The sequence below is a fragment of the Astatotilapia calliptera genome, chromosome 17 (genome assembly GCF_900246225.1).
Source record: "Astatotilapia calliptera chromosome 17, fAstCal1.2, whole genome shotgun sequence".
Taxonomy (NCBI): Eukaryota; Metazoa; Chordata; class Actinopteri; order Cichliformes; family Cichlidae; genus Astatotilapia; species Astatotilapia calliptera.
Genome location: NC_039318.1, coordinates 26528923 through 26817280, shown reverse-complemented (window position 1 = coordinate 26817280; position 288358 = coordinate 26528923). Strand labels below are relative to the sequence as shown.

The 288358-nt window shown below is 40.7% G+C and overlaps 4 protein-coding genes across 6 annotated transcripts; 2 read left to right on the top strand and 2 right to left on the bottom strand.

The window, feature by feature from the left end:
• Positions 1–19225: 19225 nt before the first annotated feature.
• Positions 19226–42627, top strand: hgfa (hepatocyte growth factor a). Of its 2 annotated transcripts, none has more exons than XM_026147716.1 (18): positions 19226–19473; positions 23114–23273; positions 23433–23545; positions 24131–24245; positions 29242–29384; positions 29550–29670; positions 29822–29940; positions 33021–33192; positions 33312–33445; positions 34372–34465; positions 35569–35708; positions 37504–37536; positions 37779–37887; positions 37989–38063; positions 38725–38862; positions 39017–39123; positions 39238–39371; positions 39722–42627. In XM_026147716.1, exons 1-18 carry the CDS (start codon positions 19410–19412, stop codon positions 39887–39889), a joined length of 2139 nt encoding a protein of 712 aa, XP_026003501.1. In that variant the 5' UTR covers positions 19226–19409; the 3' UTR covers positions 39890–42627. The 2 variants fall into 2 exon arrangements, with proteins under 2 accessions (XP_026003501.1, XP_026003500.1); XM_026147715.1 differs by having other exon boundaries at positions 33294–33445.
• A 1672-nt stretch (positions 42628–44299) lies between these two features.
• Positions 44300–47694, bottom strand: pax4 (paired box 4). Of its 2 annotated transcripts, none has more exons than XM_026147783.1 (10): positions 47517–47694; positions 47239–47369; positions 46869–47084; positions 46689–46779; positions 46399–46539; positions 46221–46303; positions 46072–46135; positions 45802–45878; positions 45522–45615; positions 44300–44870 (listed from the first exon to the last, which is right to left on the bottom strand). In XM_026147783.1, exons 1-10 carry the CDS (start codon positions 47548–47550, stop codon positions 44578–44580), a joined length of 1224 nt encoding a protein of 407 aa, XP_026003568.1. In that variant the 5' UTR covers positions 47551–47694; the 3' UTR covers positions 44300–44577. The 2 variants fall into 2 exon arrangements, with proteins under 2 accessions (XP_026003568.1, XP_026003569.1); XM_026147784.1 differs by having other exon boundaries at positions 45802–45875.
• A 5470-nt stretch (positions 47695–53164) lies between these two features.
• snd1 (staphylococcal nuclease and tudor domain containing 1) lies at positions 53165–229323 on the top strand. Its single transcript, XM_026146181.1, has 24 exons — positions 53165–53436; positions 55434–55583; positions 56119–56236; positions 56418–56499; positions 61719–61879; positions 65325–65416; positions 66073–66231; positions 66337–66443; positions 66622–66712; positions 72032–72136; positions 82687–82788; positions 93254–93354; positions 95572–95682; positions 97216–97288; positions 101241–101382; positions 113666–113775; positions 164370–164558; positions 189215–189356; positions 202732–202855; positions 204897–204966; positions 207799–207912; positions 212210–212413; positions 225860–225904; positions 228588–229323. Exons 1-24 carry the CDS (start codon positions 53362–53364, stop codon positions 228651–228653), a joined length of 2733 nt encoding a protein of 910 aa, XP_026001966.1. The 5' UTR covers positions 53165–53361; the 3' UTR covers positions 228654–229323.
• Positions 132871–136954, bottom strand: lrrc4.1 (leucine rich repeat containing 4.1). Its single transcript, XM_026146180.1, has one exon. The coding sequence runs from the start codon at positions 135944–135946 to the stop codon at positions 133088–133090; it is 2859 nt and encodes a 952-aa protein (XP_026001965.1). The 5' UTR covers positions 135947–136954; the 3' UTR covers positions 132871–133087.
• Positions 229324–288358: the final 59035 nt, after the last annotated feature.

Below are 288358 nucleotides of genomic sequence, written 5' to 3'. Positions count from 1 at the left end.
CTATTTTATCACCCAGCCCTTTCTGTTGAGATGTAATAAGTTTGCTTACCTCAACCTCCATCGCTCGGCACTCTTTCTCTGCTGCTTTTAATGCTCCAGGTGAAGCCAAACGAATAGCTTTCTTAAGCTGTTCAAGCTGATCCTTCAGAGGTTTGCATCCCCTTTTCCCACTAGGTGTCGCACCCGAGCTGTCAGCCATTCTCTGAAACACAGACTTACCTCTTCCAATGGCGTTGGTCGACTCCACCTTCTTGGTCTAGGTCACCCAGACACGCTTAACTTTCGGTTTCAGTCTTCGTCTCGCTGTTCTCGCAACCACTGGCTCGTCTTCCCCTGCTCGGTGATACACAAAGTTTAACCCAGCACTTTAGACGCTGTCCTCGCGTTCTCAAGCGTTGACACTCAATCAAAATTATTCGCCCTCAAAGTGTTAATATATGACACCAGCAACCCTTATGCGCAACGCGCTCACCTCCGTATACTTACCTCTCCAATAGTTCCTCGGATTAGTGTTTTTTCATTTATTTTAAACCCATTAACGGCGCTGCGCGTCCCTTATATACTTTACAGCAACACACCCTCAAGGGTCCCTCAACTTGTCCCGTACTAATAAATCTAAAACCAAGAAATCACCTTTATGACATTATGTCAAAGCTTTCCCCATGTTGCACAGCCTGCCACAGGTTTAACAAAAAATCGCTGCCCGAGAAGGCTCCCACATATCAAACGCACACGCACACATACAATTTCAACCACGCACTCTCAAGCACATTTGTCTCCTTTAAATCTACTAATCGCTTGGCGACATCTCCACAGATAATTACATTATTTCCCAAGCAAGCATATCAGAATCAAAACCGTCTAGTACCGACTCTACCATAACCTGAGCAAAGTGGGCGGCCTCTGTGGGCTCCCAATTTGGATCATTTTCATGCTCAGTCATCTCCTTTAAGCCTTGAAATAGAAATAGACAACGTTGTATATAGGCATTTAGCTCATGCAGCTCAATCTCGGACCACACTGTCATCTCATAAGGTGAAACACCTTCCTCAGTCACTATGTGACATTTACAGGTCACCTCTAGTCGACCCTCTTCCTCTGCAATTTGTATATTACAGGTTGCAAAATAAATCACAGGCATGTTTGCTTATTCTATTTAAACAACGATTTTACAGTATTAAATGGGACTGTTTAGTGCATGGGACACAACACAATCATTTACTGTTAAAGCGACAAATGTCAAACAGGTTCTAACAGGTCCACTTTATTGCGTGCTCATTGAGTTACTCCTATCAAAGCTATTTAACAAGTTCAATTTACACATACTCATTAATCTGTCACGCTTATTAGTGGCTCATGGTTGCTTAAAGCCTATGTCTGACTTGACCACAGAGTTAGAGCATCATTCAATCCTCTCAGGATGACCACTCCACTTACTCTGCATCCAGTCAGCTCATGTATTAACAACCCTTGCAGACTGTAACCCTTTTATTTTTTTTGTTTATGCCTTCAAATCCACCTTAAATCTTCTTTACCTAAACGTTGGTTTTAAACACAAACAATTCTTATATTCTATTTTGAAACGCTGTCACCATTCATATATTTACAATGTTGTTATTTACTAAGCCAGCATTTTAACTGCAGACATTTATCCACATTTGCAAACAATAGTTATAGAGCTGAATGACACACAAAACCGAAAGCATAGTCCTCTCATGCGCTCTGCATCAGCTGCCTCATTTGCATGCACACACACTCTTCATCTAAGAATAGCAGCAGGCAGTCAGTGCATTGCTGACTCGACCCACAGAGATCTTTTTTATACAGAGACGTCTTATATTTACAACTGCACAGATTTTAAACCTTTTAACACCTATCGAATTTCGACAAATTTAACATAACCGTTTTTTGCGATCAATTAACCAGTATCAAGACTTTAACTGTTTCTGGCCTCATTTCTAAAATCCCTAACTCAATTTAAAAGCGTCAACCAACCCAAACTTTTTGAAGATTTAGGTTAAAGTTACACGCCCGAAGCCCACTTCTGCTGGCCAAAAAAGCGCAGATACCGTTGCAAACGGTAAGGAGACTCTAACTCCTAGTTATTCTGGAGTGCCCCAAGCTCCACAGTGACCAACTGACTATCCCTCTTCGAGGACAATGCATAAGCGTCCTTTGCATTGGCAAGCGTTACCTCTGAGCACTGCGCTTCCTAGCAGACTCGAACTGCCGTTCTAGAATAATTTATAATACTTTGAAACCACAATCAACACTCGAAACAAGTGTATAACTGAAGCAGGTGCAACCTAGTGGTCAAATGGAGACTCCAACTCACAAAATGACCGCTCAGGTCCACTCTTATGACCAAATTTGGACTCTAACCAACACAATAACCAATTCCCTACCAAACTACTTGAGACTCTAACTCAATTTCTTTGGGACTTCAACCCAATATTTAAACTTTTTCCTGGCAGACTCAAACTGCTTTAGCAGACTTTACTGCTTTCAACTCATGAAATTTTCATCAAAATCAAAACAGACATGCACCAGTAATTTCAGTGAGTAGACTTTTAATTTTCACAGCCCAATTTGACACACTTTGGAAATAATTCAACAGGTAGTGTCTTACCTTTTTTAAATATGATGCGCCGGCGTGCGTCCACTCACTTTTGACCACTGGCCAAGTCTGCCCGTCTGACCACCTCGGACCACCGCTCACACCTCCACTTTTTCCCTTACTCAACCACCGGACGAAGCCCCCAGATGTTAAGATTCAAGAATTGAGAAAGGGTACAAGAGGTGATCGAAAAATAACCACACTGGTCCGGCCGGGTGAAGTCAAACGAAGATTTTAATTCACATGTGGGAAGATCACTGAACACAGCAATTGATCTTCGACTTACTAAAGCACAAACAATTATTTTATAACATCAGGGTTTATTTACCGACGCCCCTTCATACGTCACAGATACATTTTATACATAGATCAGATCAACATCATCATGACTTTTCACCTAGAAAATCATCTATTTTCATGGCTTGGTACTTTCCGTTCTTATCTTAAAATGAATTGTTCCTCTTTCTTGCCGAGACACCAAGAAACGGTTCCTCTTTTACCAAGACAATTTTGCAGTTACAGCCAAACATAACTAACCTCTTCCTCTAAATAAATCTAATTTAAAGTGTGTGTGTGTGTGTGTGTGTTGACCTCACATGCTCTTTGTGTCACCTCTTCACCTACTGTCTGTGTCTCATCCTCAAATGCTCTTTCTCAATTCACCTGTTGCACTTCTGACCTTTTACCAGACCAGAAGCTCACTGAGACTATGTGTATGTCTTCTACTAAATAAATGTTTTAATCAAGAACCTCTACTAAAACCTTAATACAAGAATATGAACATATAAAAGATAATAAAATAAACTGATATAAGTGTTTTGTAAGCATGTATTGCAATTCCTTCTATGTTCTAGTTTTCCCTCAGCATGTATCACCTGAACAGTCACGTCAGTGAGGCTTACGACCTTTAAAGAACCTGAACATCAACTCAAATAAGCACAGATATGCAATATGTATAAAATGGTTATAACTGCACCTGAAATACAAAGTTAACATCATCATAAACATCTTAAGGCCATCTTAAAGCTATCTGTTATATTGTTAAAGCAATGCTCATACTGCAGATTATATTATACTGGTAAAATACTTTTTGTTTATCCCCACAACGGGCTCTCTTTTTTCTCAGTGTCCTTCTTTCTCTAATTAATTTGTCAAAATTCTGTCGATTACGACTATGCAGAAATTGATAGACTGCTGCAACAACACCTACTAGCTCTGTGGCCGTCATTTTTACTTCCATAAACAGAGAGCGTTGTGTGTGATGTCGTCTTTTGCACATGCGGGTTGCTTTGAAGGCCATGAACCGTTCACTCTAGAGCGGGTTTGGTGTCACATTTTATTTGTAGTGTGAACAACCAGACAAAAAAAAAATCGGATTCGATCAAAAAAATCGGAATTAAGCATTAAGACCTGCAGTGTGAACGTAGCCTAAGATGTGGACTTAAAATGGTGGACTGACGAGGAGCGTGAACATTGTAGAAACATACAGAGGGGGAAAGGAACTGGAGATATGAACATAACTAAGAGAGGAACACAGGGTGAAAACACAAGGGGAACTAAATCAAAAAGCAACTAACATGGCAAACTAGACAGAAGAGAAAGAGCTTTAAATAACTACATGACTTGAGCATAAACAATGAATGTCAAAATACAAGAAACTCAAAACACTGGGTCACACAACACAGGACCGTGACAGTTTCCAGTTCATGGCAGGCTTGATTCTTGGTGGTTCCTGGGTTGTTCCTAAACATCCTAACTAATTTTATCTCATATAAAGGTGATAGTGTGAGCCTTCTACTAGACCACAGCAAAAGTGCTGACACAGCCAAACAACTTGTACTTATTTACAGTTGTTTGAAATGATCTTTGAATCTGCAATTAGTTGTTTAGAAATGGCTCCAAAAGGCCTCCCCAACTCATGCAAATCTACAATTCTCCTTCTTGGCTTATCACTGAGTTCTTTGGACTTTCCCATTGTTCTGAGTATCGATCAATCCAACGAGTCTAGTCAAATAAATCTTTTTTTTAATCCTGTCAAAGAGAAAATACCAGACGTACTTAATCATGATCACTAACAAGTAGTTAATATGGTTAAAATACATTGTAGAAAGTGAATGCATGCATATTTCTGAACCTCTGAAGTCATTAAAGATACAGGGAGTGCAGAATTATTAGGCAAATGAGTATTTTGTCCACATCATCCTCTTCATGCATGTTGTCTTACTCCAAGCTGTATAGGCTCGAAAGCCTACTACCAATTAAGCATATTAGGTGATGTGCATCTCTGTAATGAGAAGGGGTGTGGTCTAATGACATCAACACCCTATATCAGGTGTGCATAATTATTAGGCAACGTCCTTTCCTTTGGCAAAATGGGTCAAAAGAAGGACTTGACAGGCTCAGAAAAGTCAAAAATAGTGAGATATCTTGCAGAGGGATGCAGCAGTCTCAACATTGCAAAGCTTCTGAAGCGTGATCATCGAACAATCAAGCGTTTCATTCAAAATAGTCAACAGGGTCGCAAGAAGCGTGTGGAAAAACCAAGGTGCAAAATAACTGCCCATGAACTGAGAAAAGTCAAGCGTGCAGCTGCCAAGATGCCACTTGCCACCAGTTTGGCCATATTTCAGAGCTGCAACATCACTGGAGTGCCCAAAAGCACAAGGTGTGCAATACTCAGAGACATGGCCAAGGTAAGAAAGGCTGAAAGACGACCACCACTGAACAAGACACACAAGCTGAAACATCAAGACTGGGCCAAGAAATATCTCAAGACTGATTTTTCTAAGGTTTTATGGACTGATGAAATGAGAGTGAGTCTTGATGGGCCAGATGGATGGGCCCGTGGCTGGATTGGTAAAGGGCAGAGAGCTCCAGTCCGACTCAGACGCCAGCAAGGTGGAGGTGGAGTACTGGTTTGGGCTGGTATCATCAAAGATGAGCTTGTGGGGCCCTTTTCGGGTTGAGGATGGAGTCAAGCTCAACTCCCAGTCCTACTGCCAGTTTCTGGAAGACACTTCTTCAAGCAGTGGTACAGGAAGAAGTCTGCATCTTTCAAGAAAAACATGACTTTCATGCAGGACAATGCTCCATCACACGCGTCCAAGTACTCCACAGCGTGGCTGGCAAGAAAGGGTATAAAAGAAGAAAAACTAATGACATGGCCACCTTGTTCACCTGATCTGAACCCCATTGAGAACCTGTGGTCCATCATCAAATGTGAGATTTACAAGGAGGGAAAACAGTACACCTCTCTGAACAGTGTCTGGGAGGCTGTGGTTGCTGCTGCACGCAATGTTGATGGTGAACAGATCAAAACACTGACAGAATCCATGGATGGCAGGCTTTTGAGTGTCCTTGCAAAGAAAGGTGGCTATATTGGTCGCTGATTTGTTTTTGTTTTGTTTTTGAATGTCAGAAATGTATATTTGTGAATGTGGAGATGTTATATTGGTGTCACTGGTAAAAATAAATAATTGAAATGGGTATATATTTGTTTTTTGTTAAGTTGCCTAATAATTATGCACAGTAATAGTCACCTGCACACACAGATATCCCCCTAAAATAGCTAAAACTAAAAACAAACTAAAAACTACTTCCAAAAACATTCAGCTTTGATATTAATGAGTTTTTTGGGTTCATTGAGAACATGGTTGTTGTTCAATAATAAAATTATTCCTCAAAAATACAACTTGCCTAATAATTCTGCACTCCCTGTATATGCCGAACAATCAAGACACCCTAGAAGAATAATGCTTCAAAGAAATAATTGACAGCCCTAAATTACCTTGATATGAATCCCTATGATAACTGTGTGTAATCATCTGATCACAAATGTATCTACCTTAACAGGAATAAAGGTAAGTGTGCAACCAGTTTTAGTGTGAACCAGCTCACCAGAAGATTGTTTATTTAAAGATAAGAGCAATTTCCTGGCAAACTGGTGATGCAGCATAAGTCAGTTGTGCGTTCTGAGAAAATTGTGAAAGTAAATCAGATTGTTTATGATTGTGTGACTATCTGGATTTGTCTTGCTATAACTGTTGTTCAACTGGTTGTCTAACTGCCTTAGTGACTGACAGTCCAAACGGACAAATTCCTCCTCAGAGTCACAAACAATGAGTCACTCTACTAAGCTAGCACTTCTGATGACTTATAGGTTTTCTCCTTACTAAGGCACATATCAGATACATCAGCTGCATCTCAGTTACATAACCCAGACATATAGTCAGACCAGACATTTTTGTTGTTAGACCGTGAGTTATTTCCTCCAGTGTGCGAGCCCCAGGTGTCTGATCACAATAGCGAGTCAGCATATCAACTGTGTGTCATAACACAGCGTAATTAACCGCCAGAGTCTGGCACACACAGAAAGTCGACTCTCTTAAAGATCTTCTGACACACCAAGCCCTCCAACTACTGTGGCTAAATTAACCTACAGCTGGATCTCACAGCTGGAACTATATGCAGATGCTCCCATTTCTCCAGGCATACACACAAGCACACACAGACACATTAATACACAAAAGCTGTGCAAAAGATAAACAACCTTCTCCGTCTTTACACATACTTGAAAGCAAAAACAAAACACACGACTTTCCAAAGCGCAGGTGACTCCTCTTACTCATTTGCAAACCGCCGTGGAGCACTCACGCAAACATCCATGCCACCCACATTCATAGTTCGAAGAAAAAATTAGAAGCATTCAAGACGAGAAAGTGAAAAGCTCGCATGTGGGAACTTGCAGGAAGTCCATTAGATGCTGAGTAAGTGAAAAAATGGCGTTAATAAATAATTAGTGCAATGAAAGTGCGTGAGCAGCTCAGGGCAGTGTAAGTGTTATTGGGGTTTTTTTGTTTTTAGAAATAGATATAAGCTAATATTGTTGATATGGAGTGAGGATAGATGAACTACTATTCTTTCCTTGAATTTCTTGTTGCATCGCATCTGTCTGTGCAAAGCATGAAGCGGTCCAGCGTACTGTTGCAACCAGCTCAGCCTGTTCTCATTCCCAGGGTGTCATACATGTCTTTTGGCATATCAGAATTCCACACAAGTTGTCCTTTGACATCTGTGTCATGACTCACCAGGTGTATGGCAGTTGTGAAGTGGGTCTTTCAAATGCGTAAAATCGCAAAGGTCCACTTGTCTTGATATTTAAACAGACTCGTCCAGGGTTTATGTTGCGAGGAGGCATATTTAAAGTAAACAGCAATTTTTTCCTAAACCAAAAGGAGAAAACAGAGCAAACAAAGTGGGAAAAGGAAGCTCCCAAATGTCTCCTGGATGACAAACTTTTCCCAGTCATCCCGGTCAACTATTTTACACACACTTTCACCTCTTCAAAAGAGGATTACTACCTCTCTGCTACCGTGTTCCCCCCTTTTACCTGTTTTAAAACTTCATGTAATGCATGGCTGTTGTTGTCATCCCACCTCTTTAAGAACTACAACATTGTCGTTTGCTGTTTTTATCAGCTTTAACACGATATAAATGAACTTTCTTTCTCATGCTTGTAGATTATACTTCCAAACCTTAACTTTGTTTGATTGGAAAGAGTCAGGTGTCAGGTCCCGATGAACTTTACAGATAACTACTTTGGGCTGCTCCCTTGTTCTCAAAGGTAGCTTCACATGTTGATTTTGGCAGATCAAATGCTTTTCCTGATGCAACTTCAAGGAATTTGTGTCACCTCCCAGAAAGCTTGTCTTATGCAAATGTTTAAACTGCTTCTGATTAACTTTACAGATACTGAATAATTATTCAGGTGTCTTAGCAGCCTTAAACTAAAACTCTGACATGATATGCAGCAGACCAACCAAGCCGCCTCATGTTTTGATGTTTTATGTTATCCTGATTATTTTACATTAGTTTTCGCATTCTGATATATTTTAGAATTTATTTATGTATTTAATGTAATTACTCTTAGTCTTGGGTGTTGTTTATGTTTCTGCAGCACTATTGTGCTGAAGAAATTAGTAGTTTAACATCTAGCTCACTAGTGTTGACAAAATGAGTCCCGTTTCTTAGGGTTTGCTGCGGTGAAATGCATGTATTCTTCTTACAGGCCCACTCCCTGGGGGGCCTTGAAAAGCAAGGGAACCCTATGTACTTTTGGCTGCTCCCTTTGTTCCTAAAGAGATTGCCACAGTGGCTTGCATGTTTGATTTGGTACAGATATTAGGGTGGATGCCCTTCTTGGAACAACCCTTCCTTTTAGCAAGGACTGGGAGTGGCACTAGGAGTACACTATTGTGACTCCCCTGAGGCTTGAATTGTGACTCCACCCGGCCTTGAACCGGGTTCTTTTTCATCTAAGGCGAATGAATGACATTGAACCACTGAAAAGACAATTGACATTTTTGGCATTTAAAGTGGAGACATGCTTCTCATGTAGGTGTCAAATAGGGACAAAATATATAGCATACAACAACAAGTTGACAATATCAAGGATTTGTACAGTTAAAACAAAGGTGATAGAATCTAACAGTCAAAGACTACGGTGAGTAAGTAACTGCCTTCTGTTAATCGGGATTATTACCAGGACAAATACGATGTTAAAGACAAAAGATTCTATCTTCTGAGTCCATCTCAGTATTATTCATCACTGTCCATGTGGCTAAAACTGTATTGTCACATTAAATAAGTACCAAAAACTGTTTTATTTTACTCAGCGGATTTGGTATGGACCAGATCCACTGAGTAAAATCCCTTGGACCTTATCCCCTTTTCTATTCTTTTGTTTTTAGCTAACCTTCCCAGCTCTTTGACGTAGCGTAGCTCTACCTGTTCTTCATCTGGCTCTTATGTTCTCTTGTGTATCGGAACAACAGCTAATCTGTTCTCTTACTTTTCCATATTTTTGTTTAGCTTAGGCATTTATAAGCATAGAAGTATCAAACACACAACTGTTACTCTGTTTCCATCTTCCAAAAGTTAGTGCAACAAGATTAGGAGCATTTTTTTAAACTTTGGACATAGTGAGGACATGCTGTTCCTCCCTGCATCTCATGTTAATTACAAGCTAGCTGCGATTCCAGCTGCAGACACGACAGTGACATTAATTCTCGCGTCTAACGTTTGGAACCATACCAAATGAGCGCATTTCTCAAAGCTTTTGAACTATTTTGATTTTATAAATGAACATAAATATGAATTTGTAAGGCCACGTCAACACTGAGGATGTATGTAAGCAGATCTAACAGTGGGTGTGTGCACACATGTCTGTCCCCTCTTGGTAAGTGTGTATCACAGGCATGCGTCTGGGGATCTGTGTTGAAGGGAGGTCAAACCTCGGTCCGGGTAATTTGCCACAGATGAAACTTGATTCCAGTCCAGGGGACGAGTGCAAGTAAACGTTTCAAAGCTGCAGGAAATCTATTAGCACCTGGTGGGACTCTCCGCACACCCTACTCCATCCCCGCTCCCCCTCCCTACCTCCTTCTATCCCTTACTCTGCCGCCTCACCTCTCCACTCTCCACCCTAGTTAATAAAGCCACACAAGACCACCACACTCCTGCTGTGCCACTAAAGCCAGGGGATTAGTGAGTGTGTGCTTGTGCACATGTGTCTGTCTGTGGCGTGTGGCAAAGCATGCATTTAATGCCTGTAATATGTGGACCTCAAAAAGAGCATGTAATGTATCTGGACCTGTCTTTTTTACACACGTGGAGCCAGTTAGCAGGGAATGAGGTGCCAGACAAGCATGCAGCAGCTGCCACATGAGAAACAATAGCTCATGATGCAGGCACAGTAGGTTGCTGTCACTGCTGAATGCTGACTCTAGGTCAGATAAGATGTCCTGCTAAACCTGGTGGGACGATGTTCGTAGTGTCCGGGGAAAGAGAATTATGGTCAGCTTCACCACAAATATACAGCTAGATGCTCAAAGGAGGAGAAAAATATGTCACACTGTTTTTTCATAACAACTGGATTTCACATTAAACATTTAGATGAGAAAATATGGAAATATTTATGATACTCATGCCAAATCTTCTTCTGCACTCAAGCAATTCCAACAGAACTTGTTAGATATTCTTACAAACCCATCGGTTAGACCTAATCCTAATGATCAGAGCCATGCAACGCATTTCCATCTATTTCACGATCCACTCCAGAGACAAATACCCGTTCACACTTTTTATTTATTTCTCTGGACTGTGGGAGGAAGTCAGAGTACCCAGGCACCATTTAACTTAACATGCATGTTGGGCAGAACATGCACACTCCACACAGGAAGGCACTCCGGACCCTTTATTACCTGAAAATCAATTTCTTTTTGGGGGGAAACACTCAACATACATCACATAGTGTAAATAATGAGTGCACGGTTCATTAAATACATTTTCACTAGTAAATTTTCAACTGTTTTCAGTATGAACTGCATTGTCACGTGTTAAAATGGAACGCTTGAAAACTAGGGAAGACTGAGTCATCCATTGGGAAATGTTTGTGCTCGTGTCTGAGTCAGACTTTGCACCTGCAACATGCCAATAAGCAAGCACACCTCGCTTAAATACATAAACAAGGCATTTGTGAGTTAACTTTAATTAATAAAGGTGTTATCTTTTCAGTTATACCGAATGCCAGTCACTCAAAACTGTTTCACTTATTGTAATCACTAAGGTATGTGTCTGTCACTTTGTACTCACATGGCTCATAACGTTTTCTAAGATGAAGCCTCAGATGAGAGTCAAATGAAAAAGATTTTTCTGCCTAATGCTGGGCAGACACTGTGCGATTTTTTCAGTCGCGCGATTCAGCTCCTACTCAAACTGTACGGTTGACTCGCAGGGGTTAGATGTTCATAGGTCATGATGCAGGGTCTCACACTATACAGCCCGATGCTCTGATGTGACCTAAGTGCTCACACTGTGCGTCCATAAAATGAAGGTTATAACAGAAATTCTGTCGCTCGCTCTCCCTCTCTGTCTTTCAATCACACAGACACGCACACCACCACCATCAACTTTGCTAAATTGCTAATGAAAAACATTGATCAGGCAGCTGTGATTGAGCAGCAGTGTAGATCCAACTATTTTCACGGTTGTTGTGGTCGTGATAATTTTGTGAGGCCACATCGAAAAGGCTCGGATGAGCTTTCCAAAGTTCTACAAGATGTGCCTCCATCGCTTGTGTCCAGATCACACGCTGCACTGCCGTGCTGCTCCGTCTTTTTCGCTGACATTTGTGTTTGCGCGTGCGCAGTGTGACAAACTGCGGTGACACCCTCACGACGGTCGCAACGGTCGTGACACCCTCACGACCAAGCGATTGATGATCGGGAGCTGGTCGTGGGATGTTAATCGCATCTCGTTACCCCACGTATACTATACGATGCACGACGCACGATGAAGGCCAAAATCGGGTCGATCGCCAAAACGGTCGCACGACTCAAAAATCGGCTCAAAATGGGCCAAAAATCGCACAGTGTAAGCCCAGCATTAAGATATTTTGGCATAGAGATCCCATAATTATAATTGTGCATTTTATCCTGGGGCAAGTAATCTGGGTGGTGTTTCCAACTGCTGATACAACTTGTGACAGTTTGGGTGTGCTTTCAAAATGTTTTTGTTAAATGCAATTGCTGATATTTTCCGCGTAAATTTTCTCTCTCTGTTGCTAAATGCTGACTCCAGGTCAGATAATGTGTCCTGCTGAAGCTGCTGGGATGATGTTGGTAGTCCACAGGCAAAACTAGGTACACAAACACAGCCCTAACCCTGATTAGACCTCATCCGAATGAGAATACCTTTATGTTAAAACATAACATTTCAAAGGAACACAGGATCCTCTTGCTGTGAGGCACTTTTGATTTTTTGCTCAAGGGCACCTGTTACTGCCTCTTCTTCTTTGGGAAATCTCTACATACTGTAGGTAGTATGATATATACAATAAGCATGTAGTTCATTAGATAAATATTCACTGGTAAATTTGTAACTATTTTCAGTTTGAATTTCACTGTCTTGTGCTAGAATGGAAAGAATGAACTCGAGGGAACACTGAGTCAGTGGGAAATACTTGTGCTGATGTCTGAGTGACAGTTTGAAATAATGCCTGCAGCATGCAAACAAGCAAGGTATTCATCATTTACGTTGCGAGCGCTTAAAGCTATTTATCTTTCTGTGATCAGGAAGATATATGTCTTCCACTTATGCAATTTTTTTTTATACTTGTAAGAATACTTGACTTTTTTTGGGATGGATCCCAAAAGTTGCAAAATACAATGGTTTTTCTACCTCAGGGTATATTCGGCAAGGTGTCAATGCATAAGTATGAACTTGCACCATTTCATCCTGGGGCAGGTGATCTAAGGAGCTTTCCCAATTGTCTCACTCGTGATATAACGTCGGCCTGAGTTTTAAGATCAAAGCGTGCTATGTTGTTAGATCCAATCAGTAATTTTTTTTCTCATACATGTCGTTCTCCATGGTGGCTTAACTGGTTTTATGTTTTGTTTTGATTTGTTTTTTCTTGGTTATTTTGAACCACCTAGATAACGAAAAACCTGACAGTAGATACTGAGCCGTCAGAGCTTATTAATCGACCCATTTTTATAAAAGCAGACAAACTGAAAAAAATTTGTTTGAAAAGAATTGGAAAATTCTGCATTAGAACACTGGCTAACTCAAACGTAGTCTTTAAGCATAATTAACTCTACAGCTTCTTTTTTCCTGCAGTGAAAAAATCAGATAATTTAAGTCAACTGAGTCTGTGGAGAGTTTGGGCGGTCGTGAGCACGCTCGCCTGCTCACCAGCTAGCTCGTGTTCAGGGTCCGACCTAATTGGGTTTATGTGCGGGAATGTTTTCCAAAGCCACACTTGTGAAATACCTCCACATCTGCTGCCCATTAGCGGTGGACATAACACACAACAGAGAGAGGAAAGCCCCCAACCCATTGATTCATTGGACCGCAGCCCGACTTTTATTGCAGCAGAGAAAAAAAGGCTCGCTGCAACACAACGAACGCTGCATTACCCATCTCTATTTCTTCCTCCCCAGTTCTCTATTTCATCTGGTTTTTTGTTCATTTATTTATTCATTTTTATTTTGGACATTTAATCTTTCTATCTATTTGCTATTCCCATGAACAACATCTTGCTCTCTTTATCTTGAAATTAGAGTTCCTGCACCAGTCTTTTCTCCTCAGGTGCAGCCAATCCTCTTTGAGAATCTACCCATTTTGCGAGTCTCAACCATCAACTTTTCACACCTATATTGTCTTCCTATTTTCATCAAACAGCTCTTATTTCCCACACCCACTTCCCAACTCTGTGAGCTTCAGTGTCTAGTTTTTCGATAGCTATTTATCTATGTCGACATTACTTCCATCTCTTTCTTCTTGTCACTCCCCAGGGCAAGGACGTCCTTCTGTTTAATCCCATGGTGAGCATGAGGAGAAACTAGCAAGGGGGTCTGACAGCCCCCTGACCCCTCATCTGTCATCTGCAAGGGGAAAAGCACCCTCCTAATTGGGGAAAAGCGTTGAGGGGTTGTGGGGCTGGTATGGAGGTTGTTATTCTAGTGTTGGCGGGGTCAGAGGTGAAAAGGGGGTGATCACACCGGTGATTAGCCTCCTTCATGTGCAGGAATGGAGGGAAGCATGGACAGGGGGAGTGTTTGTTGAGCAGCTGGGGTGTAAAGTAATTAGAGAGAAATGGGTAAAGCCCTGCAATAAGCATGGCCAGTGCAGCAAATGATACCGCCCTGGTTCAGGGCACGGGGTTGTAAATAACAGAGGTGATGGCTGATGAGGCTCAACGCTGATAAGTTGAGTCCAGGTACAGATAAAAGCAAGAATAATCCAAGCCAAACTATGAACACCAAATATTTGCATGCATATGTACACATATGATCAAAGTGTGCATCACTGAGCACTTTATTCCCACTAAAAACTTTAACACTGTGAGATTTCATGTAGCAGTTCACTGAAAAAGGGTTATTAATATTGCTATTGTAGCCCTTTGAACTACTTCCTCCCAAATGCTCAGAATATCAGTAATCAGAGACCTGGAGCTTCCAGCTGGATAAGCAAATTAGCTGTGTTTAAAAAGCATTTATCTTAGACAGCAGTGTGCTGGCATTATGCTGCAAGCAGTCGAATGAGTCTCCTTTTAACGAATGCAGTGTGAGCAGACAATTTGAAAAAGCACCTTTCCTCCCTGAATCCACTTGATGAGCAACGCTACCAATCTCTGAAGGTCTCTCTGCTCTGCACTTCCCCTGTCCACACCTCTTTACTTGACTCAGCAGGCCATTAAATGGATGTGTGTTTATGTAGGCATAAATGGAGAGAGCAAGAGTAAAAAACAAAAAAGACAGCCGTATATACTCACACGTGATATGTAAATAATATGTAACATGTAAGAAAACTACGTCTTTGATACCTAAGTGGTATAATTTTCACTATATGCATCTATGTGTATGGCGATGTTTAACTCTGCAAAAATTAGAATTAACAAATGAAAAATTTATTTACAGACAAAAATGAATCAATTTCTGTCACATTATATAAAGGTATCTGTGCCTAAATAAATTTTAATTTCAATTACGCTCAGTTTAATGAAAGATGAGTTTATTTATTAAGTAATTTTCTAACTTTCCCCCCTTTTTTGATTTGACACGTTCAATCCTCCATATAGGAAAATAAAAATAAAATTTTACCATTTCAACCTCAGCGTTTGATCGGGAAAATAAGCCCATTTGGTGTTTGGGGGTTTTTTTTTTAAACAAAAGTAGAGATTGAGATCTAATAGGAAGAAGAAAATTGTTTCAATCAATAATCACATTTGTTTCTTTTCTGCCTGGAAGCGTATTTTCTTAATGTGGCAGAACCAAAGGACTCGAGAAAGATCAGGGTTGCAATTATTATCGTTATCTCCCCTGGATGACATTGGCCTGCTGGAATTTAAGGGCGATCTCACATCAGCTTGAAGTCATCTGAGAATTATCTTGCTATCAGATAAAAAAAAGTAGCTTGTGAACACGCTGTCATGAACTGGGCCATGTAGTTTCTGGCAGTTGTGAAGTTTATGTCAGTTACACTGATTGCGTCTTAAACTTGTATTTAAATAAAACGATCATATACATCATACATAACATCTCCTGCTCTCATTAACAGTGCTGCAGAATGACTGACATCTTGGATTCCTCAGCACCAGGCCTGGAGTGAAAAAAATAAATTGTGGAAGGCAATACTCCCATTGCTTTGGTCTGTTATGAAAGCGCACTCCAACTTCCAACATCTCCTCCCTCGATGCATAATCAGCTGTCAAACCTAACTTATTCACGCAAGGCTTGTGAAGCACATGGGACAGGGCGCGCTGTAATTCAAAAGGTACCAATCTACAGAAATTTCCTCCAAGACAGATTTCGAGTGTCTGGATTTCTTCTTTGCTCTACCACTGATTGACAGGTTGTGTGCATGCTGAACAGCGCACCTACACGCCTGCTGCCAGGGCCTACAGAGTTCCAGTTTGAAGCCCCCTGAGCGCACGCATACACACACCTCTACACCTGCTGGTACACTTTTGTACCACATACGCATACGAAAGGCAAGCAAAGGGACCAAAGAGAAATAAAATGACCTGCACGCGTCTTAATGAGGGAGGGCTGGGCGTCTGGCATTTACCTCAAACCATTTCTTCCCCCTCCTGCTCTCTCTGGAGGGCTTTAAGTCTGCCGCCTGTTAACGGCTGAAGTGTGGATTTCCTGTCAAATAAGGGTTAGAGCCCAACAAAAGTTCTGTACTCTAGTACCTAAATAGGATCACTTCCAGCTGCCCCACCTAAACACACACATTTCATGTCTTATAACGTCCCTATAGGGATTTATACTGTTCCTGTGGTGCTCAGTGTTGTCTTTATAGTGACCTTATTGTACCTTTATGGCACTTTTAAACTCCAGTGATCAGTGCAACAATAATAAAGATAGAGAACATTAGAAAGTTCTATGCTGCATTTTGCTCCAGCCAATCGTATCCCTTTATAAAGCAAATAATATAGTTGTTAGGACTGTGTAAGGTCACTTTACAATGTGCTATTACCATACGCCATGACTCTTGGAACTGTTTTCACCTCATATATATTTTTATCCTGTCTGATTCGCTCAGTCCCTGACAGATATTTTTCATTTTTGTCATTTGACTTCCCTGAGAACAATTGACCCTGTATGCCTTTGAAAGAAGATGCTCTCCCGTGATGGCGAGTCCGTGCAAATTTGGTGGCATGTTTGTCACTGTGAGGAGCACATTCATCATAGAGACAGTTATGATACGGACATGCACTGACACGCTGAATGACTGAAGAAACTCAGTGTTTTTGTATCAATTGGCTGGAGTTCAGAGATAAAGTATTTGCTGCAGTTTCAGTGTCTTGCTTCAGGGAATTTAAGTGAACTATTTCTTCCTTGTTTTATGTATTCTTTTATGTCTGTGCACTGTGTCTGGTACATTAGGTATTTTGCAACTGGCTAATCCACAGAGGATGCAATCAATACCTTGTGCCAAGATCTCTTTGATGCAACATGTAAAGAATCCCATCTGCCTTTTTGGCTGAGCCACACTGAGGCAAGTGAGGAGGGACAGAAAAGGGGATCTTTCAAGAAAAAGCTCTTGCCTCATGATCACCAGACCAATAAAGGTCCTTTAATTATTTTTGCATGGCCTCAAGACAACACACTATGGCCACTTCAGCCTCAGTGCTCCACTGATGTAAAAGGGTGAACAGCTTCTACCAAGTAGCACTGGAGCCCCCCAGGGGTGTGTTCTGAGCCCCCTGCTGTACTCTCTGTACACATATGACTGTGTGGCCACTACCAGCTCCACCACCATCATCAAGTTTGCTGACGACACCGTCGTGGTGGGCCTGATCTCTGATAACAACGAGACGGCCTACCTGAAGGAGATTAGGAATCTGGAGAACTGGTGCCAGAGGAACAACCTCCTTCTAAACGTCAGTAAGACAAAGGAGCTGATAGTGGACTTCAGCACTAAGCAGGAGAGGAACTACCAGACCCCTGTCATCAACGAGTGCCCAGTGGAGAGAGTGGACAGCTTCAAATACCTCGGAGTTCACATCACGCAGGACCTGTCATGGTCCTGTCACATCAACACCGTGGTGAAAAAGGCCCGACAGCGTCTCTACCACCTCAGACGCTTGAGAGACTTCCAACTGCCCTCCAAGGTGCTCAGGAACTTTTACTCGTGCACCATAGAGAGCATCCTGGCGGGAAACATCTTAACCTGGTTCGGGAACAGCACCATGCAGGACAGACGAGCTCTACAGAGGGTTGTGCGGTCAGCTGAGCGCACCATCCACTCCGAGCTCCCTGACCTCCACTCAATCTACAGCAGGCGGTGCTGGACCAAGGCCAGGAAGATCGTGAAGGACCTCAGCCATCCCAACAACAGACTGTTCTCTCTGCTGAGGTCAGGAAAGCGATTCCGCTCCCTGAAGACCAACACAGAGAGACTGAGAAGGAGCTTCTTCCCGCAGGCGATACGGTCTCTCAATCACACCACCACACAGTACTGACCCACACATACAGTTCTTACACACACACTGGACTTTCTGGACTTTGGTTTTGCACAACACTGGTCACTATATTCTTCATTTCCGGTTAATACTTGTACAGCTGCTGTTATTGTGTATATATTTATTTATATTTAGATTTCTTCATACATTCTTATATAGTTCTATATTGTGTATTTTGTTGTACAGTTATTTTATTTTCAACTTTAATTTATATATTTATCTTTATCTTATTCTTCCCAGTTAAATTTACCCTTCATTCTAATTTGTGTTGTACAGTTATTTCATTTTTAACCTTAATTTATATTTTATTCCTTCCTAGTTAAATTTACCCTTTTTAATTTTTCATGTTTATTTCCTTTCTTATTCATAGCCTTTTCCTTTTTTGTTTTCTTTAGGTCACGAGCAGTTGTCCAAGCATTTCACTACATATCGTACTGTGTATGACTGTGTACGTGACAAATAAAATTTGAATTTGAATTTGAATTTGTATCATTTTATCTTTTACCTTAATCACAACAATTTAGCCATAGATCATGAATAAAGGTCCTCACCTTGGCCATGCAGAGTAGTGTTAGATCATAATTAGTTGCAGTCACGGATTTCTCAGCAGCAGATGGTCCAAATGCAAAAGTTAGTGAGTTGTCTGTTTTTGGAAATGATGCATAAAGTATTTTTAAATGTAGCTACTAAAAAATTGTTAATAAATGAGTTTAATGTAGTCGAGTAATAAGTAGTTTATATGAACTTATAAATAAATATAAATAGACTGCATCCTGCATGTCGATGGCAGATTAACAGCAGATCTATAAAGCAATATTAAGTTATTTCTTTACAATTTATAAACTTCTTTTTAAAGTTAAAGGTTAAATTCTACACAGCAACCACCAAATGAGTTGCCAAAAACGGATTATATGTAACATTAATTCGTTTTTCTTTTCCTTATTTATTGGTTGACAGTAGAATGAATGTAATCCATTGCTTCCGTTTAAAATTGGAAATTTAAAAAAGAACGGCATCTGGTTTTAATTTGAAATGATTAACCGGAAGTCGTGCTATTTGCCCTGCTGCGCTTGACAGCAGATAGTACAAACTTGAGAAAAAGGGGGTTGACCCGAGGACGTGTGGGTTTTTGGGAAGGTGACATCTGTGTGAGGAAGATAAGTCTTCTGCTCACCATCAGCCACTCAGAACTTCAAACAAGCTCCGAGTGCGTCGCTCTCTTAATCCGGATTCTAACTTGCACCCAAATCTTTAACCATGAGGACATACGTTTGGATTTATCAGGCTTTGCTCTGTGTTCTGCTCACTATTGTGGATACAGGTAGGACTTGAACGGTTCCAGTGGATGATAAATATCTGCACGAACTGGCTGAAATCTGATTGTTTTCCGTCTCTGCTTTTCATGCTTTCAAGTGAGAAATGAATAGAGAAATTGAGAATTAATTAGTGAGAGTGAAGAAACTTGCAGGGGAAAAATTAAAAGTTGGAAATGGGAAAGGTGGAGAAATTCTATGTTATTTTTTTTAAAAGGGGGATTCTGACAGTCGTGATTTTTGCTTGAAGTTTGTAGCTGCACTTCGTTTTGTACAAATAATCAGTTTTTAATTGCACACCATGACACTTCGTGCTATTGAATGACCTTGAACACAGACCTCCTTCAGAAAAGTTCCTGAGAAAATAATAATGACTTACGTTGTTGTTTTTTGGTTTGTTTATTTGTTGTTGTTGTTGGTTTTTAGAAGGAATCAACTTTTTATAAGCAAATAGTTCAAGAGTTCACATTGGTGTGATTAAAGTTTCTGTAATTAAGACGGGATCTACAAGTTTCTGCCTCCACATTGAGGACGTGCACGGTTCTAAATTCCAGCTTCAAACCCGTTCCAGCGCACTTTTTTGGAATGACTCTGCTTCTTTGTCATGAAAATCTTTCATTGGTCGTGGTCCTTTTAGTAATAGACACTCCTGTGTCTGTTGGGCTTATGCCAGGTATAGAGAGGATGCCAGACAGCCTGGGGTTCACACACGGCAACCGGTCTTGTAAACGAGCACCGTGCGGGCTGCTCCTATGTTCACCAAGCGCTGATTATCTGGGGGCTGTCCAGAGTCACATCCGCCCCGCTGACATCTGACCACTGAATCCGTAGTTACCACCTCCAGGGGTGCCGACCCTGACATCTGACCGGCCCGGAGGTGAGGGGAAAGTAATGCGCGGCCCGGACTTTGGCTGGCCCTTTCGTGCGTTTCTAGAGAGAGAGATGGAAAAGGTGTGTGTGCGTATATGTGTGAGGGAGGGGAGGTGTGTGTGTGTGTGTGTGGAGGGTTTAACATCTGGCTGCTGAGCCCACTACCACATTTTGCGCTCTCTGAAGCAGATGTAATGTCTGCGTAATTCCCAGACAGAGGCGCACCTTTAACCTGTTACTTTCCTGTTGTTCATGTAATACAGATTTTCGTCTGCACTGTCCTAACATTTATATTCTTTATAATGATTATTATTATTACAAAGTGAGGTATTGTTACATAGGAAAGCGTGACTAAAACGCTTATCCAGCTGAGAGTTAAATTCTTTGCTCAAGGGCACCTAAGTGGAAGTTTCTGAGGTCAGAGTGTCGGCATTTCACCTTAGCTATCTGCATTTTTCAAGCTCAGCTAGATACTCCGAGCTGTTCCTCTAACCTGCAGCTGCCTCTTCTTATTAAATCTGATGTCTTTCACTCACTGAGCACCTTTTATTATAATCTTCAACCTCAGCAAATGTTTAGGATTTGGAGATAGCAGAAAGCTGAGTGCAAGGAGAGGAAGAGACTAAGTGAAATCTAATTGAGCAGCTTGGCCAGACATCAGGGCTGAAACAACACTGTGATGCGTGCCAGATGTGGTCCAGTGGAGCCCAAAAACATTAATAACACGTCCTCCCCGAAAACCATTTTCAACCACGAGGAGCCTCTAAACGCTCCACAGTTTACAATATCCTAAGTACACACACAGCGCCATGTGTCGGATCTTGGCACAGGAGCGTGTAGCTGTAATTCAGTAGCATAAGATCTTCCGGTGTGATTTATGTTGCACTTGCTCTTAATTGTAAACTCGAAACTATTGTGAGCAGACACACAACCCATCTAAAGATGTTCAGAAGCGTCTTTTACAGAAAGGTTTCATACCGCTGAAAGACGGGATCTTAACTTTTTCCAGTCCGTAAAAATGAATGATTTGCATCACTAGGGGGATTTAGGCTTTAAAATATGGTTTTGTCCTGCTTTTGAACCCAGTTGGAGCTCATATGCATCATGCCACATTGTTCCGATAGTAGAATTTCCTTTTGATGTACTTCTTTCTAGGAAAAAGCTCTCAACAAATGCCTATAAATAAAGCAAGAATGAATTGTGTATTTGAAGCGTTTCCATTTTTCCACATGAGCATCCAGCCAATTGCCAATAGCTGAGAGACTATGCATAAAATTTGATACATAAAATTTTACTATATTGTAGAAATTATGAGTGATGTTAAAGTTTTCCTATGAAACAAGATCTGCCCCACCCCCCGTTGGTTTTGTTTTTTTGGCTGCCCAATCTGCTCATTTAAAGCACCTCAGACTGATGCAGGGCTTTGCTTCCGGCCACTTTTCGTACTGATTTTTTATCCTGAAACATAACCTGACTTACCTGTTACTTCAGCTGAGGCTGCACATTGTATCTAAAGAATTGCAGAACAGCTGAGCTTGGAACAGCTCCGGACTTGCACAAAACACTTCAGTGTGTGGATGCTGACGTGCCAGCAAACACAAGGCTTGAAGCAAACTATATTTGAAGGATGTTTTCATCATCAGCTGGCCACCCAGTTTACTGGATGATGGGGAAATAATTTCATCTTTTCTCCCTGTTTGATGCCAACTCGCTGAAACCAGCCGTCACGCTGCCTGATAACCTCAATGGTGACACCATGAGAAAACTTTAGTTCTTGGTAGTAGCTCCTTAATAACAGCACTAATATTAGAGCAGTGCATGACTAAGGTTTTATACTTTGTTAATGAAGATGCAGTATAGAAACCAAGATCCCTGGCCCACATCAAAAACAGTGGTTACAAATTGGCATACACAATTTGTGATCCATCCGATTACCAGAACGGCCCAAATGCTATTAATACCCCTGAGTGGAGTGAGGCTTTAAATGCTAATGGCTTCAAAGAACAATGCCACCTCAATGTCTTATAAGCAGCTTTCACAGAGCTGAACATTGTGCATTCTCATACGAAGATATCTGTGACCAGTCTTCAGGTGCAGAACAAAATATGTGGTGCTAGAAGCTTTGTGTTTTCTGCTTGTAGTCCAAGCAGTACTGAGCATCACCTTTAAGTGGACCTTGGTTACAGGCAGGTAAATATTCAATGTAGACAACAAAAGAGGGATTACATTTGCCAGCCCTAAAATAGTATTATCCCCAGGGGTCATCGGACTGATGACTCCTGATGATGGGCTAATGGGTTCCCAGACTGACCACTGATTAAATCAGTCCTTGCCAGCCAGCACTTATACAGTGTTCACAAGGACGCCAATGTTTAAGGCTTACGTGCAGTCATATTAGAAGACCCTGAAAAAAATCTCTGGGGCAAAAGTAGTTGCCAGCTATATATTATCAAAGTCCAACAATAAAACAAAATTGGTTTACAAGTTAGATATGCAACTTTTATGGCGATATTAATGATATTTAACCTCTTAAAATCCAAAAGATGAGCAGTGATTTCATCTAGGGTTAAGGATAAGGTTTCAGCCAGATGCTAAACTATGAAATGTTGTCATTGTAAATTAAAAGCCTTGGCTTTTAATCGAGGATGCTTAAAAAGATGTTAAAAACCAGAGAGCAACTCCCATATGAGGTGATCCTTGGCGTAAACAGGCTTATTATCTGATCTAATGGATGTTTTAACATGTGCAGATCTCATGTTGTGTCCTTGTGTTTTGCAGGTTGCTGCAGAAAGTCTCGTCAGTTATTACAGAGGTATGAAAAGACTGAAAGCCACATGCTGGTTTGCACAGACTGTCCTCAGCTCCCATTGATACGAACCAGCAACTCAGAGGAACGCTGTGCCCGGAAATGCAAAGTGAAGAAAAACTTCAACTGCAGGTGAATTATATTTTGTTCCTGTGTTTATCTGATTTCCCGCACATGGTTTTTTTTTTATAACCAGGTTTCCTCAATCCTCTTGTTGTCCTTCTGGTATTTACACATTTTTCTTGTTTTATCAGTTGTTTATCTCTCAACTACTTCCTGGGTGTTTTTCAGAGCCTTTAACTTTCAGCGGCACAGCAAGAAATGCCACTTGCTTCCTTTTGACCGTTTCACCAACAATGTGCAGAAGCAGGCCAGCATCAACTTTACTTTATACGAAAAAAAAGGTAAATGGCAAAGCCCCAAAAAGAATTCGATGTAATTCGCTTTTGTTTTTTTGTTTTTTTCTCATGAGAACATTCAGGTGCGGGGAGGTATTTACACAGGCAAAATGTGTAATTGCTGATTGCTCCTCAGTTTTTTAAGTCTTTGGTTTCTCTGTTGATGCAATAAAAGGAACCGAGCCACCTCTCCCCCCCACTGTTTAATCACCCCAGCGGGGAAAGTCGCATGCAAAAGCACGTCAAAGACCTAAGTGGAATATAAACAACAAAAAATCATTGCTTACAGTCAGAGCGCAAAGCTCTCTCAAGAGTCAGCTATGGAATCTAGCACTTTAGACTGCGCTACAGAATTTACAAAAGCTCCCTCCGGTGACATTTAATGAACTTTAGGGAGTCGTCTGTTTAGGGAATAACACACAAGCTGGGATCTACTAAATGCTGGCTGTGAAAAAACAAAAATACAAAATGTACCATATATGGGAAAATAAATTCCAGGAGGTCAAGGCTGTAAAGGCAAATTAACTTTTAATTGCAGGAATTATATCTGAATTAACACATATACTTTTTTATGCCTTTGCTGTTATTTAGATTACATAAGGGAGTGTATCACTGGCACCATGGACAACTACAGAGGAAGGAGGTCATGGACAAAGTCAAATATCACTTGCCAAGCTTGGTCAGATAATAACATCAATGAGCACACGTAAGTCATCTCTCTTTTTTTAAATTTATGCCTTTATTGGTGAGCAATCACAGATACAGAGAAGGAAATGCAACTGAAAGGGAGCAGCGCAGCCCCATCTGGAACCTACCATTTCGGCTGATGTGATTTACGCTATAATTGGGATGCTCCGAGTCCCGTCTTTTACACAGGGAAGTCAATAGCAAGTGCATTTTTCCATTCAGATCGTGTTCGAGGAAGAAGAGTTACTTGTGATGCCTTACTCAGCTGTACACCAGAGGGTTTTTTTTTAAGGAAGAGAACATGTTAATCATTCACTTCCCCTTACCAGATTCTTGTAGATTTGAAACAACAGGCTTCAAAGCTTGCGTCTCTAATCTCCATGCTTCCACCACCTTCCTGGATGCTCCTTCTCTGTGTCTGACACTGAACAGGCCTCGGAAGCTGATTTATTGATGTTCAGTTCATCCCCTTGCACCTCTGGGGTTAAGGGAAGGCGGAGGCTCAGAGACAGTTGAACGTTTATCCAGAGTTAAGTCAGATTTCTTTCAACACATGTAGCCACCTCCTCCCCGGTGGGGCTGTTTATTTTTTTTGGAGCACTCCAGACCATCAGGTGTATCCCCGAAGATGTTTTCTCCCAGGCACAGCAAGGCAAAATCAGTGAATTTGCAAAGATGGTTCTGTGCCAGGGCCTCATTAGTGGTGCTCGTTAGTTATAAGATATTTTAACTGCAGCTAAGGCGGCGGGGTGGGGGTAATAATAACCGTTTGAAGAAGTGCAGTGTGAAAAAAAGTAGAATGGAGGTAAAAATGAAAGAAAGAAGGTGCAAAGACTTATAGACTGAAGTCATGTTCTGTCTGATGTCCAGCTGAGCTCACAAAGCCACAATATTACTGAGAGAAAATACAAGGTCAGTAATACAATCAAGAGAATGAAATGTTGATCCATTTTTACCCCCCTTCTTCCACATTCCCCTTAAGTCCTATTTTCATTTCAAGAAGCAGTTATTCACATTCTGAATCCTTTGTCATTGTTTATTTGGCACATGGTCCCAGTCTCCTTCTCAGTTAGAAGGGGACTTCTACCGTTTTGACTTTCGGAGGGTCACAGGGAGCTTACTTAAGGAAGATTTAGTGGGTTACCTAACATGGGACTATCCCGCTGTGTGAGAATTACCACCATAATGAACCACGCACCATTTGAGTTTCAGGTAACTATTATTTTCACGCTTGACTGATCAGTGTGGGGCAGGGGTGATTTCTCAGGAGGTTCCCTTCCCGGAAAGGGACTTCCACCTGTTATCTATATTTAGTGTTTGAACCAAGGCTCCGAAAGAAATGTGCACTGATGTCCAGCCAAGCGTGGAGAATGGAATATTTTTCTTCGTATTAATAATAATAGATAATATTGTAATCATTTATCTGTACCCCTAGGGACTTTCTTTTGTTTTTCTACTAATTTTTCCAATGGGATGTCAGTGAATGCTCTCAGCTACAGGCACACGCATAGTTACAGCTTTGATTTATGATTTTCTTGAATGGAAAATATTTAGCATCTTAGTAGTTTAACCTTTGAAAGTTTAACCTTTCAAAACATAGGGAAAAAGAGATTAGCAACACGCTGCACAGAGATTAATTATTCTAAAAAACAGGGAACTATTTTTCTGTTTTCGAAAACATTTATTTAACCTCCTAGGACCTGGCATCCATAAATGTGGACATCACATTTTGGGTTGTCTAGACCAAAATACTAAATTTTGCTCTACAAGGGCCTCATATCCACTTACGAGGACATTATACTGCCACTGTTCTACTGAAATTTTAAACAAATATCCTCATATGTGGATCTCATTTTTCTCAGAAACAAAAATCGGGTAAAAAAAAAATTTTGGTAATTCTTTGTTTTTACATTCATCGGGTCCCAATATGTCCAAATATCAAAGAGAAATTAAAAATGCATGCCATGGAAGAGTTCAGGTCTTAGGAGGTTATCAGTGCGGTAGCTAAAATTGTTAGCTAATCATTTGGCAGCTAAAATTGTTAGCTAATCATATGGAAACTGATAAAACCAGTGAGAGTAAAAAATAGTCTTTGGCTGAAATAGATAAAAGTATGCATTAGTAGTTGGCTAACAGTAGACCTATCCACGAAGTAAAAATTAATAGGCCTCAGTTAGAATGCTAAATGATACATTTCATGATAGTGCTATTATTAAAGAAAGACTGAACAAGTATGGCTAGCAGCTAAAATTATTAGCTAATAATATGGAAACCGATTAAACCAGTGAGAGTACAAAATAGTCTTTGGTTGAAATGGATAAAAGTATGCATTAGTAGTTGGCTAACAGTAGACCTATCCACAAAGTAAAAATTAATAGGCGTCAGTTAGAATGTTAAATTATACATTTCATGATAGTGCTATTACAGAAAGACTGAACAAGTATGGCTAGCAGCTAAAATTGTTAGCTAATCATATGGAAACCGCAGTGGTTTTGCAAAGGGGTATCTGAACAAACAACAAGACTTCTTAAAAGGCATCTGAGACCAAAGAGGAGACTTTGTCCAAAATGCAAGCTAGCAAGAAACTAGCAACAAAACCTCATACTGATTGTCAAGCAAAATGGTGGTGATGATGGGGGCTCTTGAAGCCACAGCACCTAGGCACCTTGCAGGCTGCGACTCAACTATGAACTTCTCAGTATATCAATTAATTCAAGAGTCAAATATGAGACCATCTGTATGACAGCCAATGCTTGTCTGAAACAACAACAACAATCTGAAGCATAGCAGCAAATCTACAACAGAAAAGCTGAAAAAGAAAAAAAAATCAAGGTGTTACCATGGCCCAGTCAAAGTCCAGATCTCAACCTGAGTGAAATGCTGTGGCGAGTCCTTAAGAGAGCTGTACATAAACTGCAAAACTCAATGAAGTGAAGCAACACTGTAAAGAAGGGTGAGCCAAAATTCCTCCACAACAATATGAGAGACTGATAAAGTTATACAGAGTTGTTGTTGCTAAAGGTGGTTCTGCAAGCTACTTAATGGTGGAGTGTAGTTAGTTTTTCACAAGACTGCATAGATTCTTGTGACTACAGTGAGTTTGCTTACCATACAAATTGGAAACAGAAAAATACAGCTGTGCATGGTTGATTTAATTATTAATTAATGAGCAATGCTGTAGGCGTAGATGTGCTGGTTCACAGATGTTGTCACATTTGGATAGCGTCAGGCCAAGCCAGACTAAGCTGTAGCCATATTTAAAAGATGAGACTGAGTTCTCATACCCTCTCTGAAGTAGCAAATTTCTTTAATTTTATATCATTTCCTTTCGGCACAGAGTTTCCCATTGCACCTTGCTTCCAGAAGTAATTATTTATGCACAAAGATAAATTGTGTCTTGGTCTGCTTGCTTTAATCTCCGACTGCTTTATTCTTCGGATGCTCTAGTACTAAATCACAGCATTGTTCCACCAGGTGTGGGTATTGATAGACATTTTGCAGCAGTTACTTCAGGTCTAGATTTCATCTTGAGTGTTATCCCAAATCCAGCCAATATGTTTAGTCGTCCCCGAGAATGAAGCATGTGCACATAGTGTCTGCCTGTGCTCCGCTGGGAACAGATTTTGGCAAGGAGATGAATAGCTGGTCAACATCTGTTAGCACAACATCATTATGACTAACTTGCTCCCATGCTGGGTCCTTTTTACAGAGCTTCAGCAGATGCAGACTTTTCTTTCTTTTTGCAAAGTGAGTAACCTTGTAATTCCATTTATAAATTAAGGATATTGTATTATGATCGAGATACGGTCTATTGAGCTTTTGATTTACACTCAGCAGATGTGAGTTTTGGCCCGTGGAAACTGCTGCTTTGGAGGGGAACAAGTGTTTTTGTTTTAGTTTGGGCTACATGCATAAGTGAGAACTTGGTGTATGGCCTGTTATATTTTGACACATGTAGGTAAAACTATGCATTTTAATGGTCCTCCCTTTCGTTCTCCTTTGCACTCAGCTTCTCTTGACCAAGTCAGATGCCTGTGATTTCTCCCACCTCTGGGCTGACTGATGTTGTACATTATTAGAGAAATCTTGCATAAGCCTCTGGGCACAAAGGGGAAAGCAGAGCAGACTCCCTTAAGAGTCATTGCCTGAGGTAGTTTTTAGACAAGCTGCTAAAGGGAGGGTGGCCTCTACCTCTTTTACTTTTTTTAATTGTTCCTGCAAGTTGTTTCTTACGTCATTAGTTAAACAATGAACTTATTCCCTTTTGCTCACTCCATTAAGATTTTTGTGTGTACTGGAATCAGTCTCTTCACTTGTTTCTTTTCACCTTTTCTTCTGCCTTGCTTCAATGTCTCCCTGGGTGGGAGGGGGGATAGTGGTCGGCATGTATCAGGGAGTTGCTGACATACCGGCTTTTGGTCGCCTTGCCACGAAAGAAGACAAATTTCCCACACTGTCGATTTAGTATGGGAATCCCCAGACTGTACAGACTTGCTTGGACGGTCCGGGTTCTGTTTCTTAAAGTCTTGTTCACTACATGGAGCCATTGGGGATTAGGTTTAAACATGTTCACAGGGCAGCCAGCAAAAGACCTGCATGGGATGCTCCAAGTGGTGCATAACGGTGTTCTGTGCTATTGGAGATTGCTGTGCTGTGACAGTTTCGCTGCTTCATACTTGAAGGAGGGGAGATGTGGTTGGAGTCACTAAGGTGATTGTGCAGGAGGTGCAAATCTGGCTAAAGCAGGCATATTGATGCCTTATTTGCATAAGATTGCTGCGAGAGGATGTAAAATGTAACCCGGTCTTGCTATCGTATTTCACAGAGCGGAGGCATACGCCGTAATGTAAATGCCTTTTGAATTTATTTGGGTTGTTACTGAGAGCACTAGCGTGCAGGTGTGGTACTGTAAACAAAACCAGAGCAGTCAAGTGTGCAAGTACTCCCAGAAATGTATTTATACAGCTTACAGTATCAGGTAACACTTTCAGTTATGTGTGTCTACACCCCTGTAGGTTTTATCCAGATAGGTACCCAACGCAAGACCTGAGGCACAACTTCTGTCGGAATCCTAACAACGATCCCGGTGGTCCGTGGTGCTACACCACAGATCCCAATGTACGAGCTGAGGAGTGTGGCATACCACAGTGTTCAGAAGGTGAGACCCATGAAGTATTAGCACTAGAAAATAAGATTTAAACAAATAAAACCAAAGGAGATTTATCCGTTGCGTGGTTCATTTTTTTCTAAAAGACACGATTCTTTTTCGATTTCCTTCATAGGCAAAAGAACATTTTGATAACTGTTGCTTCTTTGTTGACAGATGTCTGCATGACATGTAACGGGGAGGATTACCGGGGCAAAATGGACCATACAGAGAGTGGCAAAGAGTGCCAGAGATGGGACTCGGCAAGGCCTCACAAACACCCCTTCCAGCCCAAGAAGTAAGCTGCAGATCACATAGTAATCTTTCTCACAGATAACAACAGCACACATCCATGACACAGGCTTAAAAAAGAGAGGTAAATCTCATGATTTGTTATGGCTTACTTAAATCCACCTTCTTTTTTTAACATTCTCTGTCCCTCTTTTCAGGTATCGGGACAAAGATTTAAAGGACAACTACTGTAGGAACCCGAATAACCGCCTCCGTCCTTGGTGTTACACCATGGATCCCAAAACTCCATGGGAGTACTGTAACATCACTGTGTGTGGTAAGAGACTGTGCACTGTATATACTCCAAATCTGAGGCTAGGGCTTTGAGGACAAAGTCTTCAAACAAACTGAGAGCAACAAATTATTGTTTTACTCGGATTTATGACTTTATATTGGTTCAAAATGCATTACCCTTGCAGCATTTATGTGTCACACATGTAAGAATGTAATACAGGATTCAGAAGTGAACATATGATTGAGCAAGCTTTGGTTTTTGGATTTGGTTTTTACCACAAGCAAGTTGTTTAAATGTTCAACAGGGAATCGATACATACAAGTTTTGGTGTCTTTGGAGCAGTTGTGGTCAACTGAGCTAAAAAAAAAAAATGGTCCCCTTCTCCCCAGCAAAGTCTCAGGAGACTTTTGTTTATCCGGATGGTGTTTTCATGTGGGCGTTTGCTCCAAGTCATTCTACCTCAGCAAGGGACATTAAATAGGCTGTTTGCAAGAGGGCAGTTATAACTTCACAAAGCTTGAAGTGTTTTACTGAAGCCATTTAGGGCTATAAAGTGGAGGACTACAATAGAGGCTGTTATGCCAAAATACCGCACATTGCAATCGGAAAGTCTAAAAGTTGTTTCAGTGGTGTAAACATTGATTGCAAAATGATGCAATTTTATAGAGAAATTAGAGAAAAGACCTGAAATAATGCACAAAGAGCAAAACAGTTGCATATGCTTCCTTACAGGGCATGTTGGGTAAAGGGATGATTTGTTGAACAGGAGAATGATGGATGTGAATTATATTGCGTGGCCATAAAAGTAACACTTTTTTGGTGGGCTCTTATTTTGATGCCTTAACTTTCACATTATGGCTGTTGCCATCTGCCGTGATTTCCCACAATCCAAGATTAGACAAGAGATCGTAGTTTTACGCTAGCAAAGCACATTCGTATGAGTGCATCTAACAGACAGTAGTATCTTTGTTCTTGGTGGTAAATACAATATACTTAGAACAGACTTCTTGTATAGTCTTTTAGTACAAGTAAGCACACTCCGAAACATATTTGTTGTCAGATATCTGCATAAAGATTATGTTAAAAAAAAAAGGTCCTCCCAAACTCTAGCAGACAGATAGAAGTGTACTTGGCACCTGTTTGTGGCTTACATCAGCCAAGCCCCTTGTAATGCATAACCTTGAGCCTTTATACAATTTAAACAGATGAGCAGCAAAGTGGAATCGTTGCCTCACAGCAAGAAGGTCCTTCCACCGTCAGGCCGGGGTCTTTCTGTGTGGAGTTTGCATGTTTTTCTCATGTTTGCATGGTCTTCTCTCCGGGTACTCTGGCTTCCTGCCTCAGTCCAACGACATGCAGTTAGTGGGGTTAGGTTAATTAGTAACTCTAAATAGCCCATAGGTGTGAATGTGAGTGCAAATTGTTGTCTGTCTATGTTAGCCCTGCAGCACTGGCGACCTGTCCAGGGTGTACACTGCCTCTCGCCCTAAGACAAGTGGGACAGGCTCCCCCCCATCCCCTCGGCGAGCCAAAGAGAATGGATGGATGAATGGAGTTATATTTTTAAAAAAAGGCCCATATATTTGTCACAAAGGGGAAAATTATATATATAAAGTTTGTTTTTGTTTTTTTACACCAGGCAGTAAACATGACGTTAAGCATGTTAACATGTGTGCCTTTGACTGATTCATTTTTGGACCCAGGAATTGCAGTTTTTGGCATCTTTGCGTTGCCTCCAGAAGTTGGATCTAAAATGTTAAACAGTGAGCTTAAGAGGTGCTAGTAGAGATATTTGCTTTGACAGTTCCTACTGATTCCAGGTTTTGCACTAAGGAAACCCTTCTGGGGTCATTCACTGATCAAAAATGACTGTCCTGGAAGATGGAGAAGGTGGAAATCTGAGTGATACTAGGTATGAATGTGCATTTTATAACAGACAGGTATAGCTAACTGGGTTGTGCAGATGAACCATTTTCCCAAAGTCTTCTCCAGGGGCCTGGGTTATAGTCCACGCTGGACCCTTTATTGCACGTTGTTCCACCCACTCTCTCTCCCTATAAATATATGTATATATAATTCAGTAATTAAAGTATGTCTCTGTTATACACTGTTGTATTCTGGATGTTAGTTAAACTTTTTTTTTTTAGTTTTGTCCCATACGGGGACAAGTATATATAACATGTTGCCTTTATATATAATTGAAAAGACAGAGGGAAAATGAAATCAATGGAAATTAGAAAAGATGTTGCGAAATTGGAGAATTTGCATTGAAATATTCCCATATGCACACCCACAACCTCACAGAGCATCTCTCTTTGTCTCTGTCAGACACATACACGCATTGACTTTACTGTACAGGTTATGATTTACAGCGAGCATCTGCATTTGTCCAGATGTGTGTATCCCTCAATGCCTGCCCTTAGAAAGATAAAAACCACTGACCTGTGCTACACTGTGCACACAGATACTGGCATGCATTACATCAAGCCAAAGAATCCTTTTGCACACGCCTTCTCGTTTCAACCTCGAAACATTCCCTCGCCTCCTCCATCTTCCCCCATCCCATTTGTCAAAGGCTAAAGAAACAAAGACAGAAATCTGGAAATTGCTCACTGTGTAGTGCTACCCCTGCACTGCTATGCGGAACACCAGAATTCCATCTAAAGATGTTTGGAATAGTCTGATAATATAGTGGATAATATCGACCAAATCAGACTGGGTTTGTTGCCATTTTCTTTAGTTGGCCTGCAATAGAGAAATTCACAGGAATCATAATGTCAGTGTTTAATTTTGAAGCAAAGGTATAAATAAGATCAGGCTTCGAGCTCTGCGACTTGTTCTGTCAGCAAGTTAACCAACTTCTCATTGTTGTGGATGTTCATACGTGAAAGAATGTCAGGCACCACTGGTATGAACACACAGTAAGTTTCTATTACTATACAAGCAGGGGGAAGGGCTACTGTTTTTGATCATCTGCCTCTAGGTTAAACATGACACATTCTTGTAGGGATTAATATTCTCCTCCTTCTCTTCCTCCCTCATTCCTGACTACAGTTTGCTTTTTCAGTGACTTTCTCTTTTTCTGCATGCTTCCACCTTACAATGACATTTATCTGTTTCAGGTTCAGACCCTACCGAGGACTCCGATGTTGAAGTAACAACTTCCTGTGTCCAGGGAAAGGGCACAGACTACCAAGGCACAATGAATGTCACCCCGGAAGGTGTGACATGCCAGCGCTGGGATTCCCAGTTCCCACATAGCCACTCATTTCTTCCGCAGAACTACAAATGCAAGTGAGTAACAGCTGCTTCATAGCTGCTGACAACATGGATTCACTTCTCTCAGGAATGTCAAGAAGAGTACTTGATCATTGGCATCATCATTTAAATTGTAGTTTGTGTGTGTGTTATAGAGACCTCAGAGAGAATTACTGTCGCAATCCTGATGGTGCAGATTACCCATGGTGCTTCACTACAAACCCTAATCAGAGGATAGCCAATTGCACCCACATCCCCAGATGTGGTGCAGAGGCTACACAAAAAGCAGGTAAATTCTATGAAAATTAATTTCTGAGAATTGCTCAGTGTTTTGGGGAATGCAGTTGTTTGCTTTGTATAAAAAAGGGAGTAACAGCAAGCACAGCCAATCGTGTTTATTTAGTGTTTTAAAAAATGTATTGTAAAAACAACTTAGATTCTTGTCATCACTTTTGAGTAAAGGTTATGGCTCAAAGCCCGGTTCATTTGACATAAAGCCAAAATCGGCTTTGTTAAATCTTTTTTTGTTATATCAGTTTAAAGAAATACATTCTAAAGTGTTCAATGTTGTTGCTTTTAGACAGGGCCAGATTGCTTTCTTCAGTCTTTAATTTTGAGAATATATATTTGCAAAAGTGTCGATCTTTTCTTCTAAAATTACTAGAATATTTTAAAAGTAAATAACAAAGTACATTCAATCAATTACTAGGAAATTTCCATGTTGAATTCCAAACTACAGATGTTTTAAAAGAGATGTCATGCTTTTGTAAAGTAGAAGAATACTGCTCTCATAAGACTGAGCCACTTGGCAAAGGGCTGCCCAACGAATTCCATTTCATGCAAGAATAACAACACCAGACTTTGGCAATAGCTGCTCGTTGTCATTTCCCATGTTTCTCTGCTTTGCATTTTGTAGAACACACACGTCTCAAAGCAGCCAGTCAGTTTGCAACTAAAGACCCTTCTCTGATTCTATTTAAGACCAGAAATAATGAGATTTGGGAGACACCGTTTACACAGAGACCCATAATATTAAATGGTCCAAACCACAAAGACAAGCATAGACCCAAATTCTTTCTCTGTCTCTGCAAGTACATGAATTTGTGTTTGTGAGTATTCCACCAACATGAAGAGGTGTTTAACCAGCTGTTGGGCTCACTAAGCTTCAGCGCTTTAACAAAGTCATCTGAATAATTTTATCCTGTTCTATCTCAGAGTGTTATGAAGAGAATGGAGAGACTTATCGGGGCACTTTATCCATAACTCGATCGGGGATTCCCTGTGCAGACTGGTCACATCACATAAACAGGTAATGAAATAATTTGTTCTGCAAAGACTTTTGTTGCATTTCTGTTGTTGGCTCCCAGTGCAACTCCAGCCGTACCGAGCAACCCTGCAACTGTTTCCTAGAGAGATTGACATTCTTTTCAGCTCACTTGATGAGTGTTTGTTGATAACTTAGCTCCCATTGCCTTGTGAAAATCCCTTTCAAATGAATGAGGCTAAGCACTGAAAACAAACAGCAAGAGGAAATCAGGGGTTCCACAGGGGTCAATACCAGGTCCAATTATTATTCATCTAGCTGACGAGAGGAAACCCGAGGGTGCTCTCAAAGTGACCCATACTGGGGGAAAGACTGCCCGCTCCAAGGCCGTTACTTCACGCTGAAGTCAGCCTGTTGGAATTACTTAATTTACAGGAATTTTAAAAGCCAAAATGGCACAGACAGATGGACATGTTCCAGAGCCGACCCTTGACCCCAGGAAGTGCTTTCTTAGGAAAGTAGATCAAAGCCAATCAGCTCCCTCCCGTAGAATGCAGCCAGCGAGTCTACTCTGTTCAAGGCTCAGGGTCATACTAGGAAACATGCTCAGAGCTACAACATTGTTTAACATTCTCCTGGGAAGTAGAATTGTTTTCACCCCCTTACAAATTATCAGTTGATTAGAATCCTTTTTGTGTGCGCGTGTCTGAACTCTTACCAAGTAACTGTTTTTTTACGGGTATTGTGGATGGCTTAGATGACACACAATTAGATATAAATTCCTACAAATCAGAAGCAAAACTGCATCATTCCATAGAGGATGTGGTTCCTGCTGGTCTGAACCCTGCTGAACGCTTAGACTGCATACTTTTGAACTCCCATGAGCACTCTTCGCAAAACTCTGCGTTTCCTTCTACAGGCTAAGCAGCAAATGTTGAGGATTCATTGCATTATAGGAGAGCCAGAGTCAGAATTTTCTAGGCATTCCATGGTTACTTTCGTGTGTATGTAATATATGTGCCTGACAGCATTTGTGCAACTCCGTGTACACATGTGCCCACCTTTATGAGATATGACCCAGTATTAGTTTTTGTCTTTCTGCAAAATAACACATGGGATATGATAATCTGTATTTGTGTGTTTTACAGTGGGGATTCTCACTCTACGGTGTCCCATGTAGGGCTGGAGAAGAACTACTGCAGGAACCCAGATCGCGACAGACACGGCGCTTGGTGTTACACCAGTCCAAATAACCGCCTGGCCTGGGATTACTGTAAACTAAAACACTGTGAGTTCCTTAAATAAACATTTACCCTATGTAAGTTTCAGTAAGTAGATAATATCTGTGTTTACCCAAGTAGAATGAGAATGAAAGATATCTGTGTATGTGTGTATGTAAATGTGTAGTCAGTGCCAATATATAAGCTTTGAGAGCCAAAGACCAACAGGACCACAACTCATCCATACTAATACTAAATACTCACACATACTAAACAAGTGTGATATAACTGTTGACTTTCCAGAACAGATGGATGTTTATTATATCATCCGGTGGTTTGGAGGCCACAGCTTTGAAGCCACAAATATTTAATTTTGCCATATTGGGCTTTTTGATGTTGGATGTGATGATATTTGGATGAGAAGGCAGACCTGCAGAGCTGCCAGCTAACACTAGCTTGGTTTGTAATTGGTTCTGTAATTCACTATATTAAATGAGATGCTATTATTTGGCTAATGACAACAAGCTTAAAGTAAAAACTATGTACCCGAGTGACTTTAACTGCAGCCAAACCCAAACATAGCAAAACAGCATCATTTCTGGCAGCCAACTCCTTCCTAATGCTTACATTTAAGTCATAAATTTGATGTTTATAACTTGGGTAATATATAAAAAGAAACACCGCCATACAGTCAGTGTAAATGTTAGCTATTAGCCATCAAATCATTTTCATTCTTTGCTGTAAATGTGTTTATTTTAGCTTCAAAGTTGGGCATTTAACATGGGAGTGTATGCATGCACAATGTAATAGATGGATCACTTTTGAAACCTCAAGATGAGTGATCACCATCTTGGTTATGAAAAAAGATGTGATTATAAAGGGTGGGTCTGACTTAAACCACAAGCTTATTGGCTAAAAAGTTTTAGCTAATGACTTTCTGTACTGGGTTCATTTTTCATACCCAGAAGCTACATCCATGTTTTGTACCCTCTTTGGCCTTTGCGGATTGATTGGCTTTCTGAACCTGTCTTAAGTGGCCATTAGAGCAACTGCAGTTTTTGGCACTTGGGCATTACCTTCTTTTAAAAGCTTTAAAGGCTGCTTAGGAATATATGTCCCTATTTAATTTTGTGCTAAGCTAACCAGCAAGGCTGTGTTAGGTAGCCTGTAACACCCAGGAGAGAAGCATTGCTCGCAAATCAATAACATGGCTGTCTTTAAAGGCAGAGAAGCTTGTTATGAAACTGAGGGGTACTAAATGTGCTTCCTTTTTATCAAACAAAGAAGAAGTTTTCAGAGCCTTTGGGACTGTTTAAATGGGACATCTGAAAGAACATGTAATGACATTTAGAACAGAAGAAGTGCTGATATGTGGGTGTAGTACATTGAAATAACACAAGTGATTTAGCTTCGTAGCGTTTACTGACTTCAACCAAAATATCATAATTGTTTTCTTGCACAGCTTTCTGGGCGGCTTACGTAATCTGTTCGCTGTGGTTTAGTCCAATTGGCAGAGAATGCACGATGCTCAAACAGCAAACAGATGCGAAAGTCTGTTGCCATTTCATTTGAGAAAACACACACTTGGGCCACTGGACCCTGCATGTTCTTTGGCTGGTTTCAGTGAAGCTGCATTGAATATTTTCCATAATGTAAAACACGTCTTCCGTGAAGTTTTAAGGTCTCGAGCAAATCTATTTGTTGCGGTTGCTGACTAATATAGCCTCCAGCAATTATTTAGATCCAGAGATAAGCCTTTATAAAGTATAAAAGGCTGTCATATTTACTCAGGTTTCATGTTTTGTATGTTCCCTGCTGCTGTGGGGTGTATGTTCATATTGTACTTTGCTTTACTTACATCAGGTGATTCAGCTACAAAGGCTCCTCAGACAAATAGTGAGTATGTCTTTTTCTTTCTTTTTACCAAAAATGGTCCTCTTTCTCATGTGCTTATCTCTGATCTCCTTCCTTTCCTCTGTAACTCTCTCTCTCTCTCTGTAGATCAAGTCAGTCTGTTGATATTTACCTAACTGAACAAATAGTTTCCTTTTGAAGTTTTGATAAATATTTTCCAATGGAAATGTTAAAAAAAACTACATCTGTCTAACACACAGTATCAATTATATCTCCTTGCTTAGTTCAAACGAGGCCCAAGATATCATGCTTTGTGCACATAAACACCAGAATAGTTGGAGGACATCAAGTGCGAGGTACAGATGGCAGCTGGGTTGTAAGCATCCAAAGACAGTAAGTGTTTTCCAGTCTTTGTTCTTTAGAAGCCTAGACCTTCATCCATGTTTATGCTGTGTACTGTGATTGATCCATTTTTCCTTCTTACCTTTTCCTAGGAAGGTCCATTTGTGTGGTGGCTCACTAATCAGAGAGAACTGGGTTTTGACAGACCAGCAGTGCTTCACCTCCTGGTAATTTCTCTCCCTTTTCAGACTTTACTTTACTTTCTTTCTTTAAAAATGCTTCCATTGCTGCTTCTATCTATAATTGCTTAAAGGCTGCACAGCGTACTGCCAGACAGACTTGACCTGAGATAGGGACCGCATGTTTTGGACTGCTGTTTAACCTGCAGTTGCTTATGTCAGAACTAATCATATTGTCCTTTTGCAATGTCTCTGTCATGTGTAGTACTGGCTTTGATTTAAAAAAAAAAAAAGATCCCTTTTTTCTGTAGTAATCTGCAATGCTGCAAGTAATACATATGGTGTAGATCAGCAGCTTTTAGCAGATATTTTGATTTAGCGGGGAGCCTCGAGGTGCTTGAGGCCTTGCCTTTTTTTTGGCTTTTTTCTCTATGAAAAAAATACACATTTGCCATTCAGGAAATGTTATTTTAAGAAAGTAAGTGTATTTTTGAAAAATATCAAGAGCTAGTGGAATGTGTTAACTAAAAAAAAAAGTAGTATTTGTAAAGACAGTTTTGTGAGATTTGTTTAAAAGAGAGGCTGCTCTAGATCTGGGCAGGATTTCCTATTGAATCCGGTCAGTTGAATCATCGTTTGGCTGTAATCCACTGTACGACTCAAAAAAAACTGTATGACTCTGTCTTACACTGACTCTTGTAATCATCAGCGTTCCAGATCTCCGGGATTACAGTGTGCAGGTCGGTCTGCATCACCTCGATGAGTCTAAAAACCGACCGCGACTACGAGTCTCTCGCCTGATCTGTGGCCCAGACGGCTCCAACCTAGTAATGTTGAAGCTAGCAGAGTAAGTGCTCAGTTAGTGGCTAGTGTCAGCTGATTTATGCTTCTAGTTAAAGAAAAAGACAGTGATAGAAAATACTGTGAGTGCTTTAAATTTAAAAAGAAAGGTCGTGCAACATGCTTTGGCTTTTATTTGTGATGATTTCTGTTGGTTCTAGTCCTGCCCCTGTGTCTGAAGGTGCATCCACCATTCATCTTCCCGTGAAAGACTGTCGCATCCCTGAAGGCACCAACTGCACCATGTATGGATGGGGGGAAACCAAAAGTACTGCCTTCTTTCAACCACATGCTGTTTTCCATGTTATTTTTTAATGACAAAAAAACCCACTGTTCCTTTTACAAATTGCTTATTGTGTTTTTTGTATCCTTCTCTGTGCAGATACTGGACACGATGAAGCCCTTAACTCTGTAATCATGCCGATGGTGGACAACGACATGTGCTCGCACATCAAAGAAGACGCCGGGGAAAGCAGAATATGTGCTGGCGGGAAAAGGGGAGAAGGCGTGTGTGATGTAAGGATCTCAAATCGCCAAATGCATCCTGAAGCAAAACAACATGGATGTGAACTGAATGCTCGGTGCTTAAAGGATCATTTCACCACAATTGTGTAACAAACACCATTTATTGGAACTACTTTCTACTGAAGAAATAGTTCCCTTTGTTGAGCAGCAGGTGTTTTAAAGAGCCAAATAACACCTAAGCCTTTTGAAGCCAGTAAGGCTTAAATGGAAAAATATGTTTGTTTTGTGGGTGAACTGATATTTTAAGCATTATATTATTATCATTATTATTATTATTACTATAGACTTGCTTTGGTGTAATTATTGCTAATCCACAGTCTGTCTTTATTTTGTTCTTGCAGAGGGACTACGGTGGCCCACTGGTTTGCCAGGAACATGAGCGCAAAGTCATAATTGGTGTGAGCATCCAAAGGACAAAATGTGCCTCATCACAGCCAGCACTTTTTGTTAATGTTGCTTTCTACTCAGAGTGGATATACAAAGTCTTCAGACTTTACCCGAATGTGTAAAGAAACTAATGGAGTGGTGTGAAAAGCAACCCACAGGGGACTACCATAGCTTGCAAGAGCTGACAGAGGAACTTGGGCCACAAATCTCCAACATGGATTATTGGGTGGCATACAGAAAACGACTGTATGATAGTGACAAGTTTGGATTTTATGGTGGAATCTGTCGCCATCTGTAGATGACATAAACTAGAAATTGGAGACTGGATGCATCTAATTGGTTCTCACCCATTCTTCGATTTTGCAAATGAGGAGATCTCGGCATTTTCGAAATCAAAGTCTTGTGCACATAAACGGAGTGCAAATTGTTTTTTTTGACATGTTCAGAATTTCTGAAGCCATGCAAACAATGACAGTGAGGAGGACACTTGTGATTCAGTATTATCTCCTGGAATATACTTGAACCCAACTCTTTGGTGGTTATCACTTTAGGTAGCCTTCATTGACTGGGACCTTTTCTTTTTTTTAGATGAAGAAGAAGAATTTTTTTAAGTGTCGAGCTGGTCTTTTTACCTTAAACACAAGCGATGTGGATTGACATAAATGTGGCCTTCATGACATAAAAAGGTACTTATCTGGTATTAAGGTGATTATCACAGCAACTAAAGGTGTCCATGTCCCAGAAAAGAAAATATATGCGTGAAAATGTCATTACAATCTGCCTATTATGTTCCCTTTGTGAAAATAGCCTTTCAGCCTGGCAGTGCTAATTGTGTGCAGTAGCTGAACTACCTTTTCCCCAGTTAGCTGTAACTATTAGTTTTCCCCATGAGAGGGTCTAAGTAAGACGGAGCAAACTGCTCCAAATCTTATGCTAATATTTGTAGCATGAGAGAAAGAAGAGCCATGCCAAATATAACATGGCTATTTGGTCTCCAGTTTGGAGGGAACTGTGGCCCCTGGCGGGCTGTGTGTGGTCAGTAGGATATTTTATAGGTTTTGGGGTTTTTTTGTTTCATGGAAAGCGACTCTGTATGTGGATACCTGCAGATTTGTTTTGTTTCTGCTGTGCTGTATAAATTTATAGGTCTTATAGATCTGGAATATTTTTGGGTCACTCGGTAATGTCAGATTGGCTTATTTGTGCTTAAGTATGTTTAATATTTAAAGAGACTGGTTGCTTCTAAGTAATGTATATTTATTTTTCTAAATGAAAAAAACTGTTCCAAAACGAATTTGTAATTCCACATGATATTTTGATGATAATTTCTTGTTTCGAAGAATTACAGACTTTTAAATAACTGTGGCGTAAACCTGACATTTAAATAACACAGACCAGAGCAGAATATTAGGTACAATATGCCTCATATGGCCAAACTTTAAAATCAAGGATCTTTGTTTCATGGTATTATTTTGCCCACAGGTAAATTTTGAATCTAGGAGGATGGGGGATATTTTCTTAAGGCAGTGATAGTTGAAATGGGGTGAAGGAGACAGACTACAATTTAAGTTCACATTCACTCCTACAGCCAATTTAGCATCTCCAGTTAACCTAATATGGAGGAAGAGGAAGCTGGAGCACACGGCGAAAACCTACTCAGGTACAGGCTGGCTGGTTGATTTGAACCTGGGATGTTCTTGCTGTAGCACAACTACTGCAACCACTCTTCTATACTTTATTTTAGCTCGTAAAAGGACCTGACAAGAGACAAGAGTTGCCGATTAATCCAGTTTTCGCTCATATTAATAAAGCTTCTTTGGGCTGATCCCTTATAAGGGGTCACTACAGCGGATGGATATGCATATCTGATTTGACACATTTTCCTGCACCCTCTGAGGGATTTGTGTGTCCTCTCAAGCTCAAACCAGTGATCTTTTGTCTGTTAGGTGAATATGTTAGTCACATTTTTTTCTTTAACATTGATATTAGTTATTAATGGTGTTCCACGCAAAGGGATAAACAAGATGAACAAAATCATCAGGGGAGGGGAAAATCCCTACATGAAAAATCAGAGCATAATTGACTTTTGACACTTTCAACTTAGCATTACACAGATTAGAAAAAATAAATATGTGGTTTGCTTACAAGACTCTCATTCCCACAACTTTAGAATAACCAGAACCTAACCTAATGATGCCCCAAGTGGCCTTGTGTTTCTCAGCTATCAGCAGCAAAGTAGCTGTGGGGATGTTTGTGCATGTCGCAACAGCATTTAAAACCTAAAATTCTAACTCTCAGTTCTAAGATAACTGCTGTAAATATCATGTTGGAAATGTTACAGTAGAGTCACAAAAAATGATATATTTGGCTGTAAGTCAATGGGTTTTATGTTCTAACCAGTGAGTAAGTCATTTGGCCAGGATTCACAGGAATTCTTGTAAAGAAACAAACGGTATTCAGTATCATTGTATGAATGCAAGCCTTTAATAGTCTCACACAGGTTTCCAATCAAAGTGAAGGTCTGTAAAGTGGCTAATTTATGGAAAGGTAACTTCCTGAAAGGCTGATTAAACAGCTAAAACCAATACTCATGTGGCAGATCATGAACCACAACGAATGCTCTTAAGGTGCCGTTGCTGTTATTTAATTTTCCCTAATATAAAAAGCCTCATACAAATTGTAATTTTTGTAAATATCATACTTGAGTATTTTTATTCCTTGATCATTCTGTTCAAATGTTTGTATACTGTAAAATATAACAGCTGCTATTTTGTGTTAGTGATTTGTTTCATATTGGTGATCTTTCCCAAAATTTGTAACCCTTTGTAATTTTCCTATTTTAATAAACACCTTAACATTACACTAAGCTGTATCCGTCTTAGCGCTTGACATATTCCTTTGCGGAATATGTTGCGAGGAACATGCCAGAAACACCATCTCTGAGTCTGTTTACTCCATCTTTTGGCAGTTTGGTCCTTATATCAGTCAGAGAAGCAAATTCTAGTGTATAATAAATACTCTTAAGTGGCTAAAGCAACGGGGGTCATACATACAACAAGGGAAGGAGATAAATAATAACATGTCAGGAACATTTGGATAACAAATTTGGACATCCCAGACTAGAGTGAGGTTCAGTTGAACTTGGATGTGCTTTTCAGCAATTCCTAAAGTTTTAGTTGCTCAATATGAGATAAGATACAGAGAATCCTCCAGATGTAAGATTAATATTTCTGTCAAATTAGTATATGAAGGCTTTTAAAGTAGTGCACTAAGTATTCAGGTTTATTGCTTAAGAAAAAGAAAGAAGTACAACAGATAAAACTACCACATGAAAGCCTTGTAACAAGAATTGGGCATGCCCGCTGCTGTAGACTTTACATACTATTCACTTTGTAATACTGTAGGAGGTCAGAATGGATTTAGTTTTATTTTTCATTAAATATCAGTAGATAAGTAATCTATGAGATCCTGAATTCATGGATACATTTCTCCATCCAGAAAAGGTTAAAACAGCTGAAGAGTTTAGAAGAGGAAATGCTAGCAACCAAAAATATTGGGAAGCACAAGGGCACAATGGGTGCAATCCATATAAAAATGTATCTTGTAAGAAAACCATAGGATATTTTACTATATAAGCACAAACTGTAAAGAAATCACTGGAGCTGAAAAAAAAAAACTCTTATAAAAGGTCAAATACTGATCTCTGAAATGTGTCATAAATTAGCATAAAAACACTTGAAAACTGCATGTAAATTAAATACATGTGTTCAGTACCTGCTGTTAAAAATTCATATGCAGTCATCCTAAAACTTGCCTCAATTTATGCAAGATTGGTGGATGTTTCAGAAACAGTCACAACACAAACGTGGAGATATCATTTGACTATCTGGCTTCGTGATGTTATATTCCAGTGGGGGTCATTTCGCCAGTAGGCCACTTCCATGCTGCTGACCAAGCTTTTTGTATTCTGAACCCAATCTTTCCCCTGCTGACCAATTATCAGGAAACTCAGAGACTTACTGTCTCCTCACTGTAGTAAAGGGATATAAAGGAACTCAATGCCTCTGCCCTGTTGCAGCCGTAAAAAGTGATACCGAGCGGAGCAGATATCAGGTCGCATTTAAACTTTAGGGTTTTTTTTAGGGATTCTCCCACCGGCTTTTCCTGGACTGAAATCTTGGAAGTGTTCCTTACGCTCCTACACTGACACAAATGTCAAGCCTAACAATATAAAGGAGATCACGTCCATATCATCGTGTGGTAACCTTAAATGATCCATGGAGCAATCGTTTATGTAGGAGTCAAGAAGTCTTTAAAACTGATATATAACTGAGGAGCACAGCAAAGTATTCATTAAAGATTATACTCAGAGATTAAAATGTATCTCTTAATAATCTCTGTCAGTACTAAACTCTACCTTCTTTAACTTGAACCTAACTTTATTGTCCTTGTTGCCCAGCAACAAGAACAATAAAGCTTTCTTCCAAGAAAAAGTTTATTATCATCCTCATCTTATCTATTTTCTCATCCCTTCTGGTGCTATAAAGTCACATTAAGTTTGCTTCATTGCAAATGGGTTTAGTGAATTAATTTAATTATCTTCCCAATCAAAAATTACATTGCATGCTAACAGCACAGACCTAAGGAAAAGTGATGAGTCGAGCTGCAGTGCAATTAAGAGGCAAAGGGTGGAAAGGACAACATTGTTGGGTCCATACTTTGTCTCCCTCTACTGGTTGAAAAGTGTCCCTTCAGTCGAGCCATTAAGCAGCAGTCAAAAGCTCTTCCCGCTGATCCACTGGTCTCATTATCAGTCCATGTAGAGATGCTGATTCACATCCGGGACCAACAGAAACTGCTCATTTGTTTGAAACTGACTCCAGGTAAACGGCATTCCCTGCTGGTTCCACTGTTGAATCACAGGGCAGTCTGCCCCCCCTGTCTTTGTTGCCAAAGGGCAGGTTCTCCTCATGTCTGTGTGGTGGGGAACCAGTGGAAAACTGTATCCATCTCTGTGGAGATCCAGAGGAGTTTTGTCTATGTTTTGCATGTCACTCGGCAGATGGGGAAATGAGGATGTCGGACATTCAGAATTCCTCACGGCTGTACGTCAAGGGGGAAAAGATTATTTTCTTTAATTTCTGAAAAGTTATTGCATAGAAATTAAGATAGTACAGTATGTACTTAGGAACAATTGAGAGTAGTGATTTTAAGTGATATTGTGATCCAACAGGCAGGCTTTACCCTACACCTACCCTATTGTTCATATTTAAATGAATAAACACATAAATAGTGAATAGAGTTTACCATCCCTACAAATCCCAAATGACTTGTGAAATCGACATAAATTTATTACATGTTTAACGTATGGCTTCATAGATAGGCAACTTTATATGATGACCAACAGACAGGTAGGAGGGAAAATATTAGAATAATACCTTTTTTGTGCAACCTTAAATTAGTTCATAATCAGGATCATTGGATTCTTAATAGATTTTTAGCAGTTTAGTAAATTCAAACCCAAGCCCATCACAGGGAATGAAACTTTTTATAACATGTACTCTCATCACTGACCTTTATATCATATTCAGCTAAACTACAATCAAGCTAATCTCCAGCTTCTTTAACATCATTCTTAAATACTCTCTATCAATATGAATAAAAATTAAATTGAATGAAAATCCTCATAATCAAACAGAGAGAAAGATTATTAAAGACAGTGATTTGGTCAAAGACAGTTTTCCTGGATCTCACCTGTTTCTGTTGGGAAGAAGCAGCAATTTTGCAGCTTCCTTGCAACAGTGCTGTACGAGGAGCTGTCCGCATTGATTTTTGCCATTCCAGTAGCCTTGGAAACCGCATAAACAAAGTTTAAATACCACAATGTCACCAGACGTTTGTTAAAAACACAGAAATCTCATTTGGAAATTGCCTAGCATTGCCTAGAAATTGCCTAGAAAACTATGCTCGGAAAAACATTCACAGCGGCATGTTTTAAGGGCTCTAAAGTAGATATTACTGGTTTGCACAGTACCTGTTGAGATGTGAAGCTGTATGTCATTGTTGGATTCACAGGAACAAAGTCACTTTGCTTTTCAAAGTCTTCAGCTGCTACAAAGAAACACATTTTAACATCTATGAGGCAAGAATCGATGTGTTCAGGAGGACTTTCCATTACCAGTGTGTTCAGCTCCATTTATTATTGTCCAGTGGTCAAATTATACACATTCTTAACACATCCTTGCCACCCACACTCAGCTCCCAAGTATGTGTGCATCACACACAGACACACACTCACACTTACTCTGCGTACTACCTCTCTGCTTGGCTTCTCTTCTCCATTTAGCACGTCTGTTAGAAAACCAGACCTTTGAGGGACAGAAGCCACACCTCAGGAACAGACAGCTTAAATGTATATGAATTTCGTGATGCTAAAATTGATGAAAAGTCTACCTTGATGGTGTCCTCGGGAAGTTTAATTTCAGCAGATAGCTTCTCTCTTGTGTACATGTCAGCATACTGGCTGCGAGAGAATTCTGATTCAACACAGAGAAATAGATCTTTAACTATTACTGAGTCTAAAAATTATGCATTGTGTTAGTTTGAAATAGCTGTAGAGGTTTTAAGTCACCTTGCTCAAGTGCTCTGCTCTGCTCTGGCGTAAAGGTGGTGCGGATTCTGTGCTGCACACCTTTGGATTTCTGTTTTTTACTGCACTCTGTCTCAAACTTCTCAAACTTCTTTGCTTCTTCTTGAGCCAGAGAATACAAATCTGCACATATGGAAACACACAGACTACATGCAGTTAATATTTATACATTTATGTGTTAAATTGTCATGTTCAGTGATAAAAATTCTGATCAAACTCGATAGTCTTCCTAAACCGTTATAAATGACTTCTCCAAGGACCAAGTTACTTACCCTGCTCAACCCTGACATCAGCGTTGAGGTCCATCCACGATGGTCCGCGGTCCAAGTGGATCTTTCTTAAAATCCTATTTATGGACGACACCTTGCAGAACACAGTGTGCACAAAACACCATCAAGTGCTAGAATCGTTTCAGTGTAGTTAAAGTACATTTGAATTTGAATCTTACTTACGCTGGGGACGTTGGAGGCCTTGCATATCCGCGCCGCTGCGAGACGTTTTCGGATTTCCCAAGCAAAAATAGTCGGATTTTCCCTTTTGCACTGGATGATCGTGGAGATGACACCGGGGGTGAGAAGTCGGGGGCGGCTCCCACCGATGGTCTTGGGTTCCAGGAGTCCTGTGCGCCGGTAGCGGCTCAGGATCTTACTGACGCACCCGTTGGACACCTAAAGATGCAAGTGAGCTCCACTGTGTTAAACAAGAATAATCCGTTGATGCTGCATTTAACATAACATCGCAAAAGCTTATTTTTTCGAAATCCAAAGTTGTTGTTGTTTTTGTTGTTGTTGTTTTTGTTTATCACTATTCAGGTTACCGTACCCTGAGTATCCTGGAGATCTGGCTTGGACGGACTCCCTCCAAGGCCAGCTGAATCATTTTTCGTCTCTTGGGTTGTGGGAGCGGTCTTCCGTTGAGAAACATTCCTCCTAACTGGTTGACATTTCCACCACCTTATCACAACACATACTAAATTGGTTATTTTTTCTAATTAACCGAATACAACGAGTCCACTAAAATGTCTTACTGTCGTTCATATCTAATCCATATTCACTGATTTGTAACGAATATAAATAAGTGGTTAAAAAATGAAAATGAACCTTTATTTTCCAGATCAGTGTTCGTTCCGCACATCTCTCCTTGCTCCCAGCCTTGATGATGAAACTGAAGTCAAAACTATAAGAACTTTTTTCCAGAGAGGGGGGAGACCTTGGACTGCAATGTGAAGAATGCGATAAATTAGAATTAACGAAATTGTCGCGGTAACTCCACTCCAGTCTGGTGAACGAATTACAGTGAGAGGAATCCCACCCTTCAGCAGCAATTTATAGACCTGCACACCTCAACATGACGTGGTGATCCGATTCCTGAAATGTAAATAGTCTACTGCTTTGAAAGAGAATGTGCGTGTTAAAGGCTGGACATGTGCTTCAAGTTGGTGCGTTTAAGCGGCCAGAATCTTCGGACATAGAACAATATCCTAGCTTTAAAACCACCTGTATTCTGATCCTTTTCGGCGATTCACAAAGCACGTTTCAAGTAGCCTATTTTAAAAGCAAATGCAGACGGGGGAAGACCAAGTGAGTGATAGGAATGTATTTTGTAGAAGAATTTCCCACAAAGCGTTCCGGCAAGCCAAAATTAGAGCTCGGTTTTTGTTGTTATAATAACATCTAGACATGTCATAGTGTGAAACATCCAATCAGATATAACCTACCCCCACATCATGTCAGCATCTTTGCACCATCTACTAGTGGGATATTACACACTGCACACTTGGGCAAAGCTGATGCCACCTGAGCGCACTTTACTAAATTTCTTGGCAATGTCTGATCATCTAAAGCGTCACAAACAAATAGATTAAATCTGTTTTTAACGTCTAGTAGCCCGTGCACTGCTCCAGCAGCTGACACACAAAAGAGTAATATCCGAGCTTGGGAACTCAAAGAGCTTCCTTTTGCGCAGTAGCTGGTTGCAGTCTTAATTAGACAATGCAGTTTTCAGCGCAGCACACTTCAGTCCTTCTCTTTTCTGCTTTGGCTCTTCTTAATGTAACGAAAATACATACCTAACCGTCTTGTTTCAAAGAAACTACATGGTCAACATCAGTGTGTTTCTCATACTTTAGTGGGTCACGTGACTTGAACATCCTCTCCTAGGTTAAGTGGCTCAGATTAAAATGATCTCTGGTCTCCTTTCATAAAACAAACATTTGGAAATCTGCTCCTATGACGACTGCCATATGGTAAAGTGCTTTTGATAAATCATAAATCCATCACAAAGTCTCTTTATTACATTTTCTTTCAAAACGTGAACAAATAGACTCCTATATGGGCGCAAGGAAAGGGCCAATTGGGGGACCTCTTTTTATGCAGAAGAGGGAGGCTAAAACAACCCTCACAGATGTTCCTTGGGCAGCCAGCAGATAAAAATACGTTGTAAACGTTTCAAAGGGAAATATTTGACGAGCAAATATTAGCCTATGTGAAAACCCACACGAGGCTCGTCTTTTGGTCTGTTTAATGACTAATTGAATCATTAGTTGGGTCCACACAGATCGAAGTGCCACCGAAATAAAGGCTTAGATTTTAAAATGCCATATGGCCCAAATTATACATTAACCACGAGTTAGAGGATAATAATACTGTGTGTACAATCAGCCAGGTTGGATAGAGGACAGCCATTTTTGGACACCATCATCTCCTTGCCAACCGACACAAAGAACGACCAGGGCGACGGTTTCTATTTATTACCAGCGAGTCAGCGTGGTCATTGATTTATAGTACTTTACTGCACATACAGTGTGTGCCAAACGAGAATAATTAAAGAACTTATGCTGTGTTGTTAAGACAGCAACACGTTTTCGTTGTGCGTAAATTTTAGTATGTGCTCGCCAGGGGAAGGGGTGAGTTTCAGCGCTTAAATAGTGCCACGGACAATATATACGTTGTAGTTATATGCCATAGATCTTTGTCTTGTGTATAAAAACTTGCGTATTGGTGCTTTACTGCTTTACTGTGTCCTAAAGCGTTTAGAACTGTGAAAAACTCAGCCGCGTAAAAAGGTTACCACAACCTCTCCAAAGCGCACCGAGTAGCTGTGTGCGCAACGAACTCGTTTTCATGGTCAGTTTCCTCCATCCTGTTACGAGATGGCAACGCGATTCAAGGAATGTTGACCTTTTTGAATTTTAAGATCGTAAATGTTCCCGCATTCTGTGAATGGAGGTGATTGTTTTAGTTTTTAATCATTGTTAGATATCCTACATGCGGTTGCATGGCCGCAGATAGCAGGATAAAAGACGGAAACAGTCTGTCTTAACATGGCATTAAGTGTAAATGTGACTTAAATGCTTATTTTTATTTGATTTGATTTTTTACTTGACGGAACTAAAAAAAACTAATGCTGATTATATTTTTAACAGCTTAAATTTGGAAAATACACGCGTTATTCACACATTTTATGCAAGGTAAGTCATTCTTGCAATGCTTCATGTTCCACATGACCAGGTTTCCCAACATTTAGTCGCAACCTAACCCCCCCACTTTTTAATCATTAGGATTTGATTTATTTATTTATTTTTACATTTTCATAGATCCCCAAACCAAACTTTATGCAAACGAAAATAAATCACTATTTATCCTTTTTTAAACACGTTTTAATATAAATATACATTTTGCGCTTTGTTTCTTCTGTGTTCTGCAGCACGGACACAGAAAATGATAAATATATTTTTATCTGGATTTCCCCCTTAAACCTTGTGCAGCTTTGCCATATCAAAGCATGCTCAATAACATTTGATTTTTTTTTTAAATTGTAATATACCTAAACGATTAAAAATAACAACAAAAATACAAGCATTTTTAGATCGTCAATTCTATGATTTGATTTAGTTCAAAGGGTTTGATTTCACAATGGTTTAAAGCATCAAAAGTTTTATTAGCAGCTCCAATTTAACGGTCACCAGCTGCCCAAGAACACAGTGTTCTGGCGCTGGCCTGCCTTTGTTTTGTTCTGTTTTGTCAATAAACCAGTTGAACCTTTATATGTTCTATGCTTGGATGAGCTCGTGTGTGTGTGTTGGACAATATTTAGCTGTCAACAAGCTAGTAAAAACTTCCCTTGCAATCACTGATTGACTGACCTGAACATACAGACTACCAGGTTTAAGACTTGGTGATACTATTTATAGGACGTAAAATGAACGTGAAATGTGTATATATGTACACACAACATACAAGAAGATGAATACAAATTGAAATCAGATATACATGAATCAAACACAGCATTAAAACTACTGATAGGGGAAGTAAGCACTGACCTATTTTGAGGCAATGTTAGGTTAGGAAATATTAGTTTCTCCCATTCATGTGGATTTTACATTAATATCACCACACACTACTTACACTACTTACCTAAACAATGCTGACTTTGGACCACTGTCTATCTATCTATCTATCTATCTATGGAGAAGGATGACTGTCCTGCCAACTTGAATACTAACTAGAGTTTTAAAAAGCCCATAACGGAGATTAACCTTTACATGAAATATATAAATATATGTAAATGCATGAATTATAATTATAGTGAAAAGTGAGAATAATGGGGTAATTGTCCAAGTTTCTAGCAATACCTTGAAAACTGTTAAAAACTTATCTTCAAGACATTTTTTTTACTCTGCTGCACATCCTGCAGACTGCTGACAGTATTTTAAATAATGGAGTCAGCATCGCTGTTGGGGAGATTATCATTTCTAAATTACCCCGTATGTTTTTTCAAATAATACTCCTTTATTTATTTAAAAAGGACGTCATGTCAGTATAACTCAGTCTACATATACACCAATGCATCAGCATAGCCCAGTATTCATGTTACTTAGAGGGAAAATCCAGCTGTGGTCACCCACACTCATCATGAGCATGAATGTCATGGTAATTCTGGGCTTTAAATGGTTTCTTTGAACTGCTTTTTTCCAGCATGAAATGTTTGCTCAGCTTACATCTTTAACATTAGAAAGCAAGAATGTGGTGTACAAGTTTGACTATTTGACTATATTTTAGATTTTCACTAATCCACAGTATACATATAGTTCTTTACAGTAAAATTATACATGCGGGCTTAAATATGTACATACCTCAAACAAGCTAATGGCAACATTCTGGCTGGATATTTGACTACCCTTCTTGTCTAAATTGGTCAAGTTCATTCAAATTGGTTGGTTTCCTGACATGGACTTAACTTTTAAGCACAGATTTTCAGTTGTGCTGAAGCTGGAGCTTTGAGACATCCATTCCAGAAATGTAATGCTAGACTGCATTACTTATTTCAAAACCAGTTTTGATGTGTTGTTGGAACACCCAAATGTGTTCAAGTTTCACCCATCTAGATTTTGAATTGAGGTAAAGTTAAAGAATCTGGGGGTAGTCCTCCTTCTTCATTACTCCATCCACTTTGTGCAATGTACCAGTAAAACTTTTCTCTAAAAGGCATTTGGCTTGTCCACATGTGCAGCTGCAACATTCAGTCAAGCTTGGCGGTGTTGATTTTAGACCAGAGTCTCCTTTCTTGGTCGATACAGCCCATGGAAAACTTGCTTCAGTGTGGACAGTGACCCTAGTGTTCCAGCAGTTTCCAGTTCATGGCAGCCTTGAGCTCTGATTGTTTGTGGGATGTTCCCGAACATCCTAACAAATGCCCTTCCATCTAAGGGTGAGAGTCCAGGTCTTCCTCCAGACTTTGACAAAGTGGTGAAACAACCAACTAACTTATACTTATGTACAGCTGTTTGAACTGATGATCTTCAAATCTACAGTTGTTTAGAATTAGCTCCAAGAAACCTTTCCAATGTCTAAACGAAACACCCAATTCTTATTTTAGTCATAAAACATGTTTGCTGTACAATCATTCCCCTCTGAAAAAAAGAACAGTTCAAACAGTTAAAGCCCAAAACTATCATGATAGTGATGAAAATGAAGAGTGTTTACAAATGGAAAAGCACTCTCTAGATCTGCATAATCAGTCATTAAAGTATGCAATTTCATAACTGCCTATATCACACTGCTCATATACAGAACACAGGTGACAAACCGAAGTGAAAAAAACAAAACCTTTATGCTTGGCATTCTGTTGGAGACATTTTAGCAGCATAGTTTGATTCCACTTCTTCCCTCCCTACTGCAAATCAGTACAAGGAATTTCTGAGAGATTGTGTTTATTCATTGATGTAATTGAAGGATGTGATATATTCAGATATTCTGATGGTTTCTTCCAGTATGATTAAACTGGAGAATCAATACAGGCAGTTTGGCCTTTTATTTGAAATATCACTTACACAGACCACTATCACACCAAGACTAAGCATGTCCTTCACGACATCCACAAACCTTCTCTTTGGTTTTCCTCTGTTCCTCCTGCCTGTCAGCTTCATATTCAATATCTCCAGTATATCCACTATCCTTCCTCTGCAAATGCCCAAACCTTCTCAGTCTTGCCACTCTAAAGCTAAAATTTGTGAATATATCTGCGTTATTTCACTGTTATTATTGTTTATAATACATATTCTTTGTTTCCATCGACCAACCTTTAATGTATTTTATTTGTCGCTTTGGAGGTGTGTGACGAAATTTACGTTTTTCCGACACGGCTTGAAGGCAGCGTTATAACTGGGGTAACACTGTGCTGACGTGTCGTACCTCTTGCACCGGAAGTCTTTATTTCAAGTCGCTTACGCGGTCAAAAAGCATCTCCATTAACTTCCATTGACGCTGGTCTCCAGACCCGGAAGTATTTTCACGTGCGTGGTAAAGTGTGTTTCCGGTATAACGTGTGTGTTGATCGGTGTTCAGCCTTTTTCTCTTGGCTTTCATTAGAACAGTCACTCACCTCAGAGTCCCAGCTCACTTGCCTGGTTACCCGTTAACGGCGTTGAATCTCAAACCGGTGGACATGGCATCTGTTTCGGGACCAGCTCAGACAGCCTCTGCTTCGGCTCCTCCTCTGCAAAGAGGAATCGTGAAGATGGTAAAGAGCCTAACGTGGATATGTGTACACACTGCGTGAGTGTAGGGAGGCAGCTAGTTAGCTCAGGGACCCAAGGGCTAATAAAGGCTCATAAAACTCATATAGCCTTAAGTGATCTTATTTGACGTTACAAATAATACGATCTGTTGAATGCATCTGTTGACAATGTGGTGCTGACAAGTTTAAATAACTATCTTAGGCGATTCGCCACTAAATCTGTTAGCCTGCTAGTAAGCAGAAGGAAACATTAGCATGGTCGCTATCTTGATAGTTAGCTGGAAACTATTTGGTTAGAAATTCAAAGTTTATTGGAATTGAGTTGTTTTAAAACCCACTGACTGGTTTGAGTCACATTTTCTTGTAGACGAATTACCTAGGAACTACTGCATTTTAGTAACGTGGGAGCTGTAACGACACCAGATGTTTAGTTTCTCAGCTAACGGCTATGCTAGCCAATAGCTAACTTATATTTACTTTAAAGCAACTGGTTATTTATATGAACAAAGTTCGTTGTGTCTGTAAACACTGTCCACTTTGTGTTGAGCAGTAGCGCAGACTAAACCAGTTTAATCAATGCTTCCCAGACTAGCGTATAAACTAAGTTGAGAAACTCCTGTCCTCTAGTTGCCGTTTCGCGTTTTGTCACGGTTTCCTGCGGGTTCCGCTGAAACATCTTCTAGCTTCAAAGTGTCTGTTAATAACGGCGGGGCTCCAGACATTGTAAGATAGTAGCTGGCTGATGTGTCCCGTCAGCTGAAGCCACAGACGAGGGATTTTCTCGGTGTGCTGGTTAAAACCAGCCAGAGAAAACTGACACGTAGCTGCAGTTTTCTTGCCCCCTATAATCTGCCATTCATCTCGGTTGTGTGTAACCTATGTTTGTCCATATGTTGCTTAGGGTTGAGTCATGGGAAACTTTATTCAGTGTCAGTTTTTTTTTCTCGTGTATTTTCAGTTTCAGCCTGGGCACTTCTGCTATCTTACTTTGTTTAAAACAATTTTCATATATATAATTGGTACATACAGATCCGTTTAAGCACCTCTCATGATGACAGTTTCATGGTGTGTTTCAATTAAGTCATTTAACATTTGAATGAGCTGACAAAATTAATAAGTTAGTGTTGTTGTTTGTTTGTTTTTTCAACTGCCCTTTGTGGCCCATACAGACCTCTGTACTTGAAACAAACAGACAAAAAACGACTGTCCAATTTCTGCACTCTATTAAAGAATGATGCTTCCCAGTCTTTTAATTTATTTAAATAGGACCAAATCACAACAACAGCCTTTGAAAACACTGAAAGAAGTTGATGCATTATGGTGCATGACAAGAAGTCTGAACAACTGTTTTTTTGTTATGAAGGAGTTTGTATTTGAGAAAGGTGATCAGTGAGTCAGGCAGAAAATTCAGGGTGTAGAGGGGAATGGATTCGTTCCCCCCCCCCCCCCCCACAACTGTCTGTTACTCGTTACAGCTACACCTCTGTTTTGCCTTTACTTGTAGGGAGTGGAGTCGGTTAGTGGGAGCACCTTTGATTTGATTTATCTAGAGCAGATCTTAGATCAACAACACCCAGTGATGCTTCCTGCAGACACCCTGGGGAGTTAGCAGATAAAGGTTGTTTGCTCAGATTTGTGTAAATGCCATGGTTGTCAAACCCGACAGGAGGTTATCTTTATTTAAAAAATATATCGTCTGTGCCATCACATGGGCTGATCTCGCCTTGCATTTGAATGACAGTCACCATAGTAACGTAGTACGAAGCTCCTTTCCAGTCAATTGTACAGGCACATTAGCATCCACACTGTTGATTTCCTCTTTTGCTGACTAATTGTATTTAATGTCACACCAATTTAAATAATTCCACAGCTTTTATTCACATCTGTGTGTGTGTGAAATTATTATGGTTTAAGAGCAGAATCTGTGGTGTTTTTAACCAATATTCGTACTTTTGCTTCTGTCGTACCGAACTGACCATTTATATTGTCTTCTTTGCCAGGTCTTGTCAGGCTGTGCCATCATAGTTCGGGGTCAGCCTCGAGGTGGCCCACCCCCAGAGCGTCAGATCAATCTCAGCAATATCCGAGCTGGGGCCTTGGCCCGCCGAGCCGCACAGGGCCAGCCCGACAGCAAGGACACCCCTGATGAGGTGAGTGGTTCTGTTGGTTTGTGTTTATATTTATGTTTGACACATATCAGTGTCAGTATGTTACCAATAATGGTGTGTCGTGGAAAAATCAGAGTCAGTGTGTTAAAGAGTAAGTGCAGGTCATATGCTTAATGAAATTTAAAGGACCTGCATTTGTTGATTTGGCTGGTTTCTCACATAAAGGAAATGTGCACACTTGCTGAGACATTGACCAAATGAATCAAGTCATTTGCATGTGCATCAGGGACATAGCATTAGTACACAATTTTAATTGTTTCAGTGACATATTTAAGAAGGGGCCAGCATTAGTGTGGCTATTTTCATGTCAATACAACACACCTTTATGCTGGTCTTGTGGCTGTGAACCTTGGAGGCTAAAGGAAGTTTAAGCTGTAGGTGGTTCCCCAACATGTTTTATCCAAAAGAAAGGATTGGATTTGTACCTGAGCCAGTATGTCTTTACTATTTGTTTACATCTACTGATACTGACATCTACTGATGAGTCAAATGTCACCTTTTCTTGTCTGCAATGTAGCCATGGGCCTTCCAAGCCAGAGAGTTCCTGCGGAAGAAGCTAATCGGCAAAGAAGTGTGCTTCACAGTGGAATACAAGAATATGCACAGGGAATACGGCATGGTCTACCTGGGGAAAGGTGTAGTGCCATTTCTTAAACTACAATTATGCTTCTTTTTAAAATTGTAACTTTAGTTTGTATTTCTATTATAAAGCCATGTCATTATGTGGAAAACATAGGTTGCTTGCAATTTTCTGATGGTACATTGCGGTAGACTAGAGATGGTAATACATTTTCTTTGTCTTTCTTTTTATTTTAGACACAACAGGTGAAAACATTGCTGAGTCCTTAGTGTCCGAAGGCCTTGCCACAGTCCGCAGGGAAGGATTCAGAGGGAACAAGTAAGATTTTTGGTTCTATTCTTTCTGTTATGTATTAGTGTTTGTTTTAAGAGTTTCATTTTTTATGATTTTTGGAATCTTAAACATAGTTGTTTTTTTTAACCAGTTGGGAGACTTTTTTTTTTTTTTTTTTGCATGTAGCTTCTGTGTATGTTTTAATTATGTTGAGAAAAAAAAGGCACCATAGCATTGCAGCTGTGTAAAAGTAATTGTCATAAAAGTATGTAAGTATGTAGTTGAGATCACAGGCATGGCTGACACATGATTAGACAGTACTCGTGAATACTTCTCGTGGGACACGATGTCAACACGTTTAGGTGTTGCTGCCCATCCGATCCCATTGCATTGTGGCTGATGCAGAATTTATAATAAGAGTTTAAAAAGTACACTTACTGGATAATATATGTATTTTTTTTTAAATCAGAATATTTGAAAAACAAATCGCCCATAATGAGTAATAAACTTTTCTGTTATTGTTTAAAAAGTGCAGTATGTAAGTGAGTGAGGGAAGACACACCTGCAGAAATAAGATTCAAGAAAACTATCCACTCACAATGAGTTCTTCGACTGCTTTCAAGAATGTTTTGTTTATACAACATATGTTTGGGATGTGATATGGTTAAAATGTCAGGGTGATGGTAGCAGGAGTTACTCGAGTCTGTCAAGGTCAGTGCAGACGGCCTATTCAGAAAGACCAGATAGAAATGTACCTGATACATCCTTCTTCTGTGCTCAAATTGTTTTGAGGCTTGTTTTGTCTTGTCTTGTCTGGTTATTGATTATAATTGTTGTATCAATGAGTGCTCTACATCTCTAAACCCTATGTTACGTCTATGAAAGCTTTAGCTTGGTAGTGAAAGCAAAAGTAAATAATTACTCAGAATCTTCTCCAGCCAGATGACAGCACAGCAGGTCTAGACCTGATCCAAGTTGGTAATTTCACAATTCTAATGAATGGTTTTGTTTTTTTCAAAGACATGGTCTAATTTGATCTGGATGGATATAAGATATCCTTTATAAGATAAAGATGTCATCTATGTGCAGAGACTAAAACTAGGAACTAGAAACTAAAATGAGGATGTTTTAAAAATAATGTGGCCATTTGTTTTATTAAGTGAGAGAAACATTACTGGCATCATCAGTCTGCTAACATGACAGCATTGTCATTCAGACTGGGTCACTTTTAGTCCTTTCAGCTTCATTGCTTACATGCAAATGATCCGTGGCAACATGCATTATATAACACTGGCTCCAGTAAAGAGTAGACAGACTTTCAAACATTAGGTCTTTATGGCTTTGTCATCAAGACAAAACGAAAGTGTGTATGTTTATACAACAGCGCTTTAAGACAGGGAAATCAGAAGCATACAAGAGATGAATGTTTTTATCTAAATGACGAGGTAGAACGTTAGGGTGTACATGCTTTTGCCACTTAGGGTGTTCTCCAAGGTGGTTGGCATCTCAAAGATACACGAGAGACATGTTCAGTCCCAGTCTTGTGCATTTTATCTGCTGCTGTGACTGCAGGCGGTTTAGATGTTTGCTGTGCTGAAAGTGACTGAGCACCCTGGTAACTTTGCCATAACAGTAGCATAGACTATCCTATGATGTCAGATGTAGTAACATTTTTGCATACATGAAGCTTTCAGGTGGCATCTGCATAGAGTGCGTGCTATGTACAATTTTAGTTGGTTGTATTTTATGTGTTAGGGTGCCATAATCAAATATGTTGGCACAACAAACCATAAGTGGGTCATTATATATGTAACTGATATTGTAGATTTGTTCCACTTAAAGATTGCTGGCTCAGTCAGTGCTATTAAAGTAATTTTGATGTCAGAGAGTTTAATTTGCATCTAAACACTTCGCACTTGGAACAGGGAGGAAATCACTTTTGGCAACATGAGGTAATCTTCTTGCTAAGGCTTATCGCAGTACAAAACTGGAAAATCCGTAGGGAGATATACATAAGTCCTCAACTAGTTAGACTGTAGAGAATTGAGATGGAGCCAAAGTATCCCAGATGGTGGCAGCATTACCCTGCTGCTATATCAGTGTCCCTCTGAAACTCTTTTCTGCCACATTGCCCTTAGGCAGTAATTCCCTAAATACACTTGCACATGCAGAGCTATAGGACAGAGTGCTGTATATCCCCCCCAGTGGCAGTATTTGCACATTACACACATTACAAGCAATTTGACTCACGCTGCTACATTTATATCTTCCAATATGAACAGAGATGATGTGACTATTTTGCAACTAATGACCTATTTCAAGCATTCTGCGCAATGGCCTAGAACAAGCACTAATGTAAATTATGCTTAAAGTGTAAGCTGGCATCATTTGGCCAAAGGGGGAACCCATTATTCAGGAAGGACTCGAGGCCTCAGTTTTTTGCGAGTGCACTAACCAACAGTATCATTGCTCTTCATGACTGGCTACATTGATCATACAAACTATGGTGTGATAATTATGGAGCTGATGATAATGATGATGGCTTTGGACAGTGCAGTTAAACATGTGCTCAGAAACTGAAGCTGCAGCTTAGCCTGTTCACAAATTTGGTGCACAGCAGTACACCATGTTAGGATGGTACTGTATTTAATGACACTTTTTGTAATGCTACCAGCGCCATTTATAAGAAAACTATTACTATTCTGTTTTTTTTCCTTTCTTTTTCTCCTTTAGAAGTTAGAATTGAAATATGTGTTTAGCTTTCATATCGAAGCTAACAGATTCATCATTTGAATGATTTTTGCTTTGACTTGATCAGTCGTAGAAAATGCTGTCTGTAGTGCTGAACCATAAGGGGACTGTATTGAGTTCAGTCATCAGTCTCGTCTTTTTAGTGTTGCATCTTAGCCTCTGTCACTATGTCTGCCTGCTTTTTCTTTGTAAATTGGTAATCTGTTTACAAAGAAAAGCTAGACCCTGAAAATTGGTTAGATTCCAGTGTGTTGCACTTTCCTTGTGAAATATTAAAGCCACAGGATGAAGGGGGAGCTCGACTTATTGGTTTATAAAGCCCACCCATCAGAGCCCCCCCCCCCCTCCCGTTGCTTCTTTTTAACTGGAGCCCCAGAGGAGTACTGGTTGAGGGGTGTAACTGTCTGAGGGATAAGCTGTTTTTCTTCTAGGTCTCACTATTCACAGGGAGTGGAACCCTTCCAGTCAAGTACACCAGGGAACACGACTTACTATAACCTCTTCGAACTGTATGAAGACTAGAGGGAACCGTTTACTAAAGTTCCGCATTTTTGTATCTGTTTATGGTATTTTGGGTTGCACAAGGGAGACATGAGGTGATGAAAGATTTAGCCTACAGCATGTTCAAATATAAGGGAATTGGAAAGCTTCTCCTTGGCCCTTGTTTCTCCAGCAGTCTTGCTCAGTATTTCGCTCTCTCACCCGTCAATATCTGTTTTGATTTGAAGTAGTGTTGGTTGGAAGAGTTGCTGACCTAAAAAGAAAGCGGTCTATTTGGAGACATGGATAAGTTTGCTATCGTCTTCCTCCACACATGAAGTTATTTCTATATCTTAACCAATCTCTGCTTATGAGTTGCTCTCCTTTTATTTTGTGGCTTTATTATTTTTCTTCAGTCTGCATTCCTTGATTGCATTCTTAGTTTCTCTTTCTGTATCTTTGTAGGTTTCTGTTCCCGTCTGGTTCTTAAATACTAAGTAGCTTAAACAAAATGGACTTCTTACAGAAAAGTTTCACCATTGTTGCTCAGTAAGCAAGAAACTGTTTCAATTCAATCTGAAGTTTGTAGCTAAATCAGTGTAGAGGGGAAAGTGAACTTGACTGCATTTTGGGCGCGTGGCCAAAAGCCCAATTAAGTGCACACAGCTGGAGATGGGGGGGGGGGATATTGTGTGTCCGTATGTGTGTGGCATTTTAAATGCGAGCCACTTTGTTGGCTCTGCAAAGTGAAGCAAGATGCGAAAAATTTCAATTTCTCTGTTTATTTTTAAAAACCTCTTGTCACAGACCGCAACTCCCAGTCGGTCGGCCTTTGCTTCTTGGAAAAACAAAAACCCGCCGGCCAATTGAAGTTCTGAATAATTAAAGTTGTGCGAGGCCTCTCAAATGGCATTAGGCTGCACAATTTAGGAAGCCAGCATGGAATTAATTATGGCGTTTGTAGCCAGCTGCGTGGCTGCTTTTGAAGGAGCTGTTAAACACTGTTATTGTCGCTTCACAAAATGCTCAGATACATTTTTAAGCAGTTGTAATCTGGTCATCAGCTGGTTGCCAATAATACAAGAGTGCAGTTTTTTTTGGAACCGGCACTTAATTTAACAAAGCTAAAAACCATTGCAAGCACGTACGGTCCTTTTCTTTTTTTTAATTATCACTTTTGCATAGCTTGTGACAGTTTTGTTGTGTGGGAATAAAAAACCTCCAGTTGGGGCTGTAGTTCTGTGAATTTGCGATGAAGCCAACATGACAGAAGTCAGTTGTTGTAATTGTAGTTATTGTTATGGTAATTTTTTGGCCTACTGGTATAGAGCTTTGAATCGACAGCCGGCATAAGAGAAGCATGTTGAACTTAACAAGGGTAGCGACTCTACAATCAAAACCTTTTCCTGCTTGTTAAATACAATGTGTGTGTGTGTCTCTCTAACCAGTGTGAAATTAATTGCAGCTTGTTAACACGCTGAGCCAGTGGTGGTTGTCAGAACGGTTTTATGGTGCTCAAAGACCCGCTAATCTTTGTAGGTGCTGTTTGTAACATGTAACAATATTTAACTCAAGCTGTTACAGCTTTAATGCACCTGTGTTCTTTAACAGAAATCATTTAAATTTCAAGGTTGGTGAGAAGCCACATATAAAGTAGTGCCGCAGTGGCAAGGTTTCATGCTGCATTGCGTTTTCACCGAAGGGAATCTTTTATAGTTGCCATGGAGTTTTTCGTTTTGGTCTCGCGGTTTGTTAAAATTAGAGAAACTCAACTGCCCCTGCAGTGATGAGCCCACACACTGCGGCTGCATTCAAGTTCTCATAGAATAGAGGGCTTGTCAATTGGCAAAATATCTCTCCCATAGTTTTCCACATATTTAAAATTGCATCACAAAGCTCATATAGAGAAAAGTTAGCGATGTTATTTCTTGCATATACATTTAGCACCATACAGATTTTACAGCTTTAAGAGCGGTCAAAATTTTGAAAAGTGTTTTTTGTGGGTGTTCATTTTTTGGTTTTGGTTTTTTCAGTCCAGAGCAGGCCAGACTGTGTGACTTGGAGGACCAGTCAAAGGCCTCTAAGAAGGGTTTGTGGAGCGAGGGTGGTGGCGCGCAGACTATCCGCAACATCAAGTACACCATAGAGAATCCCCGCAACTTTGTCGACTCCTTGCACCAGAAACCTATCAATGGTAAGGAATATTAGATGGACTTTTACCTCACTCTTGAAAAATGAATGTTTGGCCTATGAAGAAAAACAATACATGAAAATGTAAAAAGAGATTACATACATAACCTCTGTTTGTTTATTTGGATCATGGGCCTCATGAGCACTACATGTTGAATTGTACTAAATAACTTTAGAGCAGGAAAGTTTGGGCAGTGCTGTTTTTTCCCTTTAATATTGTGATCTGTAAGATTCTTCAGAAAAACTGATCTTATTTAAAGTTAAGACTCTTAGATCATATCTTTATAAGGCAGCAGAAATCAGTTGATGTGGGCTTGGATGTTTTGTCCTGAATATCCACTTCATGGCATGTAAGGGCACACACTGTCTCGCTCTTCACCAGCTCATTCCTTTGGCCCTCATCTCGACCTATTCGAGGTGTAATGTGCCACTCTATTTCGAGAAGAGTGCCGGTAACAGTGGTTAAGCTCATTTCACCACCCTTCTGCGGAATAGAAAAATGAACAAGGGGCACTTTTTCTTTCTTTCATTTCTTATTCTTGCCATTTATGAGAATCTCAGGGCTATTTTAAAATTGGAGGCAGCAATCCAGTTGAAGTATTCTACACACAAAAAATAGCTGTTTAAAAATGGGTATGCCAGTTTCTCTCATCTGCTCATGCTACTCCCTGTTCCCATTGACATGCATGTAACACCTGTACATTCACATGTTCTATAGAGAGAAACCTTTAAGACACTGAGTGAGCCGATCGCAGAAGATTATTTAGGTGTGAAATTCCTTTTTTTAACAGTTACCTAAAAACCTGTCTAGATTAAATGCCCCTGCATTGAAGTCTGTTGTAATGCATATAAATTGGTTGTTTTTTTCCCCCCCACACAAAGAATTATGAAAGAAGTATGTACTGGGAAATTATGAAGCATACATTCAAGCTGACCACAGTCAAAGTGCTTTATTCATGTAGTGTCAGTTCAACAACAAAAGTGATCTCAAGGGAGTTTAAATTAGAGGTGGGAATCACCATACATCCCACGATACGATATTATCACAATACTTAATGCACGATACGATATTATTGCAATTTTTTAAAAATATTTTGCGATATTCAGATTCTGTACATAAAGGTAAACTTTATCAATATTCATTTTATCTAATAACAAAGTCTCACACTCAGTCTTTCTCTCATTTCACTCAGTTTTATTGTTGACAAACTGAACGGTTTGTATTACAGTCTAGTCCAACTTAACTGAATGCAACCATCTGGTACAATTAAATGGTAAATGACCTGTATTTATATAGCGCTTTTCTAGTCCCTAAGGACCCCAAAGCGCTTTACATATCCAGTCATCCACCCATTCACGCACACATTCACACACTGGTGATAGCAAGCTACATTGTAGCCACAGCCACCCTGGGGCGCACTGACAGAGGCGAGGCTGCCGGACACTGGCGCCACCGGGCCATCTGACCACCACCAGTAGGCAACGGGTGAAGTGTCTTGCCCAAGGACACAACGACCGAGACTGTCCAAGCCGGGGCTCGAACCGGCAACCTTCCGATTACAAGGCGAACTCCCAACTCTTGAGCCACGAACCACGAACGATTATAGCTATTCTGAACTATGCAATTTGTGAAAACTATGCAGCCCCTTCAGCAACTGAAGAATTTGAAAGTAAATTAAAACAAAATCTAATTTTACATTTTACATAATGTAAAATTACATAATTTTACATTAAATAAAAAAGTTTTAAACTAAAATATCGATTTCTGCTGTACCTGTATCGATACATTATTAGCAAACAAAGTATCACGATACTACACAGTATCGATTTTTTTCCCCCCACCCCTAGTTTAAATTATAAGGTAAAAACACCAATCATCAGACAGTCCCCCATGAAGTGACATGTGGTGACAGTGGAGAAGAAGAACTCTTAACAAGGAAGAGCAGACAGACAGAACAGGCTCTCATTTTTTGCAAATACTCGAAATAAAGAGGATTAAAAAACAGACTGCGAGAGACAGTGGATTAAAGCTGGTTAATTATAACTTTAGTATTATTATTATCATTGTTATTATTTCAAGCAGTTTTGTATTCTTGATTATTTACATGACTCTTCATTAGCTTATCATACATTTATTAAACAAAAGTGTGTTTTATAAGATAATTTGTTGGCATTTTTGCCTTTGTTGGATAGTGAAACAGTGAAGATAGACAGGAAGATGAGGAAAGAGGGGTGCAAGACATGCTGCAAAGGGCCACGGGCGGGACTCAAACCTGGGCTGCTGCTCTCTGAGCTAAATGGGCGCCTAACAAAAGTGTCTTTTAAAGGGTTTAGTTCATTCATACACAACTTAGAGAAAAGGTAAATAATACAGAACACATAATTTAAAAAAAAAAGCGAATTAATTGCTCTATTGCCACACTATGGCGTGAAGGAGAGGTGAATGAGACGTCCCTCTGCAGCCTGAACTTACAGCGCTTTCTAAATTCAAGATTGTTCAGAGTCACCTGACCTAGCCCCTAACTTCAAGGTTTATAAAAGAAAAAAGTTTTAAGGTTAGTGCGTCTGTCTCCTGAGCTCACATGAGAAGCTGTTTCCAAAGGTTAGGTTTGTGATGAGAAAAGCTCTTAAATTCAGTTCTCAATTTAACATTAGAAGAGATGGTAATATGGGAGAAATGTGATCTCCTTTTTCCGGTTAGTACTTTTTGTACAGCATGTTGAGTCAACTAAAGATTTTTAGGACAACCAGATGACTGGGAATTACAGCAGTGAAAATAAGTAATGATAGAGTAGTTTTTCAGCGTCCCTCCGAAACAGGATGTTCCTAATTTTGACAGCATTGCACAGATGAAAGAAGGTATTTCTAGTGATTTGTTAAATGTGTGTTCCACAAAGTTGTCATATCATGTTAATTATATTTTTTGCAAAATCATTCGAAGCAGCAGTTTATGAACACGATGTTACTTTTAAGGGTGTGAAAAGTATTCCAGTTCATTTTAACCAACATGAGCTCAAACTGATCACAGCCTTTTGATGTCAAAAAGAAGGAAGTGTTCTTCCTTTAAATCTAGAGTAGTGGGTTTTGGATGAAATGTGACTTTGATGTGGAGTTCAGTCTGTGACTTTCTCCTCTCAGAGGACAACTCTTTTCAGTCACACTGTTCATTAAATCATTGGGTTGTGTGTGCCTGGTTCCTGTTTTGAGTTCAATAACAATCACTCATTGAGCTTTCTAAAAGCAATTGGATTGCACCCTGGATCACTAATAATTCACTCCTAGATTTCTATCTTTTAAACTCTACATTTTCCTAAGCCAGCAGTTGCGTGATTTAGTTTTGTGTAGTTCACAACAGTTACATTTAACTTTAAGAACTTGAGGTATTTAAGCACATCATAATTTGACACACAATCTTTGATTTTACATTATGTTGTCTCTTCTCCCTTTAGCCATCATCGAGCACGTGCGGGATGGAAGCGTTGTTCGTGCCTTGCTGCTCCCAGACTACTATCTGGTCACTGTTATGCTGTCTGGTATTAAGGTAACCACCACTTATTTGCTGCACATACAATTACATGTTACATAGTGTGGTTTTATTTGCTTTAAACAATTAAGTCTCTGCAGTTTCTGCAAGGAGATTGAAGTAACAACATGTAGTTAAATAAAAGCCACCCAGCTATTATTTTTTGGTGGTTTTTGACGGTTCCTTCCAAAACCCCCACCCTTTTTTATTTCTTTTTTTTTTTTTTTTTTTTTTACATAAGTAATGTCTCTTTCTGTCACTTCCTTTAGTCTGTTTATTCTAGCAGTGGTGTTCTTGCACATTTGCCCATTAGTCTCTTTCATCAAGTCCAGCTTTGCCAATAGATCACTTAAGATAAATAATGTTTTTCATCCCCCACTTGAAGACATTTCATTCATTTCAAGGTGTTCTTCGCCTCATTGTTCAAAGACTTGTCTGCTTGTGTCGCCCATGGCGCTTATATTTGTCTGGTATTTTGCCACGCTTCAGACATGATTAGAGATAACATGCACATCAAGGTGACAACAGTTAAGAAGACGGCAGGCACAGTGAAAAGAGTTTCTTGCAAAGTGTATTTAATCAGTTATACATTTTAATGCACAAATACTTGGAAAACATACACTGATTAGTGCATGGGTAATCTATATTTCTTTTTCCGTTTCTCTTCCTCTCAGTGTCCCACATTCAAGAGGGAAGGAGATGGTACAGAAACGCCAGAGCCATTCGCAGCAGAGGCCAGATTCTTCACTGAATCCCGTCTTCTTCAGCGAGACGTTCAAATCATCCTGGAGAGCTGCCCCAACCAGATCATACTGGGCACCATCCTTCACCCGGTAAAACACCGGAATCAGTACCTAGTGGTGACATTGTTAATTCTTGGCTTTTCGTTTTATTCCTTTTGGGTTTTTTTTGACCGTGCTCATTTGATTTTGTCTCAGAATGGTAACATCACAGAACTCCTGCTGAAAGAAGGGTTTGCACGCTGTGTGGACTGGTCCATGGCTGTTTACACCCAGGGAGCTGAAAAACTCAGAGCTGCTGAACGGTACGCAACAGAAAATACATTTTGACACAAGCCAAATTCGATTTAATCACCTGTTTTTAGTGTTTTCCAGCCAACTGGATATTTCTAGTCACTTGATTAAATCATATCTCCTGATATCTGACTAATGATGAGTATTTTATGTTTTTATTTTAAATTTTATTTGTTGTTGTCTTTCCAGATCTGCTAAAGAGCGCAAGGTTCGGATCTGGAAAGACTATGTTGCGCCGACAGCCAACTTGGATCAGAAGGACAGGCAATTTGTAGCTAAGGTGAGGACTTAAAGTGGTAATTTGTAGTCTTATTAAGAAGGGGCTTGTTATGAGGATCATTTTGCTTCATCGAGGGGGAGCGAGAGCATGTGTAGAGTGTAAATCTTTGTGCATGACATGAAGGCATTGTTAAGTATGTGTAAGACTTAAATTTGGTTGTAAAAGGAAGCGAGAAAGGCAGCTTCACTTGGATTCACAAGTTGATGCCTTCTGCTGCATTTCCAATTTTCTCTCGGTATCGCAGCAAAAGCACGAGCACTCTGATGCTTGTAATGAATTATCTCTTCCTGACACTTCTTGCTTTCACGTTTACACACCCCAATGAATATATAGGGAGAAAAGATCCCCTCAGTAAAGGTACAAGGAATGCTTAACAGCAACCTTGAAGCAATCCCCAGGCAAATTAGTGCCAAATTGCTGGCGTGTGCTGTAGCAGCGGCACAGAACGACCCCAAAAGCCAACAACTAGAGATATTAGCTTTGGAGGTTATTGGCCCGGCCCTCGGGAGAAAAGAAACATCCATAATATCAAGTACAGTGGATGTGCAGTCCATCCTAAATGTCAGCACATACCGGTTCAAACCAAATAAGATTGACTCCTTGATACATTTGGTAATATAGCTTAACCTTGTTGTCACAATGAGATAACACATTACAGGGCACTTTAATGCAGTAAAGCAACTCTAGCCTTAAAGCGTCAGCTTTAAATGTGGCCCCTTCTGAGCATTTTGGCTAGTTGCCCCCATACCTTCCCCTTAGTAAATATATATATTTTTCTCTCTGGAAACGCTTAATAAAAAGAAAAAAGTTGAGCCTTTTGGAAGTTTCTTTTGTCTGCATTTGCTCCCTCCAGACCCCAAACTTTTAAGACCCTTAAAAATTCATACCCGGCCTAAGGGTTACATAAAAGGTGTTGCTTTGGCAATCTGCTTACAGAATGAATTTGATAAACTGCACAAGCATATAGAAGGCACCAAAAGAAAACTATGAGCATGTATATTTTTTTTCCTGAGTCAGAGGGAAGAGGATTGAGAGAGGATAAAACATTTATATTATCGGTGCGAGCTGCGTTTAGATCTCTGTGAACCCCCTCAGTAAAAGAGGGCTGAATGTGGGCAGTGTGCAAGTGAGGGAACATTTGGTGGTGAGCTCAGGGGAGTGTATGAAAAGCAGGCACAGAGAATATAAAAAAGTGAGAGGTAGAGGGTTAAAGAAGACACTGAAAGGGTAGGTTTGTGTGGATGTGTATAGGATGAAAAGGAAATGAGTAGTCAGTCTTTTTTTTCTTTTTATTTATTTATTTATTTTGGCCTCCTGCAGTGCACTGCTCATGCCCCCAGTTAAACTTTGATGCACTTTTGAATTTTTTCTCAGGATGTTTCTTTGTCCTTTACTTACCTTGCAGCTTAAGCTTGCTCAGTGTCAGCTGCTGCTATGTTAGCCAGTTTATTTGGGCATTAGTTTAGATATCGTACTTTGTGGATGTGGTGACTCGTCTGGGTGATCTCCTTTAAAGTGCAACTTCTTTCTATAACTTAAATGCTGTCTGTTATAGCTTGCAAAGTAATTCCAGTGAGTGATAAGCCTCTGAGATGGCAGGAGGACCACGCAGGTCTAAAAATGTTCCCTTAAAAATTGATTTGATGGAAAGTGTCTTGTTGACCCTGCAGCTAGTTGAACTGTTTTAACGCTAAGTACATACCGGGCAGGCTAAAGTTACGCAGGCCCGTCACTCCCCTTCTGCACTCGTCCCTGTTACTTTTGTCGGCACCTAATGCTGCAGTGCAGCCACTCTCACAAGGACACTTTTATCCATCAATCCCATCATCATACACTCCTCCCCTCTCCTCATCCACTCTGCTTTTCACTTCTTATTACCTGAGTGATGGATAGAGTGGAGAGACGCAGCGGGTCCAATCCCCACAAGTCAATCCTGCTGACGCATCTTCCTTTTTGACTGTCTCGACTCTTTCTCCCCCTCCTCTGCTGGGACTAAAGAATAGGAATGTAGGCCATGTCCCAATAGTACCCCCTTTCTCCCCCAGGTAACCACTGACTTGCAAGGTGATAGACAAAGGGTGACGTACTGTAAAGCCCTTTGCCAAGCTCATCAGCGGCTTGTCAGGAAGACTGCTGGTGATGAGCTCATCCAAATCCATAAGAATCATATGTATAAGGTATCTGGATTTACTGCTCTCCAGCTGGGAGTTTTAGTAGTTGCATAAAGATTTTCTGATCGGTGTTGGGAGTAAAAAGGCTTATGCGTGTGCTGTTAAATGTAATGAGGCATAGGTGCAAAATACAATTAGTAAGTATGGCTTAATACTGTGTGTAAGACAGAAAGGTGACATGTGCACTGCCTTTAAACCAAGTCAGACAAACTGGGCTTAATATCTGACAGCTTCTTAAAATAACAAAACAAAATGACACATTTGGAGAGAAAGGCTTGCAGGTTAAACTCTAAAGTTGAGCAGCAGTAAAGTAAGAAAACAAAAAAACATCCCTGCTAGAGCAGGGGTGGGCAATCTCAGTCCACGAGGGCCGGTGTCTCTACAGGTTTTAGATGTGTCCTCGAACCAACACAGCTGATTTAAATGGCTACATTAGCTCCTCAACATGTCCTGAAGTTCTCCAGAGGCCTGGTAACGAACTAATCATGTGATTCAGGTGTGTTGACCCAAGGTGAGATCTAAAACCTGCAGGGACACCGGCCCTCGTGGACTGAGATTGCACACCCCTGGGCTAGAGTCCCTCTAAAGCAGGGGTTGGGAACTCCAGGCCTCAAGAGCCGGTGTCCTGCAGGTTTTAGATCTCACCCTGGGTCAACACACCTGAATCACATGATTAGTTCATTACCAGGCCTCTGGAGAACTTCAAGACATGTTGAGGAGGTCGTTTAGCCACTTAAATCAGCTGTTTTGGATGAAGGACACATCTAAGGACACCGGCCCTCGAGGCCTGGAGTTCCCTACCCCTGCTGTTTAGTGTTTTTGTTTAACAGCATTGTGCAAATTAAGTGCTTGTCATATCTATGTGATATGCTTGTTATCCCTATATGCAGCTTTGATGGCATTTAAACCTTTATGTTAAACCATGGCATTTGGATCAAATCCACTGGTGTCCACATGGAACACAGTGCATTGGTGATGTGAGGCAAGTAATGACCAAGTCCTGGCTAAGCCCACATGTGGCCATGTGGTTAAAACCAACTGAATAAACGTGAGAGTCAACCAGCACTTTCCCCGATAGTAGCCAAGATTCTCCTTGCGCTATGACTGATCTTGACCACTGCAGATGTCATGTCATTACTAGGCAGAGGGTGGCAGTAGATCCCCACCGTTCGAGTAGCAGAATAGACCAGTGAGTCATGCTGCCAGCCTGTTTGTCTCTTCTGCCTGCTCGCTCAACCCTCGTGGCAGCTAACTTTCCAAAGAGTTTTTGCTCTATTTTTCGATCTATTCTCCATCTTTTCCTCTGTCTCTGTTCCTGTGATATTTGCTGTGAGATTACACTCTATCTCCCTGGCTCGCTCCAGCTTTCTGTTCGTCTATCTTGGTGTGTGTTGATCTGTCCTCCTTCGCCTCGCTCCTCTCACCTCCTCCAGCTGATAATTAGCCAGTAAATGCTGAGCCATTTTTATTCTGCTCCCGCCACGTTCTCTCTCTTGCACTTTATTTACTTGGGCAGGCCACAAAATGACCTTGTTACAGTGTGAATGCATGTAGGCTGGTATGTGTGCGCGCGTCTATGTGCACGCACGCGTCCCCTCGCACTTACTCATTACACCTCTCCCCTTCTCCGTCTCTCTCCCTCCTGCTCCCTAAGTCTCTGTATCTCTCCCACTCAGCTCAGTGATTAGTGTATGATGTATTTTGGCTGCTTTTGCAGGCAGCCTATTTAGCATGTGGGCTGGTCTAATTTCTGTTCTCTGGTGGCAAAATGCAACGGCAGTCTGATTTGTTTTCATGGAATAATGAATCTCCCAATGAGCCTAATATACCTGGATTTGTGTCTGCAGTATCGACATAAAGTTTCAACTTTTTCTCAGTTTTTGGTTGGTTTGTTTTTCTACCACAGCTGCAGCCACACAAACACCCACGCAGTCCAAATTGTGGTTGATACATCGCTCAGACCTGCATCTCTCATTTTGAGGACTTTTGTGCCCGGCCTACATATGAACTCCACTTTGAGTGATGATGAGGCCATTTAATGCATGTGTGGGTGGCTACATGTGTAGGGCGATTGATTTCTCAGTCTGTTGCAAGTGGCCTACTTAAAGGCTCTGGGTTTGGATGCCTTCTCCGTCTAAATCACATTATACCCTCAATCTGTCTTCCAACTAAAGTGAGCACATTGGACGCCACATATATAGACTGTGCTGTGTTAGAAATATTTGCTTCACCCTTCATTTTTAATGACTTGACATGAGTACACATTTCTCTGAGATTCATAATTTATCATCTATGTCAGTAGATTTCAGATTTCCCTCTGAAGTTCTGAGTGCTTTTGTGATGTTCTGTCATTGGGAAGAAATGCTGTAGTTCTAAGCTATCACTTTTGAACATCCACACATACTTCTGAACTGTACTTCCCTAAACTCCCATTGGAACAGAGAGAAATAACATTTAAATGCCAGACATAAATTAGTCTGTGTATTTAGTTACACTTCTAAAGGTCTGCAGAACAAAATGCTGCCAGCCAGTAGTCGAGTAGACAACTGCGTAATGCTCTGCCAGTCTATCTTAAACACGATGTTTGTGGTTTAGAGCTTTTTTTCCACACGCACTCTTGTCTCCCTCCTCTACCCTCCCTCCTTGCCTGCTGTCAATCCCCCAGATTGCAGAACGTCCTCGCCCTGTCCTCCAAACCTAGCTGGCCTACTGGGATGCCTTAGCTTGCTAACTTACTCATTCACTCAAGGATCGCTCTTTCTTACCTCCCTCTTGTTGCCTCCTGCTCATGACAGCACACAGTGTGCTCTGTCACTCTCTCTCTGCCTTTGAACAGATCTCTTCCTCTCCATTTATCCTTTACCTGCTCCTTCACTTCCCATCTTTCTGTCAGTCTATCTGCTTACTCACTCAACAAAATGCAATGCCATTCTTTTTCTTACTCCAGCACCCCCACTGCCCTGCACATAGGTTTGTAATTACCCCAAGGTTTTAAGTTTTTGGACCCTTAAATTGATTTCTAATTGAGTTTCATGTTCTTATTTTTGTGCTGTATGCTCACCTAATCACATTCCCGAAGTTTTTTTTTTTTTGGGTGGTTGTTTTTATTTTAATCGTTCCCGCTCCTCTGTTCTTCTATTCCTTGTAGGTGATGCAGGTGGTCAACGCTGACGCCATGGTGGTCAAGCTCAACTCTGGCGAATACAAGACCATCCACCTGTCCAGCATTCGGCCCCCAAGGAATGAGGGAGAGGTACAAAAAAAAAAAAATCTATCTGCTTTTAAAGTTTGCACAGCTTTGCTTGCAATGAGGAGCTACTTGAAATTGAAGGAGTGAGTGAATGTAGTTGAATGAGTGAGAGCTTTGTGGTCAGCCAGCATCTGGTGTCAAGGTATTTTCCACCTAAGCTTAGTTACTTAAAAGCTGCACAACTATAAATATCTGTCCGCCTCTTTGTGTTCTCGTGGCCTCTCTTCTTTTCTTGCACGTCAGTCTAAATTCTTTCCAAAAGACTGTGGATTTAAGTCTGACCACTTGGTGGCGCCCCTGCAGTTGGGGCATAAGCAGATACAGTGAAACAGTAGTACACACCCAGTGGTTGCAGCACTGCAGAGAGTGAGGCAGATCGATTTTTTTTCTTTTTTCTTTTTCCCCTTCCACACTCGCTTTCCTCAGAATCACTTCAAGACTGAAAACACACAAGTACATGCTTACACACGTATATTTGGGGACACCTGGGAAAAATACTAATTGATACAATATATGGTGTCCTTAAAAGACGAAACAAAACAAAGACTGCAATGACCTGGAGTCTGTTGTGCTCGATGTCTCTCATTCCTTACCTCCTGAGCACTCATCAGGGAAATTAGTGTTGGAGATGAAATCTTTTGCATTACTGTGCAACAAAAACATGCATTGCTTATATTTCCAGGTGACTGACGTGCATTTATTTTTGAGAAAGAACCAATCAAAGCATTTTATTTGACTGCGCTTACTTATCACAGGTTTGACCATCGTGCTTTCAGTCAGCACACCGTTTCGTGTCATATCCTTTTATATAAGCTTGTATTACATTTTCCTCCTCTAAAGGTACGAGGCAAAGGGGGTGTGGTGCTTTTGTCTAGGCAGCGGTTGTAAAAGTCAGCTTACAGACCATCTGCAATAACCCTTTTGTTTTTCTTCTGTTTTGGTTGTTTTGGTTTTTATTGACTCCCTCTTTGTGCATTCTGTCTGTTTTATGGCGTGCGCTTTCCTGTCTTTTCCCTTTTTATTGTCTTCTAAGTTTGGTTTTTATTCTCTGTCCTCGTCCTATTCTCGCAACTCGCTCTCTCTCCCCACCCCTGGCATTGTTGGTGCCTCCCATCATTAAGACACTAGTACTTTGTGTCTTCCCTCCCTCCCGTCTTCCTTCTGCTCTCTTCTCCCTCTTCTCCACAGTCACTTTCTGCTGTCCTTTCCCTCCGGGTGTGCTCAGTGTGGTCAGATTGTTGACCTGTGCCGTTGCCCTTCGTGTGTATTTATTCTCCTTAGTTATCTGTGGTTGTAACAAGCTTGTGGGCAAAAGCTTCTCCATTTTGTCTCTCTCCTCTTCTCTCGTTTCCTGCATTACACAGCATTTGCTCCTAACTTTTCTCAGTGTCTCTCTTTACTCTTGTCTGTCGCTCTTTTTTTCCTCTTTTTTTTGCCTGCACCAGATGCTTCAACAGTATGTGTTTTGTGCTTCATTACACTGTCGTATGTTACAGGGAGCCTGGGAGAGTGAGCCCAGATGTGAACGTTTGTGTGCATTGTATTGGTGTTACATCGGCACAGTGCTGTATTGCTTTTATCGCACTTCATGCATGTTTAATTGTGTGGTCGTGTGTCAGATTATTGTGCAAATACCCATATTCATCAAAATTTGTTTGGTTTGGGTCTTGCCTCACTGAGCTACTAGAGTGAAATTTGTAGCAGGCTGGATAAAATTTGACTGAGTATAATGTACTAGCTCAGAGTACTTGTTATTACCCATTAGATTATTGTCTCCTGTTGTTTATAGAAGGATTATATAATAACACAATAATTACACTTAAACTTAGTCTTCCTAATCTAAACAATAAAGTAAGAACTACCTAAAAATTCCTTTCCATGTTAAAAACATGGAGATTTTTTTTTTAATTGAATTGTATATGTCAGAGTTGTTTTGTCACACACGAAGCCGTCTATGTGGAAAAGTCGGACCATATTCTCAGTTTTGATGTTGTTGCATGTAAACTGCTGCTATGTTTTAGTTTTAAATGAGGGTAGTTTGCGGTGCTGCTGCTGGTGTCATTTGTTAGGTTGTTATTTCTGTCTGTGAGCTAAAGAGCTGCCTGCATGTCTCTAATGCTGTTGACTTAGCTTTGAATGTTGTCGCTATGGCAGCAATACAGAGTTTTGATAGGTTTGCAGAGACTTTGATGAGCCCTTTGACTTTAAGGTAGAATATAGCAAGTAAGGGAAAAAAATGCCTGTGCATGCAATAGGGAATTTTATGTCCTGTCTCATTTGCAAACTGGCCCCTGTGTCTGACCACTAAATTAGGCAAGTAAGCTGTTATCTTAAGTGAGCAGGAGAACTTAATTTCATGCCCTGTCCACACACCTTTACAGACGCAGATGTAGCAGTTCCCCTTCACTTATTAGAAGCCATTCTGGACATTGTAATTTTACATTCATTACTGTTGCTTGAATGATTTAGAAAGCCCCAAAAATATTGTTTGACACCTCAGAATACCGGTGCTCATCTGTATTCTCAAGCTCATAGCTAAAAGTTGCCAGGAGGATGGATCCACACTGAAAAAGCCTAATTTTGTCAACTTCTTACCTGTGGAGGTGATTCTTAGCTTTAGATTTGTAAAGGGAGACATCAGGGCAGGTATGTCTCAATCAGGTCCACGCACACTGACATCATGTTGGCTAACATCACCAGTGAACTGTCTTCTTGCTTACAGTGCAGCAGGCAGTCATAAAGACATTGCCACAGTTTGAGGTGCAGCTTCAAAACACACACACAAACAGACATGCTTGGTTAAGCTGCATTAGCCTATGTCAGGAAACATCTTGGAAATTGGCGTCAGAGTGTCTGCAAACTGATTATAATAAGAAGTGATATATATGGCTGTGTTAGCACTGCAGTCTGCAAGCTTCAAGGAAACAAACTCAGCAGTTACACTCATACATTGTAACTTAAATGTCACATTATTCATTACTATATAATGTTGACATGATATTGTATCTAAACCGACGAGTAGGATATTTGCTTATAGGTTCTTTAGATTTATTACAGTCGTTCTCAAATCGTGACCATGGCCTATATTTACCTGGCAGAACAATTCATTGTGAGTGAACATGCTTTAAATTTAGCTTGCTTTTCATTACTTTGATGTTGTTTTTCTTCTTAAGTACTTACGATGTCATCCCATATTACCAAACTAAAAATTTTTTGAAGAGATTTTCTATTAGATTCAAGCGTGCTTGGCCCAGCCCGAGTTTTCACATTTTTCTTCCTTAGGAACTCTTGTGTGATTTTGGCAGTGTGCTTTGGATCGTTATTATGCTGGAATATTTCTCTTCAGCCAAGCTTCTGGAGACCGAGAGTCATCTCATCACCCAGTTTTTCACTATATCCACAGGCATTCATCCCACCATTTTTAAATGTAATTTCCCTAGCACCTTTTGCACTTCTGCAGCCTCTTGTCATCACGATCCCATCTCCAAGCTCTCCATGTTCAGATCAGACTATGATAAAAGTCATGCTACCAATTGTTATCGGCTTCTTTTCATGTTCTTATTTTACTGTTGATGTCATCCAAAGAGATTTGCACCTTTGAGTGCAAAGAATCTTTTGGAGCTAGATTGTGCAGGCATTTTTCTGCTGGTCATTTTAGATAAGTGAGAATATTCAAAGGTTAGTATATAACCATGTCTATGCAGATGGCATGATGGGAAATTGTGTTTAAATGATCAGTTTTCTTCTCTCTTTTTTCAGTGCTCACAGATACACTTTAGTTGCATTCACTTACTACTTTGCGAGCTGTATTTTCACTGTAGTCATTCTGAAATGTTTGTTTTTGATTTCTCATAACAGGAAATCTGCAACAACTTAGAAATAATACACTTATTAAGAGGTGATACGGTTTGAATCATTTGGCATTTAAGTGATGTTGCACAGGGATGTGCTTGTTTTTGTCGTTCATACACCGTATGAGTGTTGTGTTCTGTAGAGGTCTGTCGGGATTGTGTCGTGCCAGTTGTCATTATTATCTTTGTCTGTCTGGATGTGTATGTGCCCTGTTGAACTTGGTATTCTGCAACAATGCCATTTATGTTTGTGTGTCAGGTTGTGTGTACTTTATTGGAGTATGGAGACCAGATGCGATGTACCAGTGCACTGATGAACTGTGACAGTTCCTGCCAAGTCCCTCTCCTCCTCCCATCTTCTGTGGGTCGCTTTAGTGTCCTAATGCCACATCTCCCCCTGTCCTCTCTGATGACTATGCTAATTGTGCTCAGACTGACAGATTAGTTGACCAATGGCGTCTGTTTGCAGAAAAAAATAGGATACAGAGTTCCTCACTTGTTTTTTTTTTTTTTCTTCTTTTCTTTCTTTGTTTGATTTTGGTTCCTTTCCTCCCCAGTGTTATTTTGAGCTTGGGAGTTGGAGTCAGCTTTTTCTTCTCTCTATTTTCCTCTCTCCTTTCTCTTTCCTTTTTTTGGCTTTCTTTCTCCATTTCCTTTCATGTGCAGTAGGACAAACCCAGTGTAAACACGAGTGGGGAGATACGTCTATACCACAGAGTGACTCACTGTTACGCCCACTCACTCACACTCATTGTGTTTGGATGTGTTTGTGTGTTTCTGCTTCGATGATACGTGCATCAAGTCTCAAATGTTTGCGTATGCGTGTCTCTTTGTTCATTTTAATGTATCTGTGTGCTTATGCAGTTTAAGTAGGGTTAAGGACGGTGTTGACGGAGCACAGAGAGCAGTTAACTCACTGTTCTTATACTGTATACAGCAGCATGATGAATATGGCTCTTACATACAGCTCTCCCTACTTGTCCAACCTCAGCCAGATTGTTCAAACCTGTGGTGAAACCGCCATATTTACCAAAGTGCTAATCACTGTGGCTTGTTTCTCTAAAAATTCAGTACATGCAAAACATGTGGGCAGAATATGACCTTTGAAGTACTTGGAAGTCACAGTTATAGTCAGAGTTATTTGACGTACTATTTTTGAACAATACTTAGAAGGCAGAGTGGTTTACCACTGATTGACATGACAATGACAGTCAGAATGTCGAGGTCTTTAAAAAAAAATGTTACAGTTGTTAAACTAATTACCAATTGTAGCATAATGATTGTTCAATAAAAAAAAGACACAATTTCAAAGGAAGCTTGAGAATTCAATTAATTATTCAAAGTGTATGTGGAGATGAGGCCTATATGGGAGTGTTTGTTGATTTTCATTGGTTTTCCAGAACCGCACATAATTTTTGAAAATTAGATACAGATTCTTTAAAAAAAAGTCATGCTCGTACAGATTTTGTAAAGAATTACAGAGATACAGCTGTATAATTACCAAATCTTTCAGCATAAAGGCTCATTTGCTGTTGGCTGTGTTTTTGTGTTCGACACTTTATCTTCTCCCACTCGGCTCATTGTTTTGGTTTCCTCCCTCTCTCCCTCCTCCTGACTTCTGTCCTCATCCTCAAAATCTTGTGTCAAGCAGTGTGTGCGCTCGGAGCGTGCCTAAAAGCCTAGCAAGAAATGCTTTGACCTCAAGATTGGTAGCATGATGACAAGGGAGGAGGGTCACCCCACCCGTGATTCACTTATGCGCCACTGGCTGGGTGAGGCACACCGGGAACTGCTAGTACCCTTCTTCTCTTTTATTATTTATTTAATTATTTATTTATTTTGCTTTTCCTACTTTTTAGATGTCTGTACTTTAAAAGTAGAGGCTTAGATTCCTTTTGTTTCTGTGTGAGCACAAGAGGGGGCGATATTTAAAAAGCTGCATTAGAAGATTATCTGAAAGATGTAGGTTAAAGTACTGATTTGCACCTCTTGAACAGGATTTGTTTAGATAAGAGTCATTTATAAGCTTTGTGGGGCTTTCTCTTTGAGATAGGTGCAGTGTTATCTGGCGCTGAACTTTTAGAAGTTGAATGACTTTGGCTTTATTGGCTTAAAAAAAAAAGTGGAAAAAAGACATGGAGAGCTCCAGCTACTCAGTCTGTCCATCACTCTGTCCGTCTGCAGGGCAAGTTCGACCGTCTGCTTCAGAAGCTTTTTTTTTTTTTTTTTTTTTTTTTTTAAACAAAAGCACATTAAGTTGCAGTGTAGCTCTCTTATTCAGGCAGCAAGTGTGATGATTTAAGTTGTTAAGTTGCAGTTGGTGTTTGACATTCTTATTAATAGCAGAACAATCTGAACATGGGCTGAAACCTGTCCCAGCTGTCCCAGTATATTTACCCGTGTGGTAGCAGCTAATCATGAGTCGAGAGGCTGTTTGTTTTGGTGGCGCTGCGGGTAATTTCACTGTGAAATACAGGTTTGTTTGTTGTGTCTGTTGTGAAATCAATTCAAGTCGGTTTAGCAATGACTTATTCATATCCTGCATGAATTTTGGATTGTACACTATAACGAGCAATAATTTTTCTTTCTCTCTCTCTCTCTCTCTCTTTTTTTTTTGTAGTGCTATCTCTCCACCCCAGCCTACCTCAGCAATTTATTGTTTATGCATGCATATTTTAGTAATGTTAATGGGCATACAATATTAAATGCTGACTGTTTGTCTAAGCCTCCCTGTGCAGTGCTTAATAAAAAAAACAGTGCCCATCTTGTCTGGGACACACATGCAAACCCCCAAAAACTAAGCCCCAGAGATCACGTACAAAAGATTTTTAAAACAGCGATCTGAAAACAAACTAAATAATCCCTCCCACATAAGAGAACCCGTAAACAAAATTGAAGTGCTGTCAAGAGCCTGCCAAACCAACAGGCGGCGATATAATCTAAACCCTAAAGCCATGTTGGCCAATCAGAAGCCTGTCAACATGTCAACGCTGCAGAGTTTCTGATTATCTTAACCCCGGAAGGAGTTATCCAAAAGGTCTGTTTTCAGTGACCTAAAATTGTTTTGGCGTGTGGAAGAAAGGCCAAAATGCAGGGGAGGGGAAAAAGAGAAACAATGGTGTTATAAAAACACACAAAACCCAGAAAAAAAACCAAGTGTTCATGAAGAAAGGGCCCCAAGCCCAATACTGTACACTTCCCCCAACACCAAAGCCAAGCATCACAAAGTGTGACATGCTCCTGAGTCATGATTTCACCCCAGAAGCTGCAGATGCTCCCAGCACGAGCATCCACACATTTGCAGCCCAGTACTCTGCAGCCCTGTGACACTGTACAAGTCAGCCAGAGCCATGCCTCTGCAATCGTCAGACACGATTCCTGAGCTGTAGCGGGTAATTTAGAATGAAGGGAATTTACCCCAAATAGAACAAAACTCCCCCCGAGGACACTGAGAGCAAACTGTTCTTAGTGGGTTATGGCTGAGACAAAGCAGTGACACTCTCCTCTCTCTGCAACCTTCCTGCAGCTGCATAATAGCGGTTTATGGTAGAGTCTGACCAGTAGTGGACTTCTGAGGCCAATACAGTATTTATGGGGAATAAAAACAGTACTGTGTAGATGCCACCACTGTCTACATATTGCACTTTCAATATATGGGATATTGAAAATACATTTTGTGAACTTTTATTAAAGCAACTTTACCCACTAAGGCAGTGCTTCATTCCACACCACTTTATTTTCAGTTGACAGCTGAATGTGCTGTGGGCAGCACTGAGAATGTTATAAACATTGGTGTAGTAGCTGCTCGATTGGAAAATCTATGAGATCACGCATTTTCCAAATTAATCTGGGAATGACAGCTGGGATGGGCTCTGGCCCAGTTGGATAAGTGGGAGAAAGATGGATGGATATACTTTTTTTTTTTTTTTTTTTTTAATAGTTAAGCATCGTCTTCTGTGAATAACTGCATAAATGATTAAATAAATGTTTCTGTATTTGAGTTGTATTTATGAAGACACCTGTATCTCTGTAGCCTGCTATTGTTATCATTTGAATATCAAATGATAATATTAGATTGTTTGGGTGTGGGTGATGTCGGTTTCTCCACTCCAAAGTTGAAGACTTGTACTCATCAAGGCAAATAGCTTTATGTTATGCTTGTTTGGCAGGGAGAGACATTTATTTTGAAAATCTTTGAATTGCGCTAAAATTGTCCACAAAGTTGTTAGGCCTTGTTGTGCAGCATAGCACAAGTTAGACTGCAGTAACGTTGGGCCGCACTGATAATACTGGGCAGTTGTTGCAGTCATTAGGCATTAGCGCTTCCTTGTCTCACTAAAGCGCTGGCTGTTTTTGTTTAAGAAATAGCTTTCCCCTTCAATTTCTCGCTTAGCATGGTGGTGACAAGAATACTATCAGCCAAGGTGAGTTTTAAGGCAAGGTTAAAGTTGTCCAGTGGATAATGCCGGACATGGGCATTGGTTTGGAGAATGATTGCCTGTGTGTTCTTCACTACCGCCTGTTTGTGGTTTTTTTTTTTAGTTGTAACATTTCCTCTGATTGTCTCATCTTCTTGTTTTCCGACTCTTTCACCTTTCCACATTCCACTCAGTCTAGCTCTGTTCCCCGTAGACGTTCTAAAAGATGCAGGAGAAGTACCTTTTGTCCTCTTGGTCTACTTCTTCAGTCCTTGTGCCTAATTGGCATAGAGTGCTGACATTTACACTCTTGGCCCTCAGTGACATGGCTACCTTTACACCGTGAAACAGCTTATTAGTTAGAAATGAGTCTTCCTCCTTTCTCACTCTTCTCAAGCCCATTCTTTGCTCTTCTCCATTGAAGTTATCTTGTTGTTTTGTATCCGTCTCTATCAGAATCCCAGTGTAAACACCATTATCTTGGAACTGTCTTAATGTTGAGTTAATGTGGCGTGATATGACATTAAGGAAAATATGCTCCAAATGATTTATTTCACCCCAGCAACGTCAGTCATTCTCATCCCCAGAAGTTGGATGACTGTGTCTGCAGCTCAGGCACTAAATGCAGGAGGCTTGGCTGGCAATGGTCCTAAGAGGCCCCATTATCCCAGTGCAACTGACTTGGTAGGGATGAAATTCCCAGGCGATTTGCCCCGACTGACACAAAATGAAAGACATTGGCTCCTGTCTGAGTGGTAAAGGGATTTCCACTTGGAATACTTGAGATTAGCCCTGAAGTTTGATCCTGCACAGACTCCACTAGTGAAAGTAGAAGGGAAGGAAGCAACAAATATTGAAATTCCATTATGGTTAAAGAAAGGCTATTTGAAGGTAGATTAGGTTATTCCCATTATGTGCCAGGGCAGTTGAGCGTATTTCTTTTGAGGACGTTTTGATTTTTTTCTTCCTTTTCACCAGTAAAGTTTGCCCCACCCTCTAACAAGACTAGTTTTAAACACCGTAATGCCTTAGTGCCATAGGCATGCACGCATTCTCATACATCCTTTGCTCCCCATGTGTCTCATTCCACATCCATCTGCCCAGCTGTGTGCCACACCTGGCAGCTCGGAACAACTGGAGAGTCATTAAAAATGAATGAACCCCATTGAAGACAGACGGAAATGAGGAATTAATCCAAGCCTGTGTGCTCATTTGAAGGAGACTCAGTTCTGTTTGTATGACAGATAATGATGGCGCTCATAGAAGAGCGTGGGAGGGGCAGGGGTGGCGAGCACACTGGTATTGTCATTCATAGCCTCCTTTCTCCTGTTAGTGTCTGTCGTACTTTCCCACTGCATCATTGTCATTTTGTGCATTCAGTTTTTTCCCTCTTCTTTTTCTCATACCCTCACAAAAACTACACCTGTCACTCTGCGTTTGTGCGTCCGTTTCTATTACACACGTGCATTTATTCACTCTGGGAGCAACACAAAACCTCAGCCTCCTTTGAAAATGCAAATGGGTTCTATTTGTGGCCGGCTGCTGTCACAGAGTGGGCGATCGTGTTGAGGGAAGTTTTTGTCTGCAGCTGTGTGTGTAAGTGTGTTTGCAAGAATTGGGCTCCATTGGTCAAAATATCTTTGTGTGAATGCGCAAATGATTAAAAGACCACCTTATTAGAATACTTTTTTTTATCTGAGTAAAAAGCATGTGGTCATTGTTTTGATAGGGTTTGAAGAATCAGTATTTCTAAAGTGTAATAAACAAAAAACAAATATTCTGAACATTCATTTACCTTTAAAAAGGTGCGAATAATGTTTTATTTTTAACAAGTAACAGGTGTTTTTACCTGTGGTGCCCAAACTTTTGCAAGTTCGTGTAAATGAAAATGTTCCAGCTCACCTCTGAACATGTTTCTCTTTGCCTTGGTACTTTCGTGTCTTTTTACTTTGATAACGCTACATTTGATTATTTCTTTGTGTAATGTGTCAGCACTGAAAGTAGCAGATGCTTTTGTCAAGAGGAAGATGTGCAACACTCTTAATTTTTCCATTAGTTCCGGGGACTGTAATGGAAAGTGAAAAAGAGACAAATAAGTTGAAAAAATGTTTTCCCTCTGTCTGTATGCTTGAGATCAGAGTTGGTGCATGTTCTTTTATGAGAGGTTGTAGAAAGTGCAATATGAATAACTTTCTCCTTCCCCATCCTTCTTTCTCTTTTCATTTTCTCCTGTCCTCCCCTCATCTTGATCCTGACCTCCTTCATCACTTATCAATCTCTTCAGGAGAAGAACAAGGACAAAGACAAACGCTTCCGCCCGCTCTATGACATCCCCTACATGTTTGAGGCCCGGGAGTTCCTGAGGAAGAAGCTCATTGGTAAAAAGGTAAGAACCACTGAGAGTCACACAAACACACCTGCATTCACCAGTTTTGCCTTGTGTATGTGTGTGTGTGTGAGATATTGTGTGAATCAAAATGAATACCTCTTATCAGCTTTAAGAAATTAAACAATAGTTGTAATGTAGCTGCTCCAACACCCTTTCCCTCCCAGTGGTATCCAAATACATTTCAAGTTAGATAGCTATTTCTCTCAATCTCTTAGTGTGAATACCAAATACTCCTGGTAGATGCCCTAGGGCTTGGTGTTGCTCCATTTAAACAAGCAATGTTGATTTCCCCCTCTTGTGTCTATTGATCCACCGGGTCTGTACACCCTGGGGGAGGGAGCTGGGGCTGCTATGATTTACACACATCTGACCCAGCAGAAACCAGCAGTGAACTGAAGAGCACTCCAGAGAACGCACCATCGCTTGAGCATTTTATCTAGTTTATTAAAGTGAAATTGAGCTGATAAATGAAAGATGGTTTTGTGAATCTTACCAAAACGACATTTTTATCCGTCTCATACGTACAGGTTAGTTTTTGGAGAAGGGTCCCCTAAGTAAAACCGATTAATTAGATCTATGAAGCGTAATATACCTGCTCAAGACTCCACGCAACACCCAAAACCTTCCAGTGAATGAAGAGGTTTATTTAAAGTACCTATCAAGAAAGAAAGAAAGCATATTAAATGGAGATATTGCCAGCCTCAGAACTGACAAACAAATGAATGCTTGAGGTTCAAATGGCACACGGGCGCTTTTAATAATGATGAAAGGGAAGATGTTGGATTTAATTATCAGTCTATCGATAAATAGCGACTGAGCAGGGAGCTAATAAACGTCTGTAAGACTTAATTAATTCTAACCGGGACACATTCAGACTAATTCACAGCAATTCAGAGTACCAGCGACATCAACTGCGATCCTAAGGCATCTGATTTTTCTTTTTTTTCTTTTTTTTTTTTGTCGGCTCGTCTCAGTTAGAGTCAACACGGCTCTGCTGCGCCCCAGCACAAGCTGCTATTTTGGGGTGTTACCCTACTTTTCAGGTGATCTGCCAGCAACATCGAAGCACGTTCAGACGGGTAGAGTCAGGCGATATTGGTGATGCAGTTATGCAGTTAGAGGTCATCAAGAAAAAAAAAAGACTTTTATTGTTCCCTGGGCAGCTTTAAATGTTGTTGATTAATGTCATTAACTTAATATGGCTTAAGAATCTGTGTAGCGCATCTTTTAACTTTTTCAAAATAAAGAACTAATTCATCTGCCCTTTTTTTCACTCTGTCACATTTAATTTTCACAAACTTAATGAAAAGCAAACATTTGTGAACATGTACAGGGCTTGCCGGGACATCCTCTTAGGTGTGGTTAAGGACTTTTGTGCTGGTCTCCTCTCAACTCCTTTGTATAAAGCTTATACTTTACTCTTTTAGACACACAAGTCCATCTCAATTAATGAATTAAACACCATAAAGATGGCAGTTATTGTCTTGGACACTCTCAGGAACCAGATTATGACTTTTTTAAAAATGCAAATAATTAAATGACATTATTCATACATCAAATTCCACAAACAATTGCATTGAACTTATCAATTTTGGAAGCTTGAGCATATTTCTGAATGAGCTTTACTACAGCTGCGCCTCAGAGGACTTGTATAAAGAGGTGTATAGTAGACTCCAAGCGGAGCTGTATTTACATCAACTTTACACGCGAAGTTTGCATGCCAGCAATTTGCTTGTGGAACTCTAACTTTCTTCTCTGGCGATGATTAGTTTTTTTTTTTTTTTGTTTTTTTTTATTGGACGCATGAGCCACATTCTTCATTTTCACCATGATGAAATGCAAATAAAATGATTCCAAGAATAGCACAAAAAAGTTCTTATGTGTAGACAGAGAAGATTGAAATTGTGTTGCAACATAAATAACATTTCAGAGATTTTCAGTGCTTCAGTCTGTTTGACCATTGCAACGTCATGGTTACCATATCAGGAGACGGAATAGTGATTTGATTATTAAACTCAAGAAGCAAAGACCAGAAGGGTGAGGGATTAGATAAAGCGTGGAAACAAGGATGACCAAAGAATCATTCATCTTCCTAATTGCCGATTTCTTTAGACATTAATGTCACTAACAAATGCAGTTCTTTTCAGGACTTGCATTTTACATTTAACCAAAAATCTGTGACCTGGATGTCCTTCACAGTCCATCCTAATTCCTTCATGATTCAGATTCACAGCCTTCTCGCATCTGCCTTTTTTACTTATGTAATTAAAACACTAGGTTAGTTTTATGTCTTTATGCTAAATGATTGGTCTGTAAGATTGGAATTGTTCTCCATTTTTGCCTTTTAGTGTATAACTCTGCATCTTTCATATGTACGCTACACCTACATTGTTTTCATTGTGCTACAGTGGCAATTATTCCAGTGGCAGTAATGCATGGAGAGAAGGCGGCAGACCCAGAGCTTTTGTCCATTGCCTGAGCCAAATAATGGTTTATGTTTTCCCATAAAGATAAGTTTAAAACTTGTCAGATGCACAGGGGCCATATAATAATAGGGCCATGATGGAAAAGATTGCAGAAATTTACATGGAAATGCAGTTGCGAGCACAGATTGATGGAAACTGTCATTATGCGCAATCACCCTGACAAAATGACTTCCCCAGATAGAAGTTAACTCATAAATTCAATACTGTTTTGCAATTGACTTCCAAAATTTTGGAGCTTAGACCTCAACAAATCCATCCTTTGTGTGCTTTGTGAAGTCTCAGCATGTATTTCCAGTGGTACGAGAATGTACCAAACAATTGTAGCGATTTAATGGGGCCAAACTACAACAGCCTTACAATAAATGGAGCCAACATGTCACCCACACCTTCATACTTGTTCAACTGAGTTAAAAAATAAAATAAAAAATGGCAGTGCAGGCTGATAAACACAAAAACACGCACCCACTCAAAGCCAAAAGCCAATAGAGTTACTTTTGGCATTCCGTGTGAGAGTGAGATTCATATCTCTGTCCCAGCCTCTCATCACAGTCATTTTAATCATACTCATTAATGTTGTTTTTTTTTTTTTTTTTTTTTTTTAATGACAGAAAATTCAGCCGTAAGCCGGCTTCTGCGACTGAAGTGCGAATAATGATCGCGCTGTTTATTTGTGGTGTTTGTGTTTGGAAAGATGAGCGTGCGGGTAGGGGGAATAAAAAGATGTGACAGTGTTGTGATAAATATGCACGTGTCACCTAATGTCATGTTGACTATAAAGGCTTGTCTGTAGGGCGTGTCTACCAAACAGTGGCTCATGTGTTTATGGTGCATGGACATGCATATAGATGATGTCACAATACATATACACTTAATTTAGAGCTTATGACGTATATGTAAACATGCATCAGAACCCTCACTCGTGCGCTGTAGCCTTTAACTGTTTAGTCATGCAAGTACAAATGGCATGCAACTCAGAACATGTGACATTACTCATATCAGTCTGCACTGTCTTTATACTAAGTTTGATTTCACGGTGTTTCTTGCTTAGACCCACGGGTGTTTCAAAAGTCAACTCAGCTAAAGCCTTACTGTTTCTCTCTAAGCCTCTGGCAAATCGCTATTTTGTAGTATTTATTGCAGAGGAAAGTACGCATGATTGTGTGTGCGTCAAAAGGAGTTAGTGTCTTAAGTGTGTTGACTATGCATGTTTTCACAGGATTGAATCACTGGCTCTGTTTGCCCAGTGTATTCAAATGAATCCTGGCTGATCCAATCACATGTACACAGCTCTAAATGCAGGTGGAAGCACCGCTTCATGACACGTTGAAAGATTTGATCACTCAAGGTATAGCTGGAAGTGGTGGCCATTAAGGATCTGTTTGTCTGCATGCAAAATCAACCTTGACCACTTAATCAGTGCTATAATATGTGCAGGGCGCAAAGAACTCCCACAGAACATTTAGTACCCGAGGCAAATTACCATCTCTCTTGCTACAGTATCATCCAATAGCTTTCGCTACATGGCATTTCTCTTAAGATCTGCCCTCGTGCTTCCCTTCTCTGTTAAGTTGAAGATCATTTCAAAGAGTTAACTTCATAGAAAGTGCAGTTAAGTGACATATTCTTAGTTAGCGTATTGTCTGTTTTGTCTTAATGTTGGTTTATGTTGGTTTATAATGGAGCACTGTAACAAAAAAATAATTTCCCCCAGGGATCAATAAAGTATTCTGATTCTGATCTGATTGCTGTCAAAACAGTTTGACTCAAACTGTATTTTTTTTCTTTTTTAAAAGAACTTTGTACAGTTCTGCTGCTTTAGGCTATGGTTCATTTAATCAAAGACTGACTCTAGAGTGGTGGCTTAATTAGTAAAAATTTAAACAAGAGAACAAAAATGATGACTGACTAGCTTAAAACTGAGAAACACTATAAATTAAGCATAATCTATGTGATGAGAGTAAACACTATCCATATAAATATTGCATGTCTCTGTAAAAGCTACTTGTAATTGTTAACTATCTTCTTCAACACTCAAAATGTACATTTTGCTTGAAATCTGTGGCAGTTTGCAAACATATAGTGCCAGATTAGCTTGTACATTGTGACTAATGCTAGCAGTACTAACACCAGTAGCCTTGTTTCTTAGCAGGTGCAGAATGTGGTTACGCATTGCTGCAGCTGAGTGGTTGAATGTCTGCTGACATAGCCTACATAAAAGCTTTTACTTCTATATTAGAGTACTGAAGAGATTCAGAGACCAGGGTAGACAACTGCCATCGTGCCTTAATAAAATATATAATAAATTGGATAAATATGCTAAAATGGATGTATGGAGTATGAATAATTACTTTAACCGACTTATATTTCCGTTGCCTAGACAACTAATCATGCACGTCCCTACTCTGAAGACATCCCTTTATGACTTTGACTGCATGTTTTTCATACTGCTGAATGAATTTAGAACTGTATATATAGCATATGCCACCATATTCCTCACCATTTGATTAGTATTGACGTTAGATTCCCCCAAGTGTGTACTTATAGGCTCTTTGAAGTGAGTTAGGTTTAAGTGGAGAGCTCTAGCCCATTTGCCAGCACTACAGCTTCCTCTCTCCTCACTAGTGAATCAATAACAGAGCAACTCTGGAATGTTGCCTTCCTCCTGTTTCTTTATTGTTCCAAAGACACAAGGTTAAACCGTTTGTCACATTGTATCATTTTTAGAAATAGTTACTCAGCCGTACCTGACTTTTGAAGGAACAAGAGTTGTTCTTTACCTGCTGTGTTGAACCCCCCAAAAATGATGATGGGGGAATATTTTTGAGCACAAATCCAACCCACGAGGCTTTAATGTTAATCAATGTTACCCTGGCCTACTTGTGGTGTCAAGTTGGATGCAGGTATGCAAGTGTGCAGATGCATGCTGCGATCCAGCAAGGAGAGGAGTTTAGTCGACCCACTTATTGTCATCCTGTCTCAGAACAATGAGCTCCAAGGAGACAGATTTGGAGCAGACTCCAAGACCACAGTTTCCCTTGAAATTTTTCTCGAGAAAGCCCCACTTTTATCCTGTCTTCCTTTTGCTTTCTGACACAAATGCAGACAAAGATTTGACCTCAATATTGTTGGGGGGTAAATTGGAAGTTCTTGCTTCATGTCTTCCCTGAAAGAAGCAGAGGATGTGATTCCCTCTAACTGCAGATCTGTCAGATAACAGTAGGTGTATTTCAGCATCATCTCGAACAGGTGTTGACCAACGCTAATGGTCCCTTCCAGTCACAAGGTTGAACTATCATATCGACCTCTGCTTCTCCTTTAAGCCCAAGAGCGCAATACATTACGGGAATTGGAAAACAAGCAGATTTCCCTGTGACTAAACCTGCTAGAACGTGACTAAGCATTAACCAGCAGTCTCAGTGTGCTCAGCTCAATACCCTAATGCCAGCGCTCTGGTTTAGGAGAATAAAGCTATATTAAATGCTTTTTTTCCCCCTTCTTTCTGTTAAACCCCTATTCCTCATCTCTATAAGGAGAGCGTGGGGCTTTTGATCTTTTATAAAGCATATCTAATATCCATATTCAAAAGACTGCTTTTTTCCCTTTTTTTTTTTTGCCCAAGCAGAGGCTATAACTCTCTGAGGCAAAAATGAATTGGTTCAATACCTTTTGAGCAGCTCCTGCAACTAGACATTTTTGAGTTTCATATTGACACATGCTAATTTCCTTTAATTTTAATCATGTTTACATTAAGACTTTGAAACTAAAACTTGATGATTTTTGTTTTTTAAATGTGACAAATAGTAGAAGGTGTTGGAATTTTTCAGTAACTCCTTCTATCTCATATCCAAGAACTTCTTCTGAGCTATCCCTTTATGGTAGGCTATAAATACACTAAGGCATTTTCTTTTTCTCCTTTCTTGATGTCACTCTACGTCTTTCTGACTGACTGTCTTGGTCTTTCTCATTTATATCGCCACCCCCATTGAAATGGCAGTGCTTGCATGGTGACATAATCCCAAAAAGCTTGATGTGGCTAACTTTATAAGTAGTGCTTCTTGTGCGCCTGGGTCTCAGCCTCAGCAGAAAAAAAGTAGAATGGAAATGTTGCATTAAGCCACTTATCAGGGTTGAGCACATTCGGATAATCCTGCGTGCTCAAAGTGGCTCCTGTTATGCAGCTGCTTGTGTAGTACTGTTAGCGACAGAGTTTCCCCCTCTTATTGGTGTGCACATCAGTGTGTGAATGAATTGAGAATGTTGTGTGTGTGTGTGTGCGCAATGTGGTATTTGATGCAGTGTGTGTGAGTGAATGTGAAAGTTGGTTTGGGAAAAGCTTGAGGTATGTGTGTTCAAGCAGACGCAAAGCAGGTAGTCAAAGCGTCATCAGGTCCCATGGCTGAAAACCCAGATGGGGCTCCCTCTTCCTCTTCCTTTACTCCCCCCTCGTCCTCTCTGTATTGTGCTGTCCCAGTATTTTCTTTCTTTCTTTTTTTTCAGCACAGCTCACTTCATTAAATGATAGCCAGCTGTGATTATAGCCTGCTAAAACACAGCAGCAACCTAAGCAACTCTCTTGCACACAAACGGTTGTTCACTCACCCACACAGTCTCCCTTCTCTTACAGTACCTTCATACCTCATTTTTTTCCGTATTGCACTAATTTTCTTAATTATCCCTCTTTCTTTCTCCTCCATTTTTTCTCTTCGAAGCTTAAAAATGTCCAGTCTTTTATATACGATAGTCTCTTGTGTGTTGCCAACATCCAGGTGCAGGTGAGGCTGTTCTAACACCTGTGTGTATTCCTGCATGTCGAACAACCCCACACCCACCGCTTTCTTTTTTTATCACCTTGGTATGCATGCTGCAACAACTGAACTGTGAAATTTCCACTAAAAGCTTTAGCACTGTTAAATGCAGTCTTTGATTACAAATGAATCTTTACAAGTTTTTAAGTGTGTATTTGTTGCCATGTCCATTTTAAATAGTTGCAAAAAGAACAAATTGTGAGGAGCTGGGTAGATAGACCGTGCAAGCAACGACATGTTTTTTTCTTTTCTTTTCTTTTTTTTAGCTAGAGCAAAAATTAATCACCTACATGCTATTGGGATAAGCTGCCTGTCACTGTGCTCCTGTCTGGAAACCCCATCATGCAGAACCCATACTGGGCTTCTCACAACATGGTACCTTTCCCATATCACAGCTTAGCATAAGTTATCTGTAATAGCCTTTCACTTAAGACCATCGCAAATGGAGCTCATTCTAGGAAGCTCGACAACCCCACAGTCACGAGCCTGTCATTATGTTGCGTTATTGGCAAAGGTTGTTTGCACTGAATGCTAATTCGACTTAGTCTTCATGCATCCGTGCCGGTAACAGTCATGGCATAAGGCATTATTTTTTATTATTTGCACAAAGATCCATTTGGGCAGATGAAATCATTAGATTCAGGTATTTAAGGTTAAGTTCACTGAGCTGGTCAAAACTTACCAATTCATATGCTTATGATAGATAATAGGATGAAATGATAAATCCTATGTCCTTAAAATCAATAAAATGTCTTAAATTCACTTGGATATGAGTCTTGAATATTTTAGTCATGACCCCACAAGATTTTACAGCACACAGTGCTGCTATTTTAGCCATCTCTATACATTTAGCTTACACAATGACTGCATTAATAACTGCTTGCTTGCTTGCTACTTCAACTTAATCGGTCACAGTGGGTTTTTTTTTTTTTTTTAAAATGTTTATGAAAATGTATAAAGGGAAAAATACAGTAAACGGTAACAGCAAGATGATAAGATAAAGGACATTGCTAACTTAACAGTTGTAGCTTACCCGTTTAAAAAAATATTAGAATTACAGAAATTCTCAGCAGGCCTGGTTTAGGCCCAGTGGGCCACCAGGCTTACAGCACACTGGTGTAAAGCTCAGTCTAAGATGCAAGTTTAAAGATAAATAGCTCGAGAATAAGAATTTCTCTTGGTGGTTAAAGTCGATGCCTGGAAATCCTTAGAAAACAAACTGCTTTGTATGCCAAAGTTTTTCCAAACTTCTTCACTGTCGACATCTCTCCATTGAAAATTTGGCATTATATTAAAATTAAAGTGGTATTAAAAAGACCTTTCTTATACCCTTAGACACAGAATGAAGCTGTGACATTTGATCATTGTGAATTCCGAATGTTCTTTAAGCCCACTGTGTTGGCCATTATTCAACATCGTAACTCAGAAGCAGAAAGGAAGATTTGATTTTTCGTACTGAACTAGTGACCCGTCTTTAGACTTAGGGGATTGCGGTGTAGTTTTTCTGTGCCGCAAGGTTGAAGATGCAAAATTTTTGCAGCAACATCCATTTTTCCCCTCTCTCTTGTGGCTACAGCCTTACGTTGTTTCAGAATGACCTCATTGGCTAGGCATGTGAACACAGAACTCACATTTGATAAGCCAATTTTTTTTTTTTTTACTGCAGAATACAAATTTGCAAAAAACAAAAAAACAACAACTATTACTCGAAGTCTTTTTGAAATCCTCTTCACGCTAAACCCTTTGCCAGTATACACGCAGAAACGCCAGTATATAGTAAAAAGAAAAACAAGTATTTTGTTCCTTTGGCAGAGTTGACTGAATATTCCCATGTTGCTTGTCGCCTCTGCAGAACAAACGCATTTTGTCTCTCACTTCTCCTACTGTCCTTATCACTCCCCCACTTTCTAATCCATCCACTGCCTCTCCCCCTCTGTTTCACTCTCCTCTGGGGGGTTCTTATAGATGGCTCTGCCTTATCAGAAGATCTGGTAGATGGCCCGTGGAGAATAGGCCTGGAACTCCTCTAATCTAACATTGCTGGTCAGAGTTATAATCTGTCATCACCTTGCTTAATGGGGAACCACTGGAATTTCAGATACAGAGCTTATAGCATCCAGCATTACATTTTGCTTGGATGTTGAAATCTCCCCCAGTCTCCTCTTTCTGTGTTGGATTTCTCCTTTTTACTATTTCCTGTTTCTTCTGATTCCTGCACTCGGGGTCTTGTGTCACATTGCTTTGGCTTTTATTCTTCTTCTCCCACGCCTAACCATGGATATGGGCATGGTCATTAAGAACAATTTCACACAAAACCAGTACAAAATTTTTATTTTCTATTTTTTTTAATTTTATTATTTTTTTATTTTCTCCTTTCTGAAATTACAGTTGCAGTTACTGTTGAACAGCACGGCACTCTTCTTTTCCCCTGTTCACGTCGCTACATACTCGTTCTGTCCCATCTAACGACAGGCCAATGTTGTTCTTTCATGTCCCTGTAATAGGCCTGCCTCCATTGTCTGTTGGACTCATGTCTATGCTTTGGCGCTGTGATGCAAAGTCAAATTCCCACATTCTTTTTTCCTTTTTTTAATATTCCTCCGTCTTATCACACTTGTCTGACAAGGTTGAGACGTAGCTCTTAAACTACCGATGGTGTATACTGGTATGGCTGCATCCCTGCTGTTACTGCTGTCTGCCTGTGTCTAGCCCGCAAAGCAGGCTTTCCCTGTCTCCTGCCTGCACATGCACGCAGCTGAGTGACAAAATTGTATCTTCGGGGTGGGTGGATTGGAGTCTATCCCCAGGGAGCTGTGTTGAGAACACACAGTGTGGGGTCATTTGGGTTCTATCACTGTTGTGTGTGTGTGTGTGTGTGTGTGTGTGTGTGTGTGTGTGTGTGTGTGTGTGTGTGTGTGTGTGTGTGTGTTGTCCCAAACACCCACTGTGTGTTAATACTCCTCCTCTGGGGAGATCTGCAGTACTTGCTGATGTGATTCACACTGACTAGGGGTGACCTTGAGAACTGGGACAAATGAAAAGACCCTGATACACATACATAAGCCAGAACACACTTCTCACACTAATTATTACCATAACCGTTGTTGCCATCACTTTGTCTCTCTACTCTTGGTATATTGTTTGACCTCTGCCTTATGTTCCCCCTTTCAGGTCAACGTGACAGTGGACTACATCAGAGCAGCTACTGGTCCAGGAGAAGGCACGCCTGCCTTCCCAGAGCGTACCTGTGCTACAGTCACAATTGGCGGCATGTAAGTCATGCACCACACTGAGTCGCCTGCTTTATATTCTTTTCTACCGTTTTAATCCCCTTTTCCATTAATACCTACTCTGGTCGGCTTGCCACGGTTTTCAGGGTTTTCCATTAGGTGATAGTACCTGGTACCAGGTACCTTCTCCCCTGGGGTTCCAAGCGATCTGAGGCGATCACCAGAGTATGCCACCGATTGGCTAGTCAGTGTCATCACTCGATGAATCATGGCTTCACATGGAAATGGATACACAGAAACAACACTGTGGTCTCAGAGTCTCAGGAAAAGCCACAGTATGAGAGGTATATTGATGTCTCGACGTCCACCTTTTGGATGTGGCGTTCGCGTTGTGTACTAATTATGTCATAGGACACGCTCGGCTGTGTTACTATAACAAACCCACACACATTAGGTGGTACTCAATTGCAATGGAAAACGAGTTGAGGCGAGCCGTGCCGCATCGAGTCACGCCGAATCAATCCGAGTTGGTACTGATGGAGAATGGCTCGAGATAATCCAGCAATATGAAACAAGAAAGGCTAAGTAAAACATGGAAGTATAGAAAAACTGCAAATCAAAATACTTTAGGTTTGTTCGGTTGTCTTTAGTGTGCAGTAGGAGACCACTGAGCCAACCTTATTGGGAGATCACACAGCACGTAATTTATCAGTGTAAATTATTTCACTAACACATTTCTATTTTGTTAGTACAGCTGCTTCCCTATTAAACCCTTTAAAAGTCAGGTTAATCTGTTGTAAAATGACACAAAATATTCATTTTTAAATCCATATTACTCGTAATCTCACCATCAATCATAAAGTAACCTGAAAGTGTTTCTTTGTCTTTTAAGTTCATATTAAAAAAAAGAAGAAAAAGGTCACCTCAGTGCAAGCAATTATTTTCTATCTACAAACTCTGCTTTGAAGGAATTCGGGTCATCCGTCTGAAACATGTATTTTACACAGTACCAAAGATATGAGGACACATACCTACTACTACAACTGTTCAGAGGTTCAAATTTAATCAGAGAGGCGCTTTAATGCCGCAGTGCTTGAAATGAAACGTCAGAAGCCTGTTCTCACTCAAAAAAAAAAAAATAATAAAAAAAAAAGTTAAAAGCCACACTTATCTTCTGGTTCCCTCTGTTTATATCACTCAACACATCAAGCACATGCGCACATGGAGACGTAGATGCCTTCTTTTCATCAAACCAGCCGTCCTGTGTTTGGTAGTGCATGTCCGTACAGAGGTCAGGTCAAACCAGAACCAGCAACTCTGCTTCAGATGGAACAGTTGGTGAGGCTCCCCATGAGGCCTGAGGTCAGGGCCTGATTTGGTCAGCAGGGCAGAGGATTTTGACCTTGTATGAGCTATTCTTGTGGTAATGGACTCGAGACTCTGTAGCTTGTTTACGAAGAATTGCGTTTTGCTGGAAACTTAGCGGGTGGCTATTTGTTCGAAATCACTCCACGAGACACTCATGCACAGTACACTTAAGATCTAACAGTCTTGGAGAACTTTTAGAGTCTTGTGCGAGTTAAGATTGTCTAAAGTGCTTCCATCGTTTCACGTCATCCAATATCAATTCGATTATAAGACCATCTGTTGAGGGACCTTTTGTTCCCTTTGTCCATGAAAATGTTTTTCTGTGGCTTTGTTTCTTGTGTCACTATTGCTTGCAGAAAGTAAAATGGGGATCAAATGCCTAAAACCTTTTCATACATAGTTTAAAGACGATTGCTTTCAGGTTATCGCCCATTTAGCTGCATTATTTCCAACAGAAGAATTTTAAAATATAGAAAAGGAACCGTTTAACTGGCATCAACAAGGGCTGAATGATTGCGTCAGTCTCCATGCCTGCACCATGTTGACAAATACTCTGAAGAGTTTCTTTCTGTCCCTTCATTTCTTTCTCCCATGGTTTAGCTAGAACACTGATGTCCAAGGGCTAGCAACTAAGTGCTACATTAAGCAGCACAATGTCCCCGTCTTTCTGCCTTCAATCCTCTCTTCCCTACATCAGTATCACACGGTAGAAGGGGTTAGTCAAGTGTGCATTGTCAACATTTAAGTGACCTTTGTTTGTAAGCAAACCCCCCCCCCCCCCCCCCCCCGTTGAGCTAGCTCCCTTTAGAGCTCCTTTGTGAAGCCGAGGGGTTTTGCTTGTTTTTTTGTTTTTAATTAAACTAATCTTTCTTTCTCTGTTCTGTTCCCCAGCAACATAGCAGAGGCTCTCGTAAGTAAAGGCCTTGCCACAGTCATCAGATACAGACAAGATGATGACCAGCGCTCCTCCCACTATGACGAACTGCTTGCCGCAGAGGCACGGTGAGGAACACACGCTCCTTCACACAAAGCACTCTCCGTCTACCTTTTACTTGAACTTAACGCTGCTGTGCACGTGGCATGAAGGGGGGCTGGGGGGTCTTTGAAATGATTAATTCTCAGAAATACACATTTTTTGCTTCAAACGAAACATGCTTGTGACGCACATGTGTGCACTCTCTCTTTTGACCTTGAGAGATTTTGCTTTTGTGAAATGTAGGAGACTAAAAAAAATGACCTTGAGGCTTTTTTCCTCCTTCAGTTTTCTTTTGAATTTGCTGTTAAATGCTGCACTGCAAAGGTGAAATAATTCAATTTCTCAGTGTATTTTAGCGTCACCACCGTCATAAGTTCCAGCGTGTCACAGCTATTGCTGCTTTTTCCTGCAGAAACATGTCATTACCCTCACATATTGAATCATGCATGCATTTTTGCCCTTTCCTTTTTTATTTTACATGCCAAGGGACATAAACACACGTCTTCCCATGTGCTAGACATTAAATCAGAGGCTCTTTACACAGTGCCTAAGAATAATTATATGGAGATGCTGAGGAGAGATTTAGTACAGGCTTTATTACTCTGCCACAGATTAGGATCTGCTTGCTATAGGTAGAGCAAATGCAGCCACAGCCTCTTGGTTTAACTCTTTCTCCTCTTTCTTTCGTGTGTCACTGCCCAGTTGCCCTGTTTTTCTCCTTTCTCACCTGATTCCCGCTTTCCTTCTTCCTTTGCGCATTTTGTCCTTATTTCTGCACCTTAGCTAGTTTTGTCCTTCTTTGGTCTAGCTCTCCTCTTTTCCCATTTCCTTTTCTCTCTACCCCTTCTCTTTTTCTTCTTCTCTCCCTTTCTCTCTGTCCCTGGTGGGGTTCTATTAGAGTTGATGGGAGGTTTCTTTCTGTGGCCTTGACTTTATTTTTAGTTTCCACTGCACAAGGCTAGTGGCCCAGAGCCTTCAAAGGAACCTCCTCCTGGCTGTTAAATGCACATGTATACATGCTCATATGAATGTACACAGTCAATCCTTAAAGGCAGTGCTTTTGCATCCCAGTGACCCAGTTGTGGCATGTTCGCCCCCACTTCGCAGTTGCAGCCTCAGGCCATCTTCATTTTATTTGTCCCTGGAGCTGTGGTAACCATCACTAAAAACTGCTAGCTGACTCTCTATAAAAGCATCTCTCAATTTCTCCTCATTTTCGCTGGTATAACTGTAATTTTTCTTCCATTATTATTCTTCTGCCATCATTTTGACTTTTCATCTCAAACATATAGATTATCTGGCTGAGAGGAGGAAAAAAATCCTCCCACTAGTGCTTTCAGTTGTGCTGTAATGGCAGTTCAGGGAAAGAAAACAGAATGAATTTATATTCTACTTCTACAAATCCACAGTAGCTCTCCATGTATCTACAGTGATGACAAAGAAAGAGCTTTTGTTTCTCCAGGTCTAATAAACCTCCAGTCTTATGCTTTTTCCATCTAATAAAGCCATTGAGCTATGCTTGAGAGACATGTGTTTATAGCTTAACCCTTTTACTGCAGGGCCATCAAAAATGGGAAAGGGCTGCACAGCAAGAAGGAGGTTCCCATCCACAGAGTGGCTGACATCTCTGGGGTGAGTATGTTTTTGTGTATAAATGGATACAGATTGGCAGATTCTGTGTAAAGCGGAATAAAAATGTATGTACGCTGATTAACATGTAGTCATGCAGACTCATTTGCATACAACCTGAAGATACATCAGGCCAGTGATTCTCAGAAGACGCTCTCTAATCCTTGACTCACCCCTATAAGTGTCCTCTAAAAATATGCAGCATCATTAATAGAATCATCAGCGAGACTTGGTCCTAGCTTGTTTACGTGTGCCCAGGGGCTTGATAGAGGCATCGTTTGGCTAATGAAGCCTGATTGAGAGTGCTTACCAAATGAGCATCAGTGTGAGGAAAAGTATTTCAGTAACAAGTGATGGGTGATTGGTGCACTTTCCCCCCCTGTTTTTCTTTTCTTTTTAAAAATCATGCATTTTTCCTCGCAGTTTTTCAAATTTTTATCATCACGTCTTTCTGTCTTCTGTTCACCCTGTCGTCGCTGTCGCGCTCACTTTAATATAAAAATAGATTTTTTGTATTTTATTCATTAAAGATATGTAGTTTTATTTATGTGGAGTTTATGGCAATCATCCTTTCATTTATGATTGTGTTTGTCCGATTGCTTTTAAGTACAGGATTCAGACTGTGCAAAAATGGCTGTAATTGAAAGGGTTAATTCTTCTTTTTGTTAAACCCTTTTAATTAAAGCTGAAAGCAATCACATTTTGATTGCCTCATTTGAAACCCATTGTGTGTATAGAAGCAAAATTCTTAACACTGTGCTTGTCGACTCCCCGTCTCTTATAGATTTTGACAAGACACTTAACAAGTGGAAACTGAACTTCAGAAACATTAACACCTCATTGTCTCTCTCACTATTGTAGTACTCTTGTTTGCTCCGGAGAGACATTTTGTTAAATTAATTAGTCTGTATTTCTTTTCTTTTTTTTCTTACTCATAGATTCTGTATTTTTATTCTTGGACTCTAGAGTAGCTTTGCATGATTCACAGTTCAAAATCATGCCTATTTATCTTATAATGGGCTGTGATGCAGTTACCCAGTTTATTCTGTATCTGCAGACAACTGTGTTTATATAGATTTGGCCAGACACACTCATTGGACACTTCAAGTTCACTTGCTAATGCCCGGTTGTATCCTTCTTTATCTTCAGAACTACCTTCACTCTTTGGCGCAGATTCAACAAGATGTTAGAAGCGTTCCTCTGAAATTTTGGTTCATTTTCACATGATGGAATATCACAGTTGGTGCAGATTTGTTCGCCACATCCTGGAGGTTCTCTCTTGGTGGCTGTGGAGGTCATTATCATGTTCAAGAAACCAGTTTGAGATGATTTGAGCCTTGTCGCTTGATCCATTATCTTGCTGGGAGCAGCCACCAGGAGATGGGAACACTGTAGTCATAAAAGATAATAAAGGGACCAAAGTGTGCCCAAAATTCTATTCATAGAATAGCAGCCTGAACCACTGATACAGGGTAGGAGGGATCTATGCTTTCATGTTGTTTACACCAAATTCTCCCCTCCTGTTGCCTGAATCGCACAATAGGCAATCAAGACTTACCGAGCCAAGTAACTTTTCACCCCCCCAATCTTCTGTTTAGTGAGCCAGTGCAAATTGTAGCTTCAGTTACCTGTTCATAGCTGTCAGGAGCTGCCAGTGTGGTCGTCTGCTGCTGTAGCCCAACTGCTTGTATTGTCTCTTCAGATATTCTCTTCTGCATACCTTAAATTAACGTTGGCTATTTAAATTACTGCTTTCACATGGAGGCTTTTTAAACCCCAAAGGTAGCTGTGCAGTAAAATCCCAGTAGATCAGAAGTTCTTGAATTACGCACACCAGCCCGTCTCGTGACTTACATCAACTTTCATCCCCATTCAGTCACCTTCTCCTTGTTTACATAGCTAAATGAATTAAGTTGCCGCCATGTGATTGGCTGATTTAGATATTTGTGGCAACGAGCAGTAGTTAAAAAGCTATACCTAACCAAGTGGCCAGTGAGGGTATAAGCTCTGCTCTAATGATGCATTTGAACGAATCATTAAAGCTCTTTAACGCCAACTGGACTTCAGAGTCTGGCTAATAAGTCATTAATATGTGGCTGTGTATAAGTGCTCTCAGATGTTTTGCTCTTCTACGTTGTCATCATTGTAGGCTCCCTGTCTCATTGTGTCAGCAGCACAAATAAATTACCGGCAGTCCCTGTAAAAATAATTATGACAGGGAATTGTTGTGCTGACTGAGCAGCTCTTATATTTCATCTGGGAGGTTTAATGCAATTCCTGCTTATAAACCTCCACCCAACTTAACTGGCTAAACTGACCACATTTAATATGTGGCAATGACTTGGAAGTGGTTGCACGGGGAGGTGCTCAATAATTAACTATAACAGTAGTAAGAAAATTATTATAGGCCACACAGAGAATTGCACATCACACTCGTTAAATTCTGTCCCATTAAGCCCACAAAGGTCGGAGCCGTCCTTGCATTTTTAGCGCGATTGTGCTCCATCATGTGTTTATGTGTGACATGCACATGAGTGCTGTGCAGAGCCCCTCTATAGCATTTCTGTCACTTTCAAATAAGAGATGCATGATTTGCAGCACCAGCTAGGATTGATGCCAGTGGGCGTGAGCGCACGCGCGTGCATGCACATGCACAGTTGTTTGGCTAGGCTAATGTAATGAGCATTCTAATAAAAGGACCAAAATAGCAACATTGCAACTCCACACCTCAGCATCCATCCACTTTCTTCACGCTGTTTTTTTTTTTTTTTTTTTTTTTTAATTTGGTATACGCCTACATGCAACTGCGGACATACACGGGCACCCTCACACACACAAGCACTCACACACTTCTTACACGCTTCTATACGTCAGCATCCTTTGGTGGTACAGGTTTACTGAAAGGGATTATGTACATTGAGTGGGATGCAGTCACAAATAGAGCAAGGATGGGTTTATAAATGTATTGTGTAGGAGATGTACAGAGGTAGTGGGAGGAGAGTAGATACAGCACTTGACTCACCTCATGCCTTTAAAGGTTGCATAATGAGGTCCTCTCCTTTCCCATGTCTCTTCATTTCTTTCTTTCTTTTTCGGAACCAAGTTAGACTGCACAGCCCACACACTGCAGGTGCTGTAAATGTGTGTACGAGCAAGCGTGCAGTTCTGACGTCTCCCACCGAGGGGGTTATTTTGGATTGCAGTGGGTGCAGTTCAGGTGGTACATCTTATGACTGAAGCACATACCCTTTACTCGAATACTCAAAAACCCCGGTGACGCGCGTTGCATGGTTTTTCTCGTCCGTCTTTTCTGTTGCTGCTTTATGTCTAGTGTAGCATTCTCTAAAAAAGGAACGGGATTATTGATATTTGTGGTTTTGAACCGCTCTGACCCTCGCATAAACTCGCAATAACAGTGGGAGAACACATGTTTTCGCTCTGACTTTACTCGTTTTAGCTCCGTCCTTTCCTCTGAGGCTTCGTGCCTACTCCCATGTCCACACTGCCACACACTGGGCAGTGACTCACTGGTCTGTTGTGCCTACATGCTCATGCCTGGAGTAGACGCATATTAAATATTTTTTTTTTATCGTTTACAAATCTTCCGCCGCCACTACATCACTGAACCGGCTTCAATACACATGATTTGGCTCTGCTTGTAATTTTGGCCCAAGCACACCACTAAGCTAGTGACTCACCCTTGAGAACAGAGACTGAAACGGGAAAAGAGAGTATTTTTTATTTATTTATTTTTTTAATTGGGTGGATCTGATCGACGTGTAAAAATATCTGAATTAAGCACACACATTATGTTGTCTGTTAACCTATTTACGCTGTGTCTTGTCTACATAGCTATTTCAAATTTGAAATGTTTTGGTTTTTTTATTCCTTCTCAAAAAGTCCAGCTGTGACTTAAATTGACGATGCCATTTCGCTTTCTTTCTTTGCTGGTCAGGAGACACAGAAAGCCAAGCAGTTCCTGCCCTTCCTGCAGAGGGCTGGCCGGTCAGAGGCTGTGGTAGAATACGTCTTCAGCGGCTCGCGCTTAAAGCTGTACATGCCAAAAGAAACCTGCCTCATCACATTCCTCCTTGCCGGTGGGTATCTTTTACCTTTCTGCCGTGAAGGTCATTTAATTTTGTGTCATCTAATTGAGTCACATCTGGGTCTTGGTGGGTATTAGTTTCTTCTATGATAAAATTCCTCACCATGTCTTTCAGTAACAGAGAAGAATTATTTTCATTTAGATTGCAGCCAGTGCAGATAGTCAGCGTCACATTAGGACACCGGATGATGCAGGGGGCAAAGGTTTAGGCTCTTCCCACTCCTCTCAGCAGCCAACCTTGAGAGGGCACAGAGGTAGCTGGGTGTGTTCCAGCCCCAGCCCACCATCTTTCAGAACACCAGTGTTGGCGTGAAACATGTGCCCCCTTTAGCCTCGCCTCCCCCCTTCTGGTGTTCTGCCAAGTTTGAAATGGACTCCCTCTCTGCTCTCCACTTGGTAGTAATCTTCATTAGAAACTGGCTACTGTTTCAAGATGAAGTGAGGTTTAAACTCCAGGTTTTTAGTGCTACACTTTATAATTTCTTCCGTGCTTCAAGTACAAAACACGCCTTTTTGTCGTCCTCTTTTACCTTAAGTATGTGGCAAGGTATGTTGTGAAAACTGCAGTATATGTTCACAGTTAGAAAAGAAGAAGAAGTGGTAAACGAAGAATAAACTAACCTGAAAAGCAGCAACACAGAGAAGAATCGAAAATAAATAAACTGCTGCTGCAGTTGCTTCATTGACTGATTAATCCCAATATATGAAACTAAACTATATACAGAAGAGTGACCAAGGGGAGAAAAACAGAGAATTTTGCTGGTTCTTTCTGCTAACATGTAAGGATGTGGCGGATTTCTTTGCAAATATCACAAATCTTTTGGCGTCTCAGATAATAAAAGTAAAAATACATGTGAAAAATATCCCACAGCTATCCCACAAATATCGCTATTGTTTGACATTTTATAGAGAATAAAATTCAGAGATTAATCTCACGTGTCCTACCTTTTGTAGACCTTTATATTATTTTCAGTGAGAACAGCAGATGCAGATGGGATGAAATAGGGACTGCTTGATAGCAGGTCCAGTCATTTATTTCAGTTCCCCGACGGTGTTGACAGTTGGTGCTAGTAATAAAAACACAGAGACTATATCTCTAGCAGCCACCAATGATTTGTGCATCCTTCCAGATCATGGGTGGTAGCAAGAAGGCTTACCCTTTACACAGATAATGCTCTTTTTGCAATCAAACTGTGTTTCAGTCCATCTTCATTTCAGGCAGACATTTACTCGCTAAACAGTTCCTCTTCATTTCCAGTAGAACAAACACAATATATTTCTGTCAAGACAGCCAGATTCAGTTTAATTATGCGTGGCTGACTTGTTGATGCATTCATTAATTTTGTAATTTTGTGTCTGATTGTCTTGCGATCCACTGATGGCTTTTTAAATTGCATTGTTCTGTCCACTGCCTGCACCAGGATACATGTAAATGACCCCATCAAAAGAAGCCATCTGTACACAGGACCGTGTGTTTGTTGTTTTGGTCTTGCTTTTCTCGCTAGCTAAATGCCCATAATGTAAACTCAGACTGATGTTTACATGGTATACTTTTGAAATGATTTTATTCAATCAAAGATTATTAGAAAATCTTAGGAACTGCATTAGTGCTGATGGGCACTGAGCTGACTTGATTAAAGCTGTTCCCAGAAGATGACCCATGATGTCTTTAATACACACATTTGGTTGGATTAACCCTGATTGATAAAAATGATTCATTTCCCTGCCTAGTTAATGTATTTAGCTTCTCTTTCATTTAGTCCTCTGCATGAATTCAAGAGCTTACATGTGTACTTATTCTTGTTGTCTCATTTCTATTCTGTTTCTTCTATTTCATATTATTTTTCTCCTCATCTTTAATGGTGAGCACCAGTTCCTTTCATCTATGTTGTGCATGGTTTTCTTTATGCGATAACAAATTTTAAACAGTTAGCCATACATGAAATGAAGCCCCACAGCACAAAGGACACCTTATTATCGCAGTACCTTTTAATCTCCAAGTGCGTCATATCTCTTTCCTCTTTCTCTTTCCTGTCAAAGTTATCTTGCAATGTTTTATTCGCACATCTGCACCAAGGGCTGTGGAAAATGACACGCACAATAAATTGGCTGCCCTCAAGCCTGTCGTGTTTATCTGTGTATGAAACTGCAGGGGCCCTTTGGACCTTTTTTCTTCAGGCTATTGCATATTTGTGACGGAAAATAAAATTTTCAGAGGAAATCTTTATTCATTTTTCCAATATGTTCAGCTAGTTTGAAAGGACTTACCGTTAATGTATGTCACGTAAGAGTCGTTCATAAAAAGAGATAATTGTATACATGACAAAAGCCTTTCTGGCACTAATTTGTGCAGATTTAATATTTATATTTTAAAGCTGTGCGATTGGAAGTTGTAACTTGATATCGAAATTTAAGCTCCTATTTATGCTGCATGGTACATATGTGATGTGTCGGAACAGTTACTCTAAGCCTTTATAGTCTATTATGTCTCATTACCATAACCATAAAGTTTTACAGCTGTGTCATTTTATGCTTTCGTAGGGTTAAGTATCATCATTACTCATCACCCCATTAATTATGGATAAAAGGTTAAAGTATGTTTTCTATATGCAGAGTCCCCTTGTTTAGTAATTTGCTCCGAGTGCTATGTAAATATTCACTACATGCAAATAAAAAGGAAATCATTCAAAGGATGCTGCTTTTAAAACCTGCCCTGCATTAGTCATCTGTTTCATTAGCTGCATTTTCTTCATACTGTATTCATCAAGGCCAAATTTTTATTCTTTAACAGTGTTGTGGGAGGGCATTTAAGAACAAAGTGTTTACAGTAGCACTGCAAATGAAATCATCCCAAGGCAGTAAGTGATGTAACGCCGCAATTCAATATTACAATACCAAAACACAATTTAAGATCTCCCGGCCTGCTTAGCCAGCAGCATGTTTATTCTTTTGTTTTAGCCATACTTATTTGTCCCGGTTTAACACGGAACCCTGCTGACTACTGCAAGGAAATTGGTTCTCCAGCGAGGTGCCTCAAAAGGCCCGGTGTCTCCTTCCTTTTCCAGAGTTTTCCTTGATGTAGAAAGACAGTTGAGGAAAGAAAGTACAGCAGCAAGTGAAGCCCATGCTTCAAACAAGACCGGAGGTGTGCTTCAGGGGTAGTTCCCCTTTAGTCTCCTGAAGCACTTTGCCTTACTTTTCTTCTTCTTTCACTCTGGCTGGCTGGGCACTGTCACTCCAATATGTAAGTTTGATAAAGGGTAAAGGAGTCATCCAGTTTCTAAGAGATGGGGGTACTGTATAGGAAAGGGATTTAAGGGTGTGGTGAGGGGGTCTCGATGGATGATGAAAGGAAGAGCAGAAGTAAGATGTGGAGGCTGGAAGGACATGGAGGTTAACAAAAAGGGGATACGGTAAAAAGGAGACATAAAAAAGCAATTCATGTAAGGTGAATGGGAGTAAAAGATGGTTTAAACAAAGGTGGACAAAGTGGTGAAAAGGATGTAAAAGTTCATTGTCTTCAGTGGATTTCAGAGTTTGAGTTCAGAGCAGGTGAAGTGCACTTCCAGAGTTACTTGTTGTAAAGTTATGAGCAGCAGACTGTCAAAAAGATGAACCAGCGATCAGACGGGCACAAAGATTTCCAGTGTCAGCAAGGAACATTAGCCATCACACAGTGTTTGGTTTAGTGCAGACAAAGACTGCCCTAAACACCCGTGTGTTGGTGGTACACTTTAGGCATTGTCTGAGGGCAGATTTATAAAAATAAATAAAAACAGAAAAATAAATGAGGTAGAAAATTTCAAGACACACTATCTTAAAATGTGAAAAAAAAAGAAGAAACATAATCCCAACATAGTCAGGAGAGTATGTACAATAAAATGCTGTTGTGCCCTTCAGTAGAACCCAACCGATATATTGGCTAATATTAGCTACTTGCCAGTATGTTGGTATCAGCATTTCTAGCGACACATAAATTAAAAAGGAAAAAACCAAAGAAGATATGGAAGAAACACTCTTTAACCTGGTTATCAGCATGAAACAGTGATTTTCCTGATGTTGCATCACATGCTTGAAATATCACAAAAGCAACAGCATTGTCACATCATCTTAGTAAGATTCATGAAAAGCTATAACATTTTAATGAAACCAATTTGTGTATCTGATAAGGAAAGAAAAGATCAGCTAATATGTCTATATATTTTTAAATCACCAAATATTGGTATCAATTTTAACAATGCAGCAGTGATCAGGCTTTACTATGGATCAGGTAGATGGCTGCCCTTCCCTGAGCCTGGTTCTGCAGGAGGTTTCTTCTTATTAAAAGGGAGTTTTTTCCTTCCAACTGTTGCTAAATGCTTGCTCAGAGGGGGTTGTTTGATTGGAGGGCTGTTCTCTGTACTAAGGTAGGGTCTCCACCTTACAATATAAAGCATCTTGAGGCGACTGCTATTGTAAATCAGCGCTTTATAAATAGAACTGTATTGATCTGAAGGCCCCGAAAACACAGATAAAGACACTTGCTGCTATGGAAGCATGGTGGTGCAAACATGCTATGAAGAAGACCCTCTGCCTGTAAATGGAGGGACAACATTGTTTATTGTACACAAACAAATATAAAATATAATTATACATACTAAATTTCCTAAATCCTAACTGATCCATGCAAAATGCAATGTGTGCTCTAGAGGAACGGCTCTAACACTGCCTAAGCTTTGTCTGAGGTAATGAGGCCTTACATTTGAAAGCCGTGGTGAGATGATGGTGAGGCGGAAAGACTGATTCAGAGGATGAAAGAGAGTCAAACAATCCAAAGATTTTCCCTAATAGCACGCTCTCGTGATCTTACCATCAGCTGCCTGCACTCTGTGGCTTGGCCACCTGTGTGTTTACCCTCAGGTAAACTTTGGCTTGGCTTTTTTGCATTAATGGAAGTGAAGGATGAGGTGGACATATTCAAATAGGAGAATTTTACCTTATAGTTGCACACGGGGACGGACAGCAAGGATTAATGAGATGATAAAAGGGGTTATTGAGGAAAGGATTTTAGAGCTGAATTCACACACACGCTTAGGCATGAACCTCCTAGTTGTTTGTTTGCCTGTTGCAAGGCTAATTATAACCTGCCAAGAGCCTGTCAAAAATTAAGAATTAGTGACTTCATAAAATAAAACGATAGACAGTAATAGCATTCATACTGAGCTGCCTTTATCTTTTAAGCATCCATTTATACCTGCAGACATGCCAAAAACAGTACATCTGGCAGGGTATGTGTAAAAAGTCGAAGGCTAATCAGCATGCCGGTTACCAGCTTAGGGATTTGTGGCGTGTTATTTGTTTGCATAAACTGCATGATGACACTAGTGCATGACAGCCACGAGAGGCACATGTCTTTAGGAAGATACTTGTCATTTTTCATCATTACCAATGGAAGAGAAGTTGATCCACCACTGTGATCTCTAGTCACCTGAAAGCTCACCGAATTCCACAGTAAAGTTTTTGGGAGGAATTTTAACTAGGTTACTAGATGCTGGCAGTGTACATAATATTTGTCACTTATATATCCAGATTGGTTCTTTTAGGTGAGCTGTAATGATTTGGAAATAATAATTATTCTTTTAAGTGTTCATATTAAACAAATACGCAGCTAAAGTTTGACATTTTTGAAATTACGTTAATCTTGTTGTTGTTGTTGTTGTACGCTGTACGACAGGATCACTATTACCTTCATGTCTTCCTGTGAAGAATGAGATTGGTTCAAGGTCGTTAGCTTGGTTTATAACAAAGATTTAAAGCAGGGTAAATGCTTAGCTTTATATAAAAGATAGATGTAGCCACTGTGACCCTCACATTTGTTTTTATCCTGTTTTTGAGTCTTTAAGTGTGACATTTTGACAGTGTTCAGCTTGTTTGTTTGTTTTTTTTAAGCATGACGATGAGCAAGGTTTGGATGTGAAGCAAAGGAAACTGATCACTCATAAGTTACTTTAATCCTTTACAAAGCTGCCAAATCCATTTTGCTGTAGTTAGGATAATAGTTTTTTTTTTAAGTAAGTTATTCTATAGTGAATATGAATTTAAACTAGAGACTGAGACTATAAACTCAGTAGGGTGGGTTTTTACTGAGGTAATGCATCAGGAGAGAAGTAGTCATTTTCTCTGTACTGTGCAAAAGTCTTGAGCCTCACGTCATTTCTTTGTATTTTGCTAGGAAAATGGAAAAGAGATAGAAATAAAGTATAGAAGTATAAGTTCTAACAAACTGGAAAGTCAATATTTGGTAAGACCACCTTGACATCTTAAAGTCTCTTAGGCAGGCTTTCTTGTAATTTAAGTAGTCTTTAGGACGGATTTACAAGGCTTTTTGAAGGATATGCAACTCTTCTTTGGATGTTTGCTGCCTTTTGATTCCACACTGCTTTAACATTGTTAAGGTCCAGGGTGGGGAGGTCAATCCATGACTATTACATTGTCCAGGTTTGCTTTCACTGCATCGGCAGCAAGTTAAAAATTTGAAAATTAAATCATTGCCAATTAGGCCCTTTCCAGACATTTGACTGAACTTTTATGCATTCCTAATTCTATTCTAAGCCCCAAACCGCGACAGAGCCTCCACCATGTTTACCAGATGGCATTTGACCCTCACTTTTGTACTTCTCTCCTGATGTTGTCCATACTTACTGATAGCTATTTGGACCAAAAATGTTTACATTTGGATTAATCACTCCACAAGATCGATTGCCACCGATTTTCAGTTCCGTCCTTGTGTAATTTGGCACTCCTCAGCCTTTTTTCCTCCCTGCTTTCTTTCGTTGAGATTGGCTTCTTGACAGACACCCTTCAGAACATTTCTGATGATGCTTCAACAAACAGCAGATAAACAGACAGGTCCTGTGTCAGGTTTTTTCCCTGTTTCTTAAAGCCATGACTTTCAGATGCTGCTCATCTGCTGTAAAGCCTGGAGAACTGTTGCTCAAAACCACTTTACAAAATACACAAAAGTCTGTTTACAGTTTATTTTGCTTTTAATGATTCGATCTAAACCATAAACAATCTGCCTTTAATTCAAGCTCTATCTTTAATCTGGCTATTTTAAACTAGTGCAGCGGCCCCTTGGAAAGAATACAGGTTCAAAGCACTTGAGCAGTGGATTCATTTTTCAGATCTACAGTCTGTGGTTGTATTTTGTTTAGTATGCACAGCCCACACAGCAACACAAACATATGTTGAAGTTTTAATATCTTGGCTTTAATGTAAGCGACTCGTGATTTTTATTTTTATTTTTTCTTCTTCTTCTTCTCTGAAATGACAGTGGGCACAGAGAGTACTGTTAATGCTTAAACGAATGAGATTGTCATCTTTCTTGGTTGTACGACAAACAGTTGTCAAGAGAAAGCTGAAGTGGTTTAGCTTGCGTGTGTACGTTTCTGCCACAAGGTTAGAAGATTGACTTTGGTTCCATACATCTTATGTGCGAGCCCTTTTTATCGATTTATAGCAGAACGTATAGAAACAGTTGCGCCTCGTGTGGAGAATGATTGTGGCAGAGAATGATGGAGAATTTGTGAGGACCTGTCTGGATGGAGGGATAGTGTTTTGGTGCGAGGCAAAGGAGCTTAAAGCGTGTGTGTGTGTGTGTGTGTGTGTGTGTGTGTGTATATATGACTAAGCAGGAAAGGTGTTTTTAGCTAAGGGGGCAGGCAGTATTTCATCAGTCATGTTGCTCACCCCAAATCACAGATTAAAAACATCTTCACCACAGGGCCACCCCACCCGTCTCTGAGCCTGAGCTCTGCAGAAGGGAAGGAGGAGGAAGCGAGGCGGGGGGTGGGGTGGGCAGGGATTGGGGGTGATACAAAACCACAGCATTACTAAATGAAACTGCTGATGGCTTGTCATCTTTTACGAGTCGAGTTGCAGCATTTGGAAACGACAAATTAATTCTTTAATCTGCTCATTCGATTGTGCGTTAATTTGTTCCAAAATGAACCAGTCATTCATTACTAACAGTCCTTCCAGATCTGTCTCTAAAGTCTGGCTGAGACATTTAAAAATGCAAAATCCAATGCCCGTGTCTTACACATCAAATCTAATGATTGATGGTGGATTGACAAGTAGGCAGGCACTGCAGGCAATAATGAGGAGCAGCTGTACAGCAGAATCTGTGTGTGTGTGTGTGTGTGTGTGTGTGTGTGTGTGTGTGTGTGTGTGTTGTTGTTTTTTTTTTGCTTTCGTATATAGTGTGATGTCAGGACGATCAGTGTATGTCTTGTTTGTCTCGGAGATAAGATGGATATCCTGCAGTTTGACCTAGATGTTTATCGGGGTGTCAGGCGTGAGTTATGTATCGTGGCGCAGGTTAAAATTGGCTATGCTAAGTGACTCCCTGGTTCGGTCTAAATGCTGCAGGGAGGAGACTACAGTATGTGTGAGTAAGTCGCAGGATATTGAGTGCAGTTAGGTCATTTGAGGGGACAATGCAGTGTGTATTTGTTTGCAGATACGTCTGACTCGATTAGGGGGACTTCTCATTCAGGATGCATGATTAGTGTTTAAGAAATTCTAGCTACTTGTTAGAGGTTTGCTTTTCTTTGAGTATTAATGTTTTTTAAGCTCTTTAGTTGGTTTGAAATCGTCTTCCCTGCATGCCTGGAAATTCCTTGTACTTTGTGTACTTATACAATTAAACCAGACTTCTTTGTCTGTTACATTAATGTGTCGTCTTTTCTGTGGATTATGCTAGGGGGGTGGGGGTAAAACCCTACATTTCCAGCCCTTATCATAGCTTCGGCCAATTCGAGCAGAAACTCAAATATCTCTCCCTCTCCAATTATTTCATATACCAATTTTTGCTAACGGCTTGCAGTATTTGCAAGCTGTTAACAACCTTTCCTCTTGTCTTTTTCTCCCCCCCCCCCCCCCCTCTGCATCCCTTACCTCTCCTCCTGTCTTTGTTCAGGCAGTGTTGTAGCTACAGTGTCCCTTGTGGAAGTCCTGTCCTGGTCCACTTCTATAAATACTTTCAAATGATCTTGGCCATCAGTGTCTCCTCCTCCTACTCCTTCTCTCTGTTTTACTGGAGGCTTTATTTTCTTTATGTTCTTGTTAATGTTTGAAAATAGACAAATACTTTGGAGAATATGCACAACAACTATGATACTACTGAACTATTGTATGCTATAATTTAAAAAAAACCCAGATGTTTCTTAATTTTAAATATATTTATTGTTAGTCTTTGGCATTTCATAGCTTTAAACTGTCTGACAGTCAAGTATATTGTAATTTAAACATCATGACCTTGAATTACTCAGGAACATGATATTTGAGCTGCAGTGAAACGATGCAAACTTCACTGTAAAAGAGAAATTCTCACGTGTCTGTTTGGCTTTAAAGCTAGCTGTTGGACACTTTAAGTCTTGCAGAAGGTTGACTCAACAGTTCTTCGTAACCCTTGGGTGCTGACTGTCCTGTGGCCTCATTTTTGCCTTTCCTGGGCCATTTTCCCTTCCCTGCCAGTGTGAATGCGCTGATGTCTTCTGTTCTTGTTCTCATAAATGGGACATGGTCACACAGGGAACAGAAAGTACTAAACAAAAAGATGAGATTAAAAAAAAGTCAGTTGGTCCTTCAGTCCAGTCTTTTTCTACTTCAGTAATGAACAGTAATGTTAATCTTTTGGCAGTTAGAAAGTTTATAATGACTTCTTAGAAAGGACAAATAAATAAAATAACCTTATAAACTGCAGTAGCCAGTGTTTACACACTTTATAGGTTCATAGTGTCTTAGATTAATGACCCTGTAAACTAGGGATGGGCATTTCAAGTAACATCATTATTCTTTGAAGACTTAACACCCCTCTAATATAATTGGCCATAGTTGCGATAGACTTGCAGCATGCTATCTTAAGCTGGTGGAGTTCACGCTGGATGTAATTTTGTTCATTTTAAAAGCTGTTAAATGGCTCTCGCTGTGGCCCACACGTTTTATTGGTCTGGGGTCTGATAGTTAGCAGAGAAACACATTCTTCTTTTTTTATTGTTAAACAGTAGTCCAAAAACAGCTTCTCTATGTGTTACCGCCACCTTTAAGTGGTAGAGGTAGGAAAAATATAAACTCACTGACCACTTTATTAGATAGAACTTTCTACCAGGTTGGATAATGTGAGCTTTGTGACGTGCTATGTTCAGGGTGTGTTGTGGTCTTAAAGGGATGGACATTATCAGCAACAATACTCATGCAGACCTTTACACCACCACCCTCAGTGGGAACTGATACAACACTAGATGGATTCATACGTTCATGTTGTTTATGCTTAATTCTGACCATCTGAATACTGCAGCAGAAATTAAGACTTACCAGACAAGCCAACATTTTTCCAATCTTGGTGAGACTGTTCTTATTCAGGAGTGGTCTTCTGCTGCTGCTGCAACAAGCTGGTCTTCTGCCTACCTTGGCTGTAACAAGTAGTTATTGCACTTACTTTTGTTTTCGTATAAGCTCAAAGCTATCCGTTGAAATACTCATACAAGCTAATCTGGCACCAACAACCATGTCACGTTCAAAGTCACTTAAATCCCCTTTCTTGACCGTGTCTGCATCAAGAAATACGTTAACTGCATATTTATATTAACTAGCTTTTAAGCAGGTATACCTAATAAAGTAGCTGCTGATTGCATATTTAAAAACAAATAGTCTCTGAAATAATGCATTTTTGTATATATGAATTTGAAAACATTTATAAAAAAATGGATATAATAAATCTTTAAATTTGAAGGCTTTATTCACCGTATGCAATTCCTCCCTTAATCTAACACACATGAGCTTTTCTGTTCCATACACACTTTCCCCCCCTTCAGTTTTGCACACAATCTCAGCAGCATATACCTCTGCGAATCTCAAATGCCTCTTATAGAAATACATCATCATTCAGAAGTTCTCCAAGGGAACACAAGGAGACCATAAATAATACTTACGAGGACGAGGAGTGAGATTCAAATCCCAGGATAGTATTAGAGGGAGATGGCCAACGCTGAGCACTAAGTCACCAGGATTCCCTAGCACATCTGATTTTACTCTTCTGTCATGTATTTGTGAGTCCATCCTGAGGCAGTATATCTGTCACTCGAGTGAAGCTCATTAAATTAAACCTTGAGTCAAAGAGGGAAGAAAAGACCGTAGGAGAGAGCTGTTGCTTTATTAGCACAGCGCTCGAGGGTTGAACTCCCAACCGAATCTATCATTAGGCTACTCTGCATAAAACAATAGAGCACCAACCTGCTTGTTTTAGTGGTTAAGTGACACTAATTGCTTATTAATTGAAGTATTTGGAGAAAACTGGATGCAAACGAATACGAAAATAAATAAATAAAGCTGTTGTGTTTTTATATTCACCGTTTCCATTTGAATCTTCATCTGAAAGAGATTCCATGAGCGTTCACATCATCATGTATGAAAGGGAATAAAAGGAGGAGGAGGCGTCTCAGTCAATGAAACATATCTTCTCCAGTACAGGTTATACATGTATAATTCAGTATGTGAACCGAGCCTTTTTTTTAAATATTTATTTATTTATTTTTTATAAGACTAAGATCCTCACATACTCATGAACTGAAGGCCGTTTCTGGGGCACCTTTAAATACATAAATTCTCTGTTGCATGCATACATATCTTTTTAGTTTCATACTGGTTGATGTAGATATTCTACAGTACAAGCACCTTTATACCTGCTCTTTCCCTTCTCCTCTGCTCTCAGGCTTATTCGTTCCCTTCTCTCTTCTATTTAAAAAAACAACAACAAAGAAGCCTTTGGAAATATAGTAAAGTTCATGTCATAGGATCCAAAGACAAAAATTTATTAGTGTAAATGTTTTTCTACAGAAGTGCTTCATGCACTCAGGTATGACCTCTGACAACCAATTATCCATTTAGCGCAGATCATAGTGCCGCTGGTTAATCTCTGTTTTTCCTCTGACGTGCATTTGTACAATTGAGCAGCCAAACAATTTTTGACCTTTTTAAGAGGGACGAGGAACGTGCTTAATGTGGTCTAAGCTGTCAGGAGCGGCTGGAAAATGTGGATGTAATTTGATGGGTTTTTCCTTCTTTTTTCCTCCAAATGATAATTTGACTCAGTCATGCCTTTTTACAAAATTTTTATTTTATTGTTCTGGCTCTGCGAACCAAATAATGTTAAACCAATTTTTGGCATCTTGCTGTTCTTTTGAGTAGCAGCTGTGCTCACCTTTAACTCCTGCAACTGTTTTGTCTTTGGCCAGGTATTGAATGTCCACGCAGTTCCCGGAATACGCCCGGAGGCGTGCAGGTGGCTGAACCCTTTAGTGACGAGGCCATGCTGTTCACCAAAGAGCTGGTGCTGCAAAGGGAGGTAAGCAATGAAGTGGAACATTTTGGCCCCAGTTCTTATTGTTTCAAAGCCCAGCTCCATGTTGGGCACTTTTGATATTCTGCTGTTCTGGCGCTTAACTTCCTCTGTTTCGCTCTCTTATTCACAGTCTGAGTTTCAGTATCCACTTTGCAGCATTTTAGTTTCACACTCACACTTTAGTTTTACTTTACTTTGAACATAAGATCATTTTGGTTCAGAGATGTGAGAAGAATGTGTGTTGTGCTTTAAACAGCAGATGGGAGAGCAGCTCTTTTAGCTGAATTCTGCTATCGAAAAATCCAAGTTTTTCCTTCCTTCTGTCAAACCTAATATGAAGGCAGTTTGTCCATAGATAGGGCCACTAGCTTTAATAAGCTGATTAAATTGTTTACTCCCAAATGAGCTTTATTACAGGTGCATTAAAGTGTTGGCAAATCTCAACAAGAATTTTGAAAGAAGTGGACACAATCCCAATCCACTACCCTCAAAAGCACCTACACACACACCATCCTCCAGTGCTTATTCCAGTTTACGGAAAACTCACCTGATAGTGGATCAGTGCTCCTGGGCTTTAGAAAACTCCATCCACTGTGTGCCTCTTCATTCACATGCTAATAGGTTTTTATAGGAGGCAGTGAACGGACCAAAGCCATGATGGAACTAGCTATAATCCTGCCACCACTTATCCAGGACACACACACACACACACACACACACACACACACACACACACACACACACACACACACACACACACACACACACACACACAGTCTCTCCTCTCTCTCTTTTTTTTTAAACTACTCCTCTCTATTCTTATCTCAGTCTTAAAGGGGTTTTTTTTTTTTGCGTAGGGTGGCTAACGCCACTGTCCTCTGATGTTTAATTGTAATGAAAATGGAGCCAGTAGCCACCGTCACAGGTGGACCCGTGTGTGTGTTTGTATGTGTTTGAGAAACCTAGATTTTTCAGAATGCCTGGACTGTTGAAAAAGTGATGCAAACAACTGGGGAATTTGGTAACAGAAGCGCAGAAGTCGAGGAGCAAGTATATGATCTGAATTTTTATTGTTTTTACAGATGCATGTATGATTAAATCTACAAGAGGCACACGGTCTTCGGAGATTACGTTTTCTTTACAGATTAAATTAAAGTCCCCCTGGAATGAAAATAGAGTTTTTAACCTCGTTCACATATCCATTTTTTTTAAACTCCCCACATCTGAACATTTTTACCATCAAGCTGCAGTGCAGGTGTGCTGTTTTGGTGCTTTCCTGCACTCTCTGTCCAACCGTGTGTGTGTGTGTGTGTGTGTGCGCGCATCTGGTTCATTGACACCGTGGACATTTGTATGCCCAAATGATGCCAAAGTCAGCTGCCTATCAAAGCTGTTTTAAGACATGAAATGCTTATTTTGGTTGGGGAAGAAAAATTGACTTTGAGGATTTGCCATCATGTACATAACCTCATCCATCCATACATACAAGCTCGTGCACACACTCTGACACACATTTTCTCCCTTGCCAGTCATTGGTGGTGTCAGCAAGTTTTTCACAGGTAGGTGGGAGTTAGCAGGAAAGACCGAGCCATATAATGAGTCTCGAGCCCAGTGTGGGGGCCGGCTGTTTGGCTGGCTGCACCAACCTCCTGTTTGGGCTAACATGAACACAAACCCAGTCAAACTCTTGAGAGGGACACATTCAATTAGCTAACAATAGAGTTAAGCATTCACACATACGAAAGCTGTCACTTATTAGAAAGAAAGTTAGTAGATGATGAATCACTGAGTAGAAAAGTATTTTAATGACGCAGTCTCATGATGTCTCTTGAATACCTTGAGGGGGAAAAAATCGTTACATTTCGGTGAACAAATTGGCTCAAGTGCACATCTAGCTGTTAGAGAACACATGTGAGAGAAAGCTGGAATGAAGAGGTGACAGGAAATGGAGTCGCTTTATTGAGGCAAGTGAGTAGCTACAGAATTAAACCGATGATAGACAGAACGAAGAACTGGTCCTTGCCCTTGAATCCATCTTTTTCTCCATCTTTCCCATCCCTGCAGATCGCAGCGAGTCTAAATGAAACTGGTTATTAAGGTGTGTCTCACTCCAACGTGAATGTGGATCATTTGATTTCATTAGCATGAGATTCTGCTGTTGGTTCATCTCTGAATAGCATCTGATTGCAGCGGCTTTTGAGGCTCCTCCTAAGGTGGCCTCACGTGAATACCATTTGATTTTGGGTCTCGGTGGCGCAGTCATTTGCATTCATAAAATATTTTTCCTGCTTACGCTGCTCGACAGCCAATTTTAGTTTTCTAGGGCTTTGTTGAGCTAACGATATGTTGACTCAGTGGCCACTACGTTCTCTCACTCCGACACCTCCGTTTTTTGCTCTAATTAGCTATTTCTTTCTCTTTGTGGCCTTGAAATTGAGTTTGGTTGCTGGAATGAGCACGCAGTGCTCTCTGTCTCTTTTTTTCTGTTGTACCACTCTTCTGGTCCCCTTTCAAGAAATAAAATAAATCCTTTCTTGTCTTCAGCGTCCAGTTTGAAATCTTTGCCTGACATTTGCTCCCAGCTTTTTCTCTGCTTAACGCCCATTTCCCTCTACCCCCTCCTTTCCTCAATTTATCTTTAAACTGCTACACGGCTATGTTTTAATTTCTCTTGATACAGACATGCATAATTAATGTGGCACCCAGTGAGGGGAGAGGCCTTGGCTTCCATCTTAGTCTATTTACCCCCTCACCACTACAACTACCGCTGCCACCATCGTCACAGATTTGCCTCTGTGTCTCTCAGTTGTTTTCTTTAAAAAAAAGAAAAAGATTTCTTGCGCTTTCTGATTCCCCTTGTTTAAAAAATAAAAATAAAAAGAAGACTTTTGTGTTTATCAGCTCTGTCTTCCTTTATCCCTCTCCCTTCCTCATACTCTGTGTAGTGTTAATCTCTGACAGACACTGCTCCCGTTCCCAGCGTGGGACCAAAACAGCAGCATAGAATTCTGAGCAGGGGCAAAAAAAAAAAATGCATCGGTAAACAGCACTCCCCAGACATTTCCTTTTTCTTTTCTGATGTCTTCCATTTAATTTGTCTCACCTCCCACCTTCCATTGACAAAAAAAAGGGAAAAAAGTCAATTCACGAGTCGCTGATTTTTCTTTGTTGTTTTTGCGTGGCATCTTCAAAAGCTCAACCTAACCAGGAGGCAGGGGAACGGAAGAATTTTACTGCATTGACGTTGGTTTTCTGGGATGACTCAGCTAGTCTTGGGATATATTTAGAGTTGTAGTGTTAATAAACAAGATATTAGTTAGTGAAATAATATTTGAACCATCTCGGTGGCTCATTAAAATGCTGCAGGCCCAGTGATCATTCCAGTGAGATGGCTGCCGTGTGATCATCTGCTTGATACATTAGATGATGCATTGTATTTTAAGGCTACTAGCTCTTAGGCTCTGAGGATTGAACCATTTGTTTCTGTTAAAACGCATCTACTTGTGTTCTTTTTTTCTTCTTCTTTTTATTTTATCTTTCAGTGTGTTTGGAGTAATCAACACAGAAAGGATCCCTGATTGGAACTGTTGGTGTTGCATAACTGCCTCACCAGGTGGGAGAGGAGGCAAGAATAAGACGGGAGGGGGGTGCGGGGATGGCGTGTTTGAGCAGGGATAAGAGCAGGCTAAGTGGACAGTAATATGTGATGCTCTCTTCTGCCTACGTATACTGTCACTTCTATTGACCTCATTCAGTCTGGGTGTTCTCATCTAGTGTATACCGCTGACTGCCTACTCAATAACACTTACCTCTGTTTTGCATACATTTTAATAGCCTTTTCTCACATATATCAAGTTGAGAAAAACATGCACATTGACATAAAAAAGGTCCCTATCGTAGTGTGTAACCTCTCTGCCAAAAAAAAAAATAAAATCATACTCTAGATTAACCTGAGGTGAATAAGGAAACACACACCCAATATCAGTGGTCACAACCATGTGTATTGCCAGAGCCAAAGCCTGGAGAAAAGCGAGGGTTGTGCCAGGCAGGGCGTCCCACATAACGTCTGTGCCATCCTCCCTGGCGACTTCTTGGGAAACCAAAGTACCTACCATAGTTTCAGTAACCATCCACAATAGATACAGCATTCAAATACTACAGTTTTATTCACTCGGATGAATTGCCTTCTGTTTGACTAAACCTGAAATAACACACAGTAAAAGCTACACATCATTATTCCAAGTGATTGCACATCTTCTTTCTTCTGAGCTTGAATTACTAGATACTTTGCAGTTTAAGAGAAGCCTTATTTTCATCTTGTACTTGAGCTGTATTTGACAATAAAAAATAGCTGAAAACATAGGAAGATATCAGTAATTTTAGCAAAAGAAATTTGAAAAATGAACCAGCTCTTTAACATCCAAAGTGCTCACACACACACAGACACACACACACAGAGCACTTACTTCAGTTTCTGTGTAGGGGTTCATTCCCTTGGTTTCACGTGGTGTCGCATGCGGTCCTAAACGTGGCCCCCTCGTGCCTAAAAGAGGTCCCCCAAACCCCCCACCCGCATTTTCCACCTTGTGACACGAGCACTGTGTGCATCAGGCTGCCATGGGTGGGGGTTGGCAAAGGCTGCCTTCAGACCTGCAGGAGGTTGTGTTGTGGAGCGTTGATGAGTCACTGTGCCAGCGTGGCAGCACAGATGCCTTGCTAATGCCTGCCTGTGCAGATCTCTCTGCTTTAATAACTGTTCTTGGTGAGCATTTTGATTAAATGCTAATAAACCCAATGCCTTTGTAATATCAAGAGGATTTTTGCCTTCTGCTAGCGTATAAAGGCACACTGTGGCAATTGGTTTATTGAAGTGTTTCTTAGTGTGCCTTTTCTATTTGTCCCTGTACATCTGTGATCATTGCAACTGTGACCACTTAATTTAGCATTCCTCACACATACAACCCCTTCGTGGATCTGACCCCTTTTTTATATGTCCTATTTTGCCACACAGCGCCGCAGGACACCATCGAATTTCTTCACGTCTTCCATGCTCTCACATTGATTTCCGATCAAGCTTGAATTATTTTGGCGAGAGGTCGATTACACAAGTGCTGGATCTCACAGCCTTTGACCATGTCTGCTCCTCTCTTGTGCTCTCTCACACACAACTGCCCCCCCACAACTGTTCTGTTGTTTATATTGGCCTTGCCTTTGCTATCTATTTTTGACTCGAGTTTCTTTGTCATACTTCGGCATACTCGTGCTGCGTGTGAGCGTGAGAGGTGGAGAAGAAGTATACACGATGAATAATTCATGGTGTGGTTTCCTGGTCAGCGAGACAGACGGTGGGGACGGTGAACTGGCCCTCAGGTCCTTTTTCCCCATCACATGCTGTAGTTAAACAAACCATGATTGCAGAAGGCAGCCCCATATCCAGATTACTGCTGCTTCATAACCACAGACAGGATCTGTCCCCATCCATTCATAACTCTGGCACTAGCCTAGCAGCATGACCAGTTTGGACTATATCCATACAAGAAATATTTAATGCTTCTCCTATCATATGGTAGCTTGTTGCCAAAAGCGGTTGCACACGAGTGTGTTTTATTAGCAAAGAGTAGCGAACGACCCATATGGCGTTTTTAATGGTTTTCATTTAAGAGATGACAGTAAAATAAATCTGAAAGGAAGCACAAAGTGTTAATGTTGTATTTAAATTTGACATAGATATTTAAAACCAATCCGATCTCAGTGCGATTATTTTGTTTCGGTTCTGATAGCAGATAAGTTTCTTACTTGAAAAAACAAACAAACCACTAGCTCTAGCTGCATGACCTCTGCAAACCATGCAAGTTTGCAATTCCAAAAAAAAAAAAAAGAGGAAAAGTTCAAGCTTGAATCCCACATTATGAGCATAATGCTATTATTCTTGGTTTTAGTTAACTTCTGACCATAAATTTTGTTGCCCACAAAAGCTTGTCTGCATTATATTGGACTAATTGGTGTCACAGGCGGAGTCGAGCTTTTACTTTTGCAGCAGTTTGGAATTTAAGTACCGCTCTGCCTCTTTGTTCCCTGAAAATAGTGAATTACGGTGCATTCGCGCCATCGCAGACGGGGAGATAAATGGGCTTGAATGGAGATGGAGAGAGAGGTAGAAACCTTCTCTCTGCTTTATGGTCACAACTCGTTTACAAGGGCGACCTTGTGTTTAGTGTGTGTGTGCGAGTCAGTGTGATGAAATTGCAACTTCATCGTCCACCCTGATAAGTATAACGTGCAAACTGTGCTAAGACTGCAACACGGTGCACACAGGGACCCACTGAATCCTCTTAGCCTATCCGCTACATGAAGGGCACTGCAGTGCTCTTCCACGTCAGTGAGGGCAATGGTATAATGCACTCTCTTATTGTCTTTCTCTACACTCCACTTCTTTTTATTCCCACACTACATTTTGCTGCTTCTGGATTTTTAAACATAGAGTTGGGCAAAATGAAGGTATAGGACATGGAGTATCAGTGTGAGTGCTCACATTCATAGACACATTCCTTGAATTATTACTGAACCTAAGGACAGAAGACTGGATGTGTTTCATAAGGAATAGAAGCAGCAGGAAAAGGAAGGGGGGGGGGAGGCTTCGGTTGTCTTTGTCGTGTCTTTATTTGCCCTTTCTCTACTTGTACTGGTCCATCTCACTTAAAAGGAAAATAGCCAAACTACATATTGGATTTTGGTCTGGCTGTGAATACCCGAGGCAACCAGCCAGATAGCCAGCGGCTGTGTCAATAAACACGTCACTACTCGTCTTATTGTTTGGCTTCATTTATTCCGCCTTCCAGCTTGTTTGAATTTGTTATTATATCCCACCTGTCTATGCAGCGCTGTCAGGGATATTCAGAGATGGCAAATAAAGAAAATGATAATAAGAGCAGACTGACTGATTGAAATTCAAAAATAGGGCTTGCTGTTTAAAACTCAGAACAGAGCTGATGAAATATATGAATACCTTTTGATCTTTCTTGGATGCTGGTAATCAAAGCAATAGACAAAAGTGCGAAACTTAAACATGATCCTGAGATGATATTTGTAAGGTGAAGTGATAGGCGTGGCATCTCTGGGTCATTTTAAGAAGGTTAATAGGGTTTTGTTTTAATGCTGCTAGTTTCATTCGCTCACTTTGAACACACACAAACGCCCAAATCCTCATGCTGCATTGCCTTCTGAGCTGCTGGGTTGCTAGGCGCTTACCTAAACGCGAACATTGGTTGACACTGTAGCAAAAATGACACGCAGTTGGCATCGGAGGCAAAATTAATAGTGTCACATTTCTTATCAGCAAATATATTATGCTCACAGTTGGGAGAATTCTGAAGCCATTTCCTTCTGAAGCACTCCTGAAATAAATGTCTTATTGACATTTGCACCTGGAATAATACTATAATTTGTTTGGGTCGTCTTGCAGTTTTCTGTGCTGCAGTTTGCTCTTGATAGTGTACAGTTCTAAAAATGGTTTATACTCCGTGTCCTTCACCGTGTGTCAGATGAATCACAGATGAGCCTGCCTGAGGAAATGGCTTCGGGTGCCTATGGTTTATTGATGGTCAGATTGATCCTATTCTGTTGATTCATAACATATTAACAGGTTGAGAGACGGATGCGTATTTATCTTTGTTTCTCCGCCATACATACATCAAATATATAGACTAGTAGTGCATGTATCAACTCTTGCAGCGTTTTGCAATCCATGCCATGTGTAGGGGTTTTGACAAGGAATCATTTGCGTAGAAAATGCCCATAAATCACCAAGATCAATGCAGTTTTTGTGTGCGTGCGACTCTGGTCTCTGTGCTAATGGTTCCCTTGACAACACAGCAGTTGCTACACATCGACATCATCCTGGCTTTAGGTTTAACCACAAGGACGTACAGGCGCAGAAATCAGCAGCCATTATAAAAAGAGACATTCAGTCCTTGTGAGACTTCGAAACTGGAAGAGCTGAGCACTTACTGACATTCACACACACATACAATCCGCTTGTAACCTTCCACACGCCATTAGTATTTTTGTGTCAGCGGTTCATGCCAGTTGTATGTTGCTTGCTTCCTTTAAAAAGTTTCTAAACACCTGTCTCCTGCTTCATTGAGGTCATACGTATCTCGACCAACCGTTTCCTCTTTTCTTTTCCCTCTGGCCTTTTCCTCTGCCTTCACAAAGCTACCATTTATCTGTGCGTGTGTCTGTGTACCCTGGCATGAGAAGGAAGGTAGCTCCAAATGATCTGAATAAGTAAACGGCAAATAAAGGCCATAAAGAGGAGAGACTTGAAGAAGTAATCCTTCACCAGCTTACCCCAGCATAATGTCGGCACACCTGCACCTTTATCCCCATCTCAGCATCGCCTTGCATCTACCTCTCCTCTCATTCCATTTCTTTATATCCCTTACCAACAACAGAGAGGCTATCTCAGTGGCTGTGTCAGCGATCAGCATCTCTTCCCTCCCCCTCCCTTTCCCTCTTTTTCTATGTTTCCCAGAGGACAGTCGGGGGCATAAAGGGAAGAACAAGCCTTGCAAAATCTATTCAAAATCCGAACGGAGATTGGGCTCTCAGCTTTAAATTCAGCCAGATAAAGCTAATGGTAGAAGTGGGCGACAGGCAGGAGGCTGTGTGTATAAGCATACTTCGATTGAGGCCAACTATAGAAATGTAGTTTCTTTAAACCCCTTTTCTGGCTGAATCTCTCTCTCTCTCTGAATGTGCAGGGGTGTATGCAGAGTAAGTTCCCAGAAAGGCTGCAGTTTCTTAAAATGCTCCCTTTTCCAGCAGAATTTCCCTTAAAGAGAGAGCATTTGCTGATGCTTGTACTGCTTCCAAAGCCTATGGTAATTTATCTTTTTGTGACATTCATTAAGTCATTTTATTAATCTTAGTGGTGGCCGGATGTATACCAGATGTACAGTTAGACAGAGGTTGGGAGTCAGAAATTGAATTAGGAAGACATGGAGTGCTTATATTCCTCTTATTCCCTGATGAAGTCCCGCCTCTCCCAGGTTATCTTCTGTTCTACTGATTTTCAGTTCTCAGTGTGTTTTCCCAAAAGGTTTCTTTCATTGCACATTATCAACAGCTGGGTTCCCTGTTCATACTCCAGAAAAACAAACAAACGAAAAAAAAAAACTAGATTGAAATAGGTTTAGCATTCTCCTACTATGTAATGTTTTGTTAGCCTTTGGTAGTTCTGCATCTGAGACTAATGAAGGCTGTAGTTGTTAGGGAGCTGTGGTCTTGTTAGCGCAGTGGCCTCTGGTGTTTCTACACTGCTGACATTTAGCACCACTATTACAGTGGCCCCTCAAATAATGCCTGTTTGGAACGGGCAGATTGCATGCTTGCTTTGACATGACTACGGCTGTGATAACATGGACTATAGGGGTAGTTTATAGTTACAAACATAGCATACAGTTTGATCTCAATTAGACAAAATGTCAAATGCAGTGAGCGTTTAGCGTTTGCTAACAATCTGATGTGCGATCCTTTAGTGGTGTTGTCGTGCCCAAATTTCAATGCCGAGTTCCCCACAGGTTTTGAATTTACCTGCGGCGGTGGTGGTTGTGGTGATGGTGGTGGGCGGCAGCACAGAGTATGACTGATGTCCACACAGAGTCATGCAGTTTACCGAGGGTGTAAGTAACCCCGCATGGAGGCGGTCATTAGTAGAGAAAAGCTAACAGTAAACAGCTTTTACCCAAAGTGTGACGATGGCACTACACATGCTAAGTAGCTCAGAGGAACAATTGAGAAAAGCAGGCACATCTACAGAGACTCCTTCATTTATTAGCCTGACACACCCACAGACAAACGCTTATTTCCACATACATGTTATACTGCCACTCCATATTGTTAATTTGTCACCTCATCACAACTTGTTAGCCACTTTTGGCTGAGAATTGACATCCAGGAACACATAGAACACACACAATCACACACACAGTTATTATCTCCTGGAACAATACTAATAGATGCATGTACTGCTGTGAGCAAACAGTTTGTGCCTCTGCTGCCAACAGAGTAGGATGGTGAATAGTTGCCAAATCTCCTCTACCCTGAGCCTCCTCTATTTCTCCTCTCCCCAACAAAAACCCTAACCTTTCTGTGCCTCCCATTTCTGTTTTAATCTTTACTTTAATCATTTTCCTCTTCTCACTCTGTATATTCTTCCCATGGGCTGAACCACATCCTCTTTTTTTTTTCTTCTCAAATCCCCTTTGCACATTACCACTCTGTGATTTTTCAGTTTTTTTCCCTTTCCTGGGCTCACCAGGCTCTGATGTTTACACTCTTCGAGCACAAACTTGGTTTGAAGTTGTTTTTGTTGCGATAACAACAAAACTATAATTGATGGACAAACACAAGCCTGTCTGCACATATACGCCTTTGATGTGTCCGGTCATGTTTAATTAGCTGGAGTTAGTGGCGAGGGGGAAAGAGAAATATAACTCCCTCGCTAATTATTGGCTCCCCCGTCGGGCAGGAACTCTCATATCAGCCGGGCTGTCGAGGTCACGTACAGCTTCGGGCCACATTGCCCTCGATTCACCTGCTCTCGAAAACATCTTTGATCTGAAGTGCTTTAGAAGTCCCTGAAAAAAGAATCACTGTTCAAGGTATCTGCAGTGCTGACAATCTGGTTGTTCAGTGATGACGCGACGAATCCTACTTCCGGGTCTAAATAGTCTGCGTTTAATATGGCTTTTGTGTTGTTAACATGTTTAATGTTATGTATTTTCTTCTATTTGATCTCAAAAAGCTCCTAAAACAGTCAGTGATCACTGTTGACCTCCCTCGGCTTTTATTACCGCTAATCATTTATTTAAGCTCAGTTTTTAAAACCTTAGGATGTAACTACAGCCCAGCCCATGCAGCAGTATATGAATGACTAACCTCGTATTGTGGATGGATTATCTCAGTTGTTCTCCTGGCTGAAGTTTGGTCCTTTTACAGCATCCTGCCATGCGATTACATTTGTTCCTGACCACCGAGAAAACTCACGTTAACTTTTATCGAGTGGGAAAAAAGTTAGCTTGTTTATATTATGCTAACATACCTGTGTCGCTAGCAGTCACGTAGCACATCATTAGATACCAGCTAGCCAAACTTCAGTAACCCTACAAACGTCACTGCTGTTTAGTTTTCTGTCTTAATTTATGTTGGAAGTGATAACAGAGCTGTACGTTTTAATTTGTTTCCAAAACCCCGCAGTCAGGACATGCTATATTGTATTTAGATAGAAGCTAGCGAGCTAACTCCCTGCTAACTTCTAACTCCGTTAAATGTCATAAATTCCGTTTTCATGGATGCCTGGATGTTAAGCTCAATTGTTACACCTGGTAGAGCAGAACACTGATCATTTTATTAAAGATGTTATTTCTTAAACATCAAAATGTTAAAAATTACATTGATTTTTTTTCACCTTCCGCTGACGTTCACTTAGGCTGGTCCCACTGCAGAAGATCTTACAAACTTAAGTTTTTGTGTGTCTTCTGACTTCAATAAACTGCCACTGGGTCTTTTTGCCTGTTTTCTGAGATGACATATGCTTTGATCAGTTTTTATGTGGAGGTGGCATAGTTAGACTGCCACAGGTTCACTCCTACAATCACTCCTACACAAGCACTTTCACATAGACAAACATGCTGTCACGCATCTGTGTTTCAGTTGTTACAGGGAGCCAAATTCAGCCCTAAGATAAGAGAGCAAAAACACACTGGACATCACAGCTTTGCAGAACACGTCACTGCTCTTTTCCCTCTTTAGACCGAACGCTAAACAGATTTATTTGAAATCCGAATTAAAGGGGAGAGAGAGATGTTTGCAAAAATATGGCATTGTTTCCCTGCCACATCAGATCTGCCATTAGATATTTTTTTTCTTCAAAGTAAGGGCTGCATTTTAAGTAGGCATGCTTGGAGATGATGTTTATTTGGGCTGCATTAAATCTTTTGGATGGCATTAGTGCCTGAATCCACTTCCCCATGAAAACAGCTTGCGAGCTTATTCCCCCCCCTTTCTTTTTTTGAGTATACAGGAGCTGCATTTACATTTTATTCCACTTAGATTAAGTTCTTAGCAAAGTCTGACAATTTTTCAAATACCCCCTACTAAATGTTAAAAACTCAAGTGAGGGGGGAGGGGTGGGTTGGACGCCACTTTGTACAGTGCAGTGGGGCTTAAGCTATAGACTGCAAACAGAGACTGGCTATTGATTAGTTTGATCTTTAAAGATCACTGCTGACCCAACCGCACACACACACTTAAACACATGCTGTATTTTGCTGCAGCGACTGAATAATTTCGGCTCCACGTGAAAGCTGTGTTTCAGCCCCGTTGTTGCACGACGCAGCTTGTCAGTGCTTTCCTCTTGACGTTGCTTTCCTTTGCCATTCTGTGCTCAGCGGTGCACATTTTCTCAGCAAGTCTTTCACATTAGCACACTGCTTGTCATCTTGAAGTCCAGATCAGAGTAAATGCATGAGCCTACAGTTACTACACAGTGAACTCTGAGCTCTTCTTTAAAGTACACAATAGGGGCACAATAGGGGCTTCTTATTTATTGCAATCACATTGTAAATTCTCCTTTCAGCTTCATTGCTCTGTGTTCTTATCCCTCCCCTCTGTCTGCCTCTTTTTCACACTCCTTTTCTTCTTCTTCCCCTACGTTCCTTCTTACATACGACGCTGCTGTCCTCTGACATGCCAAATTGGAGTGTCATAGATAATTTGGATTTTTTGCCCTCACCGTTGAGCTCAGTTCATTCTCTCTCCCTTGTCCGTTGTTGTTGTTTTGTTTTCTTCCCCCCTCCTCAGTTTCTTCTTTTTCTTGTTCAGTACAGGGCACCATTTTCTAACCCCGCTCCCACCCCTCCACGATCACCAAAATGTCTATGCTCAGATACACACATTGTCACCCTTGAAAAGATGAAGTCCCAGAATACTCTCCATAAACTCCATGCACTGCTAGTTGCATTGAGTATCAGTCTTCTGGTTTGCAAGAAAAGCTTCCTTTGTCCTCATTTCTTCCCATGCAGCATAAAAGCAGAGATTTTCTCAGTAACACTTTGTGTATGGGCTTCTTCTGGTCTTTCATGGACTCTTTTGCGTGGAAACGTACAAAGATGGAGGGCAAAAACACAAATGCAGTTCTGAAAAGTCACATTGGTGTTCTAGTTGTGTGGTCCACACATGACAGCATGAATCTAAATGAATGCCTAAATGGCTAAGAAAATTAGAAGAAGTGAAGGACGTCTCACTGCAGTCACTTCACAACACATCTATGCTACAGTATACATGTGGTGTTCTCTTTGGCTTGATAATAAAAGTGTCAAAGTAGTACAAACGTCATTTTCAGAAGATCAAGAATATTGATTATAAAGGAGGTCAGCGGTCAGAACATTTGCTTGGCAGCTTGTGCATATTTCAGCGCTAAACGGGGAGCCGGAGCTCGTTAATACATTTCAGGGTAAACATATCAAAGCAGTCCAGTAAAGATGACATAAAGGCATCTGAACCGCGTGGCTTTGGCTGCTCTTGTGCGTTTCTGTATAAACGTGTTTGTGTGGGTGAGTGAATGAGGTTTGATCCTGAGTGCAGTCTCCTTGGTGATACTGTGCCTGTGATGATGATTTCTCTCCAGGGCGTAAATCTCAACAAGCAGTGAAATTAATGGTCAGTGGCTTCATTCTTTTTTTTTTTCTACCCCCCTCTCTTTGGTGTCTATGTGTGCACGCGTGTGTGTATTTATGTCTTTATTTGTGTTTAGTGTGCGCACAAACACCTCAGCATACCCCACCTCACATATGTCTCAGTCCCCTGTTTGTTGCTCTCAGTGGACATGATTTAGTACACACACAAAAACACACACACACACACCTAAGACTCAACTGTTGGATGGGATCATAAAAGTAAGGCTTCATCGTCTCTTGCTGTTAAGAAAACAGGGATGTTTTTCACCCACCAAAAGGGCAATAAACTCTGTCTCACAGGGAGTAACACACTTGAGCGGTTAGCTCGTGGGGGGAGGAGGAAAAAAAAAAAAAAAGCAGCCCACCTGTCATTCACTCTCGGTTACGGCAGCAAAATCTGTGGGAATTCGACCACGGTGTATGTCAGTCTATTGGCATACACCTATTCAACATTACAGCCTCAACTGCACTAGGCACATTGCCAGCAGGATACTGCGATGAAATTTCTTCTTCTGCCTCTGTTGACCTCAGTAACAACAAATCATATCACCAGCTGGTCACTGAATATGGCTATTTGCATCCATTTTCACACAGCTGAAGCAGATGCACCGGCACGCATCCACTTGCCTTTCCTCTAATCCACATGCACAACTGTCACCATTACCTTCCTTAAACGTTCCTTGATTTTTCAAAATGAATATCTGCAAAGCTCGTAAAATGTATTCTCAGTGTAGCATGCATTCTTCGTGTAGTAATGTTATTAGTAAGGATAATGCAGTAAAGCCAAATGATTAACACAGAGTAAGTTAATAATCCAACTCCCTTAAACCATCAAAATTTTGTCATAATAAGCACGTCCCTGCTTTATTCTTCTGTCTTTGTGCTGTGGTTTGCCGTTTCCACCTTTGACTCTGCTCTCTGTTACAGTCTCTCTATTTGACATTAGGACCCAACAACTCTTTGGCCCTGACTCATGTTGACTCACAAGGCAGCACGCTCACAGGCCTGCTTAGAATATCCTCTCCTCTGCTCCACTAGCACAGTGGCTAGTGTTCACACAGAAATCCTAGAGTATGCACCGTGCAGCACACATCCTTCGCTTCAACCGGGGATTCAAGGCAGTTTGCATACTCGGTTATTAACAGGAGTATATTTTTTAGTACTAACTAATCCATAAAAGAAAAATGCATGGTTAAATGTTGCGCTTATGGATATGCAAATTATGGAGTTATCACAAAAAACAACACTTGAACGTTAAGAAGCAACACCTTTGGATTTTTTGTTGTTGTTGTTTTTTGGGAGACATTTTGCAGATATGTTTTTGAGGAGTTGGCTTTTGCATGGCTGATGCTGTTGATTACAATGGCTGTAGGTGTAGGTTAAAATTAAAGAAATACTTTTACTCGTCCCAGCTTCTATACTGCACGGTAATTAACATGAGGAAAAAAACCTAATTAAAAGATTGCATCAAAATAATTGGGTTTTTGAAATGTCCTGCAATCCCCTTTTAGTTTAAAATGAACTCCTTTAGTCTTTTTTTTTTAATTGAATAGAGGAGCGAGTATGTTTACTTTCCAGCAGGTTTAAGTACTTTGACCTTTGACACTGAAAGCATACACACCTCGTCCCTGCTATTCCATTTCATTCCTTTCTGCTTTTATATTCCTGAGTATCTCTTACTCAAGCACAGTGGTCCATTTCTTGTATCAGCACTTCTCATCTGCTGCACTCTGCTACGTAACCCACCCCCCCTCCTCACACACACATACTCTCCTTGTGGTGCAGATCAGGCCATTCACCAATCATGCGAGAGCCATGACGGCCAAGTTATATATCCCCTATTCCATCTGTAGCTGGCACTCTTGCATCACATTTGCTCTGTTTCCTCTTCCCCAAGTGCCTTTGCTTTTGCTTTCTTTCACTCTTCCTGAATTCCTTTCCCCTCTTTTGGTAGCTCCATTTCCATCTTTTCCTCATTTTCAGGTTAGTTTTTTTTTCAATTGCTTTTCCTCCATTTTTTTTCCTTTCTCCCACCATGCTTATCTTTCTTTGTGTCTTTTAATTAACCTCTTCTCATCACTTCCATGTTGTCTTCTGTATTTCTTTTAGTCTCCCACCACATCGAGTTCTGCCACATTTTTCTGCGTACTTATTTTCTGTGATTGCTTTCTGCTCTTTGCTTATTATACTTGTCTGTTTATCAATTTTTACCAAATTTCCACCTTCCCAATAACTTATTTTAAGTAATCTGTCACGAAATCTCACTTAAAATGTCTTTGATATATCTTAGTTTCTATATCATTACCTCTTCTTTGTCCTCTAAGTCATCTCCCTCCCTGCCCTACAGGCTCGGTGAGCTGTGGTTAAATAGGTTCATCTTACCCTGCTTCCTCTTTCAAATGGCTTCATGATTGCTAATGAAGCTCATAAACAGGAAAAGGAAAAACATGATGTGGAGGAGGAAGGGATGTGGAGAAGTGTTTTCCATGGAGACGGGCTCTTCACCGACTGGCAAGCTGATTGGCTGATTGATGACCCTGTAGCCATTTTGACCGATTAGCATGATGGAGCCTTTTATAGCACAGTGCAGCCTAATATGTGATCACATTGCACAGCATACTTTCTCTTTCTACTTCTGGGTTGAACAGTGTGATGAAGCATAAGCCCCATCCTGCTATACCTCACTGGGGCAAAGGAGGTGTAATATAGCACTGCCAAGCATATGATAGACTGTCATAACAGAGCTAAATGCGTAATATGGTGCTTACATCTGTCCAGTTAGTTACAATCCATCTAATCCCACAACATTATCTATTTAAAAAGAGCGTGCTGATCCTGCTTTCTTACACTTGTTTGAACATTCCTCTCACACGTGTCCCATTAGAGACAATCGGGAGCTCATTGTCTGGATTTGCATAGTTATCAAAACAATTACAAGTAAACAAAAGATGTGGGAGACAACGGCATGCAAACTGAGATATGAGAATTAGCTAGAAATGGTCAGTACAAGATGAAGTGGTCACATTAACTCTTCAATTTAAATAATTCAACTTGCTATCTTTTCTTTCTGTTGCATTTCTATACGTATCCCAGCACACTACAAAATGAATATATGGCAGAAAAAGCAGGGTAGGATAGCAAGAACTGTTGCTGATTTGATCTCATTTTTGTCCAGGTGGCCTGTCTGGACAGCCCTGGATGCACTGCAGTAGGTTAGTTTTTCTCAAGTTAGTCATATCGGAACATAAAATCTATTCTTTTGCATTGTGTATCAGGAGATTCTTTCCTTTTGGGCTGCCTCTAAATATTTCCAGCTCTCATCGTTTTTGTCTTGTTTTATTTTTTTTCTCCAGATGTCTCTTTTCATTGGGATGGTTATATCATACCCCTGTAATGTACAATGTTAGACCTCTAAATTATACATGCTCCTATTCTACAACAATTTGATGTTTCCAAGCACAAGACATCTGCTAAAACATTTGTAAAAAGGTGTGCTTTGCTGTGTCCTTCAGCAGTCTTTTTTGACCTCCATTTCTTACACCAGCACACTTCATCTCCATCTTGTCCGTTTCAAATTTTTAGGAACTGGACTTTTTACCCCTTCAAATAAACATCAGTCTGCTCTTCTGTTAGCCTCTATTGCATATTGAGCTGATATGCTCTCAGCTTTTGTCACACTCCTTTTTTTTGTTTAATATTTAACCTCTGTCGCTATACTTCCTGTGACACAAAGTTTGAAATGTCACATTGTCGAAGAGAGAAGTTCAGATATTTTAGGTGCTCACCTCACAAGTGCTACTTTTAACCAGCTTTTTATTTGCCACGCTTACTTATTATGTAAACAGGTGTTGTGAACTTCACTACCAGCCATAAGCTTCGCTCCCAGTACACATCTGTGACTGTGGATCTTTTCACGTCTTCGTTCTAATAATGTTTTGATTAGCTAAGGAGTATCTATGCTGGTTGTGATGATTATGATCAACACAACTCCCACGGAGATCTTTTGTAGTATTCTCTTGGTCATCTCTCACCCACATGTTGCCCACTCCAAGCATGGTATGTTGCTGTTTACTGAAATGTTCTCCCAGTGTACTGCACACCACCTTCTCTTTTACATTTTAACAAACAGAGCTCGAGACACAGTATTGTCATTAAATAAGAGGAAAAAGAAACATTCACAGAAAATGTTGGCGGGTCTTTAATGCCCCTCGGCCGAATTCCAGAAAGACAAAATACGTGGTTTACCTGTCTCACAATACTACAGGCGGTGTTTCCTATCCACGGTGTATCATTTTTTGTTCGAACTGTGTGGCTTTATTATGATTGAGAGGGGTGATATTGTTGAAGATGAAAAATGCACAGTTAACAGTGAGACCCAAATGCATTTGTCACCATAAAAAGACCCCATACTGATTGATGAAGCCCCAACAGCTGGAAATGTAATGAAAAGAGATATGAAGATCTATATTTTTTGGCAAAGTGCACCTTTTTCACTCATTACGTTTGTGATTAATAAGACTACCTTGCAATAGAGAAAATGAGGTGGGTAACACAGATTGGATTCTTGAAGCATTATATCATGAGCATTTCAATTAAAGTATTTGTAATGGCACTGCTGTATGTCTCTTTGACTAGACCATCAGTTCTTTTTAACCTGTTAACATGTTTGTTGAACTTAAACTTTCATCAAATGCGTGCTTTGATCAGCCACAGGCTGATAAAAGCATCATGACAGTCACTCATGTAAAAGTAAGCGAAAAATTAAAAAAAGCAGATTGTTGCTGTAAATAATATAATGGGACGTTTGGAGGGATATTTTAAAAAAACCCATCCACTTGTGCACCATGATTCATTCTGCCTGACTCATTCAGCACACTTAGAGTTAAAGTATAGCTGCAGCATCTTACTGCAGTGTCTAAAGCATTTGGCTGATTGTTACAGTATACGCCAGGAAAAGAAGAGAAAGGGGGGGGGAAAAACATCTCTTTCTAATACTTTTTTTTTTTCTTCCAAAAATCCTTTTTATTGCATTTATAACATTTGGCACAGTACAAATTCTTGGTGCTTTTACAAGATAAACCTGTAAAGATCAACACTGACCTTTTTTTTTTTTTCCCCGGATTTTGTTAAAGAAAGTCTTCTCTGTATAAATATTCTTTTTTCTTATCACTGCATTCTCTGTAGCATGGTGTAAAAATCACACAGAATGCCCTCTGTTAAAACAAGACTACCCTCATTTTTCAAAGTCAAGACAGCATCTTAAACAACTCATTATTTTAAATAGAAGTTACAAGTTAGAAAATAGTTTCAATTTCTTTTTAATATACGTTTCTCTATCACCAACCCATGGTAATTTTAGTTCGTCCATATATATATATTTATTTATAAGCATGTACAACAAGAAATCATCAGTCTTTTAAGTTTTGCACTCTGTACAAAAGTATGTCCTGTCCTTTTTTCGTTGTGCATTCTATTGCATGATTTTAAATGAGGAAAGGACAAGGGGCGTGTGAAAGAGGGGTGAGTAGGAGCTAGGAAACTGGGAAAAGGGGTGAGATCCTTTTGGAGGGGCCTTTTTAAATCTGAGTCTCCTGTACCTTCTCCTTGTTGTGAGTTTTTACGACATAGGGCTCAGCCATTGCTGTGATGGCACTGGGCAAGGTTCGCGGCAAAGAGTTCCCAACATTGTTGTCTGTCCATTTAGCCCCATGGCCAGTCGGTTTATAGGTATTATATTTGGGCTTTAGAGTGCTGTAGTCCACCATATGAGAGCTGTAGTCCAGTTTATGTGGACTGTAATCCAGTTTAGGTCTCTGAGTTTGTGGACTGAAGTCAGACTTGAAGGCGCTGTAATCCACTTTGTGGGGGCTGAAGTCAGTCTTGAAGGCGCTGTAATCTGTTGCAGTTTTATGTGGGGTGTAGTGGTCCTTAGCTTTGTAGGTACTGTCTGTTTTAGATCTCTGGGCACTGTACTCTGTTTTGGATTTAGGCTGAGTGCTGTAGTCGGGTTTAAATGGGCTGTAATCAGGTTTAGGTCTTGGGTGTGTACCAAAATCAGGTTTGAATGGACTATATTCAGTTTTAGGTCTATGTTGTGTGTTGTAGTCTGATTTTAATGGGCTGTAGTCATGTTTAGGTTTCGGCTGAGTGCTATAGTCCCGTTTGAATGGACTGAAGTCACTCTTCTGCCTGGGATGAGTGCTGTAATCTAGTTTGAATGGGCTGTAGTCTGATTTAGTTTTTGGATGAGTACCAAAGTCTGGCTTGAAAGGGCTGTATTCTGCTTTAGGTTTGTGGGTGCTATATTCTGGTCTAAATGGGCTGCAGTCAGGCTTTGGTCTGTGAAGGCTAAAATCCGGCGTAGATTTGTGTGTGTTGTAATCTGTGATGGTTTTGTGGCTGCTAAAGTCCATATTTGGCTTATATGTGGTATACTCAGCCTTTGGCTTGTGAAGTGTGAAATCAGGCTGGGGTTTGTATTCAGCCTTGGGTTTGTGAAAGCTGTAGTCAGTCTTGTGGCTGATAAAGTCCAACTTGTGTATGCTGTTATGGTCTCGGATTTCAGGCAATGTGAGAGCTGACTCTTGGGCTGCAGATGCTGGTGGTGGAAGGTCCTCCTCATCCACCTGAATAATCTCAACAGTGCGGGCAGCTGCCACAGTGCTCCTCTGCTGGTGGCGCTTTCTCAATTTGTAGAAGGCAATGAGCATGACAGCAGCCAATAGTGTCACTGCCACAAAGCAGCCTATTATAATCTTAGTAGTCTTCATCACTTCATCAAGGCTAGGCCCAGACTTGCCTGGTTTGTTAGTCGATTGAATTCCTGGCAACACAGATGGTTTAGCTGCCCCTGGTGGACTGTCGGTGTTTTGTAACAGTACAGTTGGGGTGGAGATGAAGACTGGTTGAAAGACAGAAGGAGAGGCAGTTGTAGTTGTTGTCCCTAGGCCTACTCCTCCCCCAGCAACACCAGCGCCTGCAGCAGCTGCAGTGGTTGTTGTAGTTTTAGGTTTGGGCATCTCAGTGGTTGGCCCCAAGACCTCCACGGTCACTGTGGTAAAGTAACTTAAGTTGGATGTATTAAGCTCAGCTGCACTCACATTGAGGTAGGCTGAGGCATTAGAGTTCCCAGCTGCATTGGAGACCATGCAGGTATAGGTGCCTGTGTCTACTGCAAGGACATTTGAGAAATTAAGGGTACCATCATTGAGGACTGATATTCTCGGGTGACTAGAGGCATGTGTCAGTATAGTGCCGTTGGGTAGGAGCCAGCGCACTGAAGACATTGGAGCTGTGCGGCATCGAAGCTCAGCCACTCGCCCTGCTGAGATGTTCAAGTCCCTTGGTGCATCAGCAATGAATGGTGCAGAACACTGGACTGCAGCACCCTCACCTCGGTCCACGTCCACCAGCTGTCGACCTCTCATGCTCGCAGGGGAGTGACAACGTCCACAGCAAGTTGAATTAGTAGGGATGTACTCCCTTAGCCAGCGTGCTAACCATACAGCCTCACAACCACAGTTCCAAGGGTTATGGTGGAGGTGGAGCTCCACCAGGTACCTGAGCGGGGAGAACAAATCATGTGGCACAGCGCTCAGATTGTTATGGGCAAGATTAAGCTCCACCAGTGAAGATAGGTCATCGAAAGCATTGCGCTCTATTACTGTGATTTGAGAGTTCATCACCCATAGCTTTTTCAATGAGCGCAGACCTTTGAAAGAGCCTGGTTTTATCATTGGAAAGAGATTTTCAGAAATCTCTAGCTCCTCGAGGCCTTTGAGGGGACTTAGGTTTGGCATATCACCCCTTATGTTGCACATTCCCAGGTTGAGGTACTTGAGATTTTGTAGGCCCTCAAAAGCTCCTTCTGAGATGTACTCCAGTTTCCTTAACTCTCCCAGGTCCAGTCGCATGAGTGAGGGTACCCGGTTGAAGGCATAGGAAGGAATACTTTCAATGGGGTTGTTCCTCAACCATAGTTCTCTTAGTTTGGATAGGTATTCAAAGGCCCCACTGGGCACCACCGTCAACCGGTTGTCAAACAGCTCCAGTGTGTTGAGGCTGGTGAGTCCATTAAACGCGCCCACCTCAATCTGCCGAATGGCATTTCGCCCAAGCTGGAGCACCTCAAGGTGGTGCAGATGGCGGAAGGAGTCAGCCTGCACCGCCTCAATGGCGTTTTCCATTAGATTGAGGTGTCGCGTGTTGGCAGGAATCCCAGGGGGGACACGGGTGAGGCCACGACGGGTGCAAACCACTTTCCCCTGCTGATTACTACAAGAACACTGCGGTGGACAGCCCTGGGGTCCTTGAGACACCGCCGCCCCCGCCAAGGCCAGGGAGGCGCTGCTCCACGCTTGCACCATCAGGAAGACTACACAGAGCAGGGCGGCTTTCCTGGCACGATGCACAGCTACCCGCCCCAGGAGACTCATGATGTGGCACGTTCATAATTCAGCATCATCTGGGGGGGAGGATGGGGATGTTTGGGGCTGGTGTTTTGGGGGTGTGGGTGCAAGGAAATTAGCTGTTTGGCTAGCAGTACTGTTTATGGGGCCAAAGTAATAAGGTTAAGGGAACTGATGTGGGCAAGGGGAGAGCAAGGGTTTAGGTGGTTGCTAAGGGGCAAGAGGACTTGACCTGTCCTCAGTTAAGGGGTGATTTTATTTCCATGAACTGTGCTCAGGGGCAGAAAGAAATGGGGTGGTGGAGAGGACTGGCTTTTCTGAAATATGTGTATGAGAAGAACATGATGGCAAATTAAGCAACCAAAAACCGTATTACAAGACAGAGGGGAGGGGAGGGTGTTACAAATTGATGCAGAGAGGGTTTGAAACACTAGACACCTACCTCAAGTTATTATTACAGGTCCTTGAACTGAGATATATAGCTTCCCTCCTTTTTGCAATCAGAAAGAGCTGATGTATTCGCATCAGATGTATTTATATCCAAGAGCAGCAAAGAAAACCTTTTATGTTTGCCCTGTCAAAACGGGCATCAGTGCCAAAGAGCTTAAACAAGATGAGCCCTTTTGTAAATCCATACATCCAAAGAGAAAGGTTCGAAGGCCCTTTTGTGAATGTTTTTCTTCCTTTACGTGCCGATTACCAAGAAAAAAAAAAAAGGAGGGGGGAAACGACTGTAGCTAGGAATCCAGTCAGGCTCCCAAAGCAGCAGTGCTCCCTTGCTCGCTCTTCGCTGTCGGCTCCTCTTCTCTTGCTTGTCCTTGGAATCCGACAGTTGATCCCCCCGTTAAACACCTTAGCCAGGTCTCCATAGTCCAGGCAACCACAGAGATGCACACGCACTATTGTTTTTTGTTTTGTGCAACAAAACCCAAGGCAGGAAACAACAAAAGGAGGGAGGGAGGTAGAAGAAATTACAATTACAGAAGGATAAAAAAAACAAAAAAAATCCAGTCCTTTCCAGTGTTCTATGTTTTATGTTTGTAGTGGAAAGGAGGGGTTAAAAAAACAGGAAAAAAAACAGTCCTCCTTATCTGTATTCCTCTTTTCACTTTTTAGTAGTCAATCAGTTGGTCGGTTGGTCAGTCTGACAGCCCTTCTCCCTCTCTTGCACTCTTTTCTTTGCTCCCCTTTTCAACGCAGTGTCATGTCCACTTGATTCTTCTTTATTTTATTTTTTCTCTCCTTTCCTCCTGGGGAGCTCTTGGCAGCAGTTGAAAAGGCTAGGCGACACACACAGCCTTCATTATCTTCTTTCTCCTCTTAACTAGCCACATGCTCCAGCCTCGGCAGCCGCGGTGGCGACAGCAGCAATTGCGAACGCACACACACCATCCCCACGAAGCATACAGCAGCAGTAGCGAGCACACACACAGCAGCAGCTGCAGCCTGCCTCCCGTGCACTTCCCAATAATCCGTCAGTTTCTTCAGAGGGGGAGTGGGGTGGGGGATGGAAGGGGGTGCTGGGAGGAGTGGGGGTATTGTAGCTGGGTTGATCGAGGTGGGTTAGAGGGAGGAGGGATGGCGCGCAGTTTCTCCTTCCTCTCTCTGGGTTGTTTCTTTTTTCTTCTTGTTTCCAGTTCTTTTCTTTCTTTTTTTTTCTCCCCCTCCTTTTCTTGTGGTGATCAGCACCCCCTCGCAAATGCAGCGTCCAACTGGGAGAGGAGCAAGGCAGAGAAGGCAAGCGCTGGGCAAGCGCGGCTTACAGGCGTGACGTTAACAGCAGCGTCGATGTGGAAAGGATCCGTTGTAGCAGCGAAAGAGAGAGCGTGCACCGTCTCTCTATCTCCCACTCTCTCTCTCTTTCTCTCACACACACCCTCTCTTGCTCTCCCTCACACCCTCTTTCTCTCCCTGCCTCCCTCACACTCTCTGCAGTGTCCTGAGGTATTTGGGTGAGCTCAAAGCACTCAGACCTTTTTAGAGATCTACCTCTTCAAAAACCAGTTTGCTCCTGCTGTCCTTCGCTCTCCTTTTTTTTTTTTTTTTTTTTTTTAATGCTCATAGTCTCTTGTTCTGTGGCTTTCTGTGGCTTTTGTGGCTTAGGGGAATGGACAGGCTGTCCAAGCACAAGTCAGAGATGGACAGTGGCATCCCCACAGCAACCATATTTTAACCCCCTCGTACCCAGCAGTACTCCAAACATTCCAACGACTCTGGCAAAGCTTTCCAGTTTTGCTTTGGTGGTAAGGAAAGGCTGATGGGTCACCGCTTCTCTCACTTTCTAGTTTCCTCTCTTTTATCATGCTCTCTCTCTCTCTATCTTTTCTCAGCCCCCTCACTCTTTATCTTTGTTTTCCTTTCACTTGAGCTCTCTTTGCTCTCACTCTTTTTGCCTCGTCCTTTCGTGAAAAATAGAGGAACATGAATGGACTGCTGACGCATCCTGCTTGGAGCGGTGCTTGGGTTTGATGCAGTGTGTTATGTGCATTAACTCCCTCCACCCACTCCACCCTCACCCTCCTCACTATCTTTCCCACTTTGCTCACTCCTGATCTGTCATTGTGTCACTCTTCTGGCTGGCTATTTTTTTTTTTACATGAAGCCTCTTAGAAGTTCAAGTTTACACAACTTTTTTGGTCACCAAATTCCATCTTTAGTTTTGTTTCACAGGTTGGAATGAAGTATAATCCCCATTTCTTGCTTCAGCTCCAGGAAATTAAAAGTTTACTTTGTTAAATCCATAATCAGATACTTTTACTCAACTCGGGACTGCAGTAGGACTTCAGAAGTGACTCTAAAATCAAAGAATTTCTTTAAAAGAATACTGGAAAATAAATACTGGAAAGTGAAGTACATTGTATATAATGGAGACTCTCCATCCTCTTCCACGTCATACGCCTCTGAAGGTAGTTAGAGCACTTTAAACAGGCAGGCCTTAACCCTCAATTTGAGCACAAACTGTCGCCCCGGAAAGCACACAGCCATAAAGGTCATGTTAAAAGAGGCACAATAGAGAAAACAAGACAAGCTTTACCTTCCTGATGGAAGTGGGAGAGGTAGAACAAATGAAGCAGACTGTCCTGTAACCCTCTACCTCAAATGATTTGCACCAGCCTCATGCCCATTAAACAAGGTAGCAGTGTGGGTAATTTATGCTTGGTAAAGCTAGCTGTGACACTGCTGCTAGGTGTGTGCATTCGTGTCCAAGGTAGAGAGTAAGCGTGTGAAAAAAGAGAGACAAAAAGAGGGAGGAGAGAAGGCACACGAGCTAGAAAAGGTCACACTGCCTGTAGCGCAGTACGTTATTCCCACTGGCACAGGAGTATAGAGCCAACTCCTATATTATACACACACAGACTTTCTCCTTGACTTCACTGCAGTTGAATATGAACAGGCTTCAATGAAGCACATGTAACAGCGAGGTGGCAGCCACAGGAGTATAGGGGAGATTTTCCAGTATTATGAAAGAAAAGCTATTTCGTCTCCTTTCCTCTGGGATTGCATAGCATCGCAGGCTTGCAGAGCATGATATCGCAGGTGTACTGCAGCTTCTTTAGTGCATTCTCCAAGCAACTGATAATGTGAGATAATGCACTTGCATTTAAACAAGCATGCTGGAGCAGTAAGCTGGACATGGAAGTTCGCAGATGTGATTTTTAGGTACAGAAGTTAAATTTACTACTGTGTGCATAACGGCACTCCTTTGTTTGTGTCGGGTGCTGCCTCTGCACTGTTCTTAAGTGTGGTGTACCACTGTTTCATGAGCAAGTGACCCAGAATGGGTTCAGGTTGCGTTTAACCCACCCAGGACAGTACTTCTTGGACTAATGTCTAACCAAAATCATCCACTGACCCGTAGAGTGACCACCACTGCAAGGGCAGCTCTCGCCTCTTGGCCCTTATCTTGTCCATTTCTCTCTTAGCTGTCTTTTAAAAAAAAGTTCCTGCTCAATTTTTGTCTTTCCGTGGATATGCCGCTTTCTCAGTACTGATGGAGCCTGGGTCATGCCCTGCCAAATGCTGTAATGCTCCACTGACCAAAAGCGGGCAGCCTTTTGCGTTATAGTTTGATTCTGCCCCAGAATGGCCAAAACAGCCTGATAGCCGGCCAAGCTCTGCAATCACTGCAAGGTTTTCCCCAAGTCCCCCCCCCCCTGAAAAAACAATCTATATGTGTATTTTTCTCAAGCTGAATCGAGTTTAGTAGTATACTTGAATCTAAATCAGTTGTTTGGTGGTACAAGCCAATGTTGAAATTGCAAAACTCTCTTTTTGCGGTTCAGATTATGCCAGGATATCCATGGTGGATAGTAGCTAACATCCAGGTCATATAGTGGTCTCATATGTTCACAGTTTAACATGCACTGACTTGACAAGATGGGTGTTGTCAGGCCTCACCTTCTGGACTTGCCGAACGATTACATTTTGATGAGCTGTCAGATACGTGGGACCTTCACGCTGTCATGCCAGGCCCAATCGCCTAGTGTGCGACCCCTGCCCTAACTGCTTCACACAAAGCTCTATGGAGCCAAGCGCTGCACCAGGCCAGGAGGGCACTGGTTGTAGTTTAGGGTGCTGCACGACCTACTTTGGTGCAGTTTGTCCGCCAGCATATTCAAGGGGTATATGTAATCAGTACAGAACCCATCCCCTGGGGTTAGTGCTAGCAAATCTGGGCTACGGCCAGTCACATGTAGGTCGGCAGCCTGTCTGTTAGCGTGCGTGCGTGCGTGTGTGTGTGTGTGTGTCAACCCTGTTTGGATGAATGACCTGCAGTATGGTGTAGCAACAATCACAATGGGATTAAAGGTTGATTGATAGATCTAATGACAATAGCATTGCCTGTGTCATTGCTGGGATCAACAATTCACAGCCCTTTGTAATCCACATATGTTTTTCTGTCAGCACGTGTAAGTCAGAAAACATTTCTCAAGGAGACAAGGGGCACACTGTTTTTACAATTTGCTTTGTGCTTGAGAGCTATTATAAATTTTATTCATTTATTTCTCTGTGTTTATGAATGGGCATGTCCTCTGAGTATTGAGTAATGTCCCAGTGATCTATATCATAGTAGTGACCACCCTAACATAGTATTAGTTTTAAGTCAGTTTATTCTAGGCCATCATCTTGTACCTTAGTATGTGCTCATAAGGACACCCTAAACTCTGTGATGCTGACCTTGAGATAAAAGCCCTATTATTGGGCAGTTTGTTTTCCATTTTCATTTTAATTTCTAGGAATTAATTCTGCTAGAGATTACGTGCAATACACTTGCACTCTCTCTCTCTCACACACACACACACACGCACACACACATGCAGTGCTATCAGTGTCCCAGTGAAGGCTTAAACTGCTTGGTGGGGATTTTTTTTTTCTTTTCAGTTTATTGGTTTTCTCATCACAAAGAGACACACACAAATCATATGCCAGCGTATCAAGAGATTATAATAGGCAGTAGGGTTTATTAGTGGCTTCCTCTTCCATCTGTTCAGGTCGTTGTTTCATCGCAGTACCTGATCTGTCTTGCTAATTTGCTTTCACTGACCTTGTGTGGCCTCCAGTCAATACAGCATAGGAATATTGATCACCTTGTGCTGTATCCCACATATTAACACTGTTGCATTTTCATGGAATATGGTTTGGTGGCATATTTCTTTGAAACGGTTTAAGCAGGCAGGGAACTTAATCAAGCAAAGAAAAGTGGTTGAACATTTTTTTCTTAGTAAATATTTTGCTTTTACTTTAAGACATTAGACTTTTACTGTTTTTGACTTTTCTGGCTACTTTTAATCACTCTTTTCTTTCTACCTGTCCTGCTTCTCATTTTCTTTGTTACTTTTAACACTGCTTTTCAAATTCAAATTCAAATTCAAATTTTATTTGTCACGTACACAGTCATACACAGTATGATATGTAGTGAAATGCTTGGACAACTACTCGTGACCTAAAGAGAACAAAAAAGGAAAAGGCTATGAATAAGATAGGAAATAAATATGAAAAATTAAAAAGGGTAAATTTAACTAGGAAGGAATAAAATATAAATTAAGGTTAAAAATGAAATAACTGTACAACACAAATTAGAATGAAGGGTAAATTTAACTGGGAAGAATAAGATAAAGATAAATATATAAATTAAAGTTGAAAATAAAATAACTGTACAACAAAATACACAATACACATTGTGTTCTTTTTATGTTTCCTGGAAGTCTTATTTCTCCCTGTTTTGCTTTTGCTCTCACTCTCCTACTCTAAATGAATACAGTTTACAGTGTTTTTCACGACTGGTATTTGCAGGCTTGTCTCACATTAATTGTGTTTGCTCATTCATTTTATGCTCTATATGTGTCTGTGACATTGTGGGTGCTCTCTCAAGCGAGGGCAATATCAGGTCATAGCAACTGAAGGCACAGAGTAAAAGATGGGCTTTTTTATGATCCAGTGTTTTTCAGCATTTGAGCTTTGCTAGCAGCCATTGTCTCCAGACTAATGGGCTTCATTATGGTTAGCTGTGTTCGTACTGGCTGCCAGAGCAGGGATTAGCCCTAGTGCTGTGATAGCTGGAAGCAGAAGAGAAGATATTGTTAGGTTAGCACTGGTAACCCAATCAGCGTGAGCCAAGATAGCTATAGGATAGATAGCAGGAGATGCTTCATGCACATTTGGATAAGACTGTTGAACCTATTTAATTTTGATTTTTCATTTCATTTTACCGGTTAAAGCCATATTCACTCAGAATAGAATTTTTAATTAAGTGCTAATTATAAATACTGATATTCCATATTAAACTTGTCTTAGTATAATGTGCCAAGCATGAGCTAAAATGCCCTTGGTTCCCCATGTTTTCCTCACCATATGCTAATGCCCTCCATGACCCGCCTTGGCCACGTCATTAGTCAGCTGGCCCCATTAGGATTCATAGAGCATCCCTGTATGCGCGTTCATCACAGTGTTGCCTTGCCAACTGCCAGGTGAAAGAAATTGATTTCTCTGAGCAATGTGAAGGTAAAAAACATACTAATTCACCACAGAGAGATGAGCTTAATATCCTATAATATTTTACTTCTAAAGACCCTGAGATCCACCTCCCTCTCCTCCATTACTTAGGTCAAAACAGAAACAGTGTTGTAAGATGTTATTGTGAAACATTACATTCTCCTATTTTGGATTTTGAATTAGTTGTTGTTCATTAAATTGTTTTGGTTTTAAAATCAAATTAGAGCTATACCAGGAATTATGCACTGTATTTATAGCATATAACATACTGAAAATAGTTTGCCTTTAAATGCACATATCTCTCTATATGATCGAAATAAATCCATTACTAACATGTAATGTGGTCATGAACGACTATGCCATCATCTGAGTCATACTTTATTAAAATTTCATCTCCAATTACAAAGTAGCTGCATTTGTTTTCTGCGGTGCCCCTCTTCTTAAAATCATAGTAGCTGCTGCTGTCTTTGATGTTGATCTACGACAGGGGTAATCACAAGGATCTGTGTAGCGCTCTAAGGGAGAATTACAGGCAGTTTATGTTCACCATTGTCATCATAGTGCACAGCATCATGCCCCAAAATAAACTCGCCACTGCCGCCTTGTCGTTTTTCTGCCAATTTTTGGAATCTTACGTGTGCAGTGTAGCTGGCGGGGTCAGGGTGGAGGCACACGTGTGCAAACAGGTCAGTCTCTGTAGGCGTCTTCATGATACATCAATGCCAGAAGCACAGGTAGCCCTTCATGGTGCAGAGGGAATTTTGATGCAAGACTCGGGTAAGATCAGTTGTGCAGAAAACTTGGGAAAAACTTCCACGGTCACTCTTTTCGACTTCCTGCTTCAGTGGTGAAGCAGTGGTTTTTCTGAGCAGGAGGAACAGCACGTATTGTTTGCAAGGCGGCTGCAGTGTGCTTCAAGCGGATGATGTGGACACGGTGCCATGATGACCATAACAATTGCTTTTATTCCTACTAAAGTCTGTTACAGTACAGACCGAGTGATGGCAAAAAAACAAACAAGTTTTCATTTATCCAGCAGATAAAAGGTGTCCATGTTGAGGCCAGTATTCCTTTTTCCCCCAATGGTTTTCTAGTTCTGTGTTTGTGTTTACAAACCTTTTCATTTTGCCCCACACCAGATATCTTGGTGCAGACTACACATGATATTAAAGGCTGCTTTTCAGTGGCTTTCCAGCGATGGAAAGCAGATGATAGGTAGGTAGGGAGTAAACACAGTCTGTTTCTAATATGCATCCAATTTGGATTTCATTACCGATAGTTGCCATTCTACTTTATCTGTGTTCAAATGAACCCTGATCTGCCATGTGAACATAATGAGAATCACACACTTTATATATTTAAGTATACTTTAAGGAGCTCTGAGGTCATTGTTGTGAGGGAGTCATTTTACTTGTAGAAAAGAAAAGTGGTATGTTAGAATGAGTGTGTGTACAGGAGATGATTTTTGTGTGTTGTCTTGAATGTTGACAACTCGCCACCAAGCCAAGTATTTTTCCCGTGGAGCATTCTGTCTCTCTGCCCTCTTTTTTTTTTTTTTTTTTTTTTGCATTTTTTCCCTCTTGGTACGGAGGATTTGAGAAGCCTAGCTAAGTGTGTCTAATCTATGAGTGCATCCAGCACAGCATCAAATGCTTGGTGTACCTGCGGCATCCAACAATGCAATACTTAAGCAGCTGTTTGCCCAAGCAGGTTGGAGACAATGCTGGATGGGAAGGGCTGAAAATTGAGAAAGGGACACCTGAGTGGACGTTAACATTATTGCTAAATGAGCGTGGAAGCATTAGAGAGAAAAAGTAATGAGAGGAAAAGCAAATATTTGGGATGAAAGAAAGAACGCTGGGGGAAAAAATGGAAAGGAATACTGTTTCAAGGAAAAACCACATCCAGCTCATACACACTGTACAAATGGACTTGGTCCCATCTAAACTCCCGTTCCCGTGGCATTGCTTAAATTTGTTTTCTTTAGCAATGCAATCAGGGACTTCCCCCAAAGGTAAGCTGGGGTGGTGGTAGTGGTGGTGGTGGTGAGGGGTCTTGGCTATGAAAATAGGGAGGGAGGAAGCATCAGGCAGCACTTTCTAAACTGAAGTCAATAACACAACAGTCAGTTCTGTCAGAACCAGGTCCTCCCACACAGTCCACTTACAGCCAGTAAGAAGAGCTGAGGTTAGGATGCCAATTTGAGTGCTTGAAATTACCACAACCCATGGCAACATGTGTTTATATAGGTAAAAGCAAGTGAGGAAATGTTGGTGTGCACATCAGAAATTTGATGTCCAAGAAAACAAAATCTCAATCTCCCACTCAGGTTTGACATTTTTTCAACAGTACTTGAATCTTAAGTAGCGTTGTGGTCTTGAGTAAGAAGAAAATCTGCAGAACTTGGAAACATTGGGATAAATTAACAAGCTCAACCAAATGCTCAAGCCTTCTACACGCAAGTGATTTCACTCTACATCTGGCCCTCGTACGAAATCTTGCTAATGCAGCCATATTTGAGACACATGCACACACAGCTTTATTTTGCCTTTAATCCCTTTTCACATGTTAGCACTTCTACATAGCTTTAGGGGATTAAAACGGGTAAGGCTAGCTTTCCCTGAGCATGTGTAGGAAAGCGAAATGGGTGACTGGTAAATGGTAGACATCTGGCTGACATGACGTGCCAGTGTGTCGATGCAAGTGTGCTAAGCTTACATGCTTATGAATCTGATGACGGCTACGTAATGTTACTGACATATTTGCACAGCATGGAACGAGCACGATTTGTTTGGGAGCTAGCACTTTTTGTTCACTTTTGCTGAGCAGAACGCTAAAAAAGAGTCGGTTAACAGCAGTTTTAATACCCTGTGTTCCCAGTAGTGTGCTGAAGTGCATATGTGCGTTTTGGAGGCCAATTTTCAGTTTCTGGTATGTCAGAATTTTAAGTGCATGCATATAAATACTGCTTGTTTGAGGGTTATTTTATTTTATTTCATCCTTGTGTGACAGAATGTGTTGTTAGCTAAAGGTTATCCGTGTGGTGGATTCTGTCTCAAACACAATCACATACAGTGATGCAATGAGATGTTTAAATTTCGCATGATAGCGGGGGAATAGGCTTACTGAAGAGTGAGGCTTTTCTTTAACCATGGGGATTTTGACTTTTTAAGCATGCTGAGAATTGCCTTTGGATGTTACCATTGCACATGTAAAGCTGTCATGCTTACTATGTCATACTAGCGTGCATACCATTATCTCGTGCTTTTGTCTCTTGTAGTTCTTGGGGGGTTTGGTTTGTTTTTGCTCTTTTTAAACATCCAGATATATTATAGATCCACGTTGTACACGGGCCACTGCCTACTAGTCCCCCTACCAGGTTGCATTCTGTCTGCTCTGTCAGGCCTTTGAATGATAGCATCAGTCTAGGTCACTCACACCCTGGTTGTGTTTATTGGTGAGTGGCCCTGTTATTCTCTCTCTCTCTCCTCCCCCCCCCCCCCCCCCCCCCTCCCCACCACCCACACACACACACACACACACACACACACACACACACACACACACACTTACACTAACATAGAGACCTGGTTTGACACATGGATGAACAGTGGTAATTTCCCAAGGTGGACATTGATTTAACTTTCATTTTCTCGTCTCTCTTTGTTTGGCATCTCGCTGAAAGTTATCATTTTGAATTGAAAAATTTACCTCATTCCAAGCAGGCCTTTTTCTATTATTTTAATTTACTGTATAATATGAAAGATCTGAATTTCATATAGTGATAAGGGCAAAAAAAATTGTAGTGATTAGAAATGCTACAGGGGTTCTCAGTAAGTTTCTGCTTTTGAGATGCGTAATGTCATTATCACAGTCCATAAAGGAACACGTGCACATGCCACTGACCTCTCTTACATCTAACTGGCTATAAAATGTTAACTCAGATGTATGTATGTAAGTTTTAAATGAGGGGCCTGCAGATGTTTTTTTGTTTTTTTTTTTCCACACATGGCTTTGCTGACACTCGAACTGCTCTAGTTTCCTGACACTTTTCTGCCATCCATTAGTTTGTTGCTCAGCTTTACTCAGGAATAAATTACTGAGTAAATAAAATGAATAAAGCCACTAAGATGCCGAAGTTCTAATTTTCTTAGGAGAAAATATTTGATCTCACCACTTTTGTTCCCCCCATCAATTAAAAATAACATAAACCAAATGCCTATGTACATGGGGTCTTCTTAAAATGTAGCTCAACCAGTAAGTCTGGGAAGCATGAGTGTTGACCTGGCCACAAAATTGCCTAAATAGCTTGTGATCAGTGTTGGGGAGTAACCGAATACATGGACTGGCGTTACGTATTTAAAATACGAAATATGAGTAACTGTATTCTGTTACAGTTACTGTTTAAAAAGGTGGTATTCAGAATACAGTTACTTTGTTGAAATAAATGGATTACACGGCAGTCTTTTCCTGTTTCATATGTTAGGCTATGCCCTCTCTATTTTTGGTAACACGCCGGTGGAAACCCAAACAAAACACGCATTAAGAGGCTCTAATGCCTGGGTCTCAATCTCACAGCCCATGTCAAGAGCAAGCATGTAAATATAATAATAACCACTGCAGCCAAAAAGAGTGCCTGATGAGTCCAGTTGTAAGTAAGCTATTAAGACTCGATTGTATACTATGTTCGTGTTTTCCTCCGAAACAATAAGTTCCATTGGAGCAGCCTTTCAACGCCTCTCTCTCTCTCGCTAGCAAAGTTGACCCAGACAACAAAGTAAAGCTAGTTTTTGGCTACGAGCCTGACCCGAGTTATCAGCCAGAGGTCCCTTTACTACAGTTCGGAGCTGCGGACCTGTTTTATATATGCGCGAGTAAAGTGCAGCCTTACCTAATGTCCACCCCACTGTTACTCATATTATAGTAAGATTTAAAAATCTAGTTGGTATTGGTATGGCAAGTAACCTTCAGTAATAGTAATAAATTACACAGCAAGAGTACATTCATGTAGTTGTAAAAAGCATGATAATATATTAAGTAATCCGAAGTATTCAGAATACGTTACTCTCATTGAGTAATGTAACGGAATATGTTACAAAATACATTTTGAGGTATGTATTCTGTAATCTGGAGTGAAATACATTTTAAAAGTAACCATCCCAACACTGCTTGTGACTCTGACACTGTGGAATGGTAGTTTGGTGTCTGCTTTTGCCTGTGGCCGCATTGTTGAAATTGAATTTGAAGAGTGTGTGCACTACTGTCTGTTTTGAATCAAGTGTTATCCATCCTGTTTGGAAGCATAATTGTAATATCACACACCTGGTGGTGTTAAAAGCACTTCTGCTGGAAATGGTACCTTGTAAGCCAAGTGTTTCAAAGTGCATAATTGTGTGCTGTTCGTATTGTTTTCTGCAGAGTTTAATAGATTTTTACTATAAATAATGGATTTTTTTTTTTTTTAAACATACAGTTGCAGTCAGAAGTTTACATACACTTATCATGGACATGGATGTGATGGTAATTTTCAGCTTTTAATCACTTCTTTGAACTGTTGTTCTTCCAGGGTGAAATGACAGTACAGCATACATTTTTATGGAATTACAAGTTGAAATTTGTTTTCGATTTCCTCTAATCTACACAGGGCGAAAGTATACATACAGGCTCAGACGTTTACATACACCCACACTAATATTTGGTTAAGTGTCCGTTAACGCTTAGTGCACCTCAACTGGATGCTTTTAGTTGCCAAGCTTGTTCAGGGTGGAGATTTTTGCCTCTTTTTATGGTAGAATTGGTTAGTTTGTAGCACCGGTCTGGCTTCTAAGTGTTTTCCAGTAGGGTTCAGGTCTGGGTTGTTTGCCACTGTAGTGCGTTACTGTGGTTGTTTTAAAATCAAAAAGTTTCCCTATTCTTGCCTAATATAAAATTTCCGCTTCAGAAATGAGAAGGACAGCTTTTAATAATAATAATAATAATAATAATAATTTTTTACACTATTATTTTTCTGATACCTAACAGCTGTATATTAAACTGAACTATGTGCAGTCCATAAACTCATGCTATATATTACTAATAAGGCAAGGCAAGGCAAGTTTATTTGTATAGCACAATTCAACAACAAGGTGATTCAAAGTGCTTTACAGAGACATTAGAAACAAGAACAAATAAAAATCATGATTTAAAATTGATTAATAATTAATAATAGTAATATTACTGATACTCTGGTATATACTTTAAGTCAAACCAGCTAGGGCCTGGCCATATTATACCGTTCACGGTAATACCGATATAATGTAAGGCAATGATAAAAAAAAAAAAAAAAAGAAATATCACGAAAGAATATGGAATAGGGGAGACCGGGGATAGTTGTAACATTTTTGACATTTCTGTCTGTAAATTGAAGCTCTTTTAAGGTAGTGGATTCAAAGTGTAATGCAAAGTATTTACATGTCTCTGCTATTAAATGGTGCAGCTATTTTCTCTGCAACACAATTACCCATTGCATGGTATGGTCTCAAACACAAAGAGTGAAATGTTACAATTAACCCCATAGTCTGGGTTAGTTGTAACATATCCTGGGGTGAAATGTAACACAATGAAATAAGGGTACTAACAAAACATTAACATGTAATCTTTGTTTATTCAACACATGAATGCACTTACATCCATTTATGTAGCTCTGTGTGTGTGTGTGTGTGTGTGTGTGTGACAGAATGCAGAAATCTAGCTTTTGAACATATTCCATATATACATATTAGTCTTCCTTGAGTTTGGCCTCTTTGGCTCAGTGGGCATTATAACCTACAACTCTTGCACCAATTTTGAACATAACAATGAAGCTGAAAAAATGTAGTTGTTCACCAGCATCGCAATTCCATTACTTTTTATCATGGCTTACCTTGGTGTGGTTTGCAGAGTGCTTCAGAAAGATGAGGAAATCTGTTTCTTGCACCCATCCTGATTTATTTCCATTACCAGTACTTCCTACTGGTCCATCTCTGACACAGAGGTCTGCATAATGTATGTGTGGGAACACAAACAGTGGAGGAATTGTCTTGCCAATGGCATTAACCGCATATACAAATGCGACCAGTGAACCTCTCTCTGCTGATGTCGTTGCCCCAACTTGTTTAATAGAAGTTAAAGTAATAGTGTGGTACGTTTTAACATCTGCGTTATTGTTACAACTGACCCAGACTCCTATAGCCATGAACTAGCTAACACTACAGCCAATGGCTAAAACATTAGCACTAAAGACCTACACAGAATATATCCCCATAGACATACAAATAACATAATTTAAGTTTGATGAGTTTAGCTGCAAAGCAGATAATGCTATTACAAATTGAAATAAAGTAGAAAAACTTACTTTTTGGCATACAAATTACTTTTTTTTTCATGTTAAATTGTCTGTGTTTGACAAAATGTGCTGATTTTTCACATGTGATAGCAGAACTGAGTTGGGCATGCACAGGATGAGTCACATCATTTGAAACTTAGCCCTGATTGGAGAAATTGGAAGTGTTACAACTGACCCATGTTACAACTATCCCCGGTCTCCCCTATAGCAGTTTAAAAAAAAAAAAAAATGAGGAAAGTGATGATTGGACAAAAGTCACAGCAATAAAATGATGTCAGCCTGAAACTTACCTTAAATATTAAGAATCGCCCGGAGAAGCTAAATTGTCTTTCTGTGGATATAGTTGCTATAGTTGCATAGTTCCCTATGCAGTGTGTTCGGGAGTGCAGGCGGTAAGCAGTTGTAACGGGTTCAAACTCAAATTGGCGATTTTAAAAAAAAAAAAAAAAAAGCAAAAAGCACTGTTGTCCAAGAATTTGTGCTTTTCCAAGTATGGCCCAAATATTTACTATATGTGCTAACTCAATATGAGCAAAGTTACTAGCATGAGACAACCTAACCTTCCATTTAGCTGATCTGTCTTTGAGTACTGTGTACCTAAAGGTGGAACTGCTAATGAAGTCCAGGTGCAAGGGTGGCTCTTATCTCATTTATTTGACACACGCTGATTAGATAAACTCCTGTGTGCAGGGTACTAGTCAGACTGGTCAAACCGCACAGCTGAAGATGGAAAATTGAGAACAAATTATATTTGCCAATGAATCATCGTTTGCAGGCCAGCAACAGACTAACTGCATGGCTCATAAGTAAGCATGACTTGATTCAATCTGTCCTACCCCCTCCATCTTGCGCTCACACACAATCACACACCAACACCCACCTCAATTCCCTATCTAATTTGTTTGATCGTCACTTGCCATTTATGTGATTGAATATGCGACGAGCTTGAATTGGATTGGCAAAACTGACGGATGATTATGCAATGATTTGTCTCAAGAGGTGCTCTCTTTTATGCGGCTGAATGGCGTCATATCATTTCCGATTTTATATATGTGATCTCTGGCTACCTGTTTCCACGAAAGATTCATTTTAACTGGCTTTAATGTGATCTCTAATAGTTGCCACACTGCAGTCTTGTGTATAATTTTCCACTTAAACCTGACTGTGCTTTTATGGCAGCCCTTTAGAAATGACATGTGAATCTAGAATAAACGTGTTCAGAGCAGGAGCGTCTTCCTTCTGCCCAACTCCTGGTGGCCTCCAACCTGTAATGTCGACTCTTTAATGCAACACTAGTCTATAGCAAACAGGAGTACCTCTTCAGCAGCTCATCGCTACCACTCTTCTCGCACTCAAACTTCAACCTCTGCCTAACAACTCTCCAACCAGCCCCGCAACTAGGCACTGCCTCTCCATTTGACAAGCACACAGAAATTGACAAAAAGCCATGTTGAAAAATCCTCTGTCGGCGCTTTTCCTCCCCTTTTTCTCACTCTCGTTCTTATACTCTGTCAGCACAAGCATGGTCTGGGAGGACAGAAATGGCTTTTTGAGTGACACAGGCTGGCTATGCCATTTGCCTTGTCAACTAGTGAAAGAGGATAGAAAAAGAGGTAGAGACAAATGATGATGGCCTGGCCGTGATTGCCCCGTGCCCCATCTCTCTGTCACTTGCCATCTCTTCCCCCCTGAGGTCATTGAGCCATAATAACGTCGCCACTATGCCGGTAGGTGTAGAAGTGTTTGTCTCAGTGCCTTGGAAGTTTTTTTTTGTTGTTGTTGTTGGGTTTTTTCCCCCTCCCTTCTTCACTCGCAATATAACTTTGTATTAAAGATTTTTTGTCGGTACGCTGAACACTTTTTCAGTTATTACTTGGAAATTATATCTCTCTTGAAGTGAGAGGAAATTCAAGTAGGTACTTTGGGCCAGTCATAAATAATGAACCAAACCGCCTCACAATTTCTTTCTGTTGATCACCATGTCTAAGTGTTGCCTGGTCTCGTGGGGATGTTGCTATTGCTGTCAGTCTGCACTCTTTTTCTGTCTTCCATCTAGCCTCCGTTCATCTGTTCTTTAAGGCTGTCGTCGTCTACAACTGGCAGTGCTTTAAGATGTCCAGTAACACCACTGTTTTCCTGACAGATCACTATCATTGCACTCTGTTGCAGTTGGGTCACTGCAGCCACAGAATCATAAATATTTAAAATTCCATTATGAAATCTTAAATTGATTCATAAAGCTGCTGCAAGTGGAGTGAAGAAACAGCTGCTCGTGTGATGGATATTACTGCAGAGTATCACTGTAGAGATGTTTCATAAGTCATTGTCTTTTACTTTTACATGTATGTCATCGCCCATAGTGATAAGCCGCATTGGGTGGAAATAGTAAATGGGATTGAGTGTTGTTAATGAGTCATCTACCCCATAGAGTACATCACGCTTATAAATCGAGCCAGTGCTGAGGCTTTTTCTTTTATGGTGGGGGGTAGGGGGGTTCTTCCCCCATGAGAATGTATCCACTGGGGAGAAAAAAACATAGTTTTGTAATGTAGTGGAGGAAAGAGTGTTTTTTTTTTTTTTTTTTTTTCATTGTAAAGCGAGCAGCTTTACAATTGTGTGTTTGAAAGCTGAAAAAAAAAGAAAAACCTCCATGTGATTAAATTACAGTTGCATTAAATCATTTTCATGATTAGAGCCGTTACCTGCAGTTTATATTATACAATGAGCTACACTGGTCAGCTGAACAATATGAGCTACCACTTTAGCGTTTACCTTTTATTCTCCTTGTTATTGTTATAGGTTTTTTTGAACCTCCTATATTTCTTTGTTGCTATACTGTTCATTGCTCATTGATTGCAGAATAGTGGCTTTACTTCATTGGTTATGCAGTCAAAGGTGTACGTGTGAATGGATCTGGAAAAACCACGCTGTCATTTTCTGAGGTAATGTGGCTTAATGTGGTCTCCAATCATTTCGACCACCCCTGAATGTGCTCAATGCGGCTTGACTGCTCCCGCCAAGCTTTTCACTGCTTTAGGCAGCGACTTGAAGATTTGAACTGCTGTGGGTTTCCTGTACCCTTGGGTCTTGACAAGCTGAGCATCTCAACACACAGCACAGTGTAGCTCTGGGAACTAAGTGAAAAATGCTTAAAAACAAAAGGACAATATCCAGTGTTGGCAGAGAGGCTCTTTTTTTTGTAAAACCCCTTTGTATCTATTCACAGCTATGGTAGCTACATCATGGTGTTATATTGACAGAAAAGAAAATTGTTGTAAACTAATGATTTTCACAGATGTGTGTGTGTGTGTGTGTGTGTGTGCTTTTAACAACCATTCAATAACTTAGAGCTCAGTTCAATTTGTTTCCCCACCTGTACCCTCACGACACCCAGTTAAGGGGAATTATATGATATTAGCAATTTTACAAATGTAGCTCAATATTCATCGACCCGAATGCCATGTCCCCCCTTCCTTAAAAATGAGATGGATTGTAGTTATTGCTGTTATTGATTTTAATAACCAGGCTGTTAGGGCCAGTGTGGAGCTTTGCTCTTTCTCAGCTATGTCTTGTGCTATGCAAGGACTGTGCTGTTCTTTCATCTGGATAACAAATAATCTATAAACTAATTTAGCTACAGGTTTAGCATGATTAGTTTTCCTGACCCTTGCAGTGTTACCTTTTTATCTTCAAGCCCTCTTTGAAGCTGTCGCTTTTATCATATATACTTTGTTAACCCTTTTTTCCCGTTACACACAATTCAAAAAAGCAACCCTTCCATTCAAAAATGTAATGAATTTCATAGCAAAATGGGGTTTTTTTTGTTATAAGTAATGCAATATTCATTTGTAACCGTTTCAGATTGTGGATTTTGAAAGATTTGTTTGTTACTCAAGGGATCAACCATCCTGACAACATTACTGAGCTATCAGACCAGATTTGGCAACATACACTGATGCTGCACCTTCTTGGGTCATCATTACTCTGGCAAAGGTTTTATGCTGCACAGTATTGCTGACCCTTTGATTGTATTGGGGCCACGGGTTCTGTGATTTGTAACTGTTGCACATGTATTGGCTTTGAGGTGAAATCAAAGAAAAACCATCACAAAGATCAACGAGCATAATGAAGGCCTGCAGGTTCCAACCAGGCTGCATTTCAATTTCATGCAGTTTACTACAACCTTTTCATGAATCTGATTAATGTTACAAAAGGCACTATTCGGTCTTAGATTCACTAAATTCAATGGTAAGATCTACTACTTGTTGAAGGGCTCTTTATGGCAAAGTAGCTGCCACCATGATAGAGTGATTCAAGTCATTCTTTGGTTTCTCATGTGAAGTCGCTGGCAAAAAGATGGATTTGTTTTTGATAATACTTCAGTTAAAATGCTATGTGTAGTCAGCAATACACAGTATGATAGTCTACAGTAGATTGTTTTGGAGGACAGCAGCAGATTCTGCCCTGATCGATTCCTTGTTGACCTTTGATTTCTTTCTCTCAGTCTTTACTCTGACACGTTTTCTATGAACTCTTAGTTTTTCAAAGCCGTTCTCTAAAAAGAAAAGCTGTTCTTCTTATAATTAACTTTGTCAGTGCAGCCAGTCACTTAGACTGTGAACAGAACTCTGGCTTTAATCCTTTTCTCCCCACTTTTTTTTCCCCTTTCGAGATGCACGACAGACAGAACCATCTGCATTTAAACTGGGGTATAGTAGACAAAACAAAGACAATAATGCGGTCTGTATGCATTGTTTGTGAAATTCATGCAAAGGCAGAATTGCTCTGACCCTTTGGGGCATTGACATTGGACCTCTGGGAGCATCCTGTATTGTTGGGTGCCAAGACATTAACAGTTTGCTCTGGTGACGTCCACTGTGGGTTAGGCTTGTTCTAGCATATCTTACGTATGCTCAGTTGGATTGGGATCTGGGGATTGTAGAGGGTAGATGTTTCTGAGCAGTTCTTGGTGTATGATGGGGCACGTTGTCCATCTGGGGGAGGCTGACACTGCCTGTGTTTGGAGAAGTGTGGAACATGTTAAAGTTAGATCCACATTAAAGTTGGATCAAGGTTTACATTGATTACATTTTCAATGTTTAACATGTTATCTGTCAGTGGTTTTTATATTGTGGCTAATCAAATCATTTCCTACCACTTATTCGTATCTAGGTGGTAGGGGGCAGGAGTCTAAGTTGAGATGCCTCCAGCTCTTCAGGGGAAAGTGAGGCAAGCTGAGAGATATAATCTCTTCAACATACCCTGGGTCTGCTCCTTCTTCTCTTCTCAGTTGGCTGTATCTACTATATTTCCACGAGGCTTTATAGTTACAATCCAGAACCACCTTATTAAATGACTACTTATGAAATAGGTTAAAACTGTGTTCTTGTTTTTCTCCATTTTCAACAAATACCACATGATGTGAAGAGAGTTGATCTGTGCTTGAAAGGCAAGTGATGCCAGGGCCTAATAACAGACTCATTAAAAAATAACATGTAAGACTTCTATGTTATCGTTTCTCCCATCTTTTTTACCTGAATAGTATTAGTATCACGTGGCTTACTATTCCCATGTTTCTGTTTCTCCTATTCAACTCTTTCCACCAGCTTTCCTTCATTCACGTCTATCATTAGAGTAGTGATGCATGGGAAATGTCAGTTATCTATTGATGAAAGGAAAACTCTTTAATTGGCATCAGGCAGGTTTTAATGATGGGGATCATGCTTGCTTGCTTGACTGTTAATGGCTCTGGCCATTTGAAAAACTGTTTGACTTTTCCCCAACCACCTCACCGATAGACAGCAGCCTGCCACTGACAGTGATGCATGGGACCCCCTGAGTCACATTGATCACCCTTGGGAGAGTCAACACACTCACAAAGACGCACACAAACACATTCCTGTCCAGCTGGTATGTTATAGCTCGATGCAAGCAACACCAGCCGTTGCAGAAATAGGTCACAACTCCCAAAGAACAAATGTTAACCTTTATTTCTACAGGATGCTGAGTTTGTACATTGACATTGTAAAGCAGCATAAAGCCCTTTTCAGACATGTACCTCACTTGTCTGTTAAAATGACAGCATTCTTCTACGGTAATGACTTCACGGTTTAATTCAGATATACGCAGTAGATGAGGAAGAGAGCCATGCAAAAATATGCATTTTTCTCATACTTGCCTCTCTGTGAACCCTGTCTTCACAGTCCCAGTTCGGCCGAATGATAAAATCTCTGTCCAAGTCAGCCAAAAGGCTGCAAAGGTCCTCTGAAGTCTGCTGATGCCTGGCCTTTTTTCTTAGTCTTTTCTTTCACCGGGGAGTCGTAATCGTGTCCTTTTATGCTTCAGAATCTGGCATCACAAGTTCACCCGCTTCTCCTTAGATTTGAAAGAAATTGACTGTTTGCTTCAGGAACAGGATGTCAGGCCAGGGTGAAGCACTCAAATCTGAAAGACCGGAGCGTACGCTAGTTGATTTCCTGTAGTGCCAGTAAAAGATTTGTTTTCCTCAAAGCAGCTATGTCTATAACTGTAGATGCTGGGCATGTAAGGAAGTAGAGTGAGTGAGTCCCCAAAGTCCTTCTGGCACCAAATTGTTTAGACAGCCAGATTGAGACTCACTCGAGCTCTGCAGTGAGCACTCTGGACAGCAATATCCTGCCAGGGTGAAGCCAATCCTCACCTTACACCATACAGCAAATTGACTGTTTCTTTCTTTCTTTTAACATTTCCACCTATTTGAAGTTCTTGCACAGAAACAAGTCATTTATAGCTGTACAAACAAGCCCTTCCTTTTTTGATCCCTTTATACTACAGATATGTTTACATATTTAAACAATTAATAATACAGAATCGTTTTTCTGTCATGCTCCTCTTACCCATTTATCCTGACCCTGTGATCTGACAATTATTGAACTAACCTAGTTTGGAATTTGTTGGTGCCAGAGCTTTAGCTGTACAGTCAATAACCCACAGCCATAGGCATCCCACATCAGAAAATGTTTGTTGTTTTCAGGCTACCATTGTCTGTATTACAGCCGTGGATATGTTAAAAAATAATAAACAGAGTAAGTTTAGAAAAAATGTAGCCTATTAATATTTGCAGATATTAATAAAAGAACAGAAGTAACATCAATATGTTTCCGACATTTGATGGTTGGAGACCTATTTTACCCACTCTTCCTCTCATTACATTTTTTTTATGAAGTGTGGACTACATAAATCATCACTTTGGTCACTCACCTGTGTTTGAAATTGGCTGATGTTCTTTCCATGTGAAGATTTTTTTTTTTTTTTTTTTTTTTTTTTTTAAATTATAGGCCCCCGTTAACAAAGTATTTAGATCTCTGCCTGATCGGTGCCATTAAGCAATCAATAGTGGTTTGTTTAATTCATTCATTTATTCTTGTCTGTCTTTCTTGCTCTCTCTCTCTCTTTCTCTCTCTCTGGCTGTCGTTCTTTTAAAGGTGATCTATATTTATAGATTTCTCCTGGAACCAGTTAGCTTTTTCCTCTCCTGATTCCACCACAGTAACCCGCTAACATACATAACCTGTTTTAAACTCAGGGAACCTTTGTTTTCACCAGTGGATAGGTTTTAAACACTAAAAAGAGGTGGCTTTTCTTAAAATTGCCTCATTTATCTGTAAGGAACTGTAGTAGGATTGCCTGCCAATAAAAAAAAAAAAAAAAAAAAAAGAATTTAATTTGAGGGTTTTGCAAATTCCCCTGTTTCCCAGGCATGCTGTGTTACTGTTTCCCATTAACAGCAGTTTATGGACCTCCATTACTGTACTAACAGTAATGGACTAAGGAATAATTTTTTACAGGTCGACGGTGGCCACAACACTAGAGACATGATGCTAGCACATCCTAGCACGTTTACAGCTTATCCACACTAAAATACTAATCCCAGGTGTCTCATACTTACTTGCGCTCGCACATGTTAAAGTTCCCTTTTACATGCTGTTGCTTTAGTAAGTAATCACAACTATAAAACATATTATGTATAATTTAACTTAGTAGCAGCTTTTTCATTATTTGTCGACAGCTGGGTTCAGTTAGCAGTTTTGATAAATGACCTGCTCAAACTGTATACCTTTATGAAACTTTAATTGAGGTGTAAATCTGAACAAATTTCTGTGTGTATGTCTGGCTTGGCCGTGCACATGTGCCATATAAGCTCCTTGTGCCCTCTTAGAAAAATGATCAATATAAGCGGGAATGCGTGGGGAATTATTGAGAGATGATGGACTTTTGTTGGATTGGGGTGCTCTACCCACAAATGGAGTCTTCACGCAAGAGTGGGCTCGGAGCACTGAAGCTGACCAATTCAAAGCTTGGCTTTTTCTCCTTAAATCCTCATGTGTCCATGAAAAGGACAGTTTGTCCTTTTCATGTGACATTCATGACTCTGAATTAAGTGTCTGAAGGCTGTGATTTCTTTTAAGTGAATAGGGAAGGTTTGGAATATGAAATAAGGTATAGGGATTATCTGATTACTCCTTTCCCCCCCTGCCCACTTTGCACCTCAATGTAGGGCTTAGGACAACTCATTGCTCTAAGAAGGTTTGATGTTTTTGCCCCTGCACACAAAGGAGAACACACATACGTGCGCATTACACACCTCCGCATCACTTCTTCAATCTTCACCAAGGCTCAGTTTGATAGATGGCTTATTCTGCTGGATGAGCAAAGGGTATGTGGGAGTGACTTAAGCGTTCCTTTTTGTTTCTAACACAGATTCTATCCATTTGCTTGCCTCATTCTTTCTGAGTCAAGGTCACGAGGGACATTAAAAGATATGTGGACAAAAAGTGATGCTATTAATCAACGTTACAGTCTCTGGTTGGTTGTTTGTTTTTTTGTTTTTTTAACCCCCCCCCCCAATGAATATATTTTATAGATACAGACACTCAGAGACTTGAGTCTGCAGCTAAGTGGTAGAGTACTACCACTATAAAAGCAACCACCTTCTAGTGGCTCAATGAAAATAAAGAAAGACATTCCTAAATGTCTGCCAGTTTGGTTTTCCGGTGTTCTGTGCATTACAGAGCCCTCTTTGATAAACAGACTTTTTGACTCATTTTCCTCTCTGGCAGCCGCTCACACACAGCAGCGGCGGCCTAGAGTACACTCTGAACATACACTATATTTGTTAGTGACAAAGCCTCAGGCTTTAAACTTTTATGACCAAAACTGGTAATTTCACTCATAAATGTAAATCTCTATGGTGATAACTGTGATCTCAGTAATTGGATCATGCACTAAAACTGAGATGTAAGTTGTGACAGAGCTGCTGTCAGTGATGATTGAAAGCTCTGATTAGTAGATTATTCTCTTGTGTGCCTTGCATAAATGCCTACAGGAAGCTGTTTTGGATGCATAGCACATAATGCATTGCTAAAACAAGCTTTTTACCCGCCACGTTCGACCTCATAGGGTCTAAAACGGCTCACAGAGAAATGGGCACACCCTGTTCTCTGTACCTTGTGCTTATTTAGCCACTGGCGTTTTTCCCTCCAGGTGTTTAAAACATCTTTTGTTTGGATCCCTTTGCATGCCAGGTTTTACACTGCCAGCCCACTGTATTCCTTCATTTTCTTTTTAGTGTGGGTTTGGCCCTGACATGATGTGTCACCAACTGCGGTTTAGTTTTGTTGTTTTTTTTCTCCTCACTTTCAAACAGCTAAGTGAATTCAATCTTCTGCAGTTTTAAAACATGCCCTTGGGCCATGGTTTCACTTCAGTTGTACCAAATGGCTTTGTGTTTTGTACTGGTCAACGAGTGCACATGTGTATTTACTTGCACACGCGCACACACACACACACACACACACACACACACACACGCTTAGCTTTGTGCGTATGCGTAGTTTGCTTTTTCTTTTCTGTCCACTGTGTCGACACAATCCCAGCGTTTATGAGATTACCAGAGCCCATTTGTGTTCCGACGGGAGCCATCTTGGCTCAGATGAGGCCTCCGCTGGGAACCATCTGGGCTCTACTCAAAGCAGTTTCCACTCCGCCTCCCCTGTCCTCTGCACATTGTGACCAAAGCTATTTACTTTGAAGGAAAGAAGAACTTTGAATTCTGTCTGTGTCTTTGTGAAACTCTTGATGCTTTAGATCTGCCTGGTGAAATGTCAGTTCAGTTTTACATATGCTTTCATGTTTTTGTGGTCACTCAATATACGCATTTGTTGTTTATTTTGACTTCAGTCAGGGAATAACATTCTTAATAATCATTTTCTATTGATTGACTAATTAAAGTTGAACTGTCCGGGTATAGTCCTTTTGATTATGACAGGCTGGCGTGTGTGATTGTAGCCTGCTGTCTTTGCTGGTGCTTTCCATTCAGCTCATGTATCCTGTAATATTACTGACATTTCTCAGTAGGTCTGTTTGGTGGTTATTAATGCTGTGTGCTGTTACAGCATCCCTGTAGGCAAAGACAAGAGTCATCTTGTCGTCATCAGCTCAGGCAGGCTCATTTTCTTTGCATAAGGTTGGCAGTATGTGGTAAATGAAGTTTCCCATGTAAGTGGTCCAGGAAAGCACACAGACGAATTTGTTGTTGTGACTGAAAAAGTGTTTTCTTAGGATCACTTTGTTTTCCTTTTGCTTTTTTTTTTTTTTAACATCAGTTCTCGTTACAGATGGTTGATCCGACTTACTCGACTGCGTATTTTCTCCTCACGTTGGTGATATTCATCACATTTAATAGTTTCTACACGGCCTGGAGAATTATATTTTCCTCCAAAATATGATAATTAGAGAATAATTGTGGATTATGATTCTCTGAGGCAATAGAACATTCCAGTGTATAATTCCCCCCGTGGAAATATTATTCCATCTATTAGTGTGCCTGTCTTTATAGCTCAGATCGAGATATTTTTTTTCATAACTGAATGTTTGCTAGAATCTCCTGCCAAGTAAAGGACCGGTCAGAGTTAAAGAAAAATGGGTAGCCAAAAGGCTTTCATTCATTCTGTTGAGCACACTAGAGTTGCCCTCGTATCTCCTGGTTTGTGCTTTTTGTTTTTTTTGCCCCCCACAGCGAGCATAAACACTTTTTGCTTTGGAGCTTTGCGTGCTCCGATCATAACTTCTAGACAACTTCTAGTCGAGTTTCTATTTTTCCTTCAAATTGGATTTTTTCCCAGCTATGAGTGTTGCTTTTAGTTGTCAGCATTGTTTTATTTTTGTTTTTGCATTTGCTGCGTTAATGGAAGCTGGTAACAGTTAAGTTGGCTCTTTTCTTCCAGCACTCGCCCACTTCCCCATTTGACATTTGGATACTCAGAGGACCGGTGCTGCTCTTATAGCCTAGTTATGTAACTGCTTCTCCACTTAGAGGAGGAAAAAAAAAGATAAAATGGGGTTAGTATCTGAGATGGCAGCGAGGAAGACAGAAAGACAGTAATGAAGATTTTACAGAGGCGGATGAGGTACGAGTGAATTTAGACTCCATTGCTGTCCTGGGAGGGCAGGCCAATGTTTTAGCTGCTTGTTTTACATGTTAAAAACAAGTACTGCTGTGTTTTTATTAGTTGGTAGGAAACAGGTTGTTTTCTGTAAATATGAAATTGTTCAGCATAGTTTGCCAAGTTTGAAAACAAGAGCCTCATTGATATGCCACTGTACCAAGTAGAGATGGACCGATCCGATATTACGTATCGGTATCGGTCCGATACTGACCTAAATTACTGGATCGGATATCGGAGAAAAATAAAAAATGTAATCCGATCCATTAAATATCACGAAAGCACCTCACAAAACTTGCAACACGCCGTAACTCACCTCAGAACGTTAGCACGTCGGAGCAGTATCCATCACGTGATAGAACGGCTGTGGCATGCGGGACCTGTCGGTGGTCTGGATAGCATGTGGAGCTTCGCTACCAACCCGGCATTTCATCTCCGACAAAGTTATCCCCGAGAGAAGTAAAGCAAGTGTGTAAGTCCATCTCTGAATGTTTGTAAAGCATTCCTGCGTTAAGCTTAACAAGCGATATATGGAGCGACTGCCTCTTCTTGCTGCTACTTCAATCATGAAACTGCTTAACGATCAGCTGATCGGCTTTTCTGTCGCGAGTCCGTCTCTCTTGTTTGTTTTTGGCCCACTTTGCACCAGAAAGAGTAAACCAGCGGCTGAACAACAGCAGCACGTTTAAGCTTGATAAGCTGTTGTTAGAATTTATTTAATATTACTTTCTACTCGAGGATCTTTTCTACGTAGCTGACGGCTGGTAACTGTGCAGGGGCGGATCTAGCAAAGTTTAGCCAGGGGGGCCGATAGGGCATGAACAGGGAAAAGGGGGCACAAAGACATACTTTTCTTTCTTATTCTCATTTAAAATGTCTAGCTTTTAATAAATAATTATCCAAATCTTACACCCAAAGTTTTAATTTGATGTAAAATGAATAGAAGTCAATTACTGTATATAGTAACTATTAAGTCTAATATACCCTAGTAAGCTATAGTACTTTTTCCTTTGGGAAGGTACCATCTGTGCAGTCTGCAATTTTGTTGAAGAAAGATGTTGAATCTATTTAATATTTCTTGAAAAATAATTGGTCCAAAGACATGCAGCTTGTGGGGATAGGTTAATTGGATAATCCAAATTGTCACTAGGTGTGAATGTGCGAATGAATGTGAGTGTGAATGGTTGTCTGTCCCTGTGTGTTAGCCCTGTGACAGACTGGCGACCTGTCCAGGGTGTACCCCGCCTCTCGCCCTATGACAGCTGGGATAGGCTCCAGCGCCCCCCGCAACCCTGAAAAAGGATAAGCGGAAGCGAATGGATGGATGGATGGATGAAAAATAATTGATTTCTGTGCATTTTTTTTCCACACTGCATCAAATTAAGGTTGATTACGTCGATTATATCTGCCGATATCGGTATCGGCAGATATCCAAATTTATGATATCGGTATCGGACATAAAAAAGTGGTATCGTGCCATCTCTAGTACCAAGTGGTGTTACATTACATTATATCGCTTTTGAACAAACCCTTGATGAAAACGCTTTATCCAAATATAACTGGATCCAGAAAGTGGAAATATGTGTCCCACTGTTATATGAATGCTTGTCAATTTTATGCTTAATAAAAGAACAGATTATACATTCAGTAATAAAAGCTTCTTTTTTTAACTTCAGCTGAGAACAAGGCAGAGCAGTTTACAAACTTAATTCCCCTCAGATTTCCCTTGTGAGTGCAGGGCTAAGCAGTCCAAGTCTTAATCGCTTGACTACGTCCTATCTCCTCAGCACACCTGCCCTCTCACTTTCTCGCTGACTTTAGGCTTTAGAGTAAAGAAAAATGCTATTGATTTTTTCTTTGTCCTTTTTCTTTCGCCTCCTGGTCGTCCATCATTTATGAAACAAAAAGTAATGAATAGATAATTAGCCTGAATAGGCAGAATTTGGTTATAGTCCATCACGGGCAATGTTGTGAAATCTTTCCTACTTTGTCAGCAGGGTTAGCTAATTTGGGTGCCCTCATTTGTTTACTTAAGGGAATGGCAACTTAGCTGTCACTAATTGAAAATGATTTGCGTTGTTTAAAAAAAAATAGGATGAAGAAATGTGGGCTCTTAATTAAGGTTGAAGTGCATATGCAACACTAATTTAAAGCCTCTAATAGCCTCCACTGTTTGTGCAGGCCAATCACAGGCCCAGTGATTTCTAAATAGACACGTTATTGAAAGCTGACAGTCATGCTTAATTGAAAATGTCAAACACTCAAGTTATTCTGAAAGTGTACTTAGACGAGCAGTCGCTGCTGGTGCGGGCGGGGCTTTCTCTGGTTATAAAAGTACTGACCAAGACCAGATTCATTGGGAAGTCCACAACAGTGGAATGAAACAGGATCTGCATATGTGTGTGTGTGTGTGGTACTGAATCAATAGAAAGCTCACAGGTCTTCATTCATGTTTCTATTTAAGAACAGTGATGTCTCCTCAGGGGGACCCCCTTCCTCCTATTGCTGTAAACGAATCTCAAACTTAATCTTGATACAGAACATTAACTGAGCCTCTTTTCTTTCTCTCGTTCCTCCCTCCCTCCCCCCTTCTCCTCTTGTGGTTTTCCAGGTGGAAGTTGAAGTGGAAAGCATGGACAAAGCAGGGAACTTCATTGGCTGGCTGCACATTGAAGGTGTGAATCTGTCTGTGGCACTGGTAGAAAATGCTCTGTCCAAGGTGCACTTCACAGCGGAGCGCAGTGCCTACTACAAAACCCTGGTTGCAGCAGAGGAGGGGTGCCGACAGAGGAAAGAGAAGGTAGGTTTGATTTAGATGCTACAAGAGCTCTACTGCACAACCTACAAAACAATGAGTCCCAAATGGCATTAAACTGGCCCTCAAAAAGCTTTCAAATGTTAATTGCACAGTAAACTTCATTTAACCAAAGCTAGCTATCTTTAGGTTCAAAATTGCTGATGGAAGTAAATCTCAAGATGTCATCTGGCTTAGCAGCAGCATCAGTGCTTGATTTACTGGCTTTCCCATCTCTGAGCCATAGTGACTTAGGGTCTGCCTGCCTGTGGCCATATTGTCCTGTGTCCATGTGTGGGCTATTTCTTCCATCGCAGATCCAGCAGCTCTTTTTTCCGCCTTCAACATCAGTGCCAGTAATACATTTATTAGTAGAGGTGCTGTCTGGAGAAATGATAATCCTTCAGAAGTGAGTGGAGAAAAATAAAAAGCTTTTTGTTCAAATAATGCTGAGAAATTGCACTAAGTCACCCCGGTGGCAATATAAATGTGACTAAAGTGCATTAATAAGATGCAGTGCTAAAAGTTAAAGTTACAGTGTTCTGAAAATACTCCGTCTGCTTCTGCAAATAGCCACATATTTGCAGTTATCATTGAAGCTGTCTTTTCTCAGTGGGAAATCTGTGATGGATAGAGGCCTCTCTCACAGTGATCCTGATCTCGCCCTGCATTTTCATTATGGCTCCGCGACTCACCCCTGGCAGATGCACGAGGTGCCCAGCCAGCTGTCATCATTGTCCTCTTTCTCTCTATCTGTGTAACTTATTTCTTTTGCTCATGCCTCTCCTCCTCTCGCTCTTCCACTTGCGTCCACCCATTTGGGTCCTTGAGGAGACACAAATGCATCTTCTCCCCATATAAATGTGATGTAGTGCCGGAGCCAAGAAGGGGTTGCGTTCTTTTTCCCCTCCTCTGAATCTATCATGTTCACAGTGAGTGTGTTCCTACTCTTGTGTCTTCCCTGCTCTCAGCTCTCCTCTTTTTCTTCCAATTACTCTCTGTCTAGGTCTTCCATTTCTCACAACTCTGAATAGAGTGGTGCGCAGGTGAACCTTTTGTCTGACATTTAAAAAAAGAAAAAGAAAAAAAAAGAGGCAAAAAAAAAGGAAAAACATCTTGCCAGTGATGTGAGCACACAGACGCTGCCATGTTAAATCTAACTGCAGCATGAAGGCGCATTCCTGACACCTCCGATAACAATTTCACTACCGGTTTCCAAACCCCCTTGCAGTGTTGAGACAGATTGACTTTCACCACAAGGTTTTGACTTGAGCTAACCTGAGCGCGGACAGGGCCGTGAGGAAAGGCAACAGAATGGGGCCTGAATTGACCAGACAGACGGTGATTATGTTTGATGTTAGTTTGCCAAAGGCACCGGTGGACAAATCAACCTCAGCCTGATTTGTTTGTGCATGTGTGTAGTGGAAAGTGTGTTGTGTTAGCAGGGCACGGGGCAGTTAGTTGTATTTGTGTGTGAATGCATACTATGCAACTTGAAGGCAGATAAGGTGGGACTTGTGTTCTAATTAACCCATAGAGACCATCTTGAGGGAAAAAAAAGCTAAGAGCATGCATTTTTTTCCCCGCCTTTCTTTCTCTTTTGAAGTTAAGGTGGTTGGTCTTTGTGTGTAGGCTGAGGCTCAGTATGGTAGCTTGTATCCCTTCCCATCGCCCTCCCTCTTTTCCTCTTTTCTCATTGCCCTCTCTTTATTGTCCCTGCGGCAGTAGATATGGAAGACATCATTGGTACTGCTGCGTCAGGCGTCTCTCTGAGAAAACAAGGTTGTCATAATGAAGAGGGTCCCATGTGTGCGTGTATGCATGCACACACTCATTAAGAAAAGCGTCGGTGGTCCAGCAGGACATCGAGGGGGAGGGACTCAGGCTTGCTGCAGTAGCATCCTGAACCAAAACTGCTTAGTTCGAGTGACTTAAGCGAATATGAGATTTTGCTACAATGAGGCCAATGGGACAAAGTGATTGTCTTCTAAATGAAGCCTTCCAAAGGGTTTGGAGAAGACTCCTTTTCTCAGAGCTCAGCGCATTTTGATCTTGCACATCAGCATCTCTTGGAACAATATCTGGAGCAGTCCTGGGAGCAAATCCATCTCACACAACATGCAGAAGGCTTAAGTTGTAGACCTGGAATTGCTCCAAAGCCTGTTTCCCCATTACATTTATCTGTGCCTCGACTATTGTTTACATAAATCTCTAAAGTGTGTCCCCCTGTAAGAATGATCATCACGCTATCAGCACTAACATTCCTATAATTCAGTGAAAAAGACTGACCCAGGGACACAGTATAAACTTATCTTGTGGTGTTTTAACAATGATTTGATCGCTGCCAAGCCATGGTCACGCCCCCTCCTTAAATCTCCTCCGTGGTTTAACAAAGTAGTCTGGTGTATATTCAAAATCTCCTTTGGTTATAAAAACAAACTCTCGCTCAGCAGTCATCTGTGTAAACAAGACTCATTGCAAAGAGGGTGCATTTTGTCTTTGTAATAAGACAGATCTCTTTGCAGCTAGTCATATTATGTTCCACGACTATCTTTCTGCAGCTCAGAGAAATGAATTGTACAAAATGGTAGTTTGGCTCGGTGGATTGGTAACAGCAGAGTCTTTGACAGGGGAAATGTTGGCTGTAGCTTTCATTGAAGTTCCCTAAAGACTGAACAGGTGTGGGAGCTGGCTCGTCGATATGTAGTTGTGCCTCGGGACTTTCCGATTTCAGAAACAGAAAAATGAAATAAAATACTTAGAAATTAAGAGATGGGTTCACGAGAGGGGAAATCAATTTAGACTCCCAGAAGCTCTTGGCTGTGCTCTGCTAGTCAGAGCTCTTCGCAGATGTGCAGTGTTATTTTTTGTGTGTGTATTTATTTGTGAATATTCTATTAAGGCCTACCTTTACTTAAAAAAAAAGAAAGAAAAAAAAAAGGCAACCAAGTAGCTATAAATTGGACGAGGACAGAAACATGTTCGTAATTGGAGTGGCCTCATTATGAAAAGATGAATCAACAATCGGTGCTCACAAAACAGAAGTGTGCTTTCTGTTGGGCAAGCGTTTTTTTCCCCCCCCTTTTCTTTGCTGCTATAATTACCCAACCTTGAAGGAGATTCATACACTCCGATGGCTCTCAGAGTGGGTAAAAGAAGATGGAAAAGAAAAGGCATGGAAAAAAGGGCAAAAGAGGATATGACAAACCCTGTTAAAGATATTTCATGTCATAGGAATCTTCTCCTTTCATCACTACCCGCCCCTTTCCTTCAGTCCTACTTGGCCCTCTTCACAGACCACTCTCCTTCTTTTAATCTCTTCTGTTTTCTCACATCCTTACCCTTCCTTCTGCTTTATTTTTCTCGTCTCTGTCCTTCAACTAATAATCAAATTCCAGTCATGCCCCTGGCATCTTTAGATGCTTTACAGTTTTTGGATCATGCGGGACAGTTCCTTGGCCTGGACTCTGTTCAGAATGAATCAGGACCTGCAGCAGTTGTACCCTTTTCGAAGGGGGGGGGGACCTTTGGAAACATAAACCCAGGATCTGGTGCTGCCGTTCCTAATACTTCACCCGTCCATCAACAGCATCCGTCAAAAGCACTTGAAGCGGCATCATTCTGACAGTGAGCCAGGTGACGTGTCCTTGGAGCAGCCTGATTGACGTACATAAACTTGTTTCAGCATTCTTTTCTTTTTTTCTTTTTTTACCCCAAGTGGTCCCCAGACTTGGAAGTCCAGCCGACTTAGCTGTCACTTTGCCAAAGGCCCTGTTCACAAGTATAGATTACCACATGACCCAGGTCATCCGTTTTTACTGTGCAAAGCAGATCACAGAACTCGAGTTTGCTGCTATTGGCTGACTAACATTGTTTGCATGTCTGATTATATTGGTACAGTGCAATTTTCTAGATCTTTATTTTGGTTCAGTTGCTTCTTGCTTACTCTGAAAGGTCAGTTGGTAGCTCACAGTGGAAGCCAAACATCTCAGTGTGCTTTTTTTATGAGTTGTTTTTTTTCTTCTGTTTTCAAAGACGGTGCAAAAACCTGTCCCTGTCTTGCTTTCTAAGCTGTGTCTTCTCTGCAGTCAGCACATCACACACCTGGCTAAACAGGAACACACTGTGGATGAATCAAGATAATTGGGCTTTTAGCAAAGCTAATTAGCTTCCGTCCCTGAGTTCATGCTGTAGGAAGTTTACCTCTAGTCGGCTGAATTCACTCAAAGGATTTATATGGTTAGCGTTCTCTCGTTTGTTTGCATAAAATTCTAGATGTTGTTGTATATTTCCCCTTCAGTGAAATTAGATAAAATGTGTGCATTTAAAAAAAAAAAAAATTGCTGTAGTGTGAAGGATTTTTTATCACCTATGTACCATAATAATTCTCAGTCTTCTGTTAATAATCTACATAAAATTTCATACTGCCGCCTTTGTTTGGTTTCCATGGATGACAGTCCCTATTCTATTAATACCACGCTCAGTGCTTTCTTAAGCCCTGAAGCCACTGAAATCCTTCCAGGGTTGAATTTTTTTTTATTTCCTCTATCCTTTCACATTTTCTTGGCCTCTCATAGTGAAATAACCTATGGCAGCCACCAGGCAATATAATGGAAAAACGCTGGGGATTAACATTAAAGTAAGGTCATCTGTAGAGTCTTGAAGTGAAATAAACTTGGTTCTTTCTATGACTGACTCTAAAATTGTTTCTCAAATTTGGGGTTTTTTTTTTTGCCAAATCCCTTTGCTGCTCTCGCAAATTATTTCCTCTTAACTTGAGCCATTTTTGGTCCGAGTCCCTGGCTGTCATGTCTCTGCAAAGAGAGTTTTTGGCTAATGTGAAATAATTAGTGCCGTTACATTCCTCTCACAAGTTGCATTAGAGTGTGTAAAGAATTAAAATATAATGGCATTTGGAGGCACACGGAATGATTGCACAACTGTATTACCGTTCCAGGCATACCTCTCGAATATCTCTCCAATGTATTGCTTACTGCTGTCATTGTTGCCTTGTGATTTAACAAATGAAGGCTGTGTGGCGTCGAGACGGGAACAATGACCATGACATGGGCAATCACAGAAAGTGATACTTCCTTAATGACTGGGCTCGACACCTGTCCAGACCACTTGAGAGGGAACGAGAATGGCAGCCGAGGAAACTGCTTCTCGGGCCTGGTTAGAAATGACATACCTGTGTTTCAGGGAAGTCATTCTTACCGGGCTGATGTTTTAAGTTTTTCTCGCCACTTTTTTTGAGTCTCTTCTTTTTAGTGTAGTCCACTATCTTGCCTGTTTCTTAATTATGTTAAAATCCATACTCTTTGTTGTCTCGGTGGATGGAATTTTCTTCTTTTCTAAATGTCTCCTGTAATCCCACAAAGGTTTGTTTTATTAAAGATTATACCTGAAGACTTTAGTCCGTACCATATTGATTTGCATTTCTTCTTCTCTGATTTCTTGTCTTCTTTGTGTGCAGTATACTTTGTGCCTCGAGACTGCGATATGATAATGAAATAATTTAAAATCTTTACTTATGTAGCGCTGTGTAATATATCTTTGCAGCTTGTGGGATATGGTGAAGGTCATGAGCGCGTACAGCTTGTTTGCATTTCCTCGGCTGCTTTTGGAACGATTTCAGAAGAGTCCATTACGAGAATTTCAATGGGTGAACTTGAATGAAAGGCACTTTGTCTGGTCGTATGCCGCAAATGCCAGAAAACATCCTCATCTTAATTTGAGACATTTTTACCTCAGGCAGTGTTGGTTACGAGGCTGTTACACCCCCCCCCCCCCCCCCCCCTCTTTTTATTGTTTCTGCTTTTTTTTTTAAACTCTATTTAAAGGCCTCAGATTTATACTAAAGACTTTGAGGAACGCATTGTATACAATGTGCAGCTCATGCATAATGCAGGTGTTTAAAGACCTGCGTGAGCACCCAGACATGTTATGTACCAGTAAATCACAGAGGCGAACAGTACATTTTCAATCTGCAGTGCTGTTTGAATGTGAGCATGGGATGTCGCGTACAAGCAATCAGAATGCAGGGATTTACAAATCATTTAAAATCTATATACAGTTGCCTGGTGAGTATTGTTTTCTATTTATATGATACATGAAGCAATGTACAGAGGCTCTTTTAATCACCCCCAAAAATAAAATAAAAAATAATGGAAAAATGAAAGGGGGGGAAGTGGTGACATCGCAATGATAGAGGGCCAGGAAACCATTATGTCACAGGCAATTTGCATTTTTTTGCTCTTTAAGAGATGAGTAGCTAAAACTGTGCCAAAAGTCACAGTGCATCATCTCACCCGTGGGCAAACTATCGATGCAAGTCTAGCTTGTGCTGGTAATATATCGTCCACAGAATTAGAAAGTCCAGCACAACAGCGCTCCCTTGTCTGATAACTGCTATACCCCAAGGACCCTGCTTCCCTCACCATCACGTCCGTTGCTTGGAACACAGTGTCGTAGCTGCAAGTAGCAATGACCAAGTTAGTACAGTTTGATGACTCATGGTGCAGCAGTCCTCAGCCTACTGTGGGCAAATCACCTTTTGTGTCTTCATTCAGGAAATCAGATGTGTTTTGTGCTCCATTCACAAAAGGTGTTCATGTTTATTATACACCACAATGTATCTGTACTAAAAACTAACCAAGTGTGTGCTTGGATAATAACTGGAATCATATAAACAGGCCTCAGAGCAGGGGTGTCAAACCCCCTTTTAGTTCATGGTCCACTTGCAGCCTAATTTGATCTTAAGTAGACCAGACCAGTAAAACTATTTTCTAATTTATAAAACTCAAGATAAACAGGCTGAGATATTTCTTTTGGAAAGGGAAAACATCTCAGTGTTTTCGCATTACAAAGAAATCCTGCTGTAATCAGTCAAAGAAGCCGTCATCACTGCTTCCTGGGATTAACCACTCTCTAAGAAATAAATCTGTAAAACTACATTTAAAAGTACTGGCAGCTCATTACTGTGAATTTGTGCCATAATTTAAAAATGTAGAGTGAGTGGTGGGGGAGGCAAACTTGTGATGTTTAATGCTTTTAATTAAAACTTATTTATTTGTATTATGTTATCAATTTCTTTGGTGTAGTGTGGGTGATGTGTTTATCTGTAGGAAGGCTGTAAAACCTACAATTATTCAGACCACTGATTCAAATAGAAGTAACTGTTTAGACTCTTGTGATGTGATTCATTTTTAAGGTCAGAGTACTGTGGAAAAATCCAGTATTTGCACTTTACTCTTAGAAGTTTCACATTTCAGGTGGGCTAGATTGGATCCTGTGGTGATCTTGTTCTGGACCCCGAGCTATTAGTTTGACATCTCTGTGTTAGTTTGCATAAATCTAACTGAGCACTAAAAAATGTGTTTGTAATAAGTCAAGTCAAAGTTAATTTTATAGCATGTTTTAAACAACCTCTGTCGGCAGATTCTTAACTATATACTGTACTCAACTGTAATAAGTGTTTTATGTTAATTACTTATTATATCATTTCACATACTGGAAATGATTGGGCAGTATAGAAGCAAACTGAAGGTTGAAGGCTTTGGTGGCATGTGTGAAAGGACAGTAAGATCACAGCAGGGGGGACATCATTCCCTGCAGGGTGGTTACTATGGGAGTAGTGACCCATTTGAGACCTCCCATCTTTGGATAAGATGGAGCGAACCTTGCATTCTATTATCTACTACAGATTCCCAGGCATCCGTCTCTGTCTGCATTGTGCCTTCACATTCATACGTGCACAATGTGTGCAGATGTGCGTTTTGAATGTGACTGCATACCATTTCCTTTTTGTTTGTTTACTACTGTAAGCCAGTGTGTATGCCCGTGTGAGTGCACGGCTGCCTTCATCCTCCCTCTCCGCACTGTACGCACAAAATGAACCACCTACCACACAAAAGCAAAGAGCTGACAGAGCCTTTTTTTTTTCTTTCTTTCTTTCTTTTTTTTGTATAGCTAAGAGATTACATAATATGATTGAGTGTGCTGTGTACACATCTGCACACATACACACAAACTTTGTTGCAGATGGAGGGAGGTGCCACACGTGCACGCACCATACTCTCACCGTCTCTTTCCTGCTTAGTCAAACACACTTTGAGCCCGTGCAGACAGACGGTGCACGCACAGATGTACACATGCACGCTCTCTCCGGAGACACCACCCCCACTTTAGTCGGCAAGCTGGACCCTCGGTGCCCTGAGGCAGAGACAGACAGACAGAAGAAGAGATCAGTGGACCCAGTGATGTGTGTGTTATTTACACCCCAACTCCCAGTTTTCTCTCTCTCTCTCTCTAACTCTCTTTCTCATTTTCCCGGTCTTCATCTTCCTTTTCCCCAATTCAAAGCTGCAAATTCAGCACTCTGTCAGCTCTGCTCGCAGTCTTGTGAAATCACATACTAACATTCTTTCCATCTTTATTTGCTTCATTCTCCATTTGACACAAAGGCTGCACCCCGTGCTCACATTCTTCTTTTTCTTCTTTTTTTTTTCCTCGCGTTTTTTTTAATGAGCAAGAAGCTACCCCAGTGACATCTGAGCAGTCCCACCTTCTGCTTGGCGAATTATATATTTACGTGAGTTGCAGGATAACACGCAGTCTTTGAAAATGTCATCTGAAAAATGCATCCAGGACATCAGGCCAATCCTAAGGAGCCCACACCCTCATATGAAATATTCTACTTGATGAAGCATATAAACAGGAAGTGGGCCTTTTTTGTTTCGCACAACATTTTCTATGTGTATTTGTGCAACTGTGTTCCAGCAGCCTGCACGTGATTTCATTAGTTTGCATCTTTTCTTCAACTGTGTTCGTGATGATTATTTTGCATGTAATCCTATACATTTGTTTATGTACGTCTGTCTCTGTGTCATTGGCCACACGATTTCTTTCTCCAGTCATGCACAAGATACTTATGCCCTCCTAGCGGAGGACCTCGCAGGCAGGTTTGCGGCTCCCTCTGCTTCATCAGTGTAGAAATGACTCAGGCGCCCAGCCTCCCATCACTTCGCTCTAGTCTTAGGATGAAGGTTTGAGGCCATGAGATCACAGAGGGTTGCTCAAAAGGGAGAGTGGAGGTGATGCACTGACAGAGAGCATAACATGATATGACACAGTGCGTTGCATTATGGCTGATTAACACATGCTCAGCTCTGTCACCCGCAATAGAAAAACACAAAGGTCTACCCATCTGCCTCTCTGCACTCTCCCTGCCTCTTATATCTTGGGGCTTCCCTTCTTTTTTTCCCCTCTCCTTTGCCCCAGTTACTCCGCCATCTTTGCTGATTAAAGTAAGTGTGAAGGACATGCACTGACTTCAGTTGGGCTACTGAATTATTTGCTATCTTTTTTTTTTTTTTGGGGGGGGGGTTAGTCCCTCCTGGGACACTGTAAGGAGACACTTTTCCACTTGATTTGCCGAGCACTACTTGTGGCTGACTGCCTTCTACCTTCACCAGAATGAGTGCATGCAATAAGAGCAATGAGCCTTGAATTTTAACGCAGACATATTTGACCTTAGACTGGAGAGCATTGATTGGTCAGTTGCAGCAGAGGTTCTTCCTTTGTGCTTAATGCAGTATTATGAGTGTTTCCTTAACTGTTACGCATTTACTTCAAACTACCCGTGTGTAAAACTATGCCTTTTTATAGAACCCTTTAAATGTCTTCTTTGAGAAACTTTAGGCTTTAAATACTTTGAATAGTTTAGAGGACTGGATTCAGTTAGATGATAACCGAAGTGAGCATGGATTTGCTGTGCCTTGTACAAACCACTCTTATCGTGTTTTTTGATAATGCCATTCGTTTGAACGTCCATTAGCAGCACTGGCATTTTCTCCGTAGATGACTGACATTTATGTATTTTTGGGAGTCATCAGGCAGATTAATCAGAAAGATTTACGCTGCACATTTTTTTGCCCCGCTTCAGGTGTCCTCTCTAATCGTCCTTATTTAATCAGGAAAAAGAGCAAAACAGGGTGGGCTATTTACGATCGCACTAAAAATAAGACATGCAAGTAATAGTCATTTACACACACTTTGACATTTTTTAGGGCCCCTGCTCGCAGCCACACTTAACTCTATTTACTATGGGTCGGCAGAGAAACACCCCTCCCTTACGTTTCCCCCCGCCTGCCTCTCTGCTTCCCTTGCTTTTTTCTGTTGTCTAATGAAATGCTAAATATTTGTTTCTTGAGGGTAGCATTTAAATGCTGGTCCTGCGCTGGTTGGGATCTGCATATCCTGTTCCACTTAATGAGTTCCAGTTATATTAGTTTCCAAGCATTAAGATGAGACTTTTTGACATTTCCCTGCTGGCCTTGTTGTCACACAAACAGGTTATGACATGTACTTGTCCCCTTTGACACCTCTGACTTGCTGAATTTGCATTTCTATTTACACATATTAGCCACAACAAGAACACCTGCCTAAATACTTCCCTTGTTCCACCAGAGGAGTTCTTGCCCGTCCTGTCGTGTCTTGCAGGAGGCAGATCCTTCTGGGTATGTGAGTTGTGCTGGTTTCAGTGCACTCCACAGATGTTTGATAAGTTGGGGATCTGGGGAGTTTGGGGTCAGGGTCAGTGCCTTGAGCTCTTTCTTTTTCCTTAGCTGTTTTTGTGTCAGAGGTTCACACAAATGCTAGGACTAGGGTTTTGCAGCAAAAAATTGCAATGTAATAAGAATATCGGTGTTATACGTGTTGCTTGTCGGTATTTTCGATGTTGTGGCTGATCAGTGTTTGATTACTGCGTTGCTGCTGTTGTCATGCCAATATGCAAAGTGTTCCTTTAGCATCTTCTCGGATGAGACGGATCAGAGCCGTCTTTGTTTTGTTTTTTTCAGCCACAAATGGAGAGAAGCAGCTTACTGTATAGCCGCTGTGGAAGCAAACGCCTCATCAGTTCTCCTTATTACCTGCACACAGACACGGAGTCCTCTACACATTGGCATACTCCCCTTGGTTGAGCAGCCAATTCTGTTCCTAAATGAATTTGCTTATTCTTTTTCTCCATTTGCCTCATGACCGCCTCCCCAGTTCTATATTTCTCTCACTTTATCCCCCTCTTCTACTCCTTTTCTGTTGCACTGATTCATTTCCAGCGACAACAGCACAGCTGATTTTACTGTCAATTTCTGAGCCTGTCTTTGTGACCAAATATGGTCTTACAGGCACCTACTTTACTGGGAATTACTGCTCTTTTGGCATTTGCTTAATGCAGTACAGTCAGTACTGTGCAAGATGACCAGAAAACTTTTCAGGTGTGTAACTGAGATCAAAGGAGTTGGAAGAACTCACTGGCTTTGCAGCTAACGTGTTCCGCTCACAGTACAGTCTGTAGTTTCCTCTTGCCTCAGTGCCTACACACTATCATCCCCATCTTTCTCATCTTTAATTCAACCTGTTTGTCTTTGACTTCCTTCTTCCCCTTTTGACTTTTTGCAGTCTAGGCTCTGAATTAGATACTTATTTGTCATTTCTCCCTTACTTTACCCGTACTCTAACAAAGTACATTATTACTATTATTTTTAATTGATTTAATTTCTTGATGTGTGATGATTTCTAACAATATTATTTTGGATCCCTACACTTCCCAGGTTACAGTTTCTCTAACTGCCATTGTATGTTGACTTCCTGTATGTTTTGTCACTTGTGCTGTATCAGTACAGGGCCAATTTGAGCTACATTTCTGCCGCTACCAGCTCTAAGACTGTCTGAATGAATACTGATTGTCATTGTGCAACCAATTATAGGAAGGGAAGTTGAAGGTTGTGGACCTTAAGGTTATCAGACCAGGTATTGTGTGCATTTTGCTCTCATCAGTGGCTTCAGATTGACTCCTAACATAATCGTTCCGTTGCTCTCACCTTTCATAAATTTTTGTAGTCATTATTTCTCTGCACCCTCTTTTCTGTCACTTGTGAGCAACTTTTTTTAAACCCATGTGTTACATTTTTGATAGACCCATCCATGTCACCACCATAATTATTCAAATGACTGTCAAGAGCATGAATGTTGCCATATTTTCTATGCATTTACACGTAGTTATTCTTTGACTGACCCTTAGGGGCATGACTGGCATATTATGCTTCATCAGTTAAACTAGGCGTGGGATTGGAGCGTGTGCAAGGTGCCTGAAATAACTTTATTCCCACCTTGCTTTGCTGCCTGATTTTACAGACTTGACACCTTTTTTTTTTTTTTTTGAGACCCAGGTTGGAAATAATTTTTGATTCATTCCAGGACATTCTTTTTAATTATTATAATTCTCAGTAGTCTTCCTTTGTAATTTAGGCCTGTCCACTTCTACTGTGTTCAGAATCCTTGCTTGCCAGCCTGCAGGAAAACCCCTCTAAATCTAGAGAATGGGAACACTCTGCTAGTTTTGGGAGTGAGTTTTTGTGCATTTTACGGACCCGCTGTTTTTTGTGTGTGTGTGTGTGTGTGTGTTTCCTTCTCTCCTCTCTTGCCTTAGGGAGAGACTGTTACATAAACAGGCTCTCGTCATCCCCACATTTTGATTCCCGCTGTTGTACCAGCCTCTTTTCATACTGCATTTTTCTCTCTCTCTCCCGTTTTCAATTATTTACTGACTTTTCACCATATGTCTCCACACACTATGTGTTTATTTCCTACTTCCTCAGTGTGCCAGTAAGGGTCACCCTGAAGCTCTTTGCATGGTTCAAAAGTATACTTGGAATTCAGACATACAGCTGCTGAGAAAGCGTACACTTTATATTACTGTAATATGGGAATGATCTCTGTAGCTTGAGCACAAACTGAGAAATGTTTCATGATGTTTTAAAATTGTATTTTGCTGCAGCCATGTCAGCTTTAGGTGTAGCATTTAGTTTTCCTGCCAAATTCTTCAAATGAACAGTTTTCTCCAAAAGAGCAGACAACGCACAGGATAGATTTTCAGCTGTTATGCACGGGCTTTGTTTATATTAGGCAAAAACCCTGTCGTGTAGTACAAGATAAAGTGTTTAGCAACCACTTTTTCATTCACTTAGTATTTTACTGGTGATGTGTTCTGCAAGCCATCAGGCCAAGCCACTCGGGTTCTTTTTCTCCACTGCTATAAATGCAGTCAAGGAATTTACAACAGAATCTATTTGACCAATCTCCTAATCACTAAGCGTTCCCGTTTAAAATGTGAGGAGATATGGGGGGGGGGTCTGTGAATGTTGTGTATTATGCCTTTTTTACCACTTTGTCAGCTTGGAGATTTGCTCTGGCATGTGCAGATGACAATGCCTGCCATGGCGCTGCTGATAGAAGTGCTCATAATCTCACTTTTGTAAATGGAACATCAGATATTCAGGGGAACAACATCAGAACAGTTATTCAGAGACATTTACGTTTTTTACCTCTGATTTCACTCAAATCTGAATGTTATGCCCTTAATATCCTCCCCCTTTCAATTTATTTCTCTCCTGTCTAGTTCTTACTTCTCTTTTTGCTTTCCATTGCTGTTCCTCACCGCGCCGCCTCTCCGTCTCTACTCTACATTACTCCTGTTCCCTTATTTCTCACTAACAATGATCAGGATTCTTCTACAGAGAAAAACAGACTAGGGAGGATGTTGCCACCCTGTGTAAAGGCAGTTGTCATGGCAACACTTTGGCAATCCAGGACTGCCTAGCCTGTTAATTAAAAAGTTGATTAATTGTCTTTTAATTGCATACTTGTACACTGTAAAACCAAAGTAGTCCTTTTTCTTAATCACTCTATACTTGTCTTTCCTTATTCTCTTCTTGCTCTTGTTCCTTTAAGCTTTTCTATAGTTTCCAGTGATCAGGCAGAGAGCATGCTCTCACGGACAGTAATCCAGTTGAGCTTATAAACATCTTATGGAGGAGGCTTGAAAGACAGAGCAGGGAGAGGGGATGAGCTGAAAGGATGTGCAGTCACTGTTAATTTCAACCCCCACCCCCCACCTTTTTTTTTTCCTGCACACAGAAGCACCATGCAGGTAATGCTATAGAAAGTAAACTTGACACATTTGGCCTCAAGGTCATACCAAGGACAGTTACTAGGGAAATCAACACAGAGAGGTGAAAGCTGTGTGCCCTGGGAGGGCTGGCCAGAAGAGATATTAGAGATATATAATATATTAGAAAATATTATTTTATATTACTAAGTATTCATAATTATGTAGCTATAGCACTGCGTGTTCAATGTAGGGAAAGGAAAGCAAACACTTTGCGTTTTGGTTGGTAATACGTTAATTTATAAATTTGGTATAAGCTCAAGTGTTAGTGTTAACAGATGCATTAAGTAAAGGTTTGTTATAATTTGAAAATAAAATTAATTTTCCATCGTTAAGTTGATTATCTCTACATCCAACACTATGCCCATTTTGCTGGTGCCTCATTAAGGCACTACCAGCAGCTTCACATGGCACAGTGCTGGCACTGTTACATTGTCTTCACAACAGTTTCTTTTTCATGTGTTTCTTTTATCTGGTCCTCCTCGTGGTAACTTTGTCCTTGTTTGTTTCTTTCTTGCCCACTCCGTAACCCTGATGCTGTTATACTCGTGTGGTGTTTGTGCAAATTGCCAACCTGAAAATACCAGTCTTTGACTAACAAATACCATTACTCATTATTTCCTTATTGTTATTGAAGGAATTTTTTGTTTTGTTTTGTTTTTCATTATAATTAACAAGACTATTTTATAGAGCCAACATTAAGGATACAGGGCAGCTGTGGAGGATGCAGAGTTCATTTGGCAAACAATTGCAAAATTAGTGCATGATTCATGGTTCAGGCAACTTACTGAACCAAAACCTCAGAATTTGTAATTGTGGCCCTCTTTTCCAGCAGCACTTCTTCCTTTTTTAAATCAAAGTTATCATGAAATAGTGAGACAAAGTGTTTGTCTTTCTCACAACTTAATTACTGTATCACTCCCTTTTTTCTGTCCCTTCTCGCTCTTTGTCTAAACCTTTGAAGATTTTTCTGTATCATGTTCTTGGAGCTCGTTGACTTTAATTGCATGCCTGTTCCCCAGCGATGCCTTTGTTTGCTCTGATCTTGTGCGGCTTGATCATCTTTTAATGGCCTCCGAAAGACACAGAAACTGCTCGAGTTAAAGAAACAGCCCACTTGACATAAGGCTCCATATACTAGAGGGACTACCTCCAGGGACCATGGGTTTGTTGATGTTGTCGTCTCGTGTGTGTGTGTGTGTGTGTGTGCGTGTGTGCGAACACGCTTCTGTGAATGTCATCTGTAAACAACGCCTGGATCGATCTCGCAGCTGTCTGTCTTTTCATACATGGTGAGTAGGGTGGCACCCGTGTGCAGGGTAGCTCAGGTGTAGGTTTTTGTGCGTGCACGCAGATCGCTCTTGATTTCATATGCACCCACATTCTCTGTTTCTATGGTAACGCCATGCCCCCCTTCAGTTTACATGCTCATACCACCAATCTCTGTCAGGTGTAACTTGGTGTTTGTTGCTAATAGTACTTTGTCAGCGGTCTGACAGACCTACTCCCACCACCCACCCGAACACACACGCACACGTCTAAGTGGATCAATTTGTGTCAATTTAAAAAGTGTAACAAGTTGCCACCATGATAGCCTTAGGTCGTCTCCAAGCCCTTGACTGCTGTTTGCACGTCCGTGCACACGTATGTGTATGTGTGGGGGTCATATTAGCCGTGTAAAGCTGGGGTTGAGTAGCCTTGCCGCCTGCCTGCTGCCTCTTTGATGGGAGAACATCTGTTGGCTGTGATATGAAGCTTGGGAGTATCTCTTTCTCTCTCCCTCTCTCCTTCACTTGCTCTTCCGTTTCTGTTATGAATTCCCCAGCTGCTCGGCTCCCTCCCTTCACGTAAAAAACCCTGTCCCAGACCACCTGTGCAGTTTTAATGCATAATTTATCTGCTAAGTAACCACATCCGAGAGACTCATCTCTCCATCCGTCTCATCCTTTCCCTCTATGCCCTCATTGAGGTTTGGCTCGGGATGTCGACGTGGACCCCGGTTTCCTAATATTCCCGTTAAAGCAGATTAGGATTGATTAGGTTTCATTGGTGGGCAGTGTATCCAAGTGTTGAAATCAGCAGCCAGTAGTGTCAGCTCGAGTCAAGAAGAATTTTGGAACTTCAGTTTAACAAGACTTCAGTTTCACCTCTGGCAGCAGAACAAGAAGCCACGCAACACCTATTTTGACCTCTTTATTGGCAAGCATCAACTAGACGATCGATTTACATATCTTATTGATTATTCAACCTTTGCAAGAGGTGCCATGTCGAATCCTAAGGCAGAATACTTTTGTTGGACTCCTATACTTTTATACTATTGTATATTAAGATATGTCTCCAATCTTAATATACTGGTGCTGTATGACTCCAGTTTTTACAGCTTGTCATACGCCTGTATGCAGCTGACATGTTTTGTTACCATACCCACTTACGTGGCCTTGCAGGCCCAAAAGCAGTCGTATTGCATTAGCCCATTGTGACAGAAACGGTGTTGTTACCACATTGTAGCTTAACCTGGACCAATTTTTCCCAGGGCTACAGTCATGTATTATGTCTGAGTATGGCAAGGAAGAAATGACAAGGAATATTGCAAAGCAAGTCCCTCAACCTCTAAATCAGTTTTTTATTCTCCTGTCCTGCTTACTTAGACCACCAAGACAAGGTGAGCCATGAAGGTTAATGTACCATCAACAACCCCTCTTAACCTTGAACACTGTCTTTTTTTATGCTCCATGTGATGTATTGGGTTAGTGTCTTTTTAGTTTAGTGTTCAAGAGCAATTGAGCTTTCGCAGCACCTGTCAGTCAAGTAGCTGTCCAGTCAAGATCAATAATGACATTTTTCATGTGGAGGCTACTCCATTTGAATTGGAAGTTGTCAGAGACACAGCAGTGACCCTGAACTTGTAGTGTTGCCTTACATTATGATCATTGCACTACAAATGAACTCTTAAACAGTCAGTAAATCAAAGTGGTGGAGTCTGGTAGAATGCCCGTCAGTCGAGCTGTTTTCTACCTTGATCAGCTCCGAGCATCTCCTTGTTAGACATTGTTCTGAAAAGAGAAGTGAAAAAAGTTTGCACTTTCACCATTTCAGTGATACCAAAAATAAATTGCTCTCCTTGAATAATCGTAAAATGAGTCAAGTCTTTTGTACAAGTTTTGGGGGAGTCGCCCTAAAATAAGATCAATATTAAACAAGAGTTTTCTTAATTTGGAGATTGCATTTGATAAAGCAGAGGGTTGTCAGATTCCTGAGAACTATAAAATTTACCCTACTTTATGCAGAATGTGCTGAAATGTTTGTGGTCTTGTGCTGTGAGGCTAGCCCAGTATTTAAAGTTCCCTTTTGTTTAAAGTGGGTGTTTCACAGTTAATCAGCCCTAAGAGTGTTAGGCAGCCCAGTTCAAACTGCTGGACTTTCTGAAAGTCTGTTTCCGCTGCCACATAGGAAAGAAATTTGTGACAAATGAGAACGAGTTCATAGCATCTCCCAACCACAGAAAATCTGTCGAACAGCCAAGAATTACAGCTGTCACAGATGATGAGCTCAAGATGACTGCGTCAGCTGTCAGCAAAATGATTCTCAGAGTGTGAGTAAAGTCGTCTTTTTAAAAACAGCTGCTGGGAAAGAAGTCGGGGTGACACATATTCAAGATCATTTTAAAGTCCTCCAACTGGCATTAGATTGTTATAACTATAGTAGACCATCACTTCACCTTTTGTATTAAACATGATTATTATTATTATCATTATCCATGCATCCACTTTCTTAACTGCGTGTGCAGGTCAGGGTCATGGAGGAGGATTCTGTCATAGAGGTAAAAGTGGGACTGGCAGTGAGCTGAACACATTGCCAGTCCCTCACAAGGCTGACACAGAGACTGACAACCACGCACATTCATGTGCAGATTTACTCTGATTTAGGGTCACCAGTTATACTACAGCTATACTAATTACCCAGTGAACAAAAGGACAGGGAGAGCATGCAAACTGCTGACCACTGCACCACCATGCGAGTTTGTTGCTCTTGATTTACTTCTATAAGTGCAACAACAACAAACTTGGGTTAAAACTACACGTTTTATGCTTATAAACTAGATACTTTTGAAAATTCACTTCTCTCTTTTGGAGGATTCTGTTTAGTTATGGCAGATGCGACGAGGCAGCTTGTATCTCGGTTGCCCCCATATCATGCTGTACTTCAGCTGCGAAGACCCCCTCATTGCAGCGCCTTTGCTTGTGCACAAATGATGCCGGCATAATGCCGCCGCAGTCCTAAGATGGCATGCCAGCATGACATTGTAACTCAACAGTGTTGGTGTCTAGTGTGGCGTGTCCTGCCATGCTGGCTTTCCCTTTCACACAGACAATGATTCCGCTTTGTGACTGCCTCTGCTGCTAGCTTTAAGGCGCAACAAAAAGCACCCTTCCCAATCCCATCCCAGTACCTTTTACACAGAAGCAGCGAGGTGGAGGAAGAACAGCCCCACCTTGAATAGGCTATGAGAAAGTGGCGGCTGTCCATCTTGTTGGTCATTCTCCAGCTCTAATGACTTTGTCAATATAGAAACATTGTTAAAGAACAGAAAATCCAGGCCTGTCCACCTTTCTGCCAACCTGACCCAGTCATTAACATAAGACTGTTGCTGATTTCTAATGAGCTCTTTCTCACTTTTTATGCAAATCAGATTCCTCTCTGCTCCTAATTTAGGAGCAAGCTTTTAGAGTTTTAAGGCAACATCTTGTCAACACAATCTAGCTCTTCGTTTTAATACAGTATCCATTAACAACCATCCACGTATTATTGTTTGACAGTCTTAAGAAATGAAAATGAATCTTAAAGCAAAACTATTTTCTTATGTGCAGCATAAAGGCTTTTGATGTGAAAGAGAAAAAACGTGCCCTCCAATTGAGTTAATGAACCTTTGTCGCTAAAGGGAGATTCATCAGGGATATAATGGGGCTAAATTGATTCACAAAGTGCACTTGCATGAACAACGTGCTCCTATTGATTTCAATTGTTCTTCAAGTCTGATTGGGTAATGAATAAATAATGAAACTTTGTAAAACACATGTAATAAGATAGACCACCAAGATTTTATTATCTTAATCACATTAGCCCTAGCTTCAGCTAGTTTGCAGCATTCTTTCCGAGGGACGCCTGTTTGCTCCAGGTTGCGTGGGCTGAGCCCTCTAGTCTCCTGAAGTGTGTTAGACTCAGATGGCAGTGCTTCCTCTGAGTGTCATGTATTTGTGAGTGCCATATATGAGGACAAGACTTGTAAAGCTACTGAATTTGTTGCACAGATAATATTCTTTTCGAATGTAATTGCATTTATGCCTCAAATAAGTGTGATGTTCTCAATTTGGTGGAGAAAGTGAGTTGTATGAAATGAAACACTTTTTTTCTCTTAGAGATTTGTTTCCAAGCAATTTGCATCTAAATGAGGCATATTTGAGATGTTTACTTTTTAATGTTACTGCACTGTTTTCTTCTAACATCTGGAGGTGAGGCCTTGTTTTTTTTCTTTGCTTCTCAATCTTGTATTTGCATTTGTCTGGCGTATTAGACCCTTGCTATGATAAAAATTTGGGGTGTTTGTTTGCGTAAAAAAAGTGTACACTTTGTAGCAATGGTGATTTTAGTCTTAACAGACCATACACAATCACATACACACACACACACACTCTACTACAATTGACACACTGCCACATTTAATCAGTGTTCAAACCAGCCCTCACACCCTCGTTCTGGCACTACGTGTGTGTTCAGTCATCCATCTGTCTGTGTATTCATCCACCTGTGCTTGAATGTGTGAATCTATGAATGTTGCACCATTGCTTAGTCTTTCTGGACTGCGGCAGTCTTCTTCAGATTAGAAATATTCAGATAAATTGACTCTAAGCTAATCAGCAGACCTCTTAATTATCCAGAGCAGAGCTGCACTTAACTGTCAAAGAGGTACTCTTCAGCCAGAGAGGTGTCTTGGGTGCCAGGCTTAGAAAATAAGGCTTGCCACTATTGCACTGCTGTAAAAACCTGGCCATGACAGCTCATTTTTCTTCGGAGCTGTTGGGGTTTCGTTTTGGGTTTTTCTTTTTGTTATTTATTATTATTTTTTTTATACAGCCTTTCGCTACTTAATCAGCATTTGGCAATTAAACATTACACTGGCTAATGCCAAAGCTTCTCAGCTCGATAAGCAGAATTTCTTTATTTTTTTGGTCAGTTTTATCATGTGCGGTTAAAGTGATTAGAAAAATAAAAGAGTTGGCATATTCGTTTGTAGCCAAAACCAAGGAAGCAGGATAATGGAAGATTAACAGAATGAAAGTTAGAGGAAACAACAAAAAAATCCAGCTGGAAATTGGAAATCAGCTAATCCCTAACACACATGCTTCAACAATTTTTCCAGCTTTTTTTTTTCTTTTTTTAAATGTGATTCTGATAGTCACTCTGAGCGCAACCTTTCCCCATCACCACATTACCCCACTGGACTCACTTGTCACTCACTTGGGTGTAAGTGTGTTTTGTCATTCAAGAGTTGTGAAGGTCAGCCTAACCTTCCATCTCTCAGCTTGGGCTCCATTATTAGGACTTGTGCTTTCAACATGAGCTAAATGGCCTGCCGCTTTTCTTTTTCTTTTTTTTTTTTTATCCCTTTTCCCCATAATTCTATCTCTCTCCTCTCGTCCCCTCTTTCACTCTCTCATTGTCTGTGGCAGCTTGGTGGCTCTAGCGTCTGGCTGCAGTTGCAGAGCAGCAGCAGAAGCAGCAGTCACATACCTGCATTCAAGTGGAACAAACAGGATGGTTGGCTGCTCACGGAAGGTCATCAGCCCTGGGCACAGTGTGTGCACGCTTGTGTGTTTGTGTGCATATATTTCAAAAAAAAATTTTTATGGCTTTAAAAAGTGACAGAGCTCTTTCTTCTTTCTAATGATGTACTCGAATGATGCAGAATAAATTTTCATCTTGCTGTAATCACACTGATCACTCGTGTCTTTTATCCGTATTGGCCACAAATAATAAATATGTTAACATATGACCTTCTGCCCTCATTCAATTATGCAGCAACAAAGGGAAAAACGGGGATCTGATGTTTTCTTTTAGCAGAAATCTGCTTCCGAAGTGGACACCAGGATCAGAAGTGTAAAGATCAAAACTAGAGACACAGTTAATTAACTCAGGGTTGCGATTTATTTATTTATTAAATTTTTTTTTTTGTGGCTTTTTGTTTCTTTAAGGATATCCTAAATAAAACATGTTTTTTTCTAATAGTTTATAACTTTGAACCTTTGCGCTTCTACACATCATAGAATCGGATGTCGACATGAAGCCTTCTCATTGTGCTCTCTGTCCAGTCCCCCCGTAACTTGCTATCAGCCTAAAACTGCTGCAGTGACATCTGCCAGGCTAATGAATGGTGACACTCTAATCTTTGTCTTCCCTAATTGGTGCTGCAGGTTTGATCAAAAGCCAAGTCATGCTAGCTCAGTTGCAATATGGTAATCATGTTTATTACTAGACTCTGTGTATTCCAGCATTTGTAAGTGTGCACATAAAGTCTGCATATCTAAAATAGCTATGCTATCCTAATATTGGTTGATCTTGGGGGGTTTGTTTTCAGCCCTAAGTGACCTTAATCAACCTCTACCCCCAGAATTTCTACCTGTCTACATTCTTTCTGTCTTATTTCCTTTCTCCCAAAGCTGCAAAGCTGTAAGCTATGCACAATTAACTGTGTGGTGCTTCAAAACTGTTATCTGGTGGCAGGCTGCAAATACATCAATTCTGCAGTCAAGTTGGGCAGTTTAACTCTGGGGGCATTCGTGGAGCTGCAGTTTTGGCACTTGCATGTTCCATTTTTCAGGCCCTTTACTATTTGCTCAACAAAACCATCAATTGCCCCAGCCTTAAAATATGCCTTCAGACTATAAAGAAACCATGTGCCCCCCACAGTATGATGGTGTGAACAGATTTAGGTCCCCTCGGCATGAATAAAACCTGGGCCATATCAACGAGGTACAGGATCATCTTAGCGCGCAGAGGAGCGCATGTTATACTAAAGCCTCAGGTGTGATTACCACGTGCATCTTGGCAGATGAGCCAAGACAGAGTGGAAAAAATGACAACAGTAAAACCAGCTAATCTAATTAGCTGAAAGATACTGTGCACTGAAATAATTAGCCAGAATCTAATTGGCTGATATCAGTGTGCTGTTAAAAATCTGCCTGCTTCATTTTCTTCTTTTTCAGTAACCTTTAAAAGTAAACAGTTCCCAAATAGCCTGCAGAAATGTGCAGTAACAAGCAGTCGGGCTACAGCTATACAAGAAGTTGGAGCAGTATGAAGCTCAGCTGTACTTGTTGACTTTTGAGATCCCCACGTAACCTCTCCTCCTGTTTCACAATGATCCATCAACAGGGAGCTGATTAGCTCGCTTTCATCCTAACAGTCTTGTGTTTATGCATGTGTTTAATGCTATTACTGTACCTGAAGCTGTATACAGACATGCTGCTTTTCCCTTTAGCCGCCTGCTCTTTCTGGTGCATCCCCTTCTTTATGTAAACACACATACACGCGCGGGCTTGCTGACATCCATGCAGTTTGATATGTGGCCCAAGGCAAAGCACTTCTCTCTAATGAGCCTCCTGCCCTCCGTTTCTCCTGGGGAGCCGAAAGAGGACTAACCTTGATGCAGCTTAGAAAGGATGTAACCTGCTTACACGCATCCTCATAAATTGCTGTGCTCGTGAAGGAACCTAATTGACAACATTCTTTACCGAGGGAGTGATATTATCGCCGACATTACATGGCTAATCTTAACTTGATCCTCGGTCCACCTTTAATCCTTAACCCTAAAACAGGGGTGGGCAACTCGAGGGCTGGTGTCCCTGCAGGTTTTAGATGTGTCCTTGAACCAACACAGCTGATTTAAATGGCTAAATTAGCTCCTCAACGGCTGTATCCCAATTCAGGGTCTGCAGCCTTAACGGTCCACACGGGCCGCGTACTCAAAGACCGCTAAGGCCGGAAGTGAGAGGCTTGTGAAATGGGACGGTCTAGCCCCTGTCGCGCTGCCCAGGTTGCCTAGCAACCATGACACTAACAGCTGGAAACGTTTCATACAGCTTTGTTTGACAGAAATGAAGGACAAAATCTTTTGTTCATTTGTTTGTTTGTTTCTACATGAGCTTTGATTTGATAAGTATCTGAGGCTGAGACCACGGGACTGTGAAATCATGATTATTGGGCTTCACTTCTGTACTGAACAGTCATTTAAGATTAGCTAGTAAATAACAATTAGCTAATGTTGTTCATGAGACTTAAGTCATCTCACTTTGGTAATGTAAATCTAATATGGCCAATTTTAAAGTTACAATTTCAATCATTATTAGTTATTACAGCAGTGAATGAACTCTGTTTCAAATCCTGAGCTTCAGTAAAGATTCAAGCTGCATTTATTTATATTATTTATATTTCCTGTCACCTTAAATCTTCACTCAAAGACAGGTTTCTTTGACACTGTATATATAACTGTGTTATATATATGAGAGACAAATGTTGTTCTTTTAATATGTTGGCATGACTAAATTTGTCTCAGTGCTTACTTTAAATATCCATAAAATCCTCACATTCTCTGCAAGATTAACATCAACTATTGAACGGCGTATATTTTAAAGTAAAGGCTTTAAAACCAAGTTAGTACAAACATCGCTAATGTCACATAACTTTGCTGACATGTGGCCAACAGTAATGTTTTAATGTTCTTCGTTATTAAACATTCGCACATAAATAAGTGACATAATATTCAGTACTTACTTTTAAAAGTTTACTCTTCGGCTGCCCGTCTTCCGCCGTTTTTTCTCTCCGGAAAAATTATCCACACCCACCGCTGCGCTATGCATTCTGGGATATGTTGGGCCACGAAGTCTACACCGCCACATCCTTGAAATTCAGTGAAATGAAGGACGCATTTGAGGGCCGCATTTCAAGCAGCCTTTGAATTGGGACAGCCTCCGTCGCGTCGCTGTGATGTAATTGGCCTTAAAATGCAGCCTTTAAGGCTGCAGACCCTGAATTGGGATACAGCCAACATGTCCTGAAGTTCCCCAGAGGCCTGGTAACGAACTAATCATGTGATTCAGGTGTGTTGACCCAAGGTGAGATCTAAAACCTGCAGGACACCGGCCCTCGAGGCCTGGAATTGCCCACCCCTGCCCTAAAACAACTGCTGGAAGACGTGAGGAAGATCTTTGCAAATATGTGTTCAGAAACATCTTTGTAGTATTATGTGAGGTCAGAAATCTGTCATAGGAGTGATGGACTGTCCCATATGCTGGCAGCATCAAGGGTTTGAAATTGGACCAAAAATAATTAGTGAAAACGAATGTTGCTTTGCTGTTGCTTGTGCAATATGCCACCAAGACCGGGTATGTCAGCATGACATTCCAGTCTCATTCAGTAGTCTCATGCTGTTATAAATCTCGGGCCACTGGTGCAGCATGTACGAATTCTCATTGTATGAATTTCTATCCCTGAAAAATGTTTGGCACATTAAGCTTGACCTATCTGATCTCCATGTTTGTGTTGCATTGACATGTCTTTTTTTAAAACATTTTTTTACTCCTTGTATGTGTTGTAGGTCTGGGCCAATTATGAGGAGAAACCAGTGGAGGAGGTCGTGCATCTTTCAGAGGAGAAGGAGCGCGTGGCAAACTACAAACCAGTCTATGTCACTGAAATCACCGACACCCTGCACTTCTACGCCCAGGATGTAGAGACAGGTACCTCGAGATGGTCGTGTGCATGAGTGAGGGAGTGCGTGAAAATTCATTTTTGTTCACTTAGTTTTCCAAGTATATAATTTTCGAGTTGGCCTAAAGAGGCAGCTTGCAAAACCAGACAAACAGACTCCAGTGAATATAAAATTTGATAGAGTAACCAATGAGAATTCGTTTAGAAAAGTTGAAATTGCTTTATAAACATGCTGTTTTACTTCAAGCTGCAGATTTTTTTCTGTCAGCTTTTGCAGCTTCACACTAAATACCACTATCTACACCAGCTCCCAACAGCGGTGGCAAGCAAGGACTTTGCATTTTATTCCCTTTTAACACCAGACTGACTTTATGAATGACAATTATCTCTACTACTCAGACATTCGGCTCATCCCCTGCTGCAGCATCCCTCCCACCAGGAGACAAAACAAAGGACGTCCCGCTTATTATTACTACTAAATGATAGGAATAAATCACTACATCCCCTCCTGTCACCATTGATGTTTGCAGTTTTTTTTTTTTTAAGTCAAATGGAGTCTTACAATCTAATCTACTCTCTCTATGATAACAAAAAGTTTGCCATTTAAAGCTCGGATAGGCAATTTGTTTGAAATTTTTGTGGTTTTAAAAATTTTTTTTTATGATGATCCACCGTGAAGCAATGTGGGGGGACTAGACTCCAGCACATCTGCTGGCCTTTGATTTTGGGCTTTAGAAAATCCAGCCAATCATAGAACTCTTGAGATCAGATCAGATGAGTAGTGTGAACACAAAAGTCTGAATAGGAAGTAAGGCATACATGCTCAATTGGATGAGCAGAGGTAGTGGGTTTCAAGTCTTGTGTGAAGCCAAAAAACAACATGGAATTTGTTTTAGTTCATATGAAACGCGGCACTTGTACTTGTGCATCTCAAAAAAGTTCATTTTTTTGGGCTACAATGAGGTATAAGCCATAATGATCCAAATCAAAACACAAAAAAGGCTTGAAATACGTAAGTATGTGCTTATCTGCTTTGAAGGGTTTAGAATAGAGGCGAGAGCGCTTCAGGGGTGGGTTGTCTATTTTAAATTCTGTCTATGTAGCTTTAATTATTGCCATGACACAATTTTGCATTTAGAAACATGCAAATACATTAAAAGCTGCATTGACAAACTAGCTGGAACAGATCTGAATCCTTTATGCCAATCACTATCCCTTCATCGTCTGCCAGTTTGTAGGAGCAACTCAGGATTCTGAGGTCTTCCTCTCTCTCTCTGCCGCCCCCCACATCTGTCTTCACTGGCAGTCGCCTGGTAGAGGCCATGAAATTGACTTTGGCCACCTTTTAATTTGCCTCACTGTCATCATTAATTAATTTGCCTTCATTTACTGCCAATCTAAGCCTAAGCATCACACGCATCTTAATAATCCAATCATTTATGACCGTGAAAAACATTTAGCTCACAATTGTTTGTATAACCTTTCTGTACATTGAAAGCTTCGGGTATTGTGACATGCGCTCAACAATATTTTCTATCAGCTGTAGATTCAAATCTAAAGCCTTTTCACTGCCTCTGGCTACTTCAGCTTCACTTTCCTGCAAGTCAGGACTAATGTTCAGGTTGAGTGAGTTGTTTTTGGGGTTTTTTTTATCACTGATCTTAATTGGGTGTCTCTGTGAAGATGCTGAAATATATGATACATGGCACATTAACCTGAAACTAGGGTTAATGCTTTCAGCATCCTTTATTTTCAGTTGGGTGGGGTGGGATAGAAGCAAAAATATATTACACAATATCTAAAACTGAGTAGGAGTTCATGGTCTTGTGGGAAACAGAATGTACTCAAGCTACACATAAAAGAGCAAATCAAAGCATTTTTATTGATTTTTAGCATATTTCTCATAAGTTCTTTATACCTATAAACGAACCTGGGGAAATGGAAGATGCAAGGTATTTACAACTTCAACGTTTTTTTTACGGGGTAGAATCTAAAGTGTTGCATTTAAAGAAATTGTACGCAATCTGCTTTTTTTTTTTTTTTTTTTTTTTTAAACATTGCTGCTCTCAGTGCATTTTGACAGGGGAGCTTTGAGTTATTTAATCTTTTCTCATATAAAGCCTTGATTTTTAGATGATCCAGCAGTGCTAGGGCTTTTTTTTATTTATTTTTTTCCCTCTTAATTGGCTCGTGTTCTTCTACCAAGAGACTTACGTGCTACTTTAAAAAAAATGTTATTCTCAGCAGGGAAGAAAAACCTGACCGGTCTTCACCCTCTGCTTTCCTCTCCTCATCTCCCTCTCCTTCATGTTGTTTGCCCCTCCCCTCCTTCCTCCATCTCCTTTTCTCCCTTGGTTTCTTTCATTTTCGCTGACGCTCCCTCAAAGCTACATTAAGTCATACCAACCTCTTGAAGAGAACATCAAAGTGTTAGGGCCTGTAAAATCATACAAGCTGAGTGCTTTATCATTACATGCCCCCACTTCCACCCCAAAAAATTTTCTGAAAAGGACTTTTATATACTCAGATAAGCTTGGAAGTGGAGGCAGAATTTTTTAATATTCTTGTGATTGCAACTGATGACAACATACCACCTAACATAAATGCATAAGTGAAAGAGTGATTATAGCATCTGTCCCACTATCAATGTCTGAAAACATCTGGAATAGCAGGCTTTTTTCTACATATGTGCTCGCTACTGCCCTGATTCCAATCTATAGGTAATAACATGTGTCAAGTAAGGTCATATGAAACAGGAATTAACCGGATGAGTAAACACTGAGTTGAATTTATATATACCAACAGATGTATTTAAAATTTAACATAGTAGTATACCTGATATTCCCATCCATCAGCGTTTCACACACGTTTTTATAACAGGGGCTGTAAAACAACATGACTTTGACTTTGACTAGTAGGATTTTTTTTTTTTTTTTTTTTTTTTTTTTAGTAGGACTAGTAGGACTTTAGTATTTAGCAGTAGTGTAGATATTAATACCAATGAACAGTCGGGCAGAAAAAGATGTTTTAAGTCCAATATAATGAGAAGATGATGCATGTATTAAAAAGATAAAGAAAGAGAACACACACACACACACACACACACACAATCGGTCGGGTTACAGTCATTAATATTTAGATGCAGTTTCCAAACCATTAACCCTGTGGGAGTTGTGGCTATCTAATAGGATGGAATGTATTTATTTATTTATTGTGGCCAGCTGTGATCAGTGGGTATTGAAAAGCTTTCACAGCTGTTGCTGTACTTTAAAAAAAATGTGTGTGTATATATAATATAGATTTTTTTTTTTCCCTAAACGAAGGAAATTTGGTTTATAATTCCTTTTATTCTCCTGGGCCCCTCTGTATCTGCACTGTATTTTACCCCTTTTCCCATTTTAATTATTCCCATTTATAATTAAATAAGGATATAAGGGCTTGTTTTTTCTCTCTCCTTTTCAGTATATGAAAATCTTTACACAGACTCGATAAGTGATTAATTTCACGTTAGGAGTGGTTTTCCAAGTCACCAAGAAGCTTGAGCAAGAAGCTCTTTAATCCTCAGTTTATTTTAAGGGTCTTTATCGCTCATTGTTTCGTGCCCCCCACCTCTCCCAGTACACACAGACACACACACACATCTCTCTGCTTTGTACTGCTGTGTCTTCCCCCACCCCCTATTTTCCTTGTGCATGTTGCTTCCTCTCCGGAGGCTATATGTAATTACTGTCAGAGGGGGGCCTGCATAGATCTGTGTGACCTTGGACATTGAAAGACAAAGGCCACTCCAGGCACAGGGGAAGGAAGTGACTCTGTGCCGTACAATATTGCTAGTTTACCACTATGCTGGAGAGTCTATGTAATTTAAACACTTGCTAAATATATTCTTGCACTCTTGATAGGTATGAATATGAAGTGGGCATGTGTGTATAAATGTATATTGGACACCGTAGTGACTAAATATTTCATTTCAAACCTTGTTTACAGAAAATCTACCTGACCAAAACACTACAGCCTAGGAAAGTTGGTTACATTGTTGTCCATTCATATAGCTTTCACAGTGAGAGGAATTGATGTGATTACAAGCAATACAAAGACTACAAAGACATATTTGTATGCTGGTTTCCAATAAGCCAAATGTGCATAACCAAGATGGTGACAGAAGTAGACATTTTGAAGTGTTTCTATCACTCACTACATTGCAAAGACCTTTTCATGATATGACTTCTGTCAGTGGCAAAACTAAAAAAGCAATAAAACACAAACATGAGCAGAAAATGCACATGTTACTGGTTGTATTTTTGACACCAAGTGGAGATGTAGACATGGATCTGAAAAGCTCTGCTCAGGTTTATAATGCACTCTACCAACACAGTGGCATAAACGAGACCTTAAGTGCCCATACTAAGGACTGAGTGTTCCAAGGAGCAGGCGTATCCAGCTGGTAGATCCTAATAAACATCTGTAGCCATGGCCAGTCAGCAGCTGCTTAGATATCCTTCACAGAAAAGGGGCCCATACGCTAGCTGCACGTCTGGGGCATTGCGCGTGTAGGAGACTTCAGTCCTCGGCAGTAATGTGCCAACATAATAGCCTCCACCACCCATTGTGTTGACCGCTGTAAGGTAAGAAGCTTCCCTCAATGAGTGGGAACCTGGGAAACAAAGAGCTGCTTTCCTTTTTTCTCCTTTTCTTTTCTTTTCTTTCCAATCCAACTGGATGCACAAAGGCTATACATAACAAAGTGAATTAAGCTACTCTCATCAACAAACAGCTGGGGAGAAAAGCCAGTACCCCCCAAGAGTGGGGCATATATAAGCAGGCTAACTGTAGCTATAGTGATTTGAAAACTTCAAACAGGAACTATGGCAGATACAACATGTAGTTCACACATCCCTTTTGCTTCTGAGAAAGCCAGCAAAAAAGATAATTTTGAGAGAATGTGCCTTCAAGTCAGCACACTTCAAAGGAGCCCTGAGAGCCTCTGAAATGATGGGCAAATTGCAGGAGGCATGCTAGAGGCTTAAAAGCAGGGTGCAGCTGATGGGCTTCCTTTATAAACCTTCTCATAAGCCTATGCTGGCCAATTGGCATGTTTCCAAAGCCCACTTGCCCAGCCAAAATTGAAGCCAAACGCACATCGGCAGTGAAAAATGTTTTACCACTATATAGCAAATGGTGTAGGATGCATAACACATCTAAAACAGAGCACTGCAATGAAATGACGCCATCTCTCAAACACTATATCAGCACTATGGTACCCAGAGAGCTGAAGCTGTCCATCTAAGTGTGGCATTTCTAGCTAGTTCTCGCTTATTGTGGCACACTGGGCCAGTATGGGTTCTTTAGATCTCGGTGTCTTTGGCCGTGGATGAATCGGCTCATATCAGTTGGCCAGACTTGGAGCACGGCATGGAAGAGGCTACAATCACAACCAGCCCTAAAACCTTTGACAGTAACTTTGTGGCAAACTGTTTATCCCAGAAATGTCTCATCTCTCCAAACCACACTCAAATAGAGCCCCAGCTACACTACTACATGTGGGCGGGCTTCATGGGGTGTTGGGAAAGACGGCGGCTTACTGATGGGACTGCCACTGACCATGACGCCTGTGCAGCAGGGAGAATGACATCCTCATCATACTCGATGTCATCAGGTTCTCCTCCTTAGATTTTGTGAACTGGGTAGAAGGAGAAACTCTGTACCTGGGTCTTCCACCTGTATCCTTTTACGAAGTGCAAGCTGACTTGAGTTTTATCCAGCAGAGCTGACAGTTCTGATGATCTGTGAAAAATTTGCACATGCTTCACTGCAGTGTTGGAGAGACCGAGCTCAGTTTTAGGGGCTGCCAAGTTGCAGGTGACATTCCAGGAACCGTACAGTTATTTCAAATCAGTGCTTATATAAGCTGGGGTCTACCTGAACATACAGCTTACAGCTGCCACAACACCATTTATTCTGTCTTGTAAACTTGTGTAGAATAGATGTTTAATTTGTGACACACTGTTTAATATTACTGCATTGGATTTCCCAAGCCACAGATTGTGTTACTGGGCAAAAGACTTGTCTCTGCCTAGCTAGTGACCTCCCCCTGATTTGGCCTTAACGCACTTGTCACATCCACGGTACTGGGCTGCTAGGCCTGGCCCCGACCGACAAACACACATTTTCTGCTCACCCCAAGCCTCAGCTGCAGCGCGGTTGGCGGTACATCCTGTCTACCGCTTGTTTCCTGGCACCCATACAGCCTCATAATGAGTGGAGTCGTTCCCCCCAACCAGGTGCCACTCCGTCCACATTATTCACACTTCTACCTTTTACACACAGCAGCTGTTCATCACCTAATGATGCTGGACCCAGCTACTGTTGGAGCAATGCAGGCAGAACAACACTGTCTGGCTGGACTTCAGACCAAGTCCTTTCCTGCTTTTTGAAATGGAATTTCATTATTTTTACAATTTAGGTTCAATTTATTTTTTCCATTGCTTTTTTTTAGTTCAAGTAGATTTTTTTTGGGCTAGTTCCCTTTTTATTCACTGTGTTGATTTCAATAAGAGAACATAAGAATTACTATAGCGTTTCATATGAATTAGGGTGAGTGGCCTCATAATTAGATGTCATGTCAAGGCAGCCAAGTGATGACTACTCTACAGAGTACAGCTTACTAAAAAAAAAAAAAAAAGGCAAGAGTGCACTGAAAAAGGTTTTTGTGTGTGTTTTGGATGAAATGTCTAATTTTAACACTGTGTGCCAGAGTCAGCCAGGGGTTAAGATAATTAACTTCTGTGCCAGTGCCATATCATACTGTTTGTTTGGGTTTTCCCCCCCAAAGCATTAGATTTAACAAAGTAATTTTTGTTAAGCATGAGTTCTCTGTTGAACAGTCTTATTAAAGTTTGAAGTAGAGAAATTGCAGAAATTTAGCAGTGGAAAATAACAACTTTCAGGCATTACTCTGATGGGTACATTAATGATTGTAGTAAACCTTTTTTTGGTTCAATAAAATTACAAAGTAAATGATTTTATAATTATACTAAGTGTATGTGACTACAACTATGTTTGAGCTTCAGCTACTTGTTTCCAATACAATACTAGCTTTAATTTCAAATTCAGTCTAATTAGAGTTTTGCCATTAAAACAAAATGGACCATACTCTGAAAAAAGAAAAGTAGTTATTTCTGTGGCCTCTGTATCCCTGTTCTCCTCCCTTTTTATGTCTAATATTTAATTCAGCTGAAGTGTGTACAAGACCTTGTTGTAGTCCAATTCGACCATAAACTGAACAAAGTAACCAAGCTAGGAAATGAAAGTTGCAGGAGAAGAAGCACCCGATGCGGCTTGTTTTTCATTTTTCCAGCTCCCTGCCACTGCAGCAGATGCAATATTTAGAGGTCAAGTCCCGCCAAGATGATCTTCCGCCTCCCAAGGCATTCATTATTAAATCAGATGCGCAACTTAGCTTCTAAAAGGTCAGCTCACCTGTCGGTTTGAGGTGGGGTGCATTTGCTTTTCAGGTGGAAAATAAGCATGTTTGTCCACACTCATAGTAAGCACGATTTGCACTAATGTCAACTTCGAGGTCGATTACCTAAAGCCGAATGGCAGAATGGTACTTTTCACAGTGGTGAGCCACTTGCAGGTCTAAATCTGGATCTCATCAACTCTACCAAATGTGGGCAAAAATGTGCAAATATGTGCACATTTGGGGAATAAGGACCTTCTTATATAAACTCCCCACAATCAAATCCAGGCATTAGCTGCAGTCAATGAGACTCGACAGGTGGTAGAGAGAAGAACAGAAGAGACTGATGCAAAAAGAGAGCCACAGATGCTTTCTCTCTCAGTGATGGCTTTTCCAATTACAGAAATGGTAATTTGCCGTTCAAAAAAAAACAAAAAAACTACTCCAGTCTGGCAGGAAGTGAAAAATGGAAGAGAGTTATTGCTGGTGGAGTATCACAAGACATAATCCATATCCCGTTCTAGAGGGAGTGGTGCAGCAGTTGTCAGGTGGGGCGATCATTTGTTTTTCTAGCTTGACCTCCTTCGACATGCTGCAGATGCTCAGAATATTTTAAAGATCAGCCAGGAAGGGGATTAAATGGCCTTTTTCCTATTTTGCCTTTCTTTTACACACTGTCTGCAGGTGATTGCCTTACAGGTTCTTTGTTGACCAAACACGGGGGCCAATGATCTCATAACAGCTTTGCAGTGTGCTTGCTCTCACTGCAGGCCTTCCAAGCCAGTACGCTGTATACTGAGGCTGTGTTTTGTTGTTTGTCATTGCTGCCTTTTTACCTTGAAATTGTTGCTCGCATGTCCTGAAACACAGCCATTCCTCTACCCCGAGAGGATGAAGCCTGTCCAAACCTCATGCATATTTAACACCGCAAACTAAGCTCCGTTCAGTGTTTGTGAATCTCTCAGATGGTAGATGATGTACCATCCATGTATCCACACAGTCTTTGACTAGCCAGGCAGGGGGCACAACAAAGGTTCTGCAGCATTTTCAACATGAGCGAGAATGCTGATGTAAAAAAAAAAAAAAAAGAGAATGCTGAGGGGGAAAAAGGCTTTTGGGGTAATTGTGTGTCTCCTCTAGATCTTACCATCCATTTTGCTTTTATAAATCTGACTGAGCTGTAGCTAGGTTTATGTGTCTGGATCTCCTCCAGTCAGTTATTTCCCTGGCAGTTATCTTTTCATAGATGCTCTCGGCTTTGACTCCTAATTTTGTCATTCTTATAAACCAGGAAATTGGAAGGCTTTCATAGGTAGCCATTGCTCTCCTGGCCTGAGCTCCTTTCATATTGTGATTATTTACCGTTCTGTGGGTTTAATGCCTTTTGTAAACAGCTTAATAGAATTCAGTGGAGCCTTGGGATGCGTAGTGAAAGGGCACTTGATTTGCTGTTTTTGTTTGTTTTTTTGTTTTTTGTTTTCCCTCGCCTTTGTTCACACACCGTGTGCCACAAAAAAATAAAATATGATCATAACTAACCTGTAACATGTCAGTCTCTCTCCCCTCTCTCTTTTTCGCTCACCTTTTTGGTTGTTTTCTTGTTTTAAAGCCTAATTGTTCCCTCGCTATTCTGTGGGCATTCAAAATGTAATTACATATGATTTACAAACAGCTGCATCCATAACGGTGAATAAACAAATTACAGAACGAGGGAGGGGGTGGGAAATAAACAACAGATGAATAAAGAGATGAAGACAGAAAGAAATTGGCCGCCATAAGACACAGTCAGTGGTTTGGCTGCTTTTTAGATCGTCACTTTGGCTCTCCATTCAACGCAAAATGAGCACTCACGCTTGACATGGTTTACCCAATCTGCACGCAGATATTTAGTTGTCTTCATGCCAACGTAAAATGGGAATCTTGTGCTGTAATGCAGCGTTTCCTCGCTGTCCTTCCATGCTAATGCGACTCTTCCTATTCATTCAGAATTTCCGCACTTGCGTAAGCTTTTATCCAATTCACCCCAGATGGCAAATTACTTCTGTCAGTGCTCACCTGCAGTTTGTGAAGTTCATTTTAGCTTTCTTCCACACTGATTGCAGTCAGAGGAGACCTAATTGTAGGTATTTGTGTGTAATTCCTTGCACATCCACCTTATTTCCATGTGCATTTTGTTGTTGTTGTTGTTGTTGCTTTTGTTATTATTGGTGTTGTGATTTGCACCTTGACAGTACACTGATGCTCTTCTATGGACAAGCATAGACTTAAACCTGGACATATGGATGGAGTGTTTCTGAACTTAGATCCAAGAATTCTGCACTCCTAATTAGACCTTCAAATCCCAACACGGAATAATGATAATGCGCGAGTCCCACACTGCATACTAAATTGAACACACCTTGCAGTCTGCAGATGTGGAAATGAACATTATTGAGTGCTCTGTCGGTGTCAGTTTGCAACTCTATCAGGTTGAGACTGAGATAAGAAAGTTCTGGAGCTCAACTGTGATGCAAGAAAATGCATCTGGTAAATAAGGATGTATTATAGTCTTCATTATTCTCTTTCTAGAGGATAAGAATCAGGAGGTGAATATGAATATGTTAATTTTCTTCTTCTTCCAAACATCAGGGAAAATAGAACCCTTAGCTCAAACTGTACCAAACAGCAGTGTACACGAGGAAATAAAGGTGATGGGCACTAAAAGGCCCACCTGCAGAGTGAGATTTGTTTAGGAAGTCTGCATAATTATGCTCATGCTAAAATCTGTGATATGGTGGTCTCATAAGCTCCAGCTTCCAGTTCAAACTGTAAATAATCCATTCTGTTGCTCGGTATTGTAAATACCATTTACATCAATAAAGCATTTTCAATTAAATGCACACACATTCGCACGCACTAACTTTTTTAATTTGCTTAATAAATCAAGGAGGTGGCTGACTGTGGAAGCTGTAGTCCACTGCAATATTAGTTATTCTGCACCAAGCCACAGTGGTAAAGCTGGAGTATAATGATGCAACCACCCCGCCTGTGTGCGTGCGTGTGTGTTTGGTCCATATGATGCAAGTTGTTTAGAAAGCAATTCATCTGATGTGTTTTCTAAAAACTGCTTTCTCTACAAAATGCTGAGGATGGGTCTGTTTGGTGTGTTGATGCTTCTTCCCCACCGCTCTGCTGCATTCATTAGCAATTGCTGTACCAGTGGGTGGCTAGTGATGTGTCGGACACCCCCACCTTGACCGCCCCCCACCCCCCCTCCTCACAATCAAACTGAGCTCCCAACTTTTCTTACACACTCCCACAATCCCTTTGTATCCCTCGTTGGTGTTTTTCTCCAGGTTTGACAGCATGCAAATGAAGGTTTCCTGTCTGCTGTTGGTTTGCAGCTTGCCTGCCTGTCTCGGCACAGATAACCGTGGGAAAAACAGCATCATTATTTGTGTTTTCTTGTTCTCCACAAGCATAAATAATTTTAGGTGTTAATGACAACTCGCAGCAGTACATAAGTAAAAAAAAAAAATAAAAATAAATTTTTTTTTTTTTAAAAAGGTGCGTGCAGTGCCTGCCTCCAAGCTGTTTGATAGTAACATGCATAAGCAGCACCTACTAATTTTGCACGCAGATACATGCACACGCTGACTGCATTTATTTTCACACAAGAAAACAGGTTAGTGGGAGAAAACATGTTTTTGTAATACCCCAGTTATACTGTAAAATAAAAGTACACATGTACAAGGTGAGAAATTGGGTTTCTACCCAAGGCTGACATGCTAGGTTCTTCTATCCATGCGGTTTAAAAATATCCGGATCTGCTATTGTAAGACTGGGAGTAAGTGTATGCGTAGATGCAGTATTGTCACACAAAATATTGATATGAATGTTATGTTTACCGCTTACTACGTGATTTTTATTGGGGGGAGGAAAGGAAGCTATTTGCAGTATTTTCGAAAGCATCTCTGCTTTCCTTGAATAACCTCCAACATTTTCACAGTGCTGTATGTGTAATGCAATTTTGTTTTTGCCTCAGTTTCCTTTCCCATTGTATGAATTTATGTTTTTAAAGATGCTCCATTGCACATGATTCTGGTGCTCCTGCCCACAAACCCCCTCCAGGTGGTAGATCAGTGAAAATGGCCTCTAAAAATACCACCATGGAAATTTATATGGGCCACTTTACTAAACTAGCTGCTGTAATTGCTTCCACACTCTTCATACAGCTCTACACACAAGACGCACAGCCACTTGCGAACACTAATAGACATGCGTGTGTAAACATGCTCTGCAATACACAAATAAATATACTGTACATAATACACAAACACCAGAAAAGTGGCTCTCTTGGAGATGCACATACTTAGTGGTGTTCACAATCAGCTCCCCAATTGCAACTGATGGGTGCAAATCAGGCTGCCACTTACTGCAGTCATTGGATCCATGAAGCCCTGACTCATAATCTGATTTCTCAAGCTCCCGCCATATCGACAGCCCCATTCTCGCCGTGAATCCACCATAATAGGTCTCCCTCGCATGATATAATGGCTTGATAGGCCATAAAGACCCACTGGGAGAGCTGGCTTGCTTAATTTAAAATTCTGTTTCTCTAACAGAGTCAAGGCATAACAAGAGAAGCAGGTTGTTTTTGGGTTGTTTTGGTGTCTGTATCTGAAGGCGTTAATGTTTTGTTTTTGTTTTTTGTTTTTTTCCCCCACTGAGCCACCAGTCGTGCTTAAGTGTTGAAAAAAATAAGCCTGATTTAAATTTGACTAATCTTACATTCAAGGTCATCGTCTTGTGCACCTCTGGACGGGTTTCAGCGTGGCTATTATTTTTAGATCTCTCAGTAGAAGTCATGTCCCCTTGCACTTCTGCCTCTGTGATTCACCTCCAATATGTCAAAAAAGGGCTATCCTTCAACTTGATTTTCATTTTGAAGAAGTGGAAGCAAAGATTGCATTTGAAAGGCCAAAAGAATTCCTGCTTTTTCAGTGCATTCAGAGCATAGGATGGCAGACTGGAACCCACCATAATCAGATTGTTTGTATTCCTCAAATGTAAAAAGGCTGATGCGGTATTGTCGTCGTCGTGCCAGGCAGGCGGCACAGACACCCAAGTTTGTGAATGCGATAATTCGAGAACAAGCCAACGTACAATTTTCAAATTGATACCATCTATTTTTCTGATTCATACAGAATCTGTTCTGCTAGAAATCTCAGGGAAGTTTGAATTTTGGTAACCTCAAGGTCAAGGTCAGAGGTCAAGATTTCTGAAAGTCTTATGTGTTTTCAGAACTTTTTGAGCACACCTATTGTGTCTGTCTATATGAATCAAGGCATAAAGTACATTCTCTAAAGCAGTGATTTAATTTAACTTGAACTGAAGTATCTTATTGTACTCGAGCATGCAGGAATGCTTTTAATTTATTCATAACAAAAAGGAAAATGATTATTAGAAGTTGCACCATTCGGTTATGAAGGGAATAAACAAGCCGACAGAAAAATACTCACTCTCACAAGAAGCATCATAATGCCTCACAAAGCTGCGCCGGACTTGATTTCATTTATATTCATACAATTATTTAGGAGCCCTGCATGGGGTAAGATACACGTGTTCATTTTCTGCCGCTGCCTCAGGATCCACCCTCCATCAGTCACATACTGCCAGCAGCTGAAGGGAGGAATCACAGCACCTCTGTATAGGATTTGAATGAATTTTAGGTCCATTTTACACACAGATGTTACATATTTTTAGTTGCTGCTGCATCAAGAGTGGAAAGTCCCATTTTTAGTCGGGTGAAATGCAAATGGAGAAAAGATTGAAACCACAACAATGTTAAAAACTGGCCACTGGCATGTAATGAGTATAATTTGAAGAAAACTCAAATTACATTTGGAATTGTAAGTTGAACTCCAGTCCTCACCTGTTATCTCACATGCATTTCTTATCAGGAAGTCAGCTGGAGAATCTGATGGAGACCATGAGAGCAGAAATCGCCGCCCAGCCACCAGTGGAAGGATCCTACTCTCCACGCCGGGGAGACTACTGCATAGCCAAGTTTGCTGATGGTGAATGGTGAGCATGCGTTATAGTTCCTCTGATGTTAGCAGCCTCATAGCAACCTTATCAACATTGTCAGGTCATCTTATGACAAACAGGAAGGATTAAGACGTCTCTCCTTTGACACAAGGGTTATTAGCTGCTGTTCTTCAGTATTATAAAAAACATTACATTCAGTTTTCTAGGCAGTGATATGAATGATGCAGTGCATGTATAAATAGTTCGATCGGTGCAGGTTTTCTTTTCTCAATGAATAATCACCCAATTTTGACAGCACCGGTCAGGAGTGACACTGACCTTATTATGTGGATCAGGTGTCAGCTGATGTGATTGATGGTATCTGGTTTCTTCATCAGTGTCATCACATAATACAATGGATGGCCAACTTATTGATGGATTTTACCACAATACTCGGTATCAACAGATGCCCCAAGGGAAGAAAAAAAGAACTTGATGGTGGCGCGTGATTTATCAGCTGAGGGAAGAAACTCGAAACTAAACATTTATTTTATACATTTTTGTGAGGTACAATATGTGCTTGCACACTGTAGTTATTTCCCTCACAGGAACACCTGACATTTCATTTTTACCTTGTCTCTATTTAAGCCTGTGTCGACTGCAGACACCCACAGGGTGTAATTAGTTCAATGCCACTGCTTTGGCCCTTCAGAATCAGCAGTAGCTTGACAGTAGCTCACATACACACTTCTTCATCATCTCCTCACTGGATGTTCGTAGTTTACAGATGGTTATGGGACAGATAGAAGTCACAGTGATCGAGGGAGGGAGAGGGAGTCTGTCAAGAAGGTGACGGTGAAAAAAGACCACAAAACTGATTAAAAACCAAATGTTCCCCCAACCCAGGTGCTGTCCTTTCGTTCTTCCATCCCTCCTTCCATCTTCCTGTCCTGTTTTTTCGGGGCAGGGCTCAAATTTATAGCAAACCATCTGCTGTAAACCTTTCACTTCTTTAACCTGTTTTTTGTGGAAAAAAGTCTGTCAGGAACCCCACTTTAGGTGGAAAATATCTGATATCTTTGTCATTTTTTATTATTTATCAGCAAGCTAATTACATTCATTGTTCTCTGTATCCGTATCGAAGTATTTTGTGATGCATGCGGAATGTCCTCCTTTCATTCGGGGAGTAATTTGTCGCCTTACAAGGCCTCTCGGAATACCACAGAGTCAAAGTGAATTGGGGGGAAAAAAGAGCGAATAAGAAAAACTGTTCATTAGTCACTCGTCACTTTGTCTTTTGCTCTTCTCATTCCTGTTCTTTGTGCCCATTGCTGTTGTCTTCCTGTTAATCACTTATTCAGTTTTAACTTTGTGCTCTCGTTTCTGTCTTTGCCCATGTGGACCTAATTATTTGACTTTTTCCTGCTGTCCTTGGTGTGCAGCCAATTTTTCTTCCTCACGCTCATTTGTTAAAGTTAAGAGTCAGCGATGGTCAGATGAAACGACACAAGTGTGAGGGAAAACAAGTTCTTATGTTGCGTCTGTATGAATTGAAGAATTCACAGGAAGGATTTAGCCACTGTTGAGGCATTTTGTTGTTTTGTTTTCAAGGGGTTTTTTTTCCCCCTTTAATTTAACCCTGATTAGTATGTCCTTGTAATAACAAGTTTATTTTCATTCGGATTGTCGGATACGCTTGAAAATATAACCGTTACAAAGTGAAACTGCTGGGTTTTTTGATTAGCACTAATGCACTGACGTTATTTGCTACAAGGCAAAAATAGGTTTAAATTTCTCTCTTTTATTGCATGGAGCCCCCCGTGCAATTCGCACAGCCCTGCTATGTCCTGATAGATCCCCTTTGTCCCACCTCACCCCGCCTCCTCTTCCACTCCTCTCCTCCGATCACAACAGACAGATCCTCCAACACATTCTCCCCAGGGAAATAAGCACAGAATCATTTACTCATCTCCTTTTCCTCTTGTGCCCTCTGTCTTCATCTGTTTCCCCTGTGCTGTATACTCTCTCTCTCTCTGCTCCCCGCTACCCCTTCCCTCTGTCTCTCTCTCAATTATTTTTTATTTTTTTGCTGTTACAGGTACAGAGCCAGAGTGGAGAAAGTTGAGTCACCGGCAAAGGTCCATGTCTTCTACATTGACTATGGCAACGTGAGTAACTTTGTGACGATGAATTTGACTGACGTGTACATTCTTGTCTTTGTCCCTTAATGATGGATTATCATCATTAGAATATAAAACAAAGTGCTGGTGTTCAGGGCTCAAAACATATGCACAGTAGCAGTGCTTTTTCCTGGCCAAACCCAACAGCCAGAAGGAGTTTAGTAACTGAAGAGGGATTTTTTTTCCCATTATTATCCATCTATTCAGTCACCAGTTGTTTGCTTGTTCCCATATTTATTCAGCTGGAGTTTTTCTTTTGATGTGACTGAAGCAGACTGCTTTTATTCATTCTGTAACTATGACAAAAACAGAGCTGCCCCCCTCTCTGAGGATTCTCATTCAGTGACTCCGTGATGACGAAGGCACTACATCCTCACATACGCGTTACAATTGCGTCTCTGCCCACGTGCGTACACATGCTTTCGCATCACCATACCACCAAGTGGCTCATTCAGCCAACCCCCACCCCCGCGACCACCCTGCGGAGTTTTCCCATGATGCAGTGGAGCGGCACAGTGTGTGACTGACCTCAGAGCAGGGGACACATCGAGGTTTGGTTGGCAGATGTGATGCATCCTGGCATGTTGCTGAAAGTGTGATTCTCCGAGGCTGACCCGGCACACAGAAAGGGGAAAAAAATCAAGCTGCTATGTACCTCATTCTTTGTAGTTTTGCGTCATTTCAGTTTGGGTCAATCTGGCCTTGATTTTTATGGCTCAGGCTATTAGCTGATAATGTTGCAACCTCGCTCGGGAACAGGTCAGTACCTGAATTATTATGTGATCATTAGAAAACACAGCAGAACACTTTTGGCATTTCATTTTTAAAGCCCGCGTTCAAAGTGCTGTCAAACCAGAATATGGCGGCGATAAATCTTAACATTTTAGCCATAATAAATGTTCAAGGTTTTCTCTGTCTAGACTGTACAGACCAGTGAACACATTAGCCTAAGATATGGGGGTCATTAAATTAACTCCCCACTTCTAACGGCCATATTTGTCTGACTTTCCACCACAGTGTAGCCTGTGGTGATCAGTGATTGGTTATTGCTCACGTGTGCCCTACCTGTGTTGATATATCAAGTTTAGTGCTTCATAACATTGACATACAGTGCATACTTTTAATTTTTATACATTTTTTTAAAAGATCTGGGAGCCAAGTCAAAGCACAGCACTGAACTAACAATCAGTATTGTGAACATGCATAAAACTGTTGTTTTTATGGACTTTTCTATGACATTTTAAAGGGGACCTATTGTACTTGCTTTCTGTCATAGATGTATTGTTACATTAGTGGATGTTCATATTAAACATGGCCAAAGTTTTTAAATAATCTACAAGCAGTCACTGTGAGCCAAAACCTCAGGCTTCAGACAACTTATTATTACTTTTTGCTTTGGATGATGTCAGTGAGAGCAAATGCACTTAATAAAGATCTCCCACGCACAGCTCTGGCCCCACCGACCCACTCTTCAAACCTTTTGTTTCTGAAGGCTAGCCAATTAGGGGAAAGCTGGTTTAAAGGCAAGGGGAACAGAGGTAAAATGGCTTGTTTTACAATACTCCACTATAGTAGCTTAGAGTCGAGTTCAAGAATAGAAAATCTGGTTTTGGGAATGAATACAGCAGGTCCCATGTAATGTCAGTGCAAAACAAATGAATTCAACCTGAAATGCCTATCATAGGCACTTTAAAGATTCATTTTTGTGATTTGGTGTTGGAAGCATTTGTTGGTGACAATCAATTTGACATGTATTGCTTTCTTTACTCTTAGCTCGTAGCTAAACTAGAGAGCAAATCTAGTTTAAGCTACGTTCACGCTACATTTTGACCCTATGTGACCCATATCCAATCATGGTATGACAGTGTGAACGGCACAAATCCGATATGGGTCACTTTCGTATGTGGTACTGAATCCGATACATATCCGATGTTTTAGAAAGCGGCTGCTGTTTGAACGGTCAAGTCGCATTAAATCCGTCTTTTACGTCACTGACACAAGACAGACGCCAATTATCAGCTCTGGAGAAGTGCCCGAGAAGACATCGCGAACGCTTCCTGGCCATCCAGCGTAGATGTCAGTGAAACTGCTGGGAAGACAACGTTGGAGAAACGTGAACATTTTATTTATAGATTCTGACAGAAATCTGCAACTATCCTTTGAAGCCCTGCTCCTCTCTTAAACAGCAATACGAATAATTATTAGGTTATTTACATTATTATGTAAATAACAAAATAACTTAAAGCAAAAATTGGGAAATGTAAAGTCCGAACTCTTTATATTAAGGGCCATCTATCAAACAATACTGTTTGCTCTGGGTCTAAACAGAGCGCGTTGTGTGTGACGTCTTCTTTTGCGCATGCGGGCCGCTTTGAGGGTTCGTACTAGGGCGCGTTTGCTGTCACATTTTATTTGTAGTGTGAACAAGCAGACACATTTGATCAAAAAATTGGAATTGAGCATTAAGACCTGCAGTGTACAGATGTACAGATGGCACAATTGATACAATATTATTTGAGAGATGGGGGCTGGAATGCCAGAAATTAATAAGCAGACAATGATAACAAGCTATGTTTTTTTGTGTGGGTCATATAGGTAACAGTTCACTATCTCAAAATGTGAAACTCATAAACAGTTTAAGGTTTAAAATCTGTACTGTTTGGAAATACCATTGAGGCTTCACTGATCCTGTAACTGACCTAATTTCTTAAAAAATGGAAATAAAACAAACTCCATTTTTATGTGATTGCAATTGATGGGGCAGCTTGTAATGAACTTGTTTTGTATTGATTGTTATTTTTGTCCTTCTTTCATATTCAGAGGGAAGTTGTGTCATCCACCCGTCTGGCTCCCATACCTCCGGCCTTCAGCACCAGGACCCTGCCAGTACAGGCCACCGAGTATACCTTCGCCTTCATCCAGGTCCCCCAGGACGTAAGTGCACAGACGAGCACGCGCGCAGAGCTGAGATATGTGTCGCAGCTGAAAGCTTCAAAATTAACTTTGAGATATCGGCTTCTTCAGTCTCATTTTCTGCCAGCGTTTGAAAGTCGACTTTCCTGGCAAGACATGACAACTGTTTGAGTTTCACTTATCACACGGGGCGATAAGTCTGCAACTGACAGACGGGGTTGAGTTGTCATTCCAGGCGAGTGTTAGTGAAAATTATGCTCATACATAATGCATATTGTACAAAGCAGACACAACAATGACAAACACCAAGTCATTGATTTACTTGTTTGCACCAGATTTGAATATAATTGGGTGCCCAGACATGGTTTTATTAACAGTTTGATAGGATGGATTTCGATATACACGCTGCTTCAGCAGCCCGAACTTTCTCATGTTACAGAGCGATTAAAAGCCTTCCAGTTGCTTTGTGTGTTTGTGTACTTGGACGTCCATCTGACCATCTGATAGCAGAGCACCAGTGCATTTTTTTTCCTCCACGGCACTAATCTTCTTGTTTACATCTGAGTGTGTTTTCTCAACCTCCAGTGACCACTGGTGTGTGTTTATGTCTCAGTATGTGTGTGAGTGACTGTGTTTTGCGCGTGTCATGGGGGGTCAACCGATTGGTAGCGTTTTGAGCGAGCAGCATCCCGAATAGAAATAAAACAGAAGCATGTTTTCGTTTGATATGTGCCCGATTGGCGCATTCGAGTGAGTGTTTACAGGGTTTGGATTTCACTTAACTCGGTGTGCGGAGCATTTGCGTGTTTTCACAAAATAATATGATCACACACATTTACAGTAAACAGAGTCTAAATGTTTAGGACGGCTGTGGAATCATTTTTACGGTCAGTTTAGAGGCTGTAGTCTGCGATGCACTATTAAATGCATTTGCATTTAATAGTGCATCGCAGATTATCAAATGCACTTAACAGTGTAAGCAAAAGAGGCTCCATTTATTCTAAAACATGGCAACCCTTTGAAGGAACTGTTTTGTTTTGTGCATCAGTGAGACAGCCTGTTGCGTTATACAGTCAAATTGCAAATTTGATATCATTATGTTTGAAAATGTAGCGTAAAGTATTTTTAATGGGCTTGTGAATGTGAGGAAACATAGCAGTCAAATAGCAGAGTATCAATCAAATCCACATCGGCACCCCCTTTAAAAACCACTGGATAGATTGGCACAGGGATGTCAAACATAAGGCCCGGGGGCGAAAATCAACCCACCAAATAGTCTAGTCTGGCCCAGTGGACATCTGATAAAAATACAGTTTACAATAAGTTTATAAATAAGTCTAAAATGTAAAGTTTTAGAGCTTTTCCTGCTGATGAAGACCTCTCACCAAAGTAACCTCATAATAGATAAATGATGAAAAAAAATGTTCACAGAAATAAATAAAGAAAGAAAAAGAGATTATACAATGACAGGACGGTCTGTGCAATGAGCTAACAGATTCTTTTTTGTCATGTCACATATTTATTCCTCACAATTAAAGCTCAAAACAACATTTTTTTCCATTTAGAAATTTTTAAAAACAGACGTTGTGTGAAATTGATTTTTTTTTTTTTTTCATATATATTAAAATTTGTCAGGGATTAAATTTGTAGTTAAACTTGTTTATACTGTGGGCTGGACGTGGCCTACAGTATCAAATTTGTTTAATATCCCTGGCATCGTCAATATTTAAGCGTAACCTAATATATCGTTGGATGTGAAAACAGAATCACTTTCACTAAAAAGGAAGAAAAAGAAGAAAAAGTGCATGTGTTCACAAGCAGGTGGTACCAGGGTGCATGCTGTCACCTGTCTCATGAGTCAGTGATGAAGTGGCCCATCTGTTGATCCAGCCCAGGGGACAGAGGCATCACCTACACCTTACAGCCTGCAGACACACACACATACGCGCACAAAGCTAAACCACATGTTGGAGGTTGACATGCACCTTACCCCTCTCTGTCAGTCTGCATCTGTTCTTTCCTATTTCTCTTTTCATTTTCCTCTTCTCTTGTGTCCACCATCTGTTTTTTCTGAAGCCTTTTACTACGTCACTCAAACTGACAGCACGTGACAGCCCACAACCCCTTTTGTACCACACCTTTGCTGCTGCACTTGAAAAAAGCTTGCTGCCTTTGTCTTGCAATCTGCAACCTGACACCTTTACACAAGATGTTCACCATCCTGAGTCATTCATTGTCAGTCGTATATCTTTCTTAACACAGTTCTGCCAGTAGCATAAGATCATTCTCCTGCCTCCTAATGCCTTTTCATATAGCGAAAATATCTTTGTAGGGGGGGAAATGCCAAGGTACACTCTCACTGTTCTGCTGTTATGAAGGAATAACACTTCTAACTTAAAGTTTTTATTTGGAAAGAGGCACAGCGTGTTATTTCCATGACATCTCACTCCAGCAGCATCTACCACACATTTATCAGTAATTAATCCAGTTTTCTCGTGTGCATCATGAACTCTCAGCTGCCTTGCCATTTTCTTTAGTTTGCCTTTTCAGCTAATTAAAACTTTTTTTTGCTAAGACTGTTCTTGTAGAAAAGATGAACACCCAAGTTATTTCTTTTAACAAATGCCAGAAAGAAGCACTCCAACCAAAATAGCCACTTTCTAATGGTAGTGGCTTATAAACAAGCCTACTATTCCATCCAATTACTCAATCACGTACTAAACTGCATCGCTTACACTGGACTGCTATCGATCTCTTCTCATTAACAGATGTGCAAATTAAGCAGTGGAAAAAATACACTTTTTCTTTTTTTGGGGGGGGGGAGCTAAAATTCCAAAGCAAAGCTCATTAGACAAAACTGTAGAACACCTGCTGACACTACGCATCTATTTTATTCTTTTCAAAATTTGCTTCAAAAAATTTTCGCAAAGAAGACAAATAATTTTTGCTTCAAAAAGAAAAAAGAAAAAAAAGGTGCTTTGTGCCGGGACAAGATGTAACATTATCTTGTCTGAGAAGTTTGGCTTGTGTTGTTTTTATTAAAAATTACATTTTCTTCATAGCATTTTAATATCGCTCAAAGCAAGTCATTTTAAAAAAGAAGTGTTTTGGTATCCGAATGTAAGCTGAGGTGCAAATGCAAACATTGTTGCCCTCAAGTGCTTCAGAAATGTCTGTTCTGCACACAGTGGATGAGAGCGGGTCACTGAAAGGCACTCATTAATTTTGTATCGTCTCTTCACGAGTGTCAGTGCAATTCCTCTTCTATAGTAGTCTCTCTCTGCGTTTTTCCCTTTCCTCCTGTATCAGCTGTCTCTCTTATCTCCCTCACTCTCTTACTTTCTGACACACACTGACTCGCTCTTCCTCTTTTCCCCTCTCTCAATGTTGCCTCGAGCTTCCCTGCAGCGCCTGTGACAAGTTGGCCAGGGGGAGAGCGGGGACAAAAAAGGCCCTTAGTTTTGTGCCTAGAACAAGCTTCCCTGCTCACACACACGCACACACTCACACACACGCACATAACCCAAGGGCGGCTAGTTCGAAGGGGGTTGCCATGGAGACAAGACCAGGGCGAGAAAGAAGGGAAGCGAAGAGATGGATGGAGTAGGGGAGAGATGGATGATAGCCAGGGACTGATTTTTGTTTCTAAGTGTCTTCTTGCCTTTGAAGTTGTGGCTCCTTTTTTTTTTTTTTTTTTTTCCCCCCCCACCCCGATTGCTGGAGGACGTGAGGTCAGGATTGATCTGCAGCTGTTCCACCTCCTTCTCTACCATATGTTCAAACAAATGCTGGCCTTTCACATTTGAGAAGGTTAGGAATTAGAAGAGGTAACTACCTGAGGAATAAGAAGAAAGGAGAAGACGACTGATCTAGATGAGGAGAAGGTTCAATAGGAGTCTAACCGTAGATGCTTCAGACAGACTAAAGCCTCTTCAGCTGGTTGAGTAGATAACTGTCATTTGTATAACTGACATGAATGAGGTGGTGTTATTATTGTCCAGTAGGGTTTTTCCCCCCCATTTACCAGTGTTTGTTTCCAACAGAATGATGTTACAGTTTGGCTGGTGCACATCTACACTGCTTCAATCAGTCTCTAGATTGCATTTGTGAGCTATTAGTAGTGATAACCTACTTAATTATCTCTTTCATCTTTTTTTCTTTTATTTTCTCTGTCCCCTCTTATTCATTTCTTCTATTATCAACTCAATTTTCATTTTTTCACTCTTTAATCCAACATCCATTTCTACCCAATTGTTTCCCTCTTGCACCACCTTCCATTCCTTCCTCATCTTTTCTTAAAATCTTCTCGCTTCTTCAGGAGGACGCCCGTGCTGATGTGGTGGACTGCGTGGTGCGAGACATCCAGAACAGCCAGTGCCTGTTGAATGTGGAGTACTCGGGTGCCACCTGCCCACACGTCACAATACAGTTTGGGGACACCAAGGACGACGTGGGCCTCGGCTTGGTCAAAGAGGGCTTAGTCATGGTGGATGTCCGTAAGGAGAAGCATCTGCAGAAGATGGTAAGTGAGGAGAGGAGATGTGATGCTGGTGACGCAAGCTCTCACTGTTAGATTAAAAAAAAAAACAAATTCCTTGTTGTTTCTGTTGTTTCCATGCTGCTTCTCTCCCTTGGTGAATTGGCTGCTGTTATGTTTAGGCAACCAGACCTATTCTCAGTCTAAGTTAATTAGTCTTCTGGTCTCAACAGGGCCATAGATGTGGTAGTCGTGTAATTACATAGCTGATATTTATAGGTAGCGTTAAGATTTATAGTACTGCTGCTTTTATCAGTTCCACTACTGTAATGTTTGGGTTGAGTTTGTGTTTTGTTTTTAGACTTTTTTTTTCTTCTTGTGGAAAATAAGACATTCATGATGTGTTAAACAGAGAGAACCTGAAAGAGCTTTGTTTGAAATCAAAAAGTTAAATCCGCCTCTGTTTGTGTGCAGTGAGCTGACGCGCTGAATGATACTCTGACCTTTTCACATTTGAATTTCTGAAAATACTTCTAGCCAAATAATCAGCTGACTAATGGTTCCTTTTAATTTTAGTTACCCATATTCAATGAGGTAGGCAGTTGAAAACTGCGTTTATCCACCTGGATGTAATTCACTAGGTGTTTCAACAGGCTGCTTGTTTTGCCAGTAAAGTTTAAATGTTTGTTTCTTCCTGCTGTAAAATCCCGCAGCATGTGAAACTGAAAGCCGCCTTCACCTCTCTAAAAAAGCTAGAACCATTCAAGATTGGGAATAGCAAAAACGCATCATCATTTCTCCATGGCTGACATCTGAACCACTTTTCAATAATACAGTCTTAAATAATTTAGCCCCTGTGCCTGTTTAAAACTAGTCCTTGCTGCCCATCTTTAATTGTTTCAATGCAGTTCAACTTTGCAAACAGCGACCGACAGTTATTCATAGTTATGGACAGTTATGGACTGCCTCCCAGGAAACAAGGCAGCGAGAGAAATATGATGTCACTGAATTTGGATCTCAGCAGTGTTCACTGTTGACAATAGTGCAAGCTTGTTGGACTGCAGTTTTAGATACACAGTGAATGTTTGGCGTTCTCACTGGCGAATGACCCGATTGCATATTATTTCACATTACGAGGTCTTTTGCTTCCTAGCAGTTAAGTAATCACCACGTTTTGGTGCTAGTTTGTCATGGAGAATTTCTCGATACATGAAAGCTAGTACTACACTGGAAGGCTGCAGATTTTCTAAATGTAAACACTGTGGCACAAAGGACTTAATGCTTATCTCATCTCACTTGTCAAACGCAAGTCTCGCAATACACATTAAAACACCTACACTTTGCCTCAGACGGTGGCCATTTTGTCAAACCACGAAGCATCACTCATGTGCTTTTCTCTCATTATGCTAATTCTCCTCGTAGACTCAAAGCCACTCTGTACATGAAAGATAAAGAAACATGGAGGATATTTATTCCTGCTGCAATTACTCCTTCTGCACAAGCGCAATATTAGTCACTCTTATTTATTTCAAAATTAAAGCTCACAAAGGAACAGAGTAATGTGTCCACCAGAGTGTAATCGCTCATAAATATAATCAGATTCTATATTAATCTAAATTAGAAGCTACTGGGAAGAAGAGACTTGTCAACGCAGTGTTTCAAACAATTTATTTACTCTCCCATCCCGCCTTAGTCAATAAAGCACTGTGCATCGTTGTGAGAGTGTTTTGAACTCTGACCTCCCAAGAATAGCCAGCAGCCGTAATGCAGTCTCTGGTTAATGGTCCCTTTAGACAAAGGACGGTGATTAAAACCTCCCAGCAGTTCAACTAATAGGCTTATAGACTCCACAGATTTAGGTTTTGTTGGATCAAACAGTTCCTCTTTAGTATGCAACAGCTGTGCCTCCACATGCATTTGCCTCTTCTGTGCTGGCTTCAGACAAATATTTTGATGTGGAGAAAGCCTAACAAGCAGCAGTGTTGCCAAAGTGTTTACAAGTGTGTGTTAAGTCAAGCTCTACAGCTTTCTTGTTGATAATTCCACCCATCAAGTCGGCTTCCAAGCTCAAAGCCATCTTCCACATTCTCTTCTTCGTGAAAACAAACTCGAGTAGGATCAGACGACCTCTGAAACATCTAAACGTGGTGAATTGTGCGTCTGAGTCACACCAGATGTGGGCTTATTTGCTAGACTTCTGTTTGTTGTTCTGCTCTTTATAGCATTATTAGAAATGATGAGCATCTATCGGTTTGTTGGGTGACAGAAAATCAACAATTGATTAAATGTCTTTGGTTGGCCATTTGTTTTGTTTTTTAGCCAAAAAGAATAACGTGTTAAGTAACCAAATATTGTGGAAATGAATTGATAATTAAAATACGAATGAGTTTTAGCCTGAAAGAGAACCATTAGTTTTTATAGTTTTAATCACAAATCAAAGCTGCTCAAAGTCAAACTGTTGTACAGTTCCCATTTCCCTCTTTCTTGTAGGCTGCTCAGGATGAATGTGTTCACCTTACTTTACATTTTGCTGCAGTGAACTTGGACTGTTGATGGAGAGTAATTTGTGTGCAAGGTGCATTGTGGCTGGGAGATTCATGAGCTCAACTGTGCCTGCTGCTAGCACGACAACAGAAAACGTTATCTTGAAGGTGCAATAGAGCCAAAAAAATGTACTAAAGTACAACTTCTTGGTGACCTCTGGATCATTCTTCCCCTATATAGAAATTCTCCCAAAGCTCAGTAGTGTAGTATCCAAGCATTCTTGCTTTGCACTCTGTGCTCTTTTACTCCTCCCTTCTGCCTTTTCATGCAGCTAGACTATCAGCCTCCTTGTAAAAATGACTTTTGTCCTTTCTATTTGTTCCATTTTGTCTCTGTTCTTTAGTCATTATCCATGCCTGGGCATTGGAACACGGTCATTGTAATCTGTACTCTAGTGCTAAAGCATTACGTAACAGATGGGCTGTAATGTTCACTGGCACTTCAGCAACCATTAATAGTCAGTCATAAGTGCACGGAAGGTTAACACCAGTCTTTGAGGATGGCAGTGTCGCAATAGAGCAAAAGCAGGAAGGAAAATTCATCCATTTGGGTCTTTATTTCTTTTTTCAAATACCTCTCTGCCTTAAGCCCTTCTTTAGTAGATGCTCACTATGCACACCATATGGACAGCTATCACATCTGCTGTATAGCAGTGTCATGAAAAGGTATAAACATTGTGAAAGTGTAGGTGAAATGATGATCATATACCAGCTGCTTCATCTTAAATCTCTAGTTCCACTTTAAAGGAAGGCGAGAAAGAGGAAATGGGAAAATCAGATGGAAGATACTGAGCCTAATTATGATCAATAGAAAGTTCTTAATAAAGAACTTACCCACTGATGTCCTTGGAAAATAAAGCACCAATTCATATAATATGAAAATGATCCAAAGCGACAGACTAACCTGAATCAGAACAGCTGTAAATATTTTAAACTGTTAACAACTGTTAATATTCACCCTCATAACATACTGGATGTGCGTAATCAAGAGATTTTAATCTCATAGTGTAATCTGTCACATGCATATGGCATATCATGTGTAGTCCATCTGCTCATGTGTTTTTATTAAGCTTTTATATTTAGATTATCTTTGTAGCTGTCTGTTCTTGGACTCTATCACTGTTCTGACATTTTAAATTCAGCTATAGAGCTCGACATTGTGCACGCTTCTGTGGTAACAAAGAGGTGTTTGTGTACTGCTGTGCTCTGACTGTTAGGTAAATTTGGCCACAGTTCGTAGAAGAAGCCAGCTGTACATGTTTTCATCAAATTAGTATCATTAATGAGCAGTAAAGCTGAACAGCCACGTTATGGTTGCCTTTGGTAGCAATATTTAGAGCGATGTGTCATTTGGTCTGATTGCCCCTGTTGGCAACTGCTGTCATTGAGATGAAGAAAATTTGTATCTCTTTACTTCAGTGTAAAATGGAGCATTTGTGTCATTTTCTCTGACAGTAAAAGTGTAGAGGGAAAAAGGCATCGGGATGCACGAGAAAACAATTTTCCATCCAGTTATAAACGCTTAAGAATGACAATGCTGTTCACTTTGGCAAACAAGAGATAATGAATGTTTGCCAAATGTCCTGTTGGAAGGTTCTGTGTACAAAGAAAGTGACTTTTTAAAAAAACACACATTTAGATCCTCTCTCATGCGCTAACCTGAGACTTGAACACAGACTTCAAGGCACAAGAGATATACTTAGCCAGCCTTAAATCGTCCTGGCACCATCAACTATCCACTCGCAGAAGGGCAGCTTTCCACACTGGTGCCCACTTAACAGACTTCTGTTTCTTTTTTCACCCTTTTTATTGTCTTTCTCAACTCACTGTTCACCTTATCTTTTTAGTTTTTTCCACTCCATCCCTTCTTTCTTGTTCCACACCTACGCAGTCCATTCCTCTGAATTCTTGTATATACCAGTGCCTCATTTCTGATTGTCATATTTCTCCCCATGTGTTCTGTTTTCAACTTTTAGTATATTTATGTTATCCTGGGCCCGAGCCATGTCATTTAGATGTCAATGGCGAGGTGCCTCATTTGGCTTTTGCTGATGTGCTGATTTGCATTTCGTCTTTCAGTGCTGTGTCATGATGAGCAATAATCCCCGGGAATTATAGTGGAGAAGAGCTCAGATCAAACCTGCTGGTGGCCTCATAATGAGCTGTGATTCAAAATGCAGTTATGTGCAATTATTTGCAACTTACCTCAGATGTTTCTGTCCTTCAAACCCACACAAGGTCGATAATAATGCCCACAAGTTGCATGACAGATATATTATTTTCTTTCTACCTGATTGGGCGCACAAGTAATAAGTGCCTGGAGCAGATATTTTTAGCTACTGCACAGAACTTCACACTCGCACTTAATATTTCTTTATCCAAGTTGTAATGAGCCTGTCATGGCAGCTCAAGTGGAAGATGTCTGTGTGGTTAGGAGCGCTGTCGTTTGTGCTCTGCTGCTTTTCACCAGTGTTTTCTGTCAGCAGCTGCCAACAAATATGACTGATTCAAACTGTGGCGGGCCACGGTGCCGACTGTCTCACTCGGTCACCTCATCTAACCGAAGTCTGTGCTGGCCCCCAAAGTTCATTAGTGTTACAAGCTAATAATCTCCAGTTTACTAATTACAACTCAATTACAAATACAGAAGCGTCTGCCTTCACCACCATAATTATTATCAATCACCAACAGCCAAGCTGGAGTATCGACTTCGCTTCCACCTTGTTCCCCACAGAAAGGATTAAGATACCTTAACCTAATGTATATAAAGATGGAGAGAAGATCTTTACCTAAATGTTTTCGTGAGTGTGTCGGCAGAAGGTGGACTGTGGGGGAAACAGCTGTGAGGTGGCCTATTCAAAGTGAAAGCTATAATTACCAGGAACCCCTCAGGAAATATGGTTTTATTTTTTGCCTTTTATCTTCTTGCTCTGTATTCTTGCCGTATTCACACTGATGCTTTGCTTTTACCGTATGAATTTTGAGCAGCTGACTTTATAGTTGTGAAAAGCTTTGATGGCCCAGAAGAGACGCCTGTAAGCGGAAGCTCACATGATGTGAGGTTTGTTTATTCAGACTTTTTTTTTTCCCTTTTCCTTACACAAAGGGCCTCTTGGGTAGTGTAGTTTTCTTACAACTTGCTGTAGTCCCCAGTGTTAGCTAGTAGGACAGAATAATTGTGTTAATGGAGTTTGAAAATGTAGATAAAGAGGGAGCCGAATGTGGGGAAATCAGGAAAGAGGGTCACACGTGCAGAGGGCTGCCTCCAGGGATCGCCTCTTCCATTTATCAAACCACGATTGCCCCTTTAGTCTCCAGTCAAGGGTCTCATGTGGTGAGCACCTCTGCTGCCATGCTGTTAAGGCACTGCTTTGGACATTGAAGATATGCCTCCTGGGAGTGTTGTTGCCTCTGTAGAGTAGGTTCTTTGTAACAAATTGAGGCCTGGTGGGCAAACCACGTTTCATGTAACACTGTTCCCCAAGAACAGGAGTCACATATGTAGCTGTCCCTCATGTATTTGACATGGAGGAAAGGAGGAAAACAATAGTAAAACACACAAGTGCAAACCTGGGGGATGAATACCAAAGATAAATAGTAATGTAGTAAAATTTGTGTTTGTGAAATTGTAATAAAAATGCCAATAAGATTAAACGAAGAATAACAAAAAATAGCAGGTTGGAGTTTGTGTGGCCGAGTACAGAAAGTAGGTACCCCACAGTGTATCAGATTTCCGCCGCCTCCGCCCCCAACCCAAAAAGTCGTCACCGTGTCATTTATAAATGGCTTTTAGCCATATCCAGTCCACCAGTTGACTGATTTTTCAGGTTGATGCCCTCGCTTTTCAACCCCCAACGCCTGTCACAGCCCATCAAGAGCCTCTTCATCCCCCCAAAACCCACAGGGCACACATAAACACCCCCCCACTGAGTGTCACGGGTGTGTTACAGCATAACCGCGCTCCACCAATGGCTCAATACCTAATTTACAAGTAGAGTTAGAGATGGGGCCTTTTAATGGACATTTTCTGCTCCCCGTTATTGACTGCATACACACTAGCATGCACTTTCCTCCCCTGCTGGCACTGCTCTGAGGGTCTTTTTTTTTTTTTTTTTTTTTTTTTGTACATGTCCTAACTGACACGCGCCACTTCACAGATGCCATTCCTTCTGCAGATGTGTACACACACACACACACACACACACACACACACACACTGTTACGCGCCATCCTCCCTCCTAAGACCCCGGGGTGAGTACAGGAGGGGAGCAGAGGCACCAGGCTGTTTTAATTTATTCTGTTTTGTGATATGACCTTGCTGGGAAAAATAAAATGGTACTGGAGAAGAGCAAAATGTTCTTGCACAACTTTTATGAGAGTAAATTTGCACGTTAGGGTGAGATGCAGAGGTGTTATTGCATATTTACAAGAGCAGTTCCTTCCAGAACATCTGGGAGAGCACTAGACACTGTTTGCATTTGCATTTGTTGTATGTGCTGGGGGTACACGAATGTGTCCTCTTTAACTCCACGAACCTACGCTGGTGGGCTTGTCATGCCACGTTCCCAACAAAGCATCTGATCTCATCCGACAGCCATGCTGGGGGGACCAGCATGTAACAGGACGTAGTCTTAGTTTGCAGCAGACAGGGGCAATGACACTCATGCACTCGATGGAAAGGAAAGCGGTGTGCTGTGATTTCTAACACGAGATAAAACGATGGGTCATCGCAAAATGGAGTTTTGCTAATTTCATTTTATCTCGATTATCAGGTTTTAATAAGTGTTGCAGGCCAACAAGGGTAGTCTGGTAGCTCATTATTTGGCACTGTTGCCTCATAGCATGAGGGACCTAAGTTAAATACCCAGCTGGGTTATGTCTACTTCAGAAGCTTCAATTTCTCCTGCTTAGTTAATGCCAGAGCATTCACGGAAAAGACAGGATTTGAATCTGAAGAGTTTCACTTTGTGGGCAAAATAAACAAATAAGCCAACAAAAATAGTTCATTGTAAGCATTTGATCATTTGTGCAGCCCTAGTAGAAAGTAAAGAAAGGATTAGGAGAAATAAAAGCCACACACAAAAAATGAATTGCCAGACATTGTAGATCTACTTTGTTTTACATCCATTATTAAGAAAATAAATAAAAAATCTGATTCAGTGTCTTTCTATCTTGTCTTTACATAAGCACCACTGTATTCCTTCAGTCCTGACACATGACAAACCTTCAAGGAGTCCCTCCCTTGTTAGCTATGCGTGGACATGTTGATTGAAAGATGTCTCATAGGACAGTCCATTGCTTAACAGTAGGGCTGAACGATTATGGAAAATAATCTAATTGCGATTTTTTTGCCCCAATATTGCGATTGCGATGCGATATGCGATTATTTTTTAAGGTCTTTGTCTTCTGTATTATTAAACAAAGACAAGCAATACATCATATAGTATGGCCAATACTATATTACATTAATTTTAAACTGTTCTTTCCTGGAAGACAGACCTCTGTTATGATGACATGAGGTGATGCATGAATTGATGACTGACATTTTTATTTAACTTCTTCAATCACAACAGTATATTTGAACATACACAATAGTTTATTTTTAGCTTACAAACATCTGAGCATAAAGTGCTGACAAGGAACCCTGGTGTAAACATTAAAATGAAAGTCAGTACAATGTGCAGATTGCAGAAATATACATTAAAAAAAAATCAGTGGCTTTACCACACTCAGTTTTTCGACATCTGTGAACTACTAGACAGTCATTCAATTAAAAAATAATATTAAATAAATAAAACTAATAAATAAAAAATACACACATCTTACTGATCTCTGCAGTCAGTAACATTACACATAAAGTGCAAACATAATAGCAATTGTATAAACACACACACAAACACGCCTTTAAAATTTAAAGGCGTGAAATTGGACGGTCTAGTTCTGATTAGCGTCACCGCTGTCTCGGTGGAGTTTAATAAACTCGGCCGTCTGCTTCTTGCTATCTAAAATATAACCAGACACTGGTGTAAATTCTCGACTGTCTCATACTTCTGTTTAATAAGTTTTCTGTTTGACGTTTAGTCAGCTGTGTGAAAACCAAGGAGGAACCCACCCGGGGGATTAATAAAGTTTTATTTTATCTAATCTAATAACTTTAATCTCAGCCAAACCGATTTACTCACGAACAAACAAAACACTGAAAAAAGCCCAACAATAACATTTTTAGGTTGTCTAAGTGACTTATATATTACGTTTAACCCGAGCAGCGAAACTCCGCGGTGATCTGAAAATGATGTGCCGGGAGTTGTGCCGTTCTCGGCCGCATCAGTAACCCTCGAGCTCCCGGCTAGCTGTCGAGCTGGTGGGTAGCAGACGCCTCTGAAAACGTCGAAGCACTTTTGCAAATATGGGATATCTTGATAAACCGAGCAGATATTTGATGTTTACACAACTACTTTCTCGCCTGAAAATATTTTAAAAGTTTATTTTGTGACCCAGAAAGATTAGTATGAGTAATTTTAAAACTTAGTAGCGGCCGCCATTGTTGGAAACTGGAGTTTGGCTGGGCCGCGCTATGAATTCTGGGATATGGTAGTAATTTGGACAGCCTTTGGCGCGTCGCTGTGACGTAATCGGTCTACAAATGCGGCCTCAGGAGGATGCAGCCCATGAATTTGGACATGTCCAGAGTATAATCGCAGCCTTTGCGGTTAGAAAATTGCACTTGATCATGTCGCGATATTATCGCAAATGCGATATATCGTTCAGCCCTACTTAACAGAGCATTCTCAACTGGAAACACCCTGAGCTGCGGACATGAAAGCTATTATTTTCTGGAAGAAGCTCTGATGACGATTCGTCTGCTGCAGAGTTTTTTGTTTGCAGTGTAGTCAAAAGGAGGCTGTGATGGCAGGCGGGGGGGACATGAAACAAGACGAAATAAGGATTGATAGAGTGGGATGAAAAAAAACGAGCAAAGCAGCAACAAAGAAATAGTGACAAAAGGCTGTTAGTGGCAGTTTTTATGTTGGAGTTTGACTGCATGTGTCTGAGAGGCTGTGCGCCTGATCATCATTGCTGCTAATGAGAAAAGTGCAACATGCACAGAGGACACGCCTCATTGTTCCCTTTCCACTCGGGTGGTTTTTAAGTCCTGTGACATCCCATATCGTCAGCGAGGACCACGTGAACACAACCGGGCACCGAAACGTCGATTAGTCACTTGTTTTTCATACACACGCCATCCAAAAATCTGACTAAATCTGGTTTTACTTTAGCATTTTCACGTGCTGTGAAATTCAAAGTCGACGCAGCTCACCTACGCACCAGACGTGCACAACCTGTCACAAAAGTGCCGCGTTAGCGCTCGCTCCGATCCACCACTTTCACACCGCATTTAGCAGAACACCACCTGGGCATGGCATGCTGGCCAGTGCGGGGAAATGCACGGTCTCCCTCCCTCGCTGCCTCTCTCACTCTCGCAGATTCACAGCCAGTCAGATACACAGATTAGTGCCAAACCGCCAGACCGACACCACCTGTCGTTCATCTTACGAGAAGCATCACACTTACACGAAGTCTCCCACCAAGTCTTGCGTGAGAAAGTTACCTGCATACATTAACGCTGAGTCAAAACGTATTTTCAGATCCTTCCCCTTTGGTGCGAATGCGAGTATCAGATAGATGTTTTTAGTCTCAGTCTTTTACAGTAGAACTTTCTTGTTGCAAGTAATTGCAAAGAATGAAATCACATGCATTCAGGAGCACTCCCACGTACGCTGCAGCCTCCTTAGCCAACAACATATTCTCTGGTGCCAGCATCCATAGCCACTGCTCACCGTTAATGGCATCTGTCTGGCATATGGGAGCTCTGTAGGGTCATCCAGACAAGCTCACTGTCGCCCGCAGCCTTCTGCTACCTGAACCCTCTACAAACTCTGCATTTTCTTTCCTTTTCTTATTGGACTTCTTTACTTTACGTGCCATCATTTCCACATTTCCCTTCCTCCTCCATCTATATGATGACACCCTTGTTTGCTATAAAGATAAATATTCCCTTTCTTTGCCTCTCCAGACGAGTTTTACATCACTTTGTGTCACAAATGAGCCATTGTGCCTCTCTACTGGAGCCAATAGAAAAGCTATGAAAAGAAGGATCCGGGACAGGATACGTGCAGCCGTTCGAAATCCAAAGTCTGTCATCATTTGTGTTCAGTGAAGTGAAGTGAGGGGAACAGTGAAAGATGAGGGTGAGCCAGGAAAGGCACCCTCCCGACCACTGTACAAAGAGGCCCACCATGATAATTTCAGTATGGCAGCATATCATCTGTGCATATTGTGCTGTAGTGCTCTTGACTTTGCATCTTTCACAGAATACTTATCATTTGGATTCAGCCTCTCAGCTCTATGGAGTTTGGAAAAAGTGCAGATGGAATACATTTCCTCTAAAGTTGAGCTCTTTTTGGGGTTTGCCATTTGTCCTCACAAATGCAATTCTCTCTTTTGTGTTTATATATTGCCTAATCCACTTTGGCGCGTATGAGACCCTCTTCCCCATCATGTTAGCTTCCCCTAGCTGTCCAAGTGTTGCACTGGGAAAGACTGCTGTGAGCACTGAGAGCTCTCCTCCAAAGCCCAAATGGCATCACTGGCCTTTTGTGTCTGTGAAATATCTTCGGCTGGGTCTTCCATATGGTGACATCTGCCTGATGGGACCAAGATGCCAGATCCCAATGCCTTCCAAAAACAAAAAAAATCTCTCCTTTAGCTGGCTTTGACGGATGACTTGTGCAGCCACAGCACTTTCCTCAGCCGCTCACTTACATGTGCACGCGCTCACACAGACAGACAGGTCTGTTATCTTGGCTGTGCCATATGCAGCGCAGCTATCAAATCAACCTATGTGCACAAGCTAGCTAAGCAATTAAACTCCCGAGCCTCATCCACACTCGACTGTTTTAACATCTGGCATCCTTGTTCTAGATGTGTATGTGCCAACCAGCTCTTCTGCTCTTATAATCGCCTTCAAAACATGCTGAAAAACGGAGTCTTTTATGTGGAAATACAATGACTTCTCTTTCAATTGACTTTTGATTTCTTTGTGTTCTTTCATTTAAGTTGTTTTCTTTTTACTGTCATGGTTATGTCTGCCACTATGTCAGAAAAGACAGGAATGAACAAATTCATGCATGCATCGTACAGATAGTGCTTATTCGGTAGATGTGGTGCAACCTCTTATTTGTGTTTGTGTACCTCGTGCATAATTTTATCCAATATTGTGAGTGGTGGAGGACATCTCGGTCCAGGGGTCTGTTGCTTGAGCTTTTCAAGGTCCAAACATCCACTTACACTGTACCCACCTAAGCAAACTGGCTCTCTATCCCCCCCCCATGACTCATCACTGGTTCATTCAATGAGGCTAAATGGCTGTTCTAGCAGAAGCAGTCAATATGCTCAACACTGCACATTGGTTTTCTCTTCTCTCCTCCAACTCCTGTATAATCCTCTCCATACTCTCAATATGTGCATATTACCTTTGAGTAGATGTTTTTAAAGCAGCACTTCTATTGAGCAAATGGATAGCGTGGAAAGAGTTTCTATATACAGTATGTGGCAGAACTATCTGGGGACTTTACAGCTTGAATAATACTTTAAACTTGTACTCTTTGTTTTTATTTCATATTAGTTTTATTTATCACAGATTAGAAAGTTTAGATTTAAAGATTTTATCAAAAAAATACACCCTGAGATGGCACATGCTCAAGTTTCTAGCCTAGACTCAGTTGCTTTACCATAATGTCATAGCTTAATTCCGCTTTTTAAGGCATCGGGTTTTAGCATTTAAGTTCATTTGCAGACTTTGATAGTTCATTGTTGCATAGCCTTTGGTGAATAAACATCAGGTTGGCTGTATTTGCTATTTACAAGTTGATTCAATGTTATCTCTTGGCTCTAAGTTGAGATAACAAATAATTATGATTACTTGATACCTTTTCTTCTTTTTTTTTTTTTTTTAAAGAAAACAGCAGATCTGTATCTTCGGTTCCTTTTTACACTATTGTATGTTTCTAATTAGCTGAATTGATTTTGCGCTTCTGGTTGAGAAAAAGCTCGATTCAACTAAACCTGCCGGAGCCTATCGGAGAGTCAGTGAGTGAGGCTGTCGTTACAAAGTGCCGTGCAGTGTTGTTTTTATAGTTGTAGCTGATTAATTGCACAGCACCTACAGTATCCGTTACAATGCTTTTTGTTTAGCAAACAGTTGCTATAGTTAGCTATACAGTACTGCTCATAGCTGACTCTTTCCTTGTTAGTTTTCACTGTTCCACAACCTTACTGTAAAAACAAAACAAAAACAAGACAACTGGTTTTGTACAAAAAGAGGAAAAAAAACACCAAAGGAGAACACCTTGAAGGTGTCTTACAAATGCACTTGTTTAAAAAAAAAAAAAAAATCTTCTGCACACCATCGACGTGTTGGCCCAAGGCTGGAAGGCATGAGTATGAGAGTCACTCTTATCTTGAGTGACTTAGCATGAAGTGATGCCACTCCCATTGGTGGATTAACTCAGTTACAGAAAGCGTTGCACTGGAACATGACGTCGGGAGCTCCGTGTGCTTCCTTTGCATGTTTGTGTGATCTGCATCGCCCGCAGTAGCATAACCACTTTGTGTCTGCGTGTTGTTTCGATCTCGTTGATCTTCAGAGAACATTGCGCTCCTTCCATCTAGTGCTGAAGGGGAGGGTGAGCGAGTACCCTTCTTTATAAAAAGTGAACTTTGTGCAAAAAAAAAAACAAAAACTTGTAAATTTCCATGTATGCAGGTAAAAGAAATGTCTCAGGGGCAGAACAGGTTGAAAGGATGCATTGATTCACCTTAATCCTTTAAAATCCGACGGGTGATGCAGGGATGTGATATGCTAATGACTTGTCTCTTTCTGCCTCAGGTGACAGAGTACCTGAACAGTCAAGAATCTGCCAAGAGTGCCAGGGTAAGTCACTTCATCCCAGCCACCATCTTATTGTCTGTCGTTTTCTATTTCTTTTTCCTTCTTTTTTTTTCCACTTTTCCGTCGCCTCCTCCTGTAGTTTGTCTGCCTCTTTGAGAAATCTACTGATGCCAAAACAAGAATACATTACAACACTAATTACTCTCCCTTGGAAACTATCAGAGAGAAAGTGTATCCTCTCCTCGCTGCTTTTTCTCTTTCTCAAGATGTCACACATTACATTGGCAGTCCGCATTGTCCCATATGGACTGCTGCCCACAGTCTGTGCAGGTCCGTTCTTTGAAAGTAGGGGGTGGGGATTTGTGCAAAAGAGTGCAGTGGGGATAGTGAGGAAGGAATGAATAGGATTTAGGGTCTAGCACACTGGGCTCTCATGTTGGAATGAGTCGAGTCGGAGTTTTGACATAACAATCCGCCGCAAATGTATTTATTCTGTGACCAGTAAACTGTTCGGCCAGCCAAGTGAAACTGGCAGCAAAAGATTGGAAAGGAACCCAGGAAATGTAAAAACAATAAGTGCTTTCAGACCAGAGAGTTCTAGGGACTAGTTGGTGGGGGGTTACAATTTAATGTGTAGTGCTATCTCGCGCTATGTGTAGCACAGATGGACGGGGAGGGCTGCGAGAGTCCAGCTCTCCAGACGCACTGCGAGTGCCATTGTTTACTTTCTCGTAATACTGTTTCAATTTCTTTTTCTCTATACATCGCTTCACTGTGTGTGGGGTTCCTTAGGTAGTGAGTGGAAATGGGATTTTCACTTAGAGTGAACATCATATTGAACTTCCTCCTTCACATATAAAGCCTGGAGACCATTGATGGTTCATTTCTGTGTTTTGTTGTGTTGTGTTTTTTTCCCCCCTTACACAGCTGATGTTTAGACTTCATAACATGTCCAAATTGCCACACTTGTGTCTAGGTCAAGTGCTGTATACGCTCAAAGGTTCCTTTTCTACTGAAGTTTCTACTTCCTCCATTCCAAAAGCATCTATGTACTGATATATCATAAATATGCACAAGAAACTAGAAAGTCATTGCCTTTTTTTGGCAATAATGAACTAAAACATATTCATCCTGCTGCTTTTAAAAGTCACCAGTGCACTATATATGACTCGTTCCTCCATAAGAGTGATGACCTGCCCTGTACCTTAATGCATATATATCAGCATATCAAAGATATATGTGGTTTGACGATTATTTGGACAGTTTGCACAGGCGGAGACCACCGTCACTAATCTCTGAAGCGCACTGGGTCATTTTGTTCTATAAGCAGGCCTGAAATATTCAGAAAAGAGCTTCTATGGTTTCTCCTAGTAAGTTATTTTTAAGGATTAAAGAGTTTAAACTACATTACCCAACTTCTTCAGGAAATCTGAATCCTGATCCTTTAAAACATAAATAAATAGAAGCCACTTGAACCTCGTCTCTTGTGACAAGGGGTCGTCCCAGCGGTTAGCGCCGCACGTTTTTCAACAGATGCCCTTCCTGACACAACCGCAAAGGGGATTAGTGTCTTTAGCTTGACTTGAACCATCAACCTTTCACTTGTCAAACACGGCTCTACGGGGCCATCCTTTAAAAGAAAAATAAACAGATTTTTAGTAGCAGGACAGAGATGTGAACAATTGGACACATTTATGGTTATGGTCTTTATGTTGAGGAGTAACAAAAAAAAGACATTATGTAAAAATAATAGAGGAGTAATAAAGGTCTGTTCAAATAAGTCCTGTTGACAAGGGCTGAAACCTGGAGACTTTGACAGTACAAAAAAGAAAAAGCCTTTCACAAGAGCCCCAGGAGCATGCAATAGACACTTGGATGTCGCTTTGTTTACTCTTGTAAAGCATGATGGCTCTACATTCTAAAAGAATCAGTCCCTCCTGTGCCGCTTTAGCTACCCGGCGGTTATACAGCATGTCCAGACAATGAGTCAGTCAGAGGTGGAATTGACTGTAATCACAATCGGAGTTACTGCCATGTTTTCAGGGTGTCAGGGAGGAGCAGGAAAAAAAGGCAGCGGAGTGCGAAACGGGGAAACGGCTTCATTCATTTCATTCATCCTAATAACTACTGCTAATTAGCACAGTCGCTAATTAGGTATGAATCACAGCATTAACAGCTGAACGCGCATGCTTCTGAGAGCCATAAAAGGAGCATCCCAGACAGCAGACCTGCGCATATACACACAAACACCTCCAGACCGGACGGCTTCTACGGCTTTTAAAAAGGCAGTAACTAACTGGGTGCTGTTCCAAAGTGCGCACACTCTTTGCCAACCACGTCGCGGTAAAGCCGACATTCAGGCAAACGAGATGGTTTATGGGGCAGTGCAGGATTGTCAGTGTAATGGAATAGGAGAAGTAATAGACGTGGTGGCGTTTGAGGCACTGCGAACCTCCTGGATACGCAGGTCCGATTAAATGGTGATGGAGATGATGATGATGCTGGCTCTTCGCACTGGTCTGTGAAAGCACTGAGCTCTCTCTGTGTGTTGCACTGTAGCTCTCTCTTCCCTTTAGCTTCTTTTTCTTTTTTCTTGTCCATTTAACATGCAATGTGCTGGAGAGGTTATTGGAAGTTCCATTCAAAGCAATGGGGCATTTTCACCACATTGTGCAGTTATCTGTGTCAGTATGGTCAATGAGATCTGTCTCTGTCCTCCCATCAGCTCAACATTTGGCGCTATGGAGACTTCCGTGCCGACGACGCAGACGAGTTTGGTTACAGCCGTTAAAGAAAGGAAAGATAAAAGAAGATGCACAAAAAAGAGAACAGACCATCCATTAAACACCATTCCAAAGACCAACGTGGACGGCAAGTGATGCTTTGGACAGAAGACGAACTAAACAACAAGCTCGCGACTCACTCTTCCCTCATATTTAGCATTTCAACCCTCCCATCTGGCTTTTCTTCTTCTCTTACATCTTGTCCTCCTGCTAGCCCCAGTAGCTCCATATAGAGCATGCTAGCAAAGCTATAAGAAAAAAATAATTATCATGCAAGAATCACTTTCCTTTCGTCCTTTAGTTTCCCTAATCAGCGCCTGCACTATTGCCGGTCCGTTATTTGCCACACTATCCTCTCAGCAGTACCTGTGTGAATGATAATAAGTGATGTCTACGTATGTGTTTCAGCCAGTCATCGACTTTGCTCTCTGACACTCTAGCCCAAGCCCTGCTTTCCTCTTTACTCAGAAGGGAACGTCTGTTTCGCAGGAAAAAGCTCAATTTTTTAAATCTTTGTTTTTTTAAGCAACAAATGCTTCCCTAATGAATTTCTTGTAAATGTGAGGATATGTTGAAAGGTGTATATTGCTTTGTTTTAGAAAAGTGCTGTAGGTGAAGCCACACAGACTTGAAAAGAAAAAAACAAACAAACAAAAAAAAAAAAGGATGAATTATTTTTGTCTTCAGTGTATATCTGTGTGATTATGACATTTGCAGATGTTTTTGTGGGGAGTGTTTCGTCGTTTATTCACTGTCACACTTTTATGACCAGTAAATATCGATGCCTTCACGTGGCATTTTATCATCTCTTCTTCTGTAAAGTTTACATTCTGATAACGGTAATGATCCTGTCTCTGGCAGTCTCTTCTCTTCCTGTCTCTGTATGCCATGGCAGATACAGTGTTTGAATTTGTTTCCACATAATGGACCTTTGCATTCTATTAAAAATCTGATGAATAAAAAATAAGCAAATTAAACGTGGGTTTTTGTTATGTTTTCCTCAAATAAAAATGAAAGAATGCGAAAATGCAACCTGAAACAAAGTCCTTTAGACATAAAGCTCAGGATTTCAGGGTTTTTTTATGAAACACTTGTGCCAAAATTTAAGAGCACTTCAATGCAGATAAAAGGTTTTGTTTCCTGTAAAACACCACAATCCAGCAAAGGTCTTTCACTAAAAGCTTGACAGTTTGGGGTTTTTTAATTTCTTTTTTTAACCACAAAATTTGCAATTAGCGATGCTAATTTGTCTAAGCTTGAGCTTGTTTAACATTCACCTCCAAAATCTTTCAAATGTATCACTTCCTGCTCAGCTACTGCTAACAAACGGGCTGTAAAATCAACTGTTTTCACTTAAAAGTTTAAAGTTTATGTAAGTCGTGCAGAAGCACAGCTACTGAATTTACATGAAGTGATTTTTTTTAAAGTACAGGTTTGAAGTGTTTCCTGCCCGTTTTAAAAACAAAAAACAATTCTCAAAAATAATTTTTAAACTAAAACCTTTTCGTGCACTGGATTGGATCCATCCCATTGGCTGAAACAAAATATATCTGTATTGGAAGAGAATTTGTAGCCTCTTTGCGACAACAGTCCAATTTGAAGATTTATCTACAATCAAGGCCAAAGTAATTTTTTTTTTTTTATCCTTTTAAAATGTTTTATGTTACTTTCATTATTTTTAGTCTTCTTCATTATTGAACATGGAGGGTGTTTGTCAGGGGCAGAATTTAGACAAAGAGTTTACCCAATATGTTCCAATAAACGTCCGTCTAAGCCTCGTCAGGCATGGTGTTTTGTCAGATGTGACCAAAATTGACTAAAACCTCTAAATTGTTGTTTTACTTGAGTTAAATTAGTAGCATATCAGGGTGGTTAGCGCTGTCTGTCTCTTCACAACAAGAAAGCGCTAATAAAACTAGTTAAAAAAGAGAGCAGCAGCATAGCTTTGTGCTGAGAAACTGCACTACAGATGTCATGCTTGCTTTGAGAGAGTTGATGGAGAAGCAGAAAGGTGTGTTTGTGGATCTAGAGAAAGCATATGATGAGCTGCCAAGACCCAAACTGTATGAGGAAGTCCGGAGTGGCAGAGAAGTATGTGAGGGTGGTGCAGGAGATGTATGGAAGACAGAGTGGAGAAGAGATGGATGAAGTTAAGCTACAGACTGACAGATTAGGTCAGGCAGGAGTGTCTGTGGATAATGATGTTTACAGGTGACACTTGACCTGCAGGGAGAAGGTGGAGGTATGCTCTGGAGAGAGAAGAAAGGTCAGAACCAAGAGAAAAAACATGCGAATGAAGACGAGACGGATATAACAGGGAAGCCACAAGTAGAGGTAGCAGTAAAATAACAGGGGCCAGCAAGATCTATGGTTTGGAGACTGTTACACTGAAAAAATGACAGGAGGGGGGGTACTTACTCATCAGTCACTAAAGTATCTGCTGGGAGTGATGAGCTCTGAGCCTAGACACTAAACTCTTAACAATATTCTGCTTCTGTTGAAAATAAATATAAAATAAAAATCAGTTCAAAGGTGAATTGTCTGAGTTAAATGGGAAATGAAGGTAACACTTGATATCTTTGCTGAGGCAGAGGTTTCTATAAAAGTAGATCCATTATATTAATTTTCAGCTCCATATAGTCTTTTTTATTTTTATTGCGGGACTCTTAACAGTGTAAGTCTTTGCCTGACTCATAGTTTTAGCTCTGGATCTTTAAGGGGACCCTGCCTTTGTGGCTTCCACAAACAGTGCAGTCATTCCACTCCCTTTTAATCCTATTGCACATAACTGTAGCTGCCATTCAGCTGGGGGCGCTTGCGAGCTAGTCTTTCATTACTAGGAGCTAAACAGCTAAAATGATTAATTACACATGCACTTAAAGAATGCCTAATATATGGCACTAATTAAATAGAAAATTACATTCCCCTTATTAAATTAACTCTGTTTCGGTAAAGAATATCAAAATAAATAAATAAAAGTGTGCTTATTAACAGTTACATGAAGTAAACGGACAAAAATTATCTAAAGGAAAAAAATACAAATATTATCATTATTATCTCTTAAATGAAAGACCAAAAAATATAAAAACACCGCTATCAATGTGCACATAATCGGGTAACAATAGTTCAGCAGTTTTAATCCAACACAAGGAAGAAAACCATTTCTTTTCATCTAAAGTTTCCACGTACGGATTAGGATGCTTAAAAGGACTTAAAACAACAGGTCTTGAGTGTAAATATGCCAACGTAATTATTTGAAACCATATTAATAAGTCAGTGAAATTGTAAAAGCATATATAAACATAGACAATTGAAATAATAGTCGGTATACCTCATGGTTGGACACCATCAGCAGCAGGTTGAACCACTCAGACACCTGTCACACGCAGAATTTCTTTTCCTTTTTTGGCGAATTCTCTGTCAATCCTGGAGGTTGTTGTGCGGTAAACTCCCTGAAATACTCATCTGACTCTTCTTTGGTTTTGATCTTTTTTCTTGAGGTTATCTTTATCGGCTTTTGCCTGCAACTTGACAAAAAATAATATAAAGGGTCTATAATACAGTGCCCATAAACATTTAATGTAGCCTGCCATATAAATAAATGCTCTACTCCACATTAAATGACTGTTAATCATAAAGCACTCATGCTTTGCCAAATCTTACATAAACCACATCATTGCCTCCTCAAATCACCATACATATGGTTTAAAGCCTATTTCCCGAAGAGCAAACCTAACAAGGATACTGCAATAATAAGAATTCAGCAGCGCTTTGCATTAGCAGGTCAGTCACCCTGACAAAATAGGTATTTAACACACTGAAAACTGTGAAGCAGACACTTGATTTCCAGTGGGCTTCGGTTTACAAGCTTTTAATGACAGCTCTGTTTGTCATTAAAAGAAGTGCATCCAGACCTGCATAAGAAAAAAACCTCATCGCTCTCTTTAAATCAACACTTTCACTGAATTTCATAGGAATTTATTTTCAGGGCAGATTTTAGTGTTTAAATAACTCACAAAACAAGCGGCCACATTATTCCCAGCGCTAGAAAAAGCTTGAATCATTGTGTCATGACCTGGCTGAAAAGCCATGGAAAGGCACACAAAGGGAAGGAAAATATCTTGAGATTCTGAGTCAGTGGCGAGGCGCCGCGAGTGTGGATTAGTGACGAGCGAGATGTTGGATAGCACAAAGAAAACACAGATTAAGCAAGGGAGGGAGCTGAGGAAACACTGGGCCCAAGTGTCACCGATTGTCCTGATGGTCTGCTATTCCCACCTACTGCATCACAGAAATAGATAACATAGGCAGCACAGACAGGCAAGCAGACCATCGCTGCTGCTCAATAAAAAGCCAGTCCTTTAGTCCAAATGAAATCCCACTTGTCCGTTTCTGCAGCCAAAAACGTCACACGTTTTTAAAGAATGTATTATTACTGCTAGAGTTTATTAATAAAAGGCAAATGCTAGAAAATATTTTTGACTGAGTCTTTGAAGAGGCACATTTTTGACGGGCAGAAGCCTAGGCAGGGGATCATGGATAAGTAGAAAAAGAAAACATCTGTGCTGATTAAATCTGTACTGGCTGAAGAGACACATTCATGATACATTTGTTTGTCGAGGTGTAGTATGAAACCTCGACTCACTGCTCATTTGCTAGCACTGGGTTGGACGGCTTTTCCCCTTCATAAACGCTTTAATTCTTCATGAGACAGATTCCTGAGAGATTTTGGTTCATATTTACATGATAGAATCACACAGTTGCTGCAGATTTGCTGCATTTCCTTCCAGGACATGAATCTCCTGTTCCATCACATCCCAAAGGTGCTGTTTTCGATTGTGATCCTGTGACTGTAAGTTCAAGAAAAGTTGTTATCCTGCTGAAAGCAGTCGTTAGAACACGGGTTCTCCGTGGTCATAAAGCTGCTGGTGTAGGCTGTGGCATTTAAAAGCTGCTCACTGTGTGGTCTTCTGCTGTTTGCACTTTGACCTGTTGTGCATTCAGAGATGCTCATCTGCACGCTTTGGCTGCATTGAGCTTCAGCAGCTCATCTTTATGTATCTAAAAGAACTGAGTTGCTGCAATGTTTATATTTTGCCATCCACCAAGTAGTATTTAGTGAGGGTATGTTTTAGGTCAGGGGTCGGCAACCCTGGGCACGAAGGGTTAACTGATGGCACAACCATAGCTGGACTGGCCATTTGCCCGGTGGGCCGATGTGATTTTTTGTTTTTATGGGTCGATGTTTTTTGTTTGTTGTTTGGGGTTTTATTTTGTAACGGTATAAACAATGAAAGGTGATGGATTGGCCAGATGCTGGCCGATGTGTAAAAATAACTCAGTTGTTTGGTGGTGGCTATGGCGGAGCTTCCACAGAGGGCAGCAGGTGGATGAGGGAAAGTGGAGGCAGGAGGAGGAGAGATCCGAGGCGGCCGCCGGTCCGAGTGTCAGGTGAACTGAACTTCAGGTAAGAAGTTATGACCTGCAGTCTATCTGGGTCAGATATAAACCAAGTTTAGGTGGAGTTTATTTTCGTTGTGCTGACTTTTTACAGTCAGTTACAATAACTCGTACTGCGTGCTAGCTAGCATGACGGAGTTTCTATACAGCTGGGTGGGTGCTATGATGTTACTGATAGTGAACTTTATTTTATTCATAAGGTTAGTTAGTAGAGTTGCCAACCGTCCCGCAAAAAATGGAATCGTCCCGCATTCAGAGAAAATATTACGCGTTTCGTATTGAGCTGAAAAGAAATAGTTTGTCCCGGACTTCAGCTAGAATGGAAAAAGACAGAAAGCTGGAGTTATTCTGCGTCTTTACACTGTCAGCTGCCTCTTCTTCTCTCATTCTCTCCCCCTCCCTCTCCTGTTGCTACTTGAAACTGATCAATGATCAGCTGATCGGCTTTTCTCTCGTTTGTTTATCTCCCACTTTGCGCCAGAAAGAAGAACCCAGCGGATGTCGCTCTAAACAACAGCAGCACATTTAAGCTTGATCAGCTGTTGTTAGAATTTATTTCATATTAATTTCTAGTATCAGCTGATGTTTGCTGGAGCCACAGCTGTAAAGCTGCTGGTCATGATATCGGTTTGGATATCCTGGTGAGAGGGAAACATGAAGATGAAACCAGGAGATGTTCTTACTGAATCATCAGAGCTGAACACGTGATGGAGAAACAGGTTTACCTTTTAGGTCACATGAATTAGTTGAAGGGAAGTTATGAACTGTTTCTGAGAGACAAATAACACCAGGATCCTTTTCAGCTGGTAACTGTGCAGGGGCGGGTCTAGCAAAGTTTTGCCAGGGGGGCCAGGTAGGGCATTAACAGGGAAAGGGGGGCACAAAGAAATACTTTTCTGTCTTATTCTCATTTAAAATGTCTCGCTTTTATTAAATAATTATATGAATCTTACAACCAAAGTTTTTATCTGATGTAAAATGTATAGAAATCATACATATACCAACAAGACTGTACATCACTGTCACAACAGCGTTTGTTTTAATTGTTGTGAGGAGACCATAAATAGCATTTGCATTTTCTGTTGTACAGTTCATTTTTTTTGTTTCAAAATAGCTGATAACTATTCGCTGACAGCTGCCAACATCTGCGAACAAATATAATTCTGTAAAGTTGTTCTATATAGTGTGTAGAGCGTTATTAAATTTATTGCTAATGCAATTATATGGCACATCATCAAAAAGGTTGCCGACCCCTGTTTTAGGTTGTGTGAGCATCTGGCTGTAACAAAAATGATGATGTCATTGCTTTACATATAGCTGCTTTACTGGCTATAAAAAACCCAAAAAGTATTAAAGCATTCTCACAAGTTAATGCAAAGAGAGGCTGAGTAATCATTGACCTGAAAATTATTATATATAAGTGTGTAACTTTGGACTCGGGGCATATGATTTACAGAGCAGATACGTATGCTGTAGCAGAAAAACAATATGCAGTTTAATTTCAGATGGCTTTTAGAATGAAAAACAACTGCGGTGGGAACAAACCGGCTTGGCTGTTTTCTTCTTGAGATTAAAAACTCTGACGGAGTGACCGAACTGCTTTGAAAGAGGGCGACAATAATAGAAGTTTGCCTACTCAACATTCAAATTGTGTTTTTAAGACACACCTCCAGCCTGGAAGATATGTTTTTCAATTAGACATGGCAGCGGTACTTTTATTTTATATGGCTCTTTCTGACACACGGTTTAAGTTTTTACTTTACATGTAAGAACCGAAGGCGTGAATTACTATTCATGAGTAAACACTGTATTGTATCTGTTAGAAAGCGCATACACCGAAGTGTTAAACGGTTTCGAATATATGTGTGGAATTGAAAGCTGAGGCTGGTACAAATAAAAAGTGCTGCCAGCATTTCTCCCCTCTGGATGCCAGTTATAATTTCAAGGTGCTACATAGCAGTCAGCAGCCACCAAATCAAAGATGGCCCAGGCAATTTATCACTGGTGTTCATGTCCAATTACCACAAGTTGGGATGAGAAATATGCTCTAAGGGCAATTAAGAATCCTGTCTGTGCTGTGAGCTGACTCGTGGACTCGGTATGATGTCTTTGTCTTTTACATCCACGTCCTTTCTCTGTCTTTTTTTGTCACAAACTATTCATCGTCCTTTATACTTTGTCTCCCCATGTGCCTGATTGGTTTGCCTCTCAGAGCTGATGAGATAGCAACCGGGCCACGTGCTAAAGAAGAAAAGGAAAGCAAAGAAAGCGACCGTGCACGATATGAAAAGTGGTTGTCTGTTTGAGTTGTAAGTTAAGCCCTCTGATTTCATCTCCTCTCTGTTTGTAAAGCTGTCATAGTTGAAACTACGCCCAGCGGACGTAGCAGCCAGATTACAGAGAACTGTTGTCAGCAAATTGTTTGCTTAGAAATGTCGATTATACGGCGTCTTCCACAGCATCTGAGGCAGCCGAATCAGAAGTGTCTCAACACCAATTAAACCATGAAATGTTGCCTTGTTTTTGAAGGTATTTGTAAGAGAAAAGCAGGCATCACAGAGGTCCTTTCTCAATCAGGCAAATAATGTTCTTCCTGTGATCTCGCCGCGTGCGCACAACAACAGTGCCGGAAAGACACAAAAGAAATCAATGATTTGATGTGAACAAAAAGCAACAGTAGAGGAAATATGTTTTTTTTATGAACCAAAGACATGTTTTCCTCTGAGGGGTCTGAGGAGAAAATAAATCTTAATAATTCACAAAGCAGGAGAAAGAAGGAAGAAAGGAATCGAAAGCAAGCAAAGAAAGAAGAGACATGTAAAGGAAAACAACAATGGAGACAAATAGGAAGAGAGTAAGGAATTGGGGACATGATGCCAAACACATGAAATAGCTCATGCATCACCCCAATGATGGACTGCTTTACAACATTAGCTTCTTTTAAGACTCCTCTTTTAACAAGCTGGAATCTAAAATCTGAACTTCATTTGATTTCATTTAATCTTCCGAACTGTTAATTTACTGTTCATGCCACCTAATTTTATGCCTCCCCTCGCTAAAAATATTGCACTGCTTCCCTGCCTTTCCTTATCTCAGAGTAACACCCGCTCACGTCCTGCCCTCTTGTCCTCCAGTGGTCCAGTTTGGTATCCGGTATTCACCTGCTTTAGTCCCTTCAGGCTGGCAGCCATCACCGCACTGGCCAGCTCACATTCAGACAGCTCTTCGTGGATGTATTTATAATTTTAGGCATGGGATCCACTCTGTAAGGGCTTCTCCTGTCTGTCTGGCAGTTATGAATGACACTTTGTTAACACATCACACAGTGCTACACACATTGCCAAAAGGGATACTGCAGTTATTGGGAGGTAGTAGCAGTGTTAATTAGTGGTCGGTATCTAAAGGCAGCATTCATGATTTCAGGACAAGCTGTGCATAAAGGGTCAGTGAGAATTACAATGAAATGGACTAATCATCTTATTTCCGTGCCATATGGCTGTTTATATATATATATATATATATATATATATATATATATATATATATATATATATATATATATATAAAAGCAAAGTTTCACAGCAAACTTTTGATGTGTGCATTCTTTCATTGTGTTTCTGTATCTTTTTGTGTATTATTGTCTCCTGCATCTACTAATTAATCTCCTTTTATGTTTCAGTGAACGTCTTCCTCTGTTTTTCGGTGACTTACCCCTCGTTTGCACCTTAAAGCTGTCCAAAAGAAAGGACGCCCTCTGTCGCTTCGAAGGTTTTACATTTAAGGACATGAAAAAAATAATCTGGTTCGCAACAGGTGTTTTTTAAATGATTTAACCCTTGTGTGGTGTTCGTATTTTTGTTACTCAGCCAGTGTTCATGGGTCTGGTGGACCCGCTAGAGTTTTGGCTTTCCAAATTAACACTATCAAACAATTTTATGTTAAATTACTCAACAGATGTTTACTTCATCCCAATTACAAGACATATGAACAGCAAACATGGTTAATTTTTTCCCTTTCCCTTTGTTAGATCACATTTATGAATTAATGTGCTTCTCGTTTTTCTTTTATATAAAATGTTATAAATAAATCAGTTATAATCAAGTGGAGTGAGTGGAAAGACACAACACATTTACACGTGAAAAAATAATTAATTGTTTAATTTTTCTTTTGAAAACAACTGAACACGGGTCTCACAGACCCGAACACCATACAAGGGTTAAATAAAACCAGAGATGAACAACAAAACAAGACATATTACATTGTGCCATCACTTATTAATGAAAAACCAAAGCCAGAATGCAGAAGCAGTGTGTAGGTTCTTTACCCTACAATAGAAAGCGCCTTGACGCAAAAGAAGAATCAAGTCCAGTCGTGAAACAGAAAGTACACTGTTACATTTGGTGCTGTATAAATAACAAAAAACTAACAATTTGAAGTTCATCAAGGGGAAAACCATCAAGGCAGTTGGAAATCTTATCAGGAGTGGGCATTCCAGCAAATTCTCCCCAAATTCAGACCATTCATTGGTCAGAGAAAGTGCAAAAAACCCAAGAGCTACATCTCAGACTGCAGACCTCAGTTAGCATGTTAAACGTTAAAGTTCCTGACAGTATAATTAGAAAAAAAGATTTAAAAAGTATGCTTTGTTTAAAAGTGCTGGCAGGAGAACGCATCTACCCTTTAAAAAGAGCACTGCAGCATGGCTTAGTTTTGTTGTATCTAATTAACCCACAGGAACAATGTCCTTTGAACAGATGAGACCAAAGTGGAGATGTTTGGAAATAATCCTCAGCACCACATTTGGAGAAAACCAAACACAGCATATCAGCATAAACCACTCATACCAATTGTCAAGCACAGTGCTGGAGGGGTATTAATTTGGAATTGTGTTGCAGCCACAGCATCTGGGCACCTTGCAGTCAGTGAGTTGACCAAGAACTCTTCTTCATACCAAAGCATTCTACAGTCAACAGTCTGACAGCTAAAGCGTGTCCAAAATTGGGTCATGCAACAGGAGAATTATACCAAGCACAGCAGCAAATCTACAATAGAATGGCTGAAAAAGAAAAGAATCATAGTGTTGCAATAATTCAGGCAAGGTCCAGACCTCCAGCTGGCTGAATGCATCAGAGAGCTGTGCATTAATGAATACTTGCAAATCTAAAAGAACTGTGCGAAGAACAATGTCAGAGACCGATAAAGCTGAAATACAGTCTACTTTCTGTTTCACGATTTTATGCAGAAGTCTGTGAGGCTCTGGACTTGATTCTTCTTTTCTTCCAAGAAAAAATGTCGCTCTGTAGAAAACCCTCTTGACCTTTGTAGTCCAGAATTTTTTTTTCTTCACCCAAAAGTCTTGTGCTAATTTAGGGTGAATTTTACTTTGAACACCTGCTTGAATTTTGGAAATCTCACCTTGAAAGCACTCTCTGAGAGATTTGCTTTTACTTTCACAGTCCCCTCAATCCTCGCACAGGCGGACAACTCTAAATGAAACTAAATGGATGTTCTCTTATCAACTCGGAGCCGCACGTGAATCGTTTCGTGCATGAATTAACTGAATTAGCTGGCCAGGAAGCGTTCAGTTGAAGAGTGTCCAATTACTTCAGAACCCTTGCAATTTGGGCACTTTGTGTTAAATGGCCAAATTGAAGTTGAGACACGGCATTTTAAAGCATCCATCATTTTATTTCATTTTGAATGTGCTGAACAAACTAAAAATAACAAACTGTTAAAAGCAGCACATTTGATCAAATGCCCACAAACAAAACATAATGCAAATTGAGTAAAGAAAAAAAACAAAAAACAACACGTTACATCAACAATAAGCTGGTTATATATCACGCATGGTTTTATATGAGGCATGAATCAGCTTTGAGAGATGTATCACAGGCACAGACCTGCATTTAGCTTTTAGTGGTTTCAGTAACAGCTACAAAGAAACCTGACTTTTAATGTGCATTAGCAGATGGTGTTGTAAAGTGACTCAGCATTTGGGCCATTTACTATACAGCTTAAAAATGATGGTGAAAAAAATAAATACATTTATGCACAATAATAAAATAAGTTGGGGAGATGTGGGGCAATTCATCACAAGTTTGCTGTTTTGTATTAGGAGTTCAAAAATACTAGCATTTCACTGTGTCATGCAGTCAAGTGTTCCGTCTTTGCAGGCTAACACATCCTGTTTTTGATGTAACCTCACCGTTTTATTAGTTGACCTGCATAAAGCGAATGCTTTTAGTATTTGATGTGGTTTACCGGTCAGGATGTGTGGATGAATGAATTCCACAACAACTCTCAGGTGTGACGTAAAAGCTGTTCGAAATACTGAAGTAAAATTAATTTTGTTTAAAAAAGGCACCGCCTCTTTTAAACAGAAAAAGAAGCCCCACTTTTCTCCATTCGCTGCATTGCGAGCATATTTTACGTGTGTGTTTTAAACCTGTGAAGTAAAACATAATGTTGCCATTTTGTTGCCCGGCGGTTCACTACGGTTTTATCAACACAAATTTGCCACCATCGGTGATGAAATCTACCCTGGAGAAGATTTTATTGGGGATTCTAGCTGCTTTATCCCCGAATGATTTCAAGAGCATTAGACTTACTCTGTACATCATCACATCACACCACAGATAACGACGGCACACAATCGCAGGAGATTCAACCCACTTCCCTTCCTGCAGTTCAGGATTCCACTGAACTACCTTTTCTCTTTTTTCCCTCCCAAATGCTTCTCTTTATTTTTATTGTGTTCTTTTATCCCACCAGTGAACTCCTTTAGATCAAACTGCTGTCTGATTTAAAGTTGGTTTACCTGCAGCGAACAGCTGCCAGTCCAACTGTGAAGTGCAAACTATATATAGCTATTATTTCCTTTGAGCTCCTTTGCACTCCTCATCATCTCATTTTCTGACAATTCAGATGAGAGTGGGAGTCAAATCAGCTTTCTGTGCAACACATGTTACTTATAAATCCTCAGCTTGCCATGTATTTGTCATCTTATTCAGTGACTGTGAGAGCTAGAAGAAAGAGCTGTTTGGCATCAGACGTGTGACTCACCAAAGCCCCCTGAAGTTTCACTGCCAATAACCACAATGAATTGCAAAAAAAATGGAAGCGTGTTTTGGTATCAAACTACTTGGTCAAACAGCTCCACTAGTTTCAAGCGCCTAACTGTTCCAATAAAGAGTATTTTGGTTGTATATTATAATACAGCCAGAGCTATCTTTGGAAAATATCTCAGTATATAATTAGCAGTTAGTGATAATACCTTTATTACCTTAATTCTTTTATCAATTTTCAAAATCTAGCAATTATGAAGAATTTTTAAATTGAACTACCAATAACAAAACTGCCTGATGAAAGCTGAGGCAACACTGAATGCTACCTTCTGGTGTCTGAGTGCTTTCAGAGCCCAGTTAAGATGATAAAAATACTAATGTTCTTAAAGCTGTGTCTACACTGAAAGAGATTTGCTCGTCACACATCGCTTTGAAGCTGACGGCTGGTCGCTTGCAGAGATTCCAGGCTCCGGTTGCCTAGGTAACCTTCTAATGCATTTTCTATCAGGTCATGTGTCAGTCACAGATATTCTTCACTCTCAATGGTAGTTGCTTCAATTAGTCGTCTGGAAATTGAGAAAAGTTTATCTCCGGTCCCGCCCACTTTGTATCGTCAGCGGTTATTTCCCCGTAATCGTTTTAAGACACCAAATGTCACTCTCTTTATGTGACCTCTGGTAAGCCTGTCGCTACAAATCGCTTCCCGTGTGGATGCGGCTTAAGGGACTAGATGATCACTCCCTGGAAACCCCTGGTTGCTTGGGAAAAATGTCACATAGCGTAAGCCAACAACCACTAACGAATTAGGAAATCACTGAAAAAAAAAAGTGTGGATACTGGAGGTTGGTGGCTGTGTGACTGTGAAACTGATTGCCGGACAGTGACTACCTGGCAACCACAGCTTGGGAAAAATGTTGATTCCCCAACCAGTTGTTAGTGGAAACTGGGGACAAAGAGGTAACTGATACTCCACCAAAAACCTTGTGAAGGCGTCTGTTGTTAGCGGATTGTTACAGTTGTTTTTAGTTTGTAGGGACACTCACCAACTATTTGCCGAGGAGTAGTGATACAGTGAAAAGTGACAATTCATTTTCAAAGTGAAAGTTGTCTCTTTTGAAATGTGATGGTTGCTACAGTTACATTATCACTTAGAGAGCTGTGGGAGATTGTCTGCAGACAAGTTGAGCTTCCAGTTTGGATTTGGGAGACAGACACTATTCTCTACTTTTAAGATTAGGCTTAAAACTTTCCTTTTTGCTAAAGTATATAGTTAGGCCTGGATCAGGTGACCCTAATCCCTCCCTTAGTTATGCTGCAATAGGTGTAGGCTTCTGGGGGATTCCCATGATGCATTGAGTATTTCTTCTTCGGTCACCTTTTTCACTCACTATTTGTTAATAGACCTCTCTCCATTGAATCGTACTTGTTATTAATCTCTTGCTCTCTTCTGCAGCATGTCTTTTATCCCGTCTTCCTTCTTTCTCACCAACCAGTGGGGACAGATGGCCGCCCCTCCCTGAACCTGGTTCTGTCGGAGGTTTCTTCCTATTACAAGGGAGTTTTTCCTTCCCACTGTCGCCAAAGTGCTTGCTCATAGAGGCTAATATGATTGTTGGGTTTTTCTCTATGTGTTATTGTAGGGTCTACCGTACAAAATAAAGCAGCTTGAGGCGACTGATGTTGTGATTTGTAAAAATAAAACTGAATTAAATTGAAAGTCGGGGTCCTCTAGCAACCCATAACAACCACTCACCAACCAGTTGGGGAATACACATTTTTCCCAGTGAATGGAAGTTGCCAGACTGTATCTGCCCAGCCTGTGTGATTGAAGCCCAAAGGATAATTAATTTCTGAATAGTTCAAGTTGTCCTGGATATTAGGTCTTCTTTCCAGCTAGCAAAGTGGCTGCTCCAGATGATTAAATTAATATTTTAGGAAAGCTGCAGGGAGCTTGATGTTTTGAACATAGGATGTGTGTATGACTGTGTTACAGCACTTACCTAGATAGCTGTTGTTGATGCGCAGAGACAGATAACACTACACAAAACCCACCTTCTTAAAAAAATCAAAATAACACAGTAGTATTTCACTGAAACATCTTCGCGATACAAACGCTTGTTTGAAGGGCATCACGGGGCACTTAAATAAATCATTTTTCTGTGTAGCCGATAGAAAAAAATAAGATGATACCAGTCCTTTTTCTAACTTCTAATTGGGAGGGCAGCTACAAATCACATACAAAGGCACCGACTTCTTTTGATGTAAAGGTACAAAACTATACAAAAGCACAGAGGTCAGAAGCTGGTCTGCGCGCTGCATCTGTCGGAGCACGCAGACGTGGAAGGGAGATGCAAAACTTTTGAACCCAGGGCAAGGCCACAAGTACAGCACGCACATCCATCCGTGCAACAAAGGCATAACCTGCACGAGGTTACCAACTTAACTCGTCATTCAAGTGTAAATGTCTGTGTAGTTTCTTGTTTACTTGTCGTAGAAGGTTTGTTACTGGTGAGATGTGCTGTGATTCTCTCTCGCTGTGTTAAGCTAAGACATTTAAAAATCATTAAATCTAATTTAAACTGAAATGGAACAAAAGACTATTACTGACGTCTTCCTGGGTTTTGATTTTCCCCGATCTGCATCTTTTCAGGCTCCCTGCAGAGGATTAGAGGACAGCCTGCCACTGTGCGTCTCTGGGTATTAACTGTGCCCCATGTAGCTTCTTATAGGTGCATTATGGTGTTACATTGTTTTGGAGTATCATGCCGCATTCTTGTGTAATCTTATGGAAGGATTACATTTTGCACATCTCATTTTGCTGTTCCTTTTATTAAACTAAAGGTGTTTTTACAAAGTGCATATTTTTTTTAATGTGGTTTGACACACAAAAGAACCTAAACAGCTTTTATTGTCTGTATAGGGAGAGGGGCTTCCTGCCACTGTGTACGTGTATTAACTGTGAACCGTGCAACTCTTATAGAGAATCAATGTGCAAATCCTGATTCCTGCAGTTGCTGGTGTTCTTAAGCCTCTGAGCAACCATCTTACAGCTGTTCAATATGGATTGGAACAAATTAGTTTTTAAAGCATTCATTTGGTCAAGTTTCTCAATACTAATCTAGGTACTTTTGAATTTATTGGGCTTTTTAAAATACTAATATATAAAAAGGGTGATCTGAGAGAAAGAACACACCAGTATCTGGACAGGGGCTCATCCACAATCTGGCATGTCATTTCTTCTAAACTCTGGGCTGCATCGCTCACACGTTTCCCACCTACTTTTCCAGCAGCCCAGCCTAAACACAGTAAGCTAAAAAAATTTATGTGGTCAACAGTGTGCAGAAAGATCGTGGAGAGGGTAAAGCCTGTGATATAAACATGTAATATGGCCACAGTTTACTGCTTTAATTTGTTCCCTAGACAAATCTATTCAGTCATTTGTGAACTACTGTGTTGAAGCACATTGATATTTGCATATTTACAGGGGGGGAAAAAAAAGATTCTCCTGAAATCATTGTCCTTTCTTAATGCTGTCATGGATGTTGCTATTCTTTATCAATAAAACGTTGTAATTAAACCGGCTCAGGAAAAGTGGCTATGTGAATCAAATGTACGATACTTGTGGGAGGTTTTGTTTGCCTTCTCATTCTCATCAAGAAGCCATCTGTGAACTTTTCTCTTCCTCAATCGAACACCAATAAAGTTAATAAACTAACAGGCATTGCACTTAGCCCTGGGATCGACTCCGTGGTTAATGTCCCCACCAGGCAAGTAGTAGTCACATTTGGCCGTAGGGCTCCTCAGCTTGTCTTAAGCTTTATCTTTCATCATATTTAATTTAATTCACACTTAACTGCTGCTCACAGAAGTGGATTTATTAATTTAAAAAAGCTTTTTTTTGCAAGTCAGTCTCTTTTACTTGCTCATTATTCTGAAATAAAGTGAATTTACAGTTTTGAATACACAAAGGAGGGAGTGGAGAAGCAGGTTAAGCCGTAGAATAATCCTTAAAAATACTGTGCAATAACAACCTTCTTGAAGAATTACTGCTTCGCGGAAGACACTCTGGAGAGCCAGAATTTAAGTTTAATTAGGTAGACATTGTCCAGAATATATAGATTTACATGTAATTCCTTTTCAGGTTTTAGCGTAATCCAGCTTCTTAACATTTCACCACCCCAGAGTATTTTTTTCTTTCCTTGTAAGCTCCTATTACAACAGCGGGTCCATTCCATTGTAGGTCCCAGATAGTGATGAAGTTGCTGTGAGTGGACACAGAAATGGGGATTTGCGTAATTTAATTAAACCTGTTGAGCTGTCCGAGGCTTGCTTTTGTGCATTATATTCAAATGCGATCACAAGTACAGAGCAAAGAATTTCGTTTGTGCCTGCAATTCAGAAAAAGTAGGGGCAATCGGCAAAATTTGTCAAACCAACATTTCTGCATGTCTTAGTATCCCTAACAAAGAGAAGGTTTATCACAGCCGCACAGTATGCTGCTGACATTTTAACTCATGTAGTCAGTCGGTAAACTGAGCCCTCGGGATGCCCTTCACCACGAAAGGCCGTTAACAGGCCAACAACAGCATAGTGTCAAAACAACTTCAAAGGGCTGCGTTGGTGTGAATGCTGCTGTGGGCATGTTTTTGATGAAACTATAAGGCCAATTTGAAGACCTTTTAGATGTAAATACTCTGTTGTATTAAATATGTTGTAGCAAATAACCTAACAGAAAAGGCTTTGCTGTTCGAGAAAGCTCTCGAGGGGTCTGAGCAGCAACAGCAATTCTCCCTGAAGAGCTAATCATCACCTCGTTCATAAACGCTACTATGAAAAGTTTTCCTACCTACGGTTGGGTTTTGTTTCAAAACCAATCCCCTGCCTGTGCCTGTGTGGGTTTTCTCCAAGAGCTCTGGTTTCTTATACCATCAAATAACAGTGCAGATTAAAACTGCCTCTCTCAGCCCAGGACGTTCAGCATTCCGGCTCACAAACTAAAACACTATAACCCTACTGTGATATCAATAGAAACTTTGAAACAAAGAAAAATGTTGCCTTGTCAAATGTGTGGGTAGAATGTCCTGCTCTTATCTCCCTTTATGTCATTTATGCCTCAGTTAGGTCTAAGAAGCTGAAGGTGGCCCAAAACAATAAATAGCAACTGCCAATATAAGAGGTATCTGTAGGTGACTATTTTATTTGAGGAAATCAGATTTATATTCAGTCAAGATCAAATGTGGCCCATAGGCCAAATATTTATTGATAACCGGGGACTCGGAAATAGTTTTTAATCCAGATGTGCCAAGCTAAGGTTAATCAACGCAGCTGGTTTCTTGGGGCTTCAGCAACTTTAAACTAGAGAGTGGGATCATGAACTAATCTGAAAAGTGTTTACTGCGGTTATAAATGGAGTGAGAAATACGGGTCGTTTTCTTTCGGATATCTATACGAAGGACTTCTTTTTGCAACCAGAGGAGTCTCCCCCTGTTGTCCTTTAAAAGCAATGAATGTTGCCTTCACTTTGCAGGCAACCGAAGGAACCTTCCTTTTTTTATGTACAAACTGTGACGGCAACTCGAGTTAGTCTGCAATATCACTGCCTACTATTTTGGAATGTAAACCAGACATCTACAGAAATTGTGAGCATATGTGCATTATGAACACCATCTCGGAGTCTTGTAGATATATAACGTGTCAGAAAATTGCTTTCATTAAAATCTTAACTGCTCTAAAGTTTAAAGGAAGAAAAAGCTCAGTGCTAGATGGCATACTACTTTCTATTTTGCCCAGCTGCCTGGCCAACACAGTACTTCCAAAGTACCAGGTCCAAGTGATTGAAAAAGCCACGCTGTCATTGCCATTCCCACCCACTCTGCATCATTTGGATGTGAATTCAAAGAGAAGGGAACTCCAGGGTCTTCACTAAACAATTTAGCGCTGATCCACGCAGACGCACAGATCCACTTGGACGTTCAGTACAGTAGTCTATCACCGCGTAAGCGTGACACTAATGCACATGCTGACGGGTTGTTTGGACATTATATAATCCATCAGCGCAGTATGACTGCGACAGGTGTGGGTTCCGCTTAGTTTGAATACACCGAAGGTCCTCAGTGGGTGAGTGAATAAAAGACTGTGAAAAGAAATGGTGAAAAAGGAAGACTTATTCATACAAATCATTCTCTGACTCCAGGTTTTGGGAGACTGCAGTGCAATTTAAAAAGAGGCCTCCAAGGACGGCGAGCAATAATTTGCTCACAGATTAATCATGTATCCAATAGGGCAAAGATTCCTCTGAGGCTCAGAGAAGCAATAATAATCCAGATAATATTTATCAGATTGCACTGCTATTTAGACTCTCCAAACATCATTCAGACCTCCTGTCAAACATCTTTGTGTTTTTATTCTGCATGTAAGTGTTATGCGCTTATGTGTGTGCCAGGACATATTCCTTTGGACATGTTATTTCCTAGCGGTGTTTCAGCAGCAGCCCTTTTCTGTAAATGTGACTCATGTTGTCCTGTACTTGCACTCAAAAGGAGACAGTTTTGTTGTTTGCTTTTCTTCCCCCAGCACAACGTTTCCTTTTTAAGTATTTACTTTTGTGTGTCCACATTCCTGCTATACCCCTAGTTGGCAGATGACTCCATCTTACCACTAGACTGATTTTAAGCAAAGTTAAATGTGTGTGTGTTTTTTTTAATAAATGCTGCAGCAAGCACAAACACTTGAGAAGAAAAGGAGATTTTCTACTGGAAAAAAATGTTCTTTTCCATAGAACGTTATTTGGAATGAGCTCTAGTTGGTTGGTGAATCAAAATAAAAATCATCATCCTTGTATTGATTTTACTTTTGCTGAGGAGACTGATGCTGACAGCTTTTATGTGTAAAAAAAAAAACTTAATAAGGATAGATGTTTTCACAAAGACTGGAGGAGTTGATTTTCAGCGTTCCTGTATCAAGCAACAATAGAAAGTATTTTTTCCTTTTAAACCAAAGCAATTGGTCTCTGCAGTTTCCAAGCGCAGTGCTATTACAATAACAGAAGAGATGATGAAACACAGCAGTAAACACCTCCAAACTTTCCTCTTACTGGCACAAAATTCAAAATGAGCACATATATATCTCGTTGCCTCAGTTTTAATATTTGATGTTTTGTCTTTGTACAATTTTCACAGATTCGAAAAAGATTGTATTTTTTGTACAAAAAATGGTTTTTGCACAAAAGATGTCAATGAGTTAAAATACTTTTAGGTTTGATGTTGCTGTCTAGAATTAACAGTTTAAAAAATGGATTTAAATCTGTATGCAGTATATCTATATTTAGAATTACATATTTTCCGCTGATGCGTGTACCTGCGCTGGTGCAAAGTTCTGCTTTGATGCCTTTTGAAGACCACTTGTCAAAATTGACAGCTAAGCATGATATACAGCAGAAAAGGAGTTTGCATGTTCTCCATGTGCCTACATGGGTTCTATTGTTCCAATAGTTCACGTTACATCAGCATGCCTTGGATGTGGACCTTGCTAAACCAGGCAATATTTAGGCCAGTATGGGTTTACTTATATGTCTCTTGCTAATATTCTAATCAGACTTTAGTCTAAGGGAGACCCTTACTAGATGCATGCTGTGACTGGGATTCAATCATCAACCCATTATTCCAAAGGCAGTGATGTTGCCACTACTATGCATTGCTACATATATATATTTATATACATAAAGTAATATGGAGTGAAAAGGACAAGTAACTCAAATTCAGCACTCAAATGTACTTTATTACTACGCCCACCTTTTTACTTCAGTTAAGAGCCAGCTTTTTCCCCCAAATACTTTGAAAGGTAAAAGCTGCTTAGTTTAAATACACAGTGTGGGTTTCCATGGCATTTTCCAAGACAGGTTTAATTATGCACCGTGTGTATAATTTAACACAATATACCCTCAACAATCTACATGGCTGCACCTGTACAGGCATCCAGGCTTGAGAACACAAATTAACCTGTCTTTGATTAGAAAGTGGTAACTGCTCCATGTTGAATCCTGAAATGCAAACTGAAAAGGAAGGAGGACTGAGAGGAAGCTGGAGGAAGTTGGAGCACAAAAAAGGCCACCCCCCCCCTTCACACACACACACACACACACACACACACACACACACACACACACACACACACACACACACACACACACACACACACACACACACACACCAATGCACGGATACACACACTCATGCAGATGATAAGCAGTGCATGCTCTGCTCTGCTGTCTTCTCCTTTAGCACCTTGTTAGAGGAAGCCCTCCACTGAAGTGACATCACGCACCAGAGGGTGCGAGAATCTTGTTACTAGAGCACGATGGCTGCATCTTTCCCTGAACCTCGCAGTGCTTTCGGTACACTGGCAAGCCAAGCATACACAAGTATAGTTCGTGGCACTCATGCGTACACATTAGAAAAGCACAATGACATTGTTCTTCTGCGGCCTCTTCCTGCCCTCCAGCTTGCATCCACAGTCACCAACATGTTCAGCACTGCACCATATGTGCATATATGCATGCCTCCTCACACCTCAGTCCACCACACACACTCGCTTTCTAGGATCGCACCCTCCACATATGTTCAAGTGCCAAGCCAACACTTGTTTCTCCACATCCCTTCCACTGAGGGCTATTGTTTTAAGCCTGCATCTGCTTGCTGTGAGCCACCTGAGTATAGTGTTATCAAGTGCCATGCGGATCCCACTCTGTGCCTGATGTGGTGGCTTGCAAGTTTTCTCTTGTACCTTTTACTGCTCTGGGGATGGCCTCTGCCTAGGAACACTCCCTACTACATCCAAAGAAGAAGAAGAAGAAGAAAAACCCCACCCTTCCCTTTCTCCCCAGAGGGTTTTGTGCAAGTTCTCGTTGTGCTGTGCCAGCTTTATGCCATGCTAATGCCCTACAACTGCGGAGATGGCGCTTGCAGCGGCAGGTGCCAGCTGGGGACATCACAGGCCCCTGAGTGAGCCTCTTAGTTGGAAGACTGCATGTAGAAATGCAGCGCGCCGACATGCTATGATTATATAACTGCTTCAACGCAACACTTGTCAGCAGAAATGCTCTGATTCATGCTGTTCATCTGTGATATTCCACAAAGAAGTGTAACCTGTAAGTGCAGCAGGTTTGCGGCTTGGAGTTGTTTGTTTTTTGATGTAATAAAGCTTAAACTCCTGTATCACCACCTACAGTTATATGTCTTTACGTCTGCGGGCATGTTCTAATCTTCACACTTAAATTGACTTGGAAACAAGCCTGCAACTTTCCTTACAGTTTCCCATATGAGCTCTCTCACACTAATATGAGAACATACTGTCCATTTATTTGAAATTGAAGTTGCTGTCTACTGTGAAAGCCTCCAGAACTCATTACTCAGCCCTGAATTTGACAAAGAGCATATTAGATTTATGGTATTTATCTTGTCATGGTGGCTTCCTTGTAATTTCACCGTGCTCTAACACGACCAGCCACACTGTCTGAATGTATGATGAAATACCAAGGGCTATTATCGCTGACAGACTGAGACCCAGGTACCAGGCACCAACAGGGGACGCGTATTAAATTCATCATTTGCACATTTCCTTGATACTTTCAGCCAAATCAAATCGGTCCAGAATGTCTCTAAATAAGCACAGCTGCTATCGTGTTTTATTGAATTTTGTGAGGCTGCAATAATCCCCTTCTTCATCCACTTTTAATTCTTGGCCGCCATAGCAACAGACTCGGCTGTCAGGTGTGCGTTGACATGTACACTCCACCCATGGCAATCACGCATTTACATAAATAGCCATTCCACCAGCTTATCTGTTTCCCTGGTAACACCAGGTGATTCTCCAAGGCAACCTCCACCTACAGAGCAGGTCGGCTGCATTTCTCTGTTGCTGAAAGTGAAGTTTAAAACTGCTGGTTCTGATGGCAAATTAATGAGAGATGCAGCTCCCAGAATACTGATATTTGGTAATGGGTCTACATTTCTTATTATCTTGCTAAAATGGCAAACACAAATTCATGTGCAACAGAGATTCAAACCAATTTACTCTGTAAATAAATGCTGTAATAATACAGCAATACACAGTTATGCTCTCCTCTTTGGAAACGCGGCCACAGCGGGGGTCCACAAGGCAGTGCACCCCCGCTGCTAGTCCCAAGCCACAATAAATGGACTGGATCAGAAGAGCATAAAATCTTTGTTAAATCAAACATGACTACGAGTGACATTTCCATAGTGGATCAGTCAAGGTCCAGGTTAACAGCAACTGCAGCCGGTGCTGTTGACCAGTAGGGTGCTAAGGAAACTAAAGAAAAAGGAGGTAGCGAGAGAGAATGAAAGGTAGGTATGGAGGTGAGACAAGGGACTTTAAATGTAAAGATGGATGTGATGAAGAGGGTTGGTGTGACAGAAAAGAATGCAAGGGATAGGGTGGAGGCAGATGAATCCCTGTGGTGGTTGTGTAAAACCTGATTAACAGGAAACCACTATACAATGATATCAAAGTTTTGCTTTTTTATTTAACCACCTGGCGTCCACATATGTTGACATCACATTTTGGGTTATTTAGTCTAAAATACTCAATTTTGCTTGACATGGGCCTGATATCCACTTACGAGGGCATTATACTGCTACTGTGCTATCAAAATTGTAAACGAATATCCTCATATGTGGCTCTTATTTTTCTTAAAAACAAAAATAAGGTTGAAATAAAAATCTGGTAATTCTTTGTTTTTACATTCATCGGGCCCCAATATGACCAAATATCAAAGAGAAATTAAAAATGCATGTCGTGGAAGAGTTCGGGTCTTAGGAGGTTATGGCTGAAATGATTCCCATTGTGTTGCTTGAGTAAAGCTCATTTAGTGCACAGTCAACTGAAGAAGGAGAGTTCCCTAATGGCTAGCACAAAGACTTACAGGACTGTAAATCCATCCATTTTTCCCTTCTTCTTCCGCTGGTCCCGTTCAGGGTCACATGGGGGTTGGAGCCTCGCACAGCTATCATAGGATGAGAGGTGAGAATGAATGTAAAAGTTAACACAAAAAATATTCATCTTTTAGTCTTGCTAGGGCTATTTCAGTCATTTCCTGTTTAACTATTCTGTTGCCTAAGAAAGGATTTAGCTACCGATGGGCCACAATGACCGAAGTTTTGTGTGTCAATTAGCCACATTTTTCAGGTGTATTATCCTGAAGCCATAGGCCACAAAAGACAAGAAGCTGAATCCAGGATATGTGTTTGAGGACCTGTAATAGGATGGTGTTGAACACAGTTATGCATAAACACATTTCACCACAACAGCTATTAATGGAGTAAGAGCATAATGGCAACTAAATAGCTGACAGTAGTTGGCAGAAAAACGTCACTCATGACTGAAGGGTATTTTTGTTGAGCTGAGAGTTGATGTTAAAAGTGGGGTAGTTGCTTGACATCTGCAACAGTGCCAAGAAATAAAAATCACAACAAAATAGTGAGAAGATAACAACATCAATCAGATGGTGGGATAGCTGTGGAAAAAAAACAGCTTATGACTAAATATTTGTCTTTTCTGTCATTTAACCATTTGCAGAAGTGATATTTGGCACAAACACAAGGCCCGGGGGCCAGAATCGGCCCAGCGATGACTTTGTGTGGCCATTTGTACTACACCAACATAATCAAGTTACAGATTTCTGTAGTTTTACACATTTGCTTCTTACAGTCCAAAAAGTCGTGACATTTCTTAATTTACTACAGGAACGTGTTTATCATGCGGAAGAACTGAGACATACCATTGAAACTGTGCTTCTTTGTCTTATGTTAAGATATCGCATTGATTAAATTTGGTCACTTGATTAAATTACTTCCATTTCTGTACACTGACAGAAAGAGGTTTCACTTGTCCGGTCCACATAAGTGGGCTGTAGTTTGCCATCCCTGCTCTAGAATTCAAGTGAGTGGGCATGCAATAAGAATAAACATGGCTTTCATAGGGACATCAAATGAAACAAGCTCAGCTGTGATCAGTTTTGGCAAACCCAGACGCTGTCATTTTTTGTGGTGAATTTGTGCTGTTGGGCTGCCACAACATTTGACCTTTACTTTTAAGTAAGTAAAAAAAAAAAAATCCCCGAAACAAAACTACAAGTGTGTATTAACATTTCAGGCCATGCCTTGTACTCCAGCGATGCCTGTTCATGAACTGCGATGCCCCTGGGGTTTTTGAATTTCCAGTCTCTAGCTCCAGATAAGAGCCGCTGTAAATCACTACATTATTGGTTTTATGACAGACAGCTGACATTAATGCCCCCTCCCCCCCTTTTTCACTAGAGAAAGCTCTAAATTTAGTCCTTGCACAAACACAGCTATCCTGAAGCTATCATCCTTTCAGTTCTCATAATACTTTAGGCATTTGTTTGTGAAGGTAAAATATATCCTGCCCTCTCTCTGGCCTCATCTTTGATGGGAATGAATATGGAACTGGGTGTGATAATGCCCCAGCCCAGTCTGAGGTAATGGGACAAGAACGATGAGCATAGGTGCCTGCCTCACAGCTAACAGTCTCAGAGTTTATCATGCCTTTCAAGAGCGGAAAAGAGAGAAGATTAGGAGTGCAAACACACATTAAACCTAAATTACATCAACGTCTCTCCCTCCCGCTCTCTCTCTCTCGTCACTACTTCTAAGTCATGTCTGGCTGGCGGGCAAAAGAGGTTTACCTTAATTCAAAAAGCACACAAAAGCCATTTTGTTGTTCTTGTATTGGAAGAACACGATCAACAGGTTTGTGTGGGCAGGCGATTACAAAGATGGTTTTTGGATAAATTGCCTATATTGTTGTCCCCAGCTGAACACTAAGCATTACAATTACCATCCCAAAATGTGGCAAACAAGGTGTTTGTGTTATTGTTTGTCAGAGAAATACAATTAAGTCTACCTGAGCAGCAGCGCTCTCTTTCATTCAGAGTATCCTTGGATCTTTGCCTTTTGATTTCTGACATTAAAACCGTCCCCTTGCCATTTGTTATGCATATATTAGCCTTTACATGATTGATTGAATTAATTCATTATTTTGCTGTTTAAAAAACAAAAAAGAAGAAGGAAAGAAAGAAAGGAAACTGCCTGTAGGTTGGGGCTGAATAGGAATTACCCGCAGGAGCATAGCTAATTACCGAGCATTAGCATATGCAAATGAGAGCCGTTATCTTGTGTACAAAATGTTGCTTATGGTAAACACCGGCTAATCACTTTAGCAAGTTTAGCTGTTTAAATGCTGGTAATTGCATATTGTTTGACGAGATCGGCTTTAGTCGTTGAAAATGAAGGCAGAGGCGAGAATGTGAGATATTCGTCTTTTGTGTCCACTTTCTGTTTCACCTTGGAAATGGCACTTGGTGCTGTAGATCCTTTGATGAAAAGATTGAAAAGGGAATAAAAGATGTGCTGTGCCTTAAGTGAGAAACTTTGGTTTTCGCTGTTAAAGTGGTGTCAAGGAAGTTCGATTACTTTTATGTAAGTGCACCTCATCCTGACGCACACGGCGAACCTTATGAAAGATTTGTGTCATGCCGCTGTAAGAGCACTGGGGAAAAAAAACCAAAAAACAAACTAACAGAATGTATAAAATAACAGAAGCTCGTTGCACATTTAAGCTGAATCTTAATGCACTACAACAAGAGCACTTTTATTGCGCTGACATGCCAATGATGATCATTTTCTACATTTCATATGCAAAACACAAGAAAATACTGATGAGTTCCCAAAGCATTAAGTGCTTGTTGTGTCTAAGCAAAGCTCCCAAGCTAATTAATCATCTCTCTATCACATATATTCATCATTTTACTTGTTTTTTTTTTTAATTTTACAATTACGGTAAAAGAGGAATAACAGCACAATTGAAACACATTTGACATTTGTGCTAGAGAAATGACTCCGGCGTTCAGTCTCTTATCAAAGTAAGAGCAGATTCATTTTCAGTCAGTGCTTGTTCATTGTTAGGATTCCTTTTGAGAAAATGCATGAACAGAGTCATTGTGGGAAGTGGCACAAGCATCGCTTCCACTCAACATGGTCATTAAATTAAGGCCTGCTTGTCAAAATAAAGCCCATCACTGACCCAACTTGTAAAAAGACACTCTTCCATCATTTTTGTCATTACTGTCTCTCTGTCATCATGCTCTCATGCTCCATAAGTCAAAAAGCAATTTGGCCCCCTCTTAAAAATGCCCTGTCATGTCTGAATAAAATCACAATAAGCATTTAGGTAACTAAGACCTATAATCAGAGGAAAAACAAAGTTATGACAGTCGTGCAGTATTTTCTCCCTTTACAATGTCGCTTTAATCCATTGAGGTTTGTGGATATTCGCTTATGCACAGCTCTCTTAAAGTCCTACCATATGGCCTGGCTTTGGATCAGTACAACACCAAATGATATTGTTCCAGAAGTATTTTGGTTTCTTCAGATGCAATTTTGCAAACCTAAGCTGTGCTGCCAGGTTGTTTTTAGAGAGACGAGAGCTTCTCCCGACGATCCTTCCAAACAAGCTACTGTTATGAACATCTAACATGCTGACGGAGGCCTATAGAGTCTGAGATGTAGCTCTTGGGTTCTTTGCAATTTCTCTGAGCATTGCACGATCTGACCTTGATGTGAATTTTCTTTGATGTCCACTCCTGGAAGACTGAGGCGTTGTGTGCTAACACACACCTGAATACTCCACACCAGCAAACTGCCAAAACCACCTTTCTATAGAGGTGCTCACACCTGCCTATGATCGATTCGCAGCACCTGGCTGGTACTTACCATCTTAATTCCTATGGAAACAGTGACGGTCTACTTAGTTTTTCCACAGGTGTGCAGAGAGCCCTGTAAAAACTTTCTTTGTCACAGGAATCCATGCTTTCATATTCAAAAAATGGCTTTAGAAAGGGGACATACTGCTTTAAGGAAAGGAAAGAGAAATCGCTGATATAATGTGAAGATGTGAAAGTATGCATGTGTCTTGAAAGGTGATTGTCATATGTGGGAGACACAGAAATGTCATAAAAAGAAAGCAGTCCTCAGTTATTAAAGCAGAGGTTTCTACTAAACAGAATCCTCTAGCTAAAGAATCTGTCCTCAGGGGTTTGAGCTCAGTGAATGACAGTGGACAGAGAGAAGCCCACAGGCAAACTCTCCAGTGTGAAGATGTCCAGAGTTTTACACCACACACACAATGTGCAATGTTCTCAGGGTGATTTAAAAGATACACTTCCCCTCTTATGTGCACATGCTCACACTGTCACATACAGAGGTTGTGTGTGTGTTATGTGTGTGCAGGAAACTCAAAGAAAGGTAGTCAGACATGGAGAGAATAAATGCTCATGCACATGTCTCTCTGAGTCACCCTGCGGACCTCTTACAGAAAAGATACAATCATTTCATCATGTCGCAGTGAACACCCACCTTATCTCTCGCTGTAGGGAGCAGGGTGTGAGTCAAACCCACCAAAAAAGACCATTTTGCTCTCTAAACGCACTTATTTGATGATACAGAAAATCTATGGCAATACTTCAGCCCTCTGCGGGGTTGGACTTTAACACTAATTGTGAGCAAGTGGCTCATACTTTTTGTGGAGTGAAGCGTAATTAGAATGTGCACGTTTCATCTCTGTTCCTGTCGAAGAGCACAGCTGGTATGGCTTTTAGTTCACAATGCAGCCTGTGTTTCAATTTGTAAAGACTGAATACTAGCTGGCTCCCTTTCAGTTTATTGCTAAAAAGACAATGGCGACAACAATGTTTTTGCCAGTTTCTGAGCTTTTTAAGGAGATGAACTGGTATTTGTATTGCGCTTTTCTAGTCTCATTGACTACTCAAAACTCTCTTTTATAATAGCCAGAATTACTCATTCATGCTTGTAAGAATACAGTGCTTTATTCCATGCGTACAGTGTTTTATCTCTGACACAAAGGAAGATGCATCAAGGACATCTGACACTATGGCCACCACATGCAGATATATTAATGTAATATAAATAATGAATGAATGAATGAATGAATGAATGAATAGGCAGACTGGGTAACCTTCATGTTCAACCCGATCCTCAAAAGCTAATATCAGTTAAAGAAGGTCACTAATGTGGATTTTAACAGGAAGTAAAAACAAAAGAAAACCATCTCTTTTCTGGCTTTAAACTGCAAAACTTTGTTGATTTACTTCTGATACACAAAATGATAACAATAGGACTGAGTCCCTACTGGGGACCCACGGTACCACTCGCTCCCCTGTCATCTTCATTACTAGCTCTCCACTGGGATTTGTTGTGAGCCCACTGGTATACACTCTGCTAAATTATGCCTGCTCAGCCACAATCGTGCGTCCAGAACATCCAGGCTGAGAAACAGCTTCTTCCTGGAAGCTATCAGACTTATAAACTCTTATATTATATTTATCAATGCCCTCATGCAGTCTAACACTCACAGCACCTTAGACTGCTTTCTTTATTTATATCCTTGCATTGTCCTTGCTAGCTCTACTTATTTTGTTGTTTCATTCAGTTTCATGGGGACCTCATTACTTAACTTTGGTCCTTCTCATGCTACCTAATGTTACAGAATGACAATAGATGTCTTGAATCTTGAACCTATATGATAGAAAACTAAATATATTTAGGTTTTGGGTTGCTAATGATGCATAATATAAAATTTAACATACCAATTTATCCTGTGGATTTTCCTTTAACAGTTTTATGAGTGATTAGCAGTTTTAAATCTTACAAATAAGACCCAGTTGAGCAACAGCAGCAGTGTTTCTTGGTTAGGCAGCGCAAGCAGACTAGGAAAAAATGAGTGAAAGAGTTGGCCTAATAAACCAATAGGCTGCGTGGGTTATCTGTGTATCACCTATATAAGCTGCTGATGCAATCTACCTACAGGAACACAACATCAGTTTTAGCTGACTAATGTTTTTAGGTCAATCAACCTCCAGACAATATAAAACTTAATTACCTGTGGATAGCAATCTGTACTGCAAACTAACAAGGTGTACTGAGTCCATCGTTATCCTGCAAGTATAGAAATGTCTTTATTGGACCTCCAGATTTATTTTCTTTCTGAGGATGACCTCAAGCTGGCTGTTAACTGCCACAAAACTAGAGGGATCTAAAAGTCTGCATGCCACAAAATAAAAACACATGTTTCCACCACTCATACAGACCCACTGTTTAAGGTACAAAGATCACTGCAATCAGAAAGACTAAAGCTCTAAGTAAAACACCCAAAATTCAACTTTTCAACTACTTGATTATATATTAACCTGCACTTGATTCATGAATGGTTGAGTCTCGCTACTATGAAAACAGGAATAGTTAGTTGCCTGATAATCGCAGTGATTTTTTTTTCCTTTTGAATTTTGGCAACCATGTGCAACCACTTTCAATTGAAACACTACAACATGGTGGGAGGCAACTTGTCTCCAAACAGATGCTGTCTTCGCAATCCTTTTTACACAGATTAACAAATGTTTGAAAATAACTAAAGTCTAATTTCTAAACAGAGACTGATTGTCAACATCAGTCTGGGCCATCCTGCACCAGCTGCATCAATATTTATGGAGGAACTTTTAAATTTCTAAATGAATGTAAATAGCTACTATAAATTTCTACATATGTACACATGAACAGATAGAATTCGTGTTATGTTTTTAGCCTTTATTGCTGGACAAGACAGTGACGCTGACAGGAAAAATGGGAGTGAGAGCAGAGGGAACAACATGCAGACTGGAGCTGAAACCTGGCTTGTGTGTTAGCTTTGAAACATACAGGTCACCTACTCAAACAAGTTAGATTTTTTCCAATTTATCACAGTTAATCATCACAAACATACTGCATGTAACTGCCAACTTGGCCCCTCTGCTTATCGCTGTCTTATCGAGTATCTTCAACGTCATTTTGAAGACGGCAGCAACCACTTCGCAGGCGACGTGACTGCAGGTTCACTGCACACAGTCGCAATAATTTTATAGCATAATGCACACCATGCGTGCATGCTGGTGTAACATATTACTTCAGCATATGCCTTTGTTTGGAATACAAAGATGAGAGACTGAATAATTGGTCTGAATAACCTCCACGGCTAAGAAAGTAAGACTCAGTACTGGACACACACTTTGAATTAAATTCCAGCTGCCAGAAAAAGAATATAGTTCAGCAGGATAAGAAGGCAGACATGAGGCATAATTATATGTCTTATAAACCTTCTGTTAAATTATCTCTCGTGGCACAGTATTGCTAATGGTTTGGTCACAATATACACCATTAGAGTGAAATACACCATTATGTAAAAGCATGGCTTATCTTTAGGTCTTTTAGTGTGTAAAAGGTCCCATTTGCTGAAGCCCAAAAAAGCACTTTACAGAATCATTATTTTCCAAAGAGGCTAAAATGGTTCACTCTTAATGTGTAATAAGGGCTGCAGGTCCAGCTGAAGGAAAAAGAAACCACTGATCAATGGATTTTCTTCGTGTTGTGTATTGTTGGCAAATGCAGTCTATAAAGCTTTTCACACTCGAAATTTTGTGTTGCCCAGTCAAAGCGAAGGTCAGCACAGGTGCGTGGGCAGTTCAGCTCTCAATGCCAGGCTGCTCCTAGGCCACCAGCCAACATGGAGTAACCAGCCGTATCGGATATTTCCATGTCTCCAATGTTCAGTGTTCCAGTCTGAAAATCACCTGCTCCTGGGGCACGTCTTGCTGTCTGCGATGATGGACGTCAGCATCTTACTTCCATCTATATTTCTTTTACCATACCCCTCCACTTCCATCTTTTGTCTTCTCCCTCACTTTCCTCTCTCTGCTTGGTCTCTGAGGGATGAAGAGTCATTAGCAGGTAATGAATGCAGTGCATGTGTGATTTCAACGAGTGTCTGTAGGGCTAACCGAATGAGAAACCGGGGAGTGGGCATTTTTCTCACTGCTCTTCGTCTGCGCTCAGGGGAAGATGAGGGAATTTCGGTTATTTTGGCTCTGCTCTGAAGGAGAGACGTAGTAATTGGCTCCCCTCGGAGACTGACTAGTGTCAGAGCAAAATGTGCCCAATTTGCTGCGGCCGGTTCATTCCACATAACCACATATACCATGTATAATAGATGTGCATCTCTCTCTCTATGTGTGTCTTCAGGGAGGATGAAGACGCTCTGATTTGTTCCCTATAGTGTGCGAGCAGAGGGGAAGTGAAAATCCGGCCTCGTGATTGGATGGCACGCTGGGTGATACATTCTTTAACTGCTGTGCTGCAAAAGTTACCATCAAGAACCTCTCACTGCTGAAATATACATCAGAACCTCTGCCGGTTAAATATAAATGTAGTTGTACAGTAGGTGTCCTGTGTGTGGACAGTGTGGGTCAGTTTGTTTGTGTGTGACAGTGACTGCTGCCCTGTGTTTCCCTTAAGTGTCAGTGTACCCTGTTGGGGAATGTCTGACATGTGCTCTGCTTTGTTTACTGCGCTTGAAATGAGGCTGTCTCGTGTTTTATATTTTTCAAGTATCTGTCACCTTCAAGGTGCAAGCATAAGCCGCCCCTTTTTGATATCCTATCAAAACTAGGACGTATTCACAAGAGTTTTTCATCAAGTGTGGCAGTGAAAGTACCCACTACGAACAATGACATTCTTAAAGTTATTTTCAAAGGACAGCGGATAGTCTAACCTTCTCAAATATGCTCTCTTTACTGACATGGTAGGAAAGATGAGAGGGATACAGAAAAGAGCAGAGCTACACACGGGCAAGAATGTGATGATGGAATTTTATCCCAGGCAAGAGCAGTGTGCTATTTACAGGATGGGTGAATGATATGATATCATACTGGAAATATTCAATTTTTTTTCAGTGCAAGATAGCACATCAAACTTATTTTTAGCAGTAAAAGCCTCAATATGATGATAAGCTATAACAGCACCTCCATCATCTGTGATCTTTAAAATGGACAAAAATGGAGAAATTTTTGTTTCACATTACAAGTTTTATGTGTGTGGGCCTAAAAATACACTAAAACTGGGGGATTCCAGCTCAATATAAAGGTGAATTCCAGTGTAAAAGATTTATTGATGAGTTGTGTATATATCTGCAAGGGGATAAAAATGGTATTATATATCTGCAAGGCTGTCTGTACCTTATGCATCCACATAAATAGCTTGCCATGAGGCCAAGGAAATCTCATTCCCCTGGGTGGCTTGGGCCAACCACAGATGAATGATAAATGAGCCGTTACGGCACAGGTCTTGCGTGCAGTCCTCACCCATACCATAACTGTGCACGTGGTCATGGTCGCAGGACTTTTGTGATTCAAAAGAGAAAAGAATAATGCAACTCTCATCAGTACGTCCACCATGCACACGGTGTAGATTTATGAACAATACCCCTCTAGCGCTTTGTCTTTCACAAATATCTATACATCTAATTTACAAATGTTACCTGGCCCGAAGCAGTAATTTGATGACTGACAGTTGGAGGTAAGTGAAATCCTGTTGCACTTTGTAAAGACATGATTTTAGAGGTTTCTCCTATTAAGTAGGAAGTCTTTTCTTCATTTTATTTGGCAATTTAATTTTGATAGAAGGCACAAATCAACTGGAAACTGCAAACCGGAATCGTCTTTCTCATTGCAGCGTGGTAAATACTGCCAAGGCACAAGATGTCCTTACCCTTGCTGTTGTGTGGACCCCCCCCCCACTTTAGTGTTCCATCACAATTGACCGTTTAGTTTTAACAGCTCTTAAATTAACATGAGAAACATTTTTCACCACCAAATTCAGTTCAGTGGGTCATAGGCCAAAGCTAGGGGATGGATCCCCATTAATTTCCTATGGTCATTACTTTTGACCGGGAACACCACAGATATAACAAAGTTGATCAAAACACTCAAAATTCATCAAAAGAGGTGCTCATCACTTTTATATGTTCAAATGAATAATATGGAGAATGTCATAAGGCCTCGAGGCAATCGGATGTAAAACACAATATTTATGAGTTTTTAAATTTGTAAATCAGTCAGATTTGACCCGAACATGGCAGGTTAAGGCCGTGCTAACATTAGATGCCAAAGGACAATAGCAACATGGTCTACATTTGTAGATTGCAGAGATGTTGGTGGAGTAAGTCACAGGTTTTTCAACCATTAAAGAATTGTGTGTATCTTTTTTTGGGAACAAGAAACATTTGTTTAGGTGTAAAATTTAGATAAAAAGCTGTGGGATTATTGTTTCATAACCTATAAAGAAAAGCTTAGAATAGTGCAAGATCTGATAACACAAAAAAGGAACCAGCAGAATTAATTAGAAAAAAAAAAGTGAAATAAAATTTGCAAAAAGAGATCAGTGAAAAAAATGTAAATATAATACACTAAGAACACGATGGTGGTTTAGGTGAAAATATGCTGCTACACTAAATCTATCTTGCAAACTAACCCAGTGCATTTTTATGTAATGCCAAGGGGTCCTCTACCACAGGACACCTTGTGTAGACCTGTAAAACTTGACAAAACTGCAGTGTTTGACGACACGGGAATGAGAATGGGCTGGCCTGTGGCTACAAGGTCTGGTTTATCTCAAATGTAATAGAAAGGTATTCACATCATGGCCATGTGCTGCCAAAGAGATTCATCCTTTGTTCTCCAACGAACAAAAATCTCAATTTCATCTCAAGGACAGTCGTCACATTCCAATTGTTCATCTGCAGTGGCATTAGGGAATGTGAACGTTAAATGACCCTGAACTTAATGGATTCTGTTTATTTGAGATCCCTTCTGGGCTAAGTAGCCTTTTGACACATGTTGTTGCCATGGCAAATGGAAGCTTCACTCGAGAGGTGGGTGAGTCCCTTAAAGGTGAAGATGCCAGCGATTGGCTGGATGGACACTAAATAAGGAAGCGAGGTATCAACTCAGGGCCTCTGATTGGGCAGAAGGGAGACTGCACCATCCTGGTTGGTTGAGCAGTGCGTCTTTGGATCCCGGACACACACTCACCATGTTCTCATCTGCTCCTGGTAATTAGCTGTTCGCCTGAGAGAGCACTGTGCTGCCCGCCAACCCCATTAGCTAAGCAAACTGTCCCCATGATTCCCTGCTTCACAAACAAACACAGGCACAATCATACCCATCTCTCTAGTGCAGTTCCCACCAAGCTTGTATCCATGGGAATGACAGATTTTATTTATCTAATACACTAGACCCTTTGAGTGATGTGTTGATGCTGAAATTACAGGGTGTGCTCGGTTAAAGGATGGCCAAAATAGAATGTATAAGGGGGTGCGCTCATCTCTCATCCTCCTCCTATTCTGCTCCAGCAGCATAATGAGCCATCAGCTATTGCTGACAACCTAACATCAGCTGGCCAATTAATACCCAAGCTTCTTTTTTAATCAGGCGCCTGTGCAGACGCCTCAGTCCAACAATGTCTGGGCCCTGGCTATTTGGAGGCAGCTTTTTTTCTGTGAGTCTTTTTAATGATTTCCTCCAGAAAAGCAGAATTCACATTCTGCCAGATGATTAGTACTCAATGGAAGCGTATTGGACAGAAGCCTGGAGTCAGTGTTTTATCCGGTGAAAAGCCACAAAGTGTGCACAGTACTGTATACAGCAGGATAAGTACAATTAGGAATTGGATGAAAGACCGAATACTCAAAGACGGCATCAAGAGACAAGACGCTTGGATGAAACACATTGCGTACACATTTCAAAGATACGTACGCTCAGTCCTTTAAAAGTATTTCAGAGATAAAATCTGCTCGGCTGGATATCTTTTGCTGTTAAAGAGGTGATGGCAGATAAACAATCCTTTTAGAGACTGAAAGAGATACAAACAGATGTTCAAAAAGGCAACAAAAGAGAGATGCTTAAAACCAAGTGGAAGCTGAAGAAGAGTGTGACAAAAAGACACATCTTCTCATTACCAAGTGAACAGAAGTGGCCCTTTAGCACTGCCAAGAGGAAATGAGAGAGCTGAATGCAATGAAAGAGAGAGAAATAGAGACGGATAGAAGGGTGTGAGCTCTCCAAACACTACTGTCAGAAGATAAGGTGAGATATTTGGTTGTGGCTGATGCTCCTGTGCCAGGTCATGCATGGCTACTTTTGACAACTGTTCAGTCTGCATTCAATCAGCGGACCTTCTTATCGGACTAAGCCTGGAAGTTGAAACGTCTTTCCTACAGATGCTCCTGTGAAACATGGGTGATTTCTGATCACATTGCCCATGTCCTACAGTACCTTATTAGAATGATAAAACGAGGTGTACCTGAAAGTATACACCTTGAATACATGGTTCTTTTCTTTCCTCCCAGAGGCATCAACCTGTTCTCAACTGTACCATGCTTGGTTTATGAACCAGCTTCGATTTATATGTTAATTATATCCTGGGACAGATCTAACAAGCTCTAATGTAAGCGTGAGAACTCCTAAGCTTGCAGTAACTCCTTTATCTCCTCTCTCTTTCCTCCATCATCTCTTTCATCAACCCGGGATCTGCAGTCTTGTCACGTACCTGACACAGGTTATCCTGATGATAGCAGATGTCATTTAATGTGATCTCCGGGGGGGAGAGTGAAGGGGCTAAGGCTAATGGAGAGTGGAGCAAATCTGATTTCTGTTTGACAACATTGTGCTGTTTTCGAACTCCACCTGCCAGATTGCTTTGAACTGAGTACCTGGAGCCGGATATAGCTATAGAGGCCAGCGGCAAAAAACAGACTGAGGTTGTTTGTTCTATAGCTAAAATTGACTCACCCCATCCCCGTTTTAACAAAAGTTTCAATAGAAGCTGTTTCCTCCTTTGCATGCTGGGACCAGCATAATACTGTCAGCAATCATGTTTGAACAGTGATGTTCCTAGTCTTCAGAAAAAAGGATAGACTTTCTAGACTTCACATTGCCTTGTTTAAATTCTCATTTGCTACTACATTTTTAGGAAAACAACCATAACTAGCTGAAACCAATATGATAATGTGATGTAAGTAGGTGACTGCAACAACAACACAGGCCCTGCAGCAGTCGGTAGATGATCGCGTAATTTTGTAAACATCGTGCCATAGTATTCATACATGAAGATATAAATAGTGCTCTATCAAAAATCTTGCAGTCCAAAAATTTTATTGTGCAATTATCAGTGCACCTTACGGGGGAAAATCACAAAATTTTACAGGATAAGAATAAATATTGGCTTTTTTTTTTTAATCACACCTGCCTTGTAAAGCTCAATGTAATGGTGTGAGATGATGCAGTGACATATGATTCAGAGCTGAAGTCAGGGTAACATTTTGCCAAGGCCAAAATCTTGCAGTGAGGGCATCTCAAACCTCAGATGGTACCGAGGCTATATACAACAGCTCAGTCTCTGTCACTGGTAGTAAAGCATACTGTCAGCTCTGAATGCTAGACTTTGATTAGCAACTACTTCTTCTACCAAACTGCCAGGTCCAATTGAGATCTCCCCGCACACTTTTCCCCTTATACCTGATGTGAACAAGCATTTAACAATACCACAGACTTGTCTACATTGGCTTCGAATGGTAAGGTGTACTGGTATGTTTTAAAAGTGAACTCTCACTGTCTAATCAGAGGCAGACAGCTTTCTCTTTCTCTGGCAGTCTGGCTAGTGTTAATCACAAAGAACCGCACACAATGTCAAGCTTCCTCTTTAGCATCTCACTGGGAAACCTGCTGTTTGCACAGGGCAGCTGCACAGCTCTGGGGCATTGCAGTGGGCCAAATGCACAACACAGACTGAAGCAGGTGTGCAAGCACATAATGCAAACATACACACGAAGGCCCATAATGCATGTATGCATACACATCCACAAACAAAATTTCACTGTGATAAATACATTCTCTAGCAGAAATTCAAATGCTTTGCCTTGCACAACAGTCTAATGGGCAGATATATTTTCCTCCGAAATATGGAAGAGAACAGACTATGATAATTTTGTATGCATCGTGCACTCACAGCATACCCCCTTATCTTCTGAGCTGACATAGGAACCCTGTAATTAAATGTGACTTCTGTCATCTTCCCAACTCAAACAAATGAAATGCAGACACACACTCCTAAGGGCCTTTATGAAATCTAACCTCCCTGTCAACTGACTTTAGGGTGGGCCAAAGAAGGGGAGTGGGAAGAAAAAAAGCACATCAGACAGGCGCTTTTTAGATCAAAGTCGGACCAGACGCAGAACTAGCATTGCAATGTGGAATAATTCACAAAAATGTAATGGCCATCAAAGGGCTCCCCCCCCAAAGAGATATGCTGCGAGAAATGTCCAGTGTAGGCTGTGTTCTTACATCAAAGGAAACGACTCTCTCACTTTGGGTCATTACTGCAAGCGGCTCCTGTCAATAATGAGTAAGCAGCCCTTAATCTAATTTGACAGAGGGGCCACAGCTCTGGTGAAAAGCCATGCTCTCCATAAAGAGCAATGGAGTACTCGTTGACACACTCTCCCTTTGAATTGAAAAAAGCAGATAGCACAGTTTCCTACTTGTGCATACACATGAATGTCTACTTCATAAACAAGGCATACAGACGCTGCACCCATGTAGCAGTTTGTTCCTTGTCAAACAAATGGCTTAATTTCTCCTTTGCATTGTCAGTTTTGTTGTTTTCTGTTTTGATCAAAGTGCTCAGGCGCTCATGCCGAAATATATTGACTGTGACTGATTTAATTATTGATGGGTGGCTGCTTGGTTTTGCTGAGTGACCCCATGTGACTGTCCCATGTAATGCCCAAAGCATGGTAGACCCTCTGTCCCTCTCCTCCTGTATACTGCCGTTACCACCATTAGGTTCCAGTCAGATTGCCCTGTCAGCCACTCAGGCATGCTCGATGCTAATGCAATGTGACCAACTTTAAGCCCTTCACCTCTCTTTATCTTGTCAAGGGCATATATATTCAGTGTGGAACAGTTCACACTGGATCTTGTGCACAGTGCCTACTACCCTGGCCTGGACCTTGGACATTATCAGGAGTCATCTTGGGCATTAAATATTATTAACAGTTATTTTAAAGCCGACTGATACTGGTTGCAACAGTAAGAGATCATTCATAAAGGGGGCAAACATTACGTTGTTATAGTCGATTTCGTTAATGTCCATAATTTAGTCAAAGTTGTAGTATTGCTAAAAGTTTGTTTTTCTTTTTCAGAAATAAAAATGATTTCAGTCAGAAACACTATAGTCTAAAGAAATCGACAGTAATTCATATCTGGTGGCATTGCTCTTCTCTGGGACTTCAATGCCCTTTTGCGCACATATATGGAAAGCATTTGGTAGGGAGAGCACACGTCTCTGCCTTTCAGTGTACATACATGGAAAGCCAGAGGCGTGGAGAGCAGCAGCAAAACCTAGGACATAACAGAGCAGAGCAGGCATCAATTATAAAAGACACAACATTAAGTCAGAAACAGCATGAAAAGGTCAAGGCGGGGTTGAGATAGGTTGCAAAGGTGCTTGCAGACTAGCAGCAGTTGTGGGCAAGCTAAAGCAGTTTCAATAGCACACCTATAGGATACTTGCAAATGAGATTGTGATTGAGACTGACCTTAACCTTGCGGCCTGCATAAGCTAAGTCTATACTCACTTTTGTTCCGTGTCAGTCTTTCACAGCTTTTGTTAATCACAGCATCATAATGTTCACTGTGGATAAGGAAGGTTTTCTTTTGTCAGCATTCTGCTAATCATGATGCTGCCAGGCATGGAGGATAGCTGGAGGTTTCCAAGAGTAACCAAATAATTAGCAAGCAGTTAATTCACTGTCAAACAATTCAGCGTCTATTTATAGTGTTACAAACAACTTTTTTTTTTCAAAGATTCAGTCTAGGTTTGGTCTGAGTGGATTATGCACCAGTTACTTAATATCCATTATACTACATTTAATATTGGGCTATATAATATATATATATATTTAAATAAATAAATATATATATATATATATATATATATATATATATACACACATATATAGTAGGGGTGCAACGATACACAAAATTCACGGTTCGGTTCGATACTTTGGTGTCACGGTTCGATATTTTTTCGATACAAAAAAAATGTTCATGCCTTTTTAATTTGTCATTTATTAAAATTATAAATATATATTTTAACTCAAAAGTACAGTTTTTAAATTTAACCCTAACCCTTGTGCGTGTTTTTTATTTTGACAGCGAATGCGCACCTGCGGACCACTTATGTGCAGCCCTGGTTATTTAGCTCGTCATATTGCAGCCACAGAAATTCTTTTGTCCATGAAACCATAAAGCTGCACTTTCTTTTTGCCTTATAGTCTGATTTGTCATAACTTCTCCGTTTTGTGGTAAGCTTTTCTTTGGCTGTCACTTCTTCACCCTGACCTGTCTTATTTGGCTCAGCAGAACTAAAATATATATCTGTCTGTGAAGGTCATCGTAGTCAAATATATATCCTGCTGCTTTTACACACGCACTCACATAAGCTCAGCGATTCTCTGCGCGATCAACCTCTCAGATGTTTAAGCTGCCGGAGATTTCACTTGTCATGTTTGCATAGTAAGCTAACAATTAATAAGACGATGTCAGAGGAATTGGTGCACAAATTATCATCACTCACAGATCAGTGCTGTCGCTCTCTATACACAGTTCGCGCGATTGCAAAGTGAAAGCAAAAAAACAAGCGCAAATTCAAACGCGATTTCAATATTTCACATATTGACAGTGGCTCACTGATGCCAATGACATAATTACCCAGCTACATTTCTGAAAGAATGCAAAAGCATTGACATATATTTTTCCTTCCTACAATAGCCCGACGGGCAGGGCAGAGATAGATTTTGGTAGCCCGACTAAAAAAATCGCTATCCCCGGGACGTCGGGCTAGCGATATTGCGAGCCCTGTATCTGATTGAGGAATCACTCATCTTTGGAAAAGAGAGTTTATTACAGAGAGATGTCTCTTTCCAAAATAAAAGCTATACTATCCGCTTCTTCTGGGCTATATTCTCAGCAGCATATTAAACAGCTGTCTAAATGACTCGGCTAAAGTTAGTAGCATGCTTGCTTGTTTTTTTTTTTCTGCTTCCACTTGTCTTTGCACTAGGATGATGTCGGCGTAAATGTGCAGTCATATTCGTTGTGTTCCCACTAGTGCTTTCAGGTTAATCTCGTTGAAATGACCTTAACGCCACAACACGGCAAATCTCCGTTAACGAGCTACCGCCGATCGCCCCGTGCATGGGGCTAGACGGCCAACACGTTAACGAGCTAACTGCGCTAACACACTAGCTCCCACCCATGTAATTGAGCATTGCATGGCACATCCAACATACTGTTTTACTTTAGTCCATGACTCGCTTACCTTGAGGGTCATACCGTCACATGAAAACCAAAATAATTCCAAACGCCAGATCTGAATGAGGGTGGGGGAGGTCCATGTTGCAAGGAGAGCTTAACTTCTGTCTCGCTAGCTTGCCCTGCGCTCTTCCTTCTGACGATGCTGTCTGTGTTGAGCGCTCAGTGAATCTGCGTTCGACTACTCCGCCTAGGCTGCACTGTCGAGCCTAGGCGGAGTAGTCGAACGCAGCAGCCTAGGCGGAGTAGTCGAACGCAGATTCACTGAGCGCTCAACACAGACAGCATCGTCAGAAGGAAAGTTGATAAAATAAATTAAAAATTTTGTATTGTTCGATACATATGCGTACCGAACCGAAAACACTGTATCGAACGGTTCAATATCGATACGAATATCGTTGCACCCCTAATATATAGTATGTATTTCACTTCCACCAGACCAGCTAACCTTCACAGCACCCATCATAACCTTGCACTCAAGTGAATAGAGAATTGGGTCACAACATCTGCCATGGAGCTGCTATTATGTAATCCTGGATTATTCTCTGTGTTTAACACAGATTTCAGTATGAGGTGAGAGGAATGGTTAAAGGACAGTCTGACATTTGAGGAAATATGTTTTCTTTAGGTTGGAAGAAACACTAGGCGATCAGTGCAGAGTGTTTTATGTGCACAAATCTATTTATCTTAATCCAAAAATGGAAGCTTCCTTCAATGGTGGCTTTAACAACCCCTGGACTACAGAACATGTATATTCTCTATGCACAATATACAACAGATGTAAGAAATCTACAAAAAAGGTAAACTCTTTTAGTAACACTCAGTTGTCTTTGACAAGTACCAGGTGATATTGGCTCAAGCCCTGAATCTTTTTCACTTTCTTTTTTTTTTTTTTTTTTTTTTTTTGTTATTCTCTTGTTGTTATTCTCTTTTTTTTTTTGTTATTCTCTTTTTGTTATTCTCTTTTTCACTTTCATCACGACCCTGGCTCAAAGGGAAGAACAAATGATAAAGACCAAGCATGATTTATAAGAAATGTAAATTCATCAATAAAACAAGTTAAATGTATAATTTCTTTATCACTAATGTTTGTAGTGTGTGGATATGTAGACCTATGCTGTGTACGTACATCAAGAGATAATGCAAAGAAAGTTCAAACAAGCCCGACTGACCTTACAGGTATACTGCGATGGAAGTTTAACACAACCAGGCTTTCTTTGCATTAGCCAACAAGCCCCTCAGATGCAGATAATGAGTATTGTTGATAGTGGTTATCAACTTCCTCTGTTAGTTGGGCTTTCTGCTTCAGGCTCTGTGTACACTCACATAGAAAGGAAACGACTCATCTCGCATCATATGACCCTTCTTCTGCAAATACAATGATGCCTATGAGTGCTTCCTGCTCCAATCAGAGAAATTATCAGATGGTGATGATAAAATGGTAATAAAAATATATAAAGACCCTAAAAACCTAACAGTAAAATGTAATGCTGCTACAAATCAGACCAGAAATTCATTCGGATTAGAATCAAGCATAAAAACTGCATATGTTTGCTCAGCTGGGCTTAATTTGTAATGTTAGTAAGGTACGAATTAACAAGCTGCACATATTAAACATATACCCCCCTGCAGAGACTCTACATTCCACTTAAGACATGCTGTAAATAAACAAATCAGTGAAAACGTGGGGTTTCTAGTCTTAAATGGAAAATTCTGAACTTATCCTGCTCCATAGTAAGATATGTGTTGACCATGTTACCATGGTGACTTGACCACTTTTGTGACACTGAAAACTCTGACTTCAAGCTTGACACAGCTCATTAACCCATTAATTGTGCTTCATAACACACACGTCTGGAAGAGAGAGTGCAAAAGACTGATAGCTAAGGTCAACCTAGGTGACAAACATTATTCTAAATTAGCCTCTTCACTAATCAAGCAGCCACCAAAACCTTGAAGTGGATTTAGAGTCTTAGTGGCCATCACATGTTTCACTTGCAAGTCCTGAGTCACCGGGCCTCATCTTAAACACCCCACAGTACCATATCAGCCCAAAAGATAACTTGCTTGTGGTTTCTAGAAAGACTGAAAGGAAGACTCCTCATTTTACATTTAGGGCTAAACAAATATGAACATGACTATGAATATACATATGTGGGAGTGGGAGAAAAGAATGAGAGAAACATGTTACCCTTTGCTACAGTGGTTGTTTAGTGGGTCTCACAGCGTCATCGTCCGTCTGAGTCATCTCATTTTAATATCCTGCTTTGATGAGCTGCTGATGCTAGTGGTGGTGGTGTCTCATGAGACTACACACACACACACACACACACACACACACACACACACACACACAGAATGTCCCGTTGCCAATATATGTGTCCATGTGTATAAACACACGTGGAAACACACACACACACACACACACACACACACACACACACACACACACACACACACACACACACACACACACACACACACATATATATATGTATGAGACAACTGCATGTGTATGTTAGAGTACCACAAGGTAGGTGGGAAAGTCACATGTGCCAGTGATGCACTTGTGTCCACCAGGGCAAGATGTACTGAGAAAGCAAAAGTGTTAGGGGGGAAGGGAAGTCACGCAAGCATTTTTCTCAATAGCCAATAACCTCTAGAGTATTCCCATCCCCACCCCACGCCCTCGTCCCCCCATCTGTTCACCCATACAAACAGATGTCTGAGACAGAACGGCAAGAAAGAAGAATCACACCATCGTATATCGAGAATGCAATACTGGTTGGTAATCAAATGAGTTTTTGCCTGAGGGATGTTTGGGATATGCTGGCAGTTTGAGGCATATGAACGAAAAAAAAAAAAAAATGTGTATATACTTTATGCTATATTGGTTTATTCCCTTCATTCTCAAGATGCCTGCTCTGGTTTAGACGCTGACTGAGAAAACTGAGATATACGGTTAGGGCAGGGGTCGGCAAACTGCGGCTCCAGAGCGTGGTTTGGGAAAATAAATTAGAAGTATTTAGCCGAAGTGTATTTTATTTATGTTAGTTCTTTTTTAACTTGTAGTTCTAAATTGGAAGATTATTGTGATATTGAAATATAAAAGCCGGTGTACCCGCCCGAACGCCATGCATTTATCGAGACTTTCAACCCCAGGTAGGCCAATTATGGATCGACATTATGTCAGCAGCTGTTCTCCACCGTGAACTATGTTAAAAACAAACACCGCTCACGCCTCACAGATGACAGCTTACAGTCCTGCGTAAAGATGAAAGTGACTTCGTACAGCCCCGATTTGCAGACGCTGTGCACAGAGGTTCGGGAGCAGAGTCCCATTGTAAACATACCACGGCAGACCCGCTGCTTTTTAGCATCTCTTTATTGACCACTTTTTACACACGGTTGCTGTACGCATACAGCCAGCTGTAGCTTTTCAGCTCATAGCCCGACACATACCAACAACAGCATAGATAGCACAGACGTTAAGGCCGTGAGGCGTGATTGCGGGTGCCGCTCAGGTGCGTCCGCCTCTCCTGCAGCGGCGCTGCAGACCACGCCCCGCCGCACGCATTAACCAGGTAAAATACATATTTAGGCAGAATTTTGCAAATATCTATTTTTCTGTTTTTTTAGCAGCATAGTGCTTTTTTTCCAATTCAAGGTCAAGGCTCCAAAAGCCCAAAGGCGATATAAGGGTGGCGGCTCACAACAGTTTTTGTTTGCTACTTGGATCATTTTAGTTCAGCTGAGTGTCTTTCCTTTTGTTATATTTCTTTAAGAGTTCAAAATGTGTTACTTACATAAATAAAATGTAATTTTCTCTGTAGCGCTTCATGGATTTCATAAGCAACACACTTTAGTTGTTCACACAAAGCATAAAGGTAAAAAACAATATATACAGTGTTATCTTCATTTTAGAAGTCAAGAAGTATTTGCGGCTCCCAGTGTTTTCTTTTGCGTGGAAACCAGATCCAAATGGCTTTTTGGGTGTTAAAGGTTGCTGACCCCTGAGTTAAGGCAATTTTCAATTTTTTTCATCTCTACAAAGATACCTCCTCAAAGAATGGAGCATTAACTGGGCTTGACTTCATTTGTCAAAGCTTCTTCATGTCTCCTGCTAATGACCTTTCTGTTTATCTAAGCAAACATCTCCCCCCTAACTACACTGGAAAAATGACCTTGAATGATGTTTGCAATCCTGTTTCTTCACATATTAAAGTACTGAGCCTCAGACTGTGAGAGCGTGGTGTGGGGTGGCAATCGGGACACCCAAGCTTGCTCAGTGTAATCTAATGGGAGCTGTAGTTTGAATCTCTGCACGGCATTTTCTGCTGCTTTTGTGAACTGGCAGGGCGGGAGGCAATTACCGCCACTCAGCCAGCCATGTACCAGAGGAACTGAGGCTGCAGAATGGGCCAGCACTCTTTATTTTGGATTGAGCAGGAACGACACAATCCGCCGAGGGGACATGGTGTCCACGTTTCAATGCACCAACACACACGCATGCAGAGGCACACCTACTGTGCACTCAGCCAGCCATGTGTATGTACCCACCATACAGGGACAAATGATGACTGTGAAGCCAACTTCAACCTACACTTCCAAAAAAACTGTAAAAAGACAAGGTCAGTATATAAAACACCGATAGACATGCGAATGCGCTGAAAAGCAGCATAATAATAGTTACTCTTTTATTTTAAAAAACAGATAATTTCTAAAAAAAAAACAAAACAAAAAAAACTACAAAGAAAAACATTCTCTGTAAACACACAAGCTAATTTATCTCTTTCTCTTCAAAATTAAGTTGTCACAACTACCATCTATTCTAGCTCCATGAAAATAATCAGAGGAAGTCTGAAAAAGAAATGTTTTTTTTTTTTCACAAGAGAGAATGTTAAAAAGTATGACTCATAAAAATGCACCTGAACAACCTAAAGCACAGCCATAATCACCATCGAATGCTACTGAGCTCAATTATGAGAGGTTAGCGAGGGCATTATTTGTCTGTCAGTGTGCCTCTAATATGAAACTACTGTATGATCATTTCAAAAAACAGTTTTATTTAGCATGAGAATGATTAATTCGAAAACAAGCAAGCAAATTACCTAATATTAAAAAAATACTCAATTTTCACTGGTGTTCAGTGGTAGGGGCAGCAAATTATTGCTATACTGTTCTCTGTGGGCAGAAACTGGCCCAACCTTAAAAAATGCTGCCAAGGCTGCTGCTTTGTTCTTTACCATTAGAAAACTGCTACCATCTCCAAGCAGTTATCTATTTTTACAGCCACAGTCCCGTATGGCCTCTTACTCTCTATTACACTTTGCTAAGTCATTTACAATTACATATTTGGCAAATGCTGATTAAGAATTATTTCATACAAAAAACTCTAAATTATATTGGAGAGCTGAATCCACTATGTGGCATGCTGTTACTTATGAGAGGTGAGTGCCGGCGTAAAAGCCTGAGGCAGTGTGCTAAAGTTATTTAATTCATCAGTCTTTTTCCACTTTACCCATGAACAGGAAGTTTAGAGGCTGGCTTTGGCTATAAAAGCGTAGATCTAAAAATGTATTGTCTCGCATGAGCAGCTTTTTGAACAGGAAATAGCCCATGACCTGGCGATAATGTGTAGTAGTAATGTGGCCATGGTCGGTATATACAAGCTTAACTGACTAACTTCCTTTTACACCGTAAATAGAGTGGTGAAAAAAAAGGTGAATGAACACTTGCTGTCTTTTTGAAATATATTAACAAGCAAACAAGCTTCTTTTATACACGGTCTAGATAAAGGTAATATACTTGAATAATATGAATTAGCCTTTTCAATATTGTAGCGAACAAAAAATTTATAGATGTAATATTCTTCAGTGGGAGAAGTTATTATACCCTTGGCCTCAGATATTACCCATTTAGCAGATTTTCTGTAGGTATTTTGCAAAATTGTCCACCGGTCTCTGACAGTGGATAACTGAAAATTTGCAAAATACATTCAGTTGCAAATATTTCCTGTTTCAAATCTCCCCAAAGCAATTCAGTAAGATTTTATCCATTAATCCTCAATTTCGTCGGCTGAGAGATTCTTTAATGAGGTTGCTGTGTGCTTAAGATTATTATCTGGTTGAAAGGTCCAATTCCAGTTCGATTTACACTTTTGGACAGATAACCTAACACTATCTTCAAGCGCCATTTCTCATGATGTAGAAATCAGAGCTGAAGCAATGACTGTGTGCTGCCCAGTCCCTGAGTCAGGGAATAAATCCCAAACCATAACATTTCCAACACCATGCCTCCCATTTGGAATGATGGTCTTCTCATGAAAAGCGACCTTTGGTTTTTGCCAAACACGTCTTCTGTTACTGCAGCCAAACAAATCTATATTCAGTTAATCTGTCCAGAGCATGCATACTATTCCATTAGAACAGCAGGCTTTTAAAGCCTTTTGGAAGTACTAGGATTTCTGGAGTTCTCTCTCCAAAATGGGGCTTGAATTTCTTAGTTTTGACTGCTGTCAAGTCAAAATAGCTTTGACTGTTTTGCTACCATCAGTTTGCAAGCTTGATTTAAATAATAAACACTGCCAAAAATACTGTTTTATGCCAAAATCCAGTTTGTGCAGGTGAAGCGTGTTAGTAAATCTGCCCATAGTGTAGTGTATGAATACTCTGAGCATTCAAACTGTGTTAGCAGTTCCAATAAAAGAAAAGAGACGAAGTGTTGGTCCGTTGGTACACCTCTCTATAAAGCAAGAAATGCATAACATCTTAACTGACAAAATCTGCTCCACTATTCAAATTTACTGACTTGCCTTGGTCAAAACAACTTACACAGGACCTTAAAAGAAATCAAATCATGCAAATTGCTGGAAAAAGCGACAAACCCATTAACAAAAATTGCCTTTAAATGGATGTCCTATAAACTTCAAGCCAAAATGACAGCAAAACACTGGCAGGACTTGGTACAACTCTACAGCTTGGTAGAATTTTTATTACATGCCCAAAGACTATGGAAATAAATGCACAATTTTCCTATAAGCTGGCATTTTTTGCAACTTTCCAAATTTTCATACTGATATTGAGTACTCTCCATTGTGTGTGTTAGCACAGTGGAGGTACCATCATAGTTTGGTGCTGATTTGCTATTTGCTAGTTCAGAAGGTCATAATTACCTCAACTGCTCACCTAAAGTGCTGGTAGAAAGTCAACTAACCTGAGATATCATGATTGCTACAACAATCAAGATATCTCAGAAAGAAAAATATCAATGCACTGAAATAGTTCTGAATTGGTTTGAGATTGTTACTCCTAAAGAAAGTCCTAAAAATGATTAAATTAAATTTTCAATTGCTTTTTTCCAGCCTTCACTAAGCAAATAATCCAGGTTTACATGCAAGATGCAACTATGTGTATGCTAGTTTAGTCAGCTCATGCATTTTTATAAATGCAACTATACTAACTTCTGCAACAGTAATATCAAAGAGGATTCTGATTAATCGACAGCTAATGTGGAATCCCTCATTTTGACTGTAATGATCTGAAGGTTAATATATAGGTGTACTCAGATTTTTAAAATGACAGCAAGGTGTCCAATCTATCAAAGACGAATGCTTGCACTTTGTGCCTGTATTTCTACAGGACCGTATAGTTTACATTTCTCTCTTTTTCAGCTTTTTAAAGTTAACATTTAAACAAAATCTAGTGCGCGAAACATGCAGGAATAACCTTTGTGAAAGCACTTTTGATGAGCACCTGGGTTCAGTTCTGACTGCGGTGACAAATCCATAACCTTTCTCCGACTGCTTCATAATTACAACCATCTCGTGTTTCACTAGTTGACTGCTTTTAATGGCGCAACACTAGCTGTAATTGTTGGTTTTCATTAGCTGTAACGTAATATGGGTCTCATACAACAGCAGAGAGACCGCCGAGGCTGATGCTGCTGAGAGAAGGCTAATAACTCTGCGTCTGTGAAAAATGCAACTTGAGCGCAAGTTAAGTAAAGCACTCAATGTACTGAAACATTTTGCTGGTGAGGCAGACGAAATGTTTGCATTTGCGAATTCAAATGGAAATTGATCCACAATACCAGTCTATTAAAGAAAAAAACCCCCACTGAATCCATGCTGTGCTTGTCATTCATCCCCATGCTGCTATTTTCACTTAAATTAATCTTACGGCTTGAGTAAAATGCAGAAGCATCATCCGTCTTCTTTGTGCCACACTGGGTATGAGTGATTAAACATTCAGGGAACAATGCAGATCCATCACAAATGTCAAGACGAGCTCATATTGTCAGCCTGAATACCAGTCTTCGCCTTCTGTTCTGACAGAGGCCTTGACCTGTCCACAGAGCTGCATGTGGAAGCATCTCTTTTGTAAGCACACAGCATAATCCTGTTGTTCTGCTCCAACTTTTAAGGCCTCATCTTGCTTGTCTGTGTCAGGAATAATTAGGTTAGGGGACTGACTCCTTAATCTCTTTGGCCCTTTGATTATCCTCCGAATCTGAAACGATCTCGCTCTTGCAATGCCAACTCCTAACGAGTATAACTGGTCCGGTTTTGGTGTGAAAACCTTGGCTCAAGCTCATTTTTTTTTGTGTCCTGTTTGGATCTTTAGCCATCAGAATTGTTGTCTTAAGGCCAAGAAAGATGCCAAGCGGATTTATTTTACCAAGTGGATCATCATGGCTTTGCCATATTGGTCCATTTGATTGACCTTTATTATAAGTATGAATTTATTTTATTTTCAGTTGCTACAAACGGGACAGACATGACTGGGGGATAGGACAGGGAGAAAGAATGAAAGAAAGAGAGGGAGAGAAAGAAAACCAAAGGGGAGAAGAGACGGTGAGAAGGGGGGGAAGAGAGAAAAAAAACCAAACAAACAAAACACCTGGATCACCTGTATGGAGAAAAAAAACAGAAGAGAAAGCAAACAACAAAGAGCAACATAATAAAAAAAACCCCAGCACCATCACAATAAACTAGCTAGCAGTAGATAACAGTAGATACTAAATAATAAACGATATTGTGCAGCACGCAAGATAGACAGCGTACAATGTGCTTTGAGGCAGCAGCCAAGAAAGGTGTAGTCCGCGTCTGTGAACACCCGTGTGTACACCTGTGTGCATACCTGCGTGGATCAGCATGCTTGTATTCCAAAGGTTTCTCCATGTAACGATCTGCTAGGGAGTGTGGGGAGCCATAGCCCCGTCCACCAGGGTATGAAGCAGGTATGGAGGAGATCCAGGCCCCAGATATCCAGAGGCCCCAGAGTACAAGGACCCGAGGAGGACCACCAAAGGGGGGGGGGGGGGGGGGGGGGGGGGAACCGTGCCACCCTCCTGGGAAGAGCTGAGTAGAGCCCCAAAGGAGAGGTCACTCCGTAGCTACGGAGCAGAGGCCAGAGGGGGTTGCAGTGGCGTGCCCGCGGGCTCTGCCGGCAGCCAGCTGTGCCAGAGAGGACCGAGCTTCAGGCCCAGAGGCCTGAGGGCATCCCACCCCCCGGAAGGAGCCCAGCTGGGCCACAGGCGCCCGGCCCCGCCAATCGGCCACCAGGAGTGAGCCGGTACATACATGAGTTCCCAGCCCCAGACGACAAGGACCACCAACACACCAACGTCTGAGGGCATCAGCCACCGGCAGGGAGTGTGGTGAGGGGAGATAGGCCTCCGTACTTTAGAGGGCCTGAGATGTACCCAGAGAGGTTGAGTCTAAGACCCAACCTGACATATAGACACAGACGAACAGGCACACGCGGACACAGACGTGTATTCCCACCCCATATGCACAACCAAATACTCGGCACATACTTGTTCTGCTCCAACTTTTAAGGCCTCATCTTGCTTGTCTGTGCCAGGAATAATTAGTTTAGGGGACTGACTCCTTAATCTCTTTGGCCCTTTGATTATCCTCCGAATCTGAAACGATCTGGCTCTTGCAATGCCAACTCCTAATGAGTATAACTGGCCCGGTTTTGGTGTGAAAACCTCCTTGGCTCAAGCTCATTTTCTTCTCATGTAACATATACGAGTTCTGTAAAAATCCTTCACACCTCCAGTTATATTTAAGCACAAAAAAGACACTGAAAACAAAAGATATGTTTTATGGTTTATTTGGAAAGTAATTAGGCAGATTAAAAGCAAAACTATTATATTAGAGAATTAGTTGTTCCTTCATTTATAGTCATTTTATTATAATCCTTGAGAACAAATCCTTCCCTGCTGTTATATTTATTACTTTTGACGCAGTCCCTCTCAAGCATCCCCCCAATTAATTGGAAAATATGCTCACAAGCAGTATAAAAGACGTGGTTTCAGCTGAAAATTCAGTCTTATCAGAAAGCCCGATATATTTTAGTGGTGATGCAGGGTGAGGTGGGGGTTAATTAAGATGTATAACTAATAGATTGCAATTAATACTCCAAGCAGGTCGTTTAGCTGTTGGCTTGATCGTGTGGTACGGCGTTTGCATGGATTAGAGTGAACATGCTAAAATCAACCTAATTAGCCAATCTCATCTCTTGCTTTTCTTCCTTCCATTAGATATCCCAGGGAATTGTGAGTTTGGAGGGAGTTGTATCCTTGGAGCTTCTAAGAAAGATACGATTTTGGGATAAAGAGTGCAATGGCAGGGGCATTTCTCTCAAGGAGGCACATGAATCAAACACACTCCTGTGATTTGTCCTTCACATCGGACAGATAGAATTGTGTCTGTTGCTGCCTGTTTGATGACTACAGAATGACTAAAAATGATGGGAACAGAGAGGAAGCTGTGTTGTGGTTACAAAGTCACTGGTATCACATCTATATCTGTATATATCTCAACAGAACTTCATGAAATAACACACTATTAACATACACACATACAACTCATAAATTGCACTAAAAGAAGATATTTAACCAGAACAAAAAGGTATTGTAAACATAGCAGTAAAACCTCCTATTATACTGCTCTATGTGATAAGGAATTGCTTATAAGCATTGTGGAGATGTCACTGGAGATATAACATGGACAGACTATTCAGCTGAAAGATTAACACCACTGACAATAACAATGGAGGGTCCTGTTGAGAAATCTTTAGTGCTGCCATTCATGCGGATGGTATGTCTACATGCACCTTTCCACCTAGGAAATGTCATAGACTAAGCTGATATCCCCGGTGACAATGGCACGCCCCCAAAAAGAAGTGACTTAGGAACAGTTGGAGGAAGATAACAAAGAGCTTAAGGCATCGAGGTGGCCTCCAGTTTCTATAGATCCAAGTGAGCATCAGCAAGGTGCTGAAACACAGAGGCCCCAATGAAAAATCCACAGGATCCAAACGATCAGCTGCCAATAACTCAATGCTCAGACACTACAGGAAATTTCTAGAGGTACCCATACATTAGAAGTGTTCAGGTAGTGCATCACATTAAATTTTATGGAAATTTTCAGTGGCTCTGCACATTCTTTGTTCTTTTTCCAGGGTGGAGTGATTGTACAGCATACTGTACATCCTTAATCCACACAGGCTCAAAAATATTTACACATCCCACTAAAATTTGGTTAAATTTCCCACAGCACCTTTTGGTAACCATCAACAAGCCATTCTTCTTGGTAGCATCAGTGGAGGTCACATAAATTGGTTGGTTTCTTAGCACGGACCTGGCTTTTAAGTGTAGTTCATAAATTTTGAGATTGGGACTTTGGGAAGGCTTCCAGAAGTTTAATGTTAGCCGGCCTTATCCATGCGTGTGGGTGACTTTAAAACTGACTTTGAATGTTTTTTCATTAATGCCCATGATGAGTATAATTTTTTTTGACCACAGTGGCTGTTGTTTTCTCTAAACACGGTCCTCTGGGAATCCATCTGAAGTTTTTCTCAACCTTTTTTTTCTTTTCCCAGGGATCCACACAGCACACTCCTGGAATTCACTCTGATTTTACCTTGATATGATGTTTTTGTATAAAGTAGACCCATTAGCAGTCGACCTCGAGAGGAATCAACCTAATGATATTCCAGTGCTATTTAATATCCCAGGTGTGGTCACAGTGTCTTGGTTTTTTAACCCCGGCTTGTCTGCTGGGTAAAACAATCCATCAGCTTTGTGCTGTCAGGTCCCAGTAGCAAAGCGCTCTGGTCCTCCAAGGTCTTCTTAGACATGACTGACTGACCACATCTCCATTCTTTCCATCTCACTTGCATGATCAGAAGCACTGAATGATGAGAGGGGCCATAGCTGCTGAATAATATCTCCATAAAAAGATAAAAACACAGTGTTGGCAGGGCGGAAAGTGGACTGTTATATTATTTTTACTCCTATGCCACCATTTACCCATAGTTGGAAAGATCTATTTTAAGTGTGTGACCTTTATCAGTTACCTCATATCTGGTGAAGTCAGTTGAATCCTGCAAAATAGTAGCCACTTGAAACGTGTTAATACCGCTATATGTACCATAATACCCTGCCACCTCCCCACAGACACACTTTTAATGTAAACTGGTATTAAAGAATTATGTTCATAAATGCAAATCCTTAGGAAAAAGGACAGTCTTAAACAGTAGCCATTTTTCAACCCTGTGATACTATTTTCATTAGCATGCAATTTTGAAAAACCTTAAATGGCTGACGCAGCTTAGTTAATTGTTGGCTTTTTGATTCCCGGGGGCTGTTTTTCTCAGACTAAAAAAGAAAAAAGAAACAGAGTAAGCCCTGCCTGGCACAGTTACTATGACAACAAGCTTATAGATACATAATCACACTTCACTAACGCACACACACGCAAACACGCGTGCGAGCGCGCACTATACGTATTCTTTTATACAGAGAAAAATAAAAATACAGCTGCTAAAGCTTCTCGGCAGAAGCTGTATAAGCATACATCATGCTGGGCTGAGACGCACAGCTGTTGACTAGTAAGCTTGCCAAAAGTGCCCCATTGCCTCTTTTCTTGGACTCAAATCAAATCCCCAATTTGTTTATGTTATTATGTTAATAAAGGGTAGCATTTCCATATGAATATCAATATTTCAGTAGCAAGCGAGCCGTTACTGTGAACACAGTGGATCGCTGGCAAGGAGGAGAGTGTAATATGAATGGAGTTCCATTTGGAGTGTAATTTCACTCATCTGATTTTCTCTTCCTTGGGTGATCTGAAAAGGAGGTATTTTTAGAGCCCAGGTGCTTATCCTCTGTGGTGCTGGAGGCTAATGTTAAATGAACACATCAATCTTAGGCATTTCAGAGTGAGAAGGGAGCCGCAGCAGCACAGTCACAGTGGTAGTCAGTTCCCTGCCAACTCTGTAATTCTAAAGCTTTCTGTTTTCTATTGCTATAGTTTGCCGCAACCACGGGGCATTATTGGCCTCTTGGTGTGACTCATTCAAGGCACTTAAGTAATGGCAAATTTGACTGAAATCTGCTGTTTCTAAAAGAGTTGGGACGCCGTGGAAAATTTGAATTAAAAAAAACTGAAGTGAAATGATTTGCAGATCATTTAAAAATCAATACTCATCTGAAAACAGGTACATTTTTAAATTGGGAAACTGTCTTTTGAAAATACATATGCTAATTTAAAATGTGATGCCAGGAAAAAGTTGTGGCAGGAACAGAGGAATGCTTACTGTCAGTTACATCAGTTCTTTTAACAACACTATCTAAAGTTTTGTGGAGACTAGTTGCTGTATATTTGAATGACTGATGCAGGATTTTAAAATAGCCATTCTGCTATAATACAAACACAATGTGATTCAGCATCATGTTGCTGAAACACAATGTGTCTTCCCTGAACAAAACCTACTGTACCCTTCCAAAATCACTACATGCTGTCCAGTGTTAACTGGGGCTTCATGTGTTGCTGGGATCAAAGCCTATATGAGCATATATCTGAAAAATCTGCAAGCATTTAGCAAAGAATCCCAACATTTTGTAGAGTGGGATTACCAATATTCCAAAACAACCAAAAAATAAATTACATTTCTAAATATCCATGATAAACAGTAAAAGTAAAAATGCTATTGCCTGTAACAAAAATGCATTTTTAAAGCAACCCACTCCTCCCACTGCACAGCTGTTTGGGAGGCTGCTTTCTGTTTTAAAGCACCCGCTTGTATTGGGCTATTAGGTGAGCAGGTTCTGTTTTATATTGATCTAGTGAAAATAATGCCAAGTGAACGTTGCCTTTGAACCTGCTCATGCTCCAGAGCTTTCTCCTGCGTGTGAACCCGCCTCTAAGGTTCACTCTAGTTTTACTTTCATAGACAGTAAAACTTTTCACTCTCAAAGTTTCCTTTCCTTCTTTTGATGGGTAGTGTTTTCACTGTTTCATTAGTAAAGGTGCCAGTAGCTATGACGGAAAGCAAACGTGCTGTCCTCGTTCGTTTTTGGATTCACAAATGAGTTGCCATTGTTCTGAAAGATTTAGTACCCGCTGGCAGACAGATTTGGATAGTGAAAGCTGCTTATAGGCAACCAGTCTAAACAGCGATAGTTTAATTACTCTATAGCCCAGGGGTCATCAACCTTTAACACCCAAAGAGCCATTTGGACCTGGTTTCCACGCAAAAGAAAACACTGGGAACCGCAAATACTTCTTGACTTCTAAAATGAAGATAACACTGTATATATTGTTTTTTACCTTTATGCTTTGTGTGAACAACTAAAGTGTGTTGCTTATGAAATCCATGAAGTGCTACAGAGAAAATTACATTTTATTTATGTAAGTAACACATTTTGAACTCTTAAAGAAATATAACAAAAGGAAAGACACCCAGCTGAACTAAAATGATCCAAGTAGCAAACAAAAACTGTTGTGAGCCGCCACCCTTATATCGCCTTTGGGCTTTTGGAGCCTTGACCTTGAATTGGAAAAAAAGCACTATGCTGCTAAAAAAACAGAAAAATAGATATTTGCAAAATTCTGCCTAAATATGTATTTTACCTGGTTAATGTGTGTGGCGGGGCGTGGTCTGCAGCGCCGCTGCAGGAGAGGCGGACGCACCTGAGCGGCACCCGCAATCACGCCTCGTGGCCTTAACGTCTGTGCTATCTATGTTGTTGTTGGTATGTGTCGGGCTGTGAGCTGAAAAGCTACAGCTGGCTGTATGTGTACAGCAACCGTGTGTAAAAAGTGGTCAATAAAGAGATACTAAAAAGCAGCGAGTCTGCCGTGGTATGTTTACAATGGGACTCTGCTCCCGAACCTCTGTGCACAGCGTCTGCAAATCAGGGCTGTACGAAGTAACTTTCATCTTTACGCAGGACTGTAAGCTGTCATCTGTGAGGCGTGAGCGGTGCTTGTTTATAACATAGTTCACAGTGGAGAACAGCTGCTGACATAATGTGGATCCGAAGATCCATAATTGGCCTACCTGGGGTTGAAAGTCTCGATAAATGCATGGCGTTCGACAGACGTTCGACGGGTACACCGGCTTCTGCGAGTGTGACGCTTATTTTGAGCGATGAGAAAAATAATAGCATAGAATTTTATTTTTATATTTCAATATCACAATAATCTTCCAATTTAGAACTACAAGGTAAAAAAGAACTAACAAATAAAATACACTTCAGCTAAATACTTCTAATTTATTTTCCCAAACCACGCGGAGCCGCACTATACGGACTAAAGAGACGCATGTGGCTCCGGAGCCGCAGGTTGCCGACCCCTGCTATAGCCAATACTATTGGAAGTCGACATTTATTTCATAATTATGAAGCAAAAAAAAAAATAAATAAAAATAAAAATCTGTCTACTGCCCCATTTTAATACATCAGCATTATGTGCTACTATACTAAGTACTTAACAATGTAGTGATTTAAGTGCAACCAGTTAATCATATCACAGTATGATAAGTCATCACTCTCGGAAATCTAAATCACTATGCGGGTGGGTCACTGATCAGTAATGGTTGTATGATGCATGATAGGCATGCATATGAGCTATTCAGACAGTGTGTGAGAATTGTTTGTTGAGTTTGTTGAGTTATGTGCAGTTTTTAAGCCTGATGGGGGGACAGGAAGGCCACTCAGTCATCTGTTTGCTGGTTAAGATTAGATTATTTATCTCAGTGTGTGAGTGCGATGATTAAGGTCTCATGAGAAATCTTCAGAACTACAGTGAACCTCCTGATTCATGTTGCTGTAATGCTTGTAATTGTAGCATTAGAGGATGGGGTAAGACATATCCGGTTTTGATGACAGATCATGCATAATGTACAATAATGGAAAGAAAGACGGTAGACCCTCTGACATTACAAAGGTTTTAGATATCAGGATATGAAAAAAAAAATGATTTCGTCGTTAACCATGGCTTAAGATTAGGTAAATACAACCCAGATAAATGTTAACAACATTTAACAAAAACTAAGCCAAAGTACAGTGATTCAACAGCTTGTAGAGCCACTTTTAGTGGTAATAACTTGAAGAAATCATTTTATGTGAGACTTTATTGGTCTTTCCTCATTGTTGAGGAATTTTGGCCCACTCTTCTTTACAGCACTGCTTAAGTTCATTGAGGTTTGTTGGTGTTTATTTATACACAGTTCTTTTTAAGGTTTCTTCACAGCTTTACAATCAGATTGACATATGGACTGACTGAGCCACTGCAACATCTTAATTCTTATTCTTTTCAGCAATTTTGTTGTAAATTTGCTGCTGTGCCTGGGATCATTGACTTTTGCATGATCCAGCTGTTGTTGTCAGACAAACAGCCTCATTTTTCTCTAAAATGACTGACTGATGATGACTGATTGATCTAAAACGACTGAAATGTGGCACTGAGCATTATATCCAAATATCTCCACTTTGTCCAAGTCATGTTTCGGCACAAATTGGCCTCTAAATTCAAACTCAGCAAACTGGGAGCAAGTTTAAAACATTTATTTACCTACTGAGAGTGGTTTACTGAGCGCATACAGAAGAATGGTATAGCAAAACTGACTGCAGAAACTGAACCAGTGAGAGAGATGAAGGAATGTTAGCAGGTACCAGGTGCAGGAAGGGCGACCCAAAAAAGATGACTCTGATGTACTGGTGGGAGCAATGGAGAAGCTGGTGCAGCATTCCCAGTGTGACTCAGAGAGAAAAAGAAGGAAAACCATAATACAAAAAAACCCAAAAGCTGTCCAGACCATGACAGTCCAAAGGAGATTGCTCCAGAAATCTTGTGGTTTGTACAAATGCAACCTTGCAAACCTTCTTGGCAAAGTGTTAACATAAAAGTGAATGCTCCGGACCTACAAAGTGCCAAAAATCTATGCTTTTTTGGAGGTGCACACACTTTGCATTTGATTAGTAGCACCTGCTTGCAACTTACCCCCTTAATTCCTTTGGAAGCTGTACAGATGTATTTTCCTTTTTACACACACTGCTTTTTCCTGTTGACTTCATTTTTAACAAATAAATAATGACACAGTGTAATACGTCATGTTTTGTAGACCATCTCAGACTCTAGTTACCTAATGTTATGACCTTCTAAAAACCAAATTATGTCCGGATGCTTAAAAGATTTTAAAGACGGTGTACTTTGTTTTATCACCATGACTGTAATTTGAAAAAAAAAAAGGAGATTTAAATTTGATAAAATTCATTTTACATACTGGCCTGTCTCTTATCACTGCTTTATCTTCATTTACATATTCTGAAGTAGTTAGTTGAGAGTTTTTGACTCACTGAGTCCTGATTAAATCAGGTAAATAAATTGGAAAATGATTGAATGACATTCAGTAAAAGGGTGCTGGGTAAATCAAACACAGTAGAATAAATACTATAAAAGTGGTTACTGAACTACAAACTAAATATAAGTGAACCTCATCACCTACCCAGCAATGTCAAGTCCAGTTTATTACCTTCAGTGGGAACACAGTGGAAATGACACTATTTAATGCAGACTGGAATGCAAGTGAGTCCAGCTGTCATCAGTGGGGATTCACATTTAACAACCAGCAGCACCTCAAAACAGATCAATACATGAAAAGCAGGCTTGATTGGCGGTGTGAAACCACAACCTTTGGCCTCGTTGTCAGCCGTGCATCAATAATGTGGAACAATGCATTTCTGATCCTCTCTCTTCAGTTACTCTAATGTGGTTTGTGTTGACAAACAAATTTCCTCATTTAAATGGTCATTGCTTCCATCTGTAGAAGTCACATTGATTAGTCTGCTGAAAGTTGACTAACTATTGTAGGCCATATATGGATTGTAACTGGGACAACATTTTGATGTGTTCAACTGACTATCGATTCCACACTTTCCATATCTGTTCATGTTGTTGGAGATGTAATTGCAGTGACATCTTCCATACAACAGAGACTTTTAACAATATGTTAAGAATCAATAGTAGAAATTGATTGTTACAGTATTCAATTCTATATTTTCATCTTCTTTTATTTTTATTTATAACATCCTGAAAGACTAAGCAAGCTAAGCATGAAAATCTTTAGTTCACAGATGACATTACATAGCTGTGAGCCAAAACTACGATCCTTTAAATTTTTGTTGAGCTGCATCATAAATGGAATAAAAGACTTGCAACCAAAAATAAATAAAGAAAATAAAAACCACTTGCCAATTAGTGTGAAAGTTGCCCTTAAGCTTTCCAAAATCACACTCTGAGTCTCTGGGGCACTGACCACTTGGGTTGTCCTATGGTGATTGTGGATGCTTAAATCCTTTGGGCCCAGCTGGCCTCCACTGGTAGACTTGCTTCAGGACAGCTAATGAATGCTTGCTTTGAATTGGATCTATAGAGTTTGCAGGCCAGTCAAGGTCTTGGGCTCGCTCTCATGTCTGCCATGTTGCCAAGTCATTCGTGAGCAGTGTTTTGCAGTGTCTTGGGCCACATTGTTGACAC

What these genes read in the sequence shown, in the direction of transcription:
- lrrc4.1 (XM_026146180.1), bottom strand. Translation starts at nt 135,946, where the DNA reads ATGAGTCTCCTGGGGCGGGTAGCTGTGCATCGTGCCAGGAAAGCCGCC.
- hgfa (XM_026147715.1), top strand. Translation starts at nt 19,410, where the DNA reads ATGAGGACATACGTTTGGATTTATCAGGCTTTGCTCTGTGTTCTGCTC. An exon ending in TACTTTATACGAAAAAAAAG is followed by an intron (nt 23,546 to 24,130) that starts GTAAATGGCAAA and finishes GCTGTTATTTAG; the next exon opens with ATTACATAAGGGAGTGTATC. An exon ending in GGGGAGAAGGCGTGTGTGAT is followed by an intron (nt 39,372 to 39,721) that starts GTAAGGATCTCA and finishes TTGTTCTTGCAG; the next exon opens with AGGGACTACGGTGGCCCACT.
- pax4 (XM_026147783.1), bottom strand. Translation starts at nt 47,550, where the DNA reads ATGTGCGGAACGAACACTGATCTGGAAAATAAAG. An exon ending in GCAGAGAGGTAGTACGCAGA is followed by an intron (nt 45,879 to 46,071) that starts GTAAGTGTGAGT and finishes GTTTCTTTGTAG; the next exon opens with CAGCTGAAGACTTTGAAAAG. An exon ending in CTTCTTCCCAACAGAAACAG is followed by an intron (nt 44,871 to 45,521) that starts GTGAGATCCAGG and finishes CTTGACGTACAG; the next exon opens with CCGTGAGGAATTCTGAATGT.
- snd1 (XM_026146181.1), top strand. Translation starts at nt 53,362, where the DNA reads ATGGCATCTGTTTCGGGACCAGCTCAGACAGCCTCTGCTTCGGCTCCT. An exon ending in AAAGAGGAATCGTGAAGATG is followed by an intron (nt 53,437 to 55,433) that starts GTAAAGAGCCTA and finishes CTTCTTTGCCAG; the next exon opens with GTCTTGTCAGGCTGTGCCAT. An exon ending in GAGTGGCTGACATCTCTGGG is followed by an intron (nt 97,289 to 101,240) that starts GTGAGTATGTTT and finishes TTTGCTGGTCAG; the next exon opens with GAGACACAGAAAGCCAAGCA.